This window comes from Nymphaea colorata, chromosome 13 (genome assembly GCF_008831285.2).
Source record: "Nymphaea colorata isolate Beijing-Zhang1983 chromosome 13, ASM883128v2, whole genome shotgun sequence".
Taxonomy (NCBI): Eukaryota; Viridiplantae; Streptophyta; class Magnoliopsida; order Nymphaeales; family Nymphaeaceae; genus Nymphaea; species Nymphaea colorata.
The window spans coordinates 6,050,118-6,335,306 of NC_045150.1; the positions used below are offsets into that span (position 1 = coordinate 6,050,118).

Genomic DNA, 285,189 nt, shown 5'->3' on the forward strand with positions numbered 1-285,189 from the left:
ATACGGTAGTTTGGTTTTTGCATTTCTTACAGTATTGTAAGCACGGGGAATTTGATAACAAGCAAATCACTCCGGCAAGGGAGTGCCGCGTCTACCGGACAGGCAAAAATGTCAGGCGCTCAAGATGTGCTAAATTTTGGTCTTCAACCGGCAGTTTTTCTCCTTCAAAGCTTCCTTTCACCAAAAGTAACTGCAACGGATCACCAATGTCATTGAACATGTGAATGCATTATTTGCAAATCTAGGACACTTTTTTTTCTTTTCTTTTTACTCAGAGAAGGGAAGCCTTGTCCTTTGTGTGCGCGAGTAATAGGACCATAATATTCTTCTTCGTCTTCTTCTTTCTCTCTCTTTCTTTTTACTGTACTTGGTAGTTCACCCAGATTTTATCAGAAACCAAGAGCATCATGGGAAAACTTTTGGAGATTGAGGAATATGGACCAATATGTGAGCTTCAAATCCTAGAAACTTGTGAAAGTAAAGGCTAAAAACTATCAGGTAGTGTTGGTAAATGAGAGAGGATGTGCAGAGTAAACATAGAGTGACAGCAGAACGTATGACCACTGTTTCTAGAAATTAAGGACTGAGGGGCAGTACTAGTAGTTTCCAAGGTGATTGCTTACATCCAATGTAAGTCTTGGGAGGAGAACAACAGCAAATGTGATATTTTTTGGAAGGAGAATTCTAAGTATGATTCTTCGAGGTCGGGATTATGACAACTTGGGAATCTTTTTAGAGTTTAAATTGTAAATGTGATTGTCTTCAAGTGTTGGGGGATACAAACAACCTATATGCATGCATGAGACATGACTACATAAAGTTGGTTTTGTAGATCTTTTCTTGGCAAAAATTTTACATTTATTCAGTTGGATATACTAGTTCCAATGTTGATGGCCCTCATACAGTGGTTGCAGTTCCGTAATTTCTTTTCATTAGCAAAGACACTGTTCTCATATGATAGAAGAAAAGGCCAAATGCTGATCTGTATACTTTTCCTGTATAATAATTGTAGGTTATCTATAGTATGATTAAAAATTATAGAACAGTTTACATCTCTATTGACAGAGCATCTTAATTGAGACCCAACATCCAAATTGGGTTAACATGAACAGAATTTTCACTTGCCAATATGGACCTCCACTTAGTCACTGCGCGCTTGATGATATGGTTGGAACTGACAAAAGCCACCCGGAAGAAGGGCCGAAGCCCTCCCCCTTCTCCATGTCTTTGGAGTTTAAGGTTGCTTTGAGACCTTGATGGGTGGAAAGTAGTGCATAATTCGAACAATCAATTTTTTTGGTATTGCTCCCTAATTGGCTAATATCTAGGGGTGAACACTAGCTGAGTCGAGCCCAAGTTTGAGCTCGGCTCAACTAATGAAACCTCGAGCTCGAGAATAGCTCGACGGAAGCAGCTCAAGCTAGACTAGGCGGTTACGTGTTGAGCTTGAGCTCAACTCGATTAAGGCTCGATAAACTCGTTTGAATAGAATTGATATTCATTGTTACGTGTTGAGCTTGAGGTCGACAAACTAGTAAACTCGTCTGAATATATTAACTTGATTAAGGCTCGACAAACTCTATTAAGGCTCGAGCTCGTCTCACCAGTTACGTGTTGAGCTCAAGCCCAACTCGATTATTTGAACAAGTCGACTTATAATAAACTCGAGTTCGACTAGTTAAGCAAATAACTCGACTCAAACTCGTTCACGAGCCGAGCTTTAACTAGTCGAACTCGAGTAGCTTGACTCATTGTTCTCCCCCACTAATATCATTCTCAATATTGATATACCGGGCCTATACATATTGATCCTTGTTCGCCTATTTTTTGATTTGTTTACAAAAATAAGTAAAAATTAATTCAAGATCTTTAAAAATGGAAAACACTTCACTATTCAAAACCATATTAGGCCAACATCTTTGCATTCAAGTCTGGTCATTAATGACATAACCACATGTTTTGTGGCATTCCAAGTACTTGGAGAATCCATCACTTAGAAGACAAGGGGGTAACCGACTTGCCAAATAGAAGCCCACGCCATTTGACTATTGGGAGGTTCCCCCACACCATTACTTGCTTCCTGTCTCTTGCAGATTGAAATGAACTTGGCACTCTAATATATCTGGTAGAGTCAGCTGGCATGTAAGTGCCACTCCACTGTAAACGGTGGCAAGCAGGCCCTAAACCCTAGAAGCAGCCGACTGATAGGAGCAAAGCAGGGTATTTGGAAGGGCAAAGAGACAAAATGTGGGAAACATGACGCGTTGTATGGCATGGCAGACACCTCTCTCAAACATTTCAACAAACAGTTAGTGTGCAGCTTGTAGCTTTAAATGTACTCCTCCAAAGAAGAATCACGGAATCCAAGGAAGCGCCTCGCAATTTGCTACATCTCACAATGGTTGCAGCAGAGGAGACGCATTTCTTTTAACCATTTAAATGACTCCACGTATCATGGATAACTAATCGCGTCCTGTAAAGCTTCTAACCATCACAGAATACGAAAACAGAAAGAGAATCAATGCTTTGGCAATAGAATGTGTCTATCTCGATCTATCTATGGCAGTTTTGGATATTGCTCCGTCGTTCTTCACCGTTGCCGTGCTGCGGACCTGCGGCCGCCTGCCACCGCCGGCGGTGCTAGCTCATCAACGTCTCTTTCTGTTTGATAATAAGGGTGTACAGAATGGTCATTAAAACCTTGACCGGCTATTTCTTCATCCTCAAATGGAGGGCGGTGGTTTGTGGTTCCACCAAAGGTTAGGTGGAGCTTCTTTGTAATGTTTTGGAAAAAGAAGAGATCGAACACTTGCGCGCCGGTTGACTGCGAGCCCGTCGAGCCCTTTCCCACTTTCACACGCACTTATCCACCCCGCCTCCACTTTTTTCCAAGGCACCAAGCTGTCTTTTCCTCCCCTTATAACACCAAACAACTGCCCCCGAGACGTGAACGATCGAGGCAAAAGAGATGGACGAGAAAACGCCGGCGGCGAATCCCGAAGAGCAGGTTCCCTGCGAGGTGTCGGTTCCGACCACCCACGATCCCGTGATCACGGATTCTGTCCACCCGTCATCGGAACTCAGTCTACCGGCCGAGTCGTATAGGCTGTCAAAGCAGGAAGAGCGAGAGTGGGTGGAGAGAATTGGCAATCTACAGAGGGCGCAATCGGTCAAGGGAGGATGCCAACGCCTCGCCATCAAGACTAACCAGTCCATCCTTGGACTGCCCAAGTTGCAGAGTTGCGGCTACACCGGCTCATGCGGCCTCCGGCCGCCGAGCTACCGGAAAGCGCGGCTCTTCCCCGGCCAGGCGCGGAAGGGCAACGGCAGAGTCGTCCTCCCAGAAATGGAACCGGTCTCCCCCAAGGTTTCCTGCATCGGAAGCCTCGATTTAAGGGGTAAAGAGACCCACAGGCGGCGGAAAGCGCCGACGCCGCGGTCCCCCGCTGTGCGCGGCGGATGGTTCCGCCGAAAGTTGGCGGCGATGCTTTGCCGGCGGGAACAGGCGGTGGATTGCGAAGAGCCTTCCAGGGCAGCGGTTGAGGTTCGACGGAAGGCGGAGTATCCGGCGGCTGTGGCACCAGAAGAGATGGTGGTCGAGGAGAAGACGCAGACGGTGGCACCACCGGGGATCGGCGCCATGAAGAAGTTCACGTCGTGCCGGAAGTCGGCCTCAGACGTCGGTTTCCTTGACTTCGACGATCTGGAAGTAGGGTCCGGGATGAAGTACGAGATGGACCTTCACGTCTCGTCTGCTCCGCCGACCGGACGTTCTCGGGCAGCGGCCGTGAATCCGTACAGTTAGCCACCGCCCATGAGGGGCGTGCTTTGGATATGAATCTCATACTTTGGGTAAACTCGGTATTTTGTTTTTTCAAATATACGACTGTAAGAATATAGTGAGTTCACATGTAATCTTTGTTTGTGGGTTTCAATGTAAAGTCAATTTTGCATGCATCGGAAGATAAGGGATGAAGCGGAAGAGACGTGGTTTGTTTGGGGGCTGTGCTTGGAACTCCTTCAAACGCCCGGCGACATCGTGTTTTGAAATTTTAAGTTAACAACTAAAAAAGTTGAAGGTCTCCTACTTTCTCTCTCTACCTTCAAGATCTGGTGTTTTGAAGTTGATAGCATAAAATTTTTTTGATGAATAATATGAGGAAGAGCAAGTTTTTACTTCTTTTTAAAATACTAGATTTTATGAAGCTGGGTTTTTTTTATCAAAATCTTGGTTTTGGAGGCAAAATCATGTTTTGTAGTTTCATGGCGTCATCCAACAACAAAATCTTATTTCAGGATGTCATCCAACACATCCTCTGGTTTTAAGGTGTCATCCAACAATAGAACCTGGTTTTATGGTGTCATCCAACACACCTTCCTTTCATTTATGAGAGTCTGACTCGGTTGAAAATGAGAAACTCACTTTTCAAATAATTTTTTGTTTTCTCATTGTGGGCCAGGCTTCTTTTAGTTTTCCATTGTTTTATCCTTACTTTTTTCTTCTCAATGCACTCGCATATTTTAAAATAATATGTATGCCATTGTGTTATTTAAATTTAAAATTCATTTTTCCATTAGCTATTCTCCTATTTTTGCTCATTTTTTATTGTTTTATAATTGATTTGAATGTTTTTTACTCTATAAGGCACCGGCCCAAACCAGTCACACCATACTCCTCCAATCACTTTTACTTTTACTTCATCTATAAGTGAAAGTGTCCATTTACTTTTACTTCATCTATAAAGTGAAAGTGTCCATGCTATTCGAACTAGCGACCAGCCGTCTATAAGCAATTGGCCCAAACCAGTCACACTATACTCCTCCAATCACTGTCACTTTCTTCTATTTATTGGCAATTCTGGATTGTCACACAGACTTTACATTCAAACCAAGACTAGCAAAATGACAAAGCAGGGAGCCCACCCCACCATGTGCCCACCGACCTTTCTGTGTTTGTGGTAGGTACAAGTTTGACAATCGATCAGGGCAGCAAAAATTTAAGCACCTTCTAGCTCTGAGAGGGAGCCAACAATGTGCAAGTCAGTGCCAAGCAGGATCTTTTGGTCTCTATATCTAGGGGCGAAGGTAGATCTTTTGGTCTCTTGGCTCGACCCGTTGCTCTTCTTGACCCCACTTGCGGATCGTTTGGCCCGCCCTTGAAAAAAATCCTGGCTCCACCCCTGTCTGTATCGCTGCCACTTTGGTGGAATGCCGTCTTATTAACGCAGCTCATCCGCACAGTGTGCGGAGGGCTTGGACTTGCGGCCTCTGAGCTTTTACGTTGTTTGTTGGTTATTGTTAAGGATTCTAGTATATAGGAAGCTAGCTGGAAGAAAGAGTCAAAAGAAGCAGCGGCGTTGAAAATGGAAATGGCTACACTAGGCACCTGCCTTCGCATTTCAAATTTTCAAACAAGGGATGACTTTTTTCTTCTTTTTAAGTGTATAATTACTTAGAGAAAACCGTCTTTAGCATAAAAACCTTAGAGCCAGACTCTTATGCCTCTAAGGTTTAAGTGTATAGAATTCAAACCTCGAACCCTTTGAATTATGCGGTGCCGATTGACTAAAAAGCATAATTTCTTCTCAAGAACGATAGTTTATTTAATGAATGACAAGAATATCAGGGCCTATCTTCTATGTGGGGACAAAAGCTCTCTGACCCCACAGATTTGTCTAAAATTTTAAATTAATTTCAGGCTAGTTTGAAATCATTTTTATGTGGGAACCACAAAATAAACAAACATTAGATTTCAACACTATGTAAAAATGTGGATTTGATATCCTCCAGATGCGGCCAAGACCTCAGATAATATGTTGAATTGAGGAAGGTCTGGCTTCGATTCCACGGATCAGAAATTCTTAGTGATCTCAAATCGCTTCATATCTAAGGTAAACAAATGTCCCAGAATTTAGAATCATGCTCAAGAATACCGGATTTTTTGAAGTAGAACATGGCTGCTTCTTGGAGACTTTTGGTCCACCACGTATAGGGACAAAGTAGATGGTTAATTGGGTTATGATTTTCTAGAACTGGATTTAGGTCTGGCCGACATAAAATCTTCCGCATTCATATTCAAATTATGTTCCAAAAACTGTGTGCTGATATCTTACTGATCGAACTTACTTCCGTGGGGGAGACACCTTCCACCCTCAGTGGAGCTCAGTGTGGGCTTGTGCGGGCAGTTGCCCACATGGGCCCACATAATTTACTTTATTTACATATTAGATGCCTCTCAAATATAAGATTTCTTATATAAGTTCTTCTTATAAACAAAAAATCTAGCTTTGCTAGTCATTTCAACTGGGAACATGACCCATTTCAATAATGATTTGGATAATCAGCTAGCAGGTAGAAAACTTTATCCAACCACTGGAAATAATAACTTATAGAAGGAGAAGGTGCTTCTCAGGTCGCCGGCGTTGATTAGTTGTTTACCAAAATAAAATGTCAGTAAGAGATGATCATAAAACTATATATATATATATATAAATGAAGTTTTTATCATGACATGAACATTCAAGTCACAAATTGTCAAGTTCGATGGTTGCCACTCTCCACAAACTGATGCTAACATAAGTGGAGGAGGTCAAGAAACACCAAGCAATTCTCAGGTGAGTGGAGAGACCCATCATCTGCCGTCTGGTACGAGCCGCAGCTTTCACTCAATCCCTTGTCCTTCTTACAGTACACGGCCTATTTTTGGTGTCTTGAAGTACCACACTTGTTGTGCTTCAACTTGTGCATCTATTGCCTCTCTTTCACAGCACATGAAGTTGATGTCTCTAACACTCGAAATAGAAACTAGCCGCTTAGCAGTCCCTACTCATAGTACGAAAAACACTAATGAATTTAATTTCCTTCAAACTAAACAAAGAAAAACATCTCCAATTGCTGCCAATGTGTAAAAAATGTGTTGGTTGAGAAACAAGCCAAAACATATCAAGGGAGCCAACAAGACCTGGTTTGGTTAAGAAAATTAAACATATTACAAGTGGGCGCTGGCCACCGATCGACAATTAATTCATACAAATTATGTATGCTCCTTGGGTTCTTTCTTTGGTCAACAAACGTCTAATCGTACTTGTTTGCTTCGTTTACACGGTTTAGGGTCCACCAAGGAAGAAATATGTCTCCGAATTTCTCAACCATCTTCCACCTTACCAACTGCTCTTTTTGTCTAACGCATGCAGATTCTTTTCTAGACAGAAGAAGAATCGAGAGACAATTTTAGCCCGCAAATTATTTTTATGCATGTGTCGGTGATACTCAATCAGCCAGCCTATAGTTGGTAAACCCGTTACTTAAATCGATAAATGATCGGGTCACCGGGTCCGCGAGTTGACTCATTGATTCGATCGGGTTTTAAAATAACTTGAATGGGTGAGTCAGAACAAATCGGGGGTAAGTGAGGCCGAATCAGGAGTTACCCGGGCCAGCCTTGACTCGTAGCCAGGTTTTTTTGTGATCCAAGCTGACTCGGGCGATTCTCGAGCCAACTCGGCAAGCCAGCCAACTATGGGCCAACCAGCCCTGGAGAAACCTGGTTCTAGACGATCATGAAGAACCAAGAGTGGGTTGTGGGCATCAGGGTGGCGCACCCAACCCAAGAGATATGCATTAAAAAAAAGGGTGTGACATAAATGTGTCGTGGTTGAAACAGTGTTTTATATGGTCCTTTTTTAAGATGCTTAAGGTGAGAGAGAGGCTATTCCCACCATCTAAATGAGGACCAAAGTTACCCTGAGGTTTAGGGCTGCTTTGTGATGCTCTGGTTCAACTTGCACATAGTTTAAGAGAGAGAGATATAATTCAAACTTTCCATCCCATATGTTTCAGAAACGGGAATCAAATAACTTATAAATAACTACACCCATCTAGATCTAAGTAAAAATTTTAAAAGAACATAATAGTGGATACTTACCTCTTCTGTTTTTTGTTACTTCTAATTGCTCTCTTTTGTGTTATTAAGCTGGAGAGCAGGAGCGTGTTCATTGCTTTTGAGATTTTTGTTCGTATAATGATCTATGTATGTGAGGCTTCTGGCATGCTGAAATTGGCAAGGACTCCCCAGGTACCCATGGTCGATGCCAGCTTAATTAGGGTCTCTATAAATTAAAGATTACCATATGTTTCTTATCAGTTTAAATTAAAGACTACTATATTTCTTCAAAGCATAGCTGGTCGGATAGGTAGGTACGTAAAAGGTGCATCATCGGTTCGATTCATGTGGATGCTACTCCACTGCAAATGGTAGAAACTGGCGTATCGCATTCTACCCAAGTCCTGATGTAGTGTAGGAAGTAGGAACCCAAGAAAAGGGAACATTTCAGACTACTTTTACAAGGGGTGGGTTGTAGACCTCTTGCTCATGCTACTTAACATATACTTACCATGTGCCGACATTCTAATGAATTTCTCATGGAAATGCATTGGGAAGGTGGGGCCTACCCCCTTGTCACCATGCAACTTTTCTCTCAATTTTTCGTTTTTATTGTCAACAACTGACCAATAAGAAGCGGCGGAGCCAAGGGGTGGCCCACTTTTTTTAAAAAAAATTACATGTAATTTTTAAAAATTTCATTTACCCCGTATAAAAGAAATTGAAAAATTATTTTTTAACCCCTATTAAAATTTTGAGACTACAATTCGGGCTTCTAGTGAAAAATTTCTGGCTTTGCTCCTGCTAATAAGTAACCATACTATTGACCAGCCGGGTTGGATTTAGACACAGAAAAAAGAGGTCCGGTCTGGTGAGATTTCAATTCAAAAGTTTAATTCTATTGACGAATTGGCCGCTTAGCCACCTGATATATATGCTTGTCAAGGTCTGCGGTTTCACATCATGAAAACTTCTTCATGTCTGATTCAAATTGCTTCCCGAGATGGGCCAGATATCTTCAATTTTCAAAAGCCAAGGAATTTAATTTAAAAGGACAATAAATGATAATATCCTTGAAGAAATTTGAATATATATATATATATATATATATATATATATATATTACGATTTCAAAAATAGTCAACAATAATGAGCCCATCTTGAAAATCGTCTGAATTCTGTAGCAAGGTTTTCAAAGAAATTCATGTAAATGCCAAAGTCCCAGGCTGTCTTTCATGCCATCTTTTTTGAAATATTTAGTCTTATATTATAAATATATTCATGCATGTCCATGTGAACGTACATTGTATTCTGAAATTTAAACACTGCTAATTTTCTTGTATCAATAAAGAATAAAGAACATCAGTTAAAAAACTGCACAAAGCAGGGGCAGAGGCATGTGTGGGCAATTGCCCACATAGGCCCTCAACAAGTTAATATTTTCATATCGATAATTCATGACAGTTTTTTTCATTCACATACTGTTACCTCTTAAAAATTTAAAATTATATAACTAGCACACCTTAGACAGAATGTGACAGTTGAACTTAATCTTACTCCATAAACGCATTTCGTCATTTGAGTAGACAGTCGCAGTGTCCTCTACTATGACTTTTGAGAGTGTTCCTAGCTCACTCACAAATACTTGCTTTGAGCTTTAAATGATGAAGTTTTTCTCGAGTATAATATGATAAACTTGAAAAAAGTAAGAGAAAACTATTTTTTTTAAATTAAAGAACAATAAAATAAATGAGAAATATTAATAAGACAACATAAAAAATGAGTATATAATCAATGAAAAAATTAAAAAAATGGAAAGAAATAGTTTGACATTAAAAAACATGCCTAAAATGAAAAATGAAGAAAAGCCGTGAAAAAATAAGCTTTTTGCAAAAAAGAAAATTGTTTGATTACCGTTTAATCGGCTAACTTTTTTTTCATGTTTTTAAAGCATATCTTTTTAAAAAACCAATTTTTTTTTGTGTCTATGAGTAAAAGTAATCCAATTCAATCTATTTGAAAATGGTCAAGGGTCTAACCTAATACATGTATTCAACTAAAGCGCAAGTCAATGAAACCTTTATTTTTTCTCCACACCGAGAGGCATACTCCACCCAGGTCCCGATGCAGCCCTTGGATCTAAGGAAAGTTGGGCTTCCGGTCTTCTTCCGGCGGTAGCTCTCACCAGAAGGAGAGAGCATAAAATATCACAAACATACATCTCCTGACAATAGTGCAACCACTTTCTTTCATTGATTGCCTATGTTATCATGAAACTCTCAATTTGTAAATGGGTAGTAAAGAAGATAAGGGTATTTTGGTAATTTATTAAAAAGAAATGTCCTCCATAATCTTTTTACTTTTTTGTCATTTTCAATTTTGTCTTCGTAAAAGTTTCCTTTTTCAGTATTTACTAAAGATATTTTAGTCATTAACGATTCTGACACTAGTATAATGCATATAACCAGAACCAGGTCGACATTCTTAATTGCTAAATCAATTTTAAAAACCAAGTATTTCTATATGTCTTTGGCTAATCCATAGGGGGCAAAAACATGAGAAAGTGACTCTGTAGAATACATCTATCAACCATCGGAATCCCTTCATGTTGAAGCATGTAGAGGGTCAGAAGGCATTTTCTTGCAGCTAAATATGAGGTCCAATGAGCTCTAACAATGGCACCACTCTCCCATATGGATTCTCTTCTCTTACGCACAAACAGTGGCAGAGCTACATGGTGATGGGTGTGGGCAACTGCCCACACCAGTCTCTTAAAATTTCTTTATTTTTAAATAGACACCTTAAAATATTTATCCTTTTATGTATATGTGCCACACCAGATATGAGTATTTTTAAACAAATGCTCATCCACCCAATTTTTTTTTGGCTCCACCACTGCCTACAGAGCACTGTCCTTGAATCTACCTTTTAAATATCCGTTCTTTTCATCTTACCCGGCTTCTCTTCTCTTGTTCTTTTCTTACAAAAGTCTTCATCTTCCCGGCTTGTCTTCTCTTGTTCTTTTCTTAGGGCCCGTTTGATGGGCGGGTGGAATTTAACGCGGTAAGTTTACCATGGTAAATTTTTCTAGAAAAATTTAGTGGATGAAATTTCACCCTCTTCCAAAACGAGGCCCTGTTTGATTGTCGGGTGAAATTTAACGTGGTAAATTTAACCCTGTTTGATGAACATGAAGAATTTAACGTGGTAAATTTAACCATGTTTGATGCACAAAAAAAATTTAACCTGGAAAATGTTGTTTTTTTTTTCTCCTCCCCAATCTGACGTTGGAAGGAGTAGGAATGTGATCTTCCAAAACAATAAAAGATCACCACTCAAATAAATGCTACAAAAGCTTGTGTCAAGAAGCCGAAACATCTAACGAGAAAGATCATCACCTTATCACCGATTCTTATATGTACAGATTACCCAAGCACACCACCAAACGAGAAAGATCATCACCTCATGGAACCACCACCAAGCCAAAACCAATAAACAGAAAATGGACTGTAGAACCCATATATTTCTTCATGAATCATCCCAAAACAAATCACCATACAGCCAGTTCATTGAGAGACGACCATTCACACGATATATGTAACAAAAAGCAAAAAGAAATATCCAGCAACACATTACAAGAGAAAGCACCTTCTTGAGAGCATCTACAACTGCAAAAGTTATATATTTGTTCCCAAAAGCATTAAACAAAAATTGTTGACGAAATGAACTTTAAAAGGATAACAAAGTTTTATCCACAAAAGTACATCTTCACAAAAGTTACATGAGTACAAATCCACAAAAGGGTGTATTTTCTACTAAGAACAAAAAAAAAAGTTTAATGAGTACATATCCAACAAAGAAAACATGTAATCACAAAACAAGTAATCCAACATTTGTGGCTGCACTTCCGTTTTTCAAACTTATCTTGCTTTGCGATGACATCTTCAATGAGCGGAGACCTGCGTACTTGCACACCATACTTGTTCTAGACATACTCATGCATGTGATTTTCTGCTACTTCTAATGAATCAAACGATCTGAAGATGGCACCCTTGTACCGATAGACTAATGGTTGGCACCGCTCCCAGCTGTCATATATGCCTCGCTCACGCCCTTCGAAAACCACATAGTACTTTTGGCGGGGCATCATCTTCGTTGTCCTGTTGAAAAGAAAACAAATGTCAAACAATCAAACTCAAGAAGTTGTCAACATTTATAAACAAACTTACTATTCAATTGATAATCTGTAAACATTTGAAATGATATAGCTGCTCTCAAAGCATTGTTGCTTCCTCGCTGATGTGTTTGGCTTGCAATTTCAGGTTCACTTAAGATGAAGTTATCAGTTGAAGGTGCATCTTCATCATCAAATTGCTCGGCATTTGGATTGTGTTCAATTATGAAGTTGTGCAGTACACATGTAGCAAGAACAATTTGAGCTTGTTTTTGGAAAGGATACTAAACTTGCATTTTCAATATTGAAAAACGACCTTTCAACATGCCGAAAGTTCTTTCTACTGTATTTTGGAGTGATGAATGCCTATGGTTGAATAATTCTTCTTCTGTTCTAGGTGAGCGTGCTCCCCCCCGAGTGTTAAACTCAGACATATGATAACGATGTCCTCGATAAGGTGTAAGCAAACCAACAATGTTTGGATACCCCCCATCAGCCAGATAAAATTTGCATACAACTGAACACAATTTATTTATACATTGATACATGCTTCTTAATAAAAGACTGAGCTGGTTGGTGGAACTACGTACCTTCTGGAACAACAAATGGGTCTGTTTCATGATCTAGTGCATTGTACAATACTCTTGAGTCTATTGCACTTCCTTCCCATCCAGCCAAAACGTAGTGGAATCTAGTATCTAGGCCGACTACAGCCATGACGTTTTGAGAAACGAAACATTTTCTATTGCGAAACCTTGCTTGATCTGAAAAAGGGACCCAAGCAGGTATATGTGTGCCATCGATTGCTCCTAAACAATTCTATATGACAAAGAAACTAGTTAGTCATGTTGTAGTTTGTCATGTTGTATGTGTCATGTTGAGTTCAAGATGATGAAATTACCTCAAAATATGGAAAGAATCGTTTAGAATGTCGAATATGTGCTGGCATCATCTCATCATTGGGCCGGCGAACGTAATCCTTACCCAGTATACATATCGCTCGTAGCACTAGGCTGACATATTTACTTATTGTTTGTCCGGAATGTTGAAACATATTTTGAACAACACGATTCCGTTCATTATGTCCAATTGTCGAAAGCAATATTGCTACTTGTTCTTCTACGGTAATGTCACGAGCATCCTCCAACAAATTTCTATCCCTTAGAATGTTACACAGTCTCATATATGTATGCCCTTCCATACGGAGTAAGTCCAAACAATTTCTAGGATGACCGCGAAGCATTAGTTGGACAAAAGATGTACCAGCATCTCGAAATAGATGAACAATCCTCCTAGATGATGGTCGGTCTTTTAACCAAAAGAAGATGAAGACAAAAACCATTCGAATGATGAAAAACACTCGTTCATCGTCATCATCGAACATGTCAAAATCAATCATTTCGACTCTGCATATACATGTAAGGTACTTGAATAACATAATTTCCAACATGTGTTTCAGCACAACAAAAAGAACGACCATCATCTAGGAGGATTGTAAGAAAGCACAACTTCAATTGCAACAATTTCTCACTACATGGAAGTTTATGGAATTATAAGAAAAACACACAACAAATGTTATTGTGTCAAATGAATCATACAAATAATTCTACTAACAAATATGGAATCTTACCTATAAATCACCAAGTCTATGCGACAACCATGTCAGCCGGTCTTCAGGTGGAACGTTGAGAAAGATCATAGAATTAGTTCCCTCTCCTAACAGGTCTAGACTCATCAGTCTCGTATGACTATCTAGTAGCCCGGTGTCCACAATCTCTTGTAAAATTTCACAACATTTGACATATTGAAACCCTCTAGAAGTATGTGTGAGGGAGTCCACATTTTTAGCTATACCGTTCAACAAATTGTACTACATGTCATCATTGGTTGACCTGTTCCGTTTTGACCTACGTGTACTTGTATTGGTTGTCGGATTCTCAGTTGTAGGAGTTGTAGGTAGTGGCGATTGTAGGGGAGTACCATCATTAAGCGTTTGTGTAAATGACTGTTCACTATCAGGCTGCATGTACGAAGGTGATGTCTGAGATGCAGATGTACATGGGAGTGATTCAGTCTCAGTTTCTAGCACGTTGTTTAATGTGACTGCATTTTGCCCAGTTGCATGAGATTCGCCATATACCTCGGCGAACTCATCATAGTATCTCCATACTTTTGGCCCTCTGTACTTTTTTCTATTCGGATATTTCTGAAAAAATTCATGTGTTCAAATATTGCACAAGCAAATACATGTGAGACAAAACCTAACAATATTAATTTTATAATTTACCTCAATGTAGTCGTTCCATACTTGGGGGTCGACCTCAATGCATTTGTTAATTGGGTCGTAGCCAAACCCACTTGTGTTCAACATTTCCTTCATCACTGTTAAGTTGGGTTTGGAATACTTCAATTTGTTTTTTGTTTTGTCTTTCGTGAATTCTGGACCGAATCTATCCATCATTCCCTTTTCAATAGTTGTGTATGCTTTGGGCTTCAAACCTCCGGCGGATTTCATGCCAGGGATGCGTGACTGCTCCACAAGAAGCTGGACTAAGTAATCCATTTGTGGTTCAGTCCACGTAAGATTTTCTCTTGAAGGACCGCTGTCTTTCATGGTAACGTTTTGTATAATAATTCTTCACAGTAACAGTAATATAAATCTAGCATGAACAACAGTTGTACGAGAAACAACCACAAAGGAGCATCAGAAACCAAAAGAAAGAAACATGCATCACAGTAAGAAGGAAACATGCATCACACCTCTTCAACCAAGGCATGTGCATTGTCACGCAAGCAAACATGTAAGTGCATCACACCTCTTCAACCAAGGCATGTGCATTGTCACGACAAAAACAACGGGAGGAGGCTATGGAGATCTGTTATGCAAAACATATTGTACTATGTTTTATACTCTTCTATGATAAACCCACGTGCAACATATAAAAACTGAAAAGTAACTGGAATATAATAAACTTCCAACAACATTAAGGGGTGCCTAGGCTAGGAACCTTCCGAGAAAAAAAAAACAACGGTTCAAAAAAGCAAAGAGGAAACACAGCTCGATGTCAGAAAAAAAAAAAAGATAACCAGATCTCTACTGCCCAATGCTACACCTTTTTCTTTCCAAGAGAAACTAGTGAAGTTTAACAAGGGTGTGGAGGAATTAACTCGACAAAATGAAGAAATGCTGGGACATGTGCATATGTTTATAACTTCATACTTTATATAAAGTATAAACATATACATGCGTGTGCTTGGGATGCTAAAATATGAGAACAATAGAATATCTCATGAGCACTATCATGAGCATTCTTATCAAAGATCATTTTTTGATAAGCTCGCTGAGAACCATTGATGGCTGTCTTTTTCCACTTATTCAAGTCATTGATGTATCTGATGGGCTTACTTGTCTCATTTAATAATGTAATTCATTGAGCTTGCACTACAATATATTCAGGATGGGGAGAACGAGGACACCATTTGGTCTGATTGCTAAGACTAACTATAATTTGACAAAACAAGTTGTTCATACATGCCATTCCCTGTGAAACCCTTCATTTTGCTTGAGCAAAAAAAGGGTAGTCTATATGAACTGTGCTGATTATGGAACTTATGAGTCATGATATTAGCTGAAAGCCTGAAACATAAATCAGACTTCTCAAAAACAGAAATCAATCCTCCCACATCAAAGATTTTAGAAAGCTTTCCATTACCAAATTAAATGTTCATCGTCATCATAAAATGACATGTCTATTTCATAGGAAAACTGAAAAATTACGAACTGACTGTAATGAGTTACAAACAAACTGTAAATAGACAACTAAACAAATTGTAATAAAAAAAATTTACAAGTTATGGACAGAGTTACAAACCATATAATGAAACAGAATTTATATAAGCATTATGACGGTAATGAAATGGCAAACAATTTAAAGTCACGGGGGATGCACTTGATCAAGAAATCAAGAAAGACCTCCTTCGACGCTTGTGGACAATGACTATATTAACCAAGGCTCACCCTTCGAGAATTGGCAGCAGCTCGTCGAAGGTCCTCAATGGAAGAAGAAGCAGAAAGCAAAATCCCCTGTGAAATAACAATGTAAACGCCCAAATCAGTCGTCGAAGTTCCTCAATGGGAGAAGAAGCGGAAGGCAAAATCCCCCGTGAAATTACAATGTAAACGCCCAAATCAGTCGTCGAAGATCATCAATGGGAGAAGAAGCAGAAGGCAAAATCCCGTGTGAAATTTTAATGTAAATGCCCAAATCATATGCCCAAACAACAAAGACTATGCCAGTAACTGTGGCAGAAGCGAGAGAGATAGAGACACTCACCAGGCAGTAACAGAGGGAAAGAGCGACAACTGTGGCAGAGAAGCGACGGCGTAGAGAGGCAACCGTGGCAGACAGTCTCTGTGGCAGAGGGGAAGGAGCGACAACTTAGGGCATCAGAGAAAGGGAGAAAGGGACGAAATCAGAGAGAGAAAGGAAAAAATCCTACCGGCGATGGAGCGGAGACGCGGCGGCGCAACTTCGACGGTGAGACCTGGTTCTGCTCTGATTCGAGTGCGACAGTGAGAAGGCACGAGGGAGGAGGAGCTGCGGAGGGAGGTCGAGCGCTGCGGAGGGAGGTCTAGCGCTGCGGAAGATTATGTGCCGAAACATATATTTCGAGCGGGTGGAATTCCACCCGCTCCCTTTTCGGTTAAACGGGTGGAATTCCACCCCGTTTGATGGGTCCACCCACTTTCACCCGCCCATCAAATGGGCCCTTACGGAAGTCTTCATCTTCCTGCAGAAGTAAATTTTTTCAGATTTCAGTTGATATATTCAAGCCGGGACAGATCTAGGAGTTTTTCATCCTTGAAACTATAGTTTCAAAATTTTTAAAAGGAACCGAAATATAATTTTTCAAATTTTTTTTATGCAGAATAAATACCTTCATTTGTTCCACCGAGCTTTCAAGATATTTTTGCAGGCTGTGTAATCATTACATGATATATGTTTGAAATGGTTCTCCCCCTAATATTTACTTCTTACAAATGAAGAGGGGAAGATCAGAGAGTAACTTTTATCCATTGATACGAACCCTTCTACTCGGATCACTAAGGCTGACTTTCGACAAAATGTGACGCTGAACTTAATCTTACTCCATAAACGCATTTCGTCATTTGAGTAGACAGTCGCAGTGTCCTCTACTATGACTTTTGAGAGTGTTCCTAGCTCACTCACAAATACTTGCTTTGAGCTTTAAATGATGAAGTTTTTCTCGAGTATAATATGATAAACTTGAAAAAAGTAAGAGAAAACTATTTTTTTTTAATTAAAAAAAATAAAATAAGTGAAAAATATTAATAAGACAACATAAAAAATGAGTAGATAAACAATGAAAAAAATTAGAAAAATGGAAAGAAATAGTTTGACATTAAAAAACATGCCTAAAATGAAAAATGAAGAAAAGCCGTGAAAAAATAAGCTTTTTGCAAAAAACAAAATTGTTTGATTATCGTTTAATCGGCTAACTTTTTTTTCATGTTTTTAAAGCATATCTTTTTAAAAAACCAATTTTTTTTTTGTGTCTATGAGTAAAAGTAATCCAATTCAATCTATTTGAAAATGGTCAAGGGTCTAACCTAATACATGTATTCAACTAAAGCGCAAGTCAATGAAACCTTTATTTTTTCTCCACACCAAGAGGCATACTCCACCCAGGTCCCGATGCAGCCCTTTGATCCAAGGAGAGTTGGGCTTCCGGTCTTCTTCAGGCGGTAGCTCTCACCAGAAGGAGAGAGCATAAAATATCACAAACATACATCTCCTGACAATAGTGCAACCACTTTCTTTCATTGATTGCCTATGTTATCATGAAACTCTCAATTTGTAAATGGGTAGTAAAGAAGATAAGGGTATTTTGGTAATTTATTAAAAAGAAATGTCCTCCATCATCTTTTTACTTTTTTGTCATTTTCAATTTTGTCTTAGTAAAAGTTTCCTTTTTCAGTATTAACTAAAGATATTTTAGTCATTAACGATTTTGACACTAGTAGCTTGTCCACATCTATGTCACTAGTCAACATTCTTAATTGCTAAATCAATTTTAAAACCCAAGTATGTCTATATGTCTTGGCTAGTCCATAGTAGGGCAAAAACATGAGAAAGTGACTCTGTAGAATACATCTATCAACCATCCGAATCCCTCCATGTTGAAGCATGTAGAGGGTCAGAAGGCATTTTCTTGCAGCTAAATATGGGGTCCAATGAGCTCTAGCAATGACACCACTCTCCCATATGGATTCCCTTCTCTTACCCACAAACAATGGCTGAGCTACATGGTGATGGGTGTGGGCAACTGCCCACACCAGTCTCTTAAAATTTCTTTATTTTTAAATGGACACCTTAAAATATTTATCCTTTTATGTATATGTGCCCCACCAGATATGAGTATTTTTAAACAAATGCTCCTCCACCCAATTTTTCTGGCTCAACCACTGCCCAAAGAGCACTGTCCTTGAATCTACCTTTTAAATATCCATTCTTTTCATCTTACCCGGCTTCTCTTCTCTTGTTCTTTTCTTACGAAAGTCTTCATCTTCCCGGCTTCTCTTCTCTTGTTCTTTTCTTACGGAAGTCTTCAGACTTTACTCCCCGATGAATTCGCGATTAGCAAACCGCCATGATCACCTCACCGACGTGCACATGGCGACTTCGAAAATCGATCGCCGAGTTTTTTCAGATTTCAGTTGATATATTGAAGCCGGGGCAGATCTAGGAGTTTTTCATCCTTGAAACTATAGTTTCAAAATTTTTAAAAGGGACCGAAATATGATTTTTCAAATTTTTTTTATGCAGAATAAATACCTTCATTTGTTCCACCGAGCTTTCAAGATATTTTTGCAGGCTGTATGATCCTTACATGATATATGTTTGAAATGGTTCTCCCCCTAATATTTATTTCTTACAAATGAAGAGGGGAAGATCAGCCTGGTATCCCTAGAGTAACTTTTATCCATTGATACGAACCCTTCTACTCGGATCACTAAGGCTGACTTTCGTCCCAGCTCAACAGGTGGGTCTTTCTGTCAAACTCCCTTTTGCCTTTGCACTCGAGGGCCAATTTCCATCAGTCATGAGGAAACCTTTGCACGCTTTCGTTACCTTTTGGTAGAAGGTGATAAAAATTCTGTGCTCGATAAAAACAACCAATTTAAAAGAAGAATGATTTTGACAGAAAAATAAGATTTCAAAATGCTCTTCCAGGAATGTGGCTGTGGTGGAGAAAGCGAAAGTTCAAATCTAAATGGTTGAAGAAAGCATGAGTCGTAGTATTCCCTTTGACTGTGTTGTGTCTGTGGAAAACAACTTTCACAAAGAGAGGACCAAGCGTTTGTGGCGAATCCATGGGAATGTCCCTGGAATGACTTCATAAATCTACTCTGTAACTCGTAGTGGAGTTCAGAGTATAAGGATGAAATGCAGCTTTGGTTGTCCACATGTCTTCGGCCAGATCCGTGGCCGCCATTTGCAGAAATGAAGTGGATTATCAGCGGTGCTTGTCTGAGGGAAAGAGGGATTGATAAGGTAGTTGTCATTTTCTGCTCAAGTAATCACGCATGGAACTTGTTTTGTAGCTGTTAAAGAATCTGCTTATTTGTTTCCCTCAATTGAATGAGAATTTTGGATTAATAGGGGGAACAAGTTTTCATGGCGGCAGAGCCTAGAAAAGATGAGCGATAGATGGCAAAGAAGAGCCACTGGTAATAGAAATTTCTGTGTTAACAAAGTTCACTTTTTGCTGCTCAACTGTAATACCAGTAGAAATGTTTTGGGTTTTTACTTTGTGTTCTTGTACAATCAAATACTGTGAGAGATTGGGATCATCTTCCTGCATCTCCAGGTTAAGTCTAAGAGCAGTTCATGATTTCTTTATTTTTTGATGTACATATTTCACGCCATTTTTTGTTAGTAAATTTCGAGGGAGGTAATCTCCTAGCAGGGTCTTCTCAAAAGATCAATAACCTCTCTACAAGGTTTTGATTGAATCATAGCCACAAAAACACGTGGGTTTTTTTTTTTTGAAAAAAATGTATATAAAATGCGAGAAATATGTCAATCATTTGAACCTAAAACTTTAAAAAGACACACACTGTTTAAAAAAAAAAGCATTTTTGACATTTTTTCCTTTTTTTTTCATTTTAGGTGTTTCACTCTTTTTAATGTCAAACTACTTGTTTTCATTTTCTAATTTCTAATTTTTATCTAAATATTTTCCGATGTTTGTGTTATTAGTTAGTTCTCACTTATTTTACACTTTTTTAGGATTTTTAAATTTTTTAAAAAATTTACCATATTTTTCTTATATTTTTCAAACTCCCCATACTATACTTGAGAAAAACCTCAATTTAGATTTTGTGAGACTATAACTACAATAATCGAAATCTCACAAGCTTCATGAAGCAAACTTGGCCGACATGAAAGTAGGGATATACAATAAGTGAAGCGGCTGGCCTAGCTCGAACTTGACTTGATTCATATATTTCTCAGCTCGAGCTTAACTCAAGCTCGATTCATGTTTATCCATTTTTTAGTTGAAAATGGAAAGTACAAAAAATTATTAAATTAATCAAAACTTACCGACGTATCCCTAAAGTTCAAATCATGATGCAAAATTTAAGTTACAATGTCGCAAGATTGGATATATAAAAGGTGCAACGCATTTTGCAAAACATAGTGACAACATACAATGCAATAGAATTTTAAAATATATAATTTACAATATAGCACAATATGCATACGATATGACATACATTATACGATAGACATAAAGTACAAAATACAATGCAATATATAATACAAACATAGTATACAACATACAAGATATATTGAGTCTTATATTAGTTAGTTTCATGAAGTTGAACAACTTTTATTTAAAAAACTAGATTACCTAAATGGTGACAATATAGTTTCAAGAAGTGATTTAAATTCAAGAAAATATATTGGCGATTTAGTTTCATTATATAGAAGAGACTAAATAAAGACTATTTAGTTAAATATACTTCGTTGTCATTGTTCTTTACTTAACTATTTGAGTTGTTGTTTTTCATTTTTGACATTATATTATATGCATCACAATTTTGGTTGAGAAGATTCTACTTGGTTTCGCTTCTCTTAACATTAGTAAATGGATTAACAACGTTAGTAAATGGAGAAATTGATTCCGGACCTTTTCAGAAATTATTTGCCTTTTCAAAATTAATTAACAAGAAAATTCCTCGTCGTTCCTTCCGGTCTCTTACCGTCTGACCGAGGTGGGAAGAAACGGCGGGACTCGTGACAGACCGCAGGTCCGCAACCCCAATTGTTCTCTCTCTCTCTCTCTCTCGTGGTTCTGTGTCTGCGCGAGGGGGAGAGAGGGATCACGTATGGCGGTGAGGGTGACGACGACGAGGTTCCCGGCGGACCAGGAGGCGCAGGAGGCGGCAGGGGTCCCGTGGGGGATTACGGTGACACCTTTCTCCCCCACTGACGAGCTGGGAAACGCCCCGCTGTACGGTGCGGGCGGCCACCTTCTCCCCCGTTGTGACAATTGCTGGGCCTACTTCAACACCCTCTGCGAGCTCGAGCAATGGGCGTGGTCCTGTGCCCTCTGCGGCTCCCTTAACGCCCTTTCTGCCGAAGCCATCACCCGCTACTCTCAGCCGGCCTCCTCCCCGGAGATGTCCTCCTCATTCATCGACCTTGAAATGCCCGCCGGTATGCATCTCCAAGCTTTCCGTTCCCAAATTATTATACCGTTATTTCGATTTTCATCTGTTTTTCTCTGTCTGATTTATTCTGTTTTTTTTTTTCTTGGGTTTCTCGCGTTAATTGTCTGGGCTTTTGGCAACTGGACATGTAGACGATCAATGGGGGGAGCCAGAGTTTCGGGGCCGGCCGGTTTACGTTGCTGCTATCGACTTGTCGTGTAAGATCTGCAGCCATTTGACTGCTTTCTGTGGGCTTATGATTTCTGTTTTCTTTCAATTGGGGTTTCTTTGGACGGAATGGGGGGGGGGGGGGGGGGGGGGTTCACGGGGGGTGAAATATACTGGCCCTTCATCTTTTGTTCGTTCGGTTGGGGTTGACTTTGAGCATTGTTTTGGAATCTAGGAGTTAGTGTTAGTGTTGCCGTCAATACGTAGGTTCCGTTTGAGTTACCAGTATACTTTTTTTGAACAAGTTTTGGTTCACGGGCTTCTGAAGAGGATTACTTGTCGTCCTAAGGCTTTTGTGTTGAAGCGGGCACTACAATTTTCAAAGGAGTGACAAAGGGCGTGTCATGCTGTTATGAGGCAATTCCTCTTTTCTGTTGGTGTAGATTGTGGATGCTGTTGTGGCAGATTAGCTTTAAATTCCAAATGGTAGAGATTTCTGTAACTATTGCCTGGAAGCTTGTTATGGACTATACAGTTGATCGTTTGGTGCAATTCATAAAACTAGAAACCTCATTTCAATAAAATGGTTTAGAGGGTATATTATCCAATTACGCCATCTGTACAATTCCTTGGTTTAGAAGTATTCGGTGGATGTTTCTTCACCATGGTGTGACTTTGAATCTCACGGGAACTGGAGTTTTGGGTTCTTGAAGAATGCTGAGTTGATTAGAAACAGTCAAAATGCCTTCTATATGTTTGAAGACAACCATTTGTTAGGATTCTCCCTGAGCGCACTGTGGCATGCTGAAACTTTTGTTTTTGCTTGCTCCTAATTGCTTAGTGTAACTCTGCATATACTTGCACATTGTTGCAGTCCTAGAAAGAGTGCAAACTGCAAACATATTAATTATGTCTGAACTGTATGAAATCTGGATGTTTTTCTGAACGCCCGGGTTCGTTCAAATTCCAGATTGCTAAATGGCAGAAGTTGACTGTCTCTCTCTTTCAAGTTTCAACCTGCCTGTTCCACCTATTTTGGTGGAAACCTAGATGTGCTTGGATATAAAACATGTATAATGCACCTTTGCCACATCCACCATGTCCCCTGCTTATGTGTTGCAGAGCGCTCCACTTTTACAGGGATGCCAGCTTTCTTGGAAGTTGGAAGACTGCATTACAGAATCAAACAATCTCTACAAATGGTAGGTTTTGGTTAAATGAATTGCCGGGGTGGTGCGTGACACCAATACTTCTTCATGTAGGTTTTGCCAGCCTATCAAGCTTCTTGAAGCACATTAAGTTGAGTTTGCCTTTTATTTTAGTTTGGCCTCACCTGATTATACTTTCACGCAACCAAGTCAAGAATGAAGCTTTATCGTTCTAACTGATACAATGTGGATAATAATCAGGCCAGTTTGTCAGTTCCGTTGCTCAACAATGACAGTTTTGGTTTCACATTGTGTCAAAAAGCTGAAAGACATACCCTAGAGTCAGGGCTGGATGAAATAAATGATATCTATTTCCGTTTATGTACATGGTCATTTGTTTTAGTTGTCATTTTTTATTTTTTCTTCAATGTGTAAAATAATCTATATTTAGGCCACAATTCATGTTTTCCTATGTAAGAGAACTTACCATGTTTGTTTAGCATATAGAAAAATACAAATGTCACCCTCATTTGGAAAGCACATGCTAGAAAAAGAGGAATAGGCAAGTGTGGTTACACACTTGCATGAATAGCCGACTTTTAAATAATGATGAAAAACTGCAAAATAAGTTAGAAAACCTATAGGATGACATGTATCTTAGTAAGTTAGTAGATAATATTTGAGAAATTCGGCTATTTTAGGCTATTATCACAATTTTTTTTGGTTAAAGCACAGTAAGACACAAAATAAAAAAATAAAAAAACAAAACAAGGGGGAGGGGAGTTTCAGTAGATTGAAAGTATTACCAAGACCAAAACATTGCAATATTTTCATGGATTCTTCTAATAGATTTCAAATTTTCTTGGTTTTTCTCTTAACATCTACAAGCTTTTTAAAATTTTTAACAATGTTTGCAAGAAAGTTAGTAGGCAACTCATAATTTTGTAGCTTTTTCTATTATATGTATATGTGTATATATTTATATATGTTAATTCCTGATATTTTTGTAAGAATCTTCACAAAGTACTCGTCTCTCCGTATGCAAAACAGATATGTTGAGAAGAGAGGATGAAAGAAGACGATGGAGGAAAGGGAGCAGCCGGCTTAACACAGCCCTGCGTTCCTTAATCTTTAATTAAAGAATAACCCTAATAGGTTACAACAGATTTGTACATAAAAGGATAAAAAATTACAAGAGAGCCACCGCCTAGTAACTTTAGGCGTGTGGATATAAGGAGAATGGATCGGGTCTGAACAGACCCGATCCCCATACGCTAACAGCTCCCCTCAAGTTGTGCATGAGATTTGATCATGCACAACTTGTTCTTCAAATCCCAAAAATGCTGCCCTGTGAGACCTTTGGTAAAAAGATCAGCTATCTGTTCATTGGTAGATATATAAGTAGGCAAGATCTCGGCTTCTTCAACCTTCTGTCGAATGAAATGTTGATCAATCTCTATATGTTTGGTGCGATTATGCAAAATGGGATTGAAAGCAATTTTTATCGCACTTTGATTGTCACATAGTAATGATGACCGAACAATAGGAAGACTGAGCTCCCCAAGTAAATGACGTAACCATGACGCTTCAGCCGTCCCTGCAGCCATTGCTCTATATTTTGCCTCAGTGCTAGATCGTGCAACAGCACGCTGCTTCTTACTGCTCCAACAAATGAGATTAGAATCAAGAAAGAGACAGAAACCTGAAACTGATCGTCGGTCATCGGGATCACCTGCTCAGTCGGCATCAGTATATGTATATATGCTATGTCCAAGAGAAACATTGGAACATTTGGTGTAGACTAGTCCATCTCCAAGAGTAGCTTTGAGATACCGTAGGATCCGCTTAGCAGCATCCATATGTCCTTCAGTGGGTGCATGCATGAACTGAGAAATCTGATTTACAACATATACTATGTCTGGGCGAGTAAATGTAAGGTATTGTAACATACCAACAATGCTGCGATAGAATGTGGGATTGGAATATGCAGCAGTTCCATCAGATGCAGTCAATTTAGTATTCAGAACACTGGGGGTAGTGATGGGTTTGCAATTAGTCATACCTGCCCTATCCAAAACATCAAGGGTATACTTGTGCTGTGTAAGAGTCAAACTATCATTTGTCCTGTCAAGTTCAACACCCAAAAAATATCGTAATTCTCCCAGATCCTTCATCTTGAACTCTTGCTTCAACATACCTTTAACATAAGATATATGTGAAGAAGAATTCCCAGTTATAACAATATCATCAACATAGATAAGTAACCAGGTGGTAGCTTCTCCAGTGCGATAGATAAACAAAGAGTGATCGAGAGAGCTTCGGAGAAAACCAATTTGTTGTATGTGATGAGAAAAACGATCAAACCATGACCTAGAAGCTTGCTTCAACCCATATAGAGACTTGTGTAATTTGCAAACCCATTTTTGAGAATCATGAGTAGTGTAGCCAGGAGGTTGCTCCATGTATACCTCTTCCTTAAGAATTCCATGAAGAAAAGCATTTTTGACATCTAACTAATAGAGAGGCCATCCATACGAGACTGCAAGAGAAATAATGACACGGATTGTTCCCATCTTGATGACTGGACTGAATGTTTCATCATAATCTTCCCCATATTGCTGAGTGAAACCGCGCGCCACAAGTCGTGCTTTATACCGATCAATGCTACCATCTGGTTTATATTTCAGTTTATAAACCCATTTGGATCCCACAACATTCTTATCAACTGGACGAGGGACAATCTGCCAAGTCTGACATTCATGCAAGGCTGCCATTTCCTCATTCATAGCTTCAACCCAACATTTTTCCTTACTCGCATTGTGATAAGATGTTGGTTCCATCCTTTTGCTGACTTCTGTCATAAACAGCTGAAAATCCAAAGAAAAACTGTTATAGCTCACCCATCTATCAATAGGATGTCGCACGCGTTGTGATTGGCGTGGAACTGCAGTAGGAACTGATCGCCTAGAATACACCAGGCCTGAGAACCGATTAAGCATAGGTGGCTCACTGGGCTGAGAAGATGAAGGAATGCTGTCCAAGGAAGTAGTGCTGCTCAAGGAACTACTTACAGATGTCTCGGGCTCATTAACAACTTGCTCATTGTGCTCAGTCAACATTGCTGCCCCTTGTCTTAAGATTTCAGCATGAAGCCAAGTATCATAAACTTCATTTTTGTCCTTGAGTGTCACAAAAGTAGCCTTGGGATCCTGTAACCTGTTCTCATCAAATACAACATGCCGTGAAATATGTACACGCCCAGTTTTAGGATTGTAACACCTATAACCCTTGTAATTTTCTGCATACCCTATAAATCTACATAAAACAGCACGATCTTGAAATTTGTTTCGCAAGGAAACATCAACATGCACATAGCACACACATCCAAAAACACGCAACTCCTCATAACGTGGCTGCTCTTGGTGTAAAAGAAAAAATGGTGATTTTCCATCAAGCAAAGCCAATGGCAATCGATTTATAACATGTACAGCCGTATGGAAAGCCTCGGTCCACAATGTCATAGGTAAGTCTGTTTCATGCATCATGCTAAGTGCACTTTCAACAATATGCCTATGTTTCCTTTCAGCAATTCCGTTTTGCTGAGGTGTATGCGGACATGAAATTTGTCTAGTGATCCCATTATCTAGTAAGTACTCAGTAAATTCATTAGAAATAAATTCACCACCACCATCACATTGAAAATGCACAATATTACTGGAATATTTATTTTGAACTAAGGCATGAAATTGAGTGAATAGGCGAAAAACTTCTGATTTGTGTTTCATGAAATGGATCCAAGTATATCGGGAATATGAGTCAACAAAAATGACATAGTATCTACTCCCAGAAGAAGAAGGAACTGGAGCAGGCCCCCAAACATCAGAATATATGGTGTCAAAAACCTTTGGAGCTCTTTTATTTATTAATTGAAAAGGAAGGGCATGGCTCTTACAGATATGACAACTCGAGCACATGCTGGACTCACTGACAGAACTCAGACTGGACTTATCTAAGAGCCCGTCTGCAACAAGACTTCGAACAAAAGATTGACTACAATGAGCTAACCGACCATGCCAAATGGATGGTTTATTATACTCTGTGACATTGACTTCACTATGACTTGGAAAACATGAATCGGAAGGGTGAGATTTTGACATCTGTGGAGCTCCTTCAAGGACATACATATCTCCTTTGCGAGTGCCCTCAGCGAATGTCTTCTTGGTTCGAGCATCCTTGACATAAACAGAAGAGGGTGTGAATTCAACAGAGGATTGAGTATCATCAATAAGCTTGGACACTGAAATAATATTTTTCTTGACACTTGGAACAACAAGAACATTCTTTAATGGAATCGAAGAAGAGCCCATAGAAATTTGTACATTTCCAATGTGTGATATTGTGTGATGGGAACCATCTCCCGTGACAACTGAGCCTTTATCTAAATAAGGGAGAGCACTAGAGAGATTACCTGCGTCACCAGTAACATGGGCTGCTGCTCCAGAGTCCACATACCATTCTCCTTGCTCGTTTTGTTTCAAATGAAGCTTAGACAGGGCTGTCATGAGGAGTTGTTGTACGTCTGCTGAAACATTAGATCCAGATGATGATGAAGCTGACCCTGCTGCTGCCTTGTTCTCACGTCTAATCTGATTATTTTTGTTCTGCGGGTTGTGCCAACATTCTGACTTTACATGCCCCCTCTTGTTGCAATAGAAACAAGTCGGAACCCTTCTAGATGTGGCAGATGTAGTATTCATGCCCTGTGGTGTTGGGAGAATCCCTCTTCCCATTCCTGCCTGAGGAATCCATGTACGAGTGCGATTCCCTTGCAATGCATGTGTCCCTGTGATCAGTACATTGTGACTGTTGGAAGGAATCAAATTCTGTCGCTGAACACGACTAGCTTCGTGTTGGAATAACTTAGCCTTGAGATCTTCGAAAGATGGAAGAATAGGTAGGACTTCCAAGGCTGTGCAAAAAATATCAAAATCTGTTCCCAGTCCACTCAAGGCTTGTTGCACTTTGTCCTTGTCGCTGACGGGATGTCCAATGGCAGCAAGTTGATCACTTACACTTTTAATTTCATTCAAATACTCCAAAACAGTACGTGTCCCACGCTTGATGTCCTGAAATTGCCTTCTTAACTGCAGAAAACGTGCTTCGGATACTTGAGAATACGTGGTGGCAAGGGTAGACCACAACTCTAGGGCTGTTAAATCATCATCAATACCTCCTAATACTTCCTCTGACAAAGTAGAAGTAATATAGGCAACAAGAGACTGGTCGTGAGCCAGCCAAGCTTCATACTCAGGATTATTTTCAGTAATGGTTTCATATTCAAATCTGATTTCACTCATAGCCGCAGCCCCAACAGCTTGATCTCCCACTACGGTTTTCTTCACTTCACGATCAATATACATAGGAGGTGCTGGAGTGGTCCCATCGATATGCCCGTAGAGTCTATGACTTTTGATAAAAGGGACTATTTGACGTTTCCAAGTCAAATAGTTACTATGATTCAGCTTTTGTGAAATAAGTTGGGAGAGAAAACTGGAAGATAGAAGAGAGGGGGTCGGCTGATCCATAATTGATTTAGGGCAACGATAAAAATTAGGGCAAAACGATGAGAAGATTAGGGCACAACGATTAGGGCAAATCAATTAGGGCAAATCACGCAAGATTTAGGGCAGAAACTGAAAAGAGGGATGATCACGGCAGAAAAGAAAGAATTTAGGGCAGATTAGGGCTAATCACATCAAACTGAAATCACTCACCGGAGGACGATGCAACCTGGCTCTGATACCATGTAAGAATCTTCACAAAGTACTCGTCTCTCCGTATGCAAAACAGATATGTTGAGAAGAGAGGATGAAAGAAGACGATGGAGGAAAGGGAGCAGCCGGCTTAACACAGCCCTGCGTTCCTTAATCTTTAATTAAAGAATAACCCTAATAGGTTACAACAGATTTGTACATAAAAGGATAAAAAATTACAAGAGAGCCACCGCCTAGTAACTTTAGGCGTGTGGATATAAGGAGAATGGATCGGGTCTGAACAGACCCGATCCCCATACGCTAACAATTTTCCCCTAGAACACAAATTTTTCGAAGGAGAAAACTTGCTGATAAAAACCATGGATAACATTTTGTAGCGATGTTTTAAAATCTTCAATGATTCTGAGATTCAAATAAAATCACTTTATTTTTAGGTTCGCTTTGGAAAACGTTGTTGTTGTTGGTTGTTGTAGCTATAAGTACGTATTATTGCTTCTCAGATACCTGAAGGTAAACCTCTTCAAGAAGCCTGTGTTGCTTATTAGCAATATAGTGGAAATAGAATTGTGATTTGTTGTTATAAAATTTTGGCTGGTAATTTAACTTTTGTATTCTATGATTAGCAAAGAAAGTTTAGTAGTGGATACTAATTTCATATGGAAATAATCTAAAACACAAGTGCGGAGCTTAATAAAAACAGGTAACAGCTGGACTTGAAGAAACTGCGGTCAACTCAAAAGTCAAAACTGTAAAAATATGCATAATGCATGGGTCTATTTGCCTTTACGTGCCTATGTATTCATGCAGTTATGCTAACACATGTGTACAATGCAAAGGTTTAAACAAGTGGATTTGTAGCTACTGCTATGCATGTTGATGACCTTATGTGGTGTTTTAAGTCTGCAGTGTAAGAAAGAGCATAACATGCTTGAATTTTCAAATGTTAGAAGTCTGCAGTGTCCCAACAGTACTCTAAGAAGTTTAAAATCTGTGTTAGTATAAAACGGTTGCTGATAGGATATGCAAGTTAAAATCTGAGGTACAAATTCAGCAAAACATAACATGCACAAAACCATTATTGTATTTAAGTGTTCATCTCTATGTTATTTGATATCCATCTGCTCCCCCAGGCCTCCATGGTATGAGATTAGGATGTCTTCTTGAGTATGTAGTAAATGATTTGTGGTTTTTTGCTGCCTAATGGTCATTATAAGAACATACATTTCCTACGTTGGGCTACTTTTTTCGTGTTTTTCTTTTACAGTTATATGAAAGTTTATTTAAAAGTTAAAACAGACTAATGATTTAGTTGAGATCTTTCTCTTTAGCTTCAGAAGAATTCCTGGAGCTTGTGAAGAGTTCATTATTAGCAGCTCTTGAAGGTAAAACTGTTTATGACAATCTGACTTCTGATTGAATTTTTAATTCCACAAGTTATCATATCATTTGTTTTCTAATATTTCTTGAGTGGCTGGCAGCTCTAGTGCCTGGATCGTTGTTCGGCCTTGTCACATTCAGCCATAAAGTAGGTTTATATGATGTTCAAGGACCTATACCAGTTGTGAAGAATATCTTCATTCCTCCAGATGCTGATGGAGACCTACTCGTCCTGCTTGAAGATGCAATGCCATTGTTGTCCTTCCTAGCTCCTGTATGTCAATACCACTTCTGGTGATTGCGTTTGACCTTTCGATGGTGCCTTTTTGCAACTTGTTCATTTTTCAATTTTGAGCAATATTGCAAGAGAAACCAACCATGTAAATGACCAAAAGCATGTCTTTCCTTTGTCATTCAGTGGCTATTACTTTATAATGGTGTGTCAGGTGGAAACTTGTAAAGATCGTATTGCTGCGGCCCTTGAAACATTGAAGCCCACAACTTCCTGGGAGCGCACTACAGCTGCAGGACAAGGACTGGATGGCGTATTGCTGGGTGGACGGGGTTTTGGAGTAGCAATGGAATCTCTCTTTAATTATCTTGGATCTGAATATGGCAACACATTTGCCTTGGGTACGTCGATGTCATTATTGTGCATTTCTTTCTAGTGAATGTGCACTGATACATGCTTTTGGAGTCCCATAAAATGTTAGAGCAAGTTTATAAGAAAGATATCTTTGTGTCTGGTTGGGTGTAGCTAGAGTATTTGCGTTTTTGTCGGGCCCCCCTGATTATGGACCAGGACAGTTAGATACAAGGCGATATGGTGAACAATATGCTAGTAAAGGAGAGGATGCTGACCGTGCATTGCTTCCAGAGCAGACTCCATATTATAAAGATCTGGTAAAACTCAATATTGCTTGTGATTGATTAATTGTGTTAATTCATGTGAAAACTCACTACCATTATGTAGGCTGCTGTGGCTGTGCAAGCAGGTGTCTGTGTGGACATATTTGCTGTTACAAATGAATATTCAGACTTAGCATCCCTAAAGTTCCTTAGCATTGAAAGTGGAGGCTCTTTGTTTTTGTACTCGAATACTGATGATTCAACATTACCTCAAGATATGTAAGTCTGACTGATCCCACTGTCTGATATCATGATAGACAAAACTTTGGATATGAGAAAAATGTGGTAAAAGAAATTCTGAGGTAGTATGTGATATTCTGTACATGTAATTTCAAGACTGTTACTGATTTTTTTTGTTCAACCACAGCCATTTTGAGCATTTTGAATTGTGGGTTCACTTCTTTGCTATGCATAAATGTGGGTCCCAGCTGAAACTTATCCTTTTACTTCCATGTTGCTTTTATGTGGTGAGACTGGCAAATTATGGAATATTTCTAACAAAATGAACCTGCACGGTTGCTGTTGTTGCCTATACTACAAGGAGCTTCATCCACCATTGTGTTGCTACTAGTCCCACACACACCCTGAATGAAGCAGCATAACTCTTCACAGATATCAAAACTAAACCTTGTTGGCAGGAGAAGGAAATGATTGAATACCTCAATGGACCAGTTGTGTATTACTGTATCATGTTATGCAGAACGTCTACTTCAAGTTGCCCACGCTTGGTCCAACTGGAGAGATGTCCACGTAGTACACCCAATACACACAAGACTCTCAAAAAGTGACAAAAACCCTAACATGAGGACTAATTAAGATCTTATCTCCAAATGAGAGCCACCAATGCATCCCTTGAACACTTATCTTACCATATGGAAACCAGGCAAAGTTGGGATTACAGATTGCATCACAAGAACTCCATCATAAGATTCACAGTAGGTGCTTATAGGATTTTCATGCTTGTGCCCAGGCAACCGAAGTGCCACATGCAAGATCTGAGGATGTCCTGTGAACATGGATCACCTGTTTGGCCGGCTGATGCAATGAAAGGTCCCTGCCTAAAGAAATCCGTTAGCTTGTTAATTGTGTTTCTGCTTTGTAGAGTTGGTACTTACATTGGTCAACATCATAGCGTGATATTGTCCTTGGTTTTTAGGTCATTCTCGGGTATTAAGTTTGAAATTTCCTTTTCAGGAAAATCTAGGGAATTCAGGAAACTGAAGTTATATAAATATAATAAAGATAAGAATACGAAATTATAAGTTGGCAGGTAATTTCTACAAGAACGTTGACAGAAACTCAATATGGTTATTAAAATGCTAATAGAAACCCAAAAATGTTTATAATCTATTAGAAATCTTTGAATACATAATGAAAATGCACGATTTTTTCAAAATATCATGATCCTTTCCATTTTTTTTGTTTCATTTTTTTTCGGCTTTTTTGCAATGATATTTTGAAAATATTGATGATATTTGTGGCTATGTTCAATATGTTTTATAGGGGTTACATTTGCACTTAATAAATGTCACAACTTCATTTTGGCATTTCACAAGGTTGAGATGCATTCGTTGGTGGATTACTGATGATTTACTTTGCTGCACTTAGTTTTTAGAGGTAAAGGGCTTAGAGAAAACACATGGATTACTTTTCCAGAAAGGCAGAATATCGTCAAATGATTTCCTTATTTGTGTTACTGTCGTTTTCAATTTTGTTTTACTTATACCTCATAATTTCTTATGCTGAAGATATTTTCTTTCAGGTATCGGATGCTGAGTCGTCCATATGCCTTTGGTTGTATATTGCGCATTAGGACGTCTTCTGACTTCAAACCTGGTAATTCGGTACGTGTTTGTCTGTGTCTTGTGTGCATAGATGCATGTGGTGGTGCACCTGCATGCTTGTGCTTTGACTGTTTTGTTTATTCAACTTTTAATCAGAAATTTCCCATGGTATTCCGATTGTTTTATTTGTCTCATTCTTCATTCAGTAACTTTCCAGCAACTTGGTAAACCTTTCTGAATTGCTCAGTTTCCGTGCCAACTTCTCTTTTGCTACAGTATGGCCATTTCTTTCCAGATCCACAGTATGAAAATGTTCAGCACATCATCTGCTGTGATACCTATGCCACATATGCATATGACCTTGAGTTTGCTACTACAACAGGATTTCCCAGGTACAATGATTTGTCTGTCTTCTGCAATTAACATTTTTTCTGATAGGTATTTGATATTTTTGAAGATGAAATCTTTCATCAAGTCTGGCATAGTGGAGTGGGCCTTGATTGTTTGATCATGATGCACAGTTGTGGTTCAAACTCTATGGGCATCAAGTCTTTGCAAGCTGAAACATGCATGGTCCTTGACAGTGGGGTAACCAGCCTCAGGGTTTTACACCACCAGCAAGTGACATAGTCTTTCTATTTTAATTCAGTTTCCTGGTGTAATAAACAAACACAATTTGATAAATTTACCTTGAATTGGTTTGTTTCTCATAAAAATGGGGTTCCAATTCCATTAGGCAAAATTTGCGCATCAGTGTATTTATTTCACTGTATCTTGGTTGCTAGAGTTTCTGTGGGAAGTATTTATGCTTCTGCCGTTCAATGGAGAAGGAGAGAACTTATATGGAACTTTATTTACTATGTTATAACGTACAAGTCTTGTTGTCCTTCATGAAATCTGATAACCTTATAAAATCTTATCTGTGCATCTAAAAATCATGAATTCTTGTTTATTCCTATGTCTTTGAATATAGGTATCACATCAGTATGGCTTTTTCTGTTAAAAAAAAAGGAAAAAACATTTGGAAATATGAGTTTCAATTGATTGGCTGAACCAGTGTGAAGTAGACAATATACATAAATGTCAATCATTCGAGTAATATGATCAGATTCAGATAGTTGCAAATGAACATGTGTAAATATCTCTTGAAAAAGTTATATGCCAGTTACTTTTTTTGGTTGGCTGTCTTTGTAACCATTGGGTCTGATATTACCAGAATGCTGAGATTAATGTATATGAATGCTTATATTTGCAGACAGTTGAGGTTAGTGCATAGAAATATTTTTATTCACTGATGGTCAGTGGTCACACACATACATGCACAAACACAAACTATATATATATATATATATATATATATATATATATACATACATGAGAGCCGAAATCCTCCAAGCCATCTTGAGGTCTGTCCAATCATTGGCCGACCGCTGCAATGCAGTGGGCAGTATGCTGGCGAGATGATTCTTCCATCCAAACCTGGATGGGGAATGCACACATGTGTGTGTGTATGGCCTGATTACTTGTATAATGGAGAAGCAAGTCAACTTAACCTCCAGTAAAACTATGACCCAGTTGTATAAACTATCGTGTAGTTGCAGACTTCAACGAAATTGAGTATTATGTATTAACTATTAAGTATCAGTGTATCGATGAAAATCTAATCATAAAAACAAGCATTAAAGTCAAGATAACAGCTCTAACCAAATTTTGGGCGAGTACGAATTCTCGATGAGTCAAATGTGATCTGGATAATACTAAGTCCCTCTATTGGCCTTTCACAGTAGGGGGCTGAGCCAAGCTGAACCGAGTCAACATGTTTGCATGGTGAGTCTTTAAACATTTGTATGTTTGTGTATGCATATATGGTGTATTTGTTTTGTGTACCATACATTCAAGACAAACCACCTATGAAAGCAGGAGCAAAAAGCACATTTAGAAGCTGATGCAGGGTTCATGACCATTATAAATTTAGGGAGTGGAAATCAGGAAATTAACTAAAAGCAAACAGAAACGAGGACAGAAGTGAGTATTATGAAATGAACTGGAAGCAAATTAAGGAGTGACAGGGAAGCAATTAGAAAATGATATATATAATGTTTCTTACAGAAAAAACAATATAACTCAAGATTAAGAAACTAATGCATTAAATACAAAACCCTTTTTTGCTTAATAGTTAATACCTTATACTTTTTTATAAAATTATGTTCAATTTACTCAATTATGAAATTAAATGATTTTTTATAAAACGGGTGGGTTCCACTGGGAATCGTGATTCCCTAATGTAGAATCTTGATTCCATTTATTTGGTGGACGTGTGTTTCCTTTAAAAGGGAAACATGTCTCTCTTTCAAAAGAAACATCCTTCCTTTAGATGGGAACAGCACTTTCTCTTCTTTTTCTATAATGACGTTGCCAGCAACCCTTTGGAAGCACCTTGCTTTTTGCTTAAGTATGCTTCTTTGGAAATGCACTTCCTGAGCTCCATGGCCACTTTTGGTAACCCTAGTATATTTATTGTCATGGATCAGACTATGATCCATTGGTGCAGGTGCAAATTCCAGTGAGGAGGATCTCCATAAAACTTGGATGCACAGATGATATTTTAGGCAAAGAAATGCATATTGATTATATATATTTCTAAATGAAAAGTACCAAAATAGAGCAAAATAATACAAAACATGATTTTGCCTTGTTCAAGCCATGTCCGTATCTGCACCTGTGTCCAGCCATGTTGACATTGCTGCAGTGCCCTTCCAGGAATGTTTGTGTGACATAGATCAGTTGCATGTCCTGATTGTTATATTTTAAAAATAAAACATGGTTTATCTAATTGTATTTGCCGTTTTAGCAAATTAATTTGAACCATTGTTTGCAGACATTCTGATCCACCAGTGATACAAATAGCTTTTCAGTATACAGTTGTGGTGCCACATGAAGAAACTCCAAGTTCAGGATCATCCTCTTCTTTCAAGTATGATTACCCAGTCCATTATATATTTGCATGATACTGTACACGAGTCTTTATCATTTGGTGTTTTATAAGGTCGATTTCTTAATATTTCTTGTTTGGCAAATGGTGGCCATCATCTTCAGTCCCCTGTTTACATAGCAAGGAAGAATTCACATTCATAGGTCCGAAAGAATGGAGACAGATTAGTGAAGCACCAAGTAGACAATAAAATATGCTGTTTGTTTCTATGCAATTTTCTTGTAATTGTGATTCTTTAGCTGATCACCTACACTGGAAGTTTGAATGAAAAAATTGTGCACAGCAAAGAAATGTGTTGGATATAGGAGATCATCTTTTATAAACTAATTTGGTAAGGCTTAGAACAATTCTGAACCATTAAGTGGAGTATTACTTGGGCTCTGTTTGTTGTGTAACAATCACCATTCTCGGTTTTTTGTATCCAATCAATATCTTCTACTGGGTTATATGATCAGTGTACGCATCTCAGTTATGTGCATGCACATGGCTAACTATCAAGCAATCCTTTTATTTTGTGGTTTTTCTCAAAAGAAATGTGTATGAGCCTAGAAGGCTGGTGTCATGATCAAGTCTTCGTTTACATCTGTTCCCAAATGTCAAGTACGAGTATTTGGTTACAAAGATTGCTGGTTGTTGTTGCATCTATTTTTACAACAGAATTTTCTATGAAAATGGAAATAGGTACAAAAGATAGTTGTCCTAGTTAAGGTTTTTAACTTCTCTGGAAATGATGTGAACCATGGTTACTTACACAAAAACAATCAAAAGTTTTTTTTCCACGCTATCTGGTGTCATAGACTTTGGAGATCTAAAGAAATCAAAGATTGAAAGCTTGGTAAAATTCCCTGTAACCTAGTTTGCAAAATCGTGAGATGAATTTTCCTGTTTGGAAGGTCATTTAATACATCTAAATACAACTGAAACTTGGTGGTAAATGAGTCAGTAACTAATGCAATAGAATTACAGTACGAAACAATAAAGCAAATCAAGTGGTGGAAGATATGGTTTTATAGCCAAAACAGCAGGTTGTTTGGACAGTTGCCTTCCACTGTTTACTTTTTCCATTTAATTACATTTTTTGTGTCAGACACAATTATAGTACTAAAACAGAAAAGCAAATCAATCAGTGGAAGATCTGGTTCTATTCGCCAAAACCGGCAATTTACTAGCTCAGTTGCCTTTGATTATTTACTTTCTAGATTTTATTGCATTTCTTTCGTAGGAGGATATTTGATGGTGTGAGCTCTTCATTGGTAAGTTAATATGTGTTGGCAAGGCGGAAGTGCATTGACAGATGGAAACTCTGGAGGTGCAGATTTAAGAGTTTGTAAAACAAACTACATATTATACAGTGAAAGATTAAAATGTTCTGGAGGAATAGGTGGCAACAACATGGAAGGGTATGAGATCTTCCAATTTAGAGCATCATGAGGTTCAATATTTAGGGTCTATAATGCAACAATATGATTGGTTTGAACTTTGAAGAAGATTGCTTAGCAGGGTAGAGTTGGTCTACTCTTTGGTTAACAGGGTTGGGACTAATGGTTTCTTGTGATAGAAAATCTGTTTTGTGATTGAAAAGGTCTTTATAGAAGACTGCCACTAGATCGGCATTTATATATTGTGCTAAACATTAGGTGGGTAAGGTGTGCCAATATGAGCAACTGCATATTAGCAGGATGCATATGTCAAAATTATCCAGAAAGGATAACCAAGTATGGATTTTGATAAATGCAGTGCGTTTATTTTGATTGTCTTCTCTTTGTCCACTTTATATAGGTTTGACATATTGCCATTTAATTTAACTAATCAAGTCCGATGCAAAACATTTGTTCTCCTCGTACTATCAAAAGCATCTGACATTTTAAGCATCACAAAAATATTGTTTTTAGGTTTTTATTGGCAAGGCTTTCTCAGGTATTCAGAAATTTAAAAATGTATAAAAATAGTTAAAATTAATGAGATTATCAGTTTGTCAAGACAAGAACTTTGCAGGTGTGAGGTGAACGTGTCAGTGTCACCCTCAACAGCGAGGGTTGGGTATGATGCTGCCGCCGTCTATGGTGACAATTGGGTGCCTTGACTTCAACCCTTCCAGACATGGTATTGGGAGATAGAGTCGCCCTTTCTGTCCAGCGATGAGGGTTGATGCTGTCAGCCTTTACCCTCACCATCTGGCATGAGGGCGACGCCACCAGACGGTGACGATTGTTTCCACTGACCCTCGCCATCCTGGCTAGAGGCGATGTTTTTTTTTTTTTTGTCATTTCTGATTTGTCTATATATTTTAATATATTTTTTTAATAAACGGCCGATAGGAATTAGGTGCAAAAATTTAAGGGCCTATTTAGTTCAGCTCGAAAAATGAGCGGCTTTGTGTTGTTTGCCCAAATGTTGGGTATCATTTTTGTAGTTTTTGAAATAATTATTAAAATATTATAGATGCCTAGAAAGTTGAAAATCTATTAAAAAGTGTTTCTTCAAAAAGTTGTGAAAATATCACGATAACAAACACAATATTTTCGTGATTTTCTGTTTTAGTTTATTTTCAGAATATCACAATTCTATCACCCTTCTTTCCACTTATTTCTCATTTTATATTTTGAAAAAAAATCGATATTTGTGAGTGCTTATAAGTCTTTTTTTACAATGACTTTATTCTTGAAGTAGTTTGAATAATTCCTTGTCTTTGTTTTCTGAATTCAAGTACTGAATCTCGCATAAAGAAATTTTGGTCTTTCACATGCATCTTTCCAGGAACAGCCATTCTCTTAGGCGACGGCTAAGAATAAGGACACTGCAGTATAATGTGGCACAACATATAAATGAACTTTATGATGGTGTGGACTCTGAAGTCGTCCTTTCCATTCTTGTGCACAAGGTTCTGACTTATTGTTTTTCACTTTTACTATCTGTTTGTGTTTTATACGTATCTTTCATGCCAGTTTGTATGATTCAGTGACAACAGATTGCAGAGTCGAGGTGTTGATAGTGTTTATCCACTCGGAATTGTTTGCATCCAAAAGCATAGGTTGTATTTACTGATTTAGGAGTAAGATCATGTTCACAAATTGGCCAGATATCTTGAAATGTCCTGGTATTATTGCTGCTTTGAGGCCAGCCGATAATATTGGCCTAATGTCCTGCTATTGTCAAAACACCACCGAAAGCACAAACATCTCAACATTATTGCAACATTATTCTGAGACATTTCCAATATTTTCACGAGACTTTTGAGAAGGTCGTTTTCCAATATTTTTAAGCATGTAATTTTTTTTTCTTGTTTATGCTTCCAAAAAGTTTTTCTACTTATTCCTTCATAATTTTGCAAGAAAAGTTTTATGAAGCTATTATTTTCTAACCTCTTTTGTTTTCTATATTTTTAAGATTTTTCAAAATTTCCTCAATATTTTCTGGAGAGAAACCATGCTTTGTTAACAACTCCTGAGAAAAACCTTGCTGAGATATTGTGGCAAATGACTTTTGTGGTTATGGTCTATGGTAGGAGCTACAAGAATGCACAATTGTGTGTAGTGGCATGTACATGGTCATTGAAAATGGCATCTGTTTTAAATATTATGCTCCATGATGGTTTGCAAAGGTAGTTATTCTCATGCAACATGTCTTGCTATTATTGTTTTACTAGAAGTATAGATATCTTAAAATGTCATCTTTTGTTGCATGCTGACTTGGAAAGAGCGTGCAACTCTCCTGAGATCTAAATAACTACTTATGATGAAATAAAATCCCAGTTGCCCTTGCAATTACTGAACTTACTCATGCTATCTGTGTGGCATTTTGTCTTAACTATTTAGGAAAGCCTAAGGACTAGGCCTGTGTTCATTATAGGCTATAACCATGTCATCTTCATAGATTGTAGCCCTCTTCAGTTGATGAGTACTAGGACTATGTGTGGAAGCAGCATATTGAATAAATCTATGTGTTTCCTCTAGGAGCACAGTTGGTCATTCAAGTATTGGCTCAAGTCTCAACAGCAAATCAGCGAAATAGAATGAAACACAAATCTAATATGTTAAATAGGTTTCATGAACCAAATACATGAATTCCTATCTTCAAGCTCTCACAGAGCTAAACTCACATAAAGACATAAAAGATAAAACAGAAACTGAATTAGATTAACTGAAACAAGCTTCAAAAGCTTAGAAATACAAGAAGACACTGCCACTTAATATATACAGCAACGGACGAAGGAGCTAGCTCCAACAGCTAGCTCAAGTAGCCAAACATTGGCTGAGCCAAAATAAGAAGGAGAAAAGATACAAATCAAAATAAGCATACTGGAAAAATGTAAAAAAAAAAAAATGTAAATACAAAGATGAAAAGATGTACACATATATGTTTGTATATGAAGTACGTAAAATATGTACATAGAATTACACACATAAATCCCATATATATAAAGTATAATAAACACAAGGGGACACATGCAATTATAAACTGACAAAAACTCAAGGAAGAAAAGAATGCACAAAGGAGGTGTGACAACAGCAGCACTTGATGCCTTAAGTTTAATTCTTTATTGTACAAAGCATTTTTTTTATATGGACAAAAACATCCCTGATGTATAGAACAATTTACAGTGTAATAATATTACATGTGCTCATGATGTCTGTAGACATGCTTGGATCTGGACAAATTTTCTAGATCCAAACACCTTGGACCCAGTAGCATCTTATCACCCTGGTTAAAGTTGTATATGGTCCTGCACTATGGATAATTTGTTCTCCAATAACCAAAATTGGTGTTTTGTTAGGCTTGGTGAACTAAATTAGCAACCTGGCTTTCTACCGGACCATGACATGGCTCAATGTCTTTGTTTTGACGTATTGTCTTATGAACTGCTGATATATCTTGATGTGTTTCATTGCAACGGTGAATTCAATGTTGAAGATAACATTAATAGTGCTCTGATTGTCGCAGAACAATACAGATAAAAGGACTTTTTCTCTTAGGTGCCCTAGCCAACGTCGGACCCATGTAGCTTTACCAGTTCCTATTACCATGGACTTGTACGACTACGAGGCTTCTACATTTCATTTTGCTAATAGCCGTTTGCCTTGGACTACTCCATGATACAAGGTTGTGTCCACTAAATATGCAATACCCAAAAAGAGATTTCCTCTTATGTGGATGTTTGACTCAACGAATAATGATTTCATGTTCTCTATTACCAAGTTTTTCCTGGAACAAGCTCATCATTTATGGACCTATGGTCCATTTTAAATATCTCATAATTCTTTTAACAGCATTGGCATGAATTGTCTTTGCGGCATGCATAAATTGGGATACGTGATTAGCATAATAAATAATGTCTGTCCTAGTAAAGTAATATGTTGAAGAATTATGATAATGCTCCAATTTCTAGTTGAGTCGTCATACAAGTCCCTGTCATACAAGGGGTATTTTTGTAGTCTCATTCCTGCCCTGCTTAATAGATTAAAACTTAAAAGTATACTTGTGTGGCATAAGATTCAAAATAACTCATTGTCTGTCCACTTTAACACAAGGAAGAATCTAAATTCCTTTAAGTCTTTCATCTTGAAAACGCAATGTCATGGATGCAGAGCAATTTCAAAACACGTGGGTATATACGCACACTCATGCACACAAGTAATAATCTAAGATTCCACACAAATAAACAATGCATTCAACATTTGATAATTTATAAGTTATGAAGAAACTAACCGATGAAGTACAAAAGAAACAAACGTACCAAAATATATCACATAGAAGTTTGTGAGAATGGTCTACAAAGTACAAACTTATTAAAAAAAATTGCCCGGAGAACACGTAGAAAGTACATAACCTAAAGAAAGAAGTAATATAAACGTAATGAAGTTACAACTTATGAAACAAAAAAAGTATAAATGAGACCTGATTTTACAATTGATTTTCATATTTATATGCATCTGAAAAGCGAAAACAAACTCAAACAGAAAATATGATAGAAATCTGATGAAACAACAGATGATCAGACATCAAAATCAGATTACAAGTGCCAAATCAGTTCATAATTTCTTATTCATATGGTGAAACAACACTAAAGAGAGATCTGATATGGTGCAACACTAAAAAGAATCAGATTATAAACATGCACATAGATGCCCTTGCAACATCCACATCTGTGTGAGACAGGGATTAGTCTTGTTATGGTCTTGAATGACCTATTATCCAACTTTCTTCTTTGACAACTTGGATAACAAGGGCATTATATGAGTAAATAATAAAGTAATAACAACTATTATTATTAATTATTATTATTATTAATATTCTTAATATATGCAGTTGATGAATACTGATATATCGAGAGAGAAGAAGAATGAGACAAATGATAAGCACGACACATTGTGAGATACACTCCAACCTCTTTCAAACCATCTGTTGAGAGAGAGGGTATCCGAAAGAATGTGGACAGATTATGAGGCCACGTCTAACAGTTTCCAAAATGTATTTTGTAAGAGAAGGCAAAAAGCCCATAAATTAATGTTACAAAACATAAAATGGAAAAGGATTGGACAATAACTAAGACTTGCCAAATGCATGTAGATTGGCCCGAACTAACAAATTAGTTGCTCGAATCGATCAACTAGCTGGTAACTTTGGTCTTATCAATTTAGAGGCTAGAGACCTGACTAGCTACCAGACCCTAACTAGTGACTAGTTGTACCCAGTAACTAGCTTAACAAAGTAGGGACCAACCAATGGTTCCTGCCTCTCTTTTGTATGTATAAACAGTTACCTCCTTCTGTAATATGTTTCTCTTAGTAACACTAGTTATCTTTATTTTGTATTGTTCGTTATCACACTTTTGCTTTCAAGAGCCTTAATTTCTCTCCCTTTTTAAGATCTTGTGAACCTTTGATTTCTAGCTACTTCGAGCCTTATTGCTTGATTGAAGTATTGCAAATTTTGCATGTTTAAATGGCCACTGGTCTCTAAATTAAAGCCTACAATCTGATTGGCAAGTGCATACTTAAAGAGATACGGAACATTGTCATGGCCAAAATAGTGGGTCATTTTGGAACTTTTGAATTAAGCTGTCCTAGAGAAAGAAGAAAGTTATTCTCTTACCTTTTGAGGCACCAGATGCATTAACTTTCCAAAAATTGATAACTGTCAAGCAATTGAAAGCAGAAAAGAAACATGAGTTTTGGATTATATTTGTGTTCCAATAGCTTGAATGAGAAAATTTGTTCAGTAAGCTGCTAATGTGTACTGGAAGAAAATCTTCAAGGTAATCAAAGTATTACAGAATTTCATATGTTAATGGGGATGACAACATGAATCTACTGCCTTGGACTTCACAAATGGACACACCACTGTAATTGCATGGATGAGTCATTATATGCATCTTGCAGATCTTAAAGCTCCTGATGTATTAGATCAAATATATGGTTCTTTTTCTGTAGCTTGTTCAATTTCTGGAGTTGTCATGGTGATACGTACTTCCGAGATTATTTTTTTTTTTCAAGAAATGTCACCTTAAATTACTACAGAAAGATCTTCTAAAATTTGCTGTGGTGGTTTGCTGCTATTTCTTCAGGTTATTCAAGTTTCTTTGGAGCAAGGCGTGAGGGAAGGCCGGATACTTCTTCGTGATTGGCTGGTTATTCTCTTGGCTCAGTATAATGATGCCTTCAAGCTTGAGTATTCTGAAAATACAAATTCAACATCTCGTGTAGATGTGGCCTTTTCACAATGTCAAGAATTGCAGCCATTACCTCGTCTTATATTTGCATTACTTCGAAATCCACTTCTTCGATTTCATGAAGAAGGTGTACATCCTGATTACAGGATATATCTTCAGTGTCTGTTCAGGTAGTCTTGACTGACTGACAGTTTCCTTTGTCTTTCTCATGACTACTCATACTATGGTTTTCTTTATGCTGATTGATCATTTGAATTACTGTTTAGAAGTAATCTAATCCAAGTAGAGAAAACAAGAAAGTTATAAATGAGTTAGCATATAGTGATTATATGGGTGTTATATGCATGTCTATTAGAATCTAACCTTTAGCCCTCATTTATTCTGATGTACATTGGTCCTAGGATTTTGCAGTCTTTAACTCTTAAATACTTGTCTGAGAAATCACACTTAAAGATATGAGGATGCCCTTCCAGTTATCTTGTGATTAAAGGTTTTATATTCCACTTTTAATGACAGTGCACTGGATCCAAGTTCACTCAATCGTGCAGTGTATCCTGTGTTAACATCATATGCTACTCCAGATAAACAAGCGTACCCACGGCATTCCTTGAGTCGTGCTGCTCTAGTAACTAGCGGGTGTCCAATATTCTTCTTAGACGCTTTTACCACCCTCATTGTTTATTATTCTTCGACAGCTGATCCAGCACTACCATTTCCTCCTCCACAGGACTGTAAGTTGTAGTCTCCACTTGTTGCTCGTTCTTTGAGGCCCATGTATTATTGTGAAGCTTGCCACCTGATTATCTTTTTCTAGTATAAAGTATAATGAAGTTCTCAGACTATCACGGTTGAAGTTTCCATTGTATTTATTGGTTAGCTGTTTTTGATACTTCAGGCCTGCTGTGAAGCTTTATCACAAGTATTGATCTGTGGGTTTTATTGGCAAAGTTTTCCTTGTATTAGTCCAAAAGTTTGTTTCTCTCAAGAAAACATGGGAATTCAGAAACTTGCAGCATATACAAATAATAGAAAAATTATGAATATGGGTTTTCTACTAATTTTTAACATTCAGAATAGTTGTTAATATGTTAAAAGAAACAGAAAATAGAAAAAAATATATATATATTATAAAAATGTTTTAGAAAAAAGGAACAAAAATATCGCAGCATTTATGCAACGTTATATTTTCAAATATTTGTGTGTGTGTGTGTGTGTGTGTGTTTTGTTTAAATTTCTCTTGATTATGTCCATATTATAAAAAGATTTATGAAAATTGTTTGTATCTACGGCAGTGACATGAAGGTAGGTAAGGAACATTCACAAACTGTGTTAAAAATTTACATTTATCGGGTCAAACTGTTTCATTATTTAAACTGGTTTCTTCTTCAACTGTGTGAACCTATGCATGCAGTGTTAGTTGATGAAAAACTTAGCTTGATTTGCTCTAGTCTGCGAACTTTGAAACAAAAAGCTTATGAGATCTTTTTTAACTGTGTGGACCTAGGCATGCTGCGGGAACTTATGAACTTAGTATATCTCTGCTCAGCATGCATTATTAATTCAAGAACCTAATGTTTTGTCAGTCAGCATGAATAAGTTGACTCCGAAAAATTCTTTGTGTTCTTTCTTTGTGAACCATGAATTCAAATTTCAAACTACGCATGCTTATGAGTGGGGTTGGTTGTTTTAGTAAACCATGTGCATTTTCAGGTCTTCTGCGAGCCACAATTAACAAACTGAAGCAAGAAAGAAGTGTCACTCCCAAGCTGATCTTAATCCGTGGAGGTCAGGATGATGTTTCTCCATTTGAGCATTTTCTTATCGAGGAGCAAGATGTTGATGGGAGTGGACTCACAAGTGGAATGGGTTTTGTTTCCTTCCTTGAGGAGATCACTCGACATGTTCTGGACTTGATGAAATAATTGCAGCAAACCTCTTTTACATTGAAAAAATGTATGCTTAAGTGGAACTTCTTAAGGCTTACTCAACTAGGATACTCAAAGCGAATCATTTACATTTTATCAAATACGTCCAAATAATAGTTTTCTTGTTTCAACTTGGTGATTGCTGATTTGTTGTTGATTTGCAGATATGTCATTTTTAGTCTTCTGCAGCTGTTGCTACTAGAGAAGCAGTTTTGACTGTTTCCAGTGTATAACCGATGGACCTTATGCTGGCTTCGCTTATCCTTTCATCATATATTCCATACAATTGAAGCAATGGTTGGTCTGGAGAAGATCAATATTGCACTGCATCTGCCCGTGCGTGAACATGAATTATGGCGTTGAAGGTTGTCTGCTTCTATGTCTATCCGTGATGCATTTAGTGGATTGACAATGTGCTCGTTTTATTTCTAGTTTCCCTTTGTTTAGGAGTTCATCTTCAATAGGGGACTCGGTTCGGCTGACAATATAGCAGTTCAGCAGGTGTGTGTTACTGCAGGCAAATATGCTGTATTTGTTTCAGATGCTTAATAAAAACCACAGCAGATTGTGTTTAGATTTTTGAGGATCGAGTTTTTTGTAAAGATTGCTGTGATGTTACTATTTTCATGTGTCACCTTTGTTTTTCTTATTGTAATTTTGGGGTTCAAGGGAGCCTTTGTACACTTGTGAGTGTTAACGGATGTTAAGGAACAGGGGAATTCATTTTCTTCTTCAAGTTCAAAGTCGTTTGACATTATTCGTTTAGAGATGATCAATTGCTTTCTTTGCACCATGAATTCCTTTGAGAAGCTGCGGTTAACACCAAATGGATTCTAACTTGTCCCCAAAATTTACGAAAAAAAGTGCTCTTGATTTTGGTGGAGGTGTCGGGTACAAGTTCTTACCATCACGACTATCTTTGGTGGAGGAGATGAACTACCATCATGATCGATCGATCTCTCTCCCCCACACGCACAGGCTGAGTTAAAAAAATTTGCTTGACTACCAATTTTTTTTTTTCCATCCTCTGTTCCCTCTTTCAGACGAGGAGACGGTCGCTGCCTCCAGATACTGCTGGCGACAGGTTGGACAGGCATTGTCAGTGGTCCTAGGCCAGAGGGGGACGCTTCTCCGGCTGTCTCAGGGCAAAAAAAAAGCTCTACGTGGCAAATTAGGACAATTCTTTTTGCTTGAGGAGGCCGTCACCTCTCCTTTGTGTTGCCGACGACACTGGGTGGAACGTCGCCTGCCGTTTAGCCAGTCGGTGACCCTCCCGCTGGATGTCGCAGGCACCGCGGAGTGAGGTGAGACAGCCTTTCACCTGTGGTGCTCGTAGGATGATGGGCCTCTCCAATGACCAGTGCATTTTGTTTAGAATAAAAGGAGTGTAGTGAGAGAGACTCTCTCTCTCTCTCTCTATATATATATCTATATATATATATATATACATTGTCAAGACTATTAATTTAAGAAGATTATATGGTAAAGATTAAATTAACAAACACAAAAACCAATTTGTATTTTCAAGAGACTAAAACACTCATCAAATGAGGAACCAAAAGAGTATCCTTAATCGAGACACTTTGCCTCCTTTAATAAGTATTTCAGTCTCTTCAAAATACAACTAAATATATATATTTTTCAACTTAATATCTATCATCGGTTTTCCTTTTTAACCAATGACGTGGACAGTTTCCATCAGCTCTATCATGTAAAGGTCTGGTAACTTTTGTCATGACCGCTGCTACAACAGTTTTTCTTCTTTTTTTTCCGTTGTTTACCATGGTTTTAGCCATGGCTAAAAACTTATTTACTTGATGGAATGTCAAATGTATGAAAGGCTAGTGCAGATGTAACAACGAGGAGTTTATAGACCAGAATTAAATCCCTAAAGACGGAAAATGATAAGGACAGGATTGCAACATATTCATTTATGAACACACTTAGGGCTAACATGCCTACTGGGCGTGCATCCAGTAGACATTTATTAATGATGCACTTCATGTCCATTTTGTATCTTGAAAATGTAGAAGTGTGGACGTTGGAGAAGTCCAAGCCTGTCGCTTATCACTCCCTTTGCTAGTGATGTGCGCTAAACTCTATAAGGGTAATTTCCCTCTTTAATTAGCTGAACATTGAGCGGAGTTGGAAAAAGGTATGCTTATATAGGAAGAGAGATGCATCATTTTTTAATGCCATAGATTTGTTGTTTGCAAAGGGCAGGTACCATTACAGTGAAAATATGGAAGTCACCTTTTACTCTTTTAGTGCTCGACAATCTAATAAGTGAAGAAGTCGCATGTAGAAAGGTTGGTTTCACCAGATGGAGAAAAGCTTCCTATGAGAAAAACCAAATGGTTTTATTCCATATGGGCTTGACACCTGATTGTCCCTGCGAAAAAGTTTGAAAGTTGACATCAGATGCACAAGAAAAGGCACAAACTCACACAGCACCTAGGCATGGAGTGATAAGACTTTTATTCTCAAGCATCAGGTTCCCTTACTCATTCCCCACATTTTAAGACCTACACTATGCTCATGTGTTTTAACTATTTGATACCTGGACACAAACCTAAGCACATTCTTTACCCATCAGATATTATGCGTTCAACACAAAAGTATGAGAAGCACAAATGTGGTCCATATTGTCTTTATGTGGAGAAGTACATTTTTTCGAAGTTGCAGAAAGTCACAGTCGTGAGATTTGTTGCATCAATTATGAACCATTTTGAGTTGTATTGTCATACAAGAAATCATGATCTCTTTGGCAAGGAAAGAGTTGATTTAAAAAGCCTGTTGGTGGAAGCAGTCGAACAGTCCAAATTGTGACTAACAGATTGAATTGTTCATTTTCAGGCCTTAGTTCTGATCCAAAGACCAGGAAAATCACTTAAAATATGCTCTCGATGGAATCTAACACTTAGTTTTCAATTGCAACCAACGCTATCCTCTCAGGAGAGTTCCTTGAAGCAGTATATGGTGCTCGAGATGGATAAATCGCCCAACAAATCGCGATCTCTTTGGTCACGAAAATTTTGATGTAAAAAGTCTGTTGGTGGGAGCAGTTGAACGGTCCAAATTACGACTTACAGATTGAACTGTTCATTGCCACTTTCTCGGATTCATATAAGATTAGAAAAATCACTAACAATATGCTGTTGATGGAATGTAACACTTAGTTTTTCATTTGAAACCAACGCATCCTTTCAAGAGAGTTGCTTTAGAGAGGATAAGGGGCAGAAGAAAGTAAGGTGGAAAAATCTCTCTACGAGGTTGAAGCACAAAATCTCACCCATCAGTAAAAGCAATCATCAATCTGTATGGAGACAACTGTAGAAAGAGCTTGATGCATAAGCCAGACCTGTTGACACTGTGGTGAGAGAATTGCAGAAAATGTTAACCTGAAAGAATACTCTGAGGTCATGACTTCGCTTGTTTTGGGGATGTTTCACGATCAAATACATCATGCTAAAAATTTAAGTATACAAAGCAAAGGAATATTTATCTTGCAACAGTGCATGCCGAAGTGGGAATATGAGAACTAGTGCTTCTTTACAGTGCATTCACATTGTCATCCTTGAATCCTAGCAATCTCCACCGATTTTTGAAGAGCCGCTAAGAGACTTTTCATTATCCTTGGCTCACCAGCAGGTGCTTGTTCTTTGAAGGCTCCATTCCTGAGTGCTCGGAAAACTGGACCAGAATCATCAGTTGCAGGAAAAACTAAACAGTCTATGTAAGTGTATTCTTCCGTCTTGCCATCTCTAATCCTGATGAAACCCAACCTAACTCCACCTTGTACCTTGTCTATCTAAGACCACATACATGTAAGAAAATGTAAGAAATTGTGCAGAAAGCTTGAAAGTTCAGCAACAGTATAAGAGTGAAGATGTGATATAGGACGCTGCAAGCACTAGGCATCACCATTTAACCGTAACAAGTTCAAAACACTAGCTGAAAGTCATCTGTTAATTATCATTAGCGCCTACTTATACTTGACAACTGAGATGGCTTGAAATGAAAACTGCAGGTTGACGTTTCACATACACGCACATGGTGGTTACAACAAAAGGCCATCATAAACAAGGATATGGTTCAAATACATGACATGCCAGGGCCAATGCTCATGAATGTGAATCTGCAAAGTAAATTGGATTCAAACGATTCAACATTGTGCAAAGTACGTATCTGCGTTTAGATTTGAACTTCACCAACAAATAGTTACAAAAGTAACAAGGAAAATGGACGTCATGACTTATGAAACTATGAACTAAAATAGAACAACTGAATTTTGTTAAAGTTCTACACATTTCTTAAAATCTAATACTGCAGATCATTGATCATAGTTCATTTGACAAAAGCTAAGATAAACGCTTATGAAACCATTGGCTATTGATTGGTAAAATCCTATGAAAAATTAGGTGTGCGGTGCAATTGAGCAAATCAACTGTTGACTCGTAGAAAATCTGGATTACATTAATAGAGTTACTTTAAAAAATGAAAGTCATGTTATAATCTTCAGTTTTCATAATCCCTCTCTCTTTCTCTACATAAATATATAGATAGACACACACATACATGTGTGTAATGGGTTACAGAAAATATCAAAGAGCATACATGTGGAGCTGCAATAATAGTTTTATGGTGTTGCATAAGTTTCTAATTTTAAAATGCCAATCAGCCAATGGAAAAGAACAAAGAAAACTAAAAAAGTCACTATCTTTATTAACATTCCTTTACTCGCAGCTCATATTAATTATAAGACGGCACCATAAAAAAGAAAGGTCATGGCCTCTGTCAATCAATTATGGATGACTATTCAAGATCATCTTTCCAGTAAAAAGTCTCAAATATGATAACTCAGCAGGGAAGTGTACTATGTACGACCAAACGTTCCTAGATATATGCCTTTTTATGCTGTCACTTGCATTTAAAAATAACTTTAAAATAATTGCTGTCCAGTTTTCCTTGAGGGGCCGTTTGATGGATTGGAAACCTGGAATGGGAAAGAAGATTCTGGAAATAAGTTTCCTCGAATAAAGGAATGGGAAAGATCTTTTCCATTCTAATTTTGCTGTGTGTGTGATGACTGAGAAACAAATTTCCTTCAAACTTGTTTCTTAGTTTGATAACTAAGAAAGAAGTTTCAGGAAACTTGTTTCTTAGTTTGATAACTAAGAAAGAAGTTTCAGGAAACTTGTTTCTTAGTTTGGTGACATCTGGAAGGATACTCTCCAGATATTTGTTGGAGCTCCAGGCCGGATTGTATAGTTTTAATTTCAAAATACAAACCAAAAGATTCTAAAAGCATAGTAGGTATAAAGGAAAAATAGAGAGCTCCAAGCAGTACTGTCCCAATTACCACCAGCCATTTCCTCAATAGCTGCTCTCAAACATAGTTCTGTGCCAATTACCACCTAACAAATAGAGAGCCTAAGCAGTAATTGCCATTACTAGGCAGGCAACAGTCAAAGGTACACCCCAAGCATCTTTAGGAGGAACAATGTTCAGATAAGAAAGTTATCAAGACATTCAAAAGGAAATCAGAAACCCATTTGTGTCAAATAACAATTAAGAATGTGCCAACATCACATGCTTACAATCTATAATAGTGCTTCACATTTGCTTATAGGGAATGCAATCCATAAGGGCAATGTTTGCTTGCTTGGAAATGTACTGTAGCTGCATCAAAAAAATTCAAATTTTCAGAAAAAGCAAACTCCCCATCAAACAATGGACAAAAAATGTATCTGTTCAGATCATTTCCGGAATAAAAATAGGGCTCCTTTGTGCCACGTCTGCCTCCTCTTCACAGCCGCTGCATGCCGCGTCTGCCCGACTCTTCACGCCGTGCAGCTGCAGTGGAAGCAGCAACCTGCAACATCCTCGACCGGCGATCGGGCAGGTAACTTTCCTGCTACCGATCTGTCTCTCTCTCTCCCTGTCCCATTATTTCCCCTTTTTTTCAATCGTCGCAATGCCCTGACATGCCTGTCGTCCGACATTTTTTTGTTCTCATGCCCTTGCTTGTGTTGCTCATATGGCCATATGCTTGTGTTCCTAGCAGATAGTTTTGGCCTCCCACGACATACTGCTCCGACAACTAATCCAACCTGCTTCCCAAACTGTCTAGCATACCAGCGGCTACCAATCACTCGGCCGTCTTGCTCTTTGTATGTCCTTTGATTTTGTTTTGCTATTGAGAATGGTTTCGAGTTTGCTGGCCGTTTTTCGTTCTACATTTCTTCTCTCCTTGTTGTTTTGGGCTTCTAATGTTTCATGGTTCCGTTTCTTGGGTTTCGATTTTTGGGGGTTTGGTTTTGGGATTGGCTGGCGACCCACAGACGTGGTACCTCTGATCATAGAAATCAAATTTTTCACAGTAATGTGGAGCAAAACAGCCACCCAACTATCTTGTTTAGAACTATGCCTTTCTGATTTCTACTTTGATCAACAATGATTTAGAATAGCATTGCACCACTGCTTGTGCAAGCTCTTCTAACTGCAAAAGCTCAACTTTGGAACATCTTTAGTCTCTTCAAATTTTTTTGGTCTCTTCATGTTTGTTTTCTAAAGTCCATGAGGAACCTTCAGATGATGCAATTTTGAATGTTCTATTTCATCTAACATTTAGCATTTCAATGTATCCAAAATTCCCAGTAAAGCTGAATTTCTTATGGGAGCATGGTGAAAATGGTTAACTATTTGTGGGTTTGTTGCACTTCTTGTTGTCATTGGAAAATTTGGACCTTGATCCTTAACAAACAATATTGTTCATAAAAATCAAGTCTATTGGGCTGCTTGAGCTAGACATTTTGTAATGTTTGCATGATGAAACTTTTTATCAGTTGATTGGATTATAAAAGAGCAGGGAACATATGGTTGTTGGCTGGTTGAGAGCCTATAGCTAAGTCCTGGACTCGGCTACAAGCTGGCTTTACTCAATTGTAGAGGATGATACCTATGGTGCACATCTTCAGCAACTTTTATGCCGAAGACACTGAAAATATGTAGTGACATTCCTTTATCATTTCTTGTCTTTCTTGTTTAAATTTTAGCGGAAGCAGCTCTTTCTTGCTCTTCTCCTTCAAGTTTTTCTTGCTTAGAAAGAGAGCACGAACTGGTCTTTCCCATTACTCCAACGAAAACCATCTTTGATAGTTATAGCTTTTCAGGGTCCTGATACCTAATCCGGAGGTCATATGGATGCTGGGAAATATTATGAAAACATCATATTTGGTTGCAGATGACTACTGATTTCATTTTTAACTTGTTTGAAAATGTGGTGAATGAAACCATTTGATATCTTTGTGAGTTTCATGTTTCTAAGTTGTTTTTTCTATTTGCGATAGTTATGAGAATGCAGTTGACTGCTCTACCTAAAATATTTCTTCTTTGCAAACTATTTTACTATCAATAAACACTTACAGTGATTTAGAAGTTGTTTTATGGTATATGACTTTTAGCCAGATTCTTGTATCTACTTACTATTCATGCATACTATCTTCTTGGAATTGTATTGTAGTAGTTATGGAAGGTTCAAGCATCTCAAGAAATGACAGTCCCATATGGAGTGATGCTCAACTAGAATATCTTATAAATCTTCTATTTCAGCAATCACGACTACCTGGCATGAAGTCTAGCAGTAATTTAAAGGGAAAAGTTTATAGGGCAATTGAACAAAAGATGATGGAAAAGTTTGGGCCAAAATTCACAACAGAAAAAATTAAGAACAAGTTGAAGAGTACAAAAGCATACCACAATATATGCAAGCAAATTTTGGCAACAAGCGGGTTTGGTTGGGACCCAACAAACAAGTGTGTAGATGTTGATAATGAAGTTTGGGCCGTCTACATTCAGGTAAGGATGGAAAGATTTAGTTGATGAAATTCATCATCATGTCAATTACTAGATCCAACATATGTGACTAAGAACCAAATTGCAGAAATTCCCAGACAGTCGCAAATTCAAAGGAAGGCAAAAATGGAAATACTATGAGAAGTTACATGAAGTGTATGGCCAGTCAACTGCCACAGGTTGTGGCAGTTATAATTGTACTTCATAAATGATGACTGAAGAGTGTGAGGCTAATCCTGCACCTGAGATCCCTATAACCCATATCAATGATTTTGGGATAAATGTTGATGAAAATGTATCCTCACACAAATGTTGAACAATAATTCTCCTATACCATCACCAACACACGGTCAACAAGATTCACAACCTACTGCATCAGAAAGTAGGACCACCAAATCATCAAACAAAGAGCAAGATTAAGTACAATTGACGAGCACTATCGAATGTTATTGCATGACATAGTCGATAGTTTTCAAACAATGACAAACACATCTAGAGCACAAACAAACAACAAATGTGCACTCATATTGCGTGAAATGCTCAACGCGAGAGAGATTGATAGGAGCTTTGCTTAGAAGAGCCCTGACACCTATGTCACACGGGTATGGGTACGCGGACACGGCGAATTTTATATTCTAAAAAATTAAAAAGGATAATAAAATAAAAAAAATATTAAATTAATAATTCACTCTTACAATCTCATAAGTCATAAGAAAGAAAGTCTCAGATTGTCAAACAAAACATTCTTCATCACCAATCTCATAAGTCATAAGAAAGAAAGTCTCAAACAAAACAAAGAATGTCAGGTTAGTAAAGTGGTTCGGATTGGGTCTGACCCAGACCCGATCCAAAACGTATCTTGTCGCGTCCAAGTGTCGGTATCCAGGTGTCAGAGTGTCGACACCGGCACGTGGCCCATTTTGCCGTGTCCGTGTGACATAGCCTGACACTAATGAAGCATGGAGATATGCTGCTCACCTTCCTCAACCTTGAGCCCAATGAACGTGTGCCTTGGTTACTTGAAAATATCAATCATCAATAGTAAGTAGCATATATTCTCCTATAGCTTCATAATTCAATGTTGTGTTTGTTCTAACTTCTATACAATTCAAAACATGTTACTTAAGTTGCTTTATATTTCATACATATATGTTTGTTTTATGGCAGTTAATTCCTTTGGCCTTTCGCCTTTCGCCTTTGCATATACTTAACTTCTACACATATATGTTTGTGGACAAAAGCATCCAAACGCTAATGTACATAAAACTACAATAACATAATAACATATTCATGTAAAGACCTAACATCAAAGCATCTAAGTTAAATACATAACCAAGCATTGCATTAGAGTATGCATAGAAGCCGCCACATATATTGAGTCAGGTACAAATCCACCACAACGAAAACAAAATTAACAAAGTCACAATGACCACCACATGAACAGATTTGAAACTGGTAATTGGCTGTCCAGCTGTCTTCATGTCAACCTTCAAATAATCATCCTTTTCTTCAAGTGTGTTAACACACATGTCATCCAAAATTTGTTGATTGTTTGAGGGGAGTTTGCTTTTTTGGAAAACTTGAAATTTTTTAATGCAGCTACAGTACATTTCCATGCAAGCAAAACATGCCCTGAAAGAAAGGAAAAAGTTGGAGGAAATAAAACGGAAAGAAAGAAAAAGGAAATAGAGCTAACCTTCAAAGGTTCTGGTAGAGGGAGATTTGCTCCTTGGCAAAGGCTATTCGCCCACTGTCAATTTATTTTACCAAAAAAAGCTGCTCAAGATTTTTGTGAGAAATTAACGAGAAAATAAATAAGAATGGAAGAACAACGAGAACAGAAAACACCTCCCTCCGTCTCTAGCTCTCTCTCTGACCTGAAAGAGCAGCCTCTCGAACCTTTGCAAATCGACGTCGGACGGCAGCTTCATCGTTCCCAAGGAGATTGGCTCACCGTAGCCGTCAGACCCGATTATATCTCCGGACGATGATCGGACGGTGGGGAGCAAATGTGCATGGCGGCCGTAAAAGCTACCTGACTGCTTCAGTTGGACGCCTCTTCCACCTTCACACGGTAATAAGAGAGCCCTCCCGCATGAAGCAGTTCCAGAGAGAGCGCGGTGGTGCCCGACGCGCGAGTGAAATGTGGGATTTGTAAATGAGAGAGCGGCCATCTCTGTGCGAGAGTAGCAGAGAGAGACAGAGGGTGAGAGAAGGCAGATGGTGAAGGCAAGAAGATGCGGATTTCACAACGGCCACATGCTCGCTTCCTTTGGTTTCAGCGAGATCCATCCACCTGCTCTTTTAGAATATTTCATTTTGACGGCCAACTGACAATGAAATTTCAAAACCGGACCTTGTTTTCATATATTTGTAATAAGAAAGTGGCTTACGTTAAATTATACCATTTAGCCTAAGTCATATGAATGTGGGTATGGGTATGATTCAAGTATGGATATAGAGATATAAGTATGGATACGTAACTTTAGAAAACATGGGTACAATATTTTCAAAATGAAAACAACATTTAAAGTGTTATCAATAGCTATATTGTATGTTAATGAATAATAACTTTAAAAAACAGAAAAGAAAGTGAACTATAAAAAAATTAAATTATGTACTTTATCAAGTTGATTTGGGTTCGAGCTAAACGGCATTCGAGTATATCTAAATACCCATTTTAGGTATTGGTATCATAGCATAGACCTTATTAAAGTACCCATTTGGCACATAAAACCGAAGGAGATCGCATATTAGTTCGTACCCTCTCATGCACGGCCGTATTATGATATGAATATAATGAAACCACCTTTTAAGTGCAAAAAATCTCCTAACAAGGGAACAATCAGAAAAACAGAAAAAAAGGTTTCTTCTCCATGAGATGACAAATATATATATATATATATATATATATGCCCACAAGCATAAAACACTTTAACTAAAGTACACCAATTTAAAATCTAATTTGAATTATGCATGCTTTAAGCTGCACTACATTTCAACGTGGCATGAACATGCAAGCAATTAGATAAAAAGCCAGGGGTGCTAGTGATGAACAATGGAAATCCTTAGATGAAATCTGCTGTCTAAAAGTATCCTACCTATTCTTTTTTGTAGAGCATCTAGATCTTGAAGCTCCTTTGTGAATTTTATTGGCCTTGATGTGTTTCAGTAATCCTTCTTTAGAACATATATATGTGTTGCTTAGACTAATCTTTTTTCAATTTTTTCTTTGACTCTTATTTTCAATATTTTGAACAGATCTTAGGGTGAATGCATCCTTGTGGAGCATCAAACACATCACACCCCTATTCATGCACCCATGCAACTACTGGAACACTTTCCTGTGGTCTGCATGCATCGGGAGGATCCTCACATGTATCAAAGTCACCACTGCTTGTTTGTGCATGCTCACATCTATTATAATACTTTCCTCTCGTGCATGTGCATCATGAATATCTTTGCATGCATCAAACTAACTTCTGTGCTATCCGTGTGTTGCATACATGATACATCCAATATAATACTTTGTTCAACTCTGTGTGCATCAAGGTCATCCTCTTGTGCATAAGAGAACTCGCCATTGTTTGTTCATGTATGTGCATAAATACTGATACACTTCCTTCTTTTCTAAATGCATCTGTCTTTTCGAAATGAATCATACATATTATTCCTCGGATTGAAATAATCTACAATCACAAGTGCGTCGCCTGCATGGTTTTTATTCATCATGTAATTTCTGTAATTTTCATAATCAACAACACTCATGGCTGCATTTATAGTCTGCAATTGAGGTAAACACACTTACAATAGTAACAACATCTACAAAAGGTGGGATAACTTCTTTCTATTCGCTAGCTTTTCATGGTTACAACAGTAGCAACATCTTATAGAATTTAATATAGTATTCTATAAGATGCTCACATAAAACATTGGTTTCTTTAAAGTCACATGTAAGACTCAAACTCTACTAATGTTGCTACAATGGTAATAGCGTCTTGTAGAGTTTGATACAGCATTCTACATAATGATTGCATTTACAATTACTATTACTTATTTGTACCGTCATATACAATAGTATAATACTAACATATTGATAATATTATATACGAAAGCAACATTACATAGTGATACATTTAATGTTACATTGGCTCGGAGAGGAGAATTGAAAGCTCGGGGAAAATGCTAGCCTTAAGGAAACCCATATTATTTCCTCTATGCGAATCTTCTAGGTAAGTTTTTTTCGATTTCTTGCATAAAAGAATATAATTATTTATAAAATATACTTTTTTTTTAAATTTTTTTAGTTTTTTTGCTTATCTTCCATACAACATATAACAGACAGATAAGTACTTGTGCGTTAAGGTAAATAAATTTCTACCCAATAGTTTTTATGTACCTTGTATGATTGTTTACAAAAGGAATCGTCTACAAGTAGATCGCTAAATGCTTCAAGCTCGGGGAAGGAAGCCGAGTCACAGGATTAACAGGCGCGGAATCTAACGGGGCCTCCGTTCCGGCACCGCGGGTTCGTGAACTCCAACCCTATCGACTTGCCAGAACACAGAGAGAGCACGGGCGCGCGCGCGCGAGAGAGAGATGTATCATCCTTCCAGGGGGGGCGTGCGCGGTGGCCGAGACCGTGAGTTATCCTTGTTCCTTCTTTCCTTTTTCTTTTTTTTAAAACGTTTCTCTGAAGCGATTCCCTTTTTTCTGCACTTGCTTATTTATTTGTTGGGCTGCTTGCTCTGCTTCGGTTCTTTTTCCTCTGCTCCTGTGGATATAGTCTGTTTAGTCCTCCCAATTCTATCTCTTGAACCTGGTTGTGAAAATCAAAGGTCCTAATCTGAGGATTAAACATGATTTAACAATAATTCTTTTCGTCCAAAAGTGAGTTTTCTTTTATTTTAATAAACTGCAGTTGTAATTTTGTGGGCGATTATTGATATTTGCTCCTTAAAGAGGCAAGTGATGATTGCTCATGTAACTTTCGTTTGGTTTTAGGTTTTCGCGTGGATTAGTTTATGTTGTTTTCATGCTATGCGGTTTCTAGCCAAAGTTTCTTCAAATTCTAAGGAGTCTTACCTAGTTGTGAAAGTTGTTTGTTTTGCTTGATGGGAGGACGAATGAAAAATCGATGTGCCTTATTCTTGATTGAAAGATTTTGACAGAAAAATACTGGATTTATGGCAACATCGAGATGCCTGTGGTCGTCTCCGGAATGCTCCTCTACTGGAGGTTTCTACATATCAATGAATTTATGGTTCTGTCACATCTACAATCGGATGGAAGCACGTGTTGTATTTCTGAAGGAGTTGATCATGGTGTTGCGAAATTGTGCATGATTGTCTTACCCTGTGCACTATGCAGAGTTCAAGTGGGATGACGTGAAGGCTGACAAGCACCGAGAAAATTATCTGGGTCACAGTGTTAAAGCTCCTGTAGGAAGATGGCAGAAAGGTATTTTTCCTTCTTTAACAGTGTCATTTTCTGAAATTTCCAGAAGCGTATAAACGTGTTACATTCAAAACCGAGCTCATATAGGTAGGTGAATTTCATCTGAATTTTATTGCTTATGTCTAGCTATTGACATTCTTTGAAAAAAGCTATAAAGCTATATCTGATTGTTTGATATGGTTCCATTTGAATCGATTGGTTTTACCCAGTTGCTTGGTGCCCCCAATGCGTAAGGTTCTATCTTTCTGCTAAGACACTTAAGATGTGAATCATGTGATGAAGCTAATAGCAGCTTTTTCTAGCAGAAAGTTGTGTTCAGCTTTTCGCATTTCTGTTTTTACTAGGGGATGATATTTATATTGGTTAGGGATTCAGTAGCGTCTTATTTTTTTATATCTTGAGTACTGAAGATCTATGTAGACAAATCCAAGAGTTGAGTTCTACTAATTAAGTAAAATAGTAGCGAAATTTTAGGAAACACCTAAAAGATGAACTTAAAAAATTTCTACTAGGGCCAATTTAAATATTTTTATGAGGGACTATTATAGAATTTAAAAAATTTCTACCGGGGCCAACTTAAGAAATGTTTAGTAGTGAAATACTAAGTCACATGGGTGCGCCAACCCGCATCGGTGTGAGGGCAGGTGCTGGTGCGGCCCGACACAACATCATTGATATATTGATTCAAGGTAATATTGATAAAAAAAAGTTTAAAAATATCACCAACTAAAATTATTTATATGACAGTAATATATATATATATATATATATATATATATATATATATTGCTCTCGCCGCACCCACACCCAATTTTTTTTAGGACTTGCCGCATCCTGCACTCGCACCTGCACCCATGTGACATAGGTGAAATCTTATTTTTAATAACTCAGGAGGTGAGGGCATGGCCCTTGCCAAGCACACACCCACCCCATTCCCCACCCGGCCCCCGCCCTGAAATTTGAATGATGTATCATCGGCATGAAGGCTGCCCCTGGCTAAAGATAAATACATCTAGGTTTAGCCCACAATAAAAATATGGATTTTGGAGATACATCTTGATTCTTTGTTTTGGCTTTCTGTTTGTAATATGAGTATGTGAAGGGTGGATGGCATCAACAATGTTTTAAAAAGCGTATCGTAAGCCATATCGGTCTGGCTTTAAGATACGCTGTATCGTAAAATATCGTAACGTATCGTAACCGTATCGTTTTTTTTTTAAATAATCAGAAAAAATATAAATAATTCTCAAAAAATAATAAAAAAAATCAATAAAAATTACCGTATCGTACCTGTATCGTGTCGTATCGTTGCCGTGTCGTAAACGTATCGTACGATACGGTGCCTGTATCGTAAATGTACGATACGTGGGGTGTATCGTATCGTATTTTACGTTCGATACGATACGGCTCCGTATCGTACGATACGTACAACACTGGGCATCAGTGCTACCTTTTGAAAAACTTGAACATTGCTCCTCTATTTATTTTTTTTCATTTGGGAACTGGGACCTTAGACAGGGCCAAATTACAAGATATCTCCTATGTTAGCTCTGATGGCTGCATCTAAGTCACCTCAATCATGGCTTCTATTTGTATTAACTCTGATGACAGCATCTAAGTCAGCTCAATCATGGCTTCTATTTGTATTATTGGAACCAGTACTTCTTTGTTTCTTGTTCTCTTTAGGAGGCTGGGAATTCTCAATCATAGTTAGAAATATAGTTCTTGGGTTTTCATCAGCAAGTTGGGTTCTAATCAGAAGTTTGGCTTTCTTTTGTTTCCTGGAAAATCTTAGGAATCCAAAAAATTATTAGAAAATGGCCTGTCCTAATCAATGGGCTTGATAGTAAAAGTGAAAAGTTCTGACATGCAAGGCCTTTGAAAGGGAAAAAAGTTAACAATTGGAAGCCCACTTCCATATGCCTGCTTGATTCTACCGTATCACTTAATTGGACGAACAAACTTGTACCGGAACAGAAATGATGTTTCAATTTGATCGTTTTTTCAATATCAAAATGGTCTGCTGTTTTTCTTACCATGTTTTCATTTTATTTCGATTTTTACGGTAAATTAGTCCTAACTCCTACGTCTTTTATTGAGAAGTAGTGATGGCTGCTTTACCATGTACTCCATTGCTCCTAATGCAAGATACTTCCTTCTAGTACATTTTATTTTCTCTCTGTTATGAGAACAAACAATAGAACCTAGCTTGGAAAGAACGGAAAGCTCAACTGGCCTAAGCTCTTTCATTTCCACATACACACTTAGTGTCATATGGAAGAAAATAGAACACTTCTAATTCTTCATTTGTCTAACTTATGGAATTTAACAAAGAAAAATAAAAAGAAACCTAGAAAGGAATGAACATTTTCTCCTTTCTCCATCCAAAAAATTGCATTGAAGAGGTAGGAAAACCATCTAAATTGTTGCCCATGTTGCACCATCCTCTTTTCATGGTTTGAGAAAATGCACATGCCTTCCTCAATTATGAAATATAATGAATAGGCAGATGCCACTATGGGGTTTATCACGTTGGGTGCTTTGAAAACTAAAAACCATTTTCCACCATTTAAGAAAGAAGACAAATGGTTAATGAGAAAATGGGCTGCGGCCAAGAGGACAAATCTAATTGCTTCATACTTTGTGAAGAGGGTATTTCTACTTTTGCATTATAATTTCAAATATGACATACCTGCCCAAGTAGACTTGTTTGTCATTATTAAAAAGTTATAGTATTATAACTTTTGTCCATCCATTACCCTTTCGCTGGGATCTAAATAGCGAGATTGAAAAATATGCAAAAGTCTACGTCACATGGGTATGGGTGCTGTTACAGGTACGGCCATATGGGTGCAGAGCAAATTCAAAAACCTTAGGTATAGGGATATGACTGTATAGACACACACACACACACACATGCATGCACACATGCAGACACATACACATAAGAAGTTTTTAAACAAGCGACAAGTGTGTTATCTAAAGAAAGTCGTCACCTTGCTAAAGACAGCACCCGCTTGCCAGTTGTTAGAATGGCAGACTACTTGGACACTAAAGGTAGGAATCACTAGGAAAAGAGCCTTTGACTTTGGTCAAACTCAAAGGCTCTTTATCATGTATATGCATGGTGAATAAAATTGCCCTAAGTTTTGGATGGTCATGGACTTTTGAGCCCAATAATTTATGGATTTGGCCTTGGGTGTGTTGATCGGACTCGACACGGTTAGAGCTGCACTTGAGGTGTGTCCCAAAGCCACACCTGTGTTGGGTTGTGTCGATACTGGTACACCACCTTTTACAAGTGTTTGTGTTACATGTGCAGGAATCAATGAAAAATAATAAGCTATGAGTTTTCTGTAAATTTTCGTAAAAAACACTAGTACAAGTTTTAAGTAGTTGGTCGAGTTTTAGAGGAAACAAAAAAACATTTGGAATATATACAAACATTATGTTTAAAATTTTAAAATTTTTGGGGGACTATATAAAAAATATCACAATATGTGGCAACATTTTCTTCAGAAATTGAAATTTTCAATAATTTTTAAAATATCATAATAAGTTCCTGGTTTGTCATTTCAGTTTTTTAGTATATGTCTATTCTCTCAATAAAGATAAAGCTAGGTAGATGTGGTTTTCATTGTCTGGTTGTCTCTGGAGTTTGCTACTGAGATGCTTGCTTATGTTAATGGACATTGAGTCTTTTCTGTATATGTGTTTATGTATGTTTAACATCCCTATGCATTTAATGTGTGTCTCCACGTGTTTTTCTGTACAACTGGTTTCCTTCTTATGTATATATGTTTCTGTATATCTGATTGTGCTTCCATATGTTTTCCATTGATTCTATTTTAGTCAACTGCCTTTGTCTGACTTATGATTTGAATAACTTAAGTCAGATGCATGTGTTTTTTCAGTCAGTTATGCTTTTAAATTTGTTTGGCTTCCACTTATTTTTTTCAAGACTGGAATGTGATTGTCATGCCTTTGTCTTTGCTAAAATCACTTCACGTTTGTGAAAAAATTCCTCGTTTATATCCTTTGTAATGTTGAATATATCTGTTCAACCATTTGTATAAGATTGTGATTTCTCATCTGTTGTGTACTTCCAGGCAAGGACCTCTTTTGGTACGCCAGAGACAAAAAGTCTGCAATGGCAGATGCTGAAGCTGCTAAAGAAGAAATAAAAAGGATCAAAGAGCAGGAGGAGCAAGCTATGCGTGAGATTCTTGGCATGGCTCCAAAAAGTGGCAGTCGGTCACAGGGCAGCCGCTTAGATAAACATGAATATGCTGAATTAGTTAAAAGAGGTTCCACCACAGAGGACATAGGTGCAAGTCATGCTGAAGCAATACGGGTTCATGGTCTTGGTTTTTCTCGGTATATTGGACCTGTTAAATGTTTTAGAAAAGTTGAAAGTTATTTATCAGTACCATTTTTGCCTTGTTTTCTTCTGTTTCTCGAAAGCATATGACAGAAGACAAACAGAAATTTGTTGTGTCATTTTCCTGTTTTGATTTTTAGTGGTTGACTAGATTACAACTAGATTACCCTTTTGGAAATAGTTGCATCTTGTCTGAAGGAAATAGTGGTTGATAATTGATATAATGAGATCTCCTCTTTTATCCATCACCTTTACCATTTCAAAAATTGTTCTTCCTGTATGCCCTTTGTTTAAGACATCACGTTTTTTACTGGTGAATATGTATGAACACGATTCTTTTTCATTTTGATTTTGTTTCATGATTAGAATATTTCAAAAGCTGGTTTAGGTCTTCTGTTTTTTGCTATCTATTTTCTGTTATTCTGCTTTAGCCTTTAGACAATAAACTAGTTAGCTTGCCTGGCCTTGGCCTGGAACAAGTTATCGAATATCATGGAATATATGTTTAAAAGTTTTTCTTTTTTCTTGTGTTTGTGTTTTTATCAGAATAATGTGTACTCTTAGTGAATTAGGCGCTTCTGAATACCTTTCAGTTTAGTCACCTATGTATGTAAGTATAAAATCCGAAAAAAAAAGCAAAAATCAGAAAAAATCAAGAAAAATGTATTTAAAGGAACATTCATCATTCATGTATATGAATTATGAAGTATGAAGTATGAATATGAACAACAGATTCCAAAATAAGAAATCAAACATTCAAAAATCAAGATAACATACTAAGCAGCCCAAGCAGCCCAAGAGTATTTGATTACATCACAATTCATAAGTTCAGAAGTCAAAACATATAGACATAGTTATCATATTTCATAATTCAATAAAAAGCCTTGTCAATCATCATCTGCATCATCATCTTCATTCTTCATCATCATCTTCATTTTCTTCATTAAGTGCCTCTTCATTTAGCAAAAATGAGTTATTTTTTACCTTCTTGGTGTTAGAAACCAAAAAACCCTCTTTCTCCAAGCTTCCCACCGTCCCGAGACTCCCCACAACGAGAAGTAAAGCTTCTCCACTGGCAATTCTTGATGCAAATAGAGAAAATCTCTCCCTCCCACGTCTCTTGCAGGGTTTACAAACAAGAAAAGAAAAAGAGAGGAGCGTAGGTTTCAAAATAAAACACAAAAAAGGGGCCGTCGGGCCCCTTTTTCATTTTACCCCCGTATCGTACGATACGCGTGCAATACGCACGCGTATCGTGTTTCAAACACGTATCGTATAGGTTTTCTTGACCTATACGATACGTATCGTACGATACGGATGCGTTTCGTACGATACAGATAACATTGCTTTCATGTTTCATTTTGAGACTGTTTTCATTATTTATTGAAGTCTCAAATTATTATGTAAAGGCAAATCTGTCTTCTTATGTACGTTGGACAGTTCAGTATGTTATTCTCTTTGAAGGTCCGAGCTTTGGAAATTTGTATTTGTTTAAGCAGCTAAACATATTGCAACATCAAGCAAGTTGCCTCCACGTGACCTTTGAAGTCCACGTGACCTTTGAAGTGCATTCTGGTTTTAACATTCATTTTCTTCATGTTAATATACTAAAAAGCTGGCTTCTATGTGCATTGCCTTCACATTGGTCCATTAAATAATTTAAATCTTTCATGAATTTGAAGATGAGAAAGTGATATGGCCTTTCGTCTTTCTTGCTAGAATCGTTGTTGCATCACCTTCTACTTTTGGATTTTGTGGTAGCATTGTCTTATACTTTTCCTGTTTTGTGTTTTACCTTAAAATGGACTGACATTATTATAAGTTAGCCATAGCATTCTTATCTACCTTAAAATTGGTCAGTGTTCCCACATTTTACCTTGAAATTTCAAGAGGTCGGCCTGTCATTTAAGATTCTGATAAATTTTTTCAGAAAACAAGAGAAAAGTTCAGGTTTCAACTCTTACCTCGAAACAGGTGGATTAATTTTTTTTGCTGGAATTTTTTTTTAATAATTTTCTTTATAAAATGACCCAATGTGGGAACACTATTCAACATATTCACGCATCGATATTGCTTCTGGACTAATGGTTTTCTTTAGAATTATGCTTGTTACCTTCTTACAAAGGACTAATGGGTTATGAAAAACCACATAAGGACATCCCTTTTTGAGAGATAAAAGTGCAAAAGGTTATCAGAAATACTGTAAGCACCATTTTGAAAAGTTTTGATGCACAACACAGTATTTTGATGGTATAACTGCATTATTGATATATGTGGCGTAGATCTAAAAATGGGAGAGGGCATCCATCTATTTGGCTTATTAAGACTTCGTCAGCTCATTCAGCTTCATTTTTACCTCTAATTTCTCTCTTATCTCATTTCTTCCCTGTTTTCCGTGTTCTCTCTCTCTCTCTCTCTCCCCCCCCACCCCAAAAAAATTATTTTTCATGCCAAGAATTTCCTTTTTCCCTTATCTTTTACTTTCTTTATCATCTTTGAATGGTGCAGTATAGGTACTTTAGGTCCATGAAGACCTACATGCACTAAGAGCATCCACAGAAGATAGTAGAGAGCTTCTACAGTGCTTGGTAGGCTGAAAATTGGTATTTTTTTTAGAAATGTTCTCATGCATCCCTAGATACATCTTTATGTGGGAAACTTAGACATCCATGTGAAAATGAGCCATCTAGGAAAATTTTATTACATAAGAATATACAAACCTCTTGAAGACGCTTAAGTTGAAGGACCTGAACCAATCGTTAGAAGATCCTACAAGACAATTAAACCACCACAAGAATTTGTATCATATGATTCTTTTTCTTCAAAACATAGGGCATGTTTATAGGTTGTACATGCTTACAATGAATATAGCTCAATTAGTGAAGCAAAGGACCATCATCATTGACAGATGCCATGAACATTGACCTTGGAGCCCTTGAAAACTGCAAGACTTAGGAGGTTACGTTTCTCCCTGAAGAGGCAATGACTATGATGTAAATAGGTCTATAAAGTGAGGACAAAGAGCGATGGTTCCCTAGAAAGACATCAAGCTAGGTTGGTGCCTGAGGAATGTGCTAAAAAATATGGTGTGACTACTACAAGGAAACCGTTGCTCATGTTGCTAGAATGATTATGTGATGAAAATGAGGCCTTGGGGACCGATATGAAGATTGGTTTAGGTAGGGCTCCGGCCTACTACGGGGCACCTATAGGGTTTAGTGTGTCGGACCCTGTGTAGTTGCTATAGCATCTTTTAAGCACTGCCCATGTTTCAAATGAATGTCAAAAATGTTTTTCTAAATGGTGACTCGAGTGAAAAAGTTTATATGGATGCTCCTTATGGGTATGATATGCCTAAGTGGAAAGTCTGCTTTAGAAAAAGCATTATATGGTCCCAAACATGCTCCAAAAAGTTGGTTTGATAGATTTGGCAAAGCCATGTTCAGTCAAGGAGCTAAGTCTTGTTATTTTGATACTGCAATGTTTGGTAAGAATTGTTTTGCAGTTTTAGTTCAGTTTTAGTTATCTCTAGTGGTGCATGGGGCCATACCACCATAGTTTCATGCATACCATCTAAAAATGGTGTTTTAGCTGAGAGATTCCCATGACATTTTATTTCTTATAAAACTTACATGTTAGATTTATCTAACAAAAATTTACTGTACTGGTGAAAAATTTTATACCTTTCATAATTAAAATAGGTTGCTATACACAAAAAAAAGGGAACCGATCTTTCTTCAACAGACAGATGTATCCCTAGATTGATATTTTCTTCTTTAAAATGAGGAGTTCTTTCACACATAATTCCTAACGGAGTCTAGTAGTTGGGTGTGAGAAGATTTTTAAGCCAGGATAAAGAAAAGTATTTGAATCCCTTTTGTTATCAAACCTTTATAGTATGATATGAGGTGTATCACTCTATATTGTACAATATAGTCCTGTATCGTGTGACATTGGTTGGTACGAGGCATTACTCCCTTGTAACTGTGGTAACTGAGTTACAAACTTGCAGTGTTGTACAATAAGAGGGCATTTCATTCTGAAAAAGGTGAAATAACACAATCATTTATGTGTTGGGAAATGAAAAATCACGTTCCATGGATGCTCTACATTGGGTAGTGCAACCATTCCAGTGTTGATGCGAATGGAACCCCAGGTTGTTGTTCCCATTTCTGGGATGGCCAAAAATAGGAAATCAAGTGTCCTCTTTCAGTCTTAGCAACTGCTACATTGCATATTATATAATGTTGTCGGGTACAGCATGGTATGTACAACACCTAATCATGCCTGTGAATGTTTGGATGTCTGAAATCTGTTTGTTGCTAAACAATTCCCTTTCCAGGCTTGTAATTCCTGCAAAATTGTTTTGAATAGCATGGGGATGTGTCATTCTTGCGATTTAAGGTTCTTCTAAGTACTGTCGTTAAGCATTTATATTAAGAAATATATCTTCCTTCATTCACCGCATTGTATGTTTCAAAATTTGCTTGGCACATATTATTTTATCTATTCAATGACCTTTCAGTCCTCCCCACATTATTTGTTTTCTGTCTGGTTTATGGCTTTTGTTTTCTATATAACTATCTTCTGCTTTTAAACTATTAATCAATGTTGTCACTAGCATATTTATCGTGTATCGGTTAGGCCGACCTATACGCTGTATCATAACGTATCGTAAATGTATCGTAACATATTGTAAAATTGATTTTTTAATTAAAAAACATTAAAAAATAGTAAAAATAAGGAAAAATATCCAAAAAAAACAAGAACAATGTATTTCATATAAAAAAAATCATCACACGTAAAGAATATTAATGATTCATTATTCATCATTCACAAAACATAGGCATATATATCAGCAACAAATTCAAAAAGTGAAAATTAAGAATAAGAGATTCAAAATAACATATTAAAACATCCATGATCCATCACAAATTTAAAGAGCATCTATCACGTATGAGTTTAGACTTTAGATTTTAGAGTGTTATAGAGTCTAGTAAACTACATCACGAGTTCATCAAATCGATGGTTTCTTCCAAAATACAGCAATTTTTTGGAGGAATCAGCAAAATCTCTCCCTCTCACAGCCTTTAGAGAAGCTTAGAGAGAGGGAGAGAGGATCTCAGTTTAAAAGGATGACGCAAAAAGGGGCCTTGGGGTCCTTTTTCAAATTTTAACCCAATATCGTAAGATACGGGGTGTATCGTATGATACACCTCGCCATATCGTATGATACACCCGATACGGGCATGATACACGGGCGTATCGCGTATCAAGCCTATATCGTTTAGGTTTTCTTCACCCAGACGAGTCGTATCATACGATATGGGTTCATATCGTACAATACGGATAACACTGCTATTAATAGAGAAGAAAGTAGTGTCTTCTATCTGCTGCTGCCTGGTTTGAGTTTTTTATTGCTTGGTATCATAGTTCCAACTCTCATTTACAGGGCTCCTCGGGTTGCCACAGACTTTGGTTGCGAACCTTCCAGTACCAGTGTGAAAGAGGCATCACCTGATAGGGCTGATGCAGCTTCACCAAAGTCACTGACCAAGAGTATGGAGGTGCCAGCACCTCAAAGCCACAAGAAGCGTGAGAGGAATGGCGCAAGTGAAAAACATGCAAAACGCCACCATTCTTCAGAAGAGAAGAAAAAACACAAAAAAGACAAGGGGAAGAAGTATCATTCTGATTCTGATGGGTAAAGTCTTAGAAGGAGCTAAGCAAATGATAATTCTGCATTTTAGTTTATTCAGAACACATGTTTCCAGTCTATTCATTTAAACATGGATAGATAAGACTTGTACCTTGTAAGCATTTTCATTTTAAGTTCGAATGTAGCAAGAATGTTGTTTTTATGTGCTTATGTTGAAGTTCATGTAAAATCTCTTTGTAAGAAAGCCTTTCTGCCGATGCTAGGTGCAATATCCAAGTATGTGGTTTGGTTCAGGCAGGGATCCTCACACGATTATGGCGTCAGAAATATACCTTTGTACTGAACTTTTTTCCATTCAGTTCATTTAACATGTGTAGATGAGACTTGTATCTTGTATGCATTTTTAAGTTCAAATATAGCGAGATTGTTGTTTGTATGTGCTTGTTTTGAACTTCTTGTAGATTTCTTTGCAAGAAAGCTTCAGATGCTAGATGCAAGTCCCAAGTAGGATGTTGGGTTCAGGCAGATCCTCACACGATTATGGCATCAGAAACAACCTTTGCATTGAAGTTTTGACCTCCAACGTGGTTTGATGTTCCAAGGTTTATCTTTCAGCAAGTGGATGATGCTTTTGTTGGCAATGCCGGATTTCTTATTGTTGCAGTAACGCATCCAAACTATTTGTTTATGCATATAAAACTTGGCAGGAGTGACTAATTGCGGTAAGACATCAGAACTATTAAACTTGGCAGGAGTGGCTAATTGCGGTAAGACATCAGAACTATTTGCCAAGACATGTCACAAACTTTCTTCCGGCTTTACTGGTGATTTTCTTTCTTGGGGATTAATAGAAAATTTTGTTGGGAAAATTTGAGGAAGTTCCTTGTGAGCCTTGCACTCATTTTTCTTACAAATTTGAGGAAGTTCCACTCTTCAGTAACAGACAAAGCTCCCACTAATCCTTTGTCCGCTAAGGGTGTCGTGGTTTATTGCATTTCAACTTATACATCAGTGACCCACCTTTTGCTGCACGTCTAGTCGCGTGAACCTTTTGATAGATTCTGATGACAACACGAGGTAAATAGAAATGGAGCTTCCACTTGTTGCCGTGAACAATCCAGTATCTTGTGTGGCCTGCAACCAGCGTCTCTTAAATTTCGTGATCAAACAGTTGGCCAATCTATAAACAAAATGGAAGTTTATATCATGAGCGCACTTGCACAAGCCACAATGAGTGGAAGCGCACGTTATAACAAATCCAAACTGCCTATGTGATCAGCGACTCAAAGCTTCTTGTCGACAAATAAAAGCAGATGACCGCTGCAACTCGATGATTAAAATGACCTTCAATCGGGACTTTGACTCCCCGTTTAAGGGAAGAGCGCTACCAGAGGAGGGAAGATAATAAAAGCTATAAAGACATCCACTATTAACTAACTCCATTGCGATAAGCCAGTGAATATCTGTTTTTTTCTCCTCTCGAAGATGATAAAATAGCGATTAAACGTGGTAAATATCTCTTAAAACTCCCTAACTGGACTGGCCATTTTCCTTCAATTCCTGGCACTCGAGAGACCTGGAGTCCACTGAAAGATTGGCTGAAGGTAGGTAAACATCCTTCCGTTCCCTGGGAAAGAACTGGAGACAAGATACCTAATTACCTTACCCGGGTAGGAAAAACATGATCGGGATAAAAGACACAAAGCTATGAAACTCGGTGTACGACTTTTGCCGAAATAAAATGGCCTTACTATTTATCTATAGGAGTTACATATAATACCTGCCTGAATCAGCATATATGTGTTTTACTCTCCATAACTCTTCTTTAGCTGGACTTAGGCAGAATAGAGGAGGAAGTCTTAGTAGCATAGTAAAAATGCATTCTTCGTCATTACATTAACATTAATTTCATGACTCTTTATCTTTATCAAGAGGGGACCTAACGGCAAGAGGAAGCCCAGCAACCCTTCAAGCATGGAAAAGGTAGATGGAGTTGAGCCCACTTTTGACATTTAACGAGACATTTAGAGTTGGCAAACATAAACGATCTTTGTGCAAGTAAAACGAGCAATGAAGAGCAGTGTGCAACTTCTTATGAACCCTCTGCACGCTATCAATCACAGCAACCAGGAATTGTCAGTCTTTGTGCATATAAACAGAGCATTATACAATGCAAGAGAACATAATGCAGCTTCTTAACATTTGAACCCTCGGCAGCCTATCAACCACACAATGAGTATAAATGCAAGAACAGATCCACCAACGATTAACTTGAGCCTGAGGTTTTGCAACCACATCCTCCGCCGCAGCTGCCTGCCTTGCCGCTGAAAGTTATCAGCCTGAGACAGGGAAAGGGGAAGGGAAAACGTCATCTAATAACTCAGAGTACTGCCTCTAAAATCAAACCAGAGACTAAGGAATCCACCCTTTACCTGGAATTGCAAGCTTTCAGTCTTATCCACAAGAAGTTCAATTTTTTCTCCACGGTCCAAAACCTAAAGAATAGCAGAACCAATGAGAAAAGGAAATCAACTGAAATCTGCTATAGAATAACCCAAGTTGCACACCTGCCAGTTGCTACTGATTTATATATCAAGAACAGCCCATACCACCAGGCTACTTGGGCAATATCCATTAACTAAGTATATACTTTTTTCTAAGACCCATGACTATTGACTATGAGGCGACAACTGCCATCAATCGACATCCAAATGCCAAAATTTCTAATTCTAATGTCAAACTATTCTTGTTTTATGCACTGCCCTTGTTGACTCATGGTGCATGGTTATGAAGGAGACCATCACAAGACCTAATGTCTCTGACATAATTGCCAAGCACTGTTATTAATGTTAACAATCTTACTATGGGTAGACGCTTTTTGGGGGAAAAAAAGATGGATCCTCCAGAATAATGCATTAGAGAAATACTAGTATTCGTTATACTCCTCCTAAAAAAGACAAGTTACGATAGACAAGTTTACAAGAAAAGCATAATTCAATAAGAAAGAAACAGAATTTGAAGTATTACAGTTTCATCAGCTGTATTCATCCCTGCATGATTAGGGACTCATGGATGTAGCGAAACAATTGCTTGTTTCTAGGCAGAAATCTCATATCTTCATTAGTTGGGGGGTTGTTCATTGTGGTGCCTTGACTAAATGGCAGCAAGTAGTTCAAGAGCTTGAAAACGTAACGGATCTAATGTATGGAATTGATGTTGCAAAGCATGGTGATTCACTTGCAAAAAGGTCAACAATACGGAAGAGGTCTTAAGAGGAATTAGATGCTCTAGTTTCATCATATCTTAATAGAGGACCAGGTATTCCAGGCCTATAATTACTATTTGGCAATAAGACCATGTTCTAAAATTGAGTCTTTCTTTGGAAAACATAATAAAAGAAAAACATAAAAAGAAAGAAAGCAAACCAAGGTCCAACATATTGCCTCATATGGAACATGGGTGCAGCTGAAAAGGCCAAGCACCCATGTCAACCAGCCTTAATTTTTGTATTTTTTAGGTATATTTTAGTATTTTTTGTACCTTTTAGGTATACAGGTGCAGGCCTGGACACGGCAGCCTCAATTTTTGTATTTTTAGGTACATTTTAATATTTTTTCTTCAGTAATACGTATTTTATGGATATAAAGTATAAGCAATGAAGTTATGTGTTTACTTACCTAAAATCTCATGTGTGTGTATATATATATATATATATATATATATATATATATATATTATATATACCTCTGTACCCAACTTATTGAAAATTGCTAGGCACCCATACCCGTACCAGCACTCACATTGGCACCCTGCCCATGTGACAGGTTGCATTTTTGTGTCTCTATTTCTTCTCCCTCCTTGCAGGCTTGCAGCCACTGCTCTCCACCTCCTGTTCAGCTAGATGAGCACCCCACCTTTTCCTTTTTCATCCTCAACACCTTTTTCTCCTTCTCCTTCTTCTTCCTCCTCCTTCCCATTGTAGACAAAATAATAGTCCTGTTGCCACCATTTCATGTTGCTTGAAGTTGGAAGGGTGCCACCACCTATCACTAAATAAAGCAGCTTAGCCATCACAAGCTAAGATCCCAACAACATACTGAACAAATACATCACGTTATTTTATTTTTATGTTATAAGAGTTGAGCCGGTTCAGTTCAGAGGTTAAAGCATCACATTTTTAAAGGTTGTGAAGGAGGGGAGTTGGTAAAGAAAGAGAAGGACATGGGAAGAGCTGGAGTTCACCTTATTACCTTTTGTAACATTATTTAAATTAATTTTTACTATTAAAAAGTTGGATCCATGGTCTTTTGGTGTCAGTATGACCAGCTGCACCTGACTCGCTGACCTGCCTGTGCACCCAAGTTGCATCTAACTTGAGAGCGGTAACTGTTTTGGCAAGTTCATGGAAAAGACCAATGGAGTTGGAGAAGGCACGTCAACGAAGGACCATCTTGAACTCTGTCCACTTTGTGAAGCCTGATATTAAGATCATCTCCTGACCCAATGTTTGGCCCCAGACTTTATTTCAACCAGCTTTCGTCAATTATCAATGACAGGAGACTTTTAAAAAGTTATGTTGATTTCATTTCAGTACATACATGGATTACCTAATTGTAGCTAAGATTCACCCAAGAATCACCATAGCATGACATTGACATTGACAGTGGTCCAATTTCCTAACATTAACAACAGAGAAATACTTCAGAAATAGCTCTAATCGTGCTGGAATTATCTCATAATCACAAATCAGTAGTAGTAGACAATAATTTTAGAGAATTTTGTAGCAGCAAGCCTAAATATTTCATGGAATAAGGTAAACCAAGTAAGGAACCAGGAGTCTACTAAATTGAGATACAACTTGTAGAAATCCAACCCTTCAGCTGGAAGATTAACAGTGTCATACCTTCTCAATGTTGTCCATCATTATGCCTTTCACCTCAGTGATTTGGGCCTTCAATTTAGATAGCTTGCTCATCTCTTCTGGATGACTCATGCAATAATTCATGTGCTCCTTGAGCTTAGGTCTGTTAATAAGAACAAAAATGAATAATGTTAACACGATAACAAAACATACAAACAAACAAGAAAAACATTAATAAGAGAAAAGTCATTAATAAGATCATCTCCACGAACACAACCCAAATTCTCGATCGAGATTGTATGCAATATTAAATCTGTCTTCAAACAGATCATCATCCTCTTCTTCATCTTCAAGGGGGTGAGAACTTCCACTCCCAATACTAGCCCCATAGCGGTGCTTAAAATCATCTCTCACGCGTTCTAAGAAAACAAATGGCAGGGACCTCCCAACAGCTTCGTCGGCTACCACAAGAAAAACTGCAAAAGCAATCAAATGAAATAAATAACCCATGTGTATGGTTCTAAGATACTTGAGCTACTTCCATAAAAGGAGAAAGGTTAATTGTTTTAGGTTTCAGACTTCTCAAAACTGGAAAAAAAAAAGTTCCAGAAGGCCACCAAGTCCATACTAGACCAATATGGTTTAAGGCTTTAAGCCACCAGTCCCTTGAACCAGCTCAGTTCTTAAAATTCAAACCAATTACAGCTTAAATACTAGGCCAATATCGTTTAAGCCACCAGTCCCTTGAACCAGCTTGGTCTTTAAAATTCAAAGTTCAAACCCAATTACAGCTTAAAAAATTCAGAAGAATGGTGGCCCATACTTCATTTATCCACTTTATTTTTCATGGAAGTGTTCTTGCTTTACCAAAAGCTAGTCTGAAAGAATAGCTTTCGTCTAGAAACATATTGAATGGGAGGAGGGAATAATTTGTGCTATACCAAATCCATTATCCACGAGATAGTTGAAAGTGTGTCCATCACAAGAGTACGTGAACTTGTTGCTGTTTGAAGGAAGTTTTTGTAGGCACTGGATTGCAATAGTACTGAAGTTTCCAGTGAAAGATGTATGTTCAGCAAGTACAATAGTACCCTTTGAAACAAAACTGTATATCAAACCACGCTGATTCATGGCTTGTTTAAGGGAGTCAAGCACATCCACAAACAACCTCGAAGTTCAAAAGTGTTGATAAGCCAACTATTTAGCAATAACAGTGAAGCAGGACAGGAGAACCAGTGGCTCAAAAATGCCTTCTCACATGAACAGGGGCACAGATTCACCGACGAATATCTGCAATCACAAGACAATATCAGGATGAACTCAATGTAGAAATAGCAGACAACGGTAAAGAATGCATTGCGAATGGGGGGAAGGTTGGGCGGGGTGGTGTGGTTGGTTACAAAAACTCATGTCTATGCATGACCAACTATACGAAAAATTGACGCCATTCATCTTATTATTTGACACCAAAGACGCTCGACGAGCTATGGATTCATCATAACCTTCCAGATAACCAAAACCTTGAAGACAAGACAAGCACATAGTCCACTTCACCATTGTCTCTCTAATCTATCCTTAAAATTTCGCTTCTGCCTGTAATCCACCAGACTTAACATAGACTCCACGGTACATAAACCAGCCACTTCAGAAATGAAACAAGAATCATGGATTTTGCAAATTACACACGCTAATAGAATGAGTAACTAGACAAAAACAAACCACATGGCCGTCACTAAAGCACTGAATCATACAAAAGTACATCAAGAAGTCATGGGCTACCACCGAAATTCAGGAAAGACAACTGAAAAATGAAAGGAAACAGTACAAAATGAAATTTTTGATATAGTATAACGAAAAGATGTACCATTCACGACAGAATAAAAAATAAATACCATTTCTTATATTAGATTATCGACTTTTAAGACAACAAAAAGGTTTATCCAAAGAAAGACATCCGGAGACTTCCATTTCCTTAAGAATCTCTCACAAAAAGGACATCAAAAATCGGAACGACTAGAGGAGAAGAAAAACGAAAACAAGAAATTCATCGAGTGAAGTAAAAAAAGTGAATTACACCATGTAAACAGCCCTGCGAGAATTTCCTACAGATATGCCAAAGTATTGGGGAAGAACACGAAATCAGAGTTATCAGGATTTTCCGAATCGAATCTTCGAAAATCAAGGGACTGCCTTAGAACCCTTCGTACCTTGGATGATGAACCCTAACTCGATTACTCCTCCATTCCTTGGATTCGAGAGAAAGAGAGAGAGAGTTCTTGCCCTTTTACCTGAAAGTTGGTTGGATCGAAGATCGATTTGAAGTAGCAAGCAGGGTTCCTCTGGTTGACGAAAACGGGCCCCGCCTCATTCCATATTTCTTAATCACGGTTAATGCTAGACTGAGCATCGGGCCGGTCCGGCCCGATAAGGCTGGTCTCGGATCGGCCCAAAGACCGAAATCCGAACTCAGGGTGGGCATCCCGGCCCAATAAGGCTCGGCCCAACGTCCGAAATCCGAACCCAGGCCCGGCTCATACCCGAGCTAGGTTCTACCTGATTGAAATAAAAAATAATTTTGTTATAAAATAAAAATTTTGAATATAAAATACATTTTTAATAATTAGATATATATTATTATTAAACAAAAAATAATAATAACATTTTAAAAATAATCTAATCGAATCAGGCCTCGGGCCCCATGGAGCCGACCCGGGCCGAGTTGATTTCTTATCGAGCTGGCCCGTTCCGGCCCAAGCTCGGACCTGATCTCGTCGGGTATCAAGTACCTGGGCCCGATGCCCAAGCTTAGCTAATGTCCTTGCACCATTCTGTTGTGGATCGGGTCAAATTCAATTTTGGATCTTTTGAACTGCAGAATTAGTAAAAGCTTTATGGTTTTCAGACAATGCCGATGTGTCCAGATCCAAAGCTTAATAATGGACAATTAGAGGGTGTTTGATAGCTGCAACAAAATGGTTTTCAAGCATGTATTCTAAAAAAGAAAAATAAAATAAAAATTTTGTTGTCCTGGAATTTCTTTTTTTTTGTTTTCTTTTATCAGGTTGAGTGGTTTATATGGACTGTGAAGAGTAATTGCCTCCCCCCTTGATGCCCATTACCTATAAGGTTTATAGAACTTGTGTTATGGCTTATTATGGTTTAGAGGATAAGCGAATCATAACAGCAACTACGAGATTGATCATAACAGCAACTAGGAGATTTGAACCTCAGCCCCTTTAAAAGTGAACTGCCTTGCTGTTCAATTCGCTACAACCCCTAAAGGTTTCTGTTGTCATGTTTACTAGAGGACGATTCCATGTGCAAATCCGTGGCACCTAACTGGTGCTGAAACACAGTTACCAAAACAATGTTCACTTGAATTATGAGACGTATTTGAAAGATTATTGAAAAATTATGGGCAGTTGTCACATATGATGAAAGCATGAGATGAGATGAAGGAATGTTCAGAATTCTAGTCGTTAGTCAGAATAATAGAGACCTGAGGGGGTTCGTGTAACGGACAAGGGCTGCCAATTTTTATTTTGAATTTTTGAAGTATCAACTTTTTGAGGTGCAAAAAGGGGGTCACTGATATTCAAGTTAAAGTATGGCAAAAGCAACATTCTGAGATGGCAAATCGTGTCTTATACTTTAAGAGGACAAAGAGGTTGGGTGAAAACTTTGGCTCTTTTCATGAGTGGTAGGACGTAAGTCCCTATTTGAATGTCTGAGAGGCTCGCAACTTGTTGGTCCAATGAAAATATGAATGTGTGTGTGTATGTAAGAGAGAGAGAGAGAGAAAGAGAGGAAAAATCATCGAACATTGCTGGCTAGTGCTAAGTAAACTCAGGGGATTCACATTTTACTTGGCTGAAAGTGTTCAACTGTGTTGGCCAACGTCCAAGGCAATCGGCGACACTAAGAAGGTATTTGAAAATATCGGTTGAAGGGTTCAACCAAAAGAAGCGGCGTCAAGAATTTTTTATTAGGAAGGTCAAACTGTAGTTTCAAAATTTTACCAGGGCAAAATATATTTTCAAAATTTTTAAATTGGCTAAGTGAAAACTTTTAAAAATTACATATAATCGTTTTTGAAAATTTGATCGAACCCTGGCTCCGCCCCTAGTTCAACCACACTAAGCTAAGGCACTAACCCTTGAAATTGTACTAATCTAAGGCACTGACCCTTGAAATTGAGGGATGAGGAGCAAGTCCTAAACAGCCTTGGTAACCCTTAGGTACATGGTGCACAGGACTTGGGAAAACTGAAAGTAAGCTAACTGAGATGAAGTGTCTGCAAATGACCATACTTTCATGGTGCAAGCGAGAATGGGAGTGACCTAGTGGAACAAACAAACTGACTAACAACTGGGATTGGGCAATTGTAACTTAGAATGAACTAAGGTTAGACTCATCATATTAGAGTGAACTTATTCTGAGCTTGGTTTGAGCTAAAGGCGCCAAATTAAGCTATAAATGGGGTGAAGTAGGTCTCACTTAGCTCAATTGAGCTTGGTTGAGTTAGTTTGGGGACTGATGAGCTAAAAAATGATATTTCTTAGGATCAAGGTGAGTCTAGTATGACCTTAATTGAGATTAAATTTTCTTTACTTTGACGATTATCAATGTTTCCTAAGGGGCTATTGGGAACTGTAACAGTATGTTATTGTTTTATGCATCTGCCCAAAAAAAACGGGACATATTAATGATTTTTTTAAAATCCAAACTATTTCTTGGGTTAGATACATGAGATAGTAACATAATGTTACTGTTACCGAACGGCCCCTAAAAGTTTATGAAGAATGAAACACAAAGCAGTAAAGTGGTATACACACTGACCTAGGTTGACACTAGCCTATAGAGGAGTGGGATTGTGCAGACTGAATCCATTTCTGGGTAAAGGATCAACAGAGATTTAAAACAGCTACAAAACAATTAGAAAAAATGACTTGGACAGCTTGAAGTAAAACAGGAAGATGGAAATTTTGAGGTGCTTACACAACTATGAACAATAAGGCAAGCTATGAATTGGTGAAACTGTTGATTTGTGTAGGCTAATTCAGTATATCTATTGTATTTGCAGCTTAAATGAACAAACTATGTATACATTACCTAGCTTCTTGTTGCCATGAATACAACACCTTGCTGGCTGGTGGAGTTTGAGCCAGTTAGTTTGCTAAACAAGTCGAGCTCGAGTTGATGACTCCTTCATGTAATCAAGTCGGGTACGCTATTTGAGCTCAACTTGACTCCAGTATTGCCTGGTTCAATCAAGTTAGCAAGCTTTAACCAGTTCACAAGCTTCATCAAACTCATTTAAGCGAGCTTCAAATGAGCTTCGACGAGTCGTAATGAAGTTAACATAAAAGAAACAAGTTTACCAAGTCAAGCTCAACTCGACCTTAAGCTTATTTTATGGAGCTCGACTTGAGAGCTGGAGCTTGGCTCATGTTCAAGCCTAACTACAATGAATCCAACATGCTTGATGGCTAAGGTAACAGTGAATACAACTAAGCGCAGACTTTTATTTTTGCAGTACACAGGGACATTACGGTTGTTATAGCAACCTCAGTTGCTGGGTGTAAAATTCCGTTTGCACTAATGCGCATTGTTGTGAAACCATTTTTGTCCGTTTTTGGATTTCTTTTGGGTTTTGTTTTTCCGGAAATTAAAAAAAAGAGATAATTTTTTTTATATTTTTTAAATAAAGCCTACGTTTTCCACAAGACCCACCAAATAAGAGCATAAGGTGATTTTTAACTTTTTTTTTTAAGTTCTCCATGATTCCAATATTAGTATCTATAAACAAATTATATTATTATCCACCTGAGCGTCATAGACAAATTGGCAAGGAAAAAAGTTGTAATTCACCGAGACGCAATACTAGAAAATATACAACCAACTTTTTTTTATTTCTGAAGTGGAAATTTTCTTCAATACAGTTTTAATAAAAGTAGACAGATATAATTACAAATGTTTCCTTCTAAACTATAAGCAATAGGAGGCTGAGAAAGGAACATTTCCTCGTCTTTTCCTCGCGCTTAATTCCACCATTCCAGATTTCATTTAAGCGGCATTGTGAAAGCGAAGTGGAACGTCGGCCTGCAACACTCCCTCTCTTTTCGCACATGGTGATGGTGATAGCTCAGATATGGTTTTTTTTTTGCCACCACAAGGAGCATTTGATTGTCCAAAAGGTTACATGCTGAGTCTAAAGCCCAAGCCACAGAACAATGTATCTATCTCCAATTGTATTTAACTTGCTTTACTTGCTGAATTGTGTTGCACATATTGACAATGTGAGGACTGAAATGATGAGTGTGGTATCTCCTGAAGAATTCCTCCTTCCAGAAGAAAAATTCTGTCTGCCATTAATATAGTTTCTGACCGGTGAGCAATAACAAGTACCTGAAGGGTCATCTTCAACATATCAAATGAATTAGGTATTTTTCATTCAAAGTGGAAAAAAGGGGTTGCCGATCCAAAGAAGACTTCTGACCAGATAAATTGCAGAGAAGGAACTTGGGCAAGATCTACAGACAACTCAGAAATAAAGATCAGCTCATGAGTGTGTCTAATACACTAGCATGTATCACATGAAATTATATATTTGATTGACGATCGACTGTCACATGAAAAGATAGTAACTAATTCAACTACATGCCTACCTTACATGGGTTGTCATGCAACAATGGTCTATACAATGATCATTTATAAGTGCAAAAGCTTATTCTCAAACTCCTTTTTTCTTTAAGTTTATGAAACAAGCTGGCAAGCTACATTGTGTAATAGCAAAACTATATTCATCACAATACCTCTCACAAGTACATTCTTTTTCAGCATCCACATGACTTTGTAGCATTCCTGAAAGAATCACACAATCTGATACATGTTATCAGCAATGTTTCAAAATCCAGTGACTTGAGACTCGACTCAAAGTGGAAGGGCTTGTGACTCTCCAGGTCAACTCAGTGAGACCCGTTTTGGTTTCGACTATTTCATTTTTCTATGTCGTATATTTGTATACGTATCTTAGTTTTTATAATTTATTATAATGTTAATATATTATACATTATAGTCACAACTATCTATGCTATTATGAAAGTATCCTGATATTATAGCTGCCTCCAAGCCAGCTCAGTATTAGAAAATTTTGCCAATATTCTTAATACCAAACGAAATATTCTGATACTAATGCAATATTAACAGATATTCTTAATATTTTCCTCACATGTTCAGAAGTTCTTTTTCATATTTTTTAAGCATTTGATTTATCCTTCTTTTGTCTTATTTTTGTTTCCAAAAAATTGTATACTTATTGTGTTATATTTTTGCAAGAAAAGTTATATAAAACCTGTGAGCTCACAACTTTTTTTCATGTCCATTAGATTTTTCAAGTTTCAAAGTTTCATAGGTACTGCTCATATTTTCTCAGGAAAGCCTATATCTTGAAAAAACTTTTCGACAGAACCTTCGGAAATTGCCCATAATGTTATTGGTGACTGTTATCTCTAAATGCATGTAAAAATACAACTCCTACGTATTAACCACATCTTTAATATATCAATGTTACTAGTTTATGTGTAATGATGAAATCTTTAAAAAACAGATCTGCATATATATATATATATATATATATTGTAGTGTAGATTATATAATTATATACCATATAGCATGTTTATGCAATATACACATACATTATCTACATAATGACTCAATTCTACCAACATGTGACTTGATTGCCCTGTTCATAACGCAGCTGACTCACCCAAAACTAAGTCTTGTCAACTTCCCGAAGCCTTCATTGTCAAGCAGATGACCAAGTCAGCCTCAATTGACGTAAGTTTCCAAAAAGCTGGCTTTTAGTATTATCCATGCACTATAAGGTCTTGCTAAAAAAATAGCGCTATTGCTGTTCCCTGCAAAGTTGTTACTTCATGGAAAAGTAGTCATCCGCATGGCTAGAAAAAAAGATTATGACCACACCAGCTATAAAACTATTACCAGAGACATAAGCAAGGCAGCTACCATTAAAAGGGAATGTACAGAAACAATATTGTTGTCGATCTTCAAATGCAAGAGAAATAACCAGGAAGGAAAGGTGAACTTGCCGTGCGGTTGTGCATCACTCTCTTTAAAGCCTGCCTCACCAATAACTCAGATTTGTCATCTAAAGCAGAAGTAGCTTCATCTAAAATTATTATTGAAGAATTTTGATATATAGCCCGTGCAATAGCTAGCCTGCACTCAACAAAAGAAAAAAATTCATCAAATTGGATTTATCAACCTCCTTAGATTTGATATCTGAGAAGTGCTGATTCCACAAATCTTAAATCAATACAGCAAAAACGTGCTTCACTAAGACAAGTAAAGACCACCGTTGCTTCTGGCCTCCACTTAAAAGAGATCCACGCTGTCCAATGTTAGTATTGTAGCCATCGGGAAGTGCCATGATGAATTCATCAGCATTTGCAATCTTTGATGCATGTACAACTTTTTCCATGTCAATATCTCTCATCAAATCCCTATAAGCAATGTTTTCAGCAACTGTTCCTGCAAAAAGGGTCTGACAAACATTAAAGCTTCATAAGTTGAATGTGATGTTTGTGTGCAATGACATAAATTATATCAGAAAATTAGGAAATTCAAGAAAGAGACATAAAAAAAGATGTCAACACAAAATATCCTACCTTTACAAGAGAACAAATGGTAAACAAATGGTATTTTGATATGTAAAGTTATTTTCCTTTTATTCTTCAGCAATAGATGAAAGATATTCCATTTGTGTCTATCCCATTCACACAATTTACATAATAGGACAGACTCAAGGAAATGTACAACAATTAAAAAATATGAAAACATAAGCCTCAGAGGAGATACATAGTTAAATATTGTTGATAAAATTAGAATATGTTAACCTGGTCATATGTATGATTAAATCTTGTGGCCATCAACTGGACAAATTTCATGCTAAACTCAGATTACACACCCAAATATGAAGTCGTCAACTGAACTGTGATTACTACTCAGATCTATGTATGCCTAATTCTAATGAGCCCATAACCAAATTAAAGTGAAACTATTTTGGTCATAATGACTGAATGCAACACTAAGACTACAAACCCCATAAACCCTCAACTGAACAGTGATCTCTGTTGAGGTCTAGGTATGTTTGACTGTAATGAACCTATAACCAAATCAAGGTGAAATAGCTGATCACACTTCTTCTTCCCAATATCCTACACCCATTCGTGGTTGGCAAACTGCCTTCTCTCTGTCCTTTAAGACACATGGTCGTTATAGTGAAATCCAATCCACCTTGCCCAATTGTTGCAGCCATTGAACTCCCAATACAATATCCGCTCCATCCATGGGCAGTGGGTGAGTTTTACCAAGAAGCGCTGCCCTTGTATTTAAATTAGCTGCTGGGAACATATACCTCTACATTGCAGAGAGTTCCCATTTCCCATGATCACCTTAAACTCCGGTTCTTCCACCTCGCACTGTTTTTTCACATATAGAATTGTGGATGAATGCCGTATCCACCTCTTCCCTTACACGCGCATCAGCTATAGGAAATTACTACTAGACTACTAGTTAAGGCATTGAATAAGATTTTGGGTGGCCGCTCATGAGGGCTATCTTCCACTGTGCTAAATTCTTCATCTCCAGGAGGGGATTGTTTCTGCTTCTTCTTACTGTTCATCGACAAGATACATGTGAAATCATTTTGCATGTGACCAGCCATCCATTTTTCATCACAACGAAAACATAATCCTCTTCTAGGTCGATCATTGATCTGTTCCTAGCTCAACCTTTTTACCAGCACCCGTCTATTTCCATTTTGTACCTTTGACACATTCAGTGACGGTACCATTGGATATATTTGGGGTAAAGTACCTTCAAAGTAGCAAACGCTGAAGTTCCAACATCCAAAAATGAAATATTGAATTGCCAATGATGAAGTTTCAAAAATGGCATGTGATGCATGTCTAGGCATATTGACGCATATAAATGACAATGTCGCACACTGCCTGACACTGACGCTTCATGTTTTTTGAAGTGTCCAGGCAACATAGGGACCAAAATGTAACCAAAAAGAGAATCATGCTCAATGAAATAAGAAAAAACATCTCCCACTTACTAGATCTTGGGGAACAAGAGCAATATGCTGCCTTAGGCTATCAAGCTTGATATTTCGAATGTCAATGCCATCTACAAGTATATTCCCTGCACAAAGAATAAAAACCTCACCATAATTCCGTGCACAAACTTCAGAGGAATAAAAATTGAGAGAACCCCAAGTGTGTCCATTTCAGTCGAAACATTAAGAAAGCCTAAAGAACAACCATTAACAGCCTTAAAAAAGCACTACCACTTTCATGCTAAAAAAATAACCCATAAATATCTCATGCGCACAGAAAATGATCCAAACAATAGTTAAGGTTACAATATTAGGATTTTGGAGTGTAAAAAAAGAAGCAAAGAGAAGGCTCACCTTGAATAGGATCATAAAGACGAAGAAGTAGTTTGATGAGTGTTGTCTTCCCGCCTCCAGATGGGCCAAAAACAGCAACAATCTCTCCAGGCTCAATATGGATATTTAACTTATTTAAGATGAGAGATGACTTTTCATTGTACTTGAATGAAACACCATGAAACTTTACACTGCCAACAATAGAATTTAAGGAAACAGCACCCTCTTCCTCCTTGACCTGTATTTCATGAATATGAACCATAATCACAAATGCCATTCTCAGGAGTTTCTCCGCAAGGTTATTGTCGCTAGTGCTCCACCAGAAGTGGTTTTTCTCAGGAATTTTTACAAATGTCTAAAGCCTTAGATTAAAAATTCCATAAATCGTAAAAATTTCCTTCCTTTCTTTTGTTTCCATTGTTTTTTCTCTTTCCTTGGGTGGGGTGGGGTGGTGGTATGTAGGGGCTTCGCTCTCTTCAAGGTGTCTCCACCTCCACCTTCCTTTTCTTCATTCCTTCCTTTTTTTTCCTCATTTTCTTCCTTTTTCCATAGCTTTTTTCATTTCTTTTTTTTATCTTTTCTCATTTCATCCTTCCTTTTTCCTTTTTCTCCTTTCCTTTTTACGTTGCAACAGACATCTCTTGGAAAACAAAAGGCGAAGATAGTACATGTTAAAACAAAACAAAAAAATCCTAAATCCAGATAGGGCCATTTCAGCTTTTCAAAGAACAGCTTTTCTGAGACTGGAATTCACAATAAATTTCTTTTAAGATATTTTCAAAATATCAGGAGATTTTTTTTTTATACTATAGCAATATTTTAGTAATCATCAGCAATCTGCAACTATAACATGCATATTTAACCACATACATACATTATAATCAATTTTAATCAACCTCTTTTCAAAAAATCTGCCATACCAGACATAAAACAAAGCAAACTGATCTCTAGTTTTCACCTATAGTTCCTCAAATCAACATACTGACATCCAAAGTAGGGGTTGCAGCATGTTAAGAGAGGTATCTATCTGGCATGCCATTGGAAACTTGATGATGACAGACAGCCAAATTCTTTTATGAAAGACCATGTCCAAGCATGCAAAATTTTTCAACCATTTACTTGAAGCCATCAAACATTGTGAAAGAATTCAGGAAAAGATTTTCTGTTTTATAACATATTATTTACGTCTTTTCACAAATATCAGTCGGAGTTCTGAGCTCCTACTTTTTCTCTAGCAATTTGAAGCTCCAAACAACATCAAATATGTCTACAAAAAAAATATTTCATGCCATCAAATGTCCCCCTAGAGGAGTTGACTGATTGCTTCAAAATCAACCAAACGTAAACGAACAGACTTCTTTTCTTTTTCCTGAAACTCACTTAATGGTTTAAGATGCACTCCTACCATATCTTCAATTTGAAAATCCCCAGTACAAAATGTTCTATCATGTTTGCTAACACGAAGAAATAGCACCATGTCACCATCAACACAGCTCTGAAAGATCACAGAAACTCATAAGTAATACCTGCGGAAGAAATGTTGTCAAATCAAATAAGCGCTCTATTGCTGGTTCACCTTGTTTCATTTCATTGTATGCCTTTCCCACACCCTGTCAAAAAAATAGACTAGCTTTGAAAATCAATCAGTACAATGAAGAACAGTAACAACTTTAAAACTTAAACATATATGATGAAGACATGACAGGCTTAGCTTCAAAAAAAAGACAAACAAATCAACCTCAGAAAAAAAAATTAACTCAGAAAACAAAAGCATTATCTTTTTGTCATATTCCAAAAAGTAACAACATAAAGCTGCATAACTCACACGTCACCCTAAAAGTTTTTCAGGATCAAACCAACTAAACTTGATACCTTTTAAGGTTGGGCATGCTTGATCAACTCACAGAGTTTAATTGCTTGACTCAGTAGCTGCACAATTCAGATGTGAATTGGGCTCATTTGGCAGGCATAGACAGAGGATTTGAATTTTAGGTTCACCTTTAAAATGACACGTTTTCAGGATGTTTGGTGTGAAATATAGGCTTGGGAAAAAATTGTTTTCTGGGTACAAGGTAAGGCCAGATGCTCTGTGCCAATGTTAACTGCAACATATATGTTGCTGACCATGTCCAACACACGTCATTTTGTGTCTGCATCCACATCTGGTAGTATAAACTATAAATGCATGCTACAGCCTTTAAAATCCCCATGGCATTGCCAAGTGAGCAGGCAGCCAGGTTATGTTGAGAAAAACCAACTAGTTGAGTACGAGCCATCTGCAAGAGTATGATAGATTTGGCTCATAGCTCACGTGACTTCTTCTGCAACACCAAGGCTGGAAGGTGGTGGGTGTCTGTGTTTTTTCATCCGTTAGTAAATAGCAATTTGGATGGAAAAAGGAGGATATTATGGATTCAATTCCTTAAGGCATGACTCTTTCCTATGAAAGTTCTCGTTAACCTTCTTATAACGTTATAAACTTCCATGTTTATGTTCTCCACTCTAATTTTTTTCAAAAAATATTAACCATTTCCTACAGAGCTATGAGACAGAAAAATTCATTATAATGTATTATCTAAATTCATATCTTAATGTAATATGTTACATTTCAGTTAATTGTGTGAATTTGGTTGATGCATATATATTCATGTTCCAGTATTTAATTTTCAAGGATGCATAAACCATCTGTATGCAAGCCTATTCAAATCTTGTTTTTCTTAATCATTTATATCATGTTAGTATTTCTTTATATTTTCTTTTATGTTCTTATTTTTAGATATTTTAAACATAAATTGAAAGTTCCAATCCCATTCAAATTTACTCTGAAATCCTGATTTAGATCCAATTTGGTTTTCTTGTGAGTTGCCAAATTGGACTATAACTGAAACAAAAGTGAAAGAAGAAAGACATGAAATGCAAATGTTAGCATATCTAAAAAAATGCATATATGCATATAATGACAACAGGTATTGCCTTTCTCAAATGCTATTAGAGTTTCTGCAACGTTTAGATGTGTTAAATTAAATACCTGGATGGGCTCAACCAAGAGAAACAAGCACATTACGAATGAGACCATCCTTGACCCATCAATTGTCCCAGAAGTGACCAAAAGGGACCCAATGCAAAATAATGAAAAGCCTCCCAAATACAAAAACTGTATGCCTAGCGGTATAGCAGCTTTCATTTTTTTCTTCTTCAGGCATTTCCGCAAGTCATCTTGTGCAAACTTTTGAAACCGTTTCATTTCACAAGCTTCTGCACTATTAACCTTGACAAGAATCATCAAGCATAGGACCTAAAACATTGAAAAGGTATATCAGCAAACGAAGGCTAAACTTTCGAATGCAGTCACCACATTCCAAAGCCTGAAACTGTATAAGGAAAGAACATCAAGAAAAAACAAAGAAAGTATCAGGCCCTTTACAATTCAAAGACCATAAACAAATAAGCAAAAGGAGTAAAGCCACAATAGGCTCAAAACCTCAAGAACAAAGAAATATTGTTCTAAAAAGTTCTAGATGACCAAATAAAAGGCTTCCTGAGGGAAGTTATACCTCATTTAAATAAGAAGAAAGCCTGGCAACAGTAACATGTGCATCTCTTGATATTGCTCTCAGCTTTTTACCAAAATAGGCTATGACAAAAGACAGACATGGAACAACCTACAATAGGTCAGCCATAAAGATCTTGAAACAAGCATTCACAAGATCGAAAAAGGGGAAGAGTATATGAACAGATGAAGAGAAAAAATCGACATGTCAATAAACTCAATCAACCAAGAAGAAATGCTTACCAGAGCAGTTGCCATGGAAAGTAAAGGGCTGATAGCTATCATTTTTATTGCCATTGCAAATAATTGCAGCATACTGGGTATGGTTGTCTAAACAAAGGAGAAAAGACACTTATCAGGTACAACAATAATAAGCAATTTTTGACAAATTAATTCCTGACAATAAGCGTTTTCTAATATATTTAGCATTATTATTCATAAATGCATGTACATATCAGCATCTTCTGCATAGGCATATACAGACAGAAGCAACCACTGTCATCAAAAGTGAGACCTCCTACTAAGGGGTACGCAGTACCTTGTGAGAAAGGTGAACATTTTTATCAGAAAATTAAATAATTAAAATTGGAAATCAGACACAAATTGGTCAAATCCCTAAAAAGGCTAATCACACATAGTCGAGACCATTTTCACAAATGTGGGCATCTTTTTTCAAAATATCACGTAAAAAATAACAAAGAAATATAGGAGCCATGGAAAAAACTGCCAAAATGAATATGTTGTGAAAATGTCATGTTTTTATAGTGATATTTTTGTGCGTTTCAAAAAAACCATTTTAATATATTTTAATTTTTTAGGTTTTCATTAACATTTTAATAGCTATTTTAATTTTTTATTGATGTTTTGGGAAAAAAATTAGTAGAAAACTCATAATTTTACAAAACTTCTACATATTTTATAGTCCTCAAGGTTTTCTTGAGAAAAAGTTCTTAAGTAATACCAGGGGATAGCCTAGCTAACAAAAGCCTGAGGTCAATATTTGACACCAGTTGAAAGTAGTAATCTAGGTTAGCTACTAAAATATAATTAATAAAAAAATTGTAGAAACATAACAACTAAACTGTCAAAAGTAACAAAGAACATAAAATATCACCAATGACCCAAGTAAACCACATAGATACAGGTTCCCTACTGACAGCATTATTTTATACACTAATATATATGTATGTATAGCTATATATATATATATATATATATATATATATATATATATATATATATAGAGAGAGAGAGAGAGAGAGAAAGAGAATTAACTGGCCAGGTTGGGTCAGGTCATGCCGGGTCTCAAGGGCCTGGTAGGACCCAGGCCCATCTTTCTCTTTTTCATTTGACCCCAACATGCTTCACCAGCATGGGCAAGCGAACCAGCTGGCACCCAACGCAAGCCCACTTATATGCTCTCTCTCTCTCTCTCTCTCTCTCTCTGATGCAAAGAGGAACAGAGACTGCTCTAGCAACCCCTTTCTTCCTTTTTCTTTTTCAAAATCTCTTGCTCTTTCTGCTAAACAGGCTGCTAGCCTGGAAAAGCAGCTTGTCTCTATGGGTGGGAGACCAAGACGGAGCTGTTCTGGCATCTCCTCTTGTCATTCTGAGTTCTAAGTTTTCCGACAATGGCCATCTGGCCAGCCCTGACCCGTATGGGCCAGGTTTGGATAGTGAAAAAGACCTTAGGGCTGGTGCAATCCAGTAACTACGAGGACAGGTGGATGGGCTGCACATCCGGTTTGGTTAGCGGCGTCAACCGAAGCGGGTCAAAGCTTATCATTTTTATGTGCACAAAACTAAACTATCTCTAATACAAGAAGTTCATATGTAAATAATATAGATAAATAAGGCTACTAAACAGTTAAATAGCCAAATTATTAATATACATATATATACACACATATATATACATCCTCACCGCACTGGCACCCGCGCCCTTCACCCATGTGACAAAGCATCTAAGTTGTGTAATCCATATAGGAGGCTCCTAATGCAACAACACTCCCAAAATTCGAGACTTAGGAGGACGGCAGTCTTCATATGTATTGTCACATCAGCAAACTAATCAAAAAGGTTTGCAAAACCATTCAACGTGGCACCAAAGTAACAATTCAACCATTCTAAGATGCATTCGCTTTTATGAAATGGACAGACATAATCAAATTTTCAAGCATAGAAAGACCAGCATTCTTATCCAACCAAATGGACCCAAAGCCGTCGAGCAAAAAGGCTAAGTAACTAACATTTTTCCACATTAAGAGATTATTTATAATAGTAAGTTGAGGACAAAGGCAGAAATATGGAAATCATATCGGATCATAGGGAATTAAAGCTAATCTTGAGAACCACTTGCACTCAAGAGAGATGATCAAATTGTTGAAACACCAACTAAAAGATACCTAGGATCTCCAAGCCAGATAATGAACTAATGCCTGGAATAAGAAGAATGTAAAACTAGACATTAACAGGCCACAGTCATTATGTTCACTAATTTGTTAACTTTATTATTAAACATGAAAATTGTAAAAGTAGCTAGTAGCTACTACCAGGCCATTCATTATCTTCACTAATTTGCCATTGATGTGCTTTCTATATACTAACGTTATCATTAATTCCATCTGTAATTTAATCACTGTATTGGTCTTATTTTTCCTTCTACATCCTTATCCAACTTTACCATTAAATGTATCTTCAATATAAATCTCCATCAAACCTTTTAGTTTAAGCCACTTGAGCAAACACACTACAAATGGCGAGTCAGATCTGAAGAATAACAGCCTTAAACAAGAACAATGAAGACCATTTATGACTTTCTAATGAAGTTGAAAGGGTAATTTCAGAACTATGTCAATCTACATAATCTCCTTAAACATGATGCAGTGTAGAACTGTAGATACTAGATACTTTTTCCAAAAACAATGGCGAATTGTCATCATGTCGTCAAAGCGTGTGAACCCCTTCATGCTCGTCAAGAAATTTCTAGGCGTGTTGTGGTTGAGCATGAGATTGGGGAATGGGATTGACACCACCGTTTGCACCGTATCCAATACATAGAAATAGAACAGCAAGAACATTCATCATATTTATAGCGAACAGCAAAACAATTAAAAGTTGATGTTACAATCTGTTCGTTTCAAAATGGAAATAGGTAGAGCGCCAATGTACTTGCCCGAGAGAGAGAGCGCGAGAGAGAGAGCGAGAGAGAGAGAGAGATTGCTCTTACGTGTAGAAGAACGTAAATAGTGTCTCCCAAATCAGCTGCCTCAGCAGCAATCCTATGAGCGATATCACCGGGAGAAACCCCACCGCTCCCTTCGAAGCAGCCCAAATCCCAGTGCAGGACCCTCTGGAAGCAGTAAATCCTTATCCTGTAGCTCATGTTCAATGCTGCCTCCCAAAGAAATGCCTGATGCCAGTACAAGACCACCAATCGAACCAGAAGGAGCGCACCAGCGGTCATTCCCTCCCGCACCAGCCCACCCATTCCCCTTTGTGGCAACAAAGCCGATAGCTCCCCGGAGAGAGGGACGAGATTGGACAGGCAGACGACTGAGACGACGCTGCATGCCCATCCCTTGAGGACAAGCCGCCACTCTGATAGCACGAACGGCGCAATGGTTTTCACGGCATCCAAATGTTGGGTTTTGCCAGCGGGGCAAGGATAATGGAGAGAGCTTGTTGGGAATGATGCGGGAGAGTTCGTGGGATCTAGGGCTTTCGCAACGATGAACGAGACGGCACGCTGGTGATAACCGAGAGAAGGGAGTGGCTTTCTCAGTGGACGATGAAAACGACGATGATGATGACACCGGATGATCGCAGAGAGGGAAGATGCTGCAGATAGTGACAAGTCCACCATGACCATGTCGTAGAGAGAGAGAGAGAGAGACAGAGACAAAGACGCACGTCGAACGGTCGAAGTTACAGTTCCGCCGATAGAGATTCCCGACACTACCCAGTTGGTGAATCCATACCACGAGATTTGAATTACGAGCTTGCCCTTCCAGCGCTACGCAGAAATCTCTAGGGATTAACATAAATACGTTCTCCTCGGACGGTGTGTTCGTTCTGTGTGCCCGATCAGAAAAATTGCACAAGAAAATATTGAATATTTTGAGAAATCAGTAAGACACTCATAAATCATAAATCGAGAGTTACACGATCCAAAAAGGAAGCTCTGGTAACTGCTGTACAATCAGGAACAAAAATAGAGTTGAAACACCAAGCCAAAACCCAAAACAACAAACCATATGAAAAAGTACGCAGACTGTCAACCTTCAACAACCATTGACTCAAATTAAGAACACTAGAACTAAAAAAAAATTAGTTGCCCAGAAGCTAGCTATCACCATTCAACTTCATCGCCACGCTTCAACACGTTCTGTCCTTGAATTTATACGGCTTGCGATGGTTGGTTCCCTTGATTTCTCATATGCTGTTGCTGCTATTGTTCTAACAGTGTTTTGCCTGCTCACCGTTTTTCCACCTTTCCTTGCACTGGCGACATTTCTGCTTCTATGGCAACTGCCTTTAGTGCTAGTCTTTGATCCGCTTGTAGCAAGTTTTCCTCCATTAGTTGGTTTGCACCGAGATGTTTTTTCCATCCGACATCCTTCAACAGTATCTCTACAAACATCAGCGCCGAATTTTTCTTCTTGACCTACACCATCATCTTCATCATTGACCAAAGTGCCGTTATTAAGCTCATTGGTTTCAGGCTCCGTCTGATATTCGTCTCCTTTTGCGCTTGCGCTTAAACAGTGTTGCGATGAACCGTGGTGACCGTTCTCATTAGAAGGTCCTGAGTGGGTTGAGAATGCTGCTGCTTGAAGAACGGACTCCTGCCTTTCCCTTAGTGTCTTCAGAATCAACATTTTAAGAAAATTCATGACTTGAACTGCATGCATCAGTGCAGTCAAGGGATCTAACACCTGCAATAAGGGAAGGCTGTTGACAGAAAGTACCAGAAGTAGACAGCACGAAAAAGAAATTACAGAAAAATAAGTGGAGTTAGTGTATAACCTGAGTCATGTTTGGAGCAAATACCATAGCCACGTTGCGAGCATTCATCTTGTTTTGTTGCTCTTCTTGGGCAACATCAGCCATCAGGTTCACAGCCCAATCCAGTAAGGCTGCTTTAGTTGACGGCAGAAGCCTCACAAGCTGGACACAGTCTGCTTCAGCATTTGATTGCATTACTTGTTCAGGTGTGAGAGAGTCTAACAGCCCTTCTGGAAGTTCCCTAAACCAAGCCTGAATGACCCACAAGAGAAGTTGATTACCCTAACTCATGACTCAATGAAGCACACTCATAATTTCGAATTAAAGGACACAACGAGACACCATTAGAAACTATAAAAATTGGCTTACTACAGGTGGTCTATGTGCATGCTATTGCACAATCGCCAGGGAAGAGACTGTCCATAAGAACAACTTTAACGAGAACAAATTTAGCAAGTTATAAAATGAAATTTGTCTGCTGATAGAAGGCTTGGTAGAATCACTGGTCAATAGATGCAAACCCAGCACAACCATCTAAAAGAATTATGAATATAAAAAAGCTTTCCTGTGGGGCAAGAGAGAGAAAATTGGATAAATTCATGGATTCTGAAAAAGGTCCATGTTACCATAACATCCCATGAAGTTTAGAGGTACGGGGTTTTTTTTTCTTTCAGGGCAGCTGCAACAAGCAACAACACAAGTGGTAGAAAAGGTACAGTTTGGACCAAGAAAGACCTGTTTCTGACACCTCCTATTTTTTACATCTAAATCAGTATCCGCCCCTCCCAGTCGGAGAAGCTCAGAGATGGGGAAATAGTTATAACGGGAGTTCTACAAACTTGTGTCATGCCAATGAAATTCATTTTCCTTCTCACCACATGAAACAAATAAAGGTAACATAAATCCAGATCTAAAAGCAAGCATGAAGAACTATCATATGCATAAAAGATAAATATGAGAATGTCGAGAAGCTCATCTCAAATGGGGAAAAAAAATGATTTGGCAATCCAAGCATGGGTTTAAGGTCAAAAAAAGAAAACAAAAAGGAAATTCCATTTACAGGCCCATCTTCAGATACAAAAAACAAAAAAAGGCCCTTAATGGACCCAACTTTTGCCAACAACCGTCAAGTAAGGACCTGAAGGTTAAATTCTTTCATCTTCAAACGGCTGAAATTTATGTTTTCAGAAGTGTTTGTCCGCTCAACCAAGAAACGAAAGGATTATTATACTTAGCTGACCCTTTAACCGATTTTATGAGCTGATGTTTTGCCCCTATTTCAAAATCGTCAGCAAAGTAGGGCCATATCAGGAAATGCAGTTGATTTGGGTATTATGGCAAAAAAAGGTCGGCTCTATATGGAAGTCCAATAAAACGACCCAAGATCTCATTTGCATCTCATAATTCTCTGCTGTCAAGTGTCAACATTACCTTTATTAATCCTGCCAAACAATGGACATCAATATTATCTGGTACAACGCCCTTGTTCAATTGGTCCCTGACATACTCCTCTTGGCTGTTCTCTGGATTGATTCTAAATATTCCTTCAGCCTGCAGATTTCATCAGTCCAATTAAGAAAAAAGATAAGTTGTCCAATAAAAGAAAAACAGGAGAAAGCATACTTGAAGTCCTCCTTTATCATATAACTGTCTTTGCATCTGCAAAAGTATTGTTGGTACACTGTTCCCCCTAGTGTCAAAGGAGCATTGCATGGACTCTGTAGAGACTCCGAAGACACTTGCACTGCATAAAATGGACACCATGTTGATGTACTTTCAGAAATATGAATACATGAATCAAGTGGCAATGTCAGGTGATAGTCACCAGTACAGAGACACTCTGAAAATCAACATTTTAAGTGCTTAATAACAGGATAATCTGGAAATCATCATATTGTGCTCAGCAGGAAAAGGAAAACTAACTTGCAAGTTGCAAGGATAGTGACACTTAATATGTGATACTAATGAAAAATGGTCAGTAATGAATAGTTTTCTTTGAATCCTGACTCCATCCAATCTTCAGTTTTTTCTGAAAAACTGTTCCTAGACAGAGTTCATCATTACACTGGCACTGTCTCACCATTCTCGACTTCAAAAACTAGATCCCAAACAAACTCCGAGTCAGAGCCAGATCTGAGCTCCAACATCTCGTTTTTAAGTGCCAGATGAAATTTCTTAACTAGGATAGCTATTCAACTTAGGGTATGCCCTATTCCAACTTAATAGTGAATTGCTAATAAACAAAAAAAGGTACACTGTGGAAACGCTCTTGCTGTATTTGAAAAAGCTGTTGTGATTTTGTAAGTCAGACAAGCCAAACATTGGATAACCCTTGATAGGGATTAGCAAATATACATTAATGCAGAATTATTTAAATAGAACACGTTTCTAGCAATTCTCATGGTATCATGATCTAATGATATGCTTTTTATAAGCACTTCGTACTTTTATGAAGTAATTCTTTTTTGTCAAAGGATCAGAAGAAAATGGGCATGGATCCTAATAACATATCTCTGGGGAAAAGCATTACTAGATTTATCTCATCAGCTATTTCATATGCCACTGCGTTAGATGATTCCATATGGAACCATTATTTGTTTCAGGGTACAACGTCTCTTTTAGTTCAGAGGAATTGGGGTCAGGCAACAAATAGAATAATCCATTATCCGTTTGAAAAATAAAATGCAAATATTTCTAAAAGATTTGGTTTTCCTTGTTATTGTAGAGCAAGGAGGAGGCAGGTCTAATTTAACAATTAGAAATTTAATCAAAAAACCCCAAATAAGCTTGACAGAATCCACCAAAAATTTAACCTTGTTATGCATTTTTTAGACAAAACAGGCTATCCTTTTTGGAGCTAACCACAGAGCATGAGCTCTGAGGAACCAACTTTGCTCATTAAATAAGCTTCAAATGTTGTATCTAACGCATGGAATCCATCCAAGATGCACATTATAAACCATTCTTACACCGGCTAAAAGAAAATTTCCTTCTTATCCTACCACACTCGGGTTGAAAAAGAAAAACAATAACTTGAATCTATATTTCTAGCATGTAAAAAAGTGAAAAGCTGCCAGAGAAAACCAGATAGCCAGAATCACAAGATGAGCCTTAGAAAAATTGTACCATAATAGAACACCCCATGACGAATGATTATTAAGTTTCGACTGTTTATCAAATTTTACACAGCATGCACTCGAGCACTCTATAACGGGAAACTGCTGTTTTATTAAACTCACAAACTTTTGGACTGCAGAAAAAATATAATCATGCATACGTTTCACATATCATGTGCTACCAGGCACACGGACCCATAAAACACCATAGGAAATGTCAGCTAACAGTGTTTCTTAATCATAACCACGCAAATTCCTTATCAACGAACCCTTAATTTGAAGAAGGAAAAAACAAAAAACCCAGCTTGTGCAGCAAGGAGGGTAAAAAGACACAGCATTTATGGAGGTTCTCAGTTCTCACTCACTAGAATGCACGTCCATTAGCACCAGCAACTTACTAAAACTAAGAAAGGAAAATCAGTTTGACAAGACAAAATGCCAAACAGGCCCCTGCCAAGAGAGAGAAAGAGAGAGAGAGAGAGAGAGAGAGTAGGAAGTGGCTAAGAAGAAGACAAGGAAAACTTACCAACATAAAGGATGAAACTAAAACAACTGAAGAAATCCACACACCTGGCACTAGGGGCCCTCCTGGGGACCTCCGGCTCGAACTCCTCAGGCAACCCTAAAAAGCCATTGAACCTATCAAACGTGACATGGGCGACGTGCCTCACGTCCGTTGGCCACCCGATCTCCATTGAGCAGAGCTCCTTCCCTTCTGTCTTGCAGGCAACCATGGACTTCCTGAAGGCCTCCACCAACAGTGCCAAGAAGGAGATGGTATTATCCCCACAGCCTTCCTCCTCCTCTTCCAAACTCACCTGTCCCAAATCTGCGCTGTTCACCAATATATTCGACGAACTCAAGTGGGCATGATGGCCCTGCACTCCAACGCCACCACCATTGTCTGATGAGTGGAAAGGAGAGCTTGGGGATGAAGAAAACCGATGAGTCTGGAGCACCTCTGTCATGGCTGGCACCTAAAAGAAAGAAAATAGCGCTAAAAGGAAGGGGGGGAGGGGGGGAACGGAAGAGTAAGGATCAGATTGGGAGAGAGAAACAATGAAGATTGAGTTGGTTTGAAGGCACAGCTTCTCCTTTCCCCTTGGTTGGCTGATCTCTCTCTCGGAAAACAATTTGGTGGGTCGTGAGAATCATGAAGAGAGAGAGGAGGGTGCTGTTTGCTGTTGCTGAAGGTGTCTGAATGATCTTGGGAAAAGGATGAGCCGGGCTTTGATTTTGAATTTTGAAGAGACTTCTTAGGAAAAGCACAGCGAATACTTTTCGTTATGCGTGTTGGCGTGAGAGAGCGGGGTGCAGAGTGAGAAGAGAGAGAAAGAAAAAGAGAGAGATGATCTTTTCCCTTGCCTTCTTGAAGATTGCAATTATTATCGTTATGATGACGATGAGGCTCCTAGTACCCCCACTCTTAGCGCTTATGTTTATGGCGTTCGCTCTGTTGGTGGACCTCCGCCATTAACTTTTATCCCTTTTGCTTTTGTGTCCCGGAGCTCAGCTGGTCCTAAGCAGGGTTTCCGGTGACCTACAGTGTACCAACCAGATGGCTCAACATGCCTCATTCTCCTTGTCATTGTCATGTAATAAATACGTTCCTTTAGGAGTTCTCTCTCTCTCTCTCTCTCTCTCTCTCTCTCTCTCTCTCTCTCTCTCTCTCTCTCTCTTCCCATTTTATCGGCTCTTTCTCTCTCTCTCTCTCTCTCTCTAGGCACCAAACTGGCCTACTGCACTGACCAACCGTAAAAGCATATTTCTTACATTCAATAGAAAACGGAAGATGCCATTTGATTGTTCATGAAACGTACTACTTATAACTGAACTGGATTTGATAAGAGTTTGCATTTATCGAATCTTGTCTTCATCAACTCCCGGAACCAAGGTCGAGGAAATGCTGGTGTGGTCATTATGTCTGATTATTAAGCCGGATTAAACAGTCGGAGATCGTTGAGGTTGGTTTACAACTTTATCTCAGCCTGCTGCTTTTTAAAGGACAGCTAAAAGGCCAGAGAATGGAAAGGTTGGGAAGAAATTGTGACCGTTTATGTTCGAGAAAAGAATGTTGTGGTCAGTTCCAGGGCAGATTTCACTGCACCGGCAAAGAAAAGCGTGGAAAGCAGAGGGAGAGGAGATGAAGTTCGAACGAAAATTGTGGATCTGATAGCACATTTTTGAAAATTGAAACTATATGTTATTCTTGTACGAAGTAATGAAAGTGTGTATGTCTCGTTTTTGTTGGAAAGTCACCCCGATATCTCGATGCACCAAAGGAAACTTTTAAACGAAAATAGGTACATGTATCAACAAAAGTTGGGAGATACTGGAAATAGGCAACAAAACTTTTATCTCTCCCTCATTCACTTTACTTTTTCTCTCATGCTTCTTCTTTTTTCTTCTTTTTTTTGACAGCCATGAGCCATCCTCTCTACCTTAAGATGGGGGGGGGGGGGGGGGGGGGGTCTTTTTTCTTCTTTTTTTTAACAGCCATGAGCCATCTTCTCTACCTTAAGATGGGGGGGATTTAAGGAGAAAAATGAAAGAAAATTTTCACGGAAAAAATGACTTCAAAATGGTGATATCTCTACCTTGTGTCTTTTGGTGTTCGCCAGGGAGATACTGGAAAAGGTGATTAACATGCAAGATGAGGGCCCTTCTTAGTTTCTAAAACTGAAAACAGTAACCCCTCTCAAGTTAACCACCTCAACTGAGATCTTAATTTGGTACCTCAACTGTGATCTTAATTTGGTACCTGAGAGGTTGGTTGTAGTCATCATTTCAAATCCTCATGACATCAACTCTTTGTGCTGCAAAAAGAGGCAACCAACGTACAAGTTAAAACACAGTGGAAGTGGCTTATGTGTTCTGGAAAGCAAGCCATGTACCCTAAGAGAATGAAGGGTTAGAGTGAGAACTTTGGCCTTTAGCTGGCAGTAAATCTCCCAGCTCACCTGGAATTGTGATCTTAATTAGGATGAGCTTCGTTGCAAGGAGCAACCTTGTCTAGAAGCCTCTTTATCGGAGTTTTGAGGGTGGTTCATTATTTCTGATGCAACTCTGCTCGGGGGATCAGACTCAGACCACCCACTTTTAGTTCAATAAACAAACCGAAAACTGTACATGATCCCTAAGGACAAGACATGGTAGCAAAACAAAATCCCCTTACAGAAGACTCAGGAGATAGATGTTCCATAGAAAAACATCATCAAATCAATAGCGTTTGCATAGGGATTTCACAGTAGAGTAATCGGGGTTGCAATTCAGAATAACAATACGGTCCCTCCAATGGCTGATTTCCGTATAACATCCAATGAAGCAAGCACGCTGTTGGAGGGCAGCTCTATAAAAATGTCTCCATTTGTTAATAGTGGTTGGCTTGTGCGGCACAAAATGTTGTAATCAGTTTAGGAGAAAGACGTCATCCCACATATATGCAGTCTTGATGACGATGCCCGCAGCAGAACTGGGCGGCAGGAACAAAGTCAAAAGAATTTTTAGTTGGAGAGGTCGAACTAAAAGTTTTAAAATTTAAAATTTTAACGAAGACTGAAACATAATTTTTTTAATATTTTATATAAACTAAACTAAAAACGCCTCTCCATTTCTGCCGAGCAGCAAGGCAGCTCCTACTCAAAGGATCGGATATTTAAATCTCATTGTTGTTGTCACGTTTTGGTGTATTATTTTTATCGACTGCAAACAGTGGTAAGCGCATCACTCAAATTGAATGATACACGCCAAAGGCCGTTTCTTCTAACTAAACATTAACAAAGAAAAATAAAGATGTTGAGTAAAGAGCAATATTTTCTGAGAGCTAAAGCCGTCGCCGAGTCCTCCCTTTATAGTTCGGTGACATAGAGACCGGTTTTGAAAGGATCATACCTGAGTTTTGGATATAAAACTAGCTACAACTCCAACTCGGTAAATTGCCATTACAGCAATGACCTTGAAAGCTGAACTCACATGGCATGCCAACTCATGTACAACATATAGAGTTTGTGGTTGAGTACGTCGATGAGCAGTTTCTCGTTTTCTGCTTAATAAAATTGATGGGCTATGAGTGAAAGTTCAGCAAACCAGAAAGCCAGAGCACCAAGGTTCCCAAAAAATTGTACTATTTTTTCCCATCACCGTTTACATTACATTCTATTGGATTCATCTCCTTTTCCCCACTAATTTCTGCTGCATCCAGCAAATAATTCGCCGGAAGACCACAGAAGGCATTTCAGTTGCTACGTCTTCCCACTTTGTCACTTTGAAAATTTGTCCAAAGCAGAGGCCACACGCCATTGCTTATGTCTTCACCTTCAGTTACGAGAACAAGCACAAGCGTGGGCATTATCATCTACAGGGGTGAAATTAACATCCGAGTGAGGTAAAACCGAGGGGCGTCAATTGTTGGTTGAAACTATTCCCGATGAGTTGTCATGCTCATTTATGGTCTAATGTATACAGATCTGTGTTTGTGTTGGTGCGGAAGACCTCATAGACGTTTAAAATGCAAGAAAAAACGCGGAGTCACGGGACATTTTATCGAAATATATATACTGGAATTAGGCCTTCCAGAACATATTTATTTAACATTGGACTAAAAAAGTATAATAAGCTGGTATAAAAGTTGGACAAGATGAAACGAAAATAAACACCTCAAACAACCAGATACTGGAAGGAAATTCAAGAGATGCACATATAATGCCAGCTTTTGCTTTTTCCCTCAGCAGCCAAGAACTGTCGTCATCCACTTATTGATGCAATCAACATCTTTAAATAGTCTCGCAGTACTAGTTAGCTCTCTCCTTGATCCCTGCAACATATAAAAGATAATGCAATATCAACATGATTCTTTCCTTGAACCATGAGTTGTTCGTCCACCAACTATACCTCGTACTGAACAAATTTAAGGTGCTGCACCTGAAGTACCAAATAAAAGAAGACTTGTTGAATTGCTGAAGCGTCAAGGACACAGGCTTGGTGAGTTATCAAACAGGTTGAACAAAAAACGTCACAAGGTCGAGAAAACAAGAAATACTTGTACAATTTGATTGGTAAAAGATTGAAATAGTAACCGATCATGATCAATTGGACCTGCATATTGAAAAGCTTACAGTAGGGTCAACTACTAATTGCTGGTAGCATTTATGAAACAAGAGCAGAATGGGTTTTCTTTCTCCCAAGGAAAAATTCACTTGCCCACGAATATACAGCCGTGTGCATTTGCATGAAGAAACATAACAATACCTGGAATTCATACACAGAGGAAAGCTAGCAAGTAGTTTTAGTTTTAATTCCTAGAAGTGCCAATTCAAAGGCCGTACAAGTAGGGATGCATGATTCGATGGTCCATGTGCTCTATGGTTAAGCTTTAAAACACCTACATGGTCCTGCCCCACGGGTTGGGTTGCCTGCACCTCACCCACCCACCTAATTCCAAAAGGCAAGACACAGGCCAGTCCTTCCACCTTCTAGTTCATTTTGAACTGACTTCCTATAATTTGATAGGCAAAGGAGTAGACGGGGCCTATCAACAGGCACAGTTTAAACCAGATCCAGGCCAGGCTGGCCCTCAAGAAGATGGTTTAGGGTTGCTTCGATTGACTGAGACACATGGTGTCCAGTCCCACAGAAGACCGCTCAGGTCAGCATGAATGATGACTAAATATAGGCACCCTCAGATTTTCATGCACAGCCTAGAACAAGAACCCTAGAATAAAGCATACCTGTTCACTATAAAAAGAGCTCTGGAAGCTTAAAGGCCTTTGTTGTGCCCATCTAATGATAGCAATACTTTGTACAAGTCTGGACGCCGATCCCTGAATATTCCCCAACCATGTCTCTGGGATTTTATCTCATCTAAGTTGAATTCAGCTACCACAACATCCTCATCTTTGTCATTAGCTGTTGCCACAAGCTGTCCAGTTGGACCTATTTATTGCATTAAACACGTAAAAAACGTTATCATTGTGCATATATACATGCACCACCTATACCTCTGGCCACATAATTTCAGTCTGAGCAGCGAAAGAGTTACCCGCTATAAAGGAGTTGCCATAGAAGGTAATCTGACTTTGTCCATGCTCTGTCTCAATTACCTCCTTCCCGATTCTATTTGAAGCTACTAGAGGCACCTGAAGAAGTGGATAAAATGAATCTTTTGTACATAATGTATCTATTATGCCTATTCAGGAAAGATCTAACCCCATAAAACACAAACACTAACCAAATTTGCTCCAGCATGGCCTTGCATTACTCGCTTCCAGTGATTACAGGAATCAAGATCATCATCTTGGGGTTCACTACCAATAGCAGTAGGATAAAATAATATTTCTGCACCTTGAAGGACCATAGCTCTGGCTGCCTCTGGGAACCACTGATCCCAACAAATAGCTGGCAAGTTCGAAAAAGAATTAAGTATTGCTATCAGCAGTTCAATTGGTTTTCATCCATTATGATCTCCGACATTCAACAATAATGAAGCACAAACGTAAAGTGCCTAGTCATCAACAGCTTTAAGCAATTAAAATCAACTTTCCTGGATGTAGTCTAACAGGTGATATTCATACTTACCAACCCCAATATTAGCAAATTTTGTCTTGAAGACCTGTTTTCACAATTTTTAATAGGTAAGTCAGAAGTTCTGGTTCACACGATTGGTAAACTGCACCAGGAAAAAAAAATCCTAAAATAACAAACCACCACACACCTTGAATCCAGTGTCACCAGGGTTAAAGTAAAACTTCTCTTGATACCCTGCACAAGCAGAACTATTTGGCTTTTCAATCTTTCTATTGAAACTGAATCAGGAAACAATGGCCACTAAATCAATAAAGATGCAGAGCATTCACCTGGTCCATCTGGTATATGTGACTTCCTATACAAACCAAGGTCTGTCCCATCAGCATCTATTATTGCAATTGAATTGTAATGAGCATTATTTGCCTCCTCAAAGAAACTGACTGGTATCACGACACCAAGCTCTTTTGCAAGTTTTTGCATCCTGCCAATGCATGAAGGATAGGAACTGAAACTCTTTTTTCTCTTTCATATCAAAGGATTGTTCGAGCAAATTGTTTTTCCTGGCTTTAGATGTTGAAAACTTGAAAGGACTGATTTCTGGCATGTTTTACCTTTGAATTGTAGGATGACCGTCATATGGCTTAGCTCTCCCAAAATACTCTTTCTTTTGGGCCTGACAGAAGTAATACCCTTCAAAGAGCTCCTGCAAATGACAATCAGAAAGAAACAAACAACCATTTTAGACATGCCATATAATTTAAAATTACTTTCTGGTGTACAATGCTGAATTGCCACGATAAAGAATTCACAATCCAAACTAATCAGTATTGCAAACAATACATACTAATTATAAAAGTTATTTGCCACTATTGTCTTGTAGTAGCAAATTACTAAGCCACGTTACGAACTAGTAGAGTAATTTATTCAGAATTACATCTACAATGTTGGCATTGTTAGATTCTTTGTAAATATGTCTATACATATTTGTGCATGTACTATGTATACATGTATATAGGATTATTTGTAACTTTCTTTTCCTTTTTATGTTATTATTTTTTCTCCTTTTGTGCCTCGAGGAGATAGATACCTGTTGGCTACCTCCAATAGATCTTTTTGAGACGTTAGAACCAGCCCAACAGCTAGTTTCCTTCAATTCCTTGTTTAACTCATGTATATAGATTCTTTCTTTCCTTTAAATAGTGAGGCTGCTTTACAGGCCTTCTTCTTTCCTTAATGAAGCTTTTTCTTCATTCACTCGTAAGATTCTTGTTGGGCCTTGGTGCCCCTTTGTGGTTTGTCCTTCTTCGTTAGGCCTTAGTCTCTGTTTATTGGTTATGCTTTAGTGCCAGTTTAGTAAGTTTGCTGCTACCGTTGGCAGCAGAGTTTGGGGTTTTGGTGCCATTTCTCTTAAGTTGCTTCTTGCTATGTTATCAGCTTGGATTTGTGCCTTGGTGCATGGTATTGTCTCTTTAGTGAAGAAATTTTGGTGTTGTCCCTATTGAAGATCTTGTGCCTTAGTGCCCTGTTTGACTTCTTGCTGGAGGATCTTTCGTTATTGTCCCTGGATTGAGAGACTTCCAGAAATTGAGGTTTCCTCACAGGCATCTAGGTAACATTTCTGACTTCCGAGAGATTAAAATGACAAACCAGCATAATATCCACTGAATTCAGACATTAATTTTTAAGCCCTCCTTAGTAAATAGCCAATTACATACACTCTTACAGTCAGGACCAGGAGGGATTTAAATAGTTAAGTGATTTCAGTTGATTATTTCCTGCAATACTTAGTATAGGTTATATATATATATATAGAACATGGTTGTCACTTAATGCTTTCATTTTAAATTGAACTCGTATAGTTTATGAAGGCTGCATTATTTCAGCACTAGTATCAAGCTTAGGAGGGCAATTTTGGTTTTATGAGTTCCGTTAGAGCAATGTGGTGATTTAGGGCAGTCTCCTATTGGGCTGCAAGGCGTTTTAGAAAGAAAAACTGTGTCCTCTTTTAGGACACCAGCTTGGTTCTTATTTCCTTGTTTATGCTTAGTCAGTAAGAAAGTCTTTGAGATTAGATTAGGACACCAGCTTGGTTCTTATTTCCTTGTTTATGCTTAGTCAATAAGAAAGTCTTTGAGATTAGATTAGGACACCAGCTTGGTTCTTATTTCCTTGTTTATGCTTAGTCAGTAAGAAAGTCTTTGAGATTAGACAAGTATAGGAAGTTCTGCTGATTCTCTAATTGCCAACGAGTGATAGATTAGGGAATGGATTTTTAGAGGTTTCAAGTTTTATGAAAATGAGAGGGGGAGAGAGAAGCCAAAAGAAGACCATCAACTTCTTACAGGACCCTCTCTTTGGTTCCCTTAGTGTAATTGCTTATTTTGTTGAGCATGTTAGTTAGGAAAATTCTGGTCTAACTTAATTTTAATTTTAATTCAGTTATTAATTAGTCTAATGAAATTCTATTTGATTAATTAATTGTTCAGCAAATAGGAATTAGGACTGCAACAGTGCATGGGCCCCTTTAGATGTGTTAACTCCCTTGGGTCACACTTAGTTAGGGTTTGATTAGTTAGATAGATTAATTTTTGCTTCATGTTAGCCGGGATTAGTTAGTTCACCTTGCTGCATCTACTTCAATTACTGCACATGTGAGGTCAAAACCATTACATTATGTGTCAGAATTAGGTTTTGCTTTATTCTGATATAACACAGATTTAGATAGTTTGAATTCATTTTATGGGACGTGAATGTCTTTAGTCCCTTATTGTTATATTTGGAAGTAAGATGAGTCCACTGAATTGCTGTCATATTTTTTTATTAGTATATCTTTAATCTACTTGTTATTTTTGTGCTATTGTAAAGGTTTAGAACAGAGAGGTTGTAGCTTTACTTTCAACTACTTTGGTTAATGTTATTACATGCTTTGTTCAATTCACTTCTGATTGAAGCTATTCCTTGTTTAGTATAGGTTTAAGGTCTAGGTATAGGTCAGAGCAGCCCTTTAACTCAAGCTTTTTACAGTTTTACTGTTGTTATATGTTGTCTAAGATGAAGATCCGTACATGTTGCTGTTCTAGGTCAGATTACATGTCGCCTGCAGTCACAGTTAGGAATAAGCCTAACTTGAAAGTGCTTTAACTGCATTGCGTTACATAAGGACAGCAACTATGGCCTGAGTCCTTAGCTTAATTAGAGTACTGTCCTAATTTATTGCTCACCAGATGTGCATTATGTTTGTAGCCTAACCTTATGGATCAAGTCTAGTTTTCAGTTCTGCATAAGTGTTCTGTTTCATGTAAATAGAATAGGTTAGCAAGTTGCTTAGTGTAGTTCAATTCAATAAGTAGACTTACTCTAGTTTCCTTTTCCATCATTCTTTGTTTCATGCTTTCTTAATTTTCTGTTTTGTTGGTATATAGATAAAGTTTAGATTAGTAATAGGCTTGTTCTATACGCTAGTTTAGTTAGCTGTAGCGCTGGAATTGGCAATGTTGCAAAAGTAAATTTTATCGGATACTGGATGTGAGGCTCCCATTTCTGTGGATTCAACCTGTACTCAATATATTACTGGGAGTTCAGTTTCTTTTATTTGGTGTCTGAATTTTCAAGTGTTTTCATTGTTAAAATATCCATTAAAATTCTTCATCGCAAAACCACACCAACCAATTTTCTGTTGAACACATAACATAGTGAAAAGCAATGCCCTGAAAAGCTCCCCCAAGGCATGAATTATCAACCAAAGAGTACACTCATATCCCCTAAGAAAACTCATCATTCTGCACATGCAATAGGCTTGTTTCACCAAATATCTTTTGCCACATAAAACCATATAACTTTCTTGCAAGCATCGGTGACTAAATTTAAGATGGAGGTTTAGATTGTTTTTTTGGCTAATGCAACCCATGACCTGCCAAGAAACTTTAACATTTAAAATAATTGTTGATAAAAGGATTGCAGTACTGCTCCCTGAAAGGGGACCATAACAAAATAAAGAACGTAGCTACAAAGCTTTTGGATTGGGATACATAATTTAATTCCATAAAGTTATTACATCACTTCAGAATCTTAGTTTAGCAAATTATTTTACCAAACATGCTAAACGAATGGATAAGCAATATCCTTCCAAGATTCAAAATAAATGTTTAAATATTATCCAAGACACAGATATAACAGAAATAGTTATTGTGGTGCTACTTACTTGAATAAGAACAATTTGAGCACCCTTTTTGTGAGCATCTCTGACCAATCTGTATTAAAATGTGGAGAAAAAAATCAAATCATAAGGTCTCATTCACAATGTGAACAATACAAGAAACAGATTAACTGGCCCAAAGAGAAACAAAAAAACAAAAAACAAAACTTAAAATATAATGAAGCAACATAACACCGAAAAAGCTTACATAGAATTCCTATCTATATATATTTAAAGAGGCAGTATAGCTCAGTGTGTATACTTGGCAGCTTACCAGCATAGACAAGAAGTTTGAGTAAAAACGTGCACCTCAAACAGAGTTTAATTATAACTGCAATGAAACTTGTAACACAAATACTAAAACGGTCCAATAGAGACATGAAGTGTTGATTGTCAGTTGCCACAGAACAGGGTGAGCAGAGAAGGCAAGTGATGCCCAACCTCTCCAAGAATAAATGTGATCCATGTGAGCTCAGCTACGGTGGAGACCATGGCAAGGTATTTAGCTTCAATGCTAAGTGAGACATGATGCCTATTTCTTAGCACTCCATGAAAAGCAATTGAAGCCAAAGAAAGATGCAGAAGAAAATGCTAGCGCCACAGGTCATCAAGCAGCCTGCCCAATCTATGTTAGAAAAGGCAGAGAGACATAGTGGGGTAAGAGAGTAGTCATTATCTCTGTGACACGGGTACTCGTCCTAAGGAGGAGTACCCGCACGGTACGGGTACGACATGGGTACGGGTATGGCCCTGGGTACGGCAGGATACTGCGACCGTACCGGGTGCGGTCAATGCAACCAAGGTCATTTTTGACCTTTTTCAGACTCGGTCAAAGTTGACTAAGTCCAAATTTGTCTGATTTTAATGTTAACGATTTTTACATTTTAACTTCTTAAACCATTTTAACATTAAAATTTTCGAAACCCTCATTTTAATGTCCCGCTTCCCTCTTTTTTCTTCATTTTAACTTCCATATATGTATGTGCATGTGTGTGTACGGACGTGCCCCCGCACCCAAGTTTTTTAAAAATGGTCTGTACCCGCACCGGCACCCGTACCTATGTGACATAGGTCATTATGTGATCCATGGTGCCCTTAATTTATCATAGAATCTGTTCGAACTTTGACCATAGTAAAATGCATAATCTGCATCAAAAAGTGCATAGAGGTCATGCATCACCATGAGAGTCAAAAGTTCCTATTATTGTAAATTTTTTGTGTATTTTGTCCATAGTGTTGGGCGACACAAGCAACACTTTTGATTTCTCCCATGTGAAGTCCTCATAATCTCATGACCATGGAGTTGAGAGACTAGATCAGAGAAAACTAGTTTTGAAGACTTTAGTATAGTCGTTACAAATGTTTCATAACCAACTTCTAACCCACTTAACAACCAGGAGCTTTCAGATTGATCAGCAAGACATTTTCCTATAGCTCCAACGCCCAACCTCATCACATATTCCCTTGAAGCCTATGCTGAACTCTTGCGTAAAAATGTCCTTACAATAAGTCTACGACTTTTTGCACAAGCAAGAATTCTTGTTATTGAGAATCTCGAGCAAACACAGCAATAAACGCAGCCCATCACTCAACTGCTGTTTGCAAAAACACAACGAAGCCAAGAGCTTCTTCGAAAAGCATACCTATGATCCACCCTCAGAGGAGTCTATCAGTCCTTCTCTAAGCTATGAAATCTGGACTGCAAATAATTTTTCATGACTCCATCAGTTTCCTTACTTGAGATTGTCTTACGTGGCATGAGGGGTTCACTATAGATGAAGGCAGTCATTTCTTGGCTCTGAATCAGACCCATAAGTTAGTTTTCCACAATAAAAAGCTGCAGTGGTTGAGCTTCAATGAGATGAAGTTGGCCACGTTCAAACTGAATGGATATGGATGGTTTGAGGCTGTAGGGAATGAAGAGCTTGACACCATAATAGATTGGGGGAGACAAGAAAAATCATAATATCACAAGAGAAGGCTCTGATACCATACAAACAATTGACACTCAAAGAGAATAGTATACATGGTTTAGTGGATGAGCACCCACATCCACAAGCAAGCTTCCTCCCACACTTTATCTCCATCAGATGAAGGTTCTGTACACGAATATATGGAGATCAGCACATCAATTGTTACCAAACTGATCCATTATAAAAATGGCACTACTTTTGGGAAGATCGAGACTGGCAGTGTATGAAATTATCCTTGCCGTTTTGTTGAACATTACATTTCTATGGCAGTGTATGAAATTATCATTGCCGTTTTGTTGAACATTACATTTCTACTCCTAATCCATTTGGCCTGAAATGAGATTGTTTTCCTCAATCTGCTAAATCTAGCCATTCTGGTGATGATATCAGTTGATGATTCTCATCTGGTAGACTTGCCATACCATGAGATGTGTTAGGTAAACTTGCACACCATCCAATATGCTGCTATAGTTCACAGTAACAGCCACATTAGATAGAGTAGAAACCTATAATGGATGAAAATGACACATGAATATCTAGATTCTGCAAAGAACAGGCAATTTGTAGTTGTCACTTGTCAGTGACTTGATCCAGATGATCTGAGAAGCCATACACAAGCACCGGTAGGAACAAAAGATACATATAATAGGGGCATATCCATGTCTTGAATAAAACATAGGGGTCTGTCGGCATAGGTGATATATATATATATATATATATATATATATATATATATATATATATATATATATATATATATATATATATAAAAGAGGCATCTCCACTTCTTGAGTAAAACTTTAGGCTCTGCAGGAATAAATCTCCAAAACAAGTCGTGCCTTCAGATCCCTGCTATGATCTTATTGAATTAAATAAGATTGTCTCCACTAAACCCCAGCTTTAAGTAATTGATCTTTCCCTGGTAAAAAGAACTTGATAACCCAATTGTTGATAAGTAATCACAAAGAAGTCCTAGATCAGATATAGAAGCAGCATAATCTGAACTAAGAGTTTTCGAGAGATCCAAAGGTGCACTCTCCAACATAACGTCGTATGAAGTTTTCCAATAACAGACCCAGTACTTGGGATACATGATTCTGTATCATGCAACACAAACTCAACTCGGAAGAAACAATCCGCAAACTTGAGTATCGAGAGGCCCATTTCCCAACTCAATGAAGACGGGCGACCCTTTAAGCGACGGCCAAATTTCAAGTGCGTAGCGAATTCTCAAGGAAAGCAAGTGCAAGAACTAAAAGAATCCTGAGAACAAACCAAGCATCATACTGAACCGGGCTATAGTGTTCATGATCACGAAAGTACAGGGGGAAATTACAGGTACTATCCATCAGACTTCAATCTAAAAGTTTCAAAAAAGAAAAGAACACGGATAACAGTATGGATGTCGCCAATGAATCGGAACACATGCTAACCCTGTGCATTGGAACATCCACCGATTAAACAAACCTTTCGCTAAAACACAAGAGCGACGGAAAAAGAAATCCATCAGAGGATCCTTAAGAATTAAGATTATGAAGGGATACAAAGAAAAGGATGAAATCTCCCTTTTTATTACCGTTCGGCTCGATCGACGTTCTCAGAGACGACGTCGGAGCAGGCAAATTGCAGGGCCGCCACTACCACCCTCCGATCTCCCCCCATCTCTCTCTCTCTCTCTCTCTCTGCCTTTCCCTCACTCCCCGTCCCTCTCCCTGTAAAATGGATTTTGCTCTTTTCACACTCCCGTCTTCACTACGCGACAGAGTCCATTTGCTGGCCCTTTCGAATTTCTGAGAACTTGCCGCGGAACGAATTTTGCAACGTGGATACCTGCGTAACGCCAAGTGCACGTAAAGAACAAGTGCATCAAGATCCCAGGAACCACGTGTTCCACTTAAAACGGCCTGAAGGGCAACGTGTGGCTGGCTTTTGATCCGAAGTGGTTGTTGAACCGGATGCGAAAAGACATAAGTGCCCCTACACAGCCGCCTCCCACCAACCGTCTATTGATATATTATTGAAGGATCGGATTCGAACTAGAAATATATTTTTGGAATGTGCAAACTTTGGTATACCATACTTAAATCTAAATCCAAGTTTACAATCCAAATCCGAATTTTAAATTCACATTCAAATCTGAAATGGATTATTATGGTATGTCAAAAACCAACTTTCAAAGTGAACGGACATTAGATATAGAATATTTGTTTAAAAGTAAAATCAAATCCAAATCCGTATGTCATCAGATTTTTGTCTGATCCGAATCCAATCAAATGTCATTTTTTGATTTTCAACATTTCAAACTCATCGTCTGTCCATCACAGTGTCATAAGGAATGGTTAGAATCAGAATTAAGAGGGTGTGAAATCATTTATATCAAGTGGTTATTAATAATTGAAACATCAATAAATATCATTAGCATGCAAATTAGCTCTTTAGCTTCCTAGATGTTTGTGTAGCCATGATATGTTTTAGTTGGATTTATTTCTCCAATAGCTTCCTTTATACTTGGGATTCTCAAGGCATTGGATTGGTCCATGTGTGATGCATGTGTTAGTTGGTGTTTTCTTAATATTTTATTGAATTCATCAAGGAGTGTCCAATGCCCCCTTATTTATTTTTAGTGACAATAATGAAGATGTTTTCTTGAATAGTTAGTCAATTTAGTGGTAAGTTGGTGAGACAAAGTCACCTCATATTATACGATATGGAGCTTTACCTATTAGGTTTGTTTTTATGCTGAAGATGTGCTAGTTTTCTCAAATTCTCAAAGGTCGAAGATATTTTTAATATTTGCAAAACGAACAGGCTTAACAGCCAATCCAAGCATGTGGTTTTGCGTACATTCCGTTCAATGTTTCAAAGAAAGATATGAATGTTTGAAATGGATTATTAGAAGTTCTTTGCCCGTTGCATATGTTTGTTGGGTTTATGAAGGAAGAATTTTGTTTACACAATAGCGTGATTAAAGATTGCAGGATGGAAGATTTTCAATGCTTTCATATGAAAGAAGACTTTTTTTGTTCTTGCCAAACTGGTAAGATGTTATCCCGTGTTTGAATTTAAATCCACCTACAACCAACTGGTCCACTCCTTGTTTTGAAGAGGGAGAGGGATGGGACTATTTATACAGAGATTTTTTTTTTTTCTTACAGTTTTCCCCTAAGGTTGACAATTTAACTGGTTCTTCGTGTTTGAGTGAATTGCACAATGAATAGAATAGGTGATTCTTCTCCTCTAACGATCAAGGTCGAAACTATTTGGTCTCAATGGCAGAGTCAGGATTTTTTTCGCCGATGAGTACTTGAGTCACAAGCCTACATCTGATGTAGCATCCTTTGTAATTTTTGAGCTATCGCATTGTGATTATGAGTCCTTCCAATGAAATTTTTCACGAGCTAGTGTGGGCGGTGGCCCACACCAGCCTCCATGTATCTTTACCACTGTTTGGACTCTTGCACACAGGGAATGACCCCATGAGGACTTGAGGAAATGGATTTTGGTACCTTGCATCACTTCCCACATGTGAAACGATTTTTATATGTGATAAGTTTAATTTATAGTCACAGAAAACGAGTATTTTTTTAACGTGAAAAAAAAGTTTTAAATTAAATGGCCATTTAAAACTTTTAAAAAACGTGTTTTTTTGAAAAAAAATGTTAAGAACAAAAAAACATGTTTTTTTACACTTTTTTTAATGTCAAACAGGTTTTTTTAATTTTTATTTGTTGCAAATCTACTTATCTTTTGATGTTTGTGTTATTAGTTTCTCACTTGTTTTATTTTTTTCCCACTTTCAGTTTTTTAAAATTTTTAAAAATTTACTGTATTTTTCTCGTTTTTTTCAAGTTCGCCGTATTATACCCGAGAAAAACCTCGCTGTTTAAAACTCCGAGACGTTATTTGTGACTATTGTTTAAATCACCTTCCGACTAGTGACAACTCCAAATTAAAAGGTTTCAAAGTGGACAACATGTGTTTTTCACATTAAAATCAAATAAAAGATCTTTACATATGCCTACAAACATGTGTAAGACAATTTAGATGGTGGTTTTCTTACCCATCTTAGAACATGCATCCTGAATACTTTGCTTTCATGTGGTGCATAGTTTGGAGGATATGGTAACTATATAATAGAAGTTTCACACAATAGTTCTTATGGTTCCATGGGCAAGATAGACTCCTGCATTTGGTTCTCATCACAGGCACTCTGACACCATTTATGTTTTGGTTTTGAGTTTAAGAAGAACTTAATAATCACTTCTAAGTTTGAATGTGTTGTGAAAGATTGTAAGCATTAGTTTGTGATTACTGCAAGAAGATAACAATGGCAGCAAACAAAAAAGAAGAGAGGAACTCCTCCTTACATTGAAAAAGAAGAATGAAAAGCAAAGGAAAATTGAAGGGCATGGAAGCTCCAATTGGATGACAGTGGTTGGCTCATTGCTCCCTCAACTTCCTTGAGACGACGAACGCGGCGACTCCAATCAGGGCAACAGCAACCCCAGAAATCATGAATGTTGACATCAGATTGGAGCCAGAATCTTTCTTCTGGGCTTCTTCTTCCTCCTGTCATGTACAAAAGAGAAAATCAATAGAAATTTGTATCATGTAAGGTATTGGATCAGTGTCTTCTTGCCCTATCTTTGGTGCTAGGAAATAGTTGCTAATATTTTCTGGATGAGGGAAAGGACCATGTTTTTTTTTGACATACCAAACTTGCCATTTTCTTCTTTTAATGTACCAGACTTGCTAGCTCAAGATTTGCATATTCATGATGTCTTGGTTCTCTGATGTAAAAATTATTGCCACATACTAAAAAAAAAAAGTACTTGGCCTTCGCATTTAAGGACATTTATGATCTAAACGGAAGTTGTCGGTGAATATCTAGGCAACACATTGGGCATCACCAATGTAGTAGTTGACCTGCATCGGAGGCTTCCGCATACCAGGTACGGATGCAGCCCTAGACATTGTGGCAAGGGAAATGGGGGGAGTGGATATCCTAAAGAGGTGAAGTCTTTTCGCTTTCCCCTTCTCTCTAGGTTTTAGGGCTACTTCGGAACCTGGGTGAATGCACATAACAAATGAGCTAGACTTAATCTGCACAGCGTCCTATATTGTCTAGATTTAGGGCAATTTGATCATTTTGGTAATTCTCCTTCCTTTGATTTATGAAGAAATTAATTAAGGTTAGTGAGCATTTATGTATTATATATATATATATATATATATATATATATATATATGTTGTTCTACGAAATATTATTTTATCATATGCTGCAAGAAGAAATAAATTTTGAATTATACATTATTGCAAGAAATATTATTTTATTATATGATGCAAGAACTAAGAAGAGATAAATTTTGAATTATACATTATTACAAGAAATATTTTTTTATTATATATTATTGTCATTGATTGTTCACTGTTAATTACTGGTTATCATGTAATCTAATGAAGATATTTTATTGAATAATTTATTATTAAAATTTATATATTCCTGACTATCTGGTCGTAAAAAAAATAGACAAAGTATAGACTATATATAGAGCATTAATTGTTGGTTATATATTTATTATCAAATTCTCTTTTTTTTTTAGTGGGATTGTAAAGCTACTCTATAAATGACAATTTAAAAAATATACATACATATATATATATATATATATATATTATTATCACTATAAAAAATTATTACAACATTTTCATTAACATATATATATTAGTGGCTCCAACCGAAAAATTCTGGCTCTATGACTGATACGTAGAGATTGATATAGATAATAATACATTGTTCGATCGTTAGAGACCTAAGTTCGCCCATGTTATTGTTTCTAAGTTTTTTTTAAGGTGATCTTATTTGTCTCTAAGATGGAACAGTGCATTACTAATTAATATTTAGCCTGAGCTTAAATTCATAAGCTTAAGTTGAAAATTAGCTTTAGCTTTCTATGAAGCATGATCTCACATTGACTTACTACACAAACAAGAGGCGGAGCCAGAAATTTTTCATTGCAAAACCCAACTATATTTTAAAAATTTTAACAGGACCCAAAGTAAAGTTTATTAAAATTTTTATATATGTTAAACTAAAATTTTTGAAATTTACATATCCATTTTTTGAATTTTTTAAAATTTGAGGACTTGGGAGGGGGGCCAAGACCCTGCCATTTCCCCACCGGGACGCAAATGTGGAGCATAGTGCCTCAAGCTTGGCCTTTTAGCAATCTTACTTCTAAGAACACCATATTAATTTCTAGAGCAGGTGAAGTTTATATATATATATATCACATTTTTATACGATGATTTTTACATTTCTGTGCATAATATTCCCTAAAAACTTCTAAAAAATATTAGATTTCTCAAAATGCCACATTCGTTTTGTTGCCGAAAATTCATTATGTCCAAGATCTAAAACATGATTTCTTTCTCCATTTTCAGAGAGAGAATGGGACTAATATTCGTAGTCTCTTCGATCGGTTTCCATATCAAGACCGGAAGAAATCAAAATAATAAACAATATCCACTTACCTTAGCATCCTTCACGGTGGATACATGGAAAGACACCGCATCTATGGGAAAATCATCAACCCTGGTGGGATTCAATTCCCCATGAACATCAACCGCTGGGAAAGTTTCTTCAGAACTTCCACTAATCAATCCCGTTGGAGAAGCCATTTCGTAGCGCTTTCTGCAAATTCCTTCATCAAAATTCCAGTCCCGTTGAGTACGTCCGTGAAATGTAGAGGGGAGTCCTCAATGACAAGAATTATATTCCTAGGAAAGCTGGTGCGTTTGCGGTGGACATAAGAACATGTGTCAAACACGGACGGGCAGTCTGCAGCCTTATTTTGGAGACACATATGTGAGGCTCCGATTTGTGGATTGAGAAAGATTATAGGCCATCATCGTGTAATGCCCACAAGTTCGTAAGATCCACATCGCCCACAACCTGCTTGAACTGTACAGTAAGACGCAACTCGTGTAAATGCATCAAGGATGAGATTAACAGAATCTCTCCGTGAGTTTGTGCGTGTATGCGAACAGGACCACAAGTATAATAGATTGTCCATGAAAAGGCTGGGATTCGAGCCACATGTGGGGCATGTATGGGGCATTTGCCCACACAGCCTCATAATTTTTAATTAGTTTCATATCGTGTGGCCTTTACTTATTTGTCTGGTATGTCTTAACTATTTTATTATGTATATGCTTTTTTTTTTTTGGAATGGGTGCATCTTGGCAAAAAAAAAATCTCTAGCTTTGCTCCTGATTCAAGGACGTTAATTGACGGATGAATTAATGCATGGTAGGGGTGAACACGAGCTGAGTCGAGCCCGAGTTCAGTCAGCTCGAGCTGAGCTCGACTAATGAAACCTCGAGCTTGAGAATAGCTCGACGGATGCAGCTCGAGTTCGACTCGGCAGTTCAAACTTGGACAAAGAAAAATTAGAGTACCGTATCACTGAAAGCACAATGGAGGAGGAAAAAACATCCATACATATTAGACATGAGCACATCATTAGAAAATTCAGCAGTTCTAGGAAAGGAAAAATTCAGCAGTTCAATGCCTTTTTTCCGAGAAATTAATTTTTTTTTCCCCTCGTCCATCAAACATGCCTAAAATTTATCCGAAACCCCGAATGGATTTGGGGAAGTAGTATGGCAAAATGTTCAAGTGTTTCTTTCTATCTTTTTTCTTAATCAGCCATTATCATCAGCAAATTAATCCTTTGATCTGCAATGAAAAATTAAAGTAGGAACAACAAAGAGAATTCACGCAACAGCAATTTTCTAAAATTCAGAAGATTCACTCCGACACAGGTTTGCTATCGAAACCTGATTGCTGCGAAAAAAATTTCTCCATCAAGCTGCATCTCACAGAAACTGTCATTGTTGCTGCTTGTTTCATTTACTCCGGAAAACTCACCATTTTCCCGTCACAGTTCATAATTTTGATCAGCAAATGGCTGAAAGAGAAAGGGCCATACGCCAAAGATCATTCTCATTATAAAATTGTCAAAATTTACAGTGATTTTAAGCAGCTAAAGAAGATTTACACCAAGAATGAAGAACAACGATAAGAAATAGGAATGGGGAGACAGCCAGCCTCCTATGTCTTCAAAGAAATAGAATTGCATAAGGATCAATCCAGAATGACTAGGCTCATGCATGTCCAGAAGACAAGCTTCATGACTTGCTTCCGAAACCACGTGGGGTAGGCATTGCGGCCGATGAGTCAACAAATTGCCTTCTGGATTCTGATCTCTTTCTTCGTCTGGCTGTCCCAGGAGGTGCCTGGCAAAAGAATGACATATCAGGACCATAATTAAAAAACATAATGCAGACATATGTATCACATGCATTGAAGCACTTTTCACCAAAATGAACCTGCGAGGCAGCCAAGACATGAAAATTTGAGAGAGACACCGTCAAAGGAAGAGGCTCCACTAACCTTTTGGTCAGCCTTAAGTGCCTCCTCAAGATTGCTCAATGCAGGAATTGACCCACCTTCCATGGCTCCGAGCAAGTTCTTCATGCGAACACGCATTTGGAACAGTTGAGCAACCAGTTGGTTCACCTGAAGTTACCCGTTCATTAAGCCAACAACATTTTCTTCCTAAACACAAATGATAAGTGAACCAAATCTGTTGAATGAGATCGCTGGATCAGTTATAGCTGGAAACTAGTGTAAGCGCAGCCATGAAAACCTGGGTCATCCTTGTAAATGAATTGCACCTTTATCGGGTAGATCAGCTCAATTATTAGGCTCCAAAAGCTCATCTCAGAGGACACAACAGGTTTATACAACTACCTTTTGTTGCTTAAAAAACTTAAAAGGAAGAAATGTCCTGCTGGAATGGGTAGGGCAACAGACTCTATTCAATAGATGGTGATTTGAGTCATCGATTCTCAAATATAAAATAAACTATTCAACAAAAACCTCAAGCATACTGATGCCTCATTGGGTTCGCTAGTTCCACCTGAGTCAAGATCTTTCATATGCTTTTAATCTCCATCCTTCTTTAACCAGCTTCTAGAAGCCTTGTGGCACCAAGTGCACGTTGCTTTTAATGTGCTATCCAACTATCATCTATGTTGTCAATACAATTAATAAAATATAAAACCAACATTGGGACGAAGTTGACTGGCTTGGGCCAGTATGGCCATAACCATAGATAAGACAAACAAGTAAGATTAAAGTTTGTAAGAGATACCTGCTGTTCTGTTTTCCCGGATTCAGCTGCAACTCGTTTCCTTCTTTCTGGTGATTCTGCCAATAATTCAGGCTGTTCCCTCTCCTCTGCAAGTACTCAAATCAGTGAAATACCAGAACTCTCTGTGCGTGTGTGTGTGTGTATAGTAGCAAATCGCAGTTGCACAGACTGCACATTTTAGGTGTTTGAATGGCAGGCATATTACAGAGGGCATTGGGCTACATGCTTTAGGTGTATGTATGCCATTCATACAGAACTTTCCAGTAACTTGACCTTTTAGTAAACTATCTTGCTAGATGACTTAGATTCCAGCTAAGGATTAGTTGATTTACATAGAAAAAGCAGTCTCCAATTATACCATTACTAGCACTATCACGGGGAATTTCATAAATCATTTGAAGCATGTGGAATATCAGAACCATATATGAGCTTTTGTGCCCCGTGAATGAGATTGCAAACAAATGTCAACAACACAGGCTCATTAATGCTTATGTCAGGCAGATGCTCGAGGTGTTCTCTAAGAAATAGTTAGCAAAACCTAATAATGTATGCAACATCTGATTTCTTTCTCTTTAAAGCATGTTCTGCCAGAGCTATGCCACATAAAAAAGGCATCCGTGCATTGGTGCTACATGCTAAATAATTTGGGTACTTCAAAATGTCCATCTTACCTATGTGAAGATGATCTTTTGTGGTACTCGTACTGGGGGTATATGTCGACTGAATATTTTACGTATATATAATGTATTAAAACACTTCCTTTTTCTTAAGGTTACATATATAAGCATGAATTTCCCGAGAAAAGTGCAAAGCACAGGTGTATAATGTGTATTCATGTATATGCATGCATTTGCACACCTGTCATTTGAGGATGCCATCACACCCGTATTGCACCTGTACTAGGTGCAGGTGCTGCTCCAACTCACCAAATCTAAATGTCAGTAATGACATGTACAGTCAGGTACGTACATGCATATCCAAAATTAGCTCATTTTTATGTTATTTACAGTTCCTAAATTTTGCTTCCTTTCATATATTATCAAACACACACACACATACACACACACACACATATATATATGTATATGTATATATATTACAAGAAAAAGCATTTTTGACATGAAAAGAAGACGAAGCACACCTGGAGTCATTGCATTAATCATTGATTCCATGATTTTCAAGCTTTTCTCTGCTTCACGAATTTGTGCAGGAGTCACCTGTATCCATGCATAAACACACACTGCAGTTACCATTGTTGTTAAGTCAATCACTAGAAGAGAAATGTTAGAAAAGATAATGTTCAAGTTGCCAGACCAGGTATAGGCTGCCATACAGGAAAAATGAAAAAAACAAGGCTTGACTCTTTCTTTCAAATTGAAATTATACATACGTACATATATATATATATATATATATATATATATATATATATATATATATATATATATATATATATATATATATATATATATATATATATATATATATATTCTAAATAAGTTTCTTCTTCTTTTTTGCATTTTCATACTTATTTCTGTTTTTTGTTTTTAAATTTTCTCAGCCATTGAGCTAGCTCATTCGCCCTCTATTTGCATATGAAGGGGTTTCTCCTTACAGCAATGCTTCTCTAAACATTTTGCTCCTCATTAAGAAAGTTTCTTATTTTATTTGAGTGCCTTTATGTACATGGCATGTGTTTATTTTGGTGTTCAAGTTTAGGCTCTTGCAAGCATTATGAATTGTGTAAACAAGCATTACATATTGTTTAGACAACCCTGTTAAGATGTGTTTATATTCAGTTTTAGGTTTAAGAGGGTACTTTTGTAATAACTTTTCCTTTAGATGGTTCTCTTGTAACTTCTCTCTCTCCTCTAGTCTATATAAGGAGGAGTTAGGGCAGATTTCGAGGTAAATCAAAGATTATTCTTTCTAATCTTATCATGGTCTCCGCCCGACGCCTCCGCCCGTCGCTGTCTTCTCCGCCCGACGCCTCCGTCAGCTGTTGCAGTCATCTTCGCCGCTGCCCGCCGTGGCTGTCACCTCCGCCCGCCGCCGCCGTCCGTCGCTGTTGCTTCTCCGCTGCCGCTGAATCGCCGCTGCACGCTGCATCGCCTCTGCTGTCTCCACCACTCTCCTCTGCTCCGCCGCTGCCCTGCACGCTGATTTTCCTCTCAGCGTCTTCGCTGCATCGCCTCTGCTGTCTCCACCACTCTCCTCTGCTCCGCCGCTGCTCTGCACGCTGATTTTCCTCTCAGCGTCTTCGCTGTCGTCTCTGGTAATCTGTCTTCGTTCAGTTCTGTTGTTGCCTCTTCCAGCCGATCAGACTTATGGATTGCTGCCTGCGTTAACTGCTTCATGATCAGCATGTTGTCTTTCGATATGTGATTGTCTTCTTTTTGCCTGCACTTCCTATTCCGTGGCTCGGTTTCCTCCATTGTGTTGAGCGATGTCTGAAATTAGCAGCGGCGCTAATACCTCTTCCTTTGTGTCGTCGGGAGAGATGAAGAGTTCCCCATTTTCCAGCTTTATCACCAAAATGGATGGGGGTAATTACGAGATGTGGGCCATGCAAGTAAAAAGAACCTTGATCGCTCATGAGAAGGAACATCTTATATTGGAGCCCGAGCCCGTACAGAAGGTAGGAAAATATACTACTTGGTTTAAAGATAATTCGTTGGTTATGGTATGGATTGTTGGTACTCTTACTCAAGACATTGCCAATGAAGTCCTGCATAAGGAAAGTGCAAAGGATATGTGGGATTCCCTTGCAGCCACCTATTCACAAGCAAGGAATGAAACAAGAATTATGCAGCTTCATCATGATATTCATCAGATGCGCCAAGATGGTCGCCCTCTACATACTTATTATTCTAGTCTCAAGTCCATGTTTGAGAGACTAAACAGCTACTTTCCTGCATGTAAGTGTGAACAACAGAAGGCATACAGAGATATGCTTATGGTCGGAGTATTTCTGTCTGGATTAGACTCTGTTTATGAATCAGCAAAGAATCAGATGCTCACTAGTCCCTCGATTCCTCCTATTGATGAAGCTTATAGTAGGCTAAGCAGAATTCCAATCCCTTCATCGACTGTTCTTGATACCACTTCTGCTATGCTTGCTACTCGTGGCAGAGGTGGGTCCCTCTTTGCCAGAGGACGAGGATACCGTGGCCGTGGCAATACCCCTTCGCGCCTAGTATGTCAGTTTTGTCATCGCATTGGTCACACTGTGGATAAGTGTTGGCAGAAACATGGTCGTCCAGCTGTTGCCAATCAGACTGTTTTTACTGATTCTCCAGAGCAGCCTAAGACTCAGCATCCTGTTTCCTCCAGTGAGTTACGTGCAGATGATATTATCTCTCAGTTGAGACACTTGATTGGAGATAGACCTCAACAAGCTCCTGATCCGACCACCTCTACTATCACTACTGCTGCCAGTGCGTCTTCATCTGGTATGTATTCTGATACTACAGATTGGCTCATTGATTCGGGTGCATCGACACATCTCTGTGGAGACAAGGCACAGTTTACTTCTTATGTCCCTACTCCACCTGGTCGCTCGGTTATTCTAGCAGATGGCAAATATTCTCCAGTTGTTGGACTTGGAGAGGTCCAACTTACTTCATCATTACCATTGCAACATGTTCTTCATGCACCAGAATTCCCACATAGCCTACTATCTATCAGTCAGATTACCAGAGATTTAAACTGTCGTGCGATATTTGACTCCTCTTCTCTTGTGTTTCAGGATATACTGACGGGCAGGGTGATTGGCAGTGGCCGTGAACAGGGAGGTCTTTACAGGCTAGTGCATCCCTTTCCCTTTGCTGGGTCTACCTCTGCAGGGTCGTCCTCATCCTCGGCTTATACTTGGCATTTACGTTTTGGACATCTACCGTTTCAGAAACTACTGCATGTTCTTCCTCAGCTGTCTCCTAAGTCTTCTTTTCAATGCGAGTCTTGTCAGTTGGGCAAACACCATCGGTCATCCTTTCCTCCGCGGCCCAGTCGAAGTAGCCATTCTGTGTTTGAGTTACTTCATTTTGATGTTTGGGGTCCGAGTCGTACACCTGATCTTCAAGGTCATCGATATTATCTTGTTGCTGTCGATGACCATAGTCGTGTTAGTTGGGTTTTTCTTATGAAGCATAAATCTGAAGTGGGTCATGTAATCAAAAATTTTATCAATGAAATTCTGACTCAGTTTGATACTTGTGTCAAAATTGTGCGCTCTGACAATGCTCTTGAGTTCTGTGCTTCCTCTTTGGAACAATTTTTCAGGGATAAGGGTATCATCCACCAAACTTCTTGTGCCTATACCTCCCAACAAAATGGGGTTGCTGAACGGAAACACCGTCATATTCTTGATGTTGCCAGAACCATTATCATACATAGCCATGTTCCCCATTCTTACTGGGGAGATGTTGTTCTCACAGCATGCTATCTTATTAATCGTATGCCGTCATCTGTGTTGGGAGACCTTATTCCTATCTCTGTCCTCTTTCCTGACAGAGACTTGTTTTCTGTTCCACCTCGTGTTTTTGGATGTGTTGCCTTTGTTCAGTTGCTTGGTCCTGGGTGAGATAAGTTGTCTCCTCGGACCATCAAAACGATCTTTGTTGGTTATTCCCGCACTCAAAAGGGATATCGATGTTATGATCCTTCTACTCGTCGGTATTATGTGAGTGCTGATGTTACATTTTTTGAATCAACCTCTTTCTTCTCCCCAAATGGAACTCAATTAAGGGCGCCTGAATTAAATGATGAAGTCCAATTTCCTCTACCTCTCATGAGTTGTCCAAACCCAGTTGATCCACGTTTTGGGGCTGTCTACCAACGTCGTACTAAACCTGTTGCGCCTGTTCAATGTGCACCTGTGCCTTCACCCAGCACGCCCAAGGTAATTCCTGACACAAACTCAACTGACAATTGTTTATGTAATGCTGACATAGGAGAATGTCACGAGCATGTTCATGCTCCTAATGAACTTGATATGCCCATTGCTCAAAGGAAAGGCAAACGCAGTTGCACTTTGCATCCTATCTCTGGTCATTTATCCATGGATAGACTCACCCCTATGTACCGACAGTTTGTCAAGGGGCTGTCGGCTATTGCTCTTCCACAGAATCCCATGGATGCTCTCTCTGATCCCAAATGGGCAGCAGCTATGCAAGAAGAGATGGATGCTCTTCAGTCTAGAGGCACCTGGACACTTGTTACTCCTTCAGCTGATGCAGCCATTGTTGGTTGCCGATGGGTCTTTACTATCAAATACAGAGCAGATGGCAGTATTGACAGATATAAGGCTCGTCTGGTTGCAAAAGGCTATACCCAAACTTATGGGGTTGATTATTATGATACCTTCTCTCCTGTGGCACGACATGCTTCTTTACGGATTCTCCTTGCTGTGGCTGTCAGCAAGAATTGGTCCCTCTCACAGCTTGATGTCAAAAATGCCTTTCTCTATGGTGACTTACATGAAGAAGTGTATATGCAGCAACCACCAGGGTTTGTTGCTGAGGGGGAGTGTCAGAAAGTGTGCAGATTGCGAAAGGCGATTTATGGTCTGAAACAGAGTCCTCGAGCTTGGTTTCAGAAATTGTCAGAGAATATTGAGAATGAGGGCTTCAGACGTTCTTCGGCCGACCATTCCCTCTTTGTCAAGAAGACTTCTACAGGTACGGTGATAGTTCTTGTCTATGTTGATGATATCATTGTTACAGGGGATGATGATCAGGGGATTTCCAACATCAAGGATGTCCTTGGACAACACTTTGTCACCAAGGACCTTGGTGAACTACGTTATTTCCTTGGTATTGAGTTTGCCAGAAATCAAAAGGGCCTTATCATGTGCCAGAGGAAATACGTTACTGATGTTTTGCAAGAGACAGGGATGCTGGGGTGTCGGCCTGCCTCCACACCTATGGATATCAATACCCGCTTGTATGATGATGATACTGAAGATGTTGATGCGAGACAGTATAGAGGGATTGTTGGGAAGCTCCTATACATCACTGTTACTCGACCTGACATTGCCTATGCTGTTAGCAGAGTGAGTCAATTTATGGATAAGCCCAAGAAAGTTCATTGGGATGCTGCTATGATGATTCTTAGGTATCTAAAGAATTCACCAGGAACGGGGCTCTTCTTTCAGAATGGTACCTCACTCACTATATCTGTGTATGTTGATGCCGATTATGCAGGATGCCCCTCGGACAGAAAATCCACTACTGGATTTTGTGTGTTTATTGGATCCAACTTGGTTACATGGAAGAGTAAGAAGCAAACTGTGGTTGCCAGATCAAGTGCAGAATCTGAGTATAGAGCTATGGCTCAGGGTACTGCTGAAGTTATGTGGGTTAGATCCCTGATGTTGGATCTTACTGTCGAAGTGCCTCTTCCTATGCAACTGTTATGTGATAACAAAGCTGCACTGTTTATTGCTAATAATCCGGCTTTTCATGAAAGAACCAAGCATGTTGAAGTAGATTGTCACTATACTAGAGACATGATTCAAAAAGGGTTTGTAAGTACCTCACACATTTCAACTACAGGGCAAACGGCTGATATCTTTACTAAGGCTCTTGCAAGGGGACCATTCCAAAGCTGCTGTTCCAAGTTGAGCCTATTTGACATATACGCTCCAACTTGAGGGGGAGTGTTAAGATGTGTTTATATTCAGTTTTAGGTTTAAGAGGGTACTTTTGTAATAACTTTTCCTTTACATGGTTCTCTTGTAACTTCTCTCTCTCCTCTAGTCTATATAAGGAGGAGTTAGGGCAGATTTCGAGGTAAATCAAAGATTATTCTTTCTAATCTTATCAAACCCTACATTAGTGGCCTGTAACTATGCTCTTTAGCTGTCTTTTACAGTACTTTGGGGCTAGAGAGGAAATTAACTCGGTCATATTTTGTACAAGTTGAATAAACTGTAGTCAATGTTATTTATTTGATTAGTTCAATAACACAAAAAAAAAAGAACCTCAGGTAAATAGGTTGATACCTTGACATCTGAATATCTAAAAATTTACCATCTATAGTGATCTTATTCCTGAAGTGGAATATAGCTACAGCAGTTATTTGTAGAAAAACTGTATTAAGTAACACCATTATCAAATTGTGAGCATTCAATGCAAAAGCATACCTTGCCCATTCCTGGAATCATCCCAATTACACGTGTCATGGGACCCATTTGTGCTACAGCACGTGTTTGCTTCAAAAAGTCATTGAAATCAAACTTTGCACTCATTATTTTCTTCTGCAACTCTTCAGCATCTTCTTGACGCATCTAGTTATTAATCCAAATCAGAACAATGATATGCTTTCTTTGAATATCACCTGTAATTACCAAAATCTTACTTACAACTTCTTGTGCTTTCTCAACAAATGAAAGAACATCTCCCATTCCTAGGATGCGACCAGCCATTCGATCAGGGTAGAAAGGTTCAAGATCTTCCATTCGCTCCCCACGTCCAACAAGTTTAATAGGTTTTCCTGATACCTGCAACAGATCAAGAACCAATAAGTTTTATATTTATATTTATATTTATATATTTATATTTATATTATACATATTTACCTACTGAAATCAGCTGTCTACCTATATGGCCAGATGGTTATTTTTTATTTTGTGTCGCTAAAAACCATTGCAAAAGGTGTATTTGCAATGACCAGTTTCTTGACTGCGGTTTCTAGCGATTGACCAGGCCTTTTGTGATGGTTTTTTAGCGACAAAAACAAAAAAATAACCATCTGACCAAAGCGGTAGCCATATATATGTATATTGCATTGAGGTACTAGACTAAAAAAAGGGAGGCGCTTAATCGTATTTGGCATTATAAACATGAGAAACAGTTACAAGTAATATCCAGACTATCAGGCACTCTAATGGAAGAAGACAACTATTGCCCACTAGAAAGATCCCAATAATTTCCTGCTTCCTAATCTACCTTTTTTCGTGAGCATGCTTACAGAACTATTGAGATTTCATTTGTTAAAAATCTTACCAGTAAGCAGAAAAGTGTGAATGTTAATATGAACAGAAAAGGATAAAAATCAAGCATTTTGATTGATATATGTTCCATAAAAGGGTCCAATGCTCACAAAAAGAAGAAAACTAAGCAACAGATCGCAAAAACGACAAACTGAAATGCTGCTAACTAAATTTGATAACACATTACAATTCCAAGATGTTGTTATCTACTTGAACATAAAAGTTACATATGGAAGTAATAACTAATAACTATCAAATTATTAAATATAAGAACAAATGCCATCATATTTCTGTTGTAAGCCATCAGGTTCTGGTGGCAATGCCAGGGCTCAAAAGTGGTCAACAACACTTCAGACCTTCTCATCTCTATGACTTGCTCAACAGACCACAGCCCTCAAATATAGCCAGTTCCTCGTGGCCTGGTCCAGCCATTGTTCCATTTTCATCGCCTTCGCTGAGAATCTATTGGAACAATAATGACAACACTCCACCGCATGTGTTACTACTTCCATCCACTTGCTGCCAGAGAGAGGTCATATATAAACTCTAAAAATCATGAAATGGTGGAACTTTTCCTTCAAGGGATTTTATTTGAACAGTAAAAACGTAATTTAACTTTTCTCTACTGATTTCTTTCGGCCAATATTCATGCAGAATCTATTGACAGTTATTTCATTAACCCAAGCACTGATCTGCAATTCCTAGAACTTTAGGTCATCCTTTTAAGGACGTGAAACAGCAGGCAGGTTTTTGTAAATTACTTTATATGGTATAAATATTGATTGTAGAGTCTTTATAGCTTCTGCTTTTAAATGCCATACTTTCTGCTTTTAGTGATTATCAGGCATCATAAAAAACTAGCCTAGCTACTGAGACTAGCCCAATGTCCAGTCATTCTCCTTGATTTGTATGTAGGAAATGGCTCCATTCGGATCTTAAGATTCTTTCAAGCACAAAACCCACAAATAATGTATTTTACTTTTCTTTAAACCCATGTACTTATAGAATATTTTCATCTTTGTATAGCTTTTAGGAACATTATTTAGCTTCTTTTGCATCTATTATTGCATTTCTTGCAATTCTTTGTGTGCCTCAGCAGATTCAAGTTTATTGACCCCCAGATACTTGGGACATTCACAATTTTATTTTACAAGGGAAAATGACAGCTTACACAAAATGAGTCACTTATATTACGTAAATTTCAAATTAACCTACAATGGTGTGCAGAAGAAACAGAACGTAAGAGCTCTAACAATATAACTCGATGGTTTCTTGATGCAAAAAATGACAATCAACAACCTTCTAAGATTCAAGCTCTTTGAGCTCCATGATCTGGGCCAAACATTGTCAATATTTGCCCAAATTTTCATATCCAGAAAGATCATGATTAAACCACAGAGTGTGTACCAAATTCCATGGTTCCACCTGCTAACTAACCTTGGTAAAGCTTTATGTTCCACCTCAGGGGCGGAGCCAAGGTAGGGCCGCATGGGCCCTGGCCCCACCTCAAACTTTTTTTTAAAAAAAAACATGTAAATTTTAGAAAATTTTACTTGTTCTATATAAAAATTTTGAAAAATGATATTTCGGCCCTAATCAAAATTTAAAAATTTTAATTCAGCCCCCCTCATAAAAAAATTTTGGCTCCGCCCATGTTCCACCTGGTTAATGAGGTACATGAAACATGGGTGTGGTATGGGTCAAAGTCACAAAAAACTTTCTTGCGTTTTAAATATGGCGAGCTTGAAAAAAAGGAAAAATATGGGGAAAATACAATAAATTTTTAATTTTTTTTAACAAACTAAAACAATGAGAAACAAAATAAGTGAGAAACTAACAACATAAACATAAAAAAATAAGTAGATTTGCAACAAATAAAAATTAGAATATGAAAACAAACAGTTTGGCATTTAAAAAACGTGAAAAAAAGGAAAAAAATGAAAAAACACAAAGAAACACGACAAAATGCTTTTTCCTTTTTTTCATTTCTTTAAATGGTGTTTTTTAAGGTTTTAATTTTTAATCGGCTAATTTATTTATTTTAAAAAAAAACACGTTTTTTGTGACTATGGTTAATGGGTGCTGATACAGGTGCTGGCATGGCACCGGTGTGAGACATGTTTTAAAAACTTGAGTGCATGGACACGGCCGCATATATATATGTCTGTGTGTGTGTGTGTGTGTGTGTGTCTATATATATATATATATATATTATAAAAATATTTTAAACCACAAACACAAAAAATCATTATTTACATTCATAGAAATATATATTACCTTACAAAAATACTAAAATAAATATACTAAAACATACAATAAATACTAAAATATAACAAAAAAGTACAAAAGTTGAAACTTGAAGTTGAAACTGCCGTTGCCCTTACCTGCACCCATACGGGTGATGTTGACAAAGGTACTTTTGCCTTTTAAAGTGTCCGTGTGACTTAAATTAACACAAAATTGTGATCAAGTACGATATCCATTGGTCCACTTGCACAATATAAAACAGATAAAAACAATTATAAACCTAAGTACACATGGTAAATTTGTGCAAGTAATAACCAAACAAACCTCTCGAACACTCAAAGCTGCTCCACCTCTAGAGTCTCCATCCAGCTTCGTTAGAATGGCGCCTGTGATACCAATCTCAATGTTGAATGTTGTTACCAGAGCTGCAACGACAGAACACACAATTGCTTGAAATCAGCATCGGGTAGTACCGTAGTAGATTTCATAACGATTGAAAAGTTCCTATATTGTGCTCCACATCTGGTATAGAAAAGATCATATCCCAATGGTGCCAATAAATTCTTAGGAAAATACCAGCGCAATCAAGGAAATTGAGGAAGATGATTTCATCTAGGATCTTAAAGACCAGTGTTGTACGTATCGTACGATACGTACCGTATCATTTTGAATTTACGATATGATACACCCCCCGTATCGTAAATAGGGGGTGTATCGTTCCTGTATCGCACGTATCGTGCGATACAGATTGATTACGCAAAAGAGGGCCCAAGACCTACTTATTCGACTTCTTTTTTTAAAAATCCTCTGTTCTTCATTTCTCACGCTCGGATACTGCCGTCAAGGAAGGCGATCGCCCATTTTCACCATCAAAAAGTTGATTTTCATCGTGAAATCGAAGATTAAAGGGTCGATTTGTGCGTGGGTGGTTGATTTTCGTTGGGAGGAAAGGGGTTTTCTTGATTTCTTCTCTATAAGGTATGAAATCTCTTATTTTTACCATATATTTAAATATTTAATGATGAGGATCTTCAATGCTTCAACCTTGAAGCTGAAGAAATAGAAGGATTTGTTGATGAAGGAAAGTCTGTTGGTGGTGAATATGTTGGTGAGGATCTTCAAATTCTTGACAATGAAGATGAAGATGAAGATGATGAAGATTATGAATCATGAATGAAAAAATGAGAGTCAAGTCAAGAGTGCTTTCATTTTATATGTACCGAATGACTTTTGAATGATGAATCTATGGTTGTTGAATGTTTTCACTTTATGACTTATGCTTTGTAGAATGTTATTGTTACAATGTTATGAATTTTGATGTCTATGAACGATGAACCCATAATTTTATAGCAATAATAATTCTATCATTATCTAAAACATGTTTTCTATGAAGAACTTATTTTTTATTTTTACTGATTTTTTTATGAATTTTTTGATTTTTTTTCAATTTTTTCTGATTTATTATTATTTTTAAAAAAATATGATACAGTTACGATACGATATGATCTTTTACGATACGGCATATCTTAAAGTTCGACCGATACGGCTTACGATACACTTTTTACAACTTTGTTAAAGACACAGCAAGGTTGTAACTAGATGTGTTTCAGGCATTTTCCATAACACGACATAGACCATGATAATGTGGAAAGACCCTCTCATGACTTAGTAATATGACAAACAAAGCCAATTAAGCTGACAGCATCACTACCACTAGACCAAGAAAATCTGCATCAAGTCCACGAGTTTGTAAGCAATATATGGGAAAAAACCATGCATACATGACAGATGTGCAGTTTCTCTGACAGTCGAGCCATAGAAATATGCATCTGACATGAGTAGATCATTAAGCTTATAGACTACAGTTACCTTGTTACCAATTGCTTGCTAACTGTCATAACAAATGTTTGAATCCACAACGAGATGCTATATTTTACTTGCTAGAAATCCCATAGGCTCTATGATACAAAAGATAGCAAACGTACCTGCAGCTTCTTGGCCAGTCATTGCATCCACCACAAGCAGAACTTCAGTTGGCTTAACTGCTTGCTTGACTTCCTTCAGCTCGTCCATCATGGATTTATCTATCTGGTCAAGCACAGTTGAAGTTAGCAAGAAGGCTGGCTAATAACGCAGAAGTCGTGATACAACAGATGGAAAAAATTGCTGCTAGACTAATTTTCTAAGGATAAACTAATAGGACTTCAAAAAACACATGGGTCCTTCTTGAAAATGGAAAGTGTCAACCCAAACTATATCCCTGCACCAATGCAATATGAAAATAAACAGCAGAAAGTATGAAAGGTTAGCAGACAGGGTAATATTATTAATAGCTACTGATGCCACAGCCAAGAGAATATTGAACACAAAAATGCCAGTGAACACCATTTTTTGGTAATTTATGCTATGCACATTGGAACTTAGAAGACAGAGAAGAATATCAACATGACAACATTTATTGAGACTGACTCTCCTGGAATTCCTGAGTTTAAGGTATTTGCTCTCCCAAGAAAGGTAAAAATTGCCTCACCTACTGAGCATGATTAGCATTCAAATATAACCTGTAAATCTATGTACTTAATGCTCCGTCGGGTAAGCTTTCAAAACCCTAACTCTGCTTGATATTGGGATAACGGTGGAGGAAAACCCTTTGAAATCAAGTGTTTAAATGCAAACCTGAAGCCTTCCAGCAGTATCCACAATGACAACATCCACGTTCCTCTTCTTTGCCTCCTCAAGGCCTTGCCTTGCTATTTCTGATGGTTTAATTTCAGTTCCTGCTGTATACACAGGCACATCCACCTGTCATAGGTTGATTGCTTAAATTACAAGATAAAAGGTTATCTGAACAGAATAGCCAAAGAATGAAAGGACGGCATTCAATAGCAATACTGCTGCATCACAAAGGAACCTAACTTTTTAAAAAGGCTACTCTTAACACAAAAATATATTATTTAAGCCCTGCATTTTGCTAACAATCAAAGGCAGAATAACCAACACTTGTGCATACTGCACAAGACAAGAATATGAATTGCAACCAAAAAAGGAATATAACTAATGATGCATCAATTCTTCACTTGTTGTTACATAAGTGAAAAATATAATTGTTCAATCAAATAAGATGACACAAACAGCAAAGTATCTACTTTAAGCATCTCCATGAAAATAACACAGACTCCAAAAGAGGTGCTTCACCAATGTCAAAGTGACATGGGTGTGGGAGCCCAGCATGGTGCCGGTGCATCACCAGATGTAGCCAACTTGCATCCGGTTCAGTCAACTGCACCTGTTTATTTTTGTCTCTTTCATGACCCAACTAGTGCCAACAGCAAGTCAATTTCAGTCCAACTGCACAGTGGGCTAAAATTGTCCTCTTTTGAGTTTACAAAGTAGAAAATAGAAATGGAAAGGGTTTAGGGTTTAATCAAACCCCATTTCATTTCCGATCAAACCCTCCCTGCTCCCTTGCCTTCCCCCTCTCACACCCCTCTCTCTGGTAGTCACACAACTTTCTCCAACAACTAGCAACAGCAAGCTTCCCCCCACTCTTCAACATGACAATGCATGCAACCAGTGATGTTGCTTTGGATTGTAATGTAAATACAACAACATGGAGCTGAAGAGCAAGGGTTTTGGCACCGCAAAATTATACCTTATAATCATTCTATTCTATTCTCCAAAACAACAGCTGATGTTTGGGCATTGATATAGACTAAAACTCAGATATAGAAAATACCACAGCAAGGTCATTGCCAGATATCCTTGATAAGAGAGTTTATCCAGGTTGAAGGAACTGAAAGAAGGAGATAAAACAGTGCATGTTCTGCTATTTCATGGAAAAAAATATAAGAATACAATGTTTAGGATTTGAAAGACAAGAATAGGAAAATAATGATGACAAATTCAACCAAATTACAAACACTAGCGACGTATGAACTCGCATAGTTTAGGGTTTTGAAAAACAAGAATATGGCATAACAAACACAAGAGAGCACAGTGAGGAGAAAAAGTCTCGTGATGGTACACCTAGTCCAACAACTCTAGGCGTCTGTTGAACAGGATGCAGCAAAGATGCAGACCATTCCTATTTCTTGTATTACACTGGTTGACAGTGACATATATGGAAATTCTCAAGACACGTTATCTGATAAACTATGTAAGATCTAAGAAAATATAAAGGAATAAGAACCTGCAATACCTGTTCACCCAGTATCTTAAGTTGGTCAATTGCTGCTGGCCTGTACACATCTGCCGCAATGAGCATGCAGCTCTTCTCCTGCAGTTATATGCTAACTATAGTCAGTTCCAAGAGAGGCCAAGCTAAGCATATACCTAAACAATTGTGAAGATTCCACAGCACCTGTTTCTTTAGATAGAAAGCCAATTTTGCACAAACAGTTGTCTTCCCAACCCCTTGCAATCCTGCCAGCAAAAATACCGTGGGACCAGATTTTGCAAATTCAAGTTCTGACACTTCCCCACCCATCAACTTTACCAATTCATCATTGACAATCTGAGGGAAACAAATGTTTAATTGGCTTCAAGCAATGTCTATATGGCATCAATAATCACATTTAAGAAAGTAATTAGCTGCTGAAAATAACCAGCATGTCCAAAAATTTGGACACAATATCTTCTAGAGTTTGAACATGTCACATGAAATACTAAAATACAAACAAAATAAATTACTCCCTAAATGTCCTAATCCCTGTGCATGTCCCAGGTCTTTTCCAAAGGAGTATTTCACACAGAAAGAAAAGGCAGTGGTTTCTACCTTTACCAACTGCTGGTCAGGTCTAACCCCACGGATTAAGCCTACACCAACTGCTTGCTCAGTAACAGCTTGGACAAACCTCCTGACGACAGGCAAGCTAACCTGCATAAAATGTAACACTTTCTTATTGATCATGAACTGAGATAAGATTACATGAAAGAAACAAACTTACATCAGCTTCCAAAAGAGCCCTTCTAATATCACGCATGGGTTCAACAATGTTCTCCTTTGTTATAATGTCTGTGTCAAGCCACAAGGTCAAAATAGGAATAGTAACAGTTTGATTCATCAATCAAAAAATAAAAACCAGAAAAAAGTAGATCAGGTACATGGACTGAAACACGGTGCATCATAACAATCACTCAATGTGACAATATAGAATGTCTCATGATCCTTTGTGCTAGCAAAAGTTTAGAAGTAATCAAAGCTATCCATAACAACTTGTGAAGCATGATATGTACGGTCGTTATACCAAGTCATAAAACCTGTGAAAGCCTTGGTCTGCATTTGCGCTGGCGCAAAAAGATTTCTGATGAAGTCTTTACATGTTTGGGAATCTCACAGCAATATAAAGAGTAACAGGAAGTGCGGCAACCCATCTGGCAAGTGGTTCAGCCGTTCAGGTGAAAAGTGAAAATTAATTATTTCACCGGTTCTGATTCTTGCTGATCAAGTTCCATCCGTTCTTCTCATAGTCAAAACATAAAAATATAACCAGAACATTGAGAGCACGTGTCTCCACATATGCGCATAAGAGAATCCGAAAGATGGTTGACCGGCGCAGGCTCTCCATATAAGTATACAACCCTTGTGACTCTTTCGTTGCATAGGCATCTACGACCTTGATTATCAATGTAACGTGTCTAACCAGCTTGCCACAATTGTACCGACACATTATTTTACCAAACTAATATAGATGACTCGTAATTCAATATTTTTATATCGTTCACATCGATCTGATATATTTTATCTACGTTTTAAACTTGAAATCATTCAGCTCTAGCTCACGTTTCCTACCTCAAGCTTCAAAGCTTAGACCACTGCAGGCAGGAATCTGCAGATTTCCAAGAGAAACTACGGAATCCGAGTGGCAACCAACAAAGAAGGAACCACATATGTTTCTTGACTTCACTAACCTTCCTTCCTGAGTTTGGACCAGGCAGCCTCGAGGCTGCTGGTCAGCTGCCCAAACATCTCAGCGCGAATCCTCAGCCCTCCTTCCCTTCTGATACTCAAATGTCTTGCATGTACCCATCCCCATATCACTCTCTGGAGAAACCCGAGAAACATTAAACGGCCACAGCTTCAAAATTTTCAAGAAAAGAGGTTGAAACAACTAAACACTTAGAGTCTCCAACATACCGCGAACGGGTCATTGCCTGCAGAACCAATTGAGAGAGCAGAGATTGGGGCGCAAAAGGACGAGAAGAGCACGGGTTTTCTGGCTCCGTTTAGATTGAAAAGGGTGCCTGGCACCGTCTGCGTGGTAGAAGAAGCTAACGAAAGAGAAAGGTGCCGACAGGCAACAGTGGAAGGAGAGATTGCCTCCATGGAGAGAAGTGTGAAAGACTGAGAGAGAGAGAGAGCAGGAGAGAGAGGCATTTCTTATCTAACCGGAAGGCTGGTGGTTTTTTAATGAGTATCGAACAGACGAGTTCGAGGCCCATATATGGTCGAATGGGTACCAATAATCTTACCGTTGATTTCTCGTTCCAGTATACAGTTGACGTGGTATCAACGCCCAGCAGAATAAAAGTGCGCGAAGATAAGCTGACCAGATCGATGGTACATTTTCAAATGAAAAATTTACACAAACACACATATGGAGACACACTTAGGTTGCGCCTTGGATCTTAAATTTGTTGCTACATAAAAACATAGACCTATGTTTTGTGAGATTCTCAGATGGTCAGATAGGGAGACGGCTTGACCATAAATTTATGAATCTAAGATCTTAAGATCTCAAATTACCACAGATCTCAAATATGAGGAAATCTTAAATATGTGATAACTGTCAAACTTTAGATTTCAGCTTCTACCCCCATAGTACTTTAATGTAAAAAGTGTGGATTTGAAATCAAATGGAGAAGGGGTAGGATTTGAATACCGTGGATTTCAAATCTGCATTGGTCTGAGATTACCATGTATCTCATATCCACGGTAGCCCAACACAACGTTAGGGGGTGAATGCCCCCCATTTGAAATTTAAGATTCAGAACTAAGGTGGCATGCTTTTGCCAATGTGACAAAACATCTATGATAAAATCTATGGTTTATCAAACTTAAAATTCATGTTGAAGATCTTTATTTTACTTATTTGCATTGAAAAACAGTCGGATTTAAGATCGGAGGGGCATGGTCTAGTCTAGGAATGTACAACAAGCGAGCCGAGCTTGAGCTTGTCCAGTTCGAACTCGACTCAACTCACATATAGCTTGGCTTAGGTAAGCTTGAATTTGACTTGCTTAACAGAGTTCGAGCTCGACTGGTTTAAGTTGGTGTTTATTAAAATATTTTATGCTGAAAAGTCCACATTATCATTTAAGCCATTTTAAGTTTTTGAAATTACAAAAAAAAAGATTAGTATTAAATGAATCTAATCGAGTTTAATGGAGTCGATCTCTTATATACATTTTATACTTAAAATATTCACATTTTTATTTAAGTCATTTTAAGTTGAAATTACAAAAATAAGTATTGGTATTAAACAAGTCTAATCGAGTTGAATCGAGTCGAGTTCATCCAACTCGAACTCGACTTGTTTACAAACTCAACTTGTCAGTTAAGCTCGAACTCAGACTCGTCGAGGATAACTGAGTGAGTTTGAGTCGAGCCCGAGTTAGCTCTACTCAACGAACATTCCTAGTCTAGTCTTATTGGCAGCCCCTTTAGGTTTTAAAGACATTGGACTGGTGAACAAGGAAAGTACACTGTTTAAAAGATTGAAAAGAAAGTTCAACTTCTAACTTTTTGTACTAAGAGAGAGAAACTTTATGTATATCTGTAAATAGAGTTTCTTGAAATGACCTGCCGGCACGCCCCTTGGCCCTGCCCCTGGTTGCTGGGCATGGCTTTGACTACTCCTTAAGTTGAGGTTGTCTGCTGGGCATGGCTTTAAATTGAGGTTGTTAGAGACCTAGAGAATATTGGCAGGCAACATAAACCCACAAGCAGTTAAGCATGCTTTAAGCTGAACACACCTTGTTTGTTCAGTCCCCTACCTGACAATGTAGTGCATCGCCTCTTACTAGGATAAAATTGAGAAGCAACTTAATTTGCCCATTTGTGACCATAGGAGCTCCTTTTCAATTCTTTAAGAGCTTTTTTGTCATTTCAACCTCCCAAACATGCATGGGTCGAACATATGAGCAGGTTCAGTAGAGGGCTGGTCATGGGTTTAAACCTCATTGTGACATATTACAAACCATAATTACTTTGAAATTGTCCGAGGGAAGGTATCTTCAAGTTCAGTAAAATTTTAGCAGTAAGTTTAGAAGTGTGGATATGAAGCTGCCACAAGTAAGACACTTTAAAGCACCATGAATAAATGTAACACCCTAAAAGTTTAGTCTTGTATTCTTATATTGAAGATTGTAAGAAATCTTCAATGATTTATAAAGAAAGTTATTAAAATGGTTGTTTGTCCTTATTTCTAGTCTTCTTTTGGTTGGAATAGAAAAAGCTAGGGCACATGTCGGGATCCATCGGACCAGGGACCCGAGCCCAGGAATGGGTCAAATCGTTATCGTTACAGTGGTAAGAGCATAGTTCAACAACCGGACCTGGAGTTCCACAAGTGTGAACACATATGCCTCAAGTAAGATGGATTGTAACACTCCAAAAGTTAAGTCTGTATTGAAGATTATGAAAGATCTTCAAGGGTATATAAAGGGGGTTGTTAAAATGGTTAGTTGTCTTGTTTTTTAGTTTTTTTTTTTTTTGTCAGTTTCACAAGCGTGAACATATATGCCTTAAGTATGATAGATTGTAACACTCCAAAAGTTTAGTCTGCATTGAAGATTATGAAAGATCTTCAAGGGTAAATAAAAGGGGTTGTTGAAATGGTTAGTTGTCTTGTTTTTTTTTTTTTTTGGGTGCCAGAATTGAAGCAGTTAAGAGGAGAGTTGAGATCTGTCGGACCAAGGGCCTAACCCTTGGCAGATTGTTACACCAAGTCTTCCAAGGAAAAGATGTAAGTCAATAAATACCAAGCATTGCACTTTTTTTCCCTTTTCAATTAGGGAAAGCTTGCAGAATGAACACTTATAATGGTGATTTCTTCCAAATAGAGAATGGTCAATAGGTGGTTTCTTAAGAGAATGTGATTATAAAGTAGCTAAAGATGTAATTAAAACTAATCGTAGATATAACATGAAACTAGATATTAACATGTATACATTCGTAGGGTTTTCCCGAAGTTGGATAAGCCCCAACTTCAAAAATCAATATAAAATAAAGAAATCTCATTCCCAAGCTCTCATCCCCATCATTTATTCATTTATGAATTGAAAAATCAGCCATTCATACAAGTATACCTTGTATTTCATATAGATATAAACAACACATACATTCAAGGAGAGGTAGAAAGAAAAAAACACGTCTCGTGCCTACTCGATTAAGAAAAAGAAGCAGGGGTTCAGCTTCATTTAACTTCATCTTATTTATACTCCTGATGCACTTAAGGGTGGTTCTTGGCTCCGAAGAGGAGATTTCAAGAGCCCCTTTGCATGGCCATGGATAGAAGACTAACAAATTAGCAAAGGAAAGAGTGACTACATATATACCTTGCTATGGTGCAGCCAGAGAAGAGAAGGCAAATTTACTTATGCCGAGCAATAAGGCTTCCAAATGAGGACTCTGTTGAAGAGAGTCTCCAATGGTATCCCACGTGCTTCCCTTTGTGCTCTTTGCAAATGAAAGTTGAAGATGAAAAAGAACTCCAAGGTTGAAGATGAAGAGGTGATGGAGATAGAGGAGAATAGTTAAGGATGAAAATCCATAATAGCCAACAGCTAATGGTCATTGGTCTCAGCTGATGACATATCCGACAACCGATTGTCATCTAACAATCACATCCAATGGCAACCAGACTAATGTACACAAGTGCTGCATAAATGGGCAGTACCGAAGCAGATGGCTAATGGTCTTTTCTTCAATACAACAGAGTTTGCAGCTACTGAGAAGTTGGAAGCTCCACCCTTTCAACGTATCATGCATTTGTATCAACCATGCCAAGATTGAATCTCTTGGAGACTACTGTGGTCTTTACCCCATACACAATCTTTTGGAAACTATTCTATCATGGAAGTAGTAATGAATTTGTTATATAGCAATCGAATACTCACTGGTAGACGTAGACATATGCCCAAGCAAACCAGGTATTGATGTGACCATGATCATCATCTTGATCCTTTACCCATTTGAAAATTTTACTCCCATCAAATCATAGATTTGACATATTTCATGCCATTTGAATTAGGACATGCGATAAGAACGGTTGTAAATCATACTTATAACAGAGCCTAGGTTGATTCCAAATCGAATATATTATACCATGCACCATTTGGACTGTAACGCAATGTTCTTCAACCAAATTGATGTAATACCAAGGCCATCATCAGTAAGAGGCATGGTAACTTCATCCCATTTCACCAAATATACAGATGATTGTCCATTCTATCGTACCATATGAATTTTTTTTTGGAATGGAATAGAAGTACATGCTTGATGAGAATTGACTTTGCAGCTACAGATAATATTTTGTCTTCCAAGTACGAAATTTTGTTTGTTTTTGTCAATCGAACCTCCCCAAAAACAGCCCCGGCCGCCTTTGAGATTTGGAGCAGACGAAAAGTTTTGAGTCACAAGCAGCACAATTAGGTAACTTTTCTGCTGCTTCTTGAACTTGGTGAAAAAGCAAGAATGTGGAAAGTAGTTTGAGTGTGGTGGCAAGTGGTCACTAGGGCTCCATACCGAATGGAGACAACTTGGGTTTGACATGAACTCACTCGTAAAAACTCGATTGGAGCTCACCTTATTTATTCAATTTATGCTCGAAATATTAAACGACTCGAGTTTGAGTTGTAAGAACTTGACTCGCTTAAATTCAGCTCGGCTCGGCCAAATAAATGTGTCATGAATGAGAGATTTTCTATTCCTAAGCTGTTCTCTAAGCCATATTTAGTTGCAGAATATGTTTATTCTTTTTTCAGATTTTCTATTAGATGGTTGTTCATAGTTAACTTAGTTAAAAGAAACCAATTAATCGAGGTAACAAGTTAAAAGAAATGAGTTAAACGAATTGAGCAGCTCAAGCATGTTGTATCATCGAGTCAAGCTGGAACCTATTCTATGGGGCTCAACTTGAATTGGAGTTTTTTTGAGTTGAGGTCGAGCCCGACATGAATTGTGTGTGGCCTTAGTGGTCACCTCTTTTAAATGGAACAACACCTTTTCATAAGTCAAGTTTCCAGCGAGTGCAACCTTCAAGGTTTAGCTTAAGCAATTAGGTCAATTTGAGGTTTTACCCCAACAAGCCAATTGTAAGAAGTAGGGTTCTTTTATCAGTAACGAGAGAGAGAGATGTGATTATATCAAGTTCACTAGCTAACCGTTGATTAACCATACTTCACAAAATGTTAGTGTTGCCTTCCAAGTAATACTTGAGGCATGTTGGAGTGACAGCAAAAAAATCATTTCTGATCAGATGCATATTTTCAAAAGGAGGTGAATAACTGGCACACTTATTTAAAAAAATTGTTGTTTTGTATGTCATCCAAGCACATAAATCAAGTTCTTAAAAACTCATTAAACATCCAGTTGCCACAAAATCGAGTTTTTATGAAATATGGTTCTTTGAAAGCGTCATTTTCATCCAAACACATCGCAAAAATTGAAAGGCCAATTTGTTAAACATAAAAAATTGAGAGTTGCTCAAATTATATCAAAGATTGAGTGGCATTTCATAATTATTTTTGAGGGGTTGTCTGGATGACACCCTCAAAAAGCTTAGTTTTGTGAAAACCTGATTAAAAACTCAATTTTATAAACTTGATTTGAATGTTTGCAAGACAAGCGAAAAACTTGGTTTATAGACAAAACCCAGTCTTAACTGAAAAACCTGAGGGGAGGCAGGTTTTTAAGGGACTTCATGAAAACTAGGTTTAACCAAAACCAGGTTTTGGAAAAACCCAGCTTTAATGTCATCCAAACATTCTTGAGATGGTGCTTTGGGGCAAAATCAAGTCTGGTCTCTCAAAACCTGGTTTTAAGTTGTCATCCAAACAACCCCTTATATTTTACCCATTAACTTGTCCTAGCTTAGCCTTTTCAATGATCATCTCTGTTTGATAGCAGATCCCAGCGCTACGTTCCTTTTACAACATGTGTCCCTCGTCCAAAGACATGAAGCAGAACACCAAACTAAGAACCTTCTTCAACTGAACCTTCTTCAACTTGAAGGCATGAAGCCATCTCTTGCATGAAAAGAAAAACATTAAAGGTCGGCAAATTGAATGGCGACATAGTAGTGTAACACGAGGTATCATATGTGTTTGCTGATGTGGAGGTTAATTAAACACATAGAAGAAGAAGCATAATAAACTGAACCAAATTAAGCAAGAGGATGGCCGAGAAACTCTTTGCTTAACTAACAAGAAGGCACGAAGATTGGAATGAAGAAAACAAAATTCTCAAAAGCAAAAGAGTCAGAAGCAGCAGACTGGATATGTCCCCGTTGGAGAAATAGCTCTTGATATGTCTGTATTGGAGAAACAACAGTAATTGAGTTTAGGTATTTGTTGCTCTTGTGTAGATCTGCTGGCTGGAGTGAGCAGAAATCATCCTGATGGAGCCTCTAGCCATTAGATCTTTGATTGCTCTACGAGCAAGCGAACCATTAATCTGAACATGCAAGCAAATGAAATTGCTGCGTCAAACTTGTGCATTTAATAACTGAAGGATGTAACGGAGCGTTAACATTCAATTCAATTCAGGAACGAATACAAGTTTCAAATATAATTTAAGTAATCAGTTAGTTCTTCAGCTACTGTAATGATACAATTGAAGAGGCAATAATCATCTCTTAGAATGTTCAGGAAAAGGTATTTTATATTTCATCTCTAAGAACATGTGATCATTATTATCACGTTTTGGAATGTGCTAATGTTGGACATTTCTAAGCGTTTTGCAGTCATAACTCAAAGTATGAAGATGGTAGTCACATCTTTTTCTTCTAGAGGTCCCTAGTTTTGCTGTCAATTTTAACATTTAAAGATTTTTTTTTTTGTGGACCTCCTAACGTCATAAGTATGCAGTTGATAGTCACACCTTTTTCTTCTAGAGGTCCCTAATTTTGTGGTCATTGTAAGGGCTTCTTATTTGACCCACAAACTTGACCGTGTGAATGTGCTTCACATATTTTTGTAGGAATCAGCTTGCATCATACAGGTATGAGACCTGACAAGTTTTTTTAAGCTGTCATTGTCCAGGTATAAGACCTGAGCAAAGTTTTTAAAAGATCCATATCCAAGAATTTCCAAATATGTTGAAGGTTCACAAGAATAAGGAGAAAAATCAAATTTTCGGAAGCAGCATGGTAACCAGAATCGGAAATGGATGTTTCTACAGTTTGGATGATTCGACAAAAGAAAAAAGTATAAAGGGACATGGAAATAGGATGATATTCCGGATCACGTAGAATACTCAACTGAAATAAATAAATAATGGTAAAAGATAACTGAGAAAATGATATCATGGCAAGTCAAAGTAAAATGACACGAGAATCAGGATTTTGATGTGCAAAAATATGCACTGGGATTCCTAATGGATCCTAGTTCTTGAACCCCAATAAGTGGGATTGCTACTCAAATGATTCCGGTATCTATTGTTTTACCAACGAAAAAACCTGCAGAGGGCGTTTTATAAGACGAACGTTCCGCTGTTTGAACATTTCATAGACTACATGTTTCAAGAACACATTCTTGTTCTACAAAATATGATGTTTATGTTTAAGATTTCATTGTTGGATTTAAGAACAACTTTCATTGATACACAATGTCTCTTAAACCAAAAACATGGTATTTTTGTGCCATGTCGATGTTTCTAGATACACGGTATTCCAATAACACAAACGTTCCACTTATCAAACGTCCTCGAAGGGACCATGTAAACATGTATAACTCATCCATTAATGGGAATTGACGACAAAAAACATAGTCGGAAGTATTTGTTTGCAAATTGTGTGTGCGCGTGTCCAGACACGTGCGTATGTGAGTTTCTCTAGTCCATAACTTCAAAAGCAGATCAGAAATCGAATCCCCACGAAGGAAATAATGTCAATGAAAGAAAAACAGAAAGAAAAGCAGGAGTAAGAGAGGTGGAAAATACCCTCAATCTGTCGGACAAGATCGACGGGGTGATAAGCTTGTACTTGGGGACCTCAGTGAGTAGTTTATCGTAGCTCCCCTGATCGAACAGGACCATGTTGTTCACCTTCTCCTTCTGCTTTCCTTTGCTCCATTTCTGCACAAACGCAAACCCTCAACCCCCAAACAAGGACCAGAAAAGGAATACATGAGAAGACGAAGAGGCTTGATAGCTCCTCGAGCGAACCAGACTCCAGAAACAGAAAAACTCTCACCTTCTTCTTCTGCTTGCCGCCGCCAGATTTCGCGGGCTTTGAAGAAGGCGGAGGACCAGCCTTGTCCTTCTTAGGCGCCTGCCAGAAAGAAGGGAGAACAAAAAGAGAACACGAAGGGATCAGATAGCGATTAACCACTGAAGAGGAGCCAGAAAGAAAAAAGATTAGAGATAATTTCGGGATTTTTCAGGGACGAATCAATAGATATGAAGGAAACATTCACAAAACAAACAGGAATTCACTCACCATTCTCTTTCTCTCTCTCTCTCTCTCTCTCTCTCTCTCTCTCTCTCTGTGCGGCGCTCCGGTCCCTGCGACGCTCAGGTGAGTTGAGTTGGGGGTTTAGGAAATGGGGGCGAGGACGAGAGACGCGAATAATGAGATTTCAGCCCTAGATTTGCAAAGAGACCCCTGCCGCTGGCTATTTTTCAAAAATACGGCAGCTTTATCTCCGATAATTCCTTTTATGAAAACTACCCAACTGAACGCAAACGAGGGACTCGACTCAGGCTCGAATTCAGGCCAAAAAAAAAATGCACCGGAAGATAAGTCTGGGTTAACTCGATCATTTTTTAAATATTTGTTTTATTAATTTATATATATATATATATAATATTTTATTATAATTAATTGTATTTATATATTATTTTATATTAAAAATATATATTTTTAATTTAATCGAGCCAAATTGGAGCTCAAATTTTAATAGTCGGGCCAAATTCGAACCAGAGTTCCAGGCTTGGCCCAAGCCCAGCTCTTTATCAAGTTAGGCTGGGTTGAGCTGGCCCAATGCTTAGGCTTAACTACGAAGCAATTAAAAAGTATAAATTCTACTTTAATTTTAATCTAATTTGAAAGTCCCTGGGATATAATGAGATTAAAATTTAGATTCATGCATAAAAAAAAAACTGAAGCTATTTAATTTTCAATTCAAAATGTCCAATTAGTCCAGTATAACATTTTTATAACCAATCCAAAAATTCATAAATACGGTTTAAATTCACAACTTCACTCGAGACCTAACGGAATCATTTAAATTTTGCTATCTGTGCATTTTTTATCATATGGACCCTTGGTCGGCTTATATAGAGAAGTCGTAAGAGGGAGAAACATCAAAAGGGATTGCTTTGTTGAAGGATTTTGTAGGTTCATTGTTCAGGGTTTGATGGAAGAAGAGAATTTCCTATGATTATTGTTAGCATGGAATGAGTCAATCATTCACTTTGGCATTTTATTGAAAAAAAATGTTGATATTGTTTTCATTGATAAAAATTTTGATCTTTGGCAAGTATCATGATCATCCAATAAAAAGGGTTTCAGTTTACTCAAATTAACAATTTCAACACTTATAGATTCTTAAAAATGATTGCAAACTTTGCCTACTTCTAACCCATCCTCCTAACAATCTTGCTTTTAACCCAAAAAAATTAAGAACCAAGACAACAACTAATCTCAGCTACCACCCTTATATGTCACCAAAGGTTCATCCTAATTTTTCATACGGCAGGCTCTACCCCCTCGATTTAAGACATACATGTCCGTGTGTGTGTGACTTTCAAGTACTGTCACGACTCAGCCTACTCTAACACTGGGCTCGGCTCATAGTTTGGTATATCCAAACTTGCTTCTTAATATTTTTTATTAAAACCTAAAAAAGGCTAGGAACCAAGACATCCAATCACTCAATCAGTCTCTCATATGTCCCTGAAATGTTCCTAAAGATTCATCTAAATCTTCAATAAGGAGCTAAATTTACACTATACCCTGTTAAAGGATAACTAATCACTCAATGTAGTGTAGGAGTTTAGTCTCATATCAAAGATTATAATGAATCTTTGATGATACACAAGGAAGCCGATTGAGTGATTCATTATCATCGTTCTTTTGAGTTTGGAATTGAAGTTGTTGGAGGGTAGGTTGAATCCGTCAAACCAAGAGTTCGAACTGAGTGTGAGAGTGGATTGAGTTGTGACAACTGGCCAATTGAACATTTTCATTTATAAATGTGGATGTCAAACTTATGAATGGGCATATTCCGAAAAAAGCGACTTAGACATTATATGAATTTGAACTTGAAGCTCCTCCCTCTTATGGTCATAAGACATAAGTGCCATTCAGGGAAAACAAGTGAAGACAAAAGATAATGCATTACCTTTTTTTTATATATTTTATTTGATGTGCATATCATCAACTTGGCGACACAGTTTTGGATGCATTGCAGTGAATTCTGGTGGAATTTCCATTGGAAAGGAACCCAGCATAACAAAATTCGTAGTTGGCTTTGCTCTGGGATTCCATAGAGCAGTGGAGTCATTTATGATGATAGATGGATTGAAATCAGCATTTCTTCGTGGTGCAAGGGCAGCAAAAGAGGAGTGGCAGGCCTCATTAGAGACATCTCTGGAGGGTTCCGGTTTGGCTTGGCTTGCTAGTTCGGGAACAACACAGGGTGGTGGGAGACCGAGGTTCTTCTGAAATGCATTGGTCACTTGGTGAACATTTAAGATAACTCTAGGCGCATTTATTTGCAGGCAAATGATGAAGATTGGAAGTAGCACTTATGCAACATCGCTGAACATCAAACAAAAACTGCAAATCTTTTTATGGAGAGCAACATCTTTCTTAATCGGCTTTCCATTAGCAAGGGATGGCCGCTTGCTGAAGCTACTCACCTTTTGTTTACTGTTCCGGTCAATGGTTTGTATAGGAAATGGATTTCCCATGACAACATGTGAGATCCATTTAACTAAAGTCACACTATTAGTTGAGGTTGTGTGGGGACCCTTTTTTGTTGTATATATTACCTCATTTTGTTGCAATAAAAGGTTGAGTGCCTAACCCCACAGCCATTGTCCGGAATATGTGATAAGGAACTACTAACAAAAAGTCAATAACAAATGGTCTCTTAGTTTTCAAACATATTATGCAACATCTTCAAAAAATTCAGAAACAATTTATCTCAATAAAAAATTTGAAATATATCCAAATGATAAGTTTAGCCTCTTTATTATTTTTTTTTATTTATTAAAATTTAGGTGCTATCTTTGGTAGCCAAGTCATATAAATAAGGTATGTCACTCCTTATTTGCAATTATAGAATATTGAATAAAGTTGAAAAATAATTATTTCGGTAGCTCTCAAAATTTTAAAACTATAATTCAGCCCTTCTCAAGAAAAATTTCTAGTTTTGCCCCTGGGTATGCCTCAAGTATGCGAATAAAAAACATGTATATACATGGTAGAAAATGTGGGTATGAGAGTATAACAAAGCATATATGTATGCAAAATAACACAAAAAAAAAAATCAAAATCAAAGCATCATTTAAATAAACATGTGATATAGAAAAACATTACATGTTAATGAACAATAATGGTAAAAACAAAACGAAAGCCGATTTCAAAAAAAATAAATCAAGTAAAATTAAGCATTTTCAATCCGTTTTGAATTAAAAAAAATACTCAAGTGTGTCCAAGCACCAACTCTAAGTATAAGTACAACGACATAAGTTCATAGAAGTACTCATGTGACTTAGCTCTCTACTTTGCTTGATAATTCTCATCTAGTGAGCTACAACTCCAGTGTGGTTGTGAAGTACTTTGTTACTCTGTTAAGCATTAATTCTATCACCTTCACCAGCACCCAACCTACCTCCTCTAAGGGTGCATTATACAACTACTTATACTCAAAGTAGAATATTTGAAATTCGAAAATAAGCAACATATAAAGGGATCTAAATAACGCTCTAAGGAAAGATTTGTGGGGTCTTTCCCAATCGATGCCTCAAGGGTCCATGCAGTTGATGTGATGGTGCAACATACATGATTGAAGAGAGTTGGGTTCCGTGGCTAAGGTTGCAAATGAGTCCAGGGGTAGAGCTAAGATATGGCTCGCATCGGCCCTGACCCAATCTAAAAAGAAAAAAGAAATTAAATTTTAGCAATTTTACTTGTTTTATATTAAAATTTTGAAAAAATGATATTTCGGCACTAATCAAAATTTAAAAACTTTAATTTGACCCATCACATGAATTTTTTTTTTTGTTTCATCCCTGCAAACAACTGATAAATCATGTCTTAATCATGCACAAACATGTTCTGTCTGACCTGGCTGCATGTAGGCTTGAGCTTGGCATGGGTTGGAGGAAGTTCGCTACACGCCTCGTTCCAAGTGCTTGTTATATATGGGCTGGTGTGGGGAGTTGCTTCAATGTCTTCTTATTTTCATATTACTATTAATAATAATAATAATAATAATAATAATAATAATAATTGAGCCACTATACTATATTCAACGGTTTTTAAACAATGAAAAAAAAAACCAGACACTTAGCACTTTGGAATGAGGAATGTAGTACTCAAATGTCCGGCCGAACAAGAACTCCAATAACCCCACACTCAAAGCATCAAACCCCTAAAAAAAAACTGAAACTTTCTCCCTTATCTTGCGTTTGAATGGAGGAAAATTTCCTGAACACTTTTCCCCCGTTATGATGTTTTAAGTCAACAGGAAGCGGAATATATATTAAAGTGACGTATATTTTAGAAAATGAACGTTTGATTGAAAGGTAAGGCGATACTTTTTTATACTATAAAAAGATGGCATATATTATTCTTATTCGTAATTTTACCTAGATTTTGTTACAGCTCTAAACTTAGTAACAATTTAGCGGAGAAAATTTTGTCGCAGCTCTAAGCGAATTACAACTTAACACAGAAAATTTTGTCGCAGCTCTAAGCGAATTACAACTTAACACAGAAAATTTTGTCGCAGCTCTAAGCGAATTACAACTTAACACAGAAAATTTTGTCGCAGCTCTAAGCGAATTACAACTTAACACAGAAAATTTTGTCGCAGCTCTAAACAGTTTAGCGAGAAAAGGAAGAAGGCTAGTGGGGTCCTTCTCCACTGAGCCGAATTATTTAAGCGAATGTTTGAGAACAATAGCGGATGGTGGCCGTGTGACGTGTTTGAAGCACGGGGAAACGGCAATTTCCGGTTCCGAGCCGTTTCAAATGATCTGATTCCGGTTCGAGACTGATCACTCGAGTTCAAATTACCATAAGACGAGTCTAGGGGGCATCCCTACTCTGGCAGGTGGTGGACTGTCCGGTGGTTTGCCGGCGGATGCGTTCTTGGTTTTCGAGGGGACGGATTAGGAGAAGGGAGGTAGAGAGGACAATCGCGCACCACAGTAGACGATCACAAGTCTCTCCCTGCTTTTTCTCTTTTATTTTCTTCTCTGCAGGTTCCTCGATGACATCGTCTTCCTCTTCTTCTTGTTGAGATTCCTTCCTCCGATCTCCATCCGGGAGCGGGACCCCTCTCTCTTTCTCTCCCTCGATAGACATGGCGATCCTCTACGCGGTGGTTGCCAGGGGTAACGTGGTGCTGGCGGAATTCAGCGCAGCCACCGGCAACGCCGGGGCGGTCGCCCGGAGGATCTTGGAGAAGTTGCCGGCGGAGGCCGACTCCAGGCTCTGCTTCTCCCAGGACCGATATATCTTCCATATCCTCAGATCCGATGGGCTCACCTTTGTATGCATGGCCAACGATACCTTCGGCCGTGAGTTTCCTTTTCGCGTTCGCTACCCTTTTTTTCTTTATTTGGGCTTCAAAATTCCCGTCAATCGGATCCGGACGAAATAGAACTAGCTAATACTTTTGTTTTTAGTGTTTGATGAAACTTCTCATTGCCCAATTTTGATTTTCTATGTGCTTCTTGCGACAGAATCTTATAATGAAAAAGGATTGAGCTTGAGACTATCCCCATTTCATCCTTGAGATTATATTAAGTGATAACTTTGTTGCTGACTCGGTTCTTTTGAAATTTAAGGTTTTGCTTGGTCATCGAGACCTCAACTTGTTAGAATTATTATTTAAGCTCTTCTTTTTCCGGAGGTTAGTTCCTAGGCTGGTGCATAGAGTGTAGTGCGAGTTTTTCCTTTTTGTAGATTTTGGTCTCGACGAACTAAGAAAACCTTGTGCATGATGTTATTGTAGTGTATCCCTTGGTTTTTGTGAGTGTCTTTTATGTTGCTTTAGCAGACATGTAAATTGATGACGGGTTAAAGGGACTATAACTTCCTAGTTATTACGACGCTGGCTGTTGGCTATAATGCCTTGGAGATTGAGGAGAGCTTCTCTTTGTTGTGATTGTTCTTTTATAGCAAAGTTAGTTACCTTTTCTTCTTCCTGGTAAATTGGTGAGCCTGTTCAAGTCATCCAGGTATCTATTCAGGGTGTGCGATAGTAATTTTAGTGGCTTCTCAGTCTGCCTTGTTAATTTTCTGCCATTTCAGCAATTGATACCAAGAGCGTGGCTTTGTTGATCTTGGGAAGGGGGAAGAGCGAAAATGTGTTGGACTGTCCCTTACAAGAATATGAATAGTGTACAGCTCTTTTTTGCATGTACCGAAATTGTGAAATGGATGATCCACCACTCAAAGGTTTAGGTTTGCAAGTTTTGTTTTTCCATTTCATTGTGGTGCCATGCTGAAATCGGAGGATGCTGAGAATGATCATACCGATAGTAAACAATCTAATGAGTACTCAGTGTATGATTGTTCTGCAGCTACTTTCTTGAGAGTCTTTGTCTTGATGGGCTCTTTCACAATTCCGAATTATAAGCACTATATGAAAACGAAAAAAAGGACAGAGTAAGCAACAAAGCTAACGAAGAGAAGGATAAACACAATATGCACGCTGAAGTCTTTGAATTTCTATGTTGTGCTTGTATACACTTGCTTGTAAACTATTTGATAGGAGCAGAACGTTTTTATGGTTTACATTTTGCAGTAGTTGACAGGGATAGGTAAAAGCGCAATCCTGTTTGTTAAATATATTCATCATTTTGGATTTCACGGTTTTTTTAATGATTTTTAGAGAAATGATGTGCTGCAATAGTTAGAACCATCACTGATGCAGCTGAACTGTGGATGGTACGGCTGAACAATGGATAGTATATCTGGTTGGTTATGAGTGTAAATTGTGCATGTGATCCAATTAGTTAGGCACCCTTTTTAGGTAGCTGAGTCCATTTAAGTACAATTTTGGTACTACCGGTTGATAGTACAATGAATGGGCTTTCATATCCTTTTACATTGATTCACTTCGGAGTTTTCCCTAGCTGTAATAAATATTTGGCTTACTTCTCTTAAACAAAAAGTGGACCAGTGTAATTCCTAGGCAAAAACAATGGGATTATAATCTAAAAACAGAATATAAGCCCATTTCTGGAAGATGGGGTCATCTAAGTGTTCTTATTCCCTTGGACTTTCCTTTGTGAAAGTCACAGCACATGAAACTCCAGCTCTGCTACCTAGGTTCTCGATCTGAAAAACATACTGCCAAAAGGTTGGATATTCAATCGTATGGATATGTGGAGAAGTTGGACCAAGTTAGGAAATGCATCAACAATTTATAGCTGCACATGCACACATATTTGTGGATAAATTTTTACATAGATAAGCTGAACTTGACCTAGGTGTAATCTACTGGAACTGGAAGATATCTTGTCGTAGGGAATGCATAATTTGTCAAAGAGGAGATTGGGGATGGATAAATGATTTGTGAAATGTTAATTCATAATTCTGCTGAAGTTTTTGTGTGCTCTCTTTTGTTGTGCTTCATGTGCCTTCATTCTGCTCCGTTAAGTGCCATTTTGCCTGTGTAATCTGAAAAAGAGAAACTCATATGGCATCTTCACCATTGAAAATATGCCATGATTGAGTTTACTTTTTCAGTTTGTGTTTCAGATGCCTGCATATTCAGTCTCTGGGCATTCTTCTTTCATTTTCTGTTTTGAATTTTAAGAGATATTGGAAGTTCTACTCCTGCTTGAGTAGCTTACAACTGGTACTTATGGTTTAGATGTTCTTTTTCTCCATGTGCATGTCATTATTTTGTGTTGTAATAGTTCTTGATTTTGATGGTTTGTCTCAGGACGCATCCCATTTGCATATTTGGAGGACATTCATACGAGATTTTTGAAAAATTATGGCAAAGTTGCTCATTCAGCTCCACCGTATGCGATGAATGATGAGTTCTCCAGAATCTTGCATCAACTTATGGAATTCTATTCTAGTAACCCAAGTGCAGATACTCTCAGCCGTGTGCGCAGTGAAGTTGGTGAGGTAAATATTCTCCTTAGAATTGACATATTTGTTCTATGAAGAAGATGGCAAGAATGCAACCTTTTGTCTGCTGACATTGTGCATAATCAGAAGAAAGGTTCCTACCATTTTAGTTCCAAGTAGCATGGATACAGAAAACTTCATGAAACCTCTTCTGTTATTTGAGTCCTTTTGTTTTCTGTGTTTCCTTTCTGTTCATCATTGACTTATGGCCAATGGACAAATCTATGTCTAACATTTGCATTTTTACGATGAGTTAAGCTTGGCCAGCTGCTTATTATAGTTGTCCAGTCAGCAAGTGGTTTATGTTATGCTATTAGGGAGAAGAAACACCTGAATGTGGTTATGCACCATTCTGTTGTCATTCCTCTCTCGTCATTTCATTAGAAAGAAAAGCATTATTGTTAATAAATTTAACGTCAAGCACCAATTTTGAAAGCTCAAATAAACAGTAAGATTTCTCAGTAGCTATAAAGTGGAGATGAACTTGTAAATGGCTCATGTGTAGGGATTAATCTGGAAAATACCTTTTCTATCCAGTGATGCCAACTATTTTATTTCATTTCCTATTCTGTCTCCCTGAAAAGTGGATTTTATGTCCTCGGCTCTCTGTGGAGTTGGACTGAAATCTCAATTTTTTTTTTCAGGTACATGCTATCATGGTGGAAAATATTGAGAAAGTCCTTGACAGAGGTGAGCGGATTGAACTTCTTGTTGATAAAACAGCAACCATGCAAGATAATGCATTTCATTTCAAGAAGCAGTCAAGACGTCTTCGCCAGGCTCTGTGGATGAAGAATGTAAAGCTCATGTAAGTAGTTTATTTATTCTGTTTCTGAGTGTTGTCATGAAGCTGCTTAAGAGATCCATGTGATTGAACTTGCCAACTGTCTGCACTATGTCAGATACTTGACAAGCATCACTCGTTGATTGTTCCATCCGCATCATTTGATATGGCATGGAAACTTTGTGGCAGATCTCTGAAGCTGATCTTCAGGATTAGAGGTTTGGCAGGTGCCTAATACAGATTTTACCTCCTAACATTACAGATCATTTGGTTATATCTATTGCAAATTTGCAACTGATACTTCTAGTAGGTAACTAAGCCTTTATCTTAGAGCAATTCAGGAGACTTGTATAGATCCAAATCACCAATTTATAGCCATCTCCCATGTCCATATTTACGGCTGTACATAGGCCAATTCTAAGCTTCTAGGATGACAACGAATGCTGGAGAAGCTTCAAACCAACTGCAAATATCTATTTCTCAGTGCTTTGCAGCAGGCATGTTTCTGAAAATTAGATCATCTGGTTTTGAGCACTTGTTCTCTGTTACAGGGCTTCAATGACTTGCGTGATCGTGGTGGTATTGTACATAATTATCGCTGCAATTTGTGGTGGCATCACACTGAAGTCATGCCGATCTTGAATGTATATTTATCTTGGGTCGAGTTACATGTGATATGCGTCTTTGGTGTTCATTACTTCTAAGCGGCATTGCAGTTTGGGGATTTCATCTTCAAGTTTATAAGTTGAAATGTTGGCTTCTTGCTTGCCGCGGCCATCCTGGTGTGTTTGCCTGATGGCTATGCGCATTTCCAGCATTGAAGCCCCGGTCTGCCTGCGTTTGTATCGTCAGCTTCTTGTAGATCTTGGGTTCCCTTGTATATTCAGAGTGGTAGTTAGTTGCTCCATGCAATTGTTTTTATCCAATCGCCATAAAATGCAGAGTCCGGGTTCTCTTTGTTGACTCCTTCTGTTCGTTTCAAAATTAATTGGTTGTTCTGTTTATTCAATTTTCTTTCTGGATTAGTATTAGATATGTGGAAAATGTTAAGCCGTTCAATGGTCTATATAAAGCGCGGTTATCTGTTTTGAGTCCAAGCTAGTGGTACGCGTTGTGTCTGTCAAATTTGCAATAGAAAATGTTGTTTATTCCGTATAGGTAAACTGGATCTTGCATGTCCTCCATTGTCGGTTGATGCACCTTATTAGACTGCAGTCCAAAACGGTTCTACTTTTTAAAATGTTTTAACTGGACCTAGTCTTCTTACCTTTCTCACCTGGCTTAAACGTATCAACTCCAACCTAACCGGCCACCTTTCTTTCGCCTCTTTCTCTAAACAGGCTACGTTGACCAATCCAATTCTGACTGTTGGCTAGTTTGAGACAGTATCAACTTAATTTCCTAAGGGAATCAAGTCAAAATAGATCCAGATATATATTTGAACTATCGGCCTTTGACTTCGTTTTGCTGTGCCTTTTGACTGGGGGCTTAGTCAGCTCATGGTTCGACACACACGCACTTTTATATATATATATATATATATATATATATCTATCTATCTATCTATCTATGGACCAATATTCCATATTCAAACAGGTGGCAACTGCTGATTTTTTTTTTTTTGTATTCTTAAAGTAACATAATATTTTCAAGATTTTAAATTTTTAAAAATGTATATAATTTTGCCAGTTCAGTTGAATTAGCTGTAAGTTCAATTAGATTCAATTTCCAGTTTTAGTATCACCAACGAACATCATTCTTCTAAACAGTCTTCTAAACCCAATGACGGCTCAACTCCATCACTTTCGATCTGTCTCATTGGATACTCAGCCTGAATTTGTTTTAATAATAATTTTCAAAAGGAAAAAAATATTATATAACTTGCCTTTTAAACATCAAAGCTGTAGAATGGCCAGATTATAGCCATAAACTGGTTATATTTCACGTGCAGTTTAGAAACTTAATATGTGAAATAATTCTGATTACTTATGTTCCAATAAATTGGAATTAACCAACCCAGTTGAGATGATAAAAACGTAATAAAACTAACGGTCAGACTGATAAAAGATCCCAGTTCGATTGGTAAAGAACCCAGCCAGCAATCGCAAAAAAATGAACCAGAGAGAGAAGCTTGCATCGATGCTGGAAATGCAAGATTCCTTTACTCAATTTGGAATGAAAGGAAGAAGAAGAAGAGAGAGAGAGAAGCTTGCATCGATGCTGGGAATGCAAGATTCCTTTACTCAATTTGGCATGAAAGGAAGAAGAAGAAGAAGAGAAGAGAGAGATAGAGAGAGAGCCTTGCATTGCCGATTTGAAACCCAAAAAAAACGTGAGAAAGAAAGTAGTGGAATTTTAGCCAAAAAGCGCAGGGAGACCTGAAACCCTTATCGTTGCATTTCTCATCTTAATCGGCCCTTTTAACTAAAAGAAGGCATTAGTCTTCATTGAACCTGATCTACTGGGTTAACCCACAGTCCAAGTCGAACCAAGTCATTGACTCGTTCATTTTGAAATTGCTTATGAACAAGTTAATTAGACAAATTAACTGAAAATTAGAAACCTGTTGACAGATTAGATAAATAAACATCTCACTAATGTGTACGTGTATGCGGAGAGAAAAAGAATTTGTGCGTAGCCGCATTGCTCCTGTTTCCCGATTTGTTCATCGCCCCGTTACATAATCGACCCACAAGAAGGGAAAAAATAGTGTTTCCAAGTTTCACTACTGCTACTGCAAGAGAAGAAAAGATGGAAACAAGTGCCACGAAAATGCAAGCGAAGCCAAGTTTCATGAAAAATTTTCCACAAGAAGCGAACAGGTCGATTTTTTAGTACAAATTTCAGGTAGTTTACTGGGTACTAATCCCAATATTTAGTATGATAATCAGGATTCTAATTTTTGCCAATGATCTTCCTTAACTCTTGCTCAATTGCACTGCCTTTAGCATATGTATCTATACACAATCGCCAGTAAATCCTGAAACCAACTTAGCAGAGGGAGACATCGATCACCCGGAATCCATCAAATATTATAGTAAACCATTACACAGGCATGATAAAAAAGTTGCCATCTAGCTCCAACGAGGGAGTTATTACACGGGACTTCTTCGTAGCAAACAGGAAGACTTCATCAAAATCGAATTCCTCATCATTCGGTTGCCTTACCTTTTCGCCTGCTTTTGCTGCCAACAGCGGGACCACTACCACCCATCTCCAGCAGGTAACATACCATGGAGTCCACATCGTCTCCAAATATACTGTAAGCTTCAACGGCCTGCAGATAACTAAAGCCCATAGACAACAGCATCTGGATGCTGCTGCTCAGGACAGTATCGTGTACAATCCTGCTTTCGATCCCACCGTCCAGCTTGGACTCCTCAACAAGTGGCCCTGTGATGTCGAAATGTTAGTGAACTCATGCATCACATGTAGTGGTAGAACCGTAGAAGGATCCTAAGAGACGAGCAATTTCCACACGTCTTGAATTATTTCATGAGAAACATTGGATGCAAGTCAATGGAAGGACATGCCTTGCCACAATTTCTTTAACCTTGATTAAAGTTAGAACCAAGCAGAAGTTCCCAAAAGGTTCCATCAATTTGAGACCCCTATGAATCACCAACATTTTCTGTTTTCAACCTGATTGTGGCCTACAATCACACGGTATTACCATACAAAAGAGAACTCAAATTATAGGTTTGCCAATTACTTGTCCAGTTGCCTGATAATTGAAATTCACAAAGAATCTACCACACCAAGAAAATGGGTCAATACAAGAACCTATTTTGCATGAGGCAACATGTTCACCGAGAAGCTATATTTTTTAGAGAGAGAGAGGGGCTAAAATGTGCTCTGGTCATGGAAGTTTTGAAATGCAGATGCCATGGATCGGGGGTATTTGACGTCAGAAATCAAAAGCATTTTCGACAAAACACAACAAAAGTCAACATCTGCCATTTTCTGTCGATGGTATGAGTGCGCGGAGAACTTACCTGCCCCTGATGATGATGGCTCAGCACCAGAAGAGGTCGAAGATCCTCTACTAGCATGCGGTTGTTTGAACTTATTATTAGCTAGATATTCAGCTCGTGAAGCTTCCATTACCATACGCTCAATCTCCTTCTCGGTTAGCTCAAGATCCGAGTAAAAGCGACCCTCAGCCAAAAGTGCCTGCAATCCAAATAAACAGAGATAATGTCATAGCTCATAATTGACGGTCTTAAAGCATACTACAAGCAACAGATTCACTTAAAACTCAGCTACTCGTGTCCAAATCTAGGATCAATTGTGGAAGATTAAAAGAGAACCCTAGACTCAACTATGTTCTAAGATGCAGCAAATTCTATAACAAGAGTACTTGAACAATCAAAACAAAAATCATTGCCCTCAACACAAACGCATGTAGCTTCAAACCTCAAACCAGAACCCTGCAGAACTATAATCTTGATGTCAGAATCAGAAGTCAGATACAGGCCAGTCAAGGTTAAAAAAAAAATAGAAGGGACCAGTCAATTCGAGTCAGTATGCTAGTATGTACATGATAGTTACTGGATGCCTAAAATTTAAAAATTTATTACTAAAAAAAACCATAAATTGTTCCAAAAATCACCATAAAGTCATAAACTGTTGCGGCATCATAAACCACGGCTAATGCCAATTTAGTGACTGTTTTATAGCAACAAATTTTTAAATTTTAACCAGCATTGAACTCCCCTCCCCTATCTCTCTCTCTCTCTCTCAATATATATATATATATATAGAGAGAGAGAGAGAGAGAGAGAGAGAGAGACAGGTAGGTAATAAATACCAAAGGTAGATAAATGAACATGCACTTCGTAAGTACCTAATAGCTATCTAGTTAGGAAGTGCATACAGTAGCCTAAGTAGGTCTCTAATTGGCAAATTAAAACATGAAAACACAAATACTTAATTGGTAACTAAGCTGATTATGCATTTATACCACCTCAGTCACATGGGTACGGTTAAGGAGATGTGGAATGGGCACAGTAACTTTAGAAAATGTGGTTACGGAGGTACAGCAGGATAGTCACAGAAAACACGTTTTCTTCGAAAAAACACGCATAAAATGTGAAAAACAAGTCAGCCATATAAAACGTGAAAAAAACGTGTTTTAAAAAAAAACGCCAAAAAATAAAAAACAAGTATATAACTGTTTATACTACTACACAATGACTACACAACTTTAACAATATAGATGGCGAGGTTAGATAGAACATACATACTAGACAATGCTGAACAAAGCATCCAAATTTATCCTATTCTTTTGGATTCAGCATTAGTCAGAATGTTTCCATAAGTGCAAGATGGTTTCATTATAATTCAATTGGATTGTACGAATATACAAAACAAGCAAGGAGACAAGTAAAGGATGAACCTGAATACCTGATGAACATGATACTCAAACAACATGACAATGACTACAGTTTCACAATTTCATGAGCTACTTGTGAGAGATGAAATTTCTGCATTGAGAACCCAGCAGCTACATCAAGACTCATCGTTTAAGAGAGCTTACGTTATCAATTTGTTGGTCCTGCTGAGCTCTTATGGCAGCCTTTATCTGATCCTTGTCAATGTTTGTCTATGAAGGGTACAAAGTCAAGGAAGAAGTCAACTTGAAGCACAGAAATTTAGTAAAGAGTACCGGAGAAAATCTAAATAAAACGAATCAAATTATTCATGTGTACGCAGTCATATGCATCCTCTTTCTCTCTCTCTCTCTCTATATATATATATATATATATTATATATATATATATATAGAAATTTCCAACAACAAAGCAGTAACCATAAGATAAAACCTTTTGCACAGACTTTTAAATGTATAAAAGATATTAATCACTGACATCCTGTTGGTATCAATATTCAAAGACAACAAAGTGGAAAAGCTACATAAGCCATCTAACGGAGAAGTAATTACAAGCAAAAAAATAGAAGCCTTTCATTAAGGAACTACAAAAAATTCCAATGAGAAATTATATTTAACATGACTCACCCCTTGAAGATTGCTAAATCCAAGACCTGCTCCAATTGTTAATCGGCGTGGATCCACAAGGGAATTATAATGATTTCCATGATGATAACTCAATCGTATTGGAGGTGTGTCAGTAGTGTAGCTCCCGTGAAAAATGTTGATAGGTTCTGAATTCCAAACTCATCAAACCAGTTATTAACTTCACATCTTGGTAAATTTACTAAACACAGACAACCACATAATTAAATATCAATAGATTCCAGAAAGTTGTTGTACCTGTACTGTAGCAATATATGTGGATAGGACGATTATACATCTCAGACAGTGCCTGAATTTCAACATTGTTTCCATAGACCTGTTTTGAATATATAAAAATTTAAAAAGAAAAATTCAGTGCTTTCTAAACATATACAAGACATAAATGTGTGAATATCCACCAGACACAAACACCAAAGAGAAAGGAAATTCCAAACCCCTCATTGTGTTGTTGTTTACAACTTTACATGCAAAATTTTTGAGTTTTTTCACATAAACCTTCTGGGAAAGTATTTTGAAAAAATTACCTCGGTTTTTGGCTAAAACATGACAAATTGCCTAAGCACATTAGCAGCAAAATTTGACATTTAAACTAAATGTTACATAAAGATAAAAGTTGTTAGTAGAAAACCCAATGTGAAATTCCTTCGTTCAGATCAGAAAGCTCAGATGGTTCCAATTTAACATCTATCAGATCCCCAATATCTACTGAGGAATCAAAACTATCTTGTTGAGACAAACTTAATGCTGTAATCCACAAAACTTCAACTGCTAGAAGTAGTATTGTCTGTATTGATGGAGCATCATATGATGCATTAAGAAACATACTTGACTTTCAATAAAAATGACAAGATAAACTCCTGAAACTAGTTTAAAGGGTATCAATTACTCGTAACAGCCACATCGCATGATATGGAGCTGTACCATATGATACAGATGTTCTTGCATGATACAGTGCAGGGAGAAACCAAAAGGGGCTGGAGATCATTTTTTCAAGCTTTTGTATAAAAGCCCTCCTACCACTAAGTCTTAGACACTCTTAGGTGGGTTTGTGACTCGTGAGGGAAATATTTTGTGTCCTTGAGCCAAGAAACAATCATTTGAGGCTGGATCTGTAGATAGGAGAAAATCTCGTAGAGGAATTTGAATTTCACTTGTTTTGGCCATGTGAGATTGCTCAAACGTGAAAGGTACATAAGCTTTCATTTTTACTGCAGATTTGTGATATTTTGAAAAGGTATGACTTCAAGCAATCCCACGTGAAAGTAGTGCATCAACAGTTATACACTAATATAGACTTGTTTTATGATATGTGTTAATTATTTTTCACTTCTGTAGGCAACTAAAGGAAACAACCAAATAAAGCATGAAGAGCAGGTCCCTATAACTTAGACGAAGGTGCATGGATTGAAAAAAGAACTACTTTCTATATTTCAAAAGGACGATGTAGCATGGACCAACTTTGGAGCACAAGAAGACAAGAAGGCTGCATGCATTGATGATGACATAGAATTTGAAGGAGATGATGAAGAGCATGACGATGAATGATAATCTAACATTCATGTTTTGAAACAAACAGGTTTATTCATTGGTATTTAGAATTTTAAGCAAACTTATGATTGTTAAATTTCTTTGTTACATGTATGGGTGACATGGTTTTCTTCATTTGTCATGAAATGTCATTTCTTGATTTTTCTGACCTTTTCTAACTTTTCCTTCTTTTTTTTTACTTTTTTAAAATTAACAAATTACAAGTTTTTTGTGTTCATTCCATGTCTATACTGGCTAGAAGACACACTGAACACTATGAGTACGGATACTACTAAAAGCACCCAAAAAGAAAAGGAAGGAAAACATGTATATTAACTATGTAACAAAAGATTTTCGACCTCAAATACTTGTGTGGATATACATACCTTGTCTCTCCTCTTCCTCTTACAATATGATGTGAATCCTTCTGTAATAAACTGGGAAAAGTGATCCCTTTCCCTCTCCTGAAGGAAAAGGAACAGTTGATTATTTAGGCAGCACTATCAAGAAGAGAAAACAGCAAATAACAAAAAGTGGCCCATCTCATGCTCAAAAGTGTATAAATGTTTCTGAAAATACATCAGTTCATTTTGAACTAAGTACTAGGCTACTAGCTATGTTGCTGATGAGAAATTATCACATAATCACAGTGATGGAAGTCACATATGTGGGGAGATATCAATACATTCTTTCACTTTGCTAGGCAACTTTCATGCCCAGAAGTTCTAATCATTTGTTGTTTTAATCCTTCTGACCTTTTTATTCTAAAGATTTCTGCACTTACGCTTTAAATGATTTTATATATAGATTTAAAAACACCAAGTCACATTGATACGAAGCTTTCCCATGTTTAAGCTCTGGTAGGGAGAAGGGGATGTTATTTTCAGGTATATTTGGTAAAATGTGATTTTCAAAATTTACAAACCTGAAGTTGCTTAAAAGTTCCATTCGGTTCTAAAGCAGTTCCTGAAATGTGGCAAGACGGAGCATCGAGGGTCGTTCTTGTTCCAATTATTGAGTAATTTCCATAAAAAAATCAATTAGATATGACAATTATAAGTAGCTTTCTGCAAAAGACAGATCCATTAGATATATCAGTAGACTGCTTTATGATCCATTGTGGAGGACAAGGTTGTTAGCATGGTTAGCTTAATCTTATGTGAATAACAAGCTCGTTTCTTTTAGTTTTCTGCTTTGCACCAGTAATTAACTTACTTCATCCTCGCAGCCATGGACACTATAAGGAACTTGCAACTTGCACTATAGGGAACTTCCTAGATGCCAGTTGTGAACTTGTGCTACTAGAACCCTCAAAAGTTCCCTTTTGTCTTCCAAACAAAAACCAGGTTTCAGAAAGTAAAAACCTGGTTGTTGTCTTGTCATCCAAACACATAAACTAGGCTTTAAAGGCTGGATATGTGAAATGGGTAACCCACCCTTCTCCCTCCCCCACGACCCCTCCCCAACTTCACCTCCAAAAAGGAAAATAACCAGGCATAGTTATTATATTTCTCCGTTATCTTTTTAACAACGCCAAAAAGATCTAAAATTGAAGAAGGTAATTGATAGTTATAGCTGCCTAATATTTAACCAAAATCCAGAAACTTCACCTGGAACATTTAAATGAACTTGGAAAACTCGATAGCCATGACACTTGTACTACGAGAACATAAAGGAATGGCCAAAAAATGACTAAAAATTTACCAAATACTGCCACTCTTCCAATTCGTTTAAAGCAAATGGTGAAATTGTCAAAAGAGGCCGTGCGTTAAGGCACGTCCAGAAAGAAAGTTCAAAGAAATGATCGCGTGTTTACCATGTAATCGATGCACATCTGCCTAGCCAAATCGTATAATTCAGCATCTCCATAGACCTGGTCCGCCACAGCACGAAAGAGACAGTTTCCATCCTCTGTCATCCTCCTAACTTCTAGCCCCTTTACTCTTCTAATCTCCAATTCAAACTGACGCTCTCTTTCCTGAAATTTCGTTCATGAAAAATTTTACAAACTTAAATTTCAACTGTCCTCATTACAGATAATTGCAGAATTTGTTAACCCCAAAAAAAAAAAAAAGATATTAAGAAGTTCCATGCTGCGATCAAAAACAAGTTTTCTCACTAGTTGTTTAATATTTCCATGTACATAAGAGTTCACATGTTTAAAGTCCAAAAACGGGAATAACCAAGACCGTCATATATGAATTTACCACATCATCATAAGAGGATCCAAAACAGGGGCCTTGCTCATCTGCACTGTTGTAACCCTCGCCATCAACATGACCCCTTGGAGAAGTCGGACGGGAACCTGAAGGTGAGGTTCTTGTTGGCACGATCGGCCAACCGGAGGACCTCCTGGAAGAACCAATCCTAACAAAACCACCTGAACCTGTCCTCCTTGCACCAAAGCTCGCAGAAGGCTTGGGTGGCGGAACAGGCGGGGGAGGAGGATACGAGCTCCCCTGAACCAGTTGCGATGAACCAGTGCTTCCAGGAAAAGAAACTTCATTCAAATCACACCTTTCAGTAGCAACCTGTACCCCAGACAAATCCTTCGTCACCAATCCCAAATTGAACTCCGAATTGGCACTCGCACACTCATCCGATTTCTCAAAACCCACGGCCAAAACTTCATCCCCTTCATTCTCGGCTCTATTTATGTGGCTACCATCTTGGACGAAATCATTGATCCTTTGAGATTTTTCATCTCCGCTGCCACCACCATCACAGACTTCATCCGAGGGCGTCCTCACTTCACAAACATCCTTCTCCGGCTCATCTTCTCTGACGGGAAACGAAGTAGGCGAGAGCCCGGCAGGTAGCGAGTGCGTAGGAGTAGAAGCAGAAGAGGAGCTACTAGGCAGCGAGGGCCGGTTCGAAGAAGAACCCCGTTGAACCAGTATACGAGTCATCCTAACCTAAACTCCAATCTCACGCATGTATTAAGTACTCGAGAGCCCGTTTGTCGCGGGTTCGGACTTTCCGAGAGGTGATGCCGATCCCTCGGAAGAAAGATTTCTCGCAGCCCGGGGAATCCTGATCACCGCTTACCCATTTCTGCATTACCCTACCAATTCTCATGAGACCCACGATGGAAGCAAACCCGAATTTCTGAAAGATCGAAACCCTAACTTTTTCTTATAGAATTTCACCTGGCAAGTTCCCTGCTCAATCCTATGCCACATATATCCATGGAAATCAGACCTAAATTCCGTTTTTTTTTTTCCCGGACGATTCCGACTTCGACCCAAATGCGAAAGAAACACCACCAATTCCCCTCCAGAACAGTTACCTGATCAAGAATGGAAGCGAACTCCCTGTGTGGAGCACTTCTAGGGTTTGAAAGAGAGAGGGAGAGCGAGAATGAGAGAAAGAAAGTAGGGGGGAGGGGGCTCGTGCTTTTCTAGCGTGGCGAACGCTACTGGTTCCACGGGAATCAACTAAAATGCCACTACCTTTATTGGAACAGAATTGCCCATCCAACCGGCTATCCATCATAAATGTGTTGGACTCGGTGGAGTGTGAACTGATACCCACTAAACACCGGTCCAAAGCTCAGGCTCGAGTTGGTCTCAAGTTCTTGTCGCAGCTCAAAGTTCCACTTGTTTAGTTATTGGACCAGACTCGATCAAAGTTCCACTTGTTTAGTTATTGGACCAGACTCGATCGTCAGCTTCATACTCATCTGGCATTGGTTTAATGTCTACTTTTATTTGAAAGCAAAGTTTTATTTTTTTAATATTTTAAAAGCACTCGACGATGTATCAATAGTTTTATGAGCCATCGGCAACACACAAATAATTTCTAAGGGAGTCACTGACGACACACCAAGAGTTTTTAAGAAAGTCATCGTTAAAAGTTTGTATGTCGACATCACGTCTATATATATATATATATATATATGTTAAATCAACCCCAAGCCTAGCCTATCATAGGCTGCATAACCAACTACCCATTTAGTACCCGGCTCATTGACCAACCTTAAGCGAAAGCATGCACTAGGATGTATCAATCTAAATCAATCTATTTAGCAAGTTCTCATAAACAAAACTCATATCCCTTAAGCGGTTATTTTTTGATTCATTGAGCAATTTTGTAAGCTAAGTCTTTCTTCTTCATATTGAGGGAGTGGCTGATTGATGTTTAGGGCAAAAAAGGTTTTCCCGTTACAGCTCAAGACCTTGGAGGCAGGGACAAACCTCTGGCTCGCCCAAAACACATGAGGATTCAAAAGTGACAAATTAAAAGATGCTTCTTTTTCTAACCAAAGGACCACTAACACCCTAGTCTCCATTCAATTTGAACACCTTCCCTCAAAAAATGATTAGGTTGATTGGTAAATTGGAAACAAATGGTAGGTTGATTGGATTTAGTCTTATAAACTTCATGATTCCTTAAGGTTGGTAGGTGGTGGCATGTCGATGATTTCTTACCATTGGCATAATTCACTTCTATACCACTTCTATGTCATTTTGGCGGACCATGAGTTCCAAGAGTTTGATAAATTTGACTCTAAGAGACATTTATGTAAGTTGAAGTTAGAGCTTATAGAGAAAACCTTCAAATTCGGAAAGTGTAGTTGAAGTTAGAGCTTATAGAGCAAAATCATTCAAATTTGGAAAGTGTCTATACATGACCTTTTTTTGCCTTAGACTTGATTACAGTGTCATAAGTATCTATGAGTTATACATTTGATTATTACTCATTCAAATTTGGAAAGTGTTGATATATGACCTTTTCTTGCCTTAGATTTGATTAGAATGTCATATGTATAGAAGAATTATACATCTTATTGTGAAATATGTAGCTATTGTCCTTTGATAGGTTGCCCTCCATTTTCCGATCTGAATGGCACCATTATATAATAGGATGTTCCTTGTGAGGGTGGTAAAAGAGGCTTTGGCATGATTTTTGACTAGCAGTTTGATTTGCTTATAAAATGAATATTCATTCATGAAAGAGAACATGACATGTCGGATAATACTATCGGCTAAGAGGTTGATCTTTAGAAGCAGATAATCATCTATTGAAGGAGGTGCTTTGTTAAGATTCGTAAAAACAATGCAAACACAGACTTTGCCATTTTTCTTAGGGACTAGCATGATGTTGATAAACCAGTTAAGGTAATTGATTAGTCGAATAAAGTACGCTTTTAATGAATTTTCTAAGCCTTCATTGACTTTGCCCTCTAATTAGAGACTATCTACCTATATACAATATTTGGGTTCATCTTATGTGCCAATGTTGATTTTCTTAGTCAAGTCATTGGCTAAGGGAGAGAGATCGAGTTGATCCTACCTCTGAATTTGTGTGAACTTTACCAAATTCTATTATGGATAAATCTAATTTCGATAGTACTCTTGATTGCTCTTTGGATTCACTCATGATTTGGCTTTTGCCTTGGTTATACTTGAACAATAATGAAACTTTGGAAGTTCTATTAGAGATGGGACAAACTGAGATAGTTGTGGTTTGGAACATGATCCATTTCTAGCCTTGGGAGCCAATTTGAAGTCTCGAAATGAAAAATAGGTTTAAAAATTGAACAACACATTTGATTAGTGTTAGGAACGAGACTTTCCCTCCCTCTCTCTCATGATACCAAGAGAACAAACCAAAGAAGAGAAGAAAGAAGACACAATAGACAAAGTTCTCTTAGGTCCATGGCCACATAAAGTTTTCACTATCACAGAAGAATCAAATAATACAAGAAACAATCCTCTCTTAAACACGGGGATTAGGGCAAGCTTGCAAAATATAAATTTACATGAATATCTGCTAAGTATAGATCAGGATCCGCGCTCCAACAATCAAAAGGGAAAGTGACCACTAGTTGAAAGAGTTTTATTTCGCAGACTAAAAAGAGTAGAAGGATAGGCAATATTAACAAGGAATAACAGGGATGAATATAGAAGATGAAAAAATAAAACTGCTCACCAAGCCAATAGAGATAAGATTGACTCCACAACAAGCAAAGATTAAACAAAAGGAAATCAAGACCATAAGAGCCAATGAATATCAAGACTGAGACAAAATCAAGACATTGACCCAATGGGAAAGGGAAGACCACAATCAAAAGAATTTGGGTTAGTTTAAAGTTCTAAACATGATTAAAAAGTGATATGAACATAAAGGGTTCAAGCATCAATCAAATTCAACAATTGGCTACACAGATGATTATGCACATACAACACTCCCTAAATGGCAACCCTAACATGCATTATTTTGAAAACAGGTATATGACCCTGACTCGACTCAGGCTTCCTAGGTCATGTTTCTTCGAATCAAAACATGCCTTTAAACCCAAATTAAGGTCCAAAGCACATATGTGGCATAGAATTCTCTAGAGTGACTGCAAATTGGGTTCACAGTTTTCCTTGATATATAGGCCTATGGTGCTAGCAAGGGAACTTGTTGAGCTCAAAATTGGTTCAGTTTGTAAGATACTCTCAAACAATGGAAAGACCAAGACAAAAATAGGCAAAGGATATTCTGAAAGTTTGTAGTACATTCACAATCAGTTAGCTCTAATATAATGAACCCTAAGATAGGGGTTAAAATAATGGAGGAAAAATGCACTTGCATACTTGGTTTTCATACAAATCCTAAATTAAAAAGGGTGACATAATTCTAGGTGAACATGAATGAGGTTCATTGATTAGTCCAAAATGCAAAAGCAAATAAAAAGCAGCCAAACTATGCTAAATTTTTATATGAAATGAAATGTCAACTAGGTTCAAAGTTAAGGCTTTTGGGTTCCATGTGTAGCAAATATCAAAGGACAATATCTAGAAGCTTTGAAGTATATACGTGAAGGACCAATTAGATGTGAAGGATTCTAATAGGTCCTATCTAAGTCACCATCTATGTTTAGAGGTAGCAATTTTTTCCATTATTCCATCTTTTCCACCTTTGGAAAAGAAAAAAGTTTGAAAATTCGCCTTTAGTTTGAAATTTGCAGGAAGTCATAACACCTTTATCAAGGGTTACTAGAGTCGAGGATTGATTTTTATGCCTTCTATACCTCAAAATCTCTCAGAATTATCTTGAAAACTAAGTACAAAGTGAAATGTGCATGGTGTGACCTACCCTGAAGAGTGCTGAATTTTGAAAAACGATGGTGAATCATTATTTGGACTAGAAATAATAGAAGGAGAGCCTGTGAAACCATGACAAAAGTTTGGTTTAAATAGATGGGCATGATTGATTTTGGTAAAGAGTCCTTAACTGATTTAGACGGAGAAAAAGAACATGATCTTAATAATATGTTCGCAGAAGAATTCCTAACTAAACTAAATTTGGTAAAGATATTTGAACAAAGAAGAATTTATTGGACTTATTTGAAAACTATCGATGTTGTATTTGAACAGGTTGTTTACATAAGAATCCAACGTTAGTTTGGGAAATGATTGTATTTATTTATTTTTTTTTTGGGTGGGGTGGGTTGGGAGGGGATTAGGTTTATAAGTGAAAGGATAAATATCCAATTGGATCTAAGAAAGAACACTTGGAGCTAGAAAGATCCAACTGGATTTTGAAAGGTATATGAAGAAAGGCCCAACTAAGTCTATAAAGAAAATCAAAATAACACTAGGGAATGTGAAAACAAGAAATTGGACCATTAGGACTGGATCCTCATTATTAGGTCCATAAATAAAGAGTTCAAAAGGAATTTGGAAAATGGTAATCTTTTTGGGCCTTAAGATTTGAGTCTTCATCGTTAATATTAAAGTATATTTGGAGAATGGTATTGAAAAGATCAATTAAGCTGGTTTTTGATTTTTTTTTAAGATAGCTTTCGAAATATGTTTTAGGAGAATTCATTTTGAAAAGTTGCTTTAGATTTGAGTTGGATAATTTAGCAAATTTGGATTATACTCATCTATGTGGCAATTACAAAAGTTTTTGTCAGAGGCTTAAAGCAGAAAAGAAACAATTAATATGGTTATTTGATTATATATTACAAGAAAATGGGTTAAATATAAGGAAATGTGGGCTACTTGAGGCAGACTCAGCGGCATTTTCAGCCTTTGAGTGCAGGCCCTGTAAACAACCTATAAGGAAATGAATTCTAAAAACTAAGGCAAATGGAGTTGGAAAATTCTACTAATTAGATGTACTTGAAAACCGTATTAAATAGTTTGAAATTTTGTATTAAATGGCTTTTAAAAATTCTATTAATGGATCCAAATGTCTGTATTAGATGAATTTGGAAATATGTATTAGTTAGACATAAAAATCTATGTTAGTTGGATTAAAAAAAAAACTGTATTAAAGAATTTGAATGTCCGTTTTGCTGGACCTCAAAAAGTGTAACTCTAGTTAGGGATTTGAAAACTGTTTTTAGTGGATTTGGAAAACTATGTTAACGACTTTGAAGAATTGTATTGACTGGATTTGAGAGGACTAGGAACTGCATTGTTTGAAAACTATATTGGTTGGATTTGAAAATCATATCAATTGAATTTGAAAGTTGTGGGAATTGGACTAAAAAACTACATTAACATGATAAAGTTAGATTGATTTGCTCACGCAATAGTGAAGTAAGCTTGGAAATGCACACATTCGATAACTTAAAATTAGAGAATTTATATGATCTCGAAGGTGACTCAAATTTATTACAGGCTATTAAAGGAACGAGTCGTGCTTCCACAGGCCTATAGGAAAATCATGCATAATATCCAAAGAGGGCAGCAACGGAATGAAGAGAGCCCAATCATTCCTTGCCGTGTGTGGTTACTCCCTCATTTATCCTTGCAAACTGAATTATTCTTTTCTTAAGAGCCATGTTTTTGTTTCCAAAATTACCTCCCGTTTTCTCAATCAACATGCTTTCAGACCTCCTTGGCTGATGCATTTTGAACTGTTCTAGGTATGTCTTTGGTTGACAAGATGAACAATTATTTATTGTAACTACATTCATAAATTCTGATTTCCTCATTGGCAATATCTGCTTTAACAGTTTGTGACACATCATTAATCTTGTTTCTCAAGTTTCACATTTCAATTACAATGTAAAGCAAATTCGCCCAACTGTAAATGCTGAGAAAAAAAAACCCAATCACTTTCTTGAAGCAATATTTATTGCTGAAGGGAAGCTGAATAAAGCTATCTACTTACTACAATGATGTTCAAGACATTTTACATTGGTAGTCAAGACAAATAGGATAAAACATAGAAGTTTAGTGTCTTGCTCTTCATTTACCCCTTCTATCCAACCTACTGAATTTCTTGATTCCTAGGATAAAGCACCCACCAGCAAATAACATTGCCGCGATGGCAGCAAAACCCTTGATGATCTGATCACCTATAAAAAGGTCCTTTCAGTTAGCTGACGATGAGGGAAGAGACATCACATGCACAGACACACACACACACATCAACATATATAAATGCAGAAGGGATGGGGCAATATTTCTGACCAGATATATATCAGGGTTTATCATCAGAGTGCAGGACAGATCATTCACAAGGTGAAATGCTTATGAGCAACACCACCAAACCACGAATTTTAAGGTCGGTGTTCCATCAACTGCACATGAAAAGCCAACCAAGATACAAGTTTGGTCCCTGCTAGCATCGTACATGCAATACCAGGAACTAGATCCCATTCTCTGTAATCAAGATCAGATCCCGAGTGCAAACAGTTAAGGGTGTAAATTACATCCAGACCCTGATCCAATCCAAGCTACTATGTCCAAGCATGTTTTCAGAATCAGGTCAGATTTGAGGGCATGTGTGAATTTTTGTCACATTTGACACCACGTATATACTATTTTATGTCATATCCAACACCATATATGTACTAACTAGACCGTGTGGATCCAGCCTCAATGTTGATTCTTTTTATTGAATGTTTCTCTTTGTAAATAAAATTTATAAGCCAGATCTTGGCTGTTGACACCGAAAGGAGCATGTGTATTCTGATGACAAGGGGAAATCACCAAATTTTGGACTTGCAATGTAAGAAATGCACGTCTACTTTGGTCTCCAATTGTTGCCGTGCAAAACTCATCTCATGTCTACCAACTTACCAAGAAGTTCCCTGAGCCACTGCTTTTGCTTGTAGGGCAACAAGTTTTGTTGCTTCTTTCAGCTTAAGGACTTGAATCCAACTTACCCAACTAAGGTGCAGAGAGATTGAAGCTTACCAAAACGAACATATGAAACAGAAAACAAATTAACAGCGCAACTAATTGCCTCACCTTTCATCATCCTATGGTAAGCAACATCTTCAAGATGGAAAACCTTCTTTAGAAGGGGAAGTTCCTGCAAGGAGAGGAGAAGGTTCCAGTTATTTCTGTTATGATCTGCATCTCACATCCATGAAACACAACAAGGTTTATGTAACAATCTCTCTCTCTCCCTCTCCAAAATCAAACATGACTTAGAAAAATTCTTAATAGAGTAGAACATAAATTTAATAGAAGTTACATGTATGGCATGGTCAAATTTGTAAGGAAATCTATATGGAGAACATCAAGCTGTGATTTCAGAAGAGTGTTGGTAAATATGCTAGCTGAAACAGCAACTTCCTATATGGTTTCAAACGCAATTTTGGACCAATAAAATCTTTCTGGTCTCCAATTTGAACCCTTAACATATTTGATAAAAACTACATATGTAAAATGTGTTGGTCCTGACCTCTTTGGGTAAGGCCACATTGTCTGCCTCAGCTGAAAGGCTACTGGTGTTTTCAATTTTTTATTTTATTTTTTACATTTTCTAAAGAACAACGTGAAAATTATGACAAGTTTCCAAATACACAAGTCCAGTTGGAAATTGAGTTTTTAAACTCTAGTCAAACTGAACGATGAGTGCTCCATCAAGGCTGTACCATGTCATCCCCCTCATCTCTCTCCATACTATTTTACCACAGTTTGACATAGCAAATAATTTCTTCTTTTGAGGAGTATGAAGGATATGAGTATGTGACAGGAGGAGAATGTGAAGGGTGACAAGTTAAAGACCTTAGATCAAGTTTCAACTTTACCATTCTGCTGTCTTCTTAACTTTTGATGACCGGAGCTCACTTGGGCTTTTCTTTAAGTGTTAAAAGTTGTTTAAAAATGAAATAAATAATTTAATTAATAAACTAAATAAGATGAGTACCTTTGAAGCTTGTTCTATAAAGTAGTGGCTCTTTGAATAGCGGCCTTGTCTACGATATTCCAAGGCAAGGAGACAAAGAACCCTTGTTCTTTTGAGCCTACTGCTACAGTCTTTTAGAGCATCTGTCAAACCGAAAACATCAGCTTAAACATTAATGTGCAAGCCAACTAGTTAAAGCTGTAACATGAAAACTAGAAAACCCCAGAAAAGTGACTTGAATTATTTATATGTTAACACAAAGAGGTTGTCATTTGAAACATATACTAATACAACACGAGAATGAGTATGGTATTCCTGAATTTTCTGACGTAAGAAATTGGCAAAGAAGGGTTAATTGGATGGAGAGTGCAGGTGAAACGCAACCAGGACCAGTAGGTTTATTTAATTCTAGTTTTCATTGTGTGTGTGTGTGTGTGGTTTTTTTTTTAATAATTTTGGGTCTTCAGCATGCCCGGATCCAAATAGTAATTTGATACTCAATTTATGAAATCAGTTAGAATTAGAAGGTTACACATTATCTTATTGCTCACCTAAAACAGTACTTTCGTTTATAAGTTAGGAAACATTATACTATCACAAAAAGGCATTTCCAATCTGTAAGTACATAAGCTATTAGTGTTTTTTCATAGTTGAATTGAGATTGATGTAAGCATTGCAACAGGACATTAGGTTAAAAATTGTTATTTAGGCGATATGACCTCCAAGTTCTGCTATTTTCCTTTAATGAGAAAAATGGTTAGTTTTCAAATATTACAAAAACAGAAGATAAGAAATTAATGGAAGCCTAAAGAGTCTATGTTTTCCCAATTTTCGTTTTAAATAATGATTTATATAATTCTCTTAGAGATGTAAAATTTTGAACAATAAATGTTAATTAACCTCCATAAATCAATTTTTTAGTTTTTTTCCATTTTCAACCTGCTGTTTATTTAAATAAGACTTTGTTGCATTCCATGTTCATACAATATTGGTGGCTTGACCCTATAACTGTAAGCATTCTTCTCACAGAAATAGAGTTACTTATTAGTGTCCCTGTCAAAAAAATCTTCTACTTATGGGCACGTACAATTTTATGATGATAAAAAAAAATGGGTTATATTCAATATGAGAACCTCTTTCAGTTGCTTCAATTATTAGTTTATTATTCACCAAACATGATCCACATCCCAACTTTTAGGTTTTTCAACATGTAGATTACATTCACGATTGACATGGTACTTAACAGCAGAAGAGTTCAAACTTCAAACTCCTTAGCCGAATAAGGATCCATATATATGCCAAGAAGTTTCCTTGTTTCATCTGTAGGCTACTAGGCTTCATTTAAAAACTCTCCCTCTCTTTCTCCCGCAGGAACCATGCATGCATAATAGTAAAACAAAATTATATGACACTGGACATGTGGATGAACTACAAAAAATAATATCTGAACTATCACTAATCAATTTGAAATATTTGAACCAGATTGTCCTGATGAGATTATATAAGTGCCCCTAAATTCTTGTTTCATTAAGTGCATGTTAGAAGTTATAACAGCACATGCATTGGCCCCTAGAAGAACCTTAAAGTAGAAAGCAAACAATCAGCCAAAAATAATCAACCAAAGCACTGCACCTGCAAGCAAAGCTATGCCAATCCCCACATTCTCTTGCAACCCTGATTGCATGAGAGCCGACAGAAGACTCATGGTTGCTGTGTCTTCCTCTTCCAACTCTGGAACTTCATCAAGATCCTTTAACAAAACAATAAATTAAGAGAAGCTAATCAATGTAGATAAGTATACCAACTATAAATGCTTGACCATAAACAGAAAATGAAAAAAAATGGCCTCAGCTAATTTGCAGGGAGATGCACATTGATTAAAACATTTTTCAAAATTAACAATCAAGAAACAGAGAAAATATGTTGAAAATTTTACAATATATGGTTGTAAATAAGCCAGGATCTTCATTTTAACAAGCAAAGCAACTTATCTTGTGTGTTAGAAATGGTGAATCCAACCACCATAATCTACGAGAAAAATGCTATTAAAAAGTTAATGCATCAAAACAGTTTGGTGGAGACCTAATACAGAGAAGCCAAACTTGTGATGCAATTATGGAAGAGGAATCAAACACCCCTAAAGCTTTAGTGTCAATTCATTGTTCCAAGAGGAGAATAGCATTATAAAATAGAATCACAGGAACAAAGTTCAGTAAACCTTCACTATTTCTTGAAGAAGAAGCCAACAATGTGTTTCATCTCCTGTCCTAAAGTATCCTACGGCAAGAAGATAAAGCTTCTCCATCTTCTGCAAGAGGCTGCTGGAGCTATCCAAATCGGCTGCAAAAACGTCACAACTATTAATTTTTCGTTTGCCGTCTTCTTTTCTTTTTCCCTTTTGTCTTTTTTCCTCAAAAAAAGAAAAAGAAAAAAGAAAACTACCATTATAGGTATCCTGAAGAATGTACCATAATAAGGGATATAACTAATGTGTGAGTGTGTCTGAAAGCGATTGAACAGTATGGCCCATATTTCCAGCCTCAAAATCAATCAAATACCGATGTAGTAAAGTCACCTGCTAGAATGCTCATTCCACGTTGGACATCCTTTCTTTGCCTTGAGTGAACAAGAGCCGAACATAACTTGGTTGAGTCCTCGTTGCCATTGGAAGCCTCTCTTTCACAAGACTACATATCATTATATCAAATGCAAATGAATAGTATGCCAAAGAAAGAAGGAAAAGAATTGGTCACATTTGGTTTTACGAAAGGAGCAAGAGAGAGAGAGAGAGAGAGAGAGAGAGAGAATACACGTTGCAAATGATTGAAGCAGAACATCTCGTTTCATTTGCATAGTTGACAAACAAGAGAAGTGGGGATCGGGAAAAGGAAATCATATGATTGAGAACGAGACAGAAGTACTTACTGCAATGTCGCCGGCTTCCGTCCATGGAAGCGTGTCGTCATCTTCTCCGAAGATGCATCGTTGCAGTCTGCTGGCAAGCCGGGGGATGGGTCCCCGAGATGCAGGTGTATGAGAGAGACGAAAGCTTTCCTTCCTCCTCACTCCTCCTCCGCCTCCACCTCCTGCGCTCTTCAATGAAACATTAGCCATTGCACCTCCTCCTCCGCTTGTTCCTCCTTGTTGATTGGTTGTTCCTCCTCACTCCTCCTCTATCTCCTGTGGTCTTCAATGGAAGATTAGCCATGGCTCCTCCTCCTCCTCTCTCCTCCCCCTGTTCCTCCTCGTTGCTTGGTTGTTCCATCACCGGGGAGAAAGAACCGGCTTTCGCGTACGTGTCAGACAGGCCGGGCTGAGAGGTGCATGCTTTTTGTGCATCGTCTCGAACAATTCGGATACATTTTCCACCAAGAAATACATAGATGGACCGGCTTTCTTTCAATTAAGTAAATGGTATCGGGTTCAAATGAAATTTGTTAGAGCCCCGCTGAAGCGGAATTTGACAAAACCAAACTCGCAAGGACAAGCTTCTCCTTGTTAAGTCCCATACTTTTCTGCTGCAAGTATTATCCAGATGGGTGTGAACTCCAGACAATGATATGTCACTTAAAACTTGCTGTATTTATTATATTTGGCCAGAATTCAACTTTATGAGCAAAAAATATATATAAATTGAAGTCAGTCGGCCAACCTCTCTTATTGATGTGATTTTTTTAGTTTTATAATCTTAAAAATAGTCGTAAATAATGCATTCCGTGGCTAGAAACCATGTCAAATGATTTGTTGTTGTAGGATGCATAATTTGCGACACTTTTTAGTATCATAAGTTTTGTACAGTATAGTCATCCAGACTTTCAATCAATCAATTACGGGTTGCCGGTCCAATGGTTCGGGCAATGTGCAATGAGAGGCCACAGCATTTCTCCATCTAAACCGAGATAGATAAATCCAATGATCTTTTTGAAATACTTCAACTTCTCCCACATGCAAATCCTGTGTGTAGCATGGGTATGGGTCGAGCCGCCGGTGGATACCTGGTATTCGGTCTGACTCGGGCCCAAGCTTGACTCGGGCTCAAAAAAAAGGGCACCGGCCGGCTTGAAATATTATCAAATCGGTCCGAGTGGGCCTGATAATAGTTTTGTAATATATATTTTATTATTTATATGTATAATTATAATATTTTATTATGATTTTTAATATTTATATATTATTTTATATTAAAAATATATAGTTTATAATTTAATTGGGCCAAATCTGGGTTTCTAGTGTCAGACAAACTCAAGTTTTGGGTATCAGGCCAGCCCGAGCACGACTTTTTATCTGGCCTGCCCATACTTACTTATGTGTCAAAGGCCAAAAACATCAATACTAATTGAGGAACCCAGCTTGGGTTTTATTGTCGGTAGGTATCCGTATAATATATTATTTTACTTAAAATATGGACAGACTGATTAGTAGTAAAACAAATTTACTTTAAAATTTTTAAAATAAATGTGTCTTGCTGTTCCAATAAGAAAAGGCCTCTAATTGTTTTCAAGTGGATAAACAGGAACCTAATGCTAACAAGGAGAATTCATGCAAATTCTTTTTTTCAAATATTTTAGCAAGCAAACATATTTTCTCAAACGTTCGTGTCTTCAAAATATTAGACACGAACTAACCACAAGGAAGCATCATTGTAATAAATAAACTAAACCAAGACAATAAAGTCAAGACTTCATGTGGAAGGGAAAGAACATATAAGTTGTCAACTTTCCAAATTTTCAACACTATGTCGACCCGTCTTGCGTCATTGAATCATCTCGACAGTGTGATAGCAATGTTATCAACCACTTTATTAGCGATGACATGAAAAGCAAGGGTGGAAGAACTAGATTTTTTTTTTTGATGGATTTTTTTAATTGACCATGAATCGTTAAATATATAGTTAACAAATTTTTAATTGACCGTGAAGCAGCGGCCCGAATCTATGGGGCCATGCCCCATAAGAGACCTCACCTGTCTCTGCCTTTGATGAAAATGGTGGATGGAGATGAAAACTTAGAAAGTTATAAGTACATTGGTTTATTCTAGCTTGCATGAAATAATATAAAGGCAAACTTATCTTGTTATTGCGAGAAGGCAAACTTATCTTATTATTGCTAGAAGTTAAGATTAATGTACTAGTTCATTATCAAAATTACACATGGGTGATAAAACTATTTAATAGCAGTTTTCATTGTAACATCATTTCTAAATATATGTGCACATGTATGCAATCCTTTTTATCTATTGCACACGACAAATCTTTGCATATATGTATCAGCTATGTTCATGATATTATTGTGATTTGAGGTTCCACTTCAAGTATTTTGAAACTGATTACTACTTTTAGCTCTGACTTTGCTATTAATATTTTGAAAAGATCCATTATTACTTGGGTATCAAAGTAACTACAAGGAATTATTTTCTCACGACACACACACACATATATATATAATATATATATTATATATATATAAAATATATTATATATATTATATATATATATAAGGGCTAAGGGCATTTCTACCCCATGTCATCAACTCTCGCTTTTAACGGTAAATTCTGAATTAGAATATTTCTACTATCATACTCTTTATATGAGTAGCTCCAACTGATCGCCGTGTTTATATTGTATCACAATGACTAGGACAAACATTTCATTTTTGGTTAATAAAGTTCGTCAATATATTCATCAACCCATACTGGCACTTAGTTGAGTGCAGTAAAATGAATTATAAAATATCTCAAACAAGCTATAGACTATGGTTTTCTTCTCTTCTTAAATCCTCAATGAAAATTGTCTATAGGAGGATATCGTTTTTTGCTGGACTCAGAGGCACAGCCAAAATTTTTTTACTATGAACATTAAATATATAGGTAACAAATATTCAGTTGGCCTAGAGCAGTGGCTCGGGTCTCGTGGGGTTGAATCATATAATTGAATCCAAATCTATTTATATCCAATAATTAAAATCATGGTTTTAGGGTAAGCTCCCTGAAGCATATGACCTATGCAGCCCTAACTCGATTTAACTTTGTTCATTAGAGTTCAAAGAAACAAAGAGTTGTTTCAAGTTCTAGTATTGAAGTTGAATATCAGGCCATTGCTGATACCACAATTTAAATAACATGGTTTAGTTTCATTCTGAAAGGATTGGTATTAAACAAAATCACAAGCTCATGGTACGGTGTGATAATGTTGGAACATCCGGTTTCTCATGAGTAAGCAACACGTAGAAATCGATGCTTGGCAAAAAATTACCAAAAAGAGATGAGAATCCAACATACATACAAGATCATAAGCTCTTTTTTTTTTTTTTTTTCTTGGACAAGCTATTTAAAATTTAGTCAAGCTCAATGTTATAAAAAATACCATAGAATGAGAGGAATGTTATAATGATAATCTTGATAGGAGAAAGAAATTGAAGCACCATTATAAAGAGCCAACCCACCATGTGTCTCGTTGTATTGGTGGTCTTCTTGGTATAAGAGAGGAGTTAACAAGCTATGTAGTCCGGGCTACAAAATTTTGGCTAAGGGCCAATAGGTACTAAATTTTAAAATTTTAAGGGTCACTACACTAAAAAAAACCCTAGGCACTACCGATGGTCAGAGCATGTTAGTGAAACATGACAACACGTTGGTAAAGGTTTTATTGACGTTTTCTTTCATCGTGGGTGAAGATAATGTTGGTAAAAATCATTACCGACACAAGGGTCAGCGCGTTGGTGAATGGATCCATCACCAACATGCACGACATGTAGGTAAAAATGACGATTACCTACGTCCAAGCGTGTCAGTAATAGTCAATATCTTGTGACATCTCAGCAAACATTGGTAAAACTTTAAAACTTTATACCGACAGTTGTCCTAGACGTCGGTAAACTTTCACCAACGTCCACTAAACATCGCTCCTAATTGTTATCGACACAAATTTGTGCGTCAATGAAAGTTATTGTTTTTTTTTCTAATCCGCATAGGACATATTTTTTATGAAAATCGAAAATACCTATACAAGATACCTGCTTATATTTTTCATGTATCATATGAACAAATATTTCAATTAAATGTTTATAAACCAAACATATATGTATAACTGAATAATTTGAGTCTGAAATTAGTGGAATTGCTGCTAACATTGAGGAAACTGAGACTCAAGTGCACAAACTTTATCTTTCAGTAATGTCTTCTTGCAAGGTATGTATGATGCTTGAATTGAAGTTCAAATCGAAGCGAGAAGGACAAACACCTAGCTCCATCATCTGTACTCTGTCATGTCTCTCCTATCCCATCACCCTAGAATAGATATCATTACTTTTCGATGTATCTTGCAGCCCTTCAAACACTGTTTAGAGTTGTTCCTTTAGTTGATCCTACAATATATGAACATATATAATGAAAAATGCAATTATTTGAGTATATGATAACATATATACTGTTGAGATAGATGAATGTAATTGTTCGAGTGAGACTTACAATCACAACATTGGCTTCAGGGTTGGAGTAGTTCGAGTTTTTATTGGTCCTAGTAGCAATGAACAACTCGGCACATGATGGCTGCTCGGAACTTTTCCCAAACACTTGATGGGTGGTTAAAAATGGTAATGATCGGAAACATTCAAAAGCACATTCGAATGACAACCAATCAAACTAATATTTTGGAAACAAGTATATGTGTAGTTGAACAAGACATGGTAAAAAAATTGGCACCAGAATATACTGGAACTGGGTAAAGATAAACACTGGAGAAAAATTGAGGGTTTTGTATTTGTGTTGGGATTTTATATAATTAATATATAAAATTAAAGGTACTAAGCTCAACAAACATTCTTACAAAGTTTCATGAAAATAGTCAATAGGAAGAAGAGGGAAAAGAAAAGGAAAGAAAGACGAATAAGAAAGGAGAAGAAGGGCTCATGCAAATAATAAGTCAAAGAAGACTTTACCGACAAATATAATGGATTGATAAAATCATACTTAAAAACATTGATGATATTCATGCGGTAACTTTTATCGACATCTGGAGTCAATACATCGATGAAAGTAGAGTTTTACCGATGCATAGGTCAAATGACAGTAATGTATTGTAGAGAAACTATTTCAACAACGAGATAATGATAAAACATCAGTAAAACTAGCTCATTTTGTAGCTGAGCATTAGTAATTTTCACCAAAAGAAAATTTCATGGATGCAAGAATGGTCATGTATCTATAAAATTGGCTTTCTTTAGGTACTTTTACTGACGTCCATAGCTGAACATTTGTAATTTTCACCAGAAAAATGTTGACAGCTTTTCGCCGACGTCTGCTCTAGATGTCAGTGAAAATTTATATTAACTGACATTTGTTTCTAGACGCCCATAAAAGTTAGACTTTCACCAACATGAGATTTTCACGCATGGGTGAATCCTTTTTTTTTTTGTAGTAAATGAGAAAAATAGCTTGAAAATATCAATATAAAAATAAGAAAATTTTGCGGTCCGCGTATGCAATTGCTTACACGTCGTCTACACCTGCTTCTGCCCATGCATGTAGGGAAGTGAAACCATCAAGGGTGGAGAACAAGACCATTAAATAAATGCACGTTAATCATATGGTTTCTCCACATGCATAAATGGCACATTTACAGCTGTATGGCTTGGGATGGGCTACCTCGAACCCAACTTGACTAAAAATACTCGTTTAAACTCGAGTTGAGCTCCTTAAAACATGCTCAAATTGACTCGATTATAAGGTACTGTCGAGCTCAAGCTCGAGCTTGACTTGCTTAATTCGTTTATGTAAACCTGTCTCATTTCTTTTAACTTATTTAACTCGTCAACTCATTGACTTATTTAGTTAATTCATGATGAACCGGTTTTATGTAGTTGAACTAAGCCTAGTTTAAGCAAGTCGAATTTGACTCGTTTAACATTTCAAGTATAAATTTAAACTCGAGCTCAACTCATTCATAAATGAGTCAAGCTCGAGATGAGTTTTTTTTTTTCTAACAAGTTCGAGCCCAGTCCAAGTTGACTCAACTTGTTTTGTAACCCTATGCATATTGATGTAACGATTGTGTTTTTGGAAAAATAAACAAGAGCTGCCTTAGTGTTGATGCATACCAAAACTAGTCTAACCACATAAAATCTACTCTTTCTTTGTGGGTGCATTATTTTATTAGCCAATTGGGTTTTCAGATGTGATATAGAGAACTGATGCATCGTAGATGCACTGCTTATAAGGACAAGAATGCATCTATGACCGTAACATAGGTGTGCGACAAAGTGACCGCGATAACTCATCCGTGATGCACAATCCATGGACATGAATATGTTTATATCTGTCGTTGTTTAATATTTTTGGTTTTTGGTGTTTGTTTAACAAAATTAACCTGTATGCCTTTCCATGATAGAATCTGGAGCAAACGACTCAGGGAAAAGGGATGGTGCAAGGGCGATTGCCTCCCTCTAAAATTTTTGAAAATAAAAATTCTAACAAGTAAAATTTTGAAAAAAATGTATTTAACTCCTGTGAAATTTGAAAACTCATAATTTGGCCCCACTGAAAATTTTAAGAAGTATAACTCCACACTTGAGGGGGGAGTAGCTGGTTCAGCAATACAGATGCCCTTGACGCCGGCTTTGTAGATATTCATTTTTTTTCTATGTTCTATTTGCTTCAGTGTTGTCCCTTATTCACCTTGCAGATTTTAATTTGTCAAAAATTATAGATGTTCAGCAAAATTAACACTGTCACTTTTTTGTATGGTTACTTTTGCATGAGAGTTGAAGGGCTGCACACGAGCCGAGCCCGAGCTTCGCCAGCTCGAGCTCAAACTCGAGCTAAAAATACTCGAGCTTGGCTCAAACTCGAGCCGAACTCCTTATAACAAGCTCGAGCTCGACTTGACTACACATAGTCGAGCTTGAGCTCGACTCGTTTAGCTCAATTAACTCGTTAGTCATTAACTCATTTAACTAGTTAACTCGTTTAGCTTGTTTAGGCATTTAACTCGTTTAGCTTGTTTTTTGGTTCACATTGCAAATTATAACTTGTTTAGCTTGTTTTTTTGGTTCACATTGCAAATTATCTGATGCTCAATTTGCAGTTTCTTTAGCCATATTACAATGGGAAGCAAAGGTAAATATATTAGTTTGGAAATGGATTTAGACAACACGAATGCAGCATACTCAAAAATTTGCAGATTCATGCTTAGAAAGCACTGAATCTCCTTGCTCAGTGTTTGTTTCATTGGCATTGTTTTTGTACTCGGACAACAAATCCATGAACTCATTGAGAAGTCGCTGCACTTTTCTGCTTCATGCCATTGCTGGAAGGATGTCTTCTCTAAGGAGTTTGGGCTTTTTCATTCCCTTAATTCACAATAGCAAAAGCATCAAAACAAGTGGTAGGCTGTAGTTCTAGAAAACTTGCATCCTGTTGCATACATATGCATGTCTGCACCTGTTCATGTGTGCCTATATGTGTCTGTGAGTGCCTTGCCAAGTGTGCACATGCATGAACATGTTTGACAGGAGACACATAAACAGAACTATTGGTGAATGATGTTTTACAAGCACAAAAGGATCCCATGCAGGGTTTTGCAGTATAGAAGCAACAAAATCAACCATGCTAGTGGGAAGACCAAGAAATTTCTCACATAATTCTCTCAAGCATGACTCATCTGCTTCCCTGTTTGAAAAAAAAAAAAAACATAAACAAAAGAACTGCAGAACGTTTCCCAAACTTTTCCTCTTTCCATTAGAAAAGCAATTCTCTTGTAACAAAATCAAGATGGAATGAAGCTAAGCAAGTGAAAGTTCTATAAAACATAGGCACCTTTAGGCCTTTTACACACATCCACCTATAATGTAAGATATCAAAAGATGAAGGTTACAACCTAAGCCAGAATTTGCACAGAGGTGTAACTGTGATCGCACCTTCTCTTTGTAAGGTCACAACCCAAGCTAGAGTTTGCAGTATGCAGAACTATAATTAAGAAAATATAAAGTTAAACCAAGCCACATGATATTCTTTTGTTACCATCTTGTGAGCAACAAATAATTATGCTCTGATCTTAGGAAATATAAGCACATCCCTTGAGAAAAACAATCATCCAACCACTTGTCCTCCAGCAATCTATTTTTCTTTTTTTTTTTAAAATAAGAATCATGGACATGTGAAGGGGACCACGACACAAGTAGCTTTGTCAAGACGAAATTCATTTTAATCCTGCAGTAAGATACCAGCAAAGATAGTTAGAAGCATCGATAACATCCTTCGGTAGTTATACGGAAATTTGAGAGCACCAATTTGGTAAGAGTGACTAGGAAATGATAACAAGAACAACCACCAGATGATCTAACGCAAGAAAAAAGGTTTACCTTTACATGAAAAGAAACATTCAAAATATAAAAATGAATAACAAAGTAATAACCTGGCAAGAAATTGGATATAGGCGAGGAGGCATTGGCAATACTCATTAGGTGATTTCAAAGCTAAGGAAGATGCAAGTTGTGCTTCCAGATGTGCCCTGGTCTGCACACCATCGGTCAAAGTCCTGTAACAATTATTTCATATTATATAGATATCCGAATCTGATGTTGCTAAGTAGGGAGTCTCTAGACTATCTATATTGTACACACATTGCTAACAAGATCACCATATAGACAAAGCCATTAATCAACGACATCAACTAAATAGTAGGATATAGGAATATAGTAGGAACATAAAAGACAATATTCGGCGGTTATAAACCCTTCCTCCTCCCAAATGCAGCTCATAAGACAGCAAAAATAGAAACCAAAGTACTCGATCTTACCTCCGGAATGCTGGTGGGCCGGTGGCCTGTCTTAGGATGCTGGATGGTGGTGCTGCCTTGCTTGTGAAGGCCATGCAGCGGTGAGCAGGTGAAGAGCCTAGAAAGGTGGTCATGTGGTTGATGGAAGAGGGAAGGCGTCAGACAGGAAGGAAGATGGTAGACGGGAAGAGACTAGAGACGGAACACGGAAAACCAAAGACGAAGGATTGTCGTCTCTCGTCTGGTTGTTGTGGTCGACGGAAGAGGGAGGATGAGAAGAGAAAGAGCAGACGGAAGAGAGATATTAGTTTGAAAGACGGAAGATAAAGACGTATATATATGTTGGCCCTCGGTAAATAGTTTTAACCCTGAACCGGTTTGAGGAACCAGTTTATGCGATTCAATTAAATAACGAGTCGAGTTCTTGCAACTCGAACTCAACTCATTTATAGTTTCGAGTGTAAGTGTGAGCTCGAACTCGACTCATTTATAAATGAGTCGAACTCGAGCCGAGCTTTCTCGAGCGAGTTCGAGTCGAGCCCGAGTTGGCTCGACTCGTTGTGCAGCCCTATGAAGCTCACACCCAACTTCTTATCTCTATAAGATATATTGTATGCTTTTGGTGCCTTATGAAGTCACATTCATTGTGCTTCAACTTGTATATCGATAAAACCCTTTTTGCAACAAAAGAAGTTGACATCGAAATGAAAATTGGCCGCCTACCACTCCCCATTTCAAGCCATTCTGCTAACTCTTTTGAGGATTTTTTGTGTGACCACTTCAATTGACAGTCTTATATCTTGCATCCTCTGCAATTTGTGTTTGCTTGATCTGATCTTCTAAAATCGTGTTATGGACACGACACTGAAAGAAGACAAGAAATTGGAACGACTGCTATTATCTGCAAAGGTGTCTGCTACGTTCTCAAAGAACTGTCTATTATTTGGAAAGCAACCCCCCTTCCTATATAACATGACCTCAATCTAACTCATTATAGAGTTGGATGTCCGTGGTTCCTTGCATGATCTTGTAAATGTTTTTGTAATCTTATATAAGTGCTATGTATTGGGCATCTGGCTTTACTTCAACCTCATTATCATGAGTAAGGGCATGAGATCAAATGCCAATTGAATGCTACTAAAGTTTTTCTTGACATTGTATCACCAAGTAATTCATATTCGTTCTTGTTACAAATGTTATTTTGGCCAGATATTTTATCTCATCCGTGTTTACCAAGCATGAGGAAAAAGTATCCAATATTATTTATTTGCTCACCAAACATGAAATATTTCCACTTTGGTGATATCTTTTCTTGGATAATCACACCGTGGACAAGTTTTCCGATGAAATTATTCACAGTCCCACTCAAGTTTTCTAAGGCTCCATTAATTGTATTAATGTCCTATGAGTTAACTAGCTTGAATTTTTTGGCAACTAATTTTTGCCCATACCTCCAAGTTTTTGTCTTGTCATTCAAACGTCCAAATCAAATATTAAAAGTTAAGTTTTTAATTACCTTTTGACAAAATTTGTTCCTTAAATAACCAAATTATCCAAGTTTGCGGTTTGATTGTTCTTGATCTAAAAATCTTTATAATTTGAAAACCATAAATTTAATATACCATTTTCTCAATACGAAAATATAAAAGTTAAATATTTTAGGGATCGATCTTAGGATTCTTTTACAAATAGTGATTTTTATCGCGGACTTTTTGTAGCTTCACAAAAGCCCACCGCGCCACATGCCATAGATTTCGCATTTTATCAAACTCATTTACCATTTAAGATTTACAGATTGAAGCTTTGGGATCGCCGAGAACGCCTTGCATCCTCCCTCCTACCAAAAAGGCGGCTCCGAAATTTCCTTCCTGCTCTGCTCAGACTGCTCGTTTAGATCATTGAGTCCTCTCCTCCCTCTCTCTGAGCAAATCGGCTGACTGAATTTCCCTCCGAAGCTCAGGGGAGAACTCTCCCTCTCTCCCTCTCATGAGGTTCACGGACTCGCCGGTCGTGGAGATTAGGGTGCGTGGCCACCTGCTGACCTTCGAGCAGGACAACGGCTCCATGCACGTGGGCACCTCTGTCTGGCCGTGTTCCCTCGTCCTCGTCAAGTTCCTCGACCGCTGGCTCTCTGCCGAAGGCTCCACCGCCGCCACCACCACCACCACCGTTACCAACCCTTATGCTCCCCTCTTTGACTTTCGCAACAAGCGCGGCGTGGAGCTTGGTGCTGGCTGCGGCGTCGCCGGTATGGGCCTCTCCCTCCTCGGCCTTGACGTCGTCCTCACGGACATCGCCCCGGTAATGCCGGCACTTAAGCGCAACCTTAAGCGGAATCTCCCTTCCTCCTCCGCCTCATCTCGCCCAACGGCCGGCAAGCTCAAGATCGCTCAACTGTACTGGAACAACAGGGCTCAGATCCAAGCGCTGAAGCCCCCATTCGACTTCGTTATCGCCACGGACGTCGTCTACCTCGAGGAGACGGTGGAGCCCCTCCTTTCCGCCATGGACGCTTTAGCGGGCCCTGCCACCCTCATCCTTCTAGGATACCAGCTGCGCTCGCCGGAAGCCCATCAAAAGTTCTGGGAGCTCTGCCCCACCTTGTTCTCCGTGGACAAGGTCCCTCACGAACATCTGCACCCTGATTATGCCTACGAAGAAACCGATGTCTACATTCTCAGGAAGAGGGCGTGACTGTCCGAGTGTGGGATTGGTCACCATAGAGCTGGATTTCATTTTCTGAGCAAACTTTCTCGTAGCAATTTGGTACTTCGTCAATAGCGGCATCATGATGAATCGACTCTTGTGGTTGGTGGTTGCGTGGTTTTCGATCCACTTTCATGTTTTACCTTCTGTTAATTTCTGCATGTGGTTTAACCTGATATGTCGATTCCTTGATCCCTATAGTAAGATCGATTAATTTGTCTTTTTGCTTTGTTCTTTGGTGCGGAAGAAGAAAAAAGAATGTGTTTCCTTGCAACATGGACTAGGCAGTCTAGGCGAGACTTGTTGCGAAAAAAGGTCTTCGTTGCAAGTTAGGATTAATATATGAAAGTATGTAGATAACTTGTCTTGCCACTTCTGGTTTTTTAAAATCCTCACCTGCAAATAATTATGCCATTTTACAGAGGACTTCCATAACATAGAAACCACGGATTGAGCATGAAGGCTTTTGATGAAAACCAAGAGATCAAACTGTTGCCTTGAATTTCTTGGGCCAAGGTTGTGGAGCTTGTTTACTAGTTGGCAACATGACAAGTTGATGCACAAGTAGTCCTAGTCGATCCAGATTGGGTCCTAAGTTGAGGTCGTTCTCTAGAATAATTTTCTATGTATTTGACAGCATGTATAGCATTTTCAACTTTTCAACAGGAATGCAAATTCAAGTGCGATTCTTATGCCTTCCCTGTGGCGTGTTTTTTGATTTGTAGAGATATTCCTTCATGAAGAACCAGACGCTTTTGGTCCTAAACATTCATATTATGTTAGAGTTATATACTTCATAGCTTGATTACTGATTTTATGTGCTTAATTGAATTGTCTGTGCAAATTTGGATTGTCAAAGCTACGTCTTGTTCATATGCTAATGCCAAAGTTGCCAACCCATTCTAGTTACTAAGACAACTTGCTTACCTACTAGTCAACTCTTTGGAAGTGCAACTCCAAGTATTAAGAATTTTTGACTTTTACTGTATATTGATTATGTATATACATGAGAGCATGCATGTTATTTCAACAGGAACACACATCATGTATGATTCTGATGGCTTTCCTATCACGTGTTTTTTATTTAGAAAGATGCTTGTTATGTTATCAGTTGTGTACTTGAATTGCGGAACTACCATTGTTAATACAAAAAATTAGGGTCCTATCCAATCCAAGTTACGAAGTCAACTAACTAACACGTGAACCAAGTCTCTGGCAGTCCGAATCCAAGTCATTAGATTGCGATTCAGGCTTTGAGCTTGTAAAGTGCTTGATGAACCCTGAGCACCATTTTGTTTTCACACTTGCCATGTGGAGGCACCTGGCTGCACCATCTTGTTTTAACCTAAGAAAAGGATCTTTATTCGTGGTTTAAATTTCCTACTCTTCAATAAGAGTACAATTGTCACCATGCCAGAAGTGCAATCGTTTCAATCATACAAAAATGCTAACTCTAGCCCCTTCCAACAATTTGAATTTCATATTTTTAAGCTGGCCATCAACTTTGCCTTTTTGCTTTCTCTCTCTCTGTGAGGCAGAAATTATCTGATGTGCTTCACTTTCTTTCTGCATGCTAGATTGTGACCATCTGCTACTGTACTTCTTAGGCCCACCTCTGGTGGTCAAGTTTGGTAACATTGACAACATCTCTTTCTCTCCCTCTCTCTCTCTCTCTTACACAGATACACATTATATATATATATATATATATATATATATATATATATATATATATGCACTCACACACACACACAATATATATATATATATATATATATATATATGCACACACACACATATATATAATATATACACACACACACACACGTCCCTTCCGACTTTCTATATATATATGTGTGTGTGTGTGTGTGTCTAGCGGTGCTATTTGTACATGGATATAACACACTTTAGTTAAATATTTCATCATGAAATATATCTATTACAAAAATAACCATATGGGTGTTTTCTCCATGCTAGACACAGAAAGAAGCAAAAAATGATGTTTTCTCGGTGTGTGGATAGGAGTTTATAGGCTGGAAAAGCTCGGTTGTTGATTTTCTAAATCTTATAAAACAATGAGTACATTGAGAAAGCATGAATTATTTTTTGTTGTTTTTTTCAGATATGGATATTTCTCTCTTTGATTAGTTTGTCAAATGGCCATTGATGGCTGGGATATTTTACTACAGTATGTTGCTCTCAAACGTACAAGATAGTTTCCCGTATGATCAGTGTTGATGTACATCCTAATTTCAATGCCATGTAATTGTGATTACTGATTAGTGTACATATAGAGGCTAGAACAATGTTGCTGTGAATGAGTGTATTGCCACATACATATCAGTACTGCTACTGTACACGTTTCTACAAGTGTTACTGTGCCCATATATATGTAGTCGGTATAATCTCTTAATAAGTTAGAACTGGAAAAGTGCATTAAAATAACATTAAGAGCTAATATTATAGAGCAATAAGTAGTATAAAGCTAAAATTTAACAAAGGTAGATAAGTTGCACAGTAACTATGTGATAAATGGGTTGACATGATTGGCTCATGTGTACACTTTTGTATTGCTCCTGTCTCTGAATGGAATAGAAGCAATGGTTGTGATATTAATGTTATAAAGGAAAAAATCAATTTGAAAAGCCAAATATTGCAACAGATTATAAATATTGTGAATTTAAATATTTTAATAGTATAACAACAGCGTCATATAAGCATACTGATTATTTTGTTTATGTATTTGTTTCCAATTTCTAGATATACTTTTCTCGTCTTTTGTTTGTACATTTATTTTTAAAATTTTAGCTTTTATTTACATTCCCAATATCTTTTTTCCATCTAAAAAATACACTTGCTTGTTTCTGTTGTTTTTGAAATTTTATTGCAACTTTTTCCCAAGTTATTAAGAACCTATATTATCTCCAAATATTGTTTTGATGAAAATGTAGCCAAGATTGATATTTTTGTCAAGCTTGCAAAGTAAGAAGGCATTTTCATTTATTGTCAAGGTAAAAGGAGATTAAAAAGAGAAATCTTGCTTTTCTTCTACTCTCATCCTTATGAATGTGAAATAGCATAAGTGTCAAGAAACAAGAACTATGTTCCAATAGTAGTAAATCTTATAGACGGGAGGAGAATTAAGAGCTGTATGTAGTTCTAATGGATCATCCATTGGTTCACTGTATACTGTTTATCTTTTCCTTCTTTTCACGGTCAGTTGATTTCAAGTTATTACTATGAACTTATTACCACTGTTTGGAACTTTGGAGAAAGCATCACCTTGCATGTTTTATTTTTTGCTTCTGCTAGTTGACTTCAACATATTTGCTCTGTATTGGCTACTAGATCGGTGTAGTGGATGTTAACATTCAACATTATCCCTTAGTAATATCTCACATAATTTTCTAATCTTCTTTGTGCAGGCAAACAATACCAAGAAACAGGCCTAAACTGGAGTTTGGCTGCTATAAAAAAAGTTGGGGAAATATACATCAAGTTGCTGTCGGTGTTTGCACATAGACAGCTCTTGTGCCTTGGCATTTAGGTATATCTTTACCAGCTAGGTTTTCATTCTTGTTGCAGATAAGAAACTATTGTCATAGGGATGCTTCATTTGTACCCCCGTTCCATATGTTCTTCTATGAAAATTGTATTAGAGCCTTGATGAAAGAAATGATATGTCGTGGTACCCTTGTAAAGTATGAAAGGGAATAAAATCCTCATTACGTTTCCTAGAAAGTTTTTGGAAGATCGGGGGTACAAGTTAACCTTTGACTGAGGACCTGATTTCATTTGCATTTGCACATGTATCTTCGTTTGTTGTTTAGAACGAAATCTCCAGAAAGATGGAGTTCCAGTTCGTGGACCATAAATTGCCTCAAGCTTCATGTAGTTGCAAAAGTTCAACTTTGGAACATCTTTAGTCTCTTGGATTTTCTTTGGTCTCTTCATGTTTGTTTTCTAAAGTCCATTAGGAATCTTCATATCATGCAATTTTTAATGTTCTATTTCATCTTAACATTTGCATTTCAATTTATTCAAAATTCCCCGTAAAGCTGAATTTCTTATGGGAGCATGGTGAAAATGGTTAACTCTTTGTGGGTTCGTGGTACTTCTTGCTGTCATTGGAAATTGTGGACCTTGATCCTTAAACAAACAATATTGTTCATCTATTGGGCTGCTTGAGCTAGACATTTTGTATTGTCTGCATGGAGGAAAATTTTTATCAGTTGATTGGATTGTAAAAGAGCAGGGAACGGTTGGCTGGTTGAGAGTAGGCCTGGGCGCCGGGCCGGGTTGCCATCGGGCCGGATTGAAGAAATTTGTTATCGGGTTCAACTTGATTGCGCCCGGCCCGACCCGACCCGACCCGAGATCTTAACGGGTCGGGCCCGGTTATCACATTTGTGCCCGGCCCGGCCCGACGGCCTGTTAGGTCAAGAGAACGCAGGCCTCCCGCCCTCTCCTAATCGCATTTTCGCAGCTGCAATAGAGCCATCGAGGGAGGCAGAGACAGGGAGAGACCGTGTGCCACCGGCCATTGCCACCATCTCCACAGTCCACACCCAGCCAGTCCACTATTGCCACCGTTTCCGCTCCACCACTGGGCCACCGTCGCCCTTTCGCCGCTCCGCCACTGGTCCATCATCGCCCTTTTGCTTTGTGAAGGTACACGCTGCTCACTGAAAGAAAGAGGAACTGAGATAAGCATGACCCATCGTCTTTTATCCTCTCTTATGTGGTTTTCCTCTTCTTTGTCCTCATCGTCATCATTTCTTTTTTTCTCTTTCTTACTTTGGTGATCTGTTTTTCTTTGATCATTCGTGGCGGAGCTTGCTGTGCATTTGATTCCTTTCCTTTCTGCCTTTGAAGTCTTACCTGCTGCCTAGATGCTTTATTTTCTCTTATATATGATTCACTTATTTGTTGCATTTGTTTACTCTCTCTTGTGGTCTACTTCGTTTCGTTTTTTTTCTGTAACTTCCTCTGCGCATTTGGCCGTCTTTTTCACGACTTCCCTTGTGTTCTTGGTAACTTCCTCTGCGCATTTGCCTTGGCCGTCTGTTCTCTGCTCTATTTTCAGTTCTCTGTTTCTCTTTATTATCTTTGTGATATTTTGATTTATTACTGAAGCTTCTGTCAAGGGTGAGTAGCTTCCTCGGACATGGTGGACCAGGCCTGCCAGTTAACAAAACGGGCTGGGCTGGGCCTCGGACATGGTGGACCAGGCCCGGTACCCGGCCTGGCCCATCAATAATCGGGCTTCGGGCCCGACGGGCCGACCCGGGCCGACCCGATGCCCACCCCTAGTTGAGAGCCTATAGTTAAGTCTTGGACTCGGCTACAAGCTGGGTTTACTCAATTGCAGAGTACCTATGGTGCACATCCTCTAGCAGAAGGTCAAAAGCCAATGGTATATCAATTGGTCATGGAGTAGTACAAGAATGCTCAGTGACTTTAATGCCGAAGACACTGAAAATATGTAGTGACTTTCCTTTATCATTTCGTCTTTTTATTCTCGTTTAAATTTTAGCAGAAGCAGCTTTTCTTGACAAACTTTTCAAGGTCAAACATGGTTTAAGTATTGTTTTTTCGATTTTTGTAGTTTCCAATGTCTATGTTTGTGATTAACTTGTTACTTATGTGTTACTGTATGGTGAACCTTCATCATTGATAAATATTCTATGAGAAATACTGCCTACATTATTTTTCTTTCTTTATAATCACTTCATCTGCTGAAATGATTAAGGCAATCCATTCTCCCAACACTGTGTACGACCTTTTTGACATTGATATTTCACGTGTTAATCCTTCGTATTTCCATCCCCTTCCTTCTTGTATTACTCTATCATGATTACTGTAAATTAGTTGTGTGAAGTTTATATACATGCATGCGATACCCTTGGGCTTGTAGCTCAATCATTTCAACTTTGTCTTACATGGTTTTGTGCTAGAGTACCCTGTATTTGTTGACTTTCTTTTCCATCGACTTCATGATGTGCTCTTGGGTTGCTTGCTTTATGGTTTCACACGTTCGAATAATGGAGTAAGTACTTAGTCATGATGGTTGCCGCTAGAATGGGCTTCATCTACGAGGGAGCAGCAGTAAGGCTTCTTCAGCAAACCGCCTAATCCTGCAGGTACACATTGCTTTGGCTTTTGCAAGGAGTTAGCATGTACCGAGTCTGATGCCACACCATGCTAATTTTGTTTGGTTCGATTCACAATGATAAATGACAGTTGTATGTTGCCTTTAAACTGGAAGTGGATTGTTGTGGAGGTATCTCAGAAAATCTTTTCTGTTTCAAGCAATCTGCTTTCTTCTCTTCATGCTACATGTATGCAACTCAGAATTTTGTTGTCATACATAAAACATGCGCACATGAATTTTTAACATGTTAAATGTACAAGTTCACAGGAAGCAGAACATATAAGTTCACCTTCATAACTTCCCTGATTCAATTGTTTGCATTGCACTCATGGTGCCATGCATGTGTACCGGCCTTGATGGACGTTGTAATGCCATGTGATGACTCTTGCTACAGCAGTCAAGATTTGTCACAGTAATTTTTGTTAGAAATTAGGTTGTAGACTGTGGATGTATGACATTTTAGTTGATGACAAAATGTTTAACAACCTTCACTAATGCATCATGCTGCGAGAATATTAGCAACAACAATGGTTATGGTACTTAACGATGTTTATGATGTTTTTAGCGATAGACTTCACATTTTTGGGAGCGACGTGTTGACCGCACAAAGCGCATCCGAGTTAGTTCATGGAAATAAGACGGCACATGGATTCCCAAATAACGACCAGATCACATGGTTGACAGGGGAAGTTAAAACATAAGCTCGGAAATATCATAATACATTCTTTTCATTTCGGTGAAATGATAAAATAGAATACATGGAAGGATCCGAGATTAGTGCTGATATCAGAAATAGCCTTCACTCCTGCCCTTGAAACCAATCTGCCCAAAAGTGAGGCACAAGAACAGACCCAAGTGCCATGTGACCAACCACAGCCTGTTACCGCAAATTATAAGAGAAAGTTAGGGCACCAGTTACTATAAGATCATTTTTCTGGGCAGGGAATATATATATATATATATATATATACACAGTTCACTCATTAATGCTGTTCTATCTCGTGATAGGATGATTGAGAAAAAACAAGAACAAAAAGAAGCGAACTAGAACTAGTACGAGATAATGAAAATACCTATAACATTTTTCTTTATGTTTTTCTTTCAACTGTCAATCACAATGGATTGGACAACTCTCATGAGTATGCATACTGACTCTAGAAAGTGAGTCACAATTTAATTTTCCTCTCTCTCTCTCTCTCTATATATATATATATATATATATATATAGTCAAATGTGTGTGCGTGTGCACGTGTGTGAAATTATTCAGAAACTTACCAGAATTGAGAGCCAAGAGCAGGGCCAGTGGGCCAGTGAGCAAGCTCAGTTCCAATGCTGTCAAAGAAGAGGCTTGTCAAGCTCTTCCCATCAATGGCGGGAATGCTAGAGGGTGCAATCCACCCGATCAGCCCAAAGCCAATTACATTAAGGTCTGTTCGCAGCCAATCACCTCTGAAGCTGAGAGAACAACATTCGTATATCTCATTATCATAGTTTCATAGTCGCTTACACATACAAAGGAGAATGTGAAATCAGGAGACGTTGCATTTACATATAACTTAAATTGACCATTGAATCGACATTAATCTAGCGGTTTTCAATTATTCTGATCAATGTCTTCGTGACTTTTGTAAATGCATGTCTATTGGGTACAGTTCTTTTCTTGCTTTGTTTGAATGTGGGGCTAATTTTTAAAAAAGATATGTTTTGATCAAAGCAAAAATCCTTTTGTATAAAAATTTTAAGACCCTTTATATATATTATGAAAAAATTGAAATCAGCAGGCAGATGACTAAATATTCGCTAAAAGCTCTATATTATCAGAACATTAGTAACTGTTATTGTGTTTTTAAGGACAGTTTATGAGACTTCCAATGACGTGCTTTAAATATAGCTGCCAAAAATAAGTCTAATATGTGTCTACCATTAAATAAAATATTTTAGGATAAAATATAATAAACAGTGGCATCACTTTAAGTTGAACGAAAGGGAAGCGCTGGTACAATTTATACTGGAAAATAAAATGCCGTGTACATTCCTTTTGGGACGCATGTTCCAAGCGCATGAATAGATTAGATGTCACAGAAGATGAGAAAGTAGTACCAAGTGAACCTCCCGTTTGAGTTTGATGCAGCTACCTTGAGAGGATTAACTTCAATTGCGGGGGATCTAAGAAAACCTGCAGCGGAAAAGTGAATCAAAATTAATGATCGGACTTAAACTATACTGAGATAACTTAATCTAGAAAAAAAAGTCTTGGATGCGATTTTATAAGCAAATTAAACTTATGTGTGTCTCCATTCATGGTAGGCAAAATAAATAATACAATTAAGATACAACGAAGTAGATTCAAGGGGAAGAATATAATGAAAATGGACGTACTAGATTGAAGGTTGATCCTTGATGGAGGGCGTGCAGGGGAGAGAGAGGAAGTGCCCAAGCCAGCAACTGGTGCTCTCAATGCGTTGCCTCCCATGGTTGCCATTTTCTCTCTCCCTCTCTAGATTTCTCTCTCTCTCTAGATCTCTCTCTCTTGTGTGTTTGTGAAGAGCAATGTTGTGTGATGAAGGCTTCTTATGGTGTTGGATAGAGTGGTGGATGAGAGTTTGGGGAATGGACCAATAGTGTTCAAGATAGAGATACATGTGGATAAGGGGCGACTCCTTGTAGGCTTTTCTTGTCCACAATTTCCTTTTTTCTTTTGGAAAATTATCCTGCAGTTGTCTGGTTTTGCCATAATCACAATAAAGCACCTGCTGCTTCTGAACTTTCTGCAAAAAAAAAAAAAAAATTGCTTGTCTTTGAAGGCACTTTTCATGCTATGCCACTACCATGGGAAGACATGTTCTCACCTCTTATTAGAGGGCATTTTGGTAATTTATATGATAAAGCTTTTCTAAGTTATATTTTGTTACGGGGCATTTTGGTCATTTTTGGCTTACATAGACAGCCAACTCGAGCTTGAGTTTAAGTGTATGTTCAAAATGTTAAACTTGTCGACTCGTTTAAACTCGACTTGGCTCAACTACATGATAAATGAATTATAATGACAAAATTGTTAAAGAGCAACAACTAAACAAGTTAATCGAGTTAAACAAGTTTATCAGTTATACGAACGAGACATGCTTAAGATAAACGCATTGAGTTCGAGCTCAGCATTGTATTGTCAAGTCTAGCTCGAGCTTGTTCTATCAAACTCGACTCAAGTTCGAGCTTGACTAGACTCGATTCATGTGCAGCAGCCCCATATATAGATGATCCCTTGTAAGGGGCTTTAACGAACAACCTGCTCCGTTGGGATTTCGACCAGAGAATGGGCAAATAAGAAGATTCACTTACCAACTTTTTCTTACTTTTTTAACAGCTGGGCTACATGAAAAAAACTGCGATTTCTTTTCAAAGTAGAGAATGTTGGGATTTCCCTATTTGGATAGTCCTGTGTCGATACGGGTTCATATCCGGTTCGGACCCTTAAGTATAAATACATGTGTCTTGTGATGGTGTGAGACACATCAAGTTTTTACCGTCTGGGTAATCGGTCCCCTTAGCCATACGTGAATTGCCTGCCCCCATCACTGGGCTGCTATGGCTGAGGAGAGAAACCCATTGCCGCCGCCACCGCCGCCGCTACCTCCGCAGGGAAACGACTCTATGGGGACTGTAGCCGTTCTTCCCACAGCCGCCGACATTCAGTCGGCGGTCGCCTCTACAGGTTCTTCTTCCGCCCTATTTGAAACCACATGAATCATGAATGTTTGTTTTTTCGATTTCTGCATTTTCGTTTGTGCGCTATCTAGATTTTTAGCAAAGCAACAACAATGGGTTATGGGCCCACGCCACGATTCCGCTGCGCGTTTCTCCCTTTTGCATTCTGTCTTCACGCAAAAGGGATAGGGCAGAAATGTGGAAAGAGGGCGACGGCCTCCATCGCGTGGGTGATGGAAGCCGTCGGTTCTGTTTTGAGGGAAAGGGGACGGCAGGGAGTTGGGCGACGGAGAAGCACGGGGCTGGCGGTTATGGCGGCATGGCAGGCAGTGACCGCCGTTTTGGGCGACGGCCGGCGCCCATCCATCTCTGTCTGCACGTTTTTCTCTTTTTTTTTTTTTTTTCTGTTCGAACCAACAGAGGAGGGCAGAGGAGTGGGAGAAAGGGCTTCGCCCGATTCCGGCACCCACCTCCGCTTCTCTCCCTCCGAGAACTTCCCTGTCATCGGACGACGGCATCCCACCCGCCGGCTCTCACCCATAGCCCTTGGAGGCTCGCCGGAGGCGTTTCCGCCGTTCCCTGTCGTTGCAGGCGAGCGGCGGTTTTGCGTAGCCTGAAACCGCTCGCTAGGTCGAGCGGGAGCCGGTCGGGCGGAAGGCGGGGGTGGGTCGGACCCGGGTCGGGTCATATTGACCCGACCCGGATTCATAATATTTAAAAAAAAAAAAAAAATCTCGTTCCCGCCCGTTCTTCCGCCCGCGCATTGAGTTTCTGGATCGGGTCGGGTCCGACAGGACCCGACCCGTATCCATACGGACTGATTCTTTAAAACAAAACCGATACGGTCCGTTTCAGGACCGGTTCAGGCTTTTAGAGACCGATTCGATCCGTTTCAAGACTGATTCGGGCCATTTCAGGACCGGTTCGGGCATTTTAGGACCGATTCAGATCTTTTCTGGACCGGTTCAGTTGATTTTCAGACCGGTTCATTCAGTTTTAGAACCGGTTTGGGCCCTTTTTGAACCGATTCAGAGTTGTTTGAGACCGGTTCTTTCCTTTTTTCGGACCGGTTCATCTAGTTTTCCACCGGTTCGGTCCATTTAGGACTGATGCGAGACCGATTCTAAGCTAGAGGAAGCTGGTATATGTGTTTTTATGTCTATTTAAAGTAATTAATGGATTGATTCGATCATATTAGATCGATACAGGACCGATTCATTATGTTTTATGGAGCTTTAATGAATAATTTAGATAGCATTAAGTTGATTATGCAGAAATGATTAATGTGATTCGTGTATCTCATTTTAAATGTGTTATTGTGACATATTACATTTTTGTATCATGCTTTGTTTAGGATTATGCTAAGGTTAAATTTTATTGCATGATCATAAAGTTGTACGATAACGTTAATGTAAGGAGCCTATGATTAGTTAAATCATGTTATACCTCACCAAAGTGACTACGCATGATTTAAAGGCACATTAGTGTTTCATGTTGTACTTATTCTCATTTGAAGTAGCATAATTACCCAAAGGTAGTGTGTTATGTTCAGGAGAATCAGTAGAGTAAAATAGGAAAATAGATCCTTACATAGTTCTGTCATTTTACAGCCAAAGGTGTTATGCTTAACTATAGTTTGGATTTACATTTCCTAGTTTTACTAGATAAAGTTAAGACGGAATACATGTGCATATTAGGTATATTATCAAAGTAGTATCCTAATGACCCCGGGTATTTGTCTTGGAAATAGTAGACATAAAGAGCCTTTTTATTTGGTTTACTGTTACATATGGTTTGTCTCATATAATGCATGTCAGCTTATGGATGTCTTTTGTCGTCTGCAGTGCCTGGATCTATTTATTTTAATGGCTCAAATTTTATCCCTTTACTTGATGATTCGAATTATGCTGAATGGAAAGAAAATGTTGTGTTTACATTGGGGTATATGGATCTGGATATGGCTTTGAGGCGACCTGAGCCACCACCTCTTACACAAGAAAGTACACATAATGAAATAGTGTATTTTGACAAGTGGGAGCGTTCTAACCGACTAAGCTTGTTGCTTTTGCAATCAAGGGTCGCTAAGAACATACGTGGTGCTATCCCACCTTGTAGGTCGGTGAGAGAGTTCTTGGATGCAGTTGAGGCTCAGTTTGTCAAAGTTAATATCTATGAAATATCAAGGAGGGGGTAACATTCGCCAGCATATGTTAGAGATGAGGAACATTGCTTCTCAATTGAATAACATGAAGTTGACTATTTCTGAATCATTCTTGGTATTCTTTACTTTGACCTCTTTACCAGCTGAATATACTCCTTTCAAAATCAGTTATAACACACATAATACTGAATGGACATTCAATGAATTGATGTCCAAGTGTGTTGAAGAGGAGGAAAGAATGAAGGGTGAGAAGTTGCAAAGTGCACATATGGTTTCTCACTCTGGGGCTGGTAAAGTTGGCATAAAGAAAAGTTCAATGAAAAGAAGTGCCAAGAAGAAGTCAACATGACAAACTGCTTCTCAAACTGCGCAGACTAACTTAGCCCCTATAAAGTATTTCTTTTGCAAGAAAAAGGGACATAAGAAGTCAGACTGCATCAAGTACAAGAATTGGTTAGAGAAGAAAGGTAACATGTCATTTGTTTCACTTGAAAGTAATATGTTACATGTTCCTATTAATAGCTGGTGGATTGACTCTGGTGCTACTGTGCATATTGCCAATAATTTACATGACTTTCTGAGCAAAAGGGAACCAACACTACATGAGAGGAGCATTTTCTCAGGAAACAAAATACGCTCACATGTGAAGGCTGTAGGAGAATGCCAGATTAGGCTTGATACTAACTTTGTTTTGGATCTTCATGATGTTTTCTTTGTTCCATTATATAGTAGAAACTTAATTTCTGTATCAAGGCTGGACAAATTTGATTTCTATTTAAAGTTTGAAAACTCAAAGATGTTGATTTATAAAGATCTTGTTGAAATTGGTTCTGCTTTTTTGTGTGATGGTTTATACAAGTTGAATGTGAAGATCCAATCTCCTGAATCGTTGGTTTCTAGTCATAATATAATTGGCAATAAGCGTAGTATCATAAAGGATGATTCATACATGCTATGGCACCGCCGTTTGGGTCATATCTCCGAAAAGAGAATAAGGAGACTCCTAAATGAAGGGATCTTACGATCTCTTGATTTTACAGATAACGACATATGTGTAGATTGCATAAAGGCAAAGCAAACTAACATATATAAAGAAGGTGCCGAGCGATGTACTGAAAAGTTAGGAATTGTTCACACAGACGTTTGTGGACCTTTCCCTCCTTGTTACACAGGCGAAAAGTATTTTGTCACATTTATAGATGACTATTCTCGGTATTTGTATCTCTACTTAATCTTTGAAAAATCTGATGTGTGTCAAGTTTTCAAAGACTATAAGAAAGAAGTAGAGAAGCAAACCGGTGAGGTTATCAAGATAGTCAGGTCTGATAGATGTGGTGAATATTATGGTAGGTTCATTGAGATGGGACAAAGAGAGAGACCATTAGCGCGATTTTTAAAGGAAGAAGGCATTGTGCCTCAATACACTATGCCAGGCAGCGCCTACCAAAATGGTGTTACTGAAAGAAGAAATCGTACGCTTAAAGAAATGGTTCGAGCTATGTTAAATTACTCTACTCTCCCTCTAACCTTGTGGGGTGAAGCACTCAGGACAGCAGTGCATATACAGAATAGGGTTCCTACTAAGGCTGTTTCCACAACTCCTTACGAGTTATGGACAGGTTGGAAACCTTCTCTTTCTTATATGCACATATGGGGATGTCCTGCTGAAGCTAAATTGTATAAGCCCTACATAAAAGCCTTTGATCCTAGAACAACCAGTGGTTTCTTTATTGGTTATCCAAAAAGATCGAAAGGCTATAGGTTTTATTGTCCATCTCATATACCACATATCGTGGAAACAGATAAGGCTAAGTTTCTGGAAGATGGCTCATTTGGGTTAGATGCATTACAAAACCTCAATTTTGAGGAAATACAGGATACTGAAAGTAGACCTGATAAAGAAAATATAAATGTGTATGATTATGTTGTCTCCCAGGATGACATGAATGCAAATCATACAGGTAATGCATCAGATCCAGATGAATTAAGTGTAGATCATACTGATGAACACGAACAGGATGTGGACATACAAATTGAAAATGATCAATTTCATGTTCGTAGATCTACAAGGGCCAGGAGATCTGCCATATCATCAGACTATGTGGTATACCTACAAGAGCCTAGTGATTTCATAGATGTTGATGATCCTTTCACATTCATTGAAGCCGTTGAAAGCAAACAATATAGGCACTGGATTAATGCCATGAAAGAAGAGCTTGACTCTATGGCTAAAAACCAGACATGGAGCCTTGTGTCGTTGCCTGAAGGAGTAAAGCCCGTAGGGTGTAAATGGGTCTATAAGACGAAGAGAGACTCTAAAGGTAACATAGAGAGATACAAGGCAAGATTGATTGCTAAATGATTCACACAAATGGAGGACATTGACTATAATGAGACATATTTACCTATCTCTGCTAAAGAGTCAATGAGGATTGTCCTTGCACTTGTAGCTCATTTTGACTTAGAGCTACATCAGATGGATGTGAAAACGGCTTTCTTGAATGGTGATTTGGATGAAGAGGTATATATGGATCAACCTCAAGGGTTTTCTGAGAGTGGTAAAGATCATTTGGTTTGCAAGCTTAATAAAGCGATTTATGGACTTAAACAGGCCTCACGTCAATGGTACATTAAGTTTTCCGAAGTCATTACGACTTTTGGGTTTACAGAAAACATCATTGATCGATGTGTGTATCTTAAGACGTGTGGGAGTAAGTTCATAATTTTGACTTTATATGTGGATGACATTTTGCTTGCTTCAAATGATCTTCAATTGCTAACAGAAACCAAACATTTTCTCGCATCTCATTTTGAGATGAAGGACATGGGTGAGGCTTCATTTGTTCTCGGCATTGAGATTCGTCGAGACAGATCTAAATGTGTTTTAAGTCTCTCCCAATCAGCATATATCAATAAAGTTCTTAAGAGATATGGGATGGAGAATTGTTCTCCTATTTCGGCACCCATAGCTAAAGGGGATAAATTGAGCCTAAATGATTGTTCAAAGGACGAATTTGAAAAGGCACAAATGATCAACATTCCATATGCATCTGCGGTTGGCAGCTTGCAGTATGCGCAGATTTGTACTAGGCCTGACATTTCCTTTGCTGTTGGCATGCTTGGTAGATTTCAATCTAATCCAGGCATGGCACATTCGAAGGCCGTAAAGAGAGTCATGCGGTACTTGCAAGGGACAAAAGATTACATGTTGACATATCGCAAGGTGGACCATTTAGAAGTGATTGGCTATTCTGATGCCGATCTTGGAGGATGTACCGATAGTAGAAAGTCTACTACTGGTTTTGTTTTCCTTCTATCGAGAGGTGCCATCTCATGAGGAAGCAAAAAGCAGACTGTGACTGCTGCTCACACCATGGAAGCAGAATTCATTGCATTATATGAGACTACATCACAGACAATTTGGATAAAGAACTTCATTTCACAGCTCAAGATAGTGGAATCCATTGATAGACCACTTAAGGTTCACTGTGATAATGAAGCTGCAGTGTCTTTTTCCAACAACAACAAAAGTACTACTTCTTGTAAGCATATGGAACTTAAGTATTTTGTTGTTAAGAAAAGGACAGAGAATCAACTAGTGTGTATTCAACACATTGGGACTACAAATATGGTTGCAGATCCTCTTACTAAAGCGCTAGCATCTGGTACGTTCTTTGAACATGTTAAGAGGATGAGTTTGTGTAGTTCAATGTAAACACACTATTATACAAACATTTATTAAAGTGATCACATACAGTTTGTTGATTCTCATTAAGTTTGTTGTCTATTTATTTTCTATTCTCATTTGTTTGTTGAGAAGTTTTGTAAGACAACAAAGGTGGGACCTTGGAATGAATTTGAAGGCTAATCCATTCATTTTGTTTACCCTTGATATCGACTTGGACTAGTGGGAGATTGTTGGGATTTCCCCATCTGGATAGTCCTGTGTCGATACGGGTCCATATCCGGTTCGGACCCTTAAGTATAAATACATGTGTCTTGTGATGGTGTGAGACACATCAAGTTTTTACCGTCTGGGTAATCGGTCCCCTTAGCCATACGTGAATTGCCTGTCCCCATCACTGGGCTGCTATGGCTGAGGAGAGAAACCCATTGCCGCCGCCACCGCCGCCGCTACCTCCGCAGGGAAACGACTCTATGGGGACTGTAGCCGTTCTTCCCACAGTCGCCGACATTCAGTCGGCGGTCGCCTCTACAGGTTCTTCTTCCGCCCTATTTGAAACCACATGAATCATGAATGTTTGTTTTTTCGATTTCTACATTTTCGTTTGTGCGCTATCTAGATTTCTAGCAAAGCTCCAACTGAGAAATCATGAAACAAGAACGACGTAAAAGAGCCATGCATAAAGCTTCACTATTAAGATTTATTTGGACTGTCGGGGCTGTGGTTTCGGCAAAAAAGCAGACGTAGATCAGAAAATGCGCAAACATGAAGCCTTTTTCGGTATTGAATCAAAATATAGGTGCTTAAAAGAGACTTTTATTTTCCTGTTGTTGCAAAGCCAAATTGGCACCATGAGTTTTGAAATGTGCACGGTAATGACAAACTTATTTGTGTGTAAGAGGTTCATCTCTCGATTCGTTCAAGTTTGTACCGTGTTTGTTTTATGCTTTTCTGTGCATGGGATCAGATAGGATGCACTCAAATAGTGATGCTTAAATGGGTTGAATTAGGGTTGCACACAAGCCGCCCAGCTCAAGCTCGACTTGACTCAAAAAACTCGAGCTCGAGCTCAGCACGAACTCGACTTGAGCTCCTTATAGCAAGTTCGAGCTCGACTCGACTACACAAAATCGAGATCGAACTTGACTTGTTTAACCTTTTAACTCGCTTAGGTGTTAACTCGTTTAGCGTTAATTGTGTAAGCACTCGTGTAAGCGTTAACTCGTGTAACTTGTTTAACTCGTGAAATTGGTTATGGCAATATTATATAGAGTACCGGTTTGCGAGTCGAGTTGAGTATAAAAGAGTCGAGTTCCTAAAACTCCAACTCGACTTGTTTATTGTTTCGAGTATCTTTGTAAGCTCGAACTCGACCTGTATATAAACGAGTCGAGCATGAGCCGAGTTTTTTTGAGCAAGTTCGAGTCGAGCCCAAGTTGGCTTGGCTCGTTGTGCAGCCCTAGGTTGAATTCAGCAGAGGGAACTTATCTTGAAGAGGCCGAAACCCCTTCTCAATTTTCCCTGCTTTGAGATTCTGGTAGAGAGTGAAACACCTGTCAACTATCAACTAAACTGACACATATATACTGTCACATATATATTATTTGAAACCTAGAAAAATAGCACCTACAAGAATCGAATTAACAAGATTTTTCACCGACTCATCAGTCCAATTAACTATACTATGCCCCTCGAAACTAACGCTTTCAAACTTGATTAGTTATATGTAGAATGTCTCACATGTAGAAAACCTACAAATGCAAGCTTAAAGCAAGTCATATTGCGATCTGACTTGATGGGTGGTATGCGTTCAGCGTCACGTGAAAGTGTGTGAAAGGTTTCGTTGTTGAGAACTTCCGGCCACATTTTACACCTGGAATGGGAATCTGATAGGCACTTTGATTACTCTCTGGTAGCATTTATTTTTCTTTCAGTTCCAAGTCATATAAAAAAATCCGGCAACTTTCATCAGCCAGTAGTTTTCAACATTGGTATATTGCTGGGTGGATTCTTTTCTTTTTCAATTTTGCAAAGTTAAAAACTGCCACAAATGATGCTTTCTATAGCTAGAAACAGTGACGCACAGTGGCCGGATGGTTGTTTTGATGATTTTGTATTGTTAAAAACTGTCAGTAATATCTGCACCACCCACGGTGATTCTTTTGTCATGTCATGAATTTTAGCAATGGAAGGCACCGCAATACAAAATTGAAAAAAAGCCCTTGAGTTATATATATATATATATATATATATATATATATATATATATATATATATATATATATATATATTACTAAACAAAAAAATACTAAAAAAAATATTACTAAGATATAAAAGAAAAATATAAATAATAACTCTGCCGTGCACCATACCTGCGCTTGTATCTAGCTGTGTTGACACGGATGCACATTTCTACGAGTGTCCGCGACATATATGCAGGTAATTCCCGTACAGAAATGGGGAGCCCCTCTAAATACCATGGTCACGAGTGAGATACGTGCATACGAGCATTGGCGGCTTGACTGGCAGTGGCAGATAAATACATAAACGACCCTTTCTCAGGCGCCAAGTTTTCTTCAATGTCAACAGATACGGGCTCACCGTCCCTATAACTTACATTAGCCCCCATCTCAGGCGGGGGCGCTACTAGTATTTTTCTCTTGCGTGTAACTAAAAGGGGCCAATTACATATTTCAATTTTTTTACTGGGGCCAAATCATTTTTTTTTGAAGATTTTAAAAGGTAAAGAATGCTACAGTTAAGTTGAAAATCAGTTATTTGTCCATATTTGATATAATTGATTGGCCATTTTCCGGCAAAGTGATTGCTTGAGAAATCTTCAGAAGCAAGGCCTTTTTCATTATTACGAGTGCTAAACTATAACAAGTAATAGATTTATCACAATTCGATGGGAAATTGGGATACCACCTATGCCCGTTTGATTTTTGTGAATGTCTCAACGATCTTCATCTTTACAATTGACTTCCAGTGAAACTTGAGACACGCTTGCTGAAATCCCGGAGCAAGGTTTTGGAATGTTTATTTGCAGAGATTTTTGCTAAGGTACTAAATGTCAACAATCTAAAGATTCTTGTAAGGAACTGTAGCTTCAATTAGCATAAGCATAACCAAATACAGTACTTTGACAACAGTAACAACTACAGGACAGAACGACCAGTTAAAAGAATGCAACGGAGGGATGCAACGGAAGGTTATCAGTTTTTCAAGCGATCTTTGTGAAAGTGAAAAATGGAAAGCAACTCAATTCGAGAATGAAAAAAAACAAATGAACAGATATCAGAGCTAATATTAACAAAAGTTGAGTGTCACAGATGAACTAGCACGTGATGATAGTCTGAATGAAATAGAAAGCATGTTACTGACATCAATGACATTGTACATTTGTTTATTTTTCCAAGTACCAGGAGTCCCCAGTTGGAACATATGTACAGACATAGCAAGATCATCCAAACAACCAGAACGGCAGATTTGGGTTTTGCCTCCCACTCCAAGTCTCCAACTTTGACTTCCAAAGTGTCTCACCTGTTTAAAGAAACTAACAGTGAAATAGTGAAAGGAAAAGAAAAATTCAAGACAAAGTGGGCCAGATAACGAATCCTAAATTGTTGAGAATGTATACAAAGTCAATACGAAGAGATTATTACAGTTTTTGCTAGCCATCACTTCTATCTGTCGATGCAAATGACACTGGATTCAAGGGATGATCATTCACAGACAAAGTCAAGATATCAGGCCTCGAATAGTGTCCGACAACATCAAAGTCAAATTTTGAGCGTGTGATTTCCCCAAAATCTGATGAACATAAAAGAATAATTTATTACTTATGAAGCAGTAGACAGCAAATGAGCAATCCAGTTCAACATAAAGAAATGAAACTCACCAGCTTATTTATGAAATAAATATTTTTCTATGAAAGCCACATACCTAGATCAGCAGATATGAGAGCCTCTCCGTCATAATTTGGCCCAGCTAGTACAGAGCCTGATGGGGAAATAATGACACTGCCACCAGCACATACAATCGAATCAGGTGATAGATTGTCATCTGAATCTTCAAAGACATAATCTGGAGGTGGGGGGTAGTCCTTCCGCCGGCAAAACTGGTTTGCAGATAGAACAAAGCACCCACCTTCAAGTGCAATGTGGGTCATTGATGATTGCCATACATCTCTTGCATCCGCAGTTGGAGCACAGTATATTTCAATACCTAAAGAACGAAAGTTGCAAAAATTATCCAACTTTTAAACAACAGGAACTAGTGAAAGGCTTCTACTGAGACTAGCTATCACATCAAACAAAATTAGCAACACAATAATCACCCAATGCACAAAGGGAAAACAGAGATATTCCAATTACAGGAATCCAATTCGATGGAAAAAATTACATCCTATGTTGACCCATTGTCATCTTCAAAAGTTATACCTTTAGCATACATTGCTGTTCTCAACAAGGGCATTCTGTTCTCCCAACAAATAAGTGCACCTATCTTCCCAACAGGAGTTCCAAAGACAGGAATCGATGATCCATCTCCAAAGCCCCATATAACACGCTCAAGTGCTGTAGGCATGAGTTTGCGATGCTTTCCCAAGTATTGCCCCTGAGCATCAAAGAATAAAACTGTGCAATACAATGTGTATCCTGCTCGCTCAATTACTCCCATCACCAAATAGACCTTATATTTTCCAGCCATGCTGGCAAGGCGGTCAACTTCAGGCCCTACATACACATGAGCAGCAAATGAAGCCAAATTTCATCAACCATATTGAAGGGAGCAGTAAAATAAGGAAGTTTTCATAGACTATTACAAGTAGACTGAAAAAAAATACTGACATGGAAATGAATAAAATCAGTCACATTTTGGGACTGGTATTTCAAGTCCCTTATCCTTCCTAGGATCCACCAATCTCAAGTGGAGACCATGGTGGTTGAAAGCAAAAAAAGAAAAAAGCGAAGAGGGAGACAGCAAAAGTGACAGAGGGAGAGAGAAAAAGGGTAAAGAAACCAACCCCAAACGGGACTTGTTGAACCCAACTCCTATGTTAGGATCTAAGTCAACGTCAACAGAAATCTATTCAAACTTGAAGAAGAAGCAACTTGATCATGATCCTAGTCATAGATTTTCACAAGGTAGGCCCTTCTTTCAAGGTACATGGGCTCAATTAGCAAGTAAAATAGTTAATCTTTGACTTAGTTACCCTGTTAAATGAGCTAGGAGTGGTTGGCCTCATAATGACAAGATAAGTTGCACCTCACTTTGTACATTTCAAAAATGAGATTTCCGAAAAATCCTTCAAAGCGCCCAAGTGTTTTTGGGTGGATCATGGCTTTTCCAAAAAATTTTGCACAAAAATGCTCCAACAAAAGGAGCAACATCCAGCATGTACGTTTCAAATTTAATAGCAAAGCAGGAGGTTAAGCAGCAAATTAAGATGGTCCATCATAATCCCGACATAGTATAAAACAAGAGGGATAGATTGAATCAAGAAAAAATGATGTTTGATCTGCCATTTATTGTACTTATGTCCTCTTTATTTCCTCAAATAGTTGTTTAGACTAATAGTGCAAATGAAATGCTACTATCCAATTTATGTGGCCATAAACAAAAAAATTAAAGATTGACAAATGTCTTCAGGCTTAGGAGAATTGAGAGGTTTCCTGAATAATCATGGTGAACACATGCATCCTACGTTTGTTATATAAACATGCTTCTATGAACATTCAAATCTGACCTGTGTATTGACTATGCATAGATGTGTGTTCTTTTGAATTGTGAACGCGCTTTTTGGGCACCAAAGACCAAACACACAATTCAACCTAACTGGCAATTACTCTAATGCTATATCATACTCTTATAAATGTTTTACCAGGCACATCAATAGCTGCAGCATGATACTTCCGATATTCTTCCCTTCCCCTAGCAGAGCGACTGCCAATTGCAACGCCAAAGCGAGAACCCCGTGGATAGCCACCAATAAATGCTTCCGGAAATACAACTATTTGAGACCCATATGCAGCAGCTTCTGCAATCAATTTCTCAGCTTTATCTGTAGACATGATGCAAAAAGTAAACATAACACCAGATTAACATTCTACAAGCCATTCAACTAGAAGAAAACATATGTCTTAAGACTTAGGAGAAATGAAATGCTACATATGAACAACATTTTGTTACATCTAGATAATCAAAATAGCTTCAGGATATTACAATTAGCATCTTGGCTCAGAACTCAGATCATTCTCAGAAGACCAGCTTTAATATTCCTTGGTCTGCACTTCACATAAATGGTAGTGAGTCTAGTGACTCTGCACTGGTCGATTGGACATTTCCAAATTTCGTTTCATGATTCTATGGGAAGAGATTTCAAGGCAGATACAGTTCCTTCAAAATAATGTGGCATTTGAATAGACAAGCAATTGACTGTCAGAAAGCTCATGCACAACCCCACATTGCACAGCCAAAGTTCAACCTTGATCAACCTAATCTTCAATACTCTAATCTTCCAGCACTATCTACGTGTCATATGAGTCTCCGTTTGCATGACACAATGATCTTCCAAGCTGCAGATTCCCTTTCTTGGAAGAGAAAAGGAAAGCCCACTGCAGGAAGGAATGACTTGTAATACTACTATGCACTTTTCTGTCAATAAACAATACCAGTCCTTATCCAGCAAGCAATAGTCATAAGAGTGATAGCTGCTGGTAGATAGCACATATTTATTATGCTCCTTAAGAAATACTGGGGTAAAAACTAATTTTCTGCAGTCACTTCTTCAAAGTTTCTTGAAAAGAAAAATATGTTACAGTCAAAGGAGGATGAGGAGTCGACAGCCACAAAGACAGAGTTCTCTTCTCTGTCTTTCCCCATGTCCTATCAAGTCAAAGCTCATTTGTAAGAAAGAATCACCAATAATTGCTTTCCCGCCTAAAAGTATGATATTTTTGACAGGTATAAACTAGAATCTTGCAGCTCACAGAAACAGAAAAGGTTACACAAGAAAAATGCAAACCTTTCTAAAATATGTCAGAATTTATATCCATAGATCTGGAAGAGATACGTATAAATTTCTACTAAACAAGTATATGGTTCTCTCTCCCAAACAATCGCCAAAATATTTATATAAATTATTGTGGTAATTTTCCATTATCCAATAATTTACATATTTCCAATTTTCCACCCTCCTATGTGTTCAATCCATTTATTTTCAGCAGTATAGTGGACCAACGTTCAAGTTCATTTAGTGATCTGGGGGCAATTGGTGAAGCTCATAGTACTTAACAATTAAAATTAATGACATCACAAACAAAAAGCTGCTAGCCGTTTACATTGTCCGATGGTTGATGGGAATCAATATGTTCCTAAATTCCACAAAGCACTCCCGTACATGAATGATGTTCTTCGTTTCTGTTTGAGATTGTTTCAGCGCGCTTGGAGAATGTTAGCAATCACAAGCCGCTTGCCTCTAAACCTTATGCTCTTCAGTCCATATATAGGTATCCTAGCACTTCTCAGCTGAACCTAGATCAAATTAAGCCTTTCATTTCATTTGTAACATATATAAAGTAAATCTTCAACAATCACAAGAAATAATAAATAATTTCGCAACTTGTTTCTAAGTAGATTCCCAGTTTTGCGGACAGCTTTACAACTGGTTAGACTGAGGCATGTAGATCGAGGATGGATTTTTTAAAGTGGTTTTGAATCAACAATCATGAACAACTACTGATCAGCTGGTAGGCTCTGCCATTTCGAGTGATCCTCCTCCATGCTCCTTCCTCCAGCGAAAAAGGAAAATCATGTATCAAACATTAAAGTAACAGTAAAGTGATTGTAAAATACAGGTACTCAACCAACTGCATCGATGGTCCACCAATAGTTACCTATGGTAGCGGGGGTGTCATAAAAAATGGTGGACGCCTGCACTACGGTTGCACGAACCGTCTGCACGGGAGAGAAGGAGGCCATGTCCACTTCGGTGATAGCAGGAACGACCGCCATGTCCTCTACGCTACACGCAGGAGCGGGAAGAGAAACACCAGCAAATGGAAAACAAGAAAGAAGTTAAGATGGGGAGTTAGGTTTATGAGGAAATACAGTTACTTCCCGTATTTCTTCTTCAGATATTCCCTCATCATCTGATCTCTGGCGAGTGTTCTGGCTCGAATCGGCTCCACGTTGACGTAGGCGAAATGGGCGCCGACTGCGAAGAGGACGACTCCCGTGAGGAAGAGGCCGAGGGTTTTGGTTATCTCTCTCGGCGTGGATGGGTAGCACAGCGCCATGGCTGCCGCTCGGGCATTTCGTCGAACACTTCCCGCTTGAGTCGAGCCTTCTAGCGGATTCTAGTTCTAGGAACGGACATTTTGTAGGGGTGAGCGTGTTGCCGCCACTGTTGATGAGGGGACCTGAAGGCGAATGGAATGGGTGGCGTTGGAACGCCCCGGCTCATATCCTTCCCACGAATTTTAACCCAACAAATTACAAAAAACATGAAGTTCCGATGGAATAACAAAAATCTGTTTGAATCACACGATCGGTGTTTTGGATTTTTGTTGTAGTGAACGTAGATGAGCAACATCTCACCTATATATAGCTCAATCTCAGAGTTTGTTCTATTGAGACAAATATGTTGACAGTTTCATGGGGTTTTGAGATGAATAATCTCATTAGAAGAAACGTTCATACCAGTAACATGATCGATTGTTTCAAAGGGCATAGCGTAGCTGGTTGAGTTAGGGGCCTGTACTAAGGCAGGTCTCTAGTTTGATTCCCGTGGGTGCTATGTTCCTGTGTCTATGGCGCGGCATCCAAGCTGAAGGGTGCACCGTTGCTATCACTGATACCGACGCAGTTCAGGACCCCTGAGGCAGAGGGAATGGGGGGCCTTCGGGCCTTTTTCGAGCGGTGGAGATTAATACCCCTTGCTCACCCAGAACAGTAACATGATCGATTAACTTTACCAATGAAATTTTATGCGACAAAAAAAAATTTTGTGACTACTTTCAAGTAATTAAAAAAAAACTTTTTTTTACGCTTTTGTAAACACAATAAATGTTTCATTTTCATTGATGTGTGTTTCAAATTTATGTTGGTGTAATTGATGGAACACATAGTCATGGAAATATACCTTTAGCTGATCTACTAAGACAATGTGGTAGAACACAATTGGCCGACTCAAAATGCATTAGCAACAGGTTCTTTTGACAGGCAATCTATCTATATAGCTTTTGGTTGGAAACGAACAACTTTTGATTTGAGAACCGTAAAAAATGCTTTGATAAGATAAAAAAAAAATTAAGAATTTCGAAAGGTAATTTATCTTTTAAAACTTACATATGTTAGCATTTTTGTGAATACAAACTTAACAATGTTATCATATTGATTTTTTTAGGTAAATATTTTCTTGTTTGTACATATTATTCATGGTAGATATATAAAATATCATTTGAAAGAATATCCCTTGAAACACCCATAAAATCGCGAAACAGTTATTTTGTTTCTTTTTGTGCCTGCAAAAGTTTTTTTTTCTGTTAATCATATTAATCATGAGCATTTTTCGACGACATTAAAGCACACAAAAGTTTCATACACGACACGGCATGCATAACCCTTGCAACACCGACAACCCTTGCAACACCGACAAAGGTTTTATATATATATATATATATATATATATATATATATATATATATGACAAGAACCAGACTCTTTAAATATGAGATTTAAAATGTTTTTTTTAAACCTAACTTTACCAATATGATATTAAGGATAAGTTGATCATTTTTTGGGTTTTGATAGTGTTTTTATAATAAACAAAAATGAATGGCTTTAGTAGCGTCAACATTTTAATGATAGAAAAATCAACATTTTTCATAAAATCAATTTGATTTTTATATCAAAATAGTTTTTATAAATATATCAGCATGTTTATATTATATTTAAAATTAATTTTTAGCAAAAAGATGAAGGGGTGTGGTTTTTATCCCTAACTTAATGTCTGATTTTTTCCAAGTTCTTTTCTCTCTCTCAATATATAAGTTGAGAAAAAAATCAGGCCAGGATCCAATAATGACGTGTGCACTTCAATAACATCTCAAATGTTCATGGATTTTCAAAATCGTAGGTGGGTAGAAACTTATGACAAATGGAAACAATTGTATCGATGTTATTAGTTATGCATATGTTTGTTTTGTTTATGTTTTACTTTTGTTAGTTATTATATGTTGAATATGAGTTCATCAAGCTGATCTTTATGTTTATGTTCATAGGTAATCGAAGATGAAGCTGCGACATAAATATTATGTTATGTTCGAGAGTCGTTCAGGGGACATATATGAAGAAATACAATCACCAAATTTTGGAAGAACCTTTTTGTTTAAAACGATAGACATGTTGAAAGTTACATTTTGTCTGTACTATGTATTTAACGTTAATGCTTTTGTGGACACTTATGTAAATTATCTATCTTATTATCTCTTGCTTGACTATTTGTTTTTTCGGAATGCCCACTTTCATATGTTTTGAAATTTAGTGTCCTGTTTCTCTTTTCTTATTTGCATCACTTTGTGGGAAAAATATTGTACATTTTCTTGTAAGTAATGAAGTGAGTTGGGTTTTATGGCTTGTTGAGTGGGGGAGCTAGAAGAAAAGACTGCTTTTTAAGTGAATACTAAGCGAGATATTGTTACCTTGGTGGATTTTTTGGTATATAAATTCTTCCAACGTTCAGAGAAGGAAGGAGACCCTTATCAATATGTGCGTCGAAAGGTCGAGGATGTTGCAAGATCAATTCAATGTGAGCATGAATCATGTTATTGTTGTTTGTGTCTACGCTTTCACTTGTTATTGTTGTTTTATGTGTTACATCAATCTTTCTCTTTTTAGAAAATCTAGAAATATGTTCCTTATATCAAACTAAGAAATATATTTTTGAAAATATATTTCTTCATCACAGACACATCAAAATGAGAATCCAAAAGATTTTTCTCATTCAATTTTTTTAAGAAATATATTTCCAAGCCATCAAACACTACTTAATAGAACAAGCCTTTTTGCAATGCAACCTTGGAGATATGATTTTAAAAAGTATCTTGGTGGGAAACATATATTATTAGATGCTTCAATAAAACTTCTGAACTACTAACGTAAAAACTTTGTGGAACCTACTCAAATGAATCAACTCATCCACAACAACTCAAGTTTTTTAAACTGTATAGGTGACATTGAACTGCTCAAAATGGGGGACGGCTATTAAGTCCTCTGAGGTTGAGGTCTAGAGGACAGCCAACGAAACGGGGGAGAAGTAAGGAAGAGACAAAAACCGAAAATGGAAGGGGGAAGGGCAAAGAGTTTTGGCTGCAAAGTCCGTTAAAAGAGAAAATAACTGATGTGGAGATGCGGGGGATCGAACCCCGTGCCTCTCGCATGCAAAGCGAGCGCTCTACCATTTGAGCTACATCCCCACGGTTGACCAATTGATGATATGTGCTGTATAACTTAGTCATCTGACATTTCATTTATGCTTCATTTTTACTAGTTCCAGTGAGGACTAACCTGCTTATGAAATTACTGATTTAAATTCACCTTCCTTTCTATTCCTTTCTTTTTTCTTTTTGAATCACAATACTACTGGATGTTTTATTCAAAGATTTTGGGCTCGCAAGATCTCTCTGAATCTGTTAAATATATCGCGTGGTATCAAACGGAGGTCCAGTTAAAGACCAGTCTACAGCTTTTGCATTTGAAGCAAGAAGAAAATAACATTTTTAGAGTTTGTGGACTGAGTTAAGGCCCAATTATGAATATTCAACTGGACTTGGAGCAGAGTCTAAAATCTCTCCCATGTCTAAAGCCAGATAAAAATAGATCCAAACTAACGCAGCTCAATTTTATGCCTAAGTTCATTTCTTTTGCCACCTCCAATTACGGGATCCAGGAGTATCACTATCTCTTCAGATCCAGATCTCAATGCAGTTAGTGCAATATACTTGGAACGAGGTTCAAATAAGAACAAGAGGTGGGCAGAGGGTGGGCGAGCTGCAGCATATTCCTGACTCTGTGAACTAACATTTAGTGGTATTTTTGAACTCTGACAGCTAAACTGTATATTATCTGGAATCCATTTAAACATGCTAGAAAAACCAAACTACGTACATATGGAGCAGCCATGTTCCGCTGCAACCCTGTGGGGGCAAAGTGCCCCCATCATTTTATTGACAAAACATAGAAGAAATATACAATTAGCTTACAACAAAGAAATGTAGTAGGAAGATGTCCTAAAAATCAGGAAGGGCATCCCAAAACTGCCATGCATTCAAGGGGCATGGGCGGAGAACAGAAGCTACTGCGTTAGCAGTAGTGTGACAGTCAGAAATCAAAATGCGGTTGGACTTCTGTACAGAAAAGTATCTGTATACAAAGCGTTGTTAGACTTTGTGGTGCAGCGTTTGATGTTGTCCTGCGCCTCCATTGAACAAAGAATTAGATTGTTGTTCAGTAAGTGTAGGCAGCAGTATGATAATGTCTTCCAACTAAATGAATCTCTTCGAGAGCATAAGCAACCGGAGTCCTTCTGCGTGGCTTATGGAGAAGGCCAACTTAAGACTGCCTTTTCATTTGAAACTTGAGAGTGACTATTTGTATAGTAAAACGTGGGAATGGCTGTCGTCAGGGACGATGGAGGTCGCGAGCCAGAGGAAGAGATTAGTTCTGTGGGCAGATTGACTAGCTGCAGCCTTCTTCCTCACCTTTCCTTCTTATCTTGTCATAGATACCGTGGCTGTTGAGAGAATTGGCCGTTTGAGATCCCCAGCGTAGTTCATCTTTGACTGTATTGTTATGTGGAAACTGGAGTAATTGCCGAATCCAAGGGGAGTTAATGCATTTCCAGAGTTGCATGAACTGCATGAATCTTTCCAATCTACCGTAGTCGTCTCCCGGTGAAAAGGAGGAGATCAAGAAAAGCGAGCAGTAGAGGTCTAATGTCCCAATGTAAATGGCTTCTTAGTTCATCCACTCTGCCGGCCAGCGTATAGAAGAAAGTTAGGGAGGATTTGCTATGATGAATCCTCGAACCAGAGCTGTTGCCAATTTGTTCAAGGAAAGCTGCAATCCTCCTAGCATTTCTTTGATTGGCACAACGAAAAAGAATGAGGTCGTCGGCGTAAGCAAGTAGCGGGGGAATAGCAGTTAGAGCAAAGCGGCAGGGACATTGTATCTGGCTGTTACTTTTCTCTAGCTTTAACTTCTAGATGTCGTCTCCATAGCCACAAGGAATAGGTAAGGGGAGAAGGGATCCCTCTGTCTGAGGCCTCTATGCCCATTAAAAAATCTGTCCTTGCAACCATTAATGACTGCAACTTAAGACTTGGTCGAGACGCATAACATAATCCTATCAATCCATCGGTTGAAGAACTCCAAGGTAAGACGATGGTTGAAGAACTCCAAGGTAAGACGATGCATTTCGCAGGAATAACCAGTTGACTATGTCGTAGGCTCGAGCTCGAACTGGCTAAACATTGAGCCAAGCTCGAGCCGACTCGCTCGTGCGCAACCCTATGAGTGTTTCCTTTTTTTGCAACACAAACAATTAACACCACTGGAATTCAAAACAGAAACTCCTATTAGTGTTTCCTTTTTTTTGCAACACAAACAATTTACACCTTTTTTTGCAACACAAACAATTAACACCACAGGAATTCAAAACAGAAACCGCCTACAAACCCCTCCTCCCAACCATTGCACAAAACCCCTTTAACGATTATCTACCTATTGGTTAACTCCACATATTTTTGTATTTATATGTAAGGTGCCCATCAAGCATTTATTATATATGGTGGTGCTCCTTAATTGTCTTCCTATTTAATTCAGTGCTACTAAAAAATTTCTGGCTTCATAATTGGGTTAAATTTATGCAAAATTTAGTTAAGGCCCTGTTTGATGGCCTGGATTTTTTTTGATGGAAGAATTTTTCAAGGGAAAAATCCACGGTAAGTGTACGGGCAAGTAAATATTTCTTTCTCCTAATCCAGGCCATGTTTGATGGCCTGGAATTTTTTTTCAAGGTAGAAAATTCAATGTTTGATGACAACGGTTACTTTTCCATGGATAGTAAATTTGATCGTTGCATTATGAGATGTTTGAGATCTCAATCTTCGGCAGCTAATGCTTGTTCCTGTATGCACGCGTGTGAAGAGAGAGCCGATAATGTGCAAAACGCATTAATAAAATGAGCAACAAACTGTCACCAAGTAGAGAGAGAGAGAGAGAGGACAAAGAGAGAGAGAGGGAGGACAAAGAGAGAGAGTTCAACTGATCAAATACCAATAGTGTACATTTGAGACTATAACTACAAGATCTACAAAAGTATATAGACAGTAAAGCTGTTCAATGGACAAGCATTTTCTTGCTTTCAGTAATATAAAACATCATTCATACATGATGTATGGATTCTCTTCTCTAAAACAAACCGGATAATTTGACAGCACCATCATCAACTAACTCCAAAAGACCACCATGTCTTGGATGTTTTGCACCGAGCTGCGTTCTTTTGCGGCAGGACTCACTTGAAGAATGACCACTAGCAGTGACCGACATCTTTCTTCTAATTTGGGTAGCAGTTTAATTTGGGTAGCAGTTTGGGATGACACCACAGCAGGTGACGGACGAGGAGGGATGGATTTATTCAAGATAATACTCATCCCTCAAACACCACACATGGAACTTCAGTGGTAAAACCCAAAGTTCTAGAAGCAGGCAACCAGAAATCAACAGAATAGCCGCAATGTTAATCTCATAAGACTGAACATCAAAGTTACAAGTCCAAACATAACTTTCTTCTGGGTAGGCAGAGGCCAATAATTTGTAAACCACAAGAACCATTATTGGAAATCTATTGGGTCTTCATTGTTTTGTTGGAATGTTAGCCCTCTCAATTCTCAAGTACCAAACTCGGAGTAGCTCACGTTTCAGATTATGGAGCCTTATTCTCAATAAGATTTCCTCAATACAGCTTATCTTCCAAATCAAAGGTATATGATGAAGCAGCAAACAAAGGATGATAGAACAAATATACCTTGGAGAAAAAACAAAATCAGGAGAATAATATCAAAAGAAGCAAGAAACAGAAAATAAGCGAAGACCAACCTGGAATTTGGTCTCTTCAGGGGAGATGGCAGTGAATTGGATCTTTCCTCCCACTAATATGATCAGAACTCACAGGAGCAACATAGCAGAGAGAGAGAGAGAGAGAGAGAGAGAGAGGATAAAATGTGGCGAATTACGGTGAGGGCTATATAGAGAGGGCTATGTAGAACTTCGGATGCTGTATATGAGAATGTTCGTAAGAAAAAAAAGGTCAGTCAAAGCATGTGAATTGCAAGCCCATAAAAAAAAAAGAAACGAACAAGTAATTAAGATGGTTCATGTCTCCCGCAGTTTGACATTATTCTTCTTGAAATTAGCTACAAAAAGGAAACAAGTATATCTATATATTAGCACAGGCTCCAAAAAGAATGTTGACAAAAAAAGTTGTAATTACAATTCAATCACTGGCCTGAGAAAGGGAGCAACTTTTTCCAAACCATCAAGATTGGCAAGCGATTGCACAAAAGCTATAGGATACAGATACTCCTATGACAAGCTTTCCTATGCTCAAAGAAACAAATGGAATGGCTACATTCTGCCAGTACACAACACGTGGCTCAGGTGCCCAGCCAGTTAACCAGATTGTAAGATTCTTGCTTTGTTGTGTCTGATCACAAATAGCAGCACACCATTTGAATCCATATCAGCTAAAGGTTCCTATAAAACATCTAAAACCACCAACAATCAAATCGAGAACAAAGCAGGAAGCATCGAGGGAGAAAGAGAGTTTATTTGTTTATGTGGGTTGGGGATCACCTTGCCGTTCATTACAAGCCAGCAATCCTTGCAGTTGTAGTGCTTCAAAACCTCTTCCAAAGTGAACATCTTTGCTTTAACAGTACATATCCACAAAACAAAATACATAACCAACTACAATTTATAGGCATAGCATACATAAACCTGTATCAAAGTTATATACACTCCGTTTGATCACCAACAAACCATGTAATCACAACCAAAACATAGCAATCTCCAACATAGGAGTTAGTGTACATATTGTCAGTTCAAGTACAATAGACCAGTATCCATCTAATATATGAGTTTAACAAGTACAAATCCAACAAAGAAAACACATAATCACAAAACAAGTAATCCAAACTTTTTAGCTGCACACTTATCAACAAACTTCATATCTTCTTCTTGCCTATCAACTTGCTTACGATAGTTCATGTTGAGATACTCATTCATCTGAAATTCTGCTGCTTCAACGGTATTGAACAATATAAAGATGGCACTCTTCTATCGATACACTAAAGGTTGGCACAACTCCCAACTATCATATATGTCTCGTGATCTACCTTCGAACACCACATAGAACTCCTGGCGAGACTTCATCTTCGTTCTCCTATTCAAAACAAAATAGATGTCAAACCTACATATGCAAAAATATAATCAATTGATAAATAAACTTACTATTCAATTGATAATCCGTAAACATTTGAGTTGTTATAGTTGTTCTCATACAATTGTTGCTTCATCGCTGATGTGTTTAACTTGTAATTTCCGGTTCGCTACAAAAACATTATCATTCGAAGGAGCATCTTCATCAACAAATTGCTCGGCATTTGGATTGCGTTCAATTATGAAGTTGTGCAATACACATGTAGCAAGAACAATTTGAACTTGTTTCTGAAATGGATATTGCCCTTGCATTTTCAATATTGAAAAACGACCTTTCAACATGCTGAAAGTTCTTTTTACTGCATTTCGGAGTGATGAATGCCTACGGTTGAATAATTCTTCTACAGTTCTAGATTGCGTGTCCCATGTGAGTTAAACTCAGACATATGATGACGATGCCGCCAATAAGGTGTTAGGAAACCAACAATATTTGGATAACCCCCATCAGCAAGATAATATTTTCCTACAAGTGAACACAAATTCTTCAAACTTTGTTAAATGCTTATAAAAAGGTATGCAATATTTGGTGAAAGTACATACCTTATGGCACAACAAATGGGTCGGTTCGATGATTAAGTGCATTTGTATAATACTCTTGAGTCTGTTGCACTTCCTTCCCATCCTGCCAAGACACAGTGGAATCGAGTGTCGAATCCAACTACAACCATGACATTTTGAGAGATGACTCATTTTCTATTGCGAAATCTTGTCTGATCTGATGCTGAGACCCATGCAGGTACATGGGTGCCATCAATTGATCCTAAACAATCCTATATGCATATATGCAAGGTAGACATTTTGCATGTGTTATGGTGAGTTTATGATTATGAAATTACCTGAAAATATGGGAAGAACCGTTTAGATCACCGAATATTAGATGACATCTCATTGTTGAGCCACCAAATATAATCCTTACCCAATACACATATTGCTTGTAGGATAAGGTTGACATATTTACTTATTGTTTGTCCAGAATGTTGAAACGTATTCTGTATGACACAATTGCGTTCATTATGTCCAATGGTCAACCAAAATATAGCTACTTGTTCTTCTATGGTACTGTTACGAGCATCCTCCAATAAATTCCAAGTTTTAAAGTATTACATAATGTCATATATGTGAGCCGATCCATACGAAATAAGTCTAGACAATTTCTACGATGACCTTTAAGCATGAGTTGAACAAAAGAAGAACCAACTTCTCTAGATGGATGAACAATCCTCCTAGTTCGAGGTAATCATCTTACCAAAAAAAAGATAAAGACAAACACTAGCCGAATCAAATAACGCTCTTGTTCTTCGTCATCATCCAACATGTCGATATCAACCATTTCAACTAAACTGCATGAACCAAAATAACAAAAAATATTGAAGGACTTTTCGTCAAAAAAGTGTACAAGCATGTCAGCTATTGAACTTGTTCGATGGAATTAACATCACCGACGTACATGAAAAACAACCATTACAAACATCATCCAAGAACAACAAACACACAAAAAATGTTGGAACACATAAATTATACAAATAATGAACCATTGAACATAAAATTAACAATCAACTCTTACCTACAAATCAGAAAGTTTACGTGTCAACCATGACACCCGCTGTGAAGGTGGAAGGTTGACAAAGATCATGGGGTTGGTGCCCTTTGCTAACATGTCAATACTCTTCACGCGTGTATCAGAATCTATTTGTTCAGTATCAACCAACTCTTGAAGTATGTCGCAACAAGTGACAAATTGAACTCCTATACATGCACGTGTCATGGTCTTCAAATTATCAGCAATACTGCGCAACAAATTATAAAATCCTTCATCATAGGTTGACCTAGTCTGTCTAGACCTACTTGTAGTCTTATTGGTTGTCATTGTGGGATCTTGAGTTGTAAGAGTTGTAGGCATTGGCGATTGTACGGAAGGACTATGTTCATGGAGCATTTGTGTGAACGATTGTGAACTTTCAGGTTGCATGTAAAATGGAATCGATTGGGATGCAGGTGTAATTGGGAATGGTTCAGTGCCCTCTGCTAAAAACATGCTGTTGCACGTGTTTGCTTGATTGCTAGTTGATTGAGAATCACCATATACCTCGGCAAACTCGTCATAGTACCTCCACAACTTTGAACCTTTGTACTTTTTCCTATTCGGGTATTTCTGAAAAATTCCATGTGTTCAAATTTTATACAAATAAAGACATGTCAAACAAAACCTAAAATTACAATATTTATAACATACCTCAATGTACTCACTCCAAACTTGGGGGTCAACATCAATGCATTTGTTAATGGGGTCATACCCCAACCCGCTTGTATTCAAAATTTCCTTCATAACTGTCAACTTGAGTTTCACATACTTTAATTTGTTTTTAATTTTCTCCTTAGTGAAATCCTTTCCGTAGCGGTCTATCATGCCTTTTTCAATTGCTGTGTATGCTTTTGACTTCAAACCTCCACCTGATTGCATACCAGGAATACGTGATTGCTCTAAAAGAAGCTGGACTAAGTAGTCCATCTGTGCTTCAGTCCACGTAAGATTCTCCCTTGATGGACCACTATCTTCCATCGTAATGATTTGCACAATATTCCTTCACAATTACAAATTTCATTAGAAAACATTTGCATAAACAAAAATGACATATAACGAAATTCATTACGGTAAACTAACTACCATGAATTGAAGCATGAACATTTATACTACAATACTAACTTGCATTTCACTTGTAAGGTAAGTGCTAAGATAAATGATTAAAACAAAGACAAAAAGTGTGCATATCATACACACACGTGCAATAGATCACTTGACTAGATTATGTTCATATGGGGCTGCTTGACACAAATGAACATTCTAGGTCCTGGCAACAACATGGCATGCTAATGAAACAGGGACCATGTTCACTATGCTCCTAGGTGTCCTTTTGAATGTTGAAAAGGTTGAATGAATTCCATGTCATCATGCTTATAGACAAGTCGTGATTTTGTATGGAAGAAAACATTTCTTGTGATTTAACAACACAAAAATATGCATTTGTGTGTCCTTATAATGCACGTAATCTAATGATAACATATGTGTGCATCAGTTTTCAGTTAATAAATAATATAAGAAGAGTATCTTAATGCCAAAAGCATGTTACTTTTGTTTATGAACTATTTGAAAACATGAACATGAGGGATATCAATTGTTCATGCAAGCAAGGGTGAAAACAGACCAATTTTAACTAGTTTTTTTTGTAGGATTTATCAGATCAACTCCCATTTTCATCCTCCCTCTTCATTTCATTTTCACTTTCATTCCATGTCCATTTAAACTGCCAAACAAAGAATTAGCATTCAATGTCTGTAGATGGAATTTATGCACATAAGACAGAAAAAGAAAAAAGTAAAACGGCAAAGAACTGAAACACATGTTATGTATAATTTTTAAACATCAAAAAATTAGATTCATCAACCCTCTTTGGAAGGTGTACCCAGAACCTTACATCAACTGCAAATACAGAACTCTGAAGTTCTGAACATAATGGAAAGACAATTCACTTTTCACAATAGCAGGAAAACCCTTTCAAAATACTCTAATCCGCAAGGAACAGCATCAAGTTTAAATCTCAAATGTTAGACAGGGCCTCAAAGAACCACAAGTTTGTCTTACTGCATCTCCTCTTCATTGGCAGAAAATCGATTCCACAATGTTCAAAAAGAGAAGAGTGGCATTTAGATAAACTGCAGCAAACCAGATTTTCTGCAATACACCTCTTAATTTTCATAGATCAAGGGAAAACATTTCAGAAACCCATAAATAATGACATAAAATGTTTCTCATACTCTTGCAGGGAACTTCACAACAGCAGAAGGTGGTTTTGGCTTGTCAGAGAAATGTTCACAAACCTAATCAGTAATCGGTAATTACAGCAGAGGGAAGGATGGAAAAGAAAAGGATAAACTCTTAACAAGCATAAAATGAGGATGTGATATCCCTATTGACGACAAACTATTAACAAGCATAGAGACAGCCTCATTAGAAGCAAAGATTCAAAGTTTCAACTGATGCAAGCAGCAAGACAGCAAAATATCCAAGTTTGAACTGATGCAAGCAGCATGACAGCAACACAGCATTCTTACAGGCAAGTCTTGTTACAGCAAGATCAATCTCCTCTTACAAAAAAAAAAATGTAAAATAATATACAATAAGATATCCCTGTCATAGAGACAGCCACATTACAAGCAGCAAGATAGCCACATTACAAGCAGCAAGATAGCCTCATTACAGATGGTTACGGTTCTACCTAGCGCTGAGCAATGTTAGGAACCTCTGGTATGGCGAACAGTTTGCCTTCCTGGATTCACCTGCGGACAGCAAAAAATGAATAATGGGAGGCGAAGTTAAAACGGTAGCACGAAAAATGGACACCGCGCGTGTGGCCCACACACAGAAGGAAAGGGAGAGGGAGAGAGACATAATAGATATGGCGCGAGAGAGGGGTAATGAACGATCTTACCTGTGAAGAAATACAATCGCCCCGCTCTGTGATGAGAAAGAGAATCGAAGGAGAAGAAAGACGCTGATGACTCGGTCGACCAGAGGAGGAAGAGGCGGTGGCGACTGAGAAAGGCTGCGAAGAATGAAGAAGCTCTGGGAAAAAGTCCAGGGTAAATTTACCCTGGATTGGCGTTTTTGGCGAGTGAAAATTTGACGCGTTTGATGACAACGGTTGAAGCCGTACTAATCTGAAAAAAGCCACTCGATGCACACTCAAACGGGTATATATATAGTAATTAGTGAATACCAGACCAATTTATATATAAGAGACAAAAACCAGACCGCTTAAATTTGCACTAAAAAATATTTTAAACTAAATATAAACATCTCAATATGTTTATAAATAGTAACTTAATATATATCATCTTTTAGTTGAAGTTATTTTTGCAAAAAGGTTTGATTTCTCTACAATCATAATTTTGGTGTTATATAGCCGTTTTTTTTAATATTAAAAAACATTATTAAAGTAAAAAAATAACTAACTTAATATGTATGTTTCTCATCAAATCACCCTTCCTGCTGGGTGGCAGAAGATAACCTGTTCTGGCCTGTAGGACGTGACAAAACAAAAGCACTAACTTAAAAGCTTCCAAGTTGATGTCACCCATTCTTAATAAAAGCTTCAAAGTTTATTAGTGCTGTCAACTTTTTGTATAGAAAAAGTTGAACACCAAACACAAGGAGAGTGTTGCTTTTGCACAAGTTGGTTCGTGTTGGCTTAACCCTAACTAGGCTGCCTGCCAAAAAGGACTAAAAAGAAAGGGAAAAGAAAGAAAAAGAAAAGAAAAGTACTATCCATTTTCTTCAAGTTCAATTTATGAGAAAGTTTTATGTAAGTTGAGCTATAGTCACAAATATGGTTTTCAAGTTTTAAATGACAAGGCTTTTCTGAGGTATAAATTTGAAAAAAATGAGAAAAAACAAGAAAGATATGATAAATTTTTAAAAAAATTAAAAAATTTTAAAAATTTGGAAAACAAAAGAAATGATAACCTAATAAGACAACTTAAAAAAATGAGTAGATGAACAACAAATAAAAATTTAAAAAATGGAAATAAGCAGTTTAGCATAAAAATTGAAAAAAAAAAGTCTAAAATGAAAAAAAGGAAAAAAGGGGAAAAATAATGTTTTTTAAAAAAACTGTGTCAATAAAAAACATGTTTTTTATGACTATGGTATGAGCCTAATGGTAGACATGGGCATTTGTTTGGAAGTTGTTGATGTTAAAGTCAAAAGCCTCAACTTAAATGAATCAATCATCTTAAAATGTTGTTGGTTTTTCTTTCCATGAATTACTTGAAGTGCCTATTTCCAAATATATATATATATATATATATATATATATATATATATATATATATATATATAGGCAAAAACCGGACCTCTTAAATTTGTTCTAAAACATACTTTAAACCTAATGTGAACATCTTAACGTATTTATGAATACTAGCTTAATACAAATAACGTTTCGGTTCAAATTATTTTGTAAAAAGTTTGATTTTTCTACTATCAAAACATTGTCGTTATATAATTCCCTGTCCTTCATTTTTTTTAATATTAAAACAACATTACCAAAGCAAAAAAATGACTAGCTAAAATGGATGTTTTTCATGAAATCACTTCTTAAGATCACATCTTAAGGTTAGATTGCACAAAAAAACTTCAATATTTAATTTTAATGCGTCTAGTTTTTGTCTCTTATCCATGTGGTCTCAATCTCTCTCTTTTTTTCTCTCTCTCCATCCACACACACACACACACACACGCACATAAAGCCCCCTGCTGGGTGGAGGGAGGTAACCTGCTGTGGCATGGAGGATGTGACAAAACAAAAATGCCAACTCTGGGGAATCCTTATAACTAAAGGAGGAGCACTAGAACAGATTTCAATTATAAAAACCTTAACAAAAATGTTCCCTGTGAACCCACCATATACATTTGAACCATTGGAAAAGGCATCCATTTTTCATTTTTAAATTCTTCATGGGAGTTATTATATCTCTTTTTAACTTTCAGACCCCATTTGATGCACATTAAGTTTTTTGCATGGTAAAATTACCACTGTATGAAAATGAGATTTTTTCATAAAAAAAAGTTGGACCTATTTAGGTCCAACTTTTTTGCATGAGAATTTTTTCCGATTTCAATAAAACATGCTGGTAAAATTTCTTGTGTTTGATGCTTATGGAAAAACCCTACAAATTTGAAAAAAAATCCACCCTGCACAGTATTGTTCTTGTGCATCAAACGAGACCTCAAGTATAGACTTGCAAATTCTTTTCTACATGCTAAAAGCTTAATAAAGTGCTTCAAAGTTTGTTAGTGCTTTAAAGTTGGAAAGTATATTGTAAAGAAAAAGAGAACTGTTAACCTAAGATAAATTAAACTATCATAAATTAAATTAAAAGGTCAACTGCTGAATAACTGGAAAGTACTGCTTTTGCACAAGTTGGTAGGTGTTGGCCTAACCCTAACTTGGCGGCCCACCAAACATGACTAAGGAGAAAGGAAAAAGAAGAAAAGTACCATCCTTTTTATTCAAGTTCAATTTATGTAAGAGTTCTATATAAGTCATGGTTATAAATATTGTTTCTCTGTTTTAAATGGTATTTTTTTCTCCTATATAATATGGTGAGCTTTAAGAATACCAGAAAAAAAATAAGAAAGATATGATAAGTTTTTAAAAAACTTAAAAATTTTAAAAATTAGAAAAAATAAAATAAATAACAACTAAACATAAAAATAGTAGAAAAACAACAAATAAAAATTAGAAAATGGAAACAGGCGGTTTGATATTCAAAAATGTGAAAAAATACTTAAAAATGAAAAAAGGGAAAACACATTTTTTTTCCTTTTCTTTAAAACGGCATTTTTTTAGCCGAATAACAAGCCTGTGCATAATGGTGGACATGGGCATTTGATGTTAAAGTCAAAAGCTTGGACCTAAATGAATGAATCTGCCTAAAATATTGATCTCCCTTCTGCGAAATCCTTGAAGTATGTCAATTGGTTGAAGTTTTAATTAAGTCTTTGAATGTTCCAAAAAAAAGAGAAAATTTGGACGACTGGCCAGGTGGAGTTGGTTATATGCATCGGCTGGTGCACAATTTTTTTTTGTGCGTCTGATTAATAAAAAAAAAGTTTGTAAAGACAATAAAGAAAACCAAAATAAAATTAAAAAGACTATTTTTTTAAAAAATAATTTTCAGAATACCTCAACTTCCACACTTTCTTTCTTTCTTTCTTTTAGCCTATCACCAATTGGTGCACACAACTCACTCTGCTGGCGGGGGTGCTTAATTTAGTGACTTTGACAACCTACAAAGGTGGAGAAGTTGCCAACTACTCCTTCCATTCAACCTAATTCCTTCCACTGGGAATACCAAACTCACAACTTTCTGTTCTTAATTTGCATGGCAGCCATAGTTCTCTACTTAAGTCAGTGGCTACAGGCCATGCACTGAGAGATCATTGGAACTGAGCTCATTATATCCTGTCTGAGATAGGTTGGGACGCTGTTCCATAAAATCTCTTTTGATTATCAAATCTAAAAGAGGCTTAGCCAAGATGAGGAATGATGAATATCCCCTCAACGCTGCCGAGGCTGCGGAAGGCGGCCGGAGCATCGGTAAGCGGCGCGGCCTTGTGGCTGCAACTGGTGCAAGAAGAGGAGCCAAGAGGGGGATTGTGGTAATTGACCTCCTCGGCCGCCTATTTGCACTTGCCACGGCTCTCGCGGCGGCCATCACCGCTGGAACCACTGATGAGACCTTGCCCTTCTTCACCCAGTTCTTCCAATTTGAAGCTCGTTACTATGATGTTGCAGCCTTCAGGTAAGCTGCGTTTTACTAATTCAGTGTGATCAGGACTAGACTCGTGGCTAGGCTTTGCGTGAACTTTGCACCAAGTTTGGCTTTGTCAACTATATTGGCACAAGGAGCGAAGCTAGAAATTTTTCATGAGAAAAGATGAATTAAAATTTCTAGATTTTGACAGGGACCAAACTATCATTTTTCAAAATTTTAATATAGGACAAGTGATTTTTTCTAAAGCTTACATGCAATATATATATATATATATATATATATATATATATATATATATATATTAAGAGGGGGGGGGGGGGGGTTGGTGCGGCAAGGCCCATGCAGACCCCCCCTTGGCTCCGCCCCCGATTGGCCTGACTCATTTTTTCAATGAGTTTGACTAAGACACTGTGTGGTATACCAGCCCTTTAAACTTCTATGTTCAGTCGCCAACTAAGTCACATGGTAATGGGTAACTAAGTCACATGGTAATGGGTACATGTTCGGGCAAAGTATGTCGAAGTAAGTATAAGTACGTTGATTTTAGAAAATTTAGGTACATGAGTGTGACCTAGGATATATATATAGTTCATAAAAATTCTCAAAATTAAAGAAAAAAATTAAGTTTGAAAATATAATTTTTTAATGTTTTAAATTATGTCACTGTACTCGTACTGACAATGGTACATGGACAGACTTGTACCTAGGTGCCCATTTCCACCCTTATTGATTTGGTTGGATGCGTGGAATCTGGCCGTGCCAGCCTCATTATTCCACCCATGAAACCATAGTCGGCTGAGTGGCCAGTTGACTCATGAATCGCTCGAGTCAGCTCAACTTGCTGGCCACTAGTCAAGATTGGCCCGGCTCACCCCTTAATCCTGATTTGCCCATGACTCGCCTGATTTAGGTTATTTTAAAACTCGGTTGAGTCGATCAACTCTCAAACCTAATGACCCAATCATCAACCAATCCGAGTCCGAGTCACGTAGTCATGTATTTACCAACTATACATCAAACATGTTTTATAAAAAACCAAAGTGGTAATTGGCATGTGGAGTGCGGACATGGATTTCCCATATATAAGTAAAACTTGTCATGCAAGCCGAAGATTCTCTAGCATATTCCTTGACATGCAGAAAATACATTAAACTAAAAGGATTTATGGCTACTAAATACTAGCTACCAAATGAATGGCAGGCAAATAGGCGTAACCGTGGCTTCAACAATACGCTGCGTTTTATGTGATTGCCAAACAGTGCAGAATGCTAAATTTTTCATTTATGTAGAATAAAATTAACGGCTGTGTATATGTGTGTGTATATTTAGGTTCTTGGTGATTGCAAGTGCAATAGCAGGCGCCTACGTCGTGCTATCCATTCCCTTCTCAATAGTGGGCTTAGTCCGTCCGCAAGCCGCTGCACCCAGGCTCACCCTTCTCATATTTGACACGGTAAGTCATTGCCATCATCTTCTCAGTTCATATACGTTAGGAACTAGAGCTTCAATGCACCTAAATGGGCTGGCTTCAGCCAGGACCTCAAGTTGAAAGAGGTCAGGACTTCAATATCCACAGTGGACATAATGCACCTAAGTGGGCTGGTTTCAGCCAGGACCTCAAGTTGAAAGAGGTCAGGACTTCAATATCCACAGTGGACATGACCTAGAATATTGCTGCAGGAGTCTGCCTAATCCCAGCCCAACAACAAACAAAAAGATATATAGCTATGAATTCTCATGAATAGAGGGTTCTTATTCCGGGTGAGCAGGAGAATTAATTTTATCGCCCAAACGAGGGCCGAAGCCACCCCCTCCTTCTTCCCCTTGCTTTTACCGTCCTGAGCTGTGTTGGTACTAGGCAATCAAATCTCTCGAATTCTCATGAATTTAATGAAATATTCTAACGTTCAAATATTAACCGTAATAAGGATACTAAGTTCCTAAATCTCCTGAATTTCTAAAATTTCAAATAAATTAGTTATATGCAACCATTAATATAAAACTATGATCGGAATACTATGAATACCCATCACACCAAAATCTAAACCAAAGTTGGGACCAAAGGCGTGCATCCTAAGAACCAAATTCCACTTTGCTCTTGATTTTAATCGTTATAGCGATGATGAATGGAAGTGTTGGTGTTCCAGATAATGGTCGTTTTAACAACTGCTGCCGCTTCTGCCTCTGCTGCTATCGTATACTTGGCTCACAACGGGAACTCAAACACAAATTGGATGCCCATCTGCCAAATATTTGGCAACTTCTGCCAACGCCTCAGCGGTGCGACGGTGGCAGCCTTCATCACTGCAGTCATCTTTATCTTCTTGGTTCTGTTGTCCGCCATAACTCTCAAGCATTGAGTACTTTGTCTCCAGATCGTCTGCATGAATACAAGTTTGTGTGATGCCTTTGTGTGTAAAGTTTGTGCGCGTCCAATGTTGGGTTTCATTGCTGGAATTGTTCGTGAGCGACCATTTTTTCTCTTACATTGTTATCTGAAGATTTGTATAAGCTTCTGGCCCTCTGTCTTCAGTCAGATGATCAATCTTAGTGAATGCCAGTATTGATGTTTCATTGGGAAAGTACAATGATTCTTGTCTTTTTTTTTATTTGGTACGCGAGCGTGTGTGCATGTGTGTATGCTTGTGTGTGTATGTGTGTGTGTTTGAGAGAGAGAGAGAGGGGGAAAGGGAGAGAGCCGATAAAATGAGAATTCATAGCAAAATTTGGGGACAAAAAGTCCCATAAGTATAAGAACAAACAACAAAAAGAGAAATAAAGGACGAAATATACAAGACAACCGCATTGTAAAACGAAATAAGAGAGGTGTAGAGAGAGTGGATAGATGAAGCGGCACAGTCACCCAGCCGCAGGCATGACTTGGCGCTATAGCCGAATAGCAAAATTGACATCCACCTGCACAAGACGAGCCACAGAATCAAGCGATAAGAAGATGCCCTTGAAGACCCTGTTGTTGCGCTCCTCCTAAATGCACTACCAAGCGGAAATGAGCCACAACCTTCAGACTCGGCCCTAGAAAACAGACATGTGGGAGGAAAGAAAAGAAGATGAATGGAAGGAGGGTCTGGAAGGCTGCTAACAAGGGAATGTCATGTAGAGGCAAGAACACTAAAAAAGAAAGCGCAAGAAGTAAAAAGGTGGGCCCGAGACTCAGCCACAGCGAGCCAGAGGGACACTGGTTAGCTAAACTGATGTCAAGGCACTGAAAGTATTGATGTGACCAGCAAGAAGAAGCCAAGCAAAAGCAATGGCACGAGGAGAAGGGCGAGGGGATCAAAGGAACCGGGGTAGTAGCGACGTAGGTAGCAAGAAGAAAACGTGAATCCCTGAGAAGGTGAAAAGGCCAAGATGAGGGTGCAAACGAAGGAAGGTCAGCAAACCAGAGGAAAAAAGGGAGGGCAAAAAGCAGGTCACACCAAAATTGGGAGGGAGAGGTGCAAGAGATGCAACAATTCCAAACATTAAGGGAAGACATAATAGGGTGATAGGATAATGCTCAGTTGCCAGTTGCTAGACGCCACCACCAAGAACATAGGAAGGACCCACATGCCCGATTGAAGTTGGTAATCCCAGCATCCCCAAGAAGACACAGAAGGGCAACCATACCCCAATAGACCTGGGCACCGGGCCGGGTACCAAGTACCCGGCCTGGTTCACCCCGGTCCAGGTACTTGTTTTACCTTATCGGGCTTTCGCCCGCTATGCCTGGTCCGACCCGACATCATAATGGCCAGGTCTGGGTTAAGCTAACGGGCCCGTTGGGACCCGTTAGGCCGATAATGGATTCGAGAGTTTTCGATTTAAAATTTTTACGAAATACATTTAGGGATTTAGGGTTTTGGAAAGGAGACAACTCTGTGCGTTGAGTAGTCCTTGGCGCCGCCACCATCGTCGCACTGCCAGCCTGCAATCTTCGCTATCGACCTCCAGTCCACCACCGGCACACCTCATGGCAGGACTATTGGACTAACAAGTGTTGGAGAGCACTCATCATCTCTGTCGCAACATGTAAGATCAGCCCCAAATTCCATCCACTGCTTCAAATCGATTCAGCCGATTCATTACAAATCATTTACTTTTTTGTTGATCGACTCACCATCGCTCTCCCCATCTTTCTCCATTGTACAATTGATGATGTTGGGGTCCTGGGGATGATGCATTTGCAGGTTGGAAGGGAAAGTGGCGATCATGACGAGAGGAGCGAGAGGGATCGGGCAGACCACGGCGGAGCTCTTCCACCATCCACGGCTTCCTCTACTCCCACTGCAGCATCGCCGCGGCCGTCGACCTCGCCCGCTTCGGTTGCCTTGACATCATGGTCAACAATGAGGGCGTGAGTGGAACCGGGGATCGGGACGACATTCGGAAGGTTGACCTCGGCGGATTCCGGAGGGTTTTTGCCATCAATGTCGATAGTGTCTTCTTGGTACAAACTCGTTTCGACCCGACCCGATAGTTAACAAAACGGGCTAGGTAGGACTTCAGATGTAATTGATCAGGCCCGGTACTCGGCCTGGCCCGGCCTGGCTCGGCCCAGTACCCGGCCTGGCCCGGCCTGGCTCGGCCCAATACCCGGCCTGGCTCGGCCCGACTCGGTAATAGTCAGGCCAACCCGATCCAAATCCGAGTCCTTAACGACATTGTCTAAACGGGTCGGGCCGGCCAGGCCCGATGCCCAGGCCTATATCCCAACGTGCAAGGCAATCCGATAGTCGATCACCATCCCAGATAAATTTACGAATGGTCCTATCAAACTTTCTCAGAACAGCCACATGAGGTCGAAAGATCGCAATAACATAGAGGGAGACTAACGAAAGACAATGTTTAGCAAAAGTAATATAACCAAAGAGAGAAAGTAGCTTTCGCTGCCAACATTGAAGACAATTCACAAGCTTCTGCTCCACTCCGTTCCAAAAGGAGGGAGCAGGAGGCACCAGTGTAATATGAAGACCTAAGTAGTCCATGGGCAGGCCAGCTGCCTTACATCCAAAGCAAGCTTTCGCAAGAAGTACCGTAGCTGGATCCGTGAGAACAAGAGAAAGGTGGCATTTAGAGGAATTAATAGAAAGACCCAAGATGAACTCAAAAACCCGAAGGATGAGCCAAGTTCTCACATTTGTTGGCGGGAAACAGTGCCAAACAGGAAAAAGTCGTCAGCATATTGAAGGGTGGAGAAGGCCTCTAAGTGGGGGAGCGAATGTGGCGTGAGGAAGCCAACGACCGCAGCATGATGAAATAACGCGGAAAAGTACTCAGCAACAAACAACACTGACGGAGGCCGCAATCGAGACAGAAGAAATCGCTACACATCCCATTCAAGGAGATTGCAAGATGTGCCTCAATGACAAGCAAAATGATCCCTTGCCAAAACGATAGACAAAAAACAAGGCAGTTGAGCAGATCAGAAAGGAACTCTCAACTAATCGAATCAAATGCCTTAGAGATGTCCAACTTAAGGACGAAGGAAGAAAGACGTAGACAGTATAGAGAGTGAACAACCTCATTGGCTAGGACAACAACGCCCTACAAACGCTGACCTTTGATGAATGCAACTTGAAAGGGGTTAATGATAGAATGCATAACAAGCACAAGCCGCAAGAAAAGTAATTTAACAATAATATTGTAAGATGTGCTTAAGATGGAGATCAGATGAAAGTGGCTGACGTCCATAGGGTTAGGATGCTTAGGCACCAAGACGCGTGACTTGATTAAATTCCTTAAGAAAGATGGAGTTGGAAGCAAATTCATCACAAAATGCAAACAGATCAGCGCTACAATCATCCCAAAAAATGCGAAAAATTCAATAGAGAAACCATCAATGCCTTACGCCTTACCAAAGTCGAGGGCCCAGACAGTATTCTTGATTTATTGGTGCAGGAAGGGACGCTCAAGAGAGATCGCACACGAGATAGAGAGAGAGGAGAGGTGAAAGTCTGGCAGTGGGGCACGATAGCGAAGAGGCTTAGAGTAGGAATCACGAAAATGGGCGATCAAAGTCAAGAAAATGTCATCACCAAGAAAAACCCTATGTCCAATAACCATGGACTGGAGCAACGTTTGACGACACCTTTGAGATGCGACCAAGGGGAAAAATCTAAAATGTTGGTCTCCATACGAAAGCCAACCCAGCCTAGAACGTTGCTGCTAGTGGATGGACTCCATAATCTGCCACTAATGAGCCAGACACTGGAGACAAAGGAGCGGAAAGACTGATCTGCAGAAATATTGTCAGAAGACTGGAGGAACAAGATCTTCTCATCCCAACCGGTCACCTCAGAAAACTTGTCGCTCCAAAAAATGTGCTTCCAAGCAAAAACCTACCTCCTGATAGAATGCAACTTCCGCGAGAGCTTGAAAGTAGCCCACCTACCATTGATGGTGTGAGCCCACCATTTAGGGACTGTAGCCACAAAAGACTCATCTCAGAGCCACCAAAGCTCAAAACGGAACCTGACAAGGCCGATAGCAGCCCTACCCCAGAGAAGGGAAAGAAGCAGCGGAGCATGATCAGATAAGTGTCTCAGCCCAAGAACCAAGGAGGACGAAGGACAAGTGGAGAACAGCTCAGGCAAGAGGAAAACCTAGTCCAACCTATGGAGAATCGGAGGATTCTATTGTTGGACCAAGTAAACTTGCCATTACTTAGAGGCACGTCAAAAAGACCGAACTCATCAACGAAAGAGCGAAAAGTAGACATAGATGGAGCAGAAGAGATATGGGAAGAAGAGTCGGCAGGGCTAAGGAAACAATTGAAATCCCCTGCCAAAAGCCAAGGCGAGGAAACAAGCTGACAAATATGATGTAGCTCATCCCATAGCCAATGCAAGGGCCATAGACCGCAGTAACTAAGACTGCGCCATTGGGTCAGAGACCATTGAGAATGATCGAGATAGAGTATTTACCAACATGCACTACAACCCTCGTAAGAGGCGGAGACCAGACCAACAAGATGCCACCAATGGCACCATTAGCGATGGTTGGCGCAACAAGGTATGAACACAGGTGTGATAAATCACAGACAATTTGGTCTCAATCACAATAAGCAAAGAAGGTCTGTGCTGGCGTACCCAAGAGGAGAGATATCTACGCCGATAACGAGCTCCCAAGCCCCGCACGTTCCAACACGCAACCCTCATGGGGAAACCATGTGGAGGGGCGCACATCTGGCCATTCTAGCAGCACCGGGAGGGAGGATGGAGGCCGCAAAAGCCCTGATCATACGCCATTCCTGCCGCAACCTAGCAAGGCTGGAGTGGGAGGCCAGCGCAACAGCGGCAACAAATGAAGAATGTAAGAAATCAAGCTGCTCCTAAGAAAGCGTGACCCTAAGAGAGGCAAGTGCAACTGGAAGGGAGATGCCTAGCTCAACGTCTAACAAAGGAGAAACAGGTGGCAACCTATCGCTCATGAGGGGACAAACCGAAGGTCGGTGGTGGGACACAGAATCAGAACGCAGGGCGGGGGAAGAAGTGTCAACACAAGAGAGGTGGGGGAGGGCAGGGCCACCGCCACGATGTCTTGTTGAATTGTTTACTGTTGGGTGCCCAGTTATGTCTTTTTGAGAAAATACCTTTTAAATAGGCCCAATACTATTTCTAAAAGTATGAGTGACTATCCCTAAAGTAATTATGAGCAGCTATCTTAATTTCCATTTTTTCAAGTATTGAAACACTTTACAAATTGTACTACTAAAAGTTCCATCTTATAATGCACCATTACCTATAGGAAGATATATATATATACACACACACACGCGAGAGAGAGAGAGAGAGAGAGAGAGAGAGAGAGAGAGAGAGAGAGAGAGAGAGAAGACATTTGTATTACGAAAAAGTAAAACTTAGATATTCCATATGTGGTTGTTGAAGTATAAGTTGACAAGTCGTAGGTAAAGAGACTTGCCTATCTTGTTATTGGAAAACAAGTTGATCAAAATAATCAAGACATTGATTGTAGATCTAGGCAGAGGTAGGCAATACAACTTTTAATAATGTAGAAAGACAATGAGTTGTAGTAAGGGTAGATTTTCTTAGCATGAAAGAGAGAACGTGATGCAGGTCATAATATTTATGTAACAAAAGGCAGTTGTATTGCAAATGTCTGCTTCTATCAATCATCATAATATAAGGTGGACACTGCATTACAAAATATCATGCTTTGTAACAATAGAAGTAGGTTAACTTAGAAAAGGGCTAGTTATATTATGTTTTGGTAACACTATTCTTTTCCTACAAAATGAGGCTTAGTAACAACAACAACATTTGAATTGCAGAATGGATCGGAGGGTCCGCAATGATTTGTTTCTACAATGCATGACTCTTTGAGGGTTCAAGTTTCATTCTTGAAAACCCCAATTGACACCCATTTCCTTCTTTCAAATTCCCTTGAATTTGCCCCAAACCTCATTGTTCCTTTTGCTCTGGCGTTTTTTGTGGCTTCTGGTTGCCTCTTTCTATCTGCCGGCCAACATTCAAGCCTCAATTAGCCAATTTTGTTTAGTACTTCCATCGTTTGGTTGTTTGCATTTCTGTTCCTTCATTGCTTACTATCGGTCATTGCTTCTAGTTTGTTAACCACTTTATTCCTCTTCATCTTCTTCAACTGATAATATCTTTTCTTATTTTTACCTTTTTGAGACGTATGTTCTTGCTTTCTTCATGCAGTGGCTGCTTAATTGGTACTTCCTTTTCCTCCTCATCATGCCACATCAACATTGTCCTAGCCACATTTATCACTCACCTAGGTAAGCCTCATGAATCTTCCTTCAGTTTTGCCCCAGTTATTTCTACTTATTTTTGATTTCTAGATTTGTTTTCATTTGCTCACTTTTTGGCTTGCTCTTTCTTTATTTGTGGTGAAAGCATGATATTCTGTTCTTGTTTTTGAAAAGAGGTTTTATTACCATTATCAATTTCATATGGTTTTTCGTTGAATGACACATACATGGATGTCAATGGATCTGAATTGGACGTTCGATACCCAACTCAACCACTTTAGAATAGTTGGACACGAAAAAAAGTTTGGAAATCTGAACACGAATTGGGTTGGAATTTTTTTTGCAATGGCTTCAAATTATACTTAATTAGTAATTGATTTATATAAATGTTGATGAGGCAACAACCATATTCTTTAATATAATATGTAATCCAACTTTTTGCTCATTTAATTCAACCATCAAAATAAGATCTAAACTTCATATCAAAGGAGGACTACATGTGAATGTAATTGGACTGGATTAGTTGTGGTCTTAAGTATCAAACTTAGATCAAGTTTGGTTTTTTCTTCATTTGAATTTGAATTTAAATGAGAAACTATCCAACTGCTTTGCTACACTAACATTTTTCAAACATCAAGAATATATCTGTTTTGGTCAAAAGTTTGAAAAAGAGATGCTCAAAATCACAACTATGATTTTTTAGGCTTGTGATACGTTGTCACAAAGATAGTTTTGAAGAGTGTCATTTATTTTCATAAGATATCAAGCTAAACTTTGTTTTCTTTGTTTAGCGTATTTTTTTTCTACTGTAATGATAAACAGTCACAAGGGCTTGAGAAAGATGAATAAACCAAATATGTCATTTTAGTGTCTTAAATTTTTTCCACACTCATTCTAGCCATTTCCTAGAGAAAATGCACTATTAACTCTATGATCGTTGATCACTAGTGAGGAAGATACATTTCTACTTGCTAGCACCATTTTTTGGTCAATATGCAAGAAGCGTGCCTGAGTTTTTTTTTTTTTTTGTATAATTAATCTTAATGTATCAATAGACTGTGGCATTTTATATCCTTCATTTGATTCCTTTTTGGTTCTCTTATGCTCTATTGCATTGTTTGAATAATGAATTATAATGGTATAAATGGTCAAATAACAATAGATGAACTTAAGAACTTTCAGTTTGTACTCCCAAAAAATTTCCAAAGGTTCATATAAATGGACCTTAATGTCTTTCTCATTCATATAAAGGTTCATAAGTAAATGCATTGAACATGATGAGTGAAACAACAAGAGAGAAAGCATACTTGGCATTCATAATCTTCCTTCATTAGTCAGAAGGACTGAATCAACAATTACATGTTTAAAGGGTTACAAATTACAAAAGAGATAGTAAAAGCTCATTTGTTTTTATAGCATGCAATGCCAATTTTTAGAGGGGCCAAATGTTTTAAAGCCTTTGCAAGTAATCAATCTTTTTTATATATTACAAATTCTTAATATTTGTTGACAGCGGTAAAAGGCAGCATACCAAGTTTCTTAAAGAAAAAATACCCGCACAACCATAATGCACAAAACCATGGTTAATAAGGAAAAAGTGAAATCCATTCAGGATGGTTCTTCCATCAATTGACATTTCCATAGTATGCCATTAAAAGTGGTTTTACCATCCTTACTCGAGTATTTGAAACAGATAATTTCAGCTTCCTTCTTTCCATGTAGTTAATTTATTCGAGGGGTACAATGTTATTCAATTGAATGGATTTTCTACACAAACCATGTTTTAGTAATGATCATAAGATATAAAGTATACATGTTGTTTCTATTATTTTTAGTCCTTCATTGAACCACCTCAGTTTGAAACATGGAGTTCGTGTTATTGGTTCTTTAACAACATGCTTATGGTTGGTTGGTACATATTTGTGCTGGAATCAACATGAAAAATTTCACTCCAAAATCAAAATCTGCCCAAAAGCTGTAGTTTTGTGCCCACTTATATGTTTTGTATCCAAAGTGTGCAACAACAATATTATTAGTTATTATGTCGATTATATGTATTGTTTTAAATGCAATAGAAGGTATGAATCATAGAAGGTATACATGGGATAAACCTAAATACGATAGAAGGTATTACTATAGGATAAGTCGATTCAGGGATAACCCTACATAAATTTGTATTATTTTGAAGGTGATATAAGGTATTGTTAGATAAGTCAATCTAAGGACACCTACATATGATTTTGTAATGGAGTATATAATGGACAACATATTAATGCTTTAACTGTCACACCCCAACCTTTTGACGCTCAAACAATTTTTTTTTTCTAAACATAAAACATTGAGGTGCGATTACACAACAATTCAAAAAAGGAGGGAGCTATGTCATTTGAAACAATAGAGTAAACTTTCATTTATATAACAATTTCAATTCATACAAAATTACATCTATGTGTATGACAAAAATGCCCCAAACCACAACTTTGATGCCTAACAAAAATAAGACATCAAAGAGACCAAACCATGACATGCCGGTACTACCAAAGACCCAAAACTTTCCCAGTAGGATGTGAGTGAAGCCATCTGCTCAACTTGCTGCCCCTGGTCCACCAAAACCTGAAAAATGAAACAACAGAAGGCTTAGCCTTCGCAGTATGACAACAAGCCATGAATATTTCAAACTCTCTTAGGTAGGGCTCAAATATGAGAACAATCATAAAAACAACTTATCATCATGTCGTGTCAGGGTATAACCACATCATTTGCCAAGAAAACACCTAACATAGACCACGACATATAAAGACCATTCAAGGGCCATAGTAATACAATCTCAATCACATGCAAGGCATGTTTAAACATTTCATTTCATTCATATCATTCACATGCACATCAATCACATACATTCGTTCACATATATTTCATTTCCATTAATTTCAGTGAATTGACAGTTCCTGTGGGTGCAAACACAAGCACGTGCACACCGCGGGCGGCCTACAGCCGAGAGACAACCCCCGTGGTGGCCCGGAACAGTATGGATCCATTCACCCGCTGCAGCAGTAGAGCACTCATCCATGGGTGTGTAAAGTCCACGGAGAGATACTCAGCCTTCCCTATGACACCCAGGTTGGGAAGGCGGGAGCCTAACGCTCCAAGCACATCACACAACAGTACCCTACAGGCGAGACCAGTGGCGAAGGCGGCACGACTCCCAAACACATAGCCACATCCCAGTGGCCTCTCATCTATTATTCTTTCATTATTATCATTATAATTGCACATTCACAAAATGACTGGCTAGCTCATGAGGTTGATACACTTTATGAGTGTATCCACACCTCCAATTGCCTCAACACGAGGGCCACACATATCATTAATAGTCTTAGCTAGCCATCATATAGTACGGGTGCAACTACCCTTCAATTCATTCATTTGCATCATTGCCCGCGGTAATGCATATGCAACAATTTACAGTATTCACATTCATAAGCACTCACATCTTATTAAACACATCATTCACATCTTTCAAAACTTAGCCAAATCCCGGAGAGTAGTCTCGATCCGTGATGGCTCGTAGCTGTCCTATGCAATTATCATTCTATGATGCTTTCTAAGGCACAATCGGGGTCGAGGAGACACTCGACTCGATACCCCATCTCATTTGTCCTAAACAGTTATCAATTCTAGCATGCACATGTAAATGCGTAACAATTTTCAAAACGAGCTTAGGATTCCAAAACAAAACTTGTCACATGACAAATCATTCACAACATGACTGGATAGCTCATGAGGTTGGTTCACTTCACAAGTGTACCTACACCTCTAATTACCTCCACACAAGGGCTACACATAACATTAACAGTCTTAGCTAGCCATCATAATAATACGGGTACAACTACCCTTCAATTCATTCAATTTCATCATTGCCCATGATAATGCATATGCAACAAATCATAACATTCACAATCACACCTGTCAGTCACATCTTTCAAAACTTAGCCAAACCACGAAGAGTAATCTCGATCCGTGATTGGCTCGTAGCTGTCCTAAGCAATTATCATTCTAGGATGCTTTTTAATGCACGCTTGGGGTCGAGGAGACACTCGACTCGATACCCCACCTCATTTTTCCTACGCAGTTATCAATTCTAGCATGCACATGCAATTGCGTTGTCATTTAACAAAAAACAAAACTAATCACATACATTCATTCAAACACATTACAATCATTAAATCACATCACAATTCGAGGATTCAACGATCTTGGAACACACATTCACAAATTGGCCCTTGGCAGGGATTTGCCTGAAATGCCGCCATACCTGTCGCGCGTCCACTAAACACCTCGAACTACAACCCACATTACTCAAGGCCTACTTGACGTGCCCGGTGTACTTGCAGACATACACAAGTAGTAAATTCTCTACTAGCTTAGTTTTGCAAAGCATACAAATACAAAACAAAACCATTTAGGCATATGTCATCGCCTCAAAAGGGTGTCGACGGGTAGTGTCAAACCCCAAGGCCCTTTGATAGGTCACTTCCCAACTTCTTGACGTCGCCACCAAACGTGAGAACTCAAGGCTTCGATCAATCTATCGCTAACACACTTCTTATTAGCTTTATTTAGTCGAGGTGTCAACTCACTAGTACATCCAACTTACATATTCTTTCCCCAAATAACGCCAAGATACACCCGTACACAAAAGCATGCGCCACGTGCTCACTAAGACGGTTCTAAAACTTCTCACCCACATCAAAATCTCTACCATGTTTCCAAATAGCTTTGAAAATTAACACCTCAAGCTGAAAAAATCAATAGCATGAATCATCGCTTGTCAACATAATCCTAAACTTTTCCCAAAAAGCAACATCACTAATATACATTCCAAATCATTAAATCAAGAGTCTAGCATGCTCAAATAATAATTATACGTGTTTCAACAGAAAATACACAACAAAATTGGCTCAATTACGCCTTGCTCACCCCAATTCAAGAGTCCGAACTGCTGCAATCCTCCCGGCAGCCACCCCACGAGTTCGAAAGGCCCCCAAACGGCTAAAATCCCTCAATGCCGCCACTACCAACACATTCACCTCACTGCTATGAGGGAAAAGATGCGTCCCCAAGCTGCAAATTGACCAAAAAGCCATGAAAGAGTCAAAATCGATGAAAGTGGGCCTCAAGAGAGGGGTCTGCCATTAGAAAAGCCTACGGTAGATGCAAGGGAGGCTGAAAACGAGAGGGAGAAAGGGTTCAGTCAAAGGGGAAAGAAGGGCAGTGATAGATTGGTTATTAACAACCATCACCACCACTTTTTCATACTTCAAGATTATTAATGTTTTTAAAAGCCATTGTATTTGTGTATTTGAGTTCAAACAGATGCTTTATAAAGAGATTTTCGAAGAATAGTTTGATTAGATTTTATAATACACTTGATAGATACATTTTTTTAAAAATCTCTAGGCAAAAAGTTGGAAAACACATAGTTACTAAACATAATAATTTGTATTGCTACTAATAACAATAGCCGGTGAACCCAAGAATCAAACATCAATTTGGTAGACAATTGGGCCAATGCATTGGCGAGTTGACTCAGTGACTTGGCTAAATCAAGTCCTAAATTTTCATAGTGTATTTTTATTATAATGTTATTGTGTAATGTACTGTCTCTTCATTCATCATAGAGCAATATGATGTTAGAATTTGTCAACAACTATAACTATGAAAGAAGTCATGAATCTAAGAATATTTGCTTAGCTTGTATTCATCTCTCTCATCTCATCTCTCTCTCTCTCTCTCTCTCTCTCTATATATATATATATATATATATATATATATATATATATATATATATATATATATATATAAACTACCTTATTCACCTTGAGTCTCTAAATGTTTAGAGATGAATGGTGAGGCTAGATTTGCAAATGTTTGTACCAGTATTTCTTTCACATACATTATAAAAGCTTTCATGAGAGAAAAAACAAGCAAAAGATGGTTAAAAACTTAAAAATCAAGATGAACTTTCACTCCTTAAAGCAGTTAGAATCAATATGATTTCAATTCGCGTCACTGATCTAATGAGCCAGCTAATTATTAGCAGAGTTGCCCGAGTTTTGGTGCTAACTTGCTTGGGTTCTAACTTTTGGCCCAATGAGAGGACGATCCCAAGTTGACTGGCCGAATTAGCCAACAATGCCAATAAGCCCGTTACCATTGCCAATAACCTTATCGGCGATGGTTCATGCCATAGTTGGTTGCCAATAATGAACCAAACTTAGCAAGAAAAACAATGATGAAAAGAGTTCTCAGCTAATGTATTAAGTAAGTCTCAAGCCTTTTCTCCACTCTTCAAGAAAATGCGACCTCAACAAAAGAACAACTAATCAAATGGTTTTTCTTCAGATGACCCACTATAAAGACACTACAACACTTCACATTCAAAACATGATGGTACAGACATTTATAAGCAGGACTCTCCCAAACTTCTTGAAATTGTTTGCCTTCTGATTCATCAAATATTGTGATGGCATGTATACACTCATTGGGCTTGTCAATAGGAAAGTATTTCTCCAAGAACTCAATTTGAAGCTGATCCCAATTCTTCATCTTCCCTGAATCTAATGTCTAAGACCAATGCTTAGCATGATCAGTTAGAGATAACAAAAATAGTATGAGTTTCAAGATACCAATGTACATTAATGTCATTCACAAGCAAAAGTACCACAAACTTGATGTTGCACGACATGAAACTTTTTAAAGGATATGGATGAAAATTAGTTACAAAACTGAATACCAAAGTTCTAAATACCAAACACCCTCAAGGTTAAAGACCATGAACATAATTTCTATAAGACTTGATATCCAAATTGAAATTACTTATTAGTTTTAAAATAAAAGAAATTGTCACCACAAAAGAGTACAAACACTCAATTTATTCAATTTTTTAAAAAAAGAAAATCAAATATCCTAAAGAAAATATAAATTGGCACTCCTTCTCCAAGACGAAGGGCAAAATTTTGCTAATTCATTCCAAGAATATTTCTTCAATATGCTCCAAATATGTGTCATGACTTGGATGGAAGCTTAAACCCCTTCTAGGGTTCAATGAAGCATAGGTGAAAAGAAAGTTGTCAAAGCTCCTCCTGAGGTACTCCGTGCATCTTCAATTCTCTCCATTGGGCAATAAACCATGAGGATATATGGTATGGAGAATTAAAGATAAATGTAGGAGATGAGATGGTGGGGTAAGCTAAGACTTTATGATGGCATAAGGTTTGCCTTTGAAGACCAGACTAGGAGGAAGACTGAGAACATGAAAGAGACCCTTGAAGGAACTTGGACAAAGAAGAATGAGTGGGATGCCCCTTATTCTTAGTTCTTATCAATTGAAAACACTTCAATTTACCAAACAATACTATGAATGAAAATAATTTAAGAAGTATGTACTCAAAGTTCCCTAGTAAATTGCATCTAGGTGGTCGCACCCCTGATAATGCTCTTATAGTTTCTTGACCAAGTTCTACTTAGATTTAGGTGCTCCATGCTTATCTCCGTTGTAGATCTCATATTTAGACTTGGAATTGAACATAAATGCTAGATTTGGGTCTAAATTTCCCTAGAATAACTATAAAATGTCAAAAAGCTGATAAACTGCTCGATTTAGCATTAAATGTGGTGAAACCTGAATGACAGCTTCATCTCCTTAAAAGCAATACAAGCATGGGTTTTAAACAATAAAATTGAGCATAAATTCCTGAAAAATTTGTTAAAATATAATACATTTCATGCAATTTCTTAATCACATGCAAAAAAGACAACAAGATGTCAAACTCATTCCATGTGCAAACGGCTCAAGAGCATTTCCATCAAAGACTTCATCCAATAATACATGAAAAAGCTTAACAATTACGTCAATAGGATGCACAGAGTCCTGTAATCAATATATCATCAACATATACCAACGTGTATGTGTCCTATAAAAAATAGGATTATGAACAATCAATTTTGGAGCTCGAAACTTATCTTTCATAGTGCCACACCATTTAGGACTGCAATTGGTTTCTTCAAAGGTTTTAGGTTCAATGTTTTCAAGTAATTGAGTTACTAAGCTGCTAGAAAGAACATATCGAGTAGAGTTTCTAAGAGACCCTGTTTGAGAGCGAGTCACCATATGATGCAAACTATGAGTTGTTGGCTCCTGCGATGGCTCCCAACATCAATGTCAAGATTAAAGCCTGGAGGCTGGTTTCCTTGTGGTTGAGACTGGTTGGGGTCATCAAAGGATTGAGAAAGCTTCTTTGGTGGACTCACGTTTCGGCATAGAAGCCTGCTCATGATATGAATCAACCCGTGAAGGAACTAGATACGCTGATGTGAGCTGACTGGTTGTTGAGAGACACAACTTATACGTTTTCTTCTAAAAAGGGAATTCTTGTTCACTAATAAAAACTTCACTAGAAAATATAACTTTATAAGAAACTCAATCCATACGTAACTAACCATGATGGTCACTACTATATGCCATGAACATCTGCGACTTTGAATGATAGTCAAGCTTACTGGAACAATAAGCTCAAAGATTTGGGAAACAAAAGCAGCCACGGTTTTTAAGAATTTATAATCTGGTTCCTTTTGAAATTGATAGGTAGTGGACTTGCTTTTGAAGGCCCGCAAAAACACAACTGTATAAAAGGCAAAGGACCAGAACATTTTGGGCACCATTATGCGCTATAAGGAACAGTCATATGCCAATGATTTACCTATGCTTTTGTTGAGGAACACCATTTTGTTCCTTGAGTATGAGGGTAGGAAAATCTATTTTTGGTTCCAACTTTAGAAAAATAATCATGAATGACTTTGTATTTTCCTCCATCATCACTATGACAATTCTTGATCTTTTTTTCGCAGCACACTTTTTTATCATAATTTTGAATTGAAAAACGACCAGCATCTCAAATTTACACCTCAAGTGAAACAACCAAGTAAAATTTTTGGATGGAACATCAATAAAGATGACATGGTATTAATCTCTATCAGAATTAGACACATGGGAAGACCCTCACATCAAAAAAATATAATCTCAAGAGGTTCCAACTTGCTATATTCTATGTGATTGAATCACTACTTATGGACTTTAGCAGTTGGACAAGAAGAACACATATTAACTGAACAATCAATAAATGAAAACTTGAAAAACTAATAATACTGTTTATAACTTTGAGACTCAGCTGGCCCTCTCTCCGACAGGCAACTTTCTCCTTCGATCCATCAAGATCTAGAATGTAGATTCCATCATTCACTGACCCTCGCGTCCATTCCTGTTTGGATCTATCATCTCTAATTCTACACTCTTTTGAGTCAAATTCAAAAATCACATTATTATCTTTAGCAAAATGATGCACATATAGAAGCTTCTTTGTGATCAACGGTACATGCAAAGGCATCATTCATAGTAAGATTAAAATTTCTCAATTTAAAAGAAGATCTACCAATCTTTTTAACAGTCAAACTTGTGTCATGTCCCACCTTCACTGAATCCGTACCATAATAGAGAGTATGAATTGACATAGAACTCAAGTTGGCTGCTATATGACGTGACATGCCTGAGTCAAGATACCACGTTTCATCTCCACTAAACTCCAAGGTAGATGCATCGTAGAAGTATAGGGGGTTTGAGGATTTTGACTGAATTTGCCTGCAGGTTTTGGCAGTGTGCCCTCGTTTAATACAATACTGGTAGACAACTTACTGAAGTTTATCACTATTTGTGTGTTGGTTCTGCTGATTATTATTGAAGTGTTTGTCATGGCCTCTTCCACAGGAACATCCCCCCACATCCTCCATAACAGTTACTTCTCCCATACAACTGATTTGAGACCTTTTGGTTTGAGCATATTGAGCAACATTAGCTTCAGCTTGAGTTTCATGAACACTCTTTTCACCTGTCCTGGCTTCTCCAACGAAGGCTCCATGAGTGAGAAAGAAGCTAAAAAGCTTCGTCATGGATCTTGTTTGCACATATATGGTTATAGACTCACGCAGAGAATTGGTTATAGACATACGCAAAGAATAATTCTCACCAGCTATACTACAGAGGATATAAAGGATGGGAACCTCATCATCGACAGACTGGCTTCCTTGTGATGCTGAGATGATGGGCAATAGTTTTAGCCTTCTGAATATATTCACTAATATTTTAGCTACCCTTATTTAAACACTAAAGTTGCTCTTTGAGCTGCATTATGGGAGCTTTGGATTGAGCAAAGATATTTAGTTTCCACATTTGGTGGAATTTCTATCTTTATCTTTGTGATCGTCCTTATCCACATGTCCAGTTGTAGATTCTTTCACAAAGATTTGTGATCAAACTTTGAATGGGTCCAATGAGAGTGACCCCTTAGTATTATAAACTAGCAATGGCTTTCAAATCATTGCTAGTGAACTTCACTGACAGTTGACTGCGACATGCACATTGGAGGACAACTAAGGGAATTCGCTGGCAGTTGCAGAAGCTAAGAGAGAAGAAGTCTATGGAGGGAAACCATAAGATTTCAACAAAAGGTTTTCCTTCTCTTTTAACTTTATTAGAACTTGAGAAAGTGTCCATCAAGAATGGCCTGCCTATTCCTATTAAGCAATATATAGGATCGTTCCAAGTCATGTCGTGGCTATTGCTACTTTTGCTTTAGTGTCTGCATGATTTTGGAGGAAATTTTTGGGATTTGGGCCATTATTGTCATTGGATCGATTTTATGGAACTTGGCTTCGATTGAGTGCTAAATCTTATCCGAGATCTAAGATCAGAGTGCTTCAAGTGGGTCTAGATCCATATCTTCGTTCAATTCAGTACTCCAATACATGAAACCACTACTAAGTCCTCTAATTTGACCGCAAAAGTGACAAAATGTGGATTGAAGCTCCTGTTATACTTGAAACAACATAAGCATGAGTTTCAGGTTTGAGATGCATCACCTTAGCGCTTTGAGGCAGCGAAGGTCGATATGTGCCTTGAAGCATAAGTTTGAGCCTTGAAATAACACAACAATGGATATTTTAGTTTGAAACATTGTTTACCTTCTTTGGTATTAGTGACAAGTTTTATCATCATAACTGATCATACTGCTTTACTAACCGAAATTTCTAAGTCACGGTTGGCACTATAATGCTTACGCCTATGTTAACATCAATGATAAGTTATTTCATGAGTGACATAAGACACCAAAGATAGCAGGAAATGTAAATCGGCCAATACATCATTTCATCTCTAATGACACCCGATTGGGTTAATCAATCACATTGAAAAGCATAAAGTCTGCCCATGTAACTTTGTGAATGAAAACATAGTGGCGGAGCTAGAGAAATTTTCAGGTGGGGAGCACTCTTTACAGATTTTCATATTTGAAGGGGCACTCATACACATAACAGAGCATATGTTTAAAAATATTAATTTGAAATTAAAGAAACCTTGAGAGGCTGGCCAGCCCATATGTAGCTCCGCCTTTGTCAGACAGCGATGTATATACACCACAATCCATTCAGTAACATGTTCCTACCATCAATATAGTTTTGCTTTCTTGGTCCATCAGCTATCGAAATTTATAAACAAGTTATAATCGGGCCAAATACTTCGCACAAATTATAAACAAGACCAATAAAAAAAAAAATCGTTATTCGTGACAACCAAAATATGAACAACTTAAACAACCCCATGACCACACTGCAAGATCAAAACTACGAACCCCATGTCAGAATTCCTGAATCACCATACATTAATATACTGATGTTCATTTATTTCCTTATGAATAACAATATTTGCACTAATTCGTGGAGAGCTACCTGCAATGAGGACAAAATAAATATACAGCCCTTCATGATACTATAACCTATACGTATCGTTTCCGCTACTTCCACTTTTTCCTCTCTTTTGCTTTTTATTAGGCCACTAGTATTTTTTCCCTTAGGAGAGAAATGAGAGGAAGGTATACATATATATTTAATATAGCTTACATTTACTATGCATATTTGCTGATTCTGCTAAGCTAGCTAGCTTACTGTTACAGATATAGACTTCCAGGAAGACAGCAACCAATGTTGATTTCTGTGATCAGGTGACAAAATCTGGCAACAACTGAGCAGCAAAACGCTTCCTGGTTTGGATGTTGATATTATCATAGGCATTGGCTGGGTGAGCCGCAGCAGCAGTAGAGTTCAAGCTGCAGAAGTCATCAGAAGGCTCACTACTTAGCTCATGCCTCCTCCCCAATGCCATGCTTTGACTAGAAAGATAGGCTGCTGCTTGTGGCCCAGATAATGAGAGCGAGTCACAGTGAGGAAGGCCTAGAGTGAGAGACACCCCATTTGTCGTGATTCTAGGCGCGAAATTCTCGTGACTGAATCTACCAATGTCACCGAGCTGGTATGAGCCAAAGCTGCTTCCCTGGTCCGCGGCAGCTGCGGCCGCGGCGGCAGCAAGAGCGTAGCCATCTCGACTTTGCCGCCGGAAACCACCGATGGTCGTACCGTCGGCCTTGATGTCCATGTTCGCATTTATGGATGGAAGGGGGTTCAAGTCTTGGAAGCCATTGCCTGCCATCCTTTTGGAGGTGGCCTGCTTGAGCTCGATGTCAAGGAGGATCTGTGCGTCCGGTGAAGAAGCAGAGGCGAGCAGGCTGCACCCTGCAGCGGAGACGCATGGTGGTGAGGATCTCGTCTGACCAGTGCTGATCGTGTCCAAGCACTTGCTGTTCGCCATGTCTACTGCAGGTGGCGGGCTGTCCATGCTTGTGGATTTCATGGGTGCGGACTCCTCGTTGGTTTCACTCTTGCTGATTTTCTCCTCCGACGTATTCTCCTTCTCGTGTTCTTTGATTTCTTCCATGTACATTTCTTCAACCATTGGCTTCCAAAGCCTAACACGTGCATTGATGAACCAGTTTGAGACCTGCATGCGACAGGAGACAATGAAAATATTCTTGTGGTCATCATCATCATCATCATTATATATATATAGTAATGACTTTACTACGTATATAATAGTAAGAAACTAACATCTAAACATCATTTAAGGCGGCATCCAACAGTAATGACTCTCCTACGTATATAATAGTAAGAAAGGGGCAGAGCTTTTTTTTTTTTTTTTTTCATGAAGCACTACATATATAGTTAACAAACTTTTAATTGATCATGCGGCAGTGACTTGAACCTCCTGGGACTATCTCATATAACTGAACTTAAGTTCACTTAAGTTTCAACACTAAATTAAACTATCAAACAGTGGGCTTTGTAGGGCATACCTCTGCCCCTGCATCTAAAGCTTCTTTAACCATCAGTTAGAGGATTAATGACAACCCTTGTGCCAACAAATTTGAGACTGACCCATAACAAACATCAAAAGACAGGAAAAGCTAAATACTTATATATACGAGAGAGAGAGAGAGAGAGAGAGAGAGAGAGAGAGAGAGAGAGAGAGAGAGAGAGTACCTGACTTCTTGTTAAGCCTGTTTGCTTGGCAAGCATGTGCTTATCTGCATCTTTTGGATACCTGCATACCAGGCACAAGAAGTTAAATAAAATGAAAAAAAGATAGAGAGGGAAAGAAAAGAAGAACAAAAGAATGAGAGCTATTCGTAAATTTTAAGTAATATTTAAGAGTTTCACCTGTCAGAAGAAATTTTAATTAGTAATTACTAAGCAAGAAATAATAAGATCTAACTGCTGCATACGGAAAAGAACAAGTAGGAAATGCTTCACTCAAACAAGCGTATCTTAGAAATCAAGTCTCGTGCAAAGCAATAATGCTGCAAGTCTTCCTAGCTCATAATTTGTTTGCCCTGATAAGGACCGTCTGATCCATTGTGGATGGAATGAGAGAAAAGAAAGAAAAAATGTGTGAAATAATACCATATGATTAAAATAACCGTCACATTTTTCTCAATTGTCTATTATGATAGATAAAATAGTCCTCATAAGTAAGTTGGTGACTTTGGCAAATTATATATATATATATATATATATATATATATATATATATATATATATATATATATATATATATATATATATATATATATATATATATATATATATATATATATATATATATATATCTTCAAGAACTTGATCTTCTAATGCCCAACCGACTTTTGGCTTGAGTTGGGCAGTACTCTTTCACAAATCCAATGACAAGGTAGTACAAAGATTGTCTAAACTTAGTGAGATTGAAGAAATTGATCACTGAAATTTTATATGTGAATTGCATCTTATAGGCGTTCAAAAATAGTCAAGAACCTTATATTTATGTGCTCATAAGATGACACAGTTTTCTTATTCTTGCACTTTTGGACATTCTCTTTCTTTATTTAATCTTGACTTTTGAACATTTAAAAGGGAGTAAGATTGACTCACATGTCTATATGTAAGATTGGTAGAAAATAAGAAGCTATGTCCACATAAATTCTAACTTCTATGAAACATGGCATCGGCTAATAGATGATGTCTCATCGCAATCTGACTTCTATATATAAGACATACTATTTGTCATTTAATGAGCAATCATAAAATTCTTTGAATACGTATCCTAAGTAAATATTGTGCACCCGTTCATCTCAACTGATTTTTTAATTTACAAGTTGCCAAATGTAAAGTTGTCTTTGCAATGTTAGTTTCCGTCAAGATTTCCTCCCCACAAAGAAAACTTGTACATAGCTTCCTGTGAATCGACTTCATATTTATTTAATACACCAAATCAGGTTCTGACCATTTGCACATATTATATGTATAGATATAACTTTTCTAGAAAGACCAAGGTCGATAGAACCTGCATGTTTGATCATATGCCGCCGAAACAGTACAAGTACATTAAAAAGCTTATATCTGATCATGGATAATTAAAATTTTATACAAAAATCATGTTTGTAATTTGTACATTCATATCAATCCAAAAGCATATTCTGTTCTAGAAAGAAAAGAACATGATAAATTAATAAATAATTACTTCAAATCACAAATAATGTCAACTAAGCCCCTTATAAGACCTACAAACTGATCACCCTCTCTCTCCCCCCCCAAGTTCGTAAAGTCTACAATAACAAATGATATATAATAAGGGAATCTTCTCTTATTTCACAAATATTTCATGCTATTATAAGGCCTACATGTTTGATTCACTATATAAATTTATCTCATTTGAGCATTGGATGACCATATTATGAATATTAAACATACCATGAGAGACATCAGAAATAAATGGCCCACGGTGCAGTAGAATTGTATATATATATTTTTTCTGTGAAATTATCATCCAAAGCATGGCAGTAGAACAAGTTAAAAAATTTGTGCATGTTCTAAATCAGTAGACAATCACTTCATGTTTTTGTTGTATAAAACGGACTTTTTCTTTACGGAAAAGACGGGTTTTCTGTGACGATGCTGATATTTCGCAGTTTGTATGAATTCAGGGGATGACATTAGAAATTCAGAAAATGTTAGACCCGTTTTTGAAATACTTGAAAAAGTTGCACCTAAATTAATTATGGGAAATTAGAGAGAGAGAGAGAGAGAAAAGAATGCTCACGGGTGGAGGAAGTGCTCAAAGAGCCACGCTCTCAGGACGGAGACGGACCTCTCCGGCAGACCCCTCTGCGGCCTCCATGCGTTGTGCTGCATCATGCCCAGCTGCTGAAGCGCCCTCTGCTGCCGGAGCTGCTGATCCACGTACTTGAGCCTCGAGCCCTCAGCCTTGCCGCCGGCCAAGCAGTCGTCTTCCCCGAGGCTTTTGCTGGTCATCTTGATCTGTCCGGCGATGGCATCTCTCAAGCACCTGAACTGCTTCGAGATCGTCTGCAGCGCAAGGGCAGTATATGTCTTCGCAGCCCCAGCTCCAGCTACCGCCTCAAAGGAAGAAACTACCATCTGCATCTGATGGTGGTACTGTCTGTATCTTTGATCCACCTAAAAGAAATTATTGATCAAGGATTCAAGATCAGATCATGGTTGCTAAAAACCTAACCAGTTAATAGAAATTCGAAAGCCTTCAAGCAATGGGAATCTCGAATTGAGCTCATTTCTGTAAAAATTGGTTAGAAAATAAAGAGTCTGATCAAAGTGGGATCTGTGGCATCATACCATAATGCTCTGTAATCGTAAGTTAGAGGGCAAGTTTATCTATAAGGCATTATTTTGGAGGAATATTGGGCAATATCTGTTGTGGTTCTTTAAAATAGTGAAAAATCCCTTACTTCCATTGTTATCTTCCATGTGAACGACAATATGGGACTCATTTTTCCAACCAGAGGACGTAGAAAAATCGTCATAATTGATCTCCTGTACCATGAAAATACGAGAAAAAGAAGATTACTTTTCTTTGGCAGTTTTATATTTGGTGAGTATCAGACAAATATTTATTTAAGAGAGAAGGAATAGTAATATTCAGGACATTTGAAAACAGAGTACTGCATTGCAGTTTCAGTCCTTTAGATTCTAGCTCTCTCTGTCTTTTTTCTTACGGAAAACAGACATTTTCAGACTCATTTCGATCTGCCATTCTGGAGGAAAAGGACCCACTTGAGGGGAGTAAAAAGCATGACGAATTTCACTTGTTACTGTTCCCCTGCCTCTCTATTGTTGACATCAGAAAATAAAGCTCCTGCATGTAGCAGAATTATCAAATCTTCTTGGCAAACCACTGTGTTCTTCCAGCCATGAACTGGTAATCCTTTTCCAATCAAATTTTGTATTTAAATCATTTTGGAATAGCAGCAAAGAAGAGGAGAAACTCATTGCCGATTAGTCCTCCGTAAAAACTGGTATCGTGTATTAGTTTCAGTCCAACTTTACTGCTGCTGCGCTACATTTATTTTCTTTTGTTTCAGATCAACCAGAAGGTTTGCTTCTTTTTTAGAATATCTTATGATTTGAACCACCCAATTCTCAATTTCATCTCATCAAAATGAAAAAACAATTAATACGATTGAAAAATGCCCATTAATTGCCAAATCAGTCTTCTCTTCTCAAAATTCTGCAACTCACAAGAAAAGAAAAGAGAAACCAAGCACAAAATCCGCCGTTTCGATTTCCCTTTTTCCTTTGTAAAAGGAAAAGTTTGTAGTAAAGGCAAATCCTTTTTTAAGTAAATGAATAAATAAATAACAGAGAAAGAAGGGGGAGAAGGATGAGCTCCAGAGCCCCTACCTCTTCCAGCATGCCAACTAGCTTAGCCTTCTTCATCTGAAGTTCCTGCCTTTCTGCTGCAGTTAATTCGCTCCCTCTCTTGCCGCCGGCGTCCTCTGGTTCTGCCGCCGGCGGATCCTTCTTTGTCTTCCCCTCCTTGGAAGGTGATTTTTCCGTCCGGTCGCCCTTCAAACGCCTCCCCACATTCACCACCTCATCCAGCAATTCTTGCGCTGCCTTCAGATATTTGGATCCCAAGAGAACGCTCTGCAACCCGCCTTCCCACTTCACCCTCCTCTCCTCGCCTCCCCCTTCTTCACCACCAACTCCTCCTCCAGCCGCCGTCGGCGGCACCATCCCCCCTGCCGCCTCCACATCAGACTGGAAGGAATTAGACGCCGCCATGAATTGCACCGGTGACGACGATAGGCTCAGGGACAGCCCGCCTTGCTGCTCCCTTTGCAGCCCCAGTTGGGGAGGGATCTCGCCCATCGTTTGGTGGCCGGAGTTGCTCCCCATCGCCGGAATATGAAATTGATTCGCGGAGGAAGCGGCGGCAGTCGGACTGGCATCTCCAATCGACTGGACGAACGACAATTCGCCGGCGTTGTTCCTCCATAGGTTATGCTGCCTGAGATTGGAAGCCAAGAAGGCTGAATTCACCTCACTCGGCTGGTTGCCCATGAACGCCTGAGCTGCCGGAGGAAGCGGGATGCCGATGAACTGCTGGTGGTTTCCCGGCAACGAATTTCCGGCGTGCTGATTAACCAAAACTACGTTTCCCTGTGTGGTCGGCTCGGGAAATCCAACATATCCTGGGTTCATCAGGTAGAGTGTCTGCATGCTGTCCGATTGAATCTCTGCGCCATTGCCAGAGAAGTAAGTAGCCATGATTTCCGAAATTGACAGAACGAGAGCCCTAGTTTTCAATTACAAGATCAATCATCTTCTGATCGATAATGAAAGAACGAACTCCGTCCGGCCGTTGCTGACGCCGTATTCCTTTCCCTGGTACCCATGTCGATGAAAGGGATAGTTGGTAGTTCCAGAACTTGAAGTACCATGTATCAGAGCCATCTGATCATGTGAAATCATGACAAGGCCAAGGTCCCATCACGACCGCTCTGCTCTCACCTGAAAGGCGTGGAAGAAAGGTTACAACTACAGTGTGGCAAGGGAGAAGTCGGAAGATAATGGCTGGACAAGTCTCCTTTTTCCCTTCTTCTTCCCTTTTTTTCTCTTGTAATTTCCAGTTGCAGGTTACTGAGTTATAGCGACTCCCACATAGAAGATAATGTGAAATTATGAGAAAATATACAGATCTTTACTGACAAGCATAAGAAAGTATGTCAGAGGCATTCTTACTGGCAGAATAAAAAGAGCAAGGCGAAGAATAAAGAGAGCAAGGCGAAGAGCTGATCATTTAAGAAGGTTTTCTATTATATAAAACAAAAAAGAAAAGAATATAATATAATATATTAATTTTTCATGAATCACAGAGATGGTGTTTGTCAAATCTGATCCGGTTTGGTCTTTTTGCATTGACAGAAGACCATGATGATGAAAATGATGATGAAAGAGAGAGAGAGGCGATCAAGAATTCAAGATCCAACCTGTTGAATTTATGAGTTAACCTTCTCCTCGACCCTCTTCCCTCATGATTAGAAGCAGACACGTCTCTCGATGATAGAGTTGATCAATCAACAAAAGAAATGAGAAGAAGTGCAGAAAAAAAAAATAAAGGGAGGAAGGAAGCGACAGGTTGAAAATGGAACATAAAAAGGCTCAGCTTTTTGTGTCAGAAGGGTCTCAAAAAGGACGAGGAAACGTCTATTTCTAGAGAAGAATTAGGTGGGATTTTAAAAAAATAAGAAAATCCCAAATCCTGATTGCCATCCAAATCATAGTTTTCAGTTTATATTTTATACTTTAATATATCCGTATTTCCCATTCACTGTTTTCTGGTAGGATGAATTGAAGTTCAAGCAATACCTGTAACCACCACCAGAATGCCAAACATATTTAGTAGTTGAGGAATTAATAAAACTTATAAAGTAAGGAGACTAATATATATATATAATATAATATAATATAATACATGGTAATCTAGCTCTTTCAATTTTTGTGTTTTCTTCAAGTGACAACAGAATCCAAGATCAAAGGACAACACGACTTTGTAATGCCTCAAAGTCTGTACTCTGCTTCCTCCGACTTTTCCCTAAATTTATCTTTTCCTCGCTACTTTGTTTTCACGTGAAAGCGACCAACAATGTATGACCATGGAGATCATATCGTACTCACTGCTGGATCGCCAAATATACATAAGTTTCAATAGGATATGTTAAAGAACTATACACAGTGGAAGGTGCCGTAATTTTTTACTCAAGTTTACGAATTCAAGACCATACACACCCACACACAAAAGCACCTATCTAGCGCTTTCTCTTTCTCTTTCTCTCTCGTTTTTTTTCTTCTTTTGTTTTTTCCTTCACCTGACTGTTTCCTGGGGTCATGTTTGAAGGCCGTGACTCATTTCAACTTGATGATGTATTTGGGAGGAGCGCAACAACAGTCTTCAGGGACACATTCTCTTTGTCAGATTCTGTGGCTCGTCTTGTGTAAGGGGATGTCCAGTTTGCCATTCGGCTGAAGCGCCGCTGTCCGTCTGCAGCTGGGTGACTGTGCCGCTCCGTCTTTCCTCTCTCTCTTATTTTTCTATGCATTGTATTGTATATTTCTTCTTCCTGCTTCTGTTTTTGCAGTTTGTTTTTTGCGCATTATTTTTGTAACTAGGGGACCTCTTGTCCCCAAATTTTGTTATATATTCTCATTTTATCGACTCTCTCTCTCTTTCTTTCTCTCTCTCTCTCTCTCTCTCTATATATATATATATATATATATATATATATATATATATAAGAGAATTTTTTCAAACACAACTGGCCCCCTCTCCCACACATACAGACTCTCTCTCTCTCTCTTGTGGTGGGACAAACAGATGTGGGTGGTGTCTAGAAAGAGCAAGTGGGCACGGTCGGATAAATTCTCTAATTTGTCTTTTCAGTTTTTGTTTCCATTCAAAATTTTATTCCTCAATGCGTTTTTATCCATGGTAGAAAAGAGAGAGAGAGAGAACAAAAATTCACAAATTATTTTTCTTCTTAATTATCTCTTGCTGCGGATGATAAAAACATCTCATAAATGTATGAAGTTTCTATTATTAGATAACTATGAGAGAAAGAAAGAACATTTAACATTTTCTACAATTTGATGATAGGTAGATTCTTACGAGCCCACACCCCTTTTACATTATAATATTCGTATAACACATTTATATTTTCAAAACGGGCAAAAAATTCCTGACCGTGGCACCCACGAATAAATTCTCTCTTTCTCTTCTCTTTTTTCCCCGAGAGGGGAAGAGAGGTCCCACAATATATATTAGAAATGTATTAATAAATGTGAGTGCTGTGCGCGCCCTCCGGCTTTCCCATAGCTTTCTAGAAACGCAATTTTGCTACGTAACTAGTTTATCATCTTGGTCCCTACCAAAACCCCTTACCGTTTAACCCTATAATCCTACCTAGTTTTATTGTCATGTCCATTTTTGCTATCAATTATGTGGAGAGGGACAGTCTCCGAAGCTTTTGAACCACACAACACAACTTGATTGTCCTTTATCGCGACCTCTGACAGGGTTTAAGCATCCCACACCAAATGCAGACTCCTAGTTTAGCGGATCTCAATCTGTCATATAACAGTTTTCATTTAAACCAAAAAAAAAATAGAAACAAGAACAACCAACCACTTAACCTACCCTTTTATAAGCTCTTAAAGATTTTCAACAATCGTTGATATTTGATTTCAATTTCGTATCAACGTGACATATCACATGTGTCAGCACGCGAGCATGTGCACCACTGTGTGGGCCACCACTCCATTGTCTAAAAATCACCATGGAACACACATGATTACTATAGTATGGTTAAGCCAATAATAATCATCCCAAACAAGCTAATTCCTAGCCATTAACATATAATCTATCAACTTCCCTTACTTTTTCTTAACAACCCTCGTGACAGAGACCAAATCTACAATATTTTTAGTAGGGGCTTCATTTTTTGTGGACGGAAAAAAACTCGGGTCCGAACATTTCCACAAAAGCGAAAAATTCTCGCTCATCTGCGAAAGGCAAACACGTTCTAGTTAGGTAGCCGGTTCTCTAGATACCATTTAGAAAATAATAAAAAGTTTGGGCACTGCTCAAGAATTTCTGTAATTCAAGCGGGGCTAAAGTCAATTTGCGATTGATGCCTTTTTCCTATTTTGCTCCTTGACAGCCCATGTGAAAAATATTGCGGTTTGGTGCTTTGTGTCAACGTGGTAATAGCGGAGGGATCGGGATGAGGTGGGGGGGGCGCTCCGGCATCTTTATCTTGTGGGACCCACCGAGAAGGAGATAACGCCACGTGGACTCGCACTAAATGGGGGGGTAGGCCGGGTGGGGCCCGCTCGCTGCATCGTCCAACCAACGCGCCAGCTAAGGCAAAGTGCCTGGCAGGCGGGCATGTTCGGTTTTGGACTTTTTTGTTCACGATCCAACGGTCCAAAAACGATATGCTTTACACGTGGTGCCCGATGAGTGGAACTACGTCATCACTGTAAGAACCTCCCTTTCTTTGGCCCATTACTGGTGGGGCCCGCAGATTCGACCTCAGCTCCGCCCCCAACAAATCATGGGGCCCACATCCTTTGGCGTCCAATGGGAACCTGCCGCCTGTGTGTCGGCATCGGGCCTTGTGGGTCCCGCACGGAGCCGCGTAGTCAATACGGCAACCAATGGGAGGAGCGGCTGCCCGGCTGTTCCGGGCAGGGAGGGTCGAACTGGTAGGTGCTGACCGGGCTGCCCGTAACCTCGTATTTGTTACGAGCCGCCGAGTTCGATCGCTCAACACGCAATTGAAAGCAACGAGTCCCTCCTCCTCTCTCTCGTCTGTGTTGAAGATCTTATTGAAAGGAACGTTACAGAAGGTAGCTTATACCGACGATTAATCGAGAAGCCAATTTTTTTATGATAAAAAATAACAGTGATTAGATTTGTTCTTTTAGAAATTTCAATTCTCAAATCAATGAAAAACTTAATATTTTACTTTTTAAAAATGATTACATGAAAGCTATGGTCGAATTTTGTTGGCAAATTAAGTTTTTCCTCTTAGAACTTTTTTGACATCGATTAAAAAAATTTTACTTAATTTTTTAACATTACTAATGGAACCCGTTATTTGGTTATAATTAACAATACGAATTAATAAGTGCGCATGGTCAGATCCTATAGGTGCGTATTTTAACGATGTTGAAAAGTTAATTCATTTTTTTAACTGATATTATCCTTGAAATTTCGATCTATGGAGAATTCATGGCCAAGGGAACAAGAACAACATAGAGTTAAAATGAACTTACTGTTTCCTTTATCTATTTGGCGTAAACATTTCGGATCCTTTTGGACTTTTTTCCATGAAGAGGAAGCTAGAAGATACTATGGGAAAGTACTTGGTGTGTAAGAATGGAAGGACATCACTAGTATCTTGAAGACTTGAACCATATACACGATATCTTGTTTTCTATGATATATATATATATATATATATATATATGGCACACACACAGATAACTTGTTATAAATTAATGGATATATAGCACGGATATTCTTCACCATCCAATTGATCTAATTAATGAATCTGAATTGTCTGCCAAAATACTCTATTTCTTTAGGGTGAAGCACCAAAAAATAAGTAAAATAAACAGTAATCTTGTGAGAGAAGACATGAGGGGAAGGAGGTTCCCTGAAAATGCCAAAACCTCCTTTCTGGAGTGAAGGGCTGCTTTACGACTTATGTGGGGAGTGGAGCACCCATCAACTACAGTATCATGCATCCACCGTTTGCAGTTCAGAGGAGTAGCACCTATAAAAATTGAACGACCAAACATTTACTGGCCTATCAGTGTGACCAGCTATACTATACACCTTAAAAAGTTGATATGATCTTAGAATATGGAAGGATTTGGATTGCCCCAGAAGATTGAACATCTTGACTGGGTCGGACAAGGACAGACTTCAGGAGATGGACCTTGGTTTGTTTATTTCATGAGAGGATAATGATGTACATTGAAGTGGGAGACACATGGGACCAACATAGAGGGAGTGGTTTTAGCTGATTTAGTCCCACTCGCGTTTGAAATTAAGGCATATATGGGGAGAGCAACGAAGTGGAATCTCACTGTGATGTGTGCTTGGGCTCGGCATAGAAATTGGTCTACCTTTTCAAATTTCAGATAGGAACAAGTAACAAACATGTACGGAAGGATCAAATGATATAGTAATCGAGTTACTGTATTGAAGCAGTATTTTACTAGGGATGCCGATGGATTAGATTTGAATCAGACAATGCTCTTCATGGTATCCGCCTTTTCAGATATTCATATATTCAAATTTCAAACTCGAAAAAAGAAAGGTCCTCTTTGAATCTGAATCTGATTTAAATATGATTGTTACATTCATATCCAAATTTAATATTTTGAATCAAATTTGACTGATTTTCAAAATGTAAGAGCATTTGATATTGGATATTTATCTAAAACTAAATCCGCTCAAATATTTATGTATATCTGAATCTGATCAGATGTCATTTCTTAAATCCAAATCTGATCTGATATCTTAGTCAGATATTAATTTTTTTTTTCATATCTGATTTTTTTTCGCTAGGGTTCGGTTAGATATCCAAACCAAATTGGATATATTGACTTCCCCCAGTGCTCTCTCACTTCCTTTCTCTTTCTTACATGCACATACACATATGCATGCATGCACACGACTGCACACCTATTAGTCACAATCTTAATTTCTAGATACGCCCCATGTAGACTAGCGGTGTAACCACATTGTGACTGGTGTGGGCATATATATATATATATATATATATGCCCCACCAGATTTGACTATTTTTAAACAAGTGCCCCTCCAACATATTTGTCTGCCTCCACTACTGATATAGACATGTGCTAAACTTGTGCCAAGGAAGTAGCTTTTATTCAAACTTAGCGAGTGATTATCATATTCTTTGTGCTGCAGGCTATATAAGTATATATACACACAAATATATTATATATATGTTATAGGTTTTGTCATTCACATAAAGAAATTCAATGGCTTAATTTGCATTACATATCGATAGTGAAAAACTTAAACTTGTTTTGCTAAGTTAAATCGAGCTGCACATGCTTCTTACAGAAAACAAGTTCTAAAATATACCAGGAAAATCAATGTGGACTGCAAAGAAATTATGGGCTATGCTTTACTTTTTTGGAGATAGATACACTCCTGCCTGTGTACGCATGCGCATGTCATGCATTATTAAAAATACATGGGAATTTTAGCATAAGTTGTTTTAATAAAATAATTTACCTCCTAAGCCCAACGTGCGTACGCAATTCTGATGATCTGTCTATCTCATGCAAGTTATTGAGATGCAATTGTTTACATTAATTGTCACCCAACAATTGTTTAATTCTTGTTTTGCTTTGTCTGATGTTTTCCATTAGTACAACTGTTATGTAAGTATACATTAATTATTGAATGATAGCATTAAGAAAATTTTATGATGTAATACAATTGGAATATAATTTATTTTGTTCTTCTAGAACTTTAAACAATGGAAATTTCAAGTTTAGGTGCTTTCTAGTTGATGCTGAACAATCGGCACCATTATATAGAGTTTTCATATAAAACAATAATTTGAAGGAGATATTGTTCTTTATAATGAAAAAGATAAATATACAATTTATCCAAGTTTGGGGAAATTTTAAATGTTGTATATTTCGGTAACAGCGTGGTAAGTTAAAGGAAAATAGCATATGTGCATAAATTAGTAAAATCTTTTTCCTAAGGACTTCGCTTTAGACATTTTCTTCTCCCCCCATTTGGACTGGCATGCGTCTAACTTATTCATCTCACTTTAGACTTCAACATGTCACTCTGGAAACCTAGCATCGATTTGATATAAGTTCGGCGGAGGTCAGTTTGCAAGTTAATGCGTTTCAATGATGTAACTCCCTCATATACATTTTTACTAAAGTAAGAAATTTTGGTCCTTTGGATAGTACTCCAATCCATCTTTCCAAAGTAAGGACAATGTTTAGGTTATGCATGGCATCTCTCTCTCTCTCTCTCTCTCTCTCTCTCACATGGTTAGCATGCAACTGGTCGGACAGGAAGGAGTGTTATACGCTTGTCCTCAGTTCGATTCTTGGAGGACACTTTCTACTGGTAGAGCCGGAAATTTTGGTTGGAATGTCATTAATTTAATAACTTCAATCCCTCAGGGGCTCTTATACATACAAACAATTAAAGATTTCAAAACAACAATAGGAAAATAAACATATTTTGTGAGGCTAATGTGACAGAGTTTTGGCCTCCTTCTTGGGTAGCAAGGCGTGTATTAACGACATTCTCGGTTTGATTACAAAGGATATTATCCTGATGGTATTGAGAAGTATTGATTTGGGTTGATGATAGCCGCTTTTGAGGCTAATGTGACTGGGTTTTAACTTCTCTCTCTCTCTCTCTCTATGAATAATGAATATGTGCATGGTACTATTGACACGGATGTGTTTTTGTGTGTGTGTGTGTGTATGCATGCACGATCACGTGCATGATTATGCATGTCATGGCGTGGAAGGGTCTCATCCACCACTTGGGCAATAATGGTCAAGTGCTGTCTTTTATCTTTTAAAGCTCCCCATACGACATGGCCCATTTAGCCTTCTTTTTTTCTGCCTTTTGTGCTTCCACCCCCATCATGTGACCCATATTGCCATCCCCTTTTGCCTTCTTGTGCCAACTCAACTCCCCATTATTGAAAGGGATCGAGCAAATTGTAGAAAAGGCAGTGACATCAAAAGCTGGGGATAACATGAACTCAGCTGAGTTCACTGTATGGATCGCCATCCGTCCTATGGGTCCCCTTCTTTTTGGACCATTAGCTCGTCTCTCGCTTTTATCCAAAATTAATTGAACAAGAAAGAATCCAACTGCTAGTTGAACTGTTAAATTACCAATTTCTCTTCCATCGCGACTAGCTAGCTAGCATTTTGGCTTGCTCATTCTGCTCCTGCTGATCTTCTCCATCTCCTGTTTTTTTGTGGTTTTAGGACCTACTGGCTTATAAGATTTTAAAAAGAGGTTTTACCCACCAACCCCACAAGGATAACCAACCAGAAATGATGTTTTCTGTTAACTTATTTCATGTTAATTTCTAGGTGAGCAAAGGAGACCCACCGTCCGTCTAAATGCCAAAGCCCCCACCCAATTCCTCATCCCTTTAGGGTATAGGACCTACGTTCCGAACCTCTGGGTGCTCCCCCTTCCCTTGCTTCAACTTGTGGATCAGTAGCTACCCTTTTGCAGCACAGAGGGTTGATGCCACAAAAATTGGAAACCATCTTTTGATTTTTGGAGAATTATGCAAGTAAAATGTAGATGAATACTGTGAATGTCTCCCAAAGATTGAGACGCATTTATTATTAGGACATATTTATGGAACACTTTATTTTAACAAACATAGCATTATGATTACCATATGCCCTGATAGGATGCATACGTGTTCACGGGCACACATAACTTTACTATTACCAAATGCCATTGTAGGACACATAGGTGTTCATGCAAGGAGCCATAAATTTGGCCAAGGGGGCACTCACTAAAAATCTTAAGACACGATGAAATAATTGAAGGGCACTAGACAAATAATTCAGGGGCAGAGACTAAACAAATTGTTGGAAGCTACCAATGTAAAAATAATTAAATTTTGTGAGACTGTGTGGGCAACTGCCTATATTGGCCCATATGAGCCTCCACCCCGTGTTCATGGTGCACATGCAGCACAAGAAAGAGAGAGTACTTGTCAGATTAATTTATTAAGGCCTGAGAAGCGTAGGGTTCACAAAGTGACTACAAAGTTTTTACTGTAATGTGATGTTCCATACTGCAATGTTGGTATCGTCATAGACATCCGCATCAATGATCCCTCAAGTCTGGGAGCACAAAAGACCTTCCCAACACGTGATGTCAATGCGTGGTGATGTTGCTCTTGTTCGCTCATGACAATAACACATGCCACGCCTCTACTTCAGTATTATAATATGTTTATCTCATAATCCTGCATTGTTCGTTGTTGTTGACAAAGAACAGAGAACATCCCTGTCACTTGGGGATTTCTGTTCCCGGTTTTCTTTTAACAATGACTGATCTCCTCGTGTGCATGAGTAGGATTGTTGGCTGTGACCCACTAATGCTTGTAACTGGCTTTTTTTAATGACTCTCTCTCTCTCTCTCTTTCTTTCTTTTAAATTAGGATACTGACCTTGTGCATGTTTATTTTTTATATAAGGATTAGAATTGACCCTTCCTTTATTTACATATTGTTGAGTCTAGTTTGTTGTACTTAACTTATGCCTTTTTAGTGTCTCAATGAGACTTAATTTATAGGCTAGACCATGAAGTTTAAGTGGTCTTTGTCTGTTTCATTCTCGATGTGGACTGCCTCAAAAAGTGTAGACAAGCCCCAGTTTTTGAGATCTGCAGTCCCTTATCCTTGTTGGCTCCTTTGACCGCCCATTACTTACCAATAAAAAGGCTTTAGTACATAAAATACTAGTTCTTGGCACTTATCTCACAAATCTAGTAGTCTGGCTTAAGCAATAATTGACTCACTTTCGGCAACTCAATCGGTTGGCAGTTTTTCTTTTTCTAATATTTATGTAGGAGAAAGTACCTTCAGGATAAAAACTCCCAAAGCCATACCCTTATGCCTCAAAGGTTCTTAGTTACTTCAGACCTTTGGTAGACCTATGGTAAACGTTTCAACTTAAGTGTCATGTTTGCTACAATTTGCAGCTCATAGAAATAATGCATTGGAACATGACAACAGTCACATGATTGACATACAAAGACTGACTTTTGCAACTGAGATACACTCTCCGAGTGGGTCCTCATGATCTGCAAAGATGGTGTTTTAAATTTGAAGCTTAATTCTCTGGTCATCCAATGGAAACAGATTGCAAAAGGGAGAAGATGAAAAGAAAGGGGTAAACATTTTTCAAAAAGATTTGGAATTCCTTTTCCTTTCTTCAAGTTTTTAGTGCGTACATATTTGTAGTCCCCTACCTTTCTTCATTTGATCAAAGAGGGAGGTTGGGTGGGGTGGGTGTGGGGGGTGGAAGAGAACGTGGGTGTAGCCCACACCTGCTCCCTCTCCATGCATGTCTTTGCTTTTATGGAGTAAGTCAATGCTCAACTTGTCATGGGCAATCCTGATCACGTGTCCAACATCTCTCAATCGCACACATTAGTCAAAGATTTGGTTGTTGAAGATCAGATACAAATTAACAAAAGTGAAACACATTGTGCACTTTGCACTAGTTAGTGGAGCAAGCATAGCAACTTAATCTGCATGAGAAGATATTTAATAACTATAACCATTTGTTATGAACTAACGATGTCTGTTGTGCATTGATTGGTTTCATTTCATGGGGTCTAGTGTACTTAGTTTTTCAATGTGTAACACTAAATATGTCATACAAAATTTCAATGTGTGTTTCACATTCATTATTGATCTTTCTTCCTTACTCATGCTTAATTGATTGCAGTATTGGATATATTTTGAGCAGCTGATCCGCTACTTATAGATTGAGGTAACATGACAAACTAACATTTTTTTTTGTGACGTAGAATTCACCTAAAATGTTAAAAGTTTGAGAGAAAACATTTTTGTGTCTCTACAACCTCTCTCAAAAGAGACTAGAAATCATTACTTATTTCTGATCATTGTATTATATATCAACTTATAGTTTGTGCAAATATATATCAACTCATAGTTTGTGCAATGTGGTGTGTGGTACGACTCATGTATTATGACAAAATTTTCTTGTTGTTGTAAGTGGGCACATATCTAAGCACTGACACTCTTGTTATCATTGTTTTTCTATGTCCTTCAATTGTATCAAAGGATCAATAAGATTTTACACCTACTTTCACGTATGGATCACATTTTTTAATTTATATAGGTTTATTTTGCTTCTCTTTTGTACATGCAAAACCAGATAAGGCTTCTTACAGAACAAATGCAAGTTCTCCTTCAATATTAGAAGTTCATTACAAAATTCTTTTTAATTGTTAAAATTAGCATAATATCATTAATGCATTAAGTTGATTTGTTCTGCTATGCGCGACAATATTTCTCATGTGCTATCACTAACTTTAGGAAGAGTCCATTATGCAGGAGTTCATGTATGGAATCTGCTCGACATGTCTTCCCATTTTGATGCTCATGTATCAAGTTTGAATATGCTATACAACATATTGCTACTTGTTATCATATGAGCTCGATATCTCAGAAGTAATAATCCTTCCAGTCTATACGTATGTAAACAATAATGAATGGAAACCTGGAACTTCTTTTTTTTTGTTTGCAGTAATCTTTGTTTGTTTGTTTTGTTTTGTATCATTTACATGGTTTTAGAACACATGTCTGTCGATCCTATCGCTTCATCGCATGACTTCATCATCAGTTGTACACCAAACCAACAACCAATACAACCTCACATTCAGCTTCATCAGGTTTAGATACATCGTTGCAAGTTGGTGCCAACCTCACTTATCCATATTTCACACATAATAGTGACAACTCTGGAGATGTGTTAATTATAAGTCCTTTAACATAAGGTAATTACATTGCTTGCAGTTGATTCATGACAATGACACTGATTGCCAAGAATAAGTTTGTGTTTGTTAATGAATCTCTTCTTCAACTTGATCCTTCCAGCACTAATTGCACACTTTGGGATCATCATAAGATGGTGGTTTTGTCATCCATTGTTAATTCATTGTCCCAAGAAATTATATAAAGTATAATCTAATGCAACCACTCCAAGGGAGGTGTGGTTGGAACTCAAAGAGATTTACAAGAGCAACCTAGATATACCTGATGAAGTTTAAAACTGAAACAAGAAGTTTGCTTCAAATATTCATAACAGTAGTTCAAAACAAGTATAACACTCATATTCTAAAATTATGAATAAAGATTGGCAAATAGCTCCTTCAAACAAACTTAAAACATTCCTTTTGCAAAACAGGTATTGTTCATGATCAACATTCCTATCCACACGCTCCACAACATAATGGAGTGGTGGAAAGGAATCATCACCATATTCTCAATGTTGCAATAGCTTAAAATTTTTATAAGGAGTACCTTAAAAATTCTAGGATGAATGTCTTTTTATGGTCACTTATCTCACAAATCACACATCTATAAATTTGTTGCATAGCTCAGCACTGTAAGAAAATCTGTTTGTTACATAACTGATCTCACTCCAAGATCCATGTTCGATGCTAGATCTTAGGAGTACATCAACACCAAAGCCTTTATGTACCAAACAGTTCCAATGACCAACCTTGTATAGAAATGCAATTGACTAATTGAAACCCATCAAGTACTCAAATAGCATTGAAACTATCCTCGAAATGACTAAACATGTGCATCCAATAATAGACAATCTATGTTGCTTGGTTCCACTGACCAACAAAACCACCATTTATGAGTCACACTAAATGTTCAACTTAGGAGGTCATTAAGAGTGCACAAATCATCTATCCTCTTAGAGGAATTTTACCATAGAGTAACTAAATATCATTCAACTAATTTAGTAGCCTTAGACAACCAAGTTGTGAAACTAGGTACCTTCTAGGTAGTCATGTGAATTTCAACAATTTTTTCCTTCCACATAAAACATTCATTCTCTCATTATCTCGGTTGAATGAGCCTTCAACCTTTGGCCAAGCAATGTAGCATCCAAACTGGGTTCAAACAACGCCAACTAAAAGTGCAAAACTTGAAGGCAATGATACTTGGATGCTAATCGACCACCAAAGTGACATAACTCCCATTGGTTGCCAATGGTCTATCGCTCTTATAAAAAGTATAAATCCAATAATGATGTTGAATGCTTTAAGATGCGTTTAGTTGCAAGGGGATATGCGCAAATTGAGGGACTAGATTTTTGTGACACATGCACAAGATGTTAAAGCTAATCACCATGAAATGCCTTCTTTTGGATGCTACCTTGATGTCAGAGCCAAATGAATGTATATAATGTCTTTTCTTATGGCAATTTAGTTGAAGACATATACATGGAATTGCTATTAGGTTATGCAGACAAAGGAGAAACCAGAGTATGCAAGTTGCAAAAGTCACTTTATGATGTGCAGTAGTCCTCATGAAATCTGATTGCTAAATTTTCTTCAACTATTTTATCTTTTGGTTTTCAGTAGTCCAAATATGACTATCAATTACTTACATACAGACTCATTTTGTTGTTATAGTATATGTGGATGATTTAGTTATAGTTTGTAATGATGAACAACTAATACAAAAGTTTAACGGCTACATGCACAACCAATTCAAGATGGGTTTGGAAGGGCTCAAGTACATGTGATATACTTGACAAAACAATTTGCACAATGTGAAGCCATCAAATGTTCTTATGGATCAACATTTGAACCTTTTGGCAAGTGAAGGAGAACCTACACAAGGTCCTACTATTTACTGTTGATTGATAAGAGGTCTAAGTTTAACTCACAACTGTACTTTCACATGTCATGTTTGTTCTCCACTCATTGAGCATATTTATGTGATACATTAGTGTGGTATGACAAAGCTCTTAGGTTGCTTAGTTATCTAAAAAAATATCTCAACCAGGGAATTTTATTTCCAACAGAAAGAGAGTTTTTAGTTTATAGCATATAGTCATGCAGATTGTGGAGCCTACAAAATACACATTGTTCAGTAACTGGCTATTGCATTTTTTTTTTGTGCTTTAATCTCATGGAAAACAAAAGAAGCATCAAGCTATCTCATCATTTTCAACAAAATTTGAGTATCGAGCTTTGGTATATATGGCATGTGAAATAATGTGGCTTAAAGGACTATAGAGTGCTTGCAAGTGCAAGTTAATAGATCAACAAAACTACTTTTTGACAATAATGGATGAGACCATGTTTGGAATTCCCTTGGCAGATCACAAACATTTTGATTTTCTTGCATTTGATTCTGTTATACATCATATCATTGTTTGTTTTAATATCATCTTGATATCTCTTCTACAATAATCCTTCAAGTGTATACAATGTAAATATTAATACTGTTTTGTCACAATCTATTTCCTTGTTTTCAATCATTATAGTTTTCCACATTTGCTCTATTTAGAGTAATGGTTATGTCATGTCACATACTTTAGTTCCATACCATCACTGATCCAAGATTTTCTCTTATTAAATGATAGTGGCTGAAAAATCTCTTCATGAATCACGATAATCTAAGACTTCATGGCTAACTCAGGTTTATCTGGTTCATTACAAGATTGCATATCATACTTAATATTTTCATTTTAAGAAAATCATCCTTTAATTATTTTTTGTTGCATTTTATTTGTCTTACACTCATAATTGAGTTCTCTACAAGGAATATATTTTCATAGCATCAATTTATGTTACGAAATTACACTTTTCTTCCTAGCCCTTATTTTTTACATTGATTGAAACATCAGGAACAAAACATGAAAATCCACAAGGTTTTAAATTACTGAGATCAAGTTATTTGTTAGTCCACAACTCATAGGTTGTTGAAGAAACAAATTTTGCATGGACACTATTGAAAGTATTAATAGTAGTCAATAAACAATTTTCTTGAAATGAAATTGTTAGACTAGCTTGCACCAGCATAAACTTGACTATTTTCATTGAGACTTTACTCAATTTTTTTTTATAGAAATCCTATTGGTTAATTATCTTTTTGTTGTCGATTATCTCCGAGTTTTTCAAACATATTTTGTACATCAATTAGTACTAAATTCAATATAATCAAATAGGAATGGCCATAATTATTACTAGAGTAGTATGTTCTTTACGTTGCTATTAATTAGTGGTGATGGCAAAATGTTCATTGCTACAAATCTATCACCAAAAGTAAGATAGTTGACATAGCCATTACTAATTTTCCCGATGTTGATGATGGTTCTCACCTCACTTCCCTACAACAAACAACGTTATCAGCTACAACTCCTAACATGGCCAATTAGTAAAACTCTAGCATTAGCTATGCCATTGCCAAAACTTACTTTGTGGCAAAAGGTTGTGCCATTGCCAAAACTCACCTTCTAGTGATAATGATGCCATTGCAAAAAATTGCAATTTCTAACAACCAATATGACCATTGCTAAGATTGTTTTAGTATAACTGAGCAACCACCTAGAAAATCATCAATGGCTATAAGTATTAACCATTTTAATATATACCTAGCAATGTAAGCAATTAGTATTGCACATAAATCTTAAAGAATAAGATGAACTCATCTTTGAGCATTGACTAAAACTGACTGAGTTTTATTAATTTATAGTCTTTCCAATAGAAACTTATTATCTTTCTTGCTACAAAACATAATTGCCTAAAATACTAGAAAACCATTTGTCTAAAGCACAAAGAGAGAGAGAGAGAGAGATTCGTTTTGGAGAAGCAAAGGAGAATAAATTAGCCAAGTGTTCATTAACCAATTATAGAGACAATATATGACAACATCCAGCAGCTACATATGTGTGTGTGTGTGTGTGTGTGTGTAGTCAATGAATGATAATTATATATATATATAGCAGGCCCCACTTGTTGATCTTTGAAACAAATTCTGTTCGTAACTTCTGGGGTCACACATTTTCTCCAATGGTCAAAACCTAACCTGCATTTACCTGAACCATCGCATGGGGGCGAAAAGAGAACAGAAATCTACATTAGTGCTTGGTGGTATTTTCAACCGTGGGCCCTTGTCAACTTACTTCTTTATTTTCACTTGGAAATCGATTAACTCTTCTAAAATATCGTTAAAAGTAATTAATAAATTATATATATATATATATATATATATATATAAAGCGAGCGAGGGAGAGAGAGATTGGTAAAAAACACACTTTGATTTTAATGTTTAAAATGTTTTTTTGGCAATCTACCCTTACTGATATGATCATAAAAATAGGTTGATGCACAACGTATATTAAGTTCATCGTTTTTTAGACAATGGCTCCCATAGCATCAATATTCTGATAATAAAAAATCCACATTTTTCATAAGGACAACTTCAATCAAACATGTTTTATATCAAAACATTTTTTATAAACATATTAAGATGTTTATATTTTATTTAAAATAATTTTTTGGCAAAAAATTAAAGGGTCTGGTTTTCATCTCAGACCTAAGCATCTGGTTTCTACCAATTTCTCTCAGCTGCTCTCTCTCTCTCTCTATATATATATATATATATATATATATATATATATATCTTGAATGATGTCACTGGTTTTTCTAGTCACCTAACCATCTAATTAATCAGGGTTGCTTGATCCATCATGATAGATGGTTAAGATAAAAACAAAGAGAAAAAGGCTATAGGTAATTTTTTTCCTTTAGTGTTAGTTTACACATTTTTCTTCTTGTTTCTCTTTTTACCGTCTGTTTGCTTAAGATGAATGGCATTGGTTTGATGGCTGTTAGCTTAGATTGCTAGGGTCATAATTTCCGACTATATATTTATAATTCTTCTATTGGCCAATTACATTATTTGAGTCTGCTTTGGCACACAATCATTGGTCCCTGCCGGCTGCTGGGGCACTTTAGTAACTTAATAAGTAAAGTTCCTCTTAGCCATGCAAAAAAGTCAAAAGAAAATTTTAAAAAGAGAGGCGGTGTGGATGAGATTGAGAAGGTGCTGTGGGTACAAAGACTTTATGACAAAGCTTTGATTGGCCAACCAAAAGTAAGGTGCATATAATTCAGGTGGACCAACCCATTAATGAAAATGTCCAAGCAGCAACACAACGCCTCCATTTATGAAATGCAGTACCAGTTTATGGCTAGCTACACAAATGCTTTTTTCCTCACCTCCAAACCCTAAAGTCTATAGCCCCTTGTGATGTTTAGGCTATAGTTGTCTTCTAAGTTATTGTTACATTGCCTCTTTACGATAATCCTTTTTTACTATGAAATTCATTCCTCACAACTGAAAACCACCGAATTAGTCTCTCTCTCTCTCTCTCTCTCCCCCCTCGCTCTCTCTTTGTCTCTCTTTCTCTCTCTCTCATGAAATATCTAGTGGATACTACCAAAGTGAGAAGAGATGCTTATTAGAACTACAGATACTACACTTGATCTTAGCCAAAAGGCCGAGAAAAGTATATGCGCATTAAAAGTAATAGTAAAGGATGATCAAAAGAGCTAGCTTCAGATTTAACTGGATAGATTAATCCCATTTGAGACGATCTAGCAATTCATACGAGTAAGGTGAACATCCAAAAAAAGAGGAACTAAGTAGCAAAGCAACAAAAAGTATTTTCATGAATGATATTGGGCTTTTATGAAGCTTCCAGTAAAGATAACAATCTCAGCCCCTTAAATTAACATTCTTTTTGGAGCAAAAGGTTGCAAATTATAATTATGACTTCGCTTTAACTAGCCCATTAGGCAATCTTAACTTACATAATAAGCATTGCTTTCTACCAACAAAACAAGTTGATGGCCTACACTATTCTATAAATTACTTTCTCAAAAGTTTCTAATGCTTTGTGTGAACTGGGTAGAACAGCTCTTTTTCTCGTGTGTAATTGAAGTAGCTTTTTAAAATTCTTCAGCAGGCATATTCCTATAGGAATATTATAGCTAAAGTCAGAAAAAGTGCATGAAACCCATTTAATTATTAGATAAGAAAAATTCTACTCCTTTCCAAGTTGGAAATACACATATGAAGTTCAATAAATTGACCAGTTTCCTTGTTATGCAAGAAAGGTACTAACAAAGATTGTGGTACCAATTTCGATTTGGACCACTTAGAGCATCAATGCATATTTATCTTTATGAACATGACATAAACAAAGATGAAGAGGAACAACCAACTCAAGTGTAGTACTTATGTGACATAAGTACAAATGTGTCATAAGTACAAATGTGTCATACAGTGCAAAGCAATATTATGTTCTTATTCTTAGCTTTCAGTTCACACAAGTTATAATAATGTGAAAAGTGTCACTTTGATGACAAGAATGCAGGGGTGGGCACTGTGCACGCAATTGCCCACACAGACCAACAAAAATGCTTATTTTCGTATTAATACTTAAAGATAAATTCTTTTGTTTACATATTATTGACCCTTAAAAATTTAAAATTTTATAACTAGTACTTCTTAACAATGATTTTTTTTTAACATTGCCAATATAGCTCAAAATATGGGCAAAAACCTCCGAGGACCGTAGGCAATTGACATGCCAACTGATTTCTGCCATCAGCAAAAGTTCCATGGACATACTTGTGCCAATGGGTTAGACCATCGGAAGATGTCCATCAAATCCCAACAAGCTTAGTGTCATTGGGAAATTTCCCAACCTTAAACGGTGAAGCAATCATAGGTAAAGTTCATAACCCGAATTTTCTAGCTCCACCCATGAATGCAGAAAAATTTGAGTGCAAATTACAGACCTAGAATTTCATGTCTTCACGAGTTGCTTGCCGTGGAAGTTGTTGGACATGTTATCGTCTAGCTAATGCGAACAACTTAATTTTAGAAGTCACAAAAAATCAAAGAAGTAGACTAGCTAGCTACTTAGTTTCTATTCAACATGTATTCTATATAAATTATTATTTGCTTTGATGGGTTGCCTCTAGTGAGTCCAAGTGATCAAAATGCCTTACTATTACAAAGTGCATGTATCCAAAGGAGAAGCTCCAATAGCCAATTCAAATCAAAAGTGTAAGCAAGTGAATCCATAGGCAATATTGTGACATAGAAGTTGCAAGTATTTAAAAACATCAGTATGCTACATGATTGAGTATCATGTTTGTTGTAGTAAAAAACTATACCCAAATAGGAGTCAACAAATATTAGACTTAAATTTTATAAGGAAAAAGAACATAATTAAACCTTGGAATTAGATTTCAGATAATGATAAGTTATCCCCTCTCACCAGTACTCCCCCTTCCCCTTGAGAGAAAAAAGTAGTACTAATAAACTTGTGCATAGATGTGATTTGGTTTAATTTGTTGACAAGATTTTTAGGTTCAAAAACTTTTGTGAATATCACATAGTAAATTTAATGATAATGAAGGTCATTACAAGAGAAAAAATTATATAACATAGCTTCCAGTGAAAATCTACTGAAGATTAGGCCCTCCACCTTTATTACCAAAGGCTAACATATTTGCAAACAAAAAAAAAATTCAGGCCATAAGAGGCTAAAAGCTTTACCAAAACTGCAGGTGGGCCTAGGTCCCATCCATTCTGCCAAACCTACTCTCTTTAAACCACATTTCACTAGCAGACAAAAGAATCATGTTGCAAACTTCAATAGCAAGGTCACTTTAGGACAAAGTTAATCTGCAGCATTGCAGTTTGATGTTTAGACCTATCCTAAACTGGAGGTGACCCTTTAATCACTTATGAACCAATTCTGCTCTTGGACATTGTTAGATTGAATTAGAACACAATTGTGTCCTTGGAGTTCTGCCGAAACACCTGTTTAGTGCCCAATTTTAAAAAAGAAAGCATCCATCTACAGCCCCACAACTTATTCCATATATGTATTTGCGTGTCCTTTTGCTTTAACCAATCCAGCAAATCTCCTGACCTCGTCACTGGACCATGAAACAATATGAAAGTTGTAAAAGTTGTCCTTATCATAGCACCAATGAGTTGATAAGATCCCCGTCCTAAATCAAACTTCAATTCTTTTTTTGTCTAATTGGTTCATTTCAGCTTTCAAATAATGATCTTTGTAGTAGCTCTATGGTCTATGAACAAAGTTTGTTGGTCTACTTGATCTCTATGCCTTAGCTAATTTCTTATTCTCCCTATACTATATTACCAAATGTTAACTCTGAGACCAAAGCATGCACCACAGTTTTCTCTTAACTTTCCTCCTACACTACCAAATAAGACCATCTTGACACTTCTTGCTTTAGGTGGGGGAAATGAAACTGATTTGCAATCAATTCCCAAATAGCCTTTGACACCATGCGTTCAAAAAATAGGTCTTCTTTGTTATCTACTGCCCTTTTGTAGAGGTCACACTTGGACACTAGCTGAATACCTAATCTTTGAATTTTGCTGTCCATTATAATTCTGCTTTCACAATCAATATAAACAGTCCTAATTGCCCTCAGAAACCCTTTTTTGAACCAGATGTATACCCTCCATCCCTCCACAACTTGCCAGCTCTGATAGTGTCTCATATTATCCTTCCAGATATGGTTGTATTTTGTTGGCTTGTCCAAACCAGATCTTGTTTGCCCTTCACCAATTCCATGCAGTTCACATTAGGTCTGAGGCTCCATAGATAGTTAAGCAAGTGACTATTATTACTATTAAGAATTTGTTTGAGACTAGAGCTGCTATCTAATCTTTCAAAAAGGGGATGGTTGACAGCAATCATTTCTGAAATTGGTGGCCCCATCTGTTTATCATACCACACTTTAACTAAACTACCATAATGTATCTTTCAGGAAACCAGGTGTTTTATGGTCTTCATATATCACAACTTAAATCAGAGGAACATATATGGGTTTCATATGGCTTGAATTATAGGTTACATCTATGAAAGAAATCGAGATGATGTTATTACATCCAACTTTGAAAGGGGAAGAACATTTAGCTACATAGCACTATAGAAACTAGGGTCCTTGCTTAATTTACTATACAGGCAATTAATGAAGGCACATATTTCATTATTTGTCATGGTCTATGTGTTCTTTATTCTCAAGTAATTTATTTAATCCATAGATATAGATAACATATTCTTATGACTGCAATCTATCTTTATAAATTAATTATATTTCTTCCTTGATAGAACACCAACATTATTAGCTAGTTCACCTATTGCAAAATTTAAAGAGACCACTTTTCAGTACAACATCAACATAAGAAGTATTTGAGGAGGTGCTAAAGGATGATTATGATTAAATACAAATACACATATGTTAAATTTCCCAATCTAATGATTTCTTAACACCACTTTTGTTGGATAAGTGAATCTTGGATATGCTATCAACAATATAATGCCATCATGTTAATTTTAGAAGTCATGAAAAAGCAAAGAAGTAGACTAGCGAGCTTCCTAGTTTCTATTCAATATGTATTCAATATAAATGATTATTTGCTTTGATGGGTTGTTTAAATGATCAAAAATAAAATCCAAGTGACCAAAAAGCCTTACTACTACAAAGTGCATGTATCTAAAGGAGAAGCTTCAATAGCCAATTTAAATTAAAAGTGTGAACAATTGAATACATAGGCATTATTGTGACATAGAGGTTGCAAGTAATTAAAAACATCAATATGATACATAATTTGTGTATCATGTTTATTGTAGTAAAAAACTACACCCAAATATGAGTCAACAAATATTGGACTTGAAATTTATAAGGACTAAGAACATAATCAAACAATTGGAATTATATTCCAGTTGTTGATAACTTATCCCTTCTCACCAGTACTCTCCCACCACCCTCCCCCCCCCCCCCCCCCCCCCTCTCCCTCTCCCTTGAGAGAAAAATAAAGAGAGAAAAAGTACTAGCAATAAATATGTGCATAGATGTGATTTGGTTCAATTTGTTGACAACATTCTTGGGTTACATCGAAAACTTTTATGAATATCACAAAGAATAAATTTAATGCTAATGATGGTCATTATAAGAAAAAAAGGATATAACATAGATTCTGATGAAAATCTACCGAGGGTTAGTCCCTCCTTCTTTATTACCAAAAAATAACATATTTGCAACAAAAAAAAATTCAGACCATAAGAGGCTACAAGCTTTGCCAAAACTACATATAGGCCAAGGTCCCACCCATTCTGCCACACCTACTCTCTTTAAACCACATTTCACCATAAGATGAAAGAAGTATGTTGCAAACATCAATAGCAGGTTCTCTTTTAGTGAAAATTAATCTGCAACATTGCAGTTTAATGTCTAGAAACCTATCCTAAGCTAGAGGTAACCCTTGAATCACTCCATGAAGCCAATTTTTCCACCGGAGACACTTAGATTGAATCAAAAAACAATTGTGGTAATTTGAAGTTTCGTCTAAACACCTGCTTAGTAACTAAACTTCAGAAAGAAAACATCCATCTGAAGCCTGACAGCTTAGTCCATATATGCATTCACATGTTTTTGCTCGCCAATCCTGCAAATCTCGCAACTCCCTTACTGGACCATGAAACAACAAGAAGGTTGCAAAAGTTGTCCTTATCATAGCACTAACGAGTTGATAAGATACCCTTTACCCAAGCTTCAATTTTCTTTTTGTCTAGTTGGTTCATTTCAGCATTCAAATAATGATATTTATAGTAGATCATCAGTCTATGAACAAGGTTTTGTTGATCTGCTCGCACTCTATGTCTTGGCTCATTTTTTATTCTCCATATCTACTATATTACCAAATAGCAAGCCTGAGACCAAATCATGCACCACATTTTTCTCTTAATTTTCCCCTTACACTACCTAATCATACCTTGGTTGACATTTTTGGCTTTAGGTGGGGGGAGATAAAATTGATTTGCAATCAATTCCCAAATAGCTTTTGACACCGTGTACTCAAAAAATAGGTCCTTTTTGTTATCTACTGACTTTTGGTGGATGTCACACTTGGACGCTAGCTGAATACCTAATCCTTGAAGTTTGCTGTCCATTATAATTCTGCTTTCACTACCAATATAATCAGTTTATATTGCTGTCAGCAACCCTCTTTTGAATCTGTTTGCATCCCAAAATTTTGGTTGGTTTTGGAGTGCTCCAGAAAAATGAGTTTTTATTCTGAAAATGAGAGAAGGAGACTCACTCGTTGGTACAAGGATCGACCGTTTCCAGCGCCTTTACCGGGGGTAATCAACCCAAGGGATATGTTTATTATTGATGTATTTTACTTTGGCTTAAACATTTTTTCCATTCTATATGCGGTGCAGAAAAATATTGAACAAGCTTTTGAAAATGTTCTTGAAGAATCATTTGAGAATGTGAAATATTTTAAGAAAAACTAGAATTGGAAAATCTTTGTAAAGATCATTTGAAAAGTTTGAGAAATCATTTTGAAGTCACTTTAGTGTTCTCTTAAGATTTTAAGTAGGCTTGAGATTTTGCTTGAATTTAGTTACTACTTACTTAGAGTTTCATCTCATCTTGTTAAAATTCTTTTGGAGAGGTGCTTGTAATCATAAGTGATATTAAGTGATTGTGGATCCATGAAAGCATTGATCCTACATGATTGGAAAAGAAAATCATTCATTTCTACCATAACATTCATCTAGAAACATTCCTACCACAACATACATCTAAGTTTTTTTGTTTTGATAACTATCGTATATAAGAAGGAAAAGTTTTTGAAAATAGATTGAGGTTGTAGACCATCAAGCATGCATCCAATATTGGTCATTACTTAAGTTTTGGTGTTGATGAAGTCAGTAAATAAAAGATCATGAGAAATGTTTAAAGGAATGGAAGAGATGCAATATTCTTACAAAAAGAAAGAGAAAGAGAAAAAGTGACTTCAAAGATTACTAGATGGAAGATTTTTAATAGGAGGAAAGAAAAAGAGAAATATATATATAAGAAATTTGTAGGAGAAGACATTTATCTTAAATAGACAAACAAAAGGTTCTAGAGAGAGAAAATAGAACACATGGATATATGCGTTTATATGTATATGAAAATTTGTAAAATAAAATGTGGAAACATAGAAAGAGAGACAGATGAAGGAATTATCATGTGCACATATATGTATATAACATGTATATACATATGTGTCTTCGTAATATTAAAAATCAAGAAAAGACTTAAAATAACCGACTTCAAGTTTGATGTAGGTCGGAGGGGAGCTTGGACTCATGTAAAAACCTAAGCTAAGTCTCCAAAGCTATATTAGAAATGGTATTTGCTTTCAAAAATCTTTTGTAAAATATGATTTATATATGAACATAAAATGTTATTATTTGGTTTGTTACAAGGGATATGTTTCTTCCACCGTTGGGTATGAAAGAAAACTAAGTCAAATGATAAGATACTCATTAGGGTTTTTAATAGGATGATAGAAAAGAAACTAGCCCAAGATGACATGCGAATGCATATTAACATGTACATATTTGTGAGGGTTTTCCTCGGGTTGAACAAATCTCAACCTCAAAATTATTATGAGGATAAAGATAAAGAACCCCAAACCACACTTTCATTCTTACCATACATTTACATATAAATGAAAAACTAAACAACTATGCATGAATAATATATAGACAATATTCAAGGAAGGAAAGAGAGAGCATGATAGAAAGATAAATGTTCAACTAGGAGGGAGGGCATGATGTAACTATAAAATGATATATCATCTCATCTTTTCATGCTTCCGGTGCACTCGAGTATAGCCTCTTGACTCTAAAATAGAAATTGAGAACTATCTCCTTTCACTATGGGGAAATGAGGAAAAGATAAAAAGGGAAGCAAAACAAGGCTATTTTCAAAAAATGAAATAACATGGTTTAAGCATGAAAATAAAAGATCATCTCATCTTCTTATGCTCCCGGTGCACTCAAGCGTAGCCTCTTGAATTTAAAATATAGATTGAGGGCTATCTGTTTTGGCCATGGGGAGAGGAAGAAAAGAGAAAAATAGGAGGAAGCAAAAGAACAACAAAATGTATTCATGAAAAAAAGCATGATTTAATCATAAAATGAAATATCGTCTCATCTTCTCATGCTCCCAGTGCACTCGAGCATAACTTCTCGACTCTAAAATAGAGGTTGGAAGACTATCTCGTACGGCCATGGGGAGATGAAAAAGAAAGGAAATGAAAAAACCAAAACAATACTATATTCAATAAAAGAGAAAACATGATTCAATCATGAAATGAAAGATCATCTCATCTTTCCATGCTTCCGGTGCACTCGAGCATAGCCTCTTGTCTCTAAAATAGAGATTGAGAGCTATCTCCTTTGGCCATGGAGAGATGAAGATGAAAAGAAAATTAAGAAAAGAAGATGTGAGATATTGATTACATACCTCTAGTGAGAATGATTTAGGGAACACCTTAGCTTGAAATGGTCTTCGGCTTCCTTGAGTTGAAGCTCTAAAATGGTGAAGTTGTGGTTTCCAAGAGAGTTGTGACTTGATAAAGCTTGCTTCTATATAACAACCCGACCCACTCCCGGGCTCGGGCCCCTGGTTCGACGGATCCCAACCCCCTAGCAGTTGTTTCAATCCTAAAAAGGCTAAGAACCAGGACAATCATCTCATTAATAGCCTTCCTTTATAAGCCCTTGAATATCTCTCACAATCTTCGATACGGGACTAAACTTTTGGGGTGTTACAATCTACCCCCCCTTAAGGCACACGCGTCCGCGCATGTGGGACCCCAAGTCCGAGTGTTGAACCGGCTCTGAATACCACTATAACAATCCGACCCACTCCCGGGCTCGGGCCCCTGGTTCGACGGATCCCAACCCGCCCCCTAGCAGTTTCGGTTCCAATCCTAAAAAGGCTAGGAACCAGGACAATCATCTCATTAATAGTCTCCCTTTATAAACCCTTGAAGATCCCTCACAATCTTCGATACGGGACTAAACTTTTGGGGTGTTACATTCTAAGTGTTGGAGAAAGAGAGAGGGAGTGAGAATGGAAGAGGAAGAGGGAAACGGAAGAAGAAGACTAAAATTTCTAAGTCTTCAAATGAAAATTTGCTAAAGCTTCTCCAAGGGCTAGCTCATGCCCAATAGAGAATATTGTGAGGATATTTATAGAGAGTTTTGGAGCCAAATCTCAAAATTCGAATTCAAAATTTGAATTAAAGAGAGAAGAATTTTGGATCCAAAATTCAAAATTTGAATTCAAGATTAAATTAAAGAGGAAAGAGTTTCGGAGCCAAAATTCAAAATTTGAATTCAAGAGGGAAGAGGTTTGCAGCCAAAATTCAAAATTTGAATTCAAGATTTGAATTCAAGAGTGAAGAGCTTTGGAATTCCTGATTTGGATCTAAACTTAGATTTTGGATCTAATTTGGATTTGATTATTGGATTTTGGATTTGGATCTCACGTCTAAGGTTGGGTTTTAAATTTGAATTTTGTATTTTGAGTTTGAAATGCTTGATTTGGATCTAGACTTGGGTTTAGAAATTAAATTTGTTTTGGGTCTAAAATCTAAATTCAAATGATAAAATAGTAGTCTTTTTTGAAAAATTTGGGGTGATAACAGAATGAAAAGTATTTCCTCCATTCCTCCATAGCTTGCCGGGACATGCTTTGATATTGTCCCATTTATCCTTCCAGATGTGGTTGTATTTCATTGGCTTGTCCAAACCAGTTGATCTTGTTTGTTCTCCACCACTTCCATACAATTCACTTTAGGTCTGACATTGCATAGAAAGTTATACAACTCACCATTATTACTATAAACAATTTTGTTTGAGAGTAGAGCTGCTATCTAATCTTTCAAAAACGGGATAGTTGACATCAACGGCTTCTACAATTGGTGGGTCCATCCATCTATCATGCCACACTTTAACTAGACTACCAACATGTTCAGGAAACCAGATGTTTATGGTCTTCATATATTACAACTTAATTCATAAGAACATTTACAAAGTTTATAAGGTTTGAATTGTATCTGTCAAAAAAATGAAGATGATGTTATTACCTCCAACTTTGGAAGGGGAAGAACAGGTAGAGGAAGGGAGTAGTATTAGATCAACATCTTCCAACGAAGGGGTGATAGGCTTACAACTGATTGAGAAAGGTGAAGAGGGAAGATACACCCTAGCTAAACTTAGATAAAGGACAAGGAAACATGCTTGACCATCTTGAAAGAATATACTACACAAATAATCAAGAAAATTACAAGAGAGAATTTAGTTCACCTATTACAAAATTGGGAGACACCACTTTTCAATACAACATCAACATAAGAGGCATGTGAGGAGGTGTCAAAGGACAGTTATGATCGCGTACAGATACATGCATGATAAATTTCCATTCAAATGCTTTCTTAATGCTATTTTCGTTGGACAAGTGCATCTTGTATTCAGTCTTTTTTCCCCTTTTCATTTGAATTTTTGCAATCTTGCTTAGAACAAACTCCTTTCTAACAATGAGACCATGTCAACTTTTATCCAAAACTGTACTTTGTTGCACTGAATCCATGTTTCAAAGCATAAGAATTGTACAACTTATTCATGTGGTCCTCGTTACCAAATTGGATTCCTACCATTGGAATAGTATTTCCAATGCCAACACGTGTAACATTCTGCCAACTGGAACTACTTTGTCCTTCATGTTCATTTCTATCATCACTTGCAACAATAGTACTTCCAAATTCGCCATTCACACATTCACCTGAAGGAAATAATCCTTTCAGCTACTTTGTTCATGTAGCTAGTATTTTCATTATGTTCTCCTTTAATTGCCTGAGATTTGAATTCATCGCGACCAAAGGACGATGATAGCACTGTAACCGGGCAATCTGCAGTACAAAATATATCGGCCATTTAAGTTATTCCATGGATGAGTTGGTTTACTAGCTTATAGGTAAAACTAATGTCCATTTGAGTTCCACGTGTCAATGTTTCATTAATTTTAGGCGAAAGACAATAGATGATTTGGTTGCAAAATGTTCAATTTGGTTGCAATAGACATTGTGATATATAAAGCGATCAACTTTAATGACCAACCAATTCATGGTGAAGATTTGCTGGGGAAAAATAGTTTGGCAAGTTCAATACCTGTTGCTATAGCATTTCCTTTGTCATGTTCGCAATCAAGCGAGCTTGTAAATAGGTGGAAACATTTGTTCGATTTCTTTGAATGTCCAACCATCCAAATGAAATTTCAATTCTATAATAATTGTATGAAAATGTAAACGTATTACGCACACGATTTGGACCAAAGGCATATGGAGATCTACTCGCTGCATCTTACAGCCTCGTCAATGAGTAGTTACATTGCTCTATTTGTTCTTTCAACATGGCTTCTTACAATCCTATTTTTTTATGTTTCATTGCTTCATACCATTGTGGTTGACTAATATGATTACGATAGCATGGTTTGATGTTTTCTTTAGATTCTATTTTCTTTTTCACCAAGACAAAAGTGGGTAGATTTCTTCACCAAGGAAAAACAGGTAGCTGGTAAGTGTGATTGAGTCCAACCCTTCATGCCATAGGGAAATGGCAACCAACTGGGAATGACGAATGACAATTGGCAACCACTCTCACAATGGAAAAAAGCTGCAAGTTTGAAATGCAAACTTTAACAAAGAAAGTGCACAAAAAGGCATTGAGATAAAAGCACAAGCTAACAGAATAGCAGGCTCTAGGGGTGGAGATAGGCGGGGGGCTCCATGGTGCGTAAAACTTTGAAGTTACTTGTTGGACCTTGTTGGACCTAGGTTCAGTTATATGGGACAGCCCCACGAGACCCCGATCACTGCCTGCCACCAAGGCCAACTGAAAATTGGTTAACTATGTATTTAATACCCCATGGAAAAAAATTTTTGGCTCCACCCTTGGTAGCAGCTTTCTACTGCCGTATTTTTCAAAACAAGTGAAGCATCTCTTTGTCATAATCTGTTTTCTAATTTGACAATTGAAAGTTATCTTGTCCTGATTTTTAGTGTCATCATGTGTTTTACTATCCCTTTTTTATTATATGACGTCTTCCTATTTTCTATTGATCAATAATGAATACTGTTTTCCTAAGGAATTATATGTCAACAATAAGCAACTTTCATGCGTGTGGGTTCTTTTCATTTCTTAGTTAATATTCTGCCTGGTTGTGTTCTCAAGCCTTGTATCTTTAAAATGAGAAACTTGGGACAGCATCCATATGTCTAACTTTTCCCTTTTTTTCTGATGCTGCTCCATGAGAAGAAGTTCCTTTGTACTTCTAAAGGTAGCCACACTACGTAGTGTGGATTTCCAACGTGGTACCAAAGCATGAACTATCACTGCTGTTTCTTGATTTCATGTGACGCAGTTTTGAATTCTGTCTGAGTGTTGATTTTCTATCGACTTGTTTCTTGGTGTCGATATCTCTACGTTAGTTTTATTCCTTCAAAGTTCGTGTTCAAAAGTCTATCTTCCCATCATTTTATGTCTAATATTTATTCCTTGGTGTCACAGCTAGTCATGCAACTGCTTTGTGCTGTAGCCTCTTGTATTGCTGTCTTACTACGTACGGAGATGCACCAGCTTTAATTTGTTTACCAAATTGCATATCAAAACATGCTCACCTCATTCATTCTAGGATAATTGTTTCAGCTTTATATTTTCCATGAAAGGAGATCAGTCCATCTGACTAGAGCCCTCAACCTAAAACCTTTTAGTAGAGGAAGGTGAAGAATGCATTTGTTGGATATATATAGATATTGATAGACCTTTCTCATAATTAAAAAATCTTGGCAACTAGATCAAATCTGCAAATTATCTTACGCTCGACTTGTCTCAGTGACTTGTTTCTACAAATAGGGCTGAAGGTGAACATGAGTCCCGGTACCCAGGGGTAGAGCCATGAATTTTTCATGAGGGTAACCAAATTATAGTTTTAAAATTTTGACTATGTCAAATTTTCAGAATTTTATGTAGGATAAATGAAATTTTTAAAATTAACATGTAATTTTTTATTTTATTTTGTTTTATTTTATTTTTATTTTTATTTTTTTGGAGGGGGGCCAGGGCCCCTACCGGCCCCCTGCTTCTACCCCTGCAAATACCGGATGGGTAGTCCGGTACTTAGTACTTGATGGGCCGGGCTTGGGGTGATTATTTGACCTCTAGTTCAGTCTGATAAAAGAAACTGGTCCATTGGACCGGGAAGCCCTGACATAGCCAGATATATACATTTAAATTAACCGCAGCTCGCTCTCTCTCTCTTTCTATATATATATATATTCTTCACCATTATGCCAGCAGACGGTTTCCTTAGAAACTATTAGTTTGTTATCAATAACTTGGTTTAGAAACTTTTGATACTTCATCGAGCATTCCCTTACAAACTCTTGATGCATCGGCAAAGATTTTTAAGATATTAGAAAATGAAATATTAAAAGTTTTAAATAAGAGTGAGCATTGAACCGGTAATGGGCATGAAGATGAGGGTCGGGCCCAGCCCAGCCCGATAAATAAACGGGATGGGCCTGAGCTGCCAACGAGTCCTTTGGGCCTGCCTGAGCCTAGCTTTCTCTAGCCTTGGACTGGGCCAGGCCGGCCTGATGCCCAGCCCTAGGTAAGGTATCGCTGATTGCCAACAGTATTTCAGAAATAATAAGATGGTTCCTGCTAACCATTATATTTTATTTTCTTAAAAAAAATTCTCAGGCCCTTCAAACCGTAGAAGTGATACTTTGGAATTATAGTTATAGAATATCAAACAGACCTTGAATTTGGAAGTAGAATTTTCCTCTTTCACCATGTTCGAGAAGAACTTCTCCGGAAACCTTCTTCCAGAACTGGCATCCTTCTTCAAAAAGAATTCTTCAGGGCCATCAAACGCCCTTAGATTTTCTCTCTCTTTTCAAAACCTTTTTCGAAAAAGAAAAAGAATTTCTGTACTGAAAGAACTTTCCTTCCAAGCTATCATAATAAAGCCATTAAAACCCATACTTATCAGCCTAATTTTACGAAAGAAAAGGTTTTTACAAGGTAAGACTTCATTGCCTAAAGGACACTATCAACAAGTGTTCCAACTTTCAAGAACTTTCTTCAATAGAAAATTTTCAAAAAATGGTGGAACAAAATGCCAAGAATATCTTTTCAGACAAAATTACAGAAAAGATGGCTAAATAAAATATACGCTTAAAAGTTTCGCAAAATTAACTTGGACACCCATTTTGAAAACAGCTTTTTGAAATGTACCTGCTATTGTTCTAAATATTTTGAGAAAGAGAACTCTTCTTGAAGACAGCTCGATGTAAACAATTTTAAATCAAATTAATCAGAAAAAAAAATTAAGAGATTTTTGTCACTGGAACTTGAAAATCTTTAATGAACTCAAGGGACTACAACTAATTTCGTCGATTAAGCGTATGTAAGGCAATAGTCGAAATAGGTATCTGCTGCAGCCCTGTAGATGGGTGGGAAAAAATAGTGGGAAAAGCTTTATTGAAAGAAAAAAAAAATGTGACAAAGAGAAGAAACATACCAGCTTTAATCGTCAAAATTTCTAAGACCCTTTTAACTTAAGAGTGCTTTTTGCTTTTTAAAAGCAGCATGGCCATTTCTTTCATCATTACTCTTTCCTACCTAGAATAAGGGCAATTCTAAAATGCGCTCTCATTTGACAGAGCAATTCTAAAACCTCATATTCGAATTTATGACTGAAAGGTGCCCCTTTCTGGAGTTCTTTATCGACAAATAATAATGACCGACAGCTGACTTTCAGAGGGGTATTCCTGTTGCTTATCTGGACACTGATAATAGGCTCTCTAAAGTGATCATTCGAGCTTCTTCAAATCGAATTTTTTTAGCACCGGCTTTGCATAATGATATATGGCCTAGTAGTGCAACTATTAACTTGTCCAAGAATCATAAAATTCGAAACTTGATTAAAAATAGAAATGAGCATTTTCATTCAATGCTGAATTAAAGTCCTGGGTGATGATCAAGATGAACTGATTTACCAATACGGTCAGCTCATCTTCAACAATCTAGATTGAAACTTATCATAAGACACGAGTTTAGTTGTAGAGCTTTGGCGTTTACCTCGATATGACGAAATATCGCAAATAGTAACTGACAAGTGCATATTTTGTTCTTGGAATGTGCTAGAATATTGTAGTTAACTAATTGCCCAGCACGTTTTGGTATCTGCAGAACAATAATATCATGACTAAGTTCCCAAGACGAACAGATTATTACACGTTTGTTCATGTCAGGGATGCTTACTACCGGCCAAGAAATTTTCTGTTATCTGCCCACAACGATTCATAAAAAATATTACTTAGCACCCCAAAACATTGTTGTGGCGAGGTCAGTCAGTTTATTATATGTTGCTGTATCTTACAAGGTTTTGCAACATCGAAGTCAGTGCATGAACAACATTTCAAGCCACAATCTACGACAGGAGAAAATTTCATACTCACAAATAATATTATTTAATTAGAAAAGATTGAAGAGATCAACCTACTCATCAAAATAGCCACCATCCTCTATAAGAGGCACTTACCGTTGATATGTATTTCATTGTTTTGAACACCTTTTGGATTAACGAACAATGAGTAGGACCCAATGGGTTATGTGGACAACAGAGATAAATTCAAGACAGCAAAGGAGGAGAGGCTTGGGCTCAATCTATCCCTCTAAGTTGCCAAGCATAGGAGCCAAGGGAGAGCTTGGAGAGGGAGACCCATTTTGCAAGATGCTGAACTCAATAAAGAGGACAGACTAGCCCTTCTCTAAGGAATTAAGACAGAGAGCTTAGGCAAGGAACCTCGAGATGAACCCAGGGAAGACTCAATTTGTTTCTAATTTCAAATAATTCCCGTAGACACGCCCAAAGATACTTGTCTTTATTTATATTGCAAAATTAGACTGCTACGAAGATCGACCATAAGAAATGGGAATTATCTCTTACATTTTGGCAATTGTTTACTTAGATAGTAAGTTGGGAAACTATTTCCAAGTTTATCAAATAAGACTGCACGTGGTTTGAGCCATTTGTCAGTAATGTACCTCCAAGGCAAGCACCAATTAGAGGGTGCTCGTAGGGTAGCAGATGATTAAGGTACTTCATCTCCCCATGCATCATCCCTCAATTTCTGACGCATCTGGATGCGATTCCTCCTTGCTTCCTCTTGTTTCCGTAAATCATAAGCACTGAAATTTGAGCACGGCTTTTGTCCCATACCTTGCGCAATCAATCTCTGTGCTGTTCGTGCTGATGTCTTGGGTCGGGGATGGGGAGGATCCAGATCTGAACAGACTCAATGATATTAATGAAATATCATAACCTAAAAGGTTCACAAAATCAGATACAAACATTGTCACAAATTTGAAGA

General features: G+C 37.8%; 23 protein-coding genes, 1 non-coding gene and 1 pseudogene across 37 annotated transcripts in view; 6 read left to right on the forward strand and 19 right to left on the reverse strand.

Annotated features, from left to right (window-relative positions):
* The first annotated feature begins 1,993 nt into the window (after nucleotides 1-1,993).
* Nucleotides 1,994-3,957, forward strand: LOC116267004 (uncharacterized). Its single transcript, XM_031648549.2, has one exon. It carries the CDS (start codon nucleotides 2,969-2,971, stop codon nucleotides 3,803-3,805), a length of 837 nt encoding a protein of 278 aa, XP_031504409.1. The 5' UTR covers nucleotides 1,994-2,968; the 3' UTR covers nucleotides 3,806-3,957.
* A 7,634-nt stretch (nucleotides 3,958-11,591) lies between these two features.
* Nucleotides 11,592-16,686, reverse strand: LOC116267242 (uncharacterized). The gene is made up of 6 exons (XM_031648867.1): nucleotides 16,557-16,686; nucleotides 16,391-16,468; nucleotides 16,075-16,140; nucleotides 12,958-13,462; nucleotides 12,647-12,875; nucleotides 11,592-12,042 (listed from the first exon to the last, which is right to left on the reverse strand). Exons 4-6 carry the CDS (start codon nucleotides 13,453-13,455, stop codon nucleotides 12,029-12,031), a joined length of 741 nt encoding a protein of 246 aa, XP_031504727.1. The 5' UTR covers nucleotides 13,456-13,462; nucleotides 16,075-16,140; nucleotides 16,391-16,468; nucleotides 16,557-16,686; the 3' UTR covers nucleotides 11,592-12,028.
* Nucleotides 13,927-14,670, reverse strand: LOC116267037 (uncharacterized protein At2g29880-like). Its single transcript, XM_031648586.1, has 2 exons — nucleotides 14,344-14,670; nucleotides 13,927-14,262 (listed from the first exon to the last, which is right to left on the reverse strand). The coding sequence occupies exons 1-2, from the start codon at nucleotides 14,668-14,670 to the stop codon at nucleotides 13,927-13,929; spliced, it is 663 nt and encodes a 220-aa protein (XP_031504446.1).
* Nucleotides 16,687-21,346: 4,660 nt separating the features above from the next.
* On the forward strand, nucleotides 21,347-46,280 carry LOC116266660 (uncharacterized). 2 transcript variants are annotated; one of them, XM_031647969.2, is made up of 15 exons: nucleotides 21,347-21,805; nucleotides 21,951-22,016; nucleotides 30,217-30,270; nucleotides 30,367-30,559; nucleotides 30,684-30,898; nucleotides 31,023-31,168; nucleotides 31,239-31,393; nucleotides 32,937-33,018; nucleotides 33,235-33,350; nucleotides 35,837-35,932; nucleotides 38,708-38,831; nucleotides 43,515-43,789; nucleotides 44,136-44,350; nucleotides 45,330-45,572; nucleotides 45,709-46,280. In XM_031647969.2, the coding sequence occupies exons 1-14, from the start codon at nucleotides 21,475-21,477 to the stop codon at nucleotides 45,539-45,541; spliced, it is 2,280 nt and encodes a 759-aa protein (XP_031503829.1). In that variant the 5' UTR covers nucleotides 21,347-21,474; the 3' UTR covers nucleotides 45,542-45,572; nucleotides 45,709-46,280. The 2 variants fall into 2 exon arrangements, with proteins under 2 accessions (XP_031503829.1, XP_031503830.1); XM_031647970.2 differs by having other exon boundaries at nucleotides 21,348-21,805; nucleotides 30,367-30,539; nucleotides 30,712-30,898.
* Nucleotides 46,281-48,920: 2,640 nt separating this feature from the next.
* Nucleotides 48,921-55,661, reverse strand: LOC116267229 (uncharacterized). The gene is made up of 3 exons (XM_031648844.2): nucleotides 55,279-55,661; nucleotides 55,098-55,151; nucleotides 48,921-49,355 (listed from the first exon to the last, which is right to left on the reverse strand). The coding sequence occupies exons 1-3, from the start codon at nucleotides 55,573-55,575 to the stop codon at nucleotides 49,116-49,118; spliced, it is 591 nt and encodes a 196-aa protein (XP_031504704.1). The 5' UTR covers nucleotides 55,576-55,661; the 3' UTR covers nucleotides 48,921-49,115.
* Nucleotides 55,662-57,826: 2,165 nt separating this feature from the next.
* On the forward strand, nucleotides 57,827-69,334 carry LOC116266893 (uncharacterized). The gene is made up of 4 exons (XM_031648350.2): nucleotides 57,827-58,043; nucleotides 58,772-58,861; nucleotides 62,968-63,235; nucleotides 68,692-69,334. The coding sequence occupies exons 1-4, from the start codon at nucleotides 58,001-58,003 to the stop codon at nucleotides 68,945-68,947; spliced, it is 657 nt and encodes a 218-aa protein (XP_031504210.1). The 5' UTR covers nucleotides 57,827-58,000; the 3' UTR covers nucleotides 68,948-69,334.
* Nucleotides 69,335-70,886: 1,552 nt separating this feature from the next.
* Nucleotides 70,887-76,137, reverse strand: LOC116267276 (vesicle-associated membrane protein 727). 2 transcript variants are annotated; one of them, XM_031648910.2, is made up of 6 exons: nucleotides 76,048-76,137; nucleotides 74,701-75,049; nucleotides 74,037-74,235; nucleotides 73,802-73,922; nucleotides 71,331-71,393; nucleotides 70,887-71,237 (listed from the first exon to the last, which is right to left on the reverse strand). In XM_031648910.2, the coding sequence occupies exons 2-6, from the start codon at nucleotides 74,888-74,890 to the stop codon at nucleotides 71,094-71,096; spliced, it is 717 nt and encodes a 238-aa protein (XP_031504770.1). In that variant the 5' UTR covers nucleotides 74,891-75,049; nucleotides 76,048-76,137; the 3' UTR covers nucleotides 70,887-71,093. The 2 variants fall into 2 exon arrangements, with proteins under 2 accessions (XP_031504770.1, XP_031504769.1); XM_031648909.2 differs by having other exon boundaries at nucleotides 75,967-76,107.
* Nucleotides 76,138-79,643: 3,506 nt separating this feature from the next.
* LOC116266622 (ABC transporter B family member 29, chloroplastic) lies at nucleotides 79,644-91,676 on the reverse strand. 2 transcript variants are annotated; one of them, XM_031647909.2, is made up of 10 exons: nucleotides 91,016-91,676; nucleotides 88,030-88,116; nucleotides 87,791-87,898; nucleotides 87,265-87,531; nucleotides 85,763-85,846; nucleotides 84,258-84,474; nucleotides 83,904-83,989; nucleotides 82,138-82,325; nucleotides 81,871-82,000; nucleotides 79,644-80,167 (listed from the first exon to the last, which is right to left on the reverse strand). In XM_031647909.2, exons 1-10 carry the CDS (start codon nucleotides 91,655-91,657, stop codon nucleotides 80,015-80,017), a joined length of 1,962 nt encoding a protein of 653 aa, XP_031503769.1. In that variant the 5' UTR covers nucleotides 91,658-91,676; the 3' UTR covers nucleotides 79,644-80,014. The 2 variants fall into 2 exon arrangements, with proteins under 2 accessions (XP_031503769.1, XP_031503767.1); XM_031647907.2 differs by having other exon boundaries at nucleotides 82,135-82,325.
* Nucleotides 88,030-97,483, reverse strand: LOC116266623 (rho GTPase-activating protein 5-like). 3 transcript variants are annotated; one of them, XM_050081142.1, is made up of 6 exons: nucleotides 96,480-97,483; nucleotides 94,417-94,537; nucleotides 94,225-94,344; nucleotides 92,815-93,045; nucleotides 92,142-92,723; nucleotides 88,030-88,116 (listed from the first exon to the last, which is right to left on the reverse strand). In XM_050081142.1, exons 1-5 carry the CDS (start codon nucleotides 96,875-96,877, stop codon nucleotides 92,151-92,153), a joined length of 1,443 nt encoding a protein of 480 aa, XP_049937099.1. In that variant the 5' UTR covers nucleotides 96,878-97,483; the 3' UTR covers nucleotides 88,030-88,116; nucleotides 92,142-92,150. The 3 variants fall into 3 exon arrangements, with proteins under 3 accessions (XP_049937099.1, XP_031503771.1, XP_031503770.1); XM_031647911.2 differs by lacking the exon at nucleotides 88,030-88,116 and adding an exon at nucleotides 91,724-91,860; XM_031647910.2 differs by lacking the exon at nucleotides 88,030-88,116 and having other exon boundaries at nucleotides 91,969-92,723; nucleotides 96,480-97,481.
* Nucleotides 97,484-100,436: 2,953 nt separating this feature from the next.
* LOC116266526 (N-carbamoylputrescine amidase) lies at nucleotides 100,437-110,339 on the reverse strand. Of its 2 annotated transcripts, none has more exons than XM_031647756.2 (10): nucleotides 110,176-110,339; nucleotides 106,633-106,681; nucleotides 103,043-103,134; nucleotides 102,761-102,912; nucleotides 102,619-102,665; nucleotides 102,483-102,516; nucleotides 102,136-102,302; nucleotides 101,947-102,043; nucleotides 101,636-101,840; nucleotides 100,437-100,829 (listed from the first exon to the last, which is right to left on the reverse strand). In XM_031647756.2, exons 1-9 carry the CDS (start codon nucleotides 110,259-110,261, stop codon nucleotides 101,665-101,667), a joined length of 900 nt encoding a protein of 299 aa, XP_031503616.1. In that variant the 5' UTR covers nucleotides 110,262-110,339; the 3' UTR covers nucleotides 100,437-100,829; nucleotides 101,636-101,664. The 2 variants fall into 2 exon arrangements, with proteins under 2 accessions (XP_031503616.1, XP_031503615.1); XM_031647755.2 differs by having other exon boundaries at nucleotides 100,437-100,722; nucleotides 110,176-110,338.
* Nucleotides 110,340-112,860: 2,521 nt separating this feature from the next.
* Nucleotides 112,861-115,356, reverse strand: LOC116267188 (uncharacterized). The gene is made up of 2 exons (XM_031648792.2): nucleotides 115,135-115,356; nucleotides 112,861-113,168 (listed from the first exon to the last, which is right to left on the reverse strand). The coding sequence occupies exons 1-2, from the start codon at nucleotides 115,279-115,281 to the stop codon at nucleotides 113,040-113,042; spliced, it is 276 nt and encodes a 91-aa protein (XP_031504652.1). The 5' UTR covers nucleotides 115,282-115,356; the 3' UTR covers nucleotides 112,861-113,039.
* Nucleotides 115,357-116,574: 1,218 nt separating this feature from the next.
* Nucleotides 116,575-134,461, reverse strand: LOC116267258 (signal recognition particle 54 kDa protein, chloroplastic). The gene is made up of 15 exons (XM_031648884.2): nucleotides 134,198-134,461; nucleotides 133,972-134,104; nucleotides 133,008-133,075; nucleotides 132,836-132,937; nucleotides 132,422-132,574; nucleotides 132,260-132,337; nucleotides 130,738-130,863; nucleotides 130,047-130,149; nucleotides 128,386-128,486; nucleotides 125,185-125,322; nucleotides 124,966-125,109; nucleotides 118,963-119,038; nucleotides 117,822-117,907; nucleotides 117,059-117,184; nucleotides 116,575-116,901 (listed from the first exon to the last, which is right to left on the reverse strand). The coding sequence occupies exons 1-15, from the start codon at nucleotides 134,435-134,437 to the stop codon at nucleotides 116,794-116,796; spliced, it is 1,782 nt and encodes a 593-aa protein (XP_031504744.1). The 5' UTR covers nucleotides 134,438-134,461; the 3' UTR covers nucleotides 116,575-116,793.
* Nucleotides 134,462-140,361: 5,900 nt separating this feature from the next.
* On the reverse strand, nucleotides 140,362-142,877 carry LOC116266964 (40S ribosomal protein S25-2-like). The gene is made up of 4 exons (XM_031648503.2): nucleotides 142,722-142,877; nucleotides 142,476-142,553; nucleotides 142,223-142,357; nucleotides 140,362-140,737 (listed from the first exon to the last, which is right to left on the reverse strand). Exons 1-4 carry the CDS (start codon nucleotides 142,722-142,724, stop codon nucleotides 140,624-140,626), a joined length of 330 nt encoding a protein of 109 aa, XP_031504363.1. The 5' UTR covers nucleotides 142,725-142,877; the 3' UTR covers nucleotides 140,362-140,623.
* Nucleotides 142,878-147,549: 4,672 nt separating this feature from the next.
* On the forward strand, nucleotides 147,550-152,404 carry LOC116267316 (vesicle-associated membrane protein 714). Its single transcript, XM_031648997.2, has 4 exons — nucleotides 147,550-148,039; nucleotides 150,418-150,608; nucleotides 151,256-151,419; nucleotides 151,947-152,404. Exons 1-4 carry the CDS (start codon nucleotides 147,823-147,825, stop codon nucleotides 152,035-152,037), a joined length of 663 nt encoding a protein of 220 aa, XP_031504857.1. The 5' UTR covers nucleotides 147,550-147,822; the 3' UTR covers nucleotides 152,038-152,404.
* A 1,905-nt stretch (nucleotides 152,405-154,309) lies between these two features.
* Nucleotides 154,310-162,391, reverse strand: LOC116266872 (OVARIAN TUMOR DOMAIN-containing deubiquitinating enzyme 6). The gene is made up of 8 exons (XM_031648314.2): nucleotides 161,167-162,391; nucleotides 160,776-160,937; nucleotides 159,346-159,423; nucleotides 157,670-157,748; nucleotides 157,415-157,560; nucleotides 156,935-157,000; nucleotides 155,391-155,568; nucleotides 154,310-154,788 (listed from the first exon to the last, which is right to left on the reverse strand). The coding sequence occupies exons 1-8, from the start codon at nucleotides 161,866-161,868 to the stop codon at nucleotides 154,547-154,549; spliced, it is 1,653 nt and encodes a 550-aa protein (XP_031504174.1). The 5' UTR covers nucleotides 161,869-162,391; the 3' UTR covers nucleotides 154,310-154,546.
* A 5,552-nt stretch (nucleotides 162,392-167,943) lies between these two features.
* LOC116267183 (uncharacterized) lies at nucleotides 167,944-173,339 on the reverse strand. The gene is made up of 7 exons (XM_031648784.2): nucleotides 172,973-173,339; nucleotides 172,623-172,734; nucleotides 172,266-172,387; nucleotides 171,680-171,797; nucleotides 170,069-170,190; nucleotides 169,162-169,225; nucleotides 167,944-168,263 (listed from the first exon to the last, which is right to left on the reverse strand). The coding sequence occupies exons 1-7, from the start codon at nucleotides 173,159-173,161 to the stop codon at nucleotides 168,154-168,156; spliced, it is 837 nt and encodes a 278-aa protein (XP_031504644.1). The 5' UTR covers nucleotides 173,162-173,339; the 3' UTR covers nucleotides 167,944-168,153.
* Nucleotides 173,340-183,599: 10,260 nt separating this feature from the next.
* On the forward strand, nucleotides 183,600-188,442 carry LOC116266846 (uncharacterized). Its single transcript, XM_031648279.2, has 2 exons — nucleotides 183,600-184,625; nucleotides 187,949-188,442. Exon 1 carries the CDS (start codon nucleotides 183,804-183,806, stop codon nucleotides 184,509-184,511), a length of 708 nt encoding a protein of 235 aa, XP_031504139.1. The 5' UTR covers nucleotides 183,600-183,803; the 3' UTR covers nucleotides 184,512-184,625; nucleotides 187,949-188,442.
* Nucleotides 188,443-191,387: 2,945 nt separating this feature from the next.
* Nucleotides 191,388-193,235, reverse strand: LOC116266847 (photosystem I subunit O). Its single transcript, XM_031648280.2, has 4 exons — nucleotides 193,058-193,235; nucleotides 192,779-192,854; nucleotides 191,954-192,133; nucleotides 191,388-191,554 (listed from the first exon to the last, which is right to left on the reverse strand). The coding sequence occupies exons 1-4, from the start codon at nucleotides 193,158-193,160 to the stop codon at nucleotides 191,464-191,466; spliced, it is 450 nt and encodes a 149-aa protein (XP_031504140.1). The 5' UTR covers nucleotides 193,161-193,235; the 3' UTR covers nucleotides 191,388-191,463.
* A 10,264-nt stretch (nucleotides 193,236-203,499) lies between these two features.
* Nucleotides 203,500-208,772, reverse strand: LOC116267212 (bifunctional nitrilase/nitrile hydratase NIT4A-like). Of its 2 annotated transcripts, XM_031648820.2 has the most exons (7): nucleotides 208,125-208,255; nucleotides 207,570-208,015; nucleotides 206,111-206,290; nucleotides 204,669-204,962; nucleotides 204,172-204,453; nucleotides 203,892-204,039; nucleotides 203,500-203,769 (listed from the first exon to the last, which is right to left on the reverse strand). In XM_031648820.2, exons 4-6 carry the CDS (start codon nucleotides 204,934-204,936, stop codon nucleotides 203,900-203,902), a joined length of 690 nt encoding a protein of 229 aa, XP_031504680.1. In that variant the 5' UTR covers nucleotides 204,937-204,962; nucleotides 206,111-206,290; nucleotides 207,570-208,015; nucleotides 208,125-208,255; the 3' UTR covers nucleotides 203,500-203,769; nucleotides 203,892-203,899. The 2 variants fall into 2 exon arrangements, with proteins under 2 accessions (XP_031504680.1, XP_031504679.1); XM_031648819.2 differs by lacking the exon at nucleotides 207,570-208,015 and having other exon boundaries at nucleotides 208,125-208,772.
* A 2,861-nt stretch (nucleotides 208,773-211,633) lies between these two features.
* TRNAA-UGC (transfer RNA alanine (anticodon UGC)) lies at nucleotides 211,634-211,706 on the reverse strand. Its single transcript has one exon. It is a non-coding gene; the product is annotated as a tRNA-Ala (tRNA).
* A 4,541-nt stretch (nucleotides 211,707-216,247) lies between these two features.
* Nucleotides 216,248-221,496, reverse strand: LOC116267220 (uncharacterized). Of its 6 annotated transcripts, XR_007575209.1 has the most exons (8): nucleotides 221,277-221,496; nucleotides 221,064-221,124; nucleotides 219,023-219,371; nucleotides 218,354-218,941; nucleotides 218,036-218,129; nucleotides 217,330-217,411; nucleotides 216,802-217,252; nucleotides 216,248-216,733 (listed from the first exon to the last, which is right to left on the reverse strand). XR_007575209.1 is itself a non-coding variant. In XM_031648831.2 (5 exons), exons 3-4 carry the CDS (start codon nucleotides 219,347-219,349, stop codon nucleotides 218,354-218,356), a joined length of 915 nt encoding a protein of 304 aa, XP_031504691.1. In that variant the 5' UTR covers nucleotides 219,350-219,371; nucleotides 221,064-221,124; nucleotides 221,277-221,496; the 3' UTR covers nucleotides 216,248-216,733. The 6 variants fall into 6 exon arrangements, 1 of the variants encoding a protein (XP_031504691.1); XR_004175548.2 differs by lacking the exon at nucleotides 218,036-218,129; XR_007575208.1 differs by having other exon boundaries at nucleotides 216,802-217,411.
* Nucleotides 221,497-224,803: 3,307 nt separating this feature from the next.
* Nucleotides 224,804-227,637, forward strand: LOC116267234 (casparian strip membrane protein 1-like). Its single transcript, XM_031648856.2, has 3 exons — nucleotides 224,804-225,150; nucleotides 226,453-226,576; nucleotides 227,271-227,637. Exons 1-3 carry the CDS (start codon nucleotides 224,885-224,887, stop codon nucleotides 227,481-227,483), a joined length of 603 nt encoding a protein of 200 aa, XP_031504716.1. The 5' UTR covers nucleotides 224,804-224,884; the 3' UTR covers nucleotides 227,484-227,637.
* A 17,987-nt stretch (nucleotides 227,638-245,624) lies between these two features.
* Nucleotides 245,625-252,808, reverse strand: LOC116266765 (BEL1-like homeodomain protein 1). 2 transcript variants are annotated; one of them, XM_031648098.2, is made up of 5 exons: nucleotides 252,640-252,808; nucleotides 251,048-252,160; nucleotides 249,432-249,808; nucleotides 247,340-247,400; nucleotides 245,625-246,800 (listed from the first exon to the last, which is right to left on the reverse strand). In XM_031648098.2, the coding sequence occupies exons 2-5, from the start codon at nucleotides 251,915-251,917 to the stop codon at nucleotides 245,964-245,966; spliced, it is 2,145 nt and encodes a 714-aa protein (XP_031503958.1). In that variant the 5' UTR covers nucleotides 251,918-252,160; nucleotides 252,640-252,808; the 3' UTR covers nucleotides 245,625-245,963. The 2 variants fall into 2 exon arrangements, with proteins under 2 accessions (XP_031503958.1, XP_031503957.1); XM_031648097.2 differs by lacking the exon at nucleotides 252,640-252,808 and having other exon boundaries at nucleotides 251,048-252,602.
* A 16,461-nt stretch (nucleotides 252,809-269,269) lies between these two features.
* Nucleotides 269,270-269,354, reverse strand: LOC116267358 (U2 spliceosomal RNA; annotated as a pseudogene).
* A 15,268-nt stretch (nucleotides 269,355-284,622) lies between these two features.
* The window catches only part of LOC116267178 (uncharacterized), a 9,770-nt gene continuing 9,203 nt past the window's right edge, over nucleotides 284,623-285,189 (reverse strand). The window contains exon 6 of the mRNA XM_031648780.2: nucleotides 284,623-285,104. Within this exon, the coding sequence (XP_031504640.1) occupies nucleotides 284,911-285,104 (194 nt within the window). The 3' untranslated portion in view covers nucleotides 284,623-284,910. The remainder of the gene's footprint in view (nucleotides 285,105-285,189) is intronic.

What these genes read in the sequence shown, in the direction of transcription:
- LOC116266872 (XM_031648314.2), bottom strand. Translation starts at nt 161,868, where the DNA reads ATGACTCGTATACTGGTTCAACGGGGTTCTTCTTCGAACCGGCCCTCG. An exon ending in AGAGGAAGAGGAGAGACAAG is followed by an intron (nt 157,749 to 159,345) that starts GTATGTATATCC and finishes TATTCAAAACAG; the next exon opens with GTCTATGGAAACAATGTTGA. An exon ending in GCCATCATCATCAGGGGCAG is followed by an intron (nt 154,789 to 155,390) that starts GTAAGTTCTCCG and finishes TCGACATCACAG; the next exon opens with GGCCACTTGTTGAGGAGTCC.
- LOC116267220 (XM_031648831.2), bottom strand. Translation starts at nt 219,349, where the DNA reads ATGGAAGATAGTGGTCCATCAAGGGAGAATCTTACGTGGACTGAAGCA. An exon ending in TTTGGAGTGAGTACATTGAG is followed by an intron (nt 218,942 to 219,022) that starts GTATGTTATAAA and finishes GGAATTTTTCAG; the next exon opens with AAATACCCGAATAGGAAAAA.
- LOC116266526 (XM_031647756.2), bottom strand. Translation starts at nt 110,261, where the DNA reads ATGGGGGGAGATCGGAGGGTGGTAGTGGCGGCCCTGCAATTTGCCTGC. An exon ending in AACGTCGATCGAGCCGAACG is followed by an intron (nt 106,682 to 110,175) that starts GTAATAAAAAGG and finishes ATTTTAATACAG; the next exon opens with ATTGGTCAGAGATGCTCACA. An exon ending in ACATATACCAGATGGACCAG is followed by an intron (nt 102,666 to 102,760) that starts GTGAATGCTCTG and finishes CTGCTTGTGCAG; the next exon opens with GGTATCAAGAGAAGTTTTAC.
- LOC116267004 (XM_031648549.2), top strand. Translation starts at nt 2,969, where the DNA reads ATGGACGAGAAAACGCCGGCGGCGAATCCCGAAGAGCAGGTTCCCTGC.
- LOC116266893 (XM_031648350.2), top strand. Translation starts at nt 58,001, where the DNA reads ATGTATCATCCTTCCAGGGGGGGCGTGCGCGGTGGCCGAGACC. An exon ending in TGTAGGAAGATGGCAGAAAG is followed by an intron (nt 58,862 to 62,967) that starts GTATTTTTCCTT and finishes GTGTACTTCCAG; the next exon opens with GCAAGGACCTCTTTTGGTAC. An exon ending in CATGGTCTTGGTTTTTCTCG is followed by an intron (nt 63,236 to 68,691) that starts GTATATTGGACC and finishes TCTCATTTACAG; the next exon opens with GGCTCCTCGGGTTGCCACAG.
- LOC116267229 (XM_031648844.2), bottom strand. Translation starts at nt 55,575, where the DNA reads ATGGCCGCTCTCTCATTTACAAATCCCACATTTCACTCGCGCGTCGGG. An exon ending in TCGAGAGGCTGCTCTTTCAG is followed by an intron (nt 55,152 to 55,278) that starts GTCAGAGAGAGA and finishes ATAAATTGACAG; the next exon opens with TGGGCGAATAGCCTTTGCCA. An exon ending in CTCTACCAGAACCTTTGAAG is followed by an intron (nt 49,356 to 55,097) that starts GTTAGCTCTATT and finishes ATGTGGTCTTAG; the next exon opens with ATAGACAAGGTACAAGGTGG.
- LOC116266964 (XM_031648503.2), bottom strand. An exon ending in GCGGCAAGCAGAAGAAGAAG is followed by an intron (nt 142,358 to 142,475) that starts GTGAGAGTTTTT and finishes GCGTTTGTGCAG; the next exon opens with AAATGGAGCAAAGGAAAGCA. An exon ending in TCTTGTCCGACAGATTGAGG is followed by an intron (nt 140,738 to 142,222) that starts GTATTTTCCACC and finishes TTGCATGTTCAG; the next exon opens with ATTAATGGTTCGCTTGCTCG.
- LOC116267183 (XM_031648784.2), bottom strand. Translation starts at nt 173,161, where the DNA reads ATGGCTAATGTTTCATTGAAGAGCGCAGGAGGTGGAGGCGGAGGAGGA. An exon ending in TGGAATGAGCATTCTAGCAG is followed by an intron (nt 172,388 to 172,622) that starts GTGACTTTACTA and finishes ACGTTTTTGCAG; the next exon opens with CCGATTTGGATAGCTCCAGC. An exon ending in TGGCATAGCTTTGCTTGCAG is followed by an intron (nt 170,191 to 171,679) that starts GTGCAGTGCTTT and finishes TCGGTTTGACAG; the next exon opens with ATGCTCTAAAAGACTGTAGC.
- LOC116267212 (XM_031648819.2), bottom strand. Translation starts at nt 208,242, where the DNA reads ATGGCGGTCGTTCCTGCTATCACCGAAGTGGACATGGCCTCCTTCTCT. An exon ending in TGCAGCTATTGATGTGCCTG is followed by an intron (nt 204,963 to 206,110) that starts GTAAAACATTTA and finishes ATGTGTATGTAG; the next exon opens with GGCCTGAAGTTGACCGCCTT. An exon ending in AACAGCAATGTATGCTAAAG is followed by an intron (nt 204,454 to 204,668) that starts GTATAACTTTTG and finishes TTCGTTCTTTAG; the next exon opens with GTATTGAAATATACTGTGCT.
- LOC116267316 (XM_031648997.2), top strand. Translation starts at nt 147,823, where the DNA reads ATGGCGATCCTCTACGCGGTGGTTGCCAGGGGTAACGTGGTGCTGGCG. An exon ending in GGCCAACGATACCTTCGGCC is followed by an intron (nt 148,040 to 150,417) that starts GTGAGTTTCCTT and finishes GGTTTGTCTCAG; the next exon opens with GACGCATCCCATTTGCATAT. An exon ending in TGCGCAGTGAAGTTGGTGAG is followed by an intron (nt 150,609 to 151,255) that starts GTAAATATTCTC and finishes TTTTTTTTTCAG; the next exon opens with GTACATGCTATCATGGTGGA.
- LOC116266660 (XM_031647969.2), top strand. Translation starts at nt 21,475, where the DNA reads ATGGCGGTGAGGGTGACGACGACGAGGTTCCCGGCGGACCAGGAGGCG. An exon ending in GTATGTCAATACCACTTCTG is followed by an intron (nt 30,560 to 30,683) that starts GTGATTGCGTTT and finishes TTTGTCATTCAG; the next exon opens with TGGCTATTACTTTATAATGG. An exon ending in ATTTCCTCCTCCACAGGACT is followed by an intron (nt 44,351 to 45,329) that starts GTAAGTTGTAGT and finishes GTGCATTTTCAG; the next exon opens with GTCTTCTGCGAGCCACAATT.
- LOC116266846 (XM_031648279.2), top strand. Translation starts at nt 183,804, where the DNA reads ATGAGGTTCACGGACTCGCCGGTCGTGGAGATTAGGGTGCGTGGCCAC.
- LOC116267234 (XM_031648856.2), top strand. Translation starts at nt 224,885, where the DNA reads ATGAGGAATGATGAATATCCCCTCAACGCTGCCGAGGCTGCGGAAGGC. An exon ending in TATGATGTTGCAGCCTTCAG is followed by an intron (nt 225,151 to 226,452) that starts GTAAGCTGCGTT and finishes GTGTATATTTAG; the next exon opens with GTTCTTGGTGATTGCAAGTG. An exon ending in CCCTTCTCATATTTGACACG is followed by an intron (nt 226,577 to 227,270) that starts GTAAGTCATTGC and finishes TTGGTGTTCCAG; the next exon opens with ATAATGGTCGTTTTAACAAC.
- LOC116266623 (XM_050081142.1), bottom strand. Translation starts at nt 96,877, where the DNA reads ATGACAGAGGTGCTCCAGACTCATCGGTTTTCTTCATCCCCAAGCTCT. An exon ending in ATGATAAAGGAGGACTTCAA is followed by an intron (nt 94,345 to 94,416) that starts GTATGCTTTCTC and finishes TGAAATCTGCAG; the next exon opens with GCTGAAGGAATATTTAGAAT. An exon ending in TTGCTCCAAACATGACTCAG is followed by an intron (nt 92,724 to 92,814) that starts GTTATACACTAA and finishes CCCTTATTGCAG; the next exon opens with GTGTTAGATCCCTTGACTGC.
- LOC116266622 (XM_031647907.2), bottom strand. Translation starts at nt 91,657, where the DNA reads ATGGTCATGGTGGACTTGTCACTATCTGCAGCATCTTCCCTCTCTGCG. An exon ending in CTCTTGTTCCCCAAGATCTA is followed by an intron (nt 82,326 to 83,903) that starts GTAAGTGGGAGA and finishes AATGTTTGTCAG; the next exon opens with ACCCTTTTTGCAGGAACAGT. An exon ending in GGAGGCCAGAAGCAACGGTG is followed by an intron (nt 82,001 to 82,134) that starts GTCTTTACTTGT and finishes TGTTGAGTGCAG; the next exon opens with GCTAGCTATTGCACGGGCTA.
- LOC116266765 (XM_031648098.2), bottom strand. Translation starts at nt 251,917, where the DNA reads ATGGCTACTTACTTCTCTGGCAATGGCGCAGAGATTCAATCGGACAGC. An exon ending in TAGTTGGCATGCTGGAAGAG is followed by an intron (nt 249,809 to 251,047) that starts GTAGGGGCTCTG and finishes AATTTCTTTTAG; the next exon opens with GTGGATCAAAGATACAGACA. An exon ending in TTTGAGCACTTCCTCCACCC is followed by an intron (nt 247,401 to 249,431) that starts GTGAGCATTCTT and finishes CCTGGTATGCAG; the next exon opens with GTATCCAAAAGATGCAGATA.
- LOC116266847 (XM_031648280.2), bottom strand. Translation starts at nt 193,160, where the DNA reads ATGGCAACCATGGGAGGCAACGCATTGAGAGCACCAGTTGCTGGCTTG. An exon ending in AAGGATCAACCTTCAATCTA is followed by an intron (nt 192,855 to 193,057) that starts GTACGTCCATTT and finishes TTTCCGCTGCAG; the next exon opens with GTTTTCTTAGATCCCCCGCA. An exon ending in GCTCTTGGCTCTCAATTCTG is followed by an intron (nt 191,555 to 191,953) that starts GTAAGTTTCTGA and finishes TTGCGGTAACAG; the next exon opens with GCTGTGGTTGGTCACATGGC.
- LOC116267242 (XM_031648867.1), bottom strand. Translation starts at nt 13,455, where the DNA reads ATGATTGATTTTGACATGTTCGATGATGACGATGAACGAGTGTTTTTC. An exon ending in GATTCTTTCCATATTTTGAG is followed by an intron (nt 12,876 to 12,957) that starts GTAATTTCATCA and finishes TTTGTCATATAG; the next exon opens with AATTGTTTAGGAGCAATCGA.
- LOC116267276 (XM_031648910.2), bottom strand. Translation starts at nt 74,890, where the DNA reads ATGAATCAGCGTGGTTTGATATACAGTTTTGTTTCAAAGGGTACTATT. An exon ending in AATCTCGATCGAGAATTTGG is followed by an intron (nt 73,923 to 74,036) that starts GTTGTGTTCGTG and finishes TCTTATTAACAG; the next exon opens with ACCTAAGCTCAAGGAGCACA. An exon ending in CTGAAAGCTTGCAATTCCAG is followed by an intron (nt 71,238 to 71,330) that starts GTAAAGGGTGGA and finishes TCCCTGTCTCAG; the next exon opens with GCTGATAACTTTCAGCGGCA.
- LOC116267037 (XM_031648586.1), bottom strand. Translation starts at nt 14,670, where the DNA reads ATGAAAGACAGCGGTCCTTCAAGAGAAAATCTTACGTGGACTGAACCA. An exon ending in TATGGAACGACTACATTGAG is followed by an intron (nt 14,263 to 14,343) that starts GTAAATTATAAA and finishes GAATTTTTTCAG; the next exon opens with AAATATCCGAATAGAAAAAA.
- LOC116267188 (XM_031648792.2), bottom strand. Translation starts at nt 115,281, where the DNA reads ATGGCTTCTCCAACGGGATTGATTAGTGGAAGTTCTGAAGAAACTTTC. An exon ending in CCACCGTGAAGGATGCTAAG is followed by an intron (nt 113,169 to 115,134) that starts GTAAGTGGATAT and finishes TGTACATGACAG; the next exon opens with GAGGAAGAAGAAGCCCAGAA.
- LOC116267258 (XM_031648884.2), bottom strand. Translation starts at nt 134,437, where the DNA reads ATGCCTCTCTCTCCTGCTCTCTCTCTCTCTCAGTCTTTCACACTTCTC. An exon ending in GACTGGCCAAGAAGCTGCAG is followed by an intron (nt 128,487 to 130,046) that starts GTACGTTTGCTA and finishes CTGTCGTTGCAG; the next exon opens with CTCTGGTAACAACATTCAAC. An exon ending in CACTTAAGGCTGACCAAAAG is followed by an intron (nt 116,902 to 117,058) that starts GTTAGTGGAGCC and finishes TTCTTTTGCCAG; the next exon opens with GCACCTCCTGGGACAGCCAG.